Here is a 269352-nt window from a genome sequence, read left to right as displayed (position 1 = left end):
CTATTCAGAGCTGAAATGTAGTGGGAAAACAATGATTCATTTTTCTTCTGCACTTTTAAACCACTGGAGCTAATAATTGTCTTTCTTTCACTTGCTTGGTTTTCTATGTACTTACTGCTAATTCTACCGCAGGCTCTCCAACTAATTGCTTAAATCTCTCTAGACTTCCAGATAACAAGAATTCTAACAATTTCATCTGGAAGAAATCTCTCCTAGAACCAGATGATTTGCCCTTCTTTCCCTGGTGCAGGGTCATTGTCTTGGCATCTACCTTCACCGTCATCCTGAGACTTACCTTTACCTTTGTCATGTGTTGGATCTCCTGTTTTCTGTATCCCACGTCTTTTTCTCACTTGGATTATTACTTCTCCTTGATAGAATACATTCTACAGTAGCTTACTGAGAAGGGATAAATGGGAAATAATTGGAGACCTTAATTTGGTTGGGTATAGGATTGAAAATTTCCTCTCCGTGTTGAAAGCATTATTCCATTGTCAATAAGCTTTCCGTCTTCTCTCTCCCACAGGAACTTTCCATTCTAGTTTCTTTCTTTCTTTCTTTCTTTTTTTTTTTTTGGCCTTTAGACCAGTTTATTTTATATCCTTTTAAAATATCATCCAACAAAAAACAATGAAGTTTACATCTAGGGCAGATATACGTAACTCAAGGCACTTGTAGTCCATCATGCCCATTGAATAACAACTTTGCTGTTGAAATTTCTTAAAACTTACCAAGTTAAAAAGCTGAGTGATGCAGAAGGAGTAGTATTTTAGTGTAATCTGTAAATTGGCTTTTCTAAGAAAGGAAATACATCCTGTTTCCCCAGATGGGTAAATAAGCAAGAGCTACATGCAGCAGTGTCAGTAGTAAAACGTTTCTCAAGTCTTTTCAAATGAATCAAAGGTGGGTATGGGATAGGAGAGAAAATTGATAGAAAAACATTGACACTATAACAATATATTTAGATGATTTAACGTTTGAAAAGGCAAGAGGTGGAATTTCAGCAGCAAAGTGCTTAATAAAGAGTACATTGTAGAGAGCCACACAAGAAAGTATCTCATGCCAGTCAGAATGGCGATTATTAAAAAGTCAGGAAACAACAGATGCTGGCAAGGCTGTGGAGAAATAGGAACACTTTTACACTGTTGGTGGGAGTGTAAATTACTTCAACCGTTGTGGAAGACAGTGTGGTGATTCCTCAAGGATCTAGAACCAGAAATACCATTTGACCCAGCCATCCCATTACTGGGTATATACCCAAAGGACTATAAATCATGCTGCTATAACGACACATGCACATATATGTTTATTGCAGCACTATTTACAATAGCAAAGACTTGGAACCAACCCAAATGTCCATCAATGATAGACTGGATAAAGGAAATGTGGCACATATACATCATGGAATACTATGCAGCCATAAAAAGAATCAGTTCATGTCCTTTGCAGGGACATAGATGAAGCTGGAAGCCATCATTCTCAGCAAACTAACACAGGAACAGAAAACCAAACACTGCATGTTCTCACTCATAAGTGGTAGTTGAACAATGAGAACACGTGGACACAGAGAGGGGAATATCACACACTGGGGCATGTCGAGGGGTGAGGGGCACAGGGAGGGAGAGCATTAGGACAAATACCTAATGCATGTGGGGCATAAAACCTAGATGACGGGTTGATAGGTGCAGCAAACCACCATGGCACATGTATACCTACGTAACAAACCTGCACGTTCTGCACGTGTATCCCAGAACTTAACAATAATAAAAACAAACAAAAAAAGGGGCTGGGCATGGTGGCTCACGCCTGTAATCCCAGCACTGTGGGAGGCCAAGGTGGGCAGGTCACGAGGTCAGGAGATTGAGACCATCCTGGCTAACATGGTGAAACCCCGCCTCTATTAAAAGTACAAAAAATTAGCCGGGCGTGGTGGCATGCGCCTGTAGTCCCAGCTACTCGGGAGGCTGAGGCAGAAGAATTGCTTGAACCCGGGAGGTGGAGGTTGCAGTGAGCCGAGATTACACCACTGCACTGTAGCCTGGGCGACAGAGTAAGATTCCGTAAAAAAAAAAAAAAAAAAAAAAAAAAAAAAAAAAAAAAAAAAAAAAAAAGAAGCACATAAATGGTTCAGCAGAGGGATAGGTAAAGGCCTCAAAGGAAAAATGATGTCCTCGGTGTCATTGTTCTGGGAGGAGTAACACATTCTGAATCTTTAACTGTCTGGAATACATTTAGTTCTCTTGTATTTACATATTTGAAGACAATGACTGAAGCAATATTTCCACAACAGTAGCAGTAATTAGGAAATGTATAGCCTTTGTGTGACAGAGGTGTATATAGCACCTCTGTAGATGTGCTCAGCAGAAGAGTTTTAAGTTGTTGATATAACAAATTCATTGTGATCTTTACTCCAGTATGTTCTCCAGTATGTTCAACTCATCTCTCCCAGTGGTTCTTCACCCTGGCGGCACTTAGGAATCACATTGGGAGGTTAAAAACAACAACAGAACAGAAAAACAATTTCCATACCTCATCCTCCCTCACTGGCCAATGGAGGCCATCCTGCTAGATATTTCAATTCCTTTATTAGCATTTATTTTTAGGATTAAATAACAATAATTCACAGAGGAGTGGACAGTCTTCACGGTTAACCAAGGAAGGAGGCTCCTAGTTAACTGTTGGCTCTTCTAACTCTTCCTTCTTGGTAGGATCATCTTTTCTTTCACTTTGGCAGGTGTATTAGTCTGTTTTCATACTGCTATAAAGAGCTACCTGAGACTGGGTAATTTGCAAAGGAAAGAGATTTAATCGACTCACAGTTCAGCATGGCTGGGGAAGCCTCAGGAAACTTAAAATCATATCAGAAAGTGAAGGGGAAGCAAGGCACCTTCTCCACAAGGCAGCAGGAAGGAGAAGTACCGAGCAAAGGGGGAAGAGCCCCTTATAAAACCATCAGATCTTGTGATAATTCACTCACTATCACGAGAACAGCATGGGGGAAACTGCCCCCATGATTCAATTACCTCCACCTGGTCTCTCCCTTGATCTATGAGGATTATGGGGATTACAATTCAAGATGAGATTTGGGTGGGGACACAAAGCATAACCATATCAGCAAGTTAGCTAGCTATTTCCTTTAACACTAAAAAGAATGAGAGATTCTGAGAGGATGAGATATAGAATCAGAACATTTCTTGGAAGACACTCCTAAGGGTATCACAAATTAAAAATGGGCTCTAGTGGTGGTGGAGGGACACTTGGGAGTGCTAAACACTAAGTTTCCCATTTCATATTTTTGCCTTGAGGTTATAATAAATCAATCAAACAAAAACAAAGGGAAAAAGGAAAAGAGAGAATATGCTGAAATTCACCCGCGCATGTGTCTCTCCGGAATGACTTTTGCAGTAGAAATCTGAAAATAATTCTTTTGAGGTTCAGGTATTTATTTTTGCACCTGGCTATTTGCTAGCCCATGAAGTTATAAGAAGCTTCAAATTAGATATACATATACATACATATAAATTACAGACATGTCCACATATACTTTCTTCTTTATGGCCAACTGCTCTTCTTACAAATGGCTTTCTCACCTTAGCTGTATCTTCGACGTTCCTTACCACAGGGCACTCCATGCCCCACATTCAGTTTCGGATGTTGAATAGCATGTATCAACATAGGAAAGTGGCAATGTGGCTCTCCAAGAGTAGGTGAGGGACAAGGCCAGAGAGAAAAATCAAGAAGCCCTCCTGCCTAGACACTGACTGAGGGAGGAATATAGAAAGATGAGCTGAAATCGCTCAAGTGTGCTCCCCAGCCTTCCTCTAGGTGGCATCATTTCTCACCCAGATCTGCATTTTATTACCCATCAAGATTCATGGTGGTGACAGGATTAACCTTTCTCAGGGAGTCCAAGTGAAGGAAAGGATGTGGAATCTTCTGTTACATTTCAGCAGGAGTCTTTGTTTTCTCTGCAAGAGGCCCCCTGGGCTCTCTTTGCTTGTGAACTCTTCCTTTTTGCTTATGGTATAAACAATAGCTCTCTGGATCCCATCTCCTCGGGTTGTGGGCTATCTTGGTTAGCCTTTGGTTTTACTCAGAAAAAGGCAAACGCCAAAACCAACTGGCCTGGAGCTGCAGGGACTCAGCATCCTGTTTCCAGGAGTAAGGTTGTACAAATGTGTTAGCTTGAGCTGTTGACTTCATTCTCTCTCTTAAAACTTTAGGAGTTTCTCTTTTACAAGTTTTAAAGACAGACTGAGCACTGGACTTTTCTTAGGTAGCAAAGCCATTTTTGTTTTAAAACCCTGTGAAGTTCCAATACTCTTAGATTTCCTTCATCTTAAAACATGGCACTTAAATGCTTCTGGCCCTTCTTGTGTAGTATTGCTAGGTGTTATGAAGATACAAAAAAGTTCTTGTGCTATTAGCACATGATGTCAGATCATGAGGGTGAATGAGAAGCTGAACTGTGAGCTGAAGATTCTACATATGTAGGAATTTGGAAAAGACAAAGAGTCTTTCAGGATTCAGTTGCCTGAGAAGGCCTCCAGTCTGAGCCTGCTACTGAAGAGGTGAGAGTGACTTTTACCAAATTCCAGATAATAACAAGGAGCATGCATTCATTCAAAGCAGCATCCTCTCTGCCCACTGCTCCATGAAATTCCTGTTGCTTTCACCCAATGTAGTCCTTGAAGGCCCTGTCAGTCTTCATGGACTACATGGGGTGAAAGCAACAGGAATTTCATGGGTTATAGCTTGAGGTTCTACACCAGAGATCTCCAAGAGATTCCTCATGCACCTAAGATATTGATGTGCCTTCTGCCTTTCGGGTGGCCAGAGCTCCCTGGCAGGTTGCTTTTTTATCCATTTATCCCAGGGAGCCAATATATGTTATCTATGTGTGCTATGTGGTAAAAACTGTTAGAAAGCACCATTTCACATGTATCCCTCTTCTTGGAGAGCTTTGGTAACACGTGGTCTCAGTGATTTGTTTTCCTGTTTGTAGTCCAAGTTACACAGGCTCTGTCAAAGTAGAAACTGTGTCTGTCTCATATGCTGTTATAGATCTAGTGCCTGCCACTGTGCCTAGCACGTAGTACATGCTCAGAAAATATTTCATGAATGAATGAATGAGGAAGTCTAGGCCTTGAAGGATGAGTAAAATTTGGATAACCTGGAAGGGTTAAGGGTTTGCAAGGGTGATGAGCAATAGGAATAGAGTCAAATATGTTTGTGGTGTATGCCAGGCACAATTTGGAGGCAATGAGAAATTATCAGATCCCATCATGCCTATTTAACATAATGCTGGGTGAATAAACAGCCACTGAAGCATCATTGCTGACGAGCAAAGTATAAATTAGAACAAACAGATGGTAGTTGACACAACCATGTTTCTCTTAGCATCTAACTTCAAGTCAAACTCTGTGTGTCCACTATGGAAACAATGTCTCACGTGGTCTGGGGCCTAATTCCAATAATTCCTAAATGTTCCCATACCATCTTCTAGCTTAGAAGCCCTCACCGCGATCCCTGGTACCCCAGAGGCAAAGGAACACTATGCTGTCATCCCTCCAATGTGGGAGTAGAGGAGTAAACCCTGTTGTTACAGGCATTGTTTTCCACATGGAGAAAGGATCCTAGTGACTATTTCCTACTCAAAACTTATGTCAGGTGTCACACCCTTAGGGAAATGTGCCCTGAGCTCTCTGAGGTTGAGTCAAATGCTCCTCTCTTATTCCCACTGCACCATACGTTTAATGTTAATGAAGTAACCACAGCCAACATTATTGAGCATTTCATATGTTCCAGGCATTATGTTCAGTACTTTACATAAGTTATCTTACTCAATCCTTGGCACAAAATCCTATGGTAAGCATGGTTATTATCTCCATTTTAAAATTGAGGAAACTGGAGCAAAGATAAGATGGGTGCAGCAAATCAACATGGCACATATATACCTATGTAACAAACCTGCACATTGTGCACATGCACCCCAGAACTTAAAGTATATATAAAAACCTAAAAATAAATAAATAAAGACATATGAATTAAAAGAAAAACATTCTGAATGAGGAGAAATGAAAACTCCAGTCCTCCACCAGATGGTGCTGTGGGAGTCCAAAAGAAAAGTGTCCTCGGACCTCTTCCTTTCCCACTTTTTTTTTTTCTTTTCCAGAGAAGCCTGAGTGGGTGGGAGAAACATTTTCAAGATAATGTTTAGGCAGGAATTGACATGAGTTTGACAATTTTATTTATGACTTTATGTTTTGGCCCAAAAGGCAAGGTTGACCTTATTTCACTCCACCCTTTTAGATTCATGTACTTATTTCAAAGATCTCAAAGTGGTTTTTGCACCCTTGCCACCATTACAAAGCTGGAAATAAAATCTGAATTGCCCAAAGCATTGGAGGAGGCCGTGCAGTAGAGTGAAAACATTTCCTGACTGCGAGGCAGTCAGGAGACTTGGCTTCTGATGGCTCTGCCATTAACTAATAGGAGACTTCAGGCAAGTCCCTTCTCTCTGGACCTCAGTAGCTCCACCTTTACAATAAGAGGGTTAGATAAGACTTCTAACCCTGAAATGTTTTATTTTCCCTGATAGTTTCTACACAAAGGACAGTAGACAATAAAAAAGATAACTGACTCTGGTTCAAATCTCAGCTTGGCCACCTATGAGCCAATCGACTTTGGACAAGTTACTTAACCTCTCTGCAACTTAATTTCCTCATCTGTATAATAGGAATACTGTTTTACCCACCTCAGAGGGTTGTTGTTAAGGATTAGGTGAGATAATGTATGTAAAGTGTTTAACACAGTGTTTGTCACTTTCAGTAAAAGCTTTTATCACATAGCGCTTACCCTCACAATGTAGCAATTTCCTAGAGCTTGGGTGTTCATTTAGTAGTCATCAAAATTGGGGGAAGTTTTAAGTACTAAGCCACAAGCAGTCAGGCTTGGCCCTTTTATAAGTACAATGATAAATGCATTTCATGGGTGCACTGCAAGGCTAAGTATGCAATTGAAGCAGAGAGCTGCACAAGTAACCATAAACAATTGGAATCCTCTCACACTGTTGGTGGGAGACTCAAATGATACAAGCCACTTTGGGAAAATGTCTGGCAATTTCTTATAAAACTAAAGTACATCTTTCCCATGACCCAGCATTTCCACACCTAGGTATTTACCCAAGAAAAAGGAAAACATATGTCCACAAAAGGAATTGTATGAGAACATTTAGAGCAGCTTTATTTTTAATAGCCAGAAGTTGGAAACAGGCCAAGTATTCATCAGTAGGAGAATGGATAAACAAACTGTGGTATGGTCACACAGTGGAGTACCACTCAGTAATAAAAAGGAACAAACTACTGATACTTGCAACAACATGTATCATGATTTATGTACCATATATGTGAATTATGTATCATGTATTAGCATGAGCCTCAAAAACATTAAGCTGAGTAAAATAAGTCTTATTCAAAAAAGTCCAGGCCTTATGATTCCATATATATGAGTTTCTATAACAGGCAAAACTAATCAATGACGGAAAAAAAAAATAGTGGCTGCCTCTGGGGGTGAAGGGAGAGGATTGCCTATGAAAGGACGAGAGGAAATATTCTTGAGTGGTAGTCTATATGTTAGTAGGGGTTACATTTGCCAAAACTCAGAAAATATGCAGTTAATATTTATATATCTCATTGTATGTGTATTTTACTTCAAAAGGAAAAAAGAATAATTAACAAATATTGGACTATAGTTAATGATAGGTATGGAGAAAGTGCTTAGGAGTGAAGTGCATACTGATGTATGCAACTTCAAAAAAAAAAGATAATGAATAGACAAATAGATGGAGGGAGGAGTGGATAGGTGAGGGATGAATAAAGCCAGTATAGGAAAATATTAGTGGTAGAATCTAGATGGTTAGTAGATATCCTCTGTAAAATTCTGTCAATGTCGCTATATCTTTGAAATTTTACACAATATTTTTTTTTTTTTTGTAAAAATGTAACTTCAAAGTTTCACATTCCCCACAGAGTGAATCTTCTTCAAAGTTGGTAAGTTTCATTACAGGAAGGCAGACCTCAGACCTCGGTAAAAATGTCCTGAGCACGTACTATGTGCCAGGCACTGTAGCAGGCATGGTGAGGGATACAAAGAGGAAGAACACAGCACCTGCCCTCATGAGGTCTGTAGGGGCCATCTGATGAGCCCATCCATCACTATTATTCGACGCTATGAGATTGCTAAGGAGAGTGAGATTTCATCTAGTTGAGAAGGTGTGTGGCATTGAAGACGTTTTGGGTAATTAGTGCTGTAAGTAGGGTCGGACAGCATCTTCAGGCCAGAGCACAGAGAGTCTTGAAGGCCACATTAAAGTGATCATTTGGAAGTCTAGTGGACCCATTCAAGAATTTTGAGCCAAGGAGTGACATGTTTAGGAATTTACTGGGAGAAAGGGGCAGGTGCGATAGATGCCATTGCTTTAGGGGGGTTGGCAGGCAAGGGAGCTTTTCAGGTACCTGCAATGAGCAACGGGAGCAGGTGGAAGCATCCATAAAGAGAGGTTCAGAATGACCAGGACAGCCCCAAAGCCTAAGGAGATAAGATCTTGGTTTGATCCCCTGGGAAATGGGAAGCCATTTAGTCTGTGCCTCTGTCCTACTTCTTTGCCCAGTGATGTCGTGGCTCTGTAAGGCTATACTGGTTGTTCACAGTCAACATCTATTCTGATGGTTTGTTAGTCCGTTCTGATTGACCAGCATTGAAGATATACTGGTTGTTCACAGTCAACATCTATTCTGATGGTTTGTTAGTCCGTTCTGATTGACCAGCATTGAAGATATACTGCTGTTGAATCCATACCTGCCCACCTCATAAGGTTGTTATAAGGTTAATTGGTATAATGTATGTAATATGCCTGGCATATGCTAGACACTTGATAAATGAAATCAGGGACCAAATTTTATGCTCCAGTATGTGGCTTGAATATAGGGGGATATCAGCACAAACCCGTGAAGATCTCCAAGAAGTCTCTAAGTAAGGCATTTGAAGCTCCTGAGGCCCATTCCAACCTACAAATATTGTGATCTTTATCAAACCCCAGTTAGTCTGAAATGCTGTGTATATTCCCATGGAACAAACTGAGAAGCCCCAGTTGGATTAAGGAACCGTCTAATTTATTCTCATCAGTCTTTTGAGAACAGACTTACTGTGATGGCTTATGGCAAACCATACTCTCAAGATTGTGCTGCTAGGACGTGGTAGAGAAGCTTGCAGCATAGCCTGGGACAGTGAGCTCAGACCACCTGGAGTCTTCCTTTTTCCAAACAAGGCTTTGGACTCTAGTGCTTAGAGATTGGGCCCAGAGTCTCAATTCTCTCCAAACCAGAATTCTGGCTGGTCGTCCTGCCCACTACTTACCCAGCTCCACATCCTGGCACTCCCTATTTGTCCCCAGTTCACAAAGAAGTTGTCTGTGAGAGTTATAAAGGCACAAACTGTTCACTGATGTGACTTGCTCACCGATGTGTCTCTAGGACCCTGCACAGTGCTTCACACAAAGTAACATGTAATAAATATTTGTTGAAGAAATGAATGAATGAATGAATGAATGATTCCTTCTCAGTCTTTAGTTGGTGCCTCATGAAGCCTTCTTTCTTTCTCTCCTTTAGAGCCCACTGTGGCTTTGCCAGCCTTCTGGACTCCGACAGTGCTTACCATCTGTGTCTGTCCTTTGGCAACTAGCCAAACTCAACTCAGTTCAATTCAACCAACTTCCATAGAGCTGCACTGTTGGCAGGAAGCACTCACAGTCTCAAGGAATGGGGAAAGCATTTCCTATCCATGGCGCCTCAATTGTACTTTTAAAACAACCTTGGCATGGAAGAGAACCTTTCCCGAGACTCTTTGAAAGTCTAAATACATGATTGTAAATTACTTCCCTTTGTCAACACCCTTGATTACCATTTTGGAAATGAGTTCCAGGTGATGGATAAACAGATGATTATTTGACAGGTATGGGACTCGTGGAAAATGGGGGTGGAGGGGTGGTGAGGAATGAGAACCAGTGCCCATCTGGTGGATTTGCAGTTTCATTAAGTGTGATAGGGAAAGGGGTTGGCATCTCAGCCATTCCAGGCTGGCCTGGAACTGAGATTTAAAGGATGCCCATCAGCCCCTAGTGTGAAAAGAAAGCCAGAATCCCCTCCGCCCCACACCTGTTGTTTTTTTCGGAGTGTTGGGCCTTTTTAAATTTTATGACTATTCTTCGTTTCTGTTTGCACCCGCTTTTACACATCTATCCCTCCCCATGCCATTCTTCTATAAATTAGTAGGTTGATTTCTCTCTGGTAGTGATTTCTTTCAATAAAACTAGAAGTAGAGTTGTGTTTATTAAAACATTATTTTAATAGCAAAACATGAAAATAACAGAAAACAATAAATGGCAAAGTTAAATAAGTTATGGTAGATCCATAGTCTGGAGTACCGTGTAGACAATAAAATAACACATTGGATCAGTATTTAGAAAGGGAGACTTCCATGAAATTGCTATCATATTCCATTTTAATCCACTCTTTTGATCAATATTACAGGATCTGGATGCATTCATTGTGCAATACTGGAAATTATTCCTGGCTAGGGAAAAGATGTTCTTTCAAAAATAAAACCTGTAAGTGATCTACTTAAAAAAACAAAAACAAAAACAACAACAACAAAAAATAACGCTATGGAGAAATAGTAAATGACATGGAAAAATTTACAATATGTTTTTAAGGGAAAAAGGCCATGAAACATGAGAGAGAGAGAGAGAGAGAGAGAGAGATTTGAGAGAGAGAGTCATGAGTATGCACTATTGATACTTTTTTGTTCTTTTTTCTTGTCGCTTTTTTGTGTTTTCCAAGATTTCCAAAATTTTTCTTGTTGCTTTTTTGTGTTTTCCAAGATTTCTGCATTGAATGCTGCAAAGTAAAGCTCAGGAGGGTGCATTGTGAAGAATCTGAAAGCACAAACAGGGGGATAGAGTAAGGCTTCTTTCAGTCAGCGAATTTTGAGGAAGGCAAAATGCACAGAGTATTGCAGAGGAACTCCAGGAAGATGCTGTTTTTCAAATTCAAAAGGGAGAAGATGGTGTCTATTCGTGGTGAGAACTTAAGTTCTACCACAGAAGACTAACCTCTATTAAAGAATCAATGAGTAACAACTCCTGGGTTTCTGAACATAGGGCTGAATTGATGGAAGTGGTGTTGCAGAATTATTCTAACCATAACATGATAGATTCGCCTGTAAGCCAGGAGATTCTCTGTTTGCATATTTGACCTGAGGTAATGAGAACATGGATTAAGCTTGTGGCAATAAAACCAGAAAGGAAGGAGCAGAGGGATCTGAGACATGCTACCAAGAATCAGAGCTAGAGATTCAAATTTGGCTAAATGTATGCCAAGTGGTAGGTGAAACCATGTAAGAGACACTCTTCAAGGAAATGGGTGTTGAGAGAGAATAGCTGAGGACTGAGTCTTTGGGGATTCCAACAGTTAATGGGAGGAGGAAAGAAGAGGAGCCAGCAAAGGAGACAGAGAATGATGGGTCAGAGAGATAAGAAGAGAAACTTGAGAATTCAATGCCACAAGAGCCAAGGGTAGGACACTTACAGGAAGGAGTGGGTGGTTGATGGTTTCAAATTCATCCTCGAGGTCAAAGATGCAAAGGGAGCAGAGACCCCTGAATTTGACCAGGAGGTCACTGGTGAACTGACTTACAGAAAGCAGTTTTGGCAGAAAGCACTGGACTCTAGAAGGTTCAAGAGGAGGGAGAGGTAGAAAATGGAGGTAGCTCATGAATACCACCCATGTGACACAAGTAATGTGTGAGGACTGAGAAGAAGGTCAAACTTTATAATTCCAGTCCTGCTACTTAACCAGTCTGAACCTCAGTTTCCTCTTTGGAAAATGAGAATCCTATTAGCTCATAAGGCTGTTGAAATTAGAAAACAAGTTTAAATGATTATTTTTATGTTACAGTAAAGGGGTTTCTTCCTCCTTTCCTCTCAAAAAAAAAAAAAAAAAAAAAAACCCTAGCTATTTCTAGGTATGTTTTAACACAGCAGTCCTCAACCATTTTGGCACCAGAGACTGGTTTTGTGGAAGACAATTTTTTCCATGGACATTGGGGAGGGGTGGATAGTTTCGGGATGAAACTGTTTCACTTCAGATCATCAGGCATTAGATTCTCATAAAGAGCATGCAACATAGATCCATGGCATGTGCAGTTCACAATACGGTTTGAGCTCCTCTGAGACTCTAATGCCACTGCTGATCTGACAGGAGGTGGAGCTCAGGCGATAATGCTCGCTTGCCCTCTGCTCACCTCTTTCTGTGCGGCTGGTTCCTAACAGGCCAACGTCCAGCAGCCTGGGAGGTTGGGGACTCCTGTCTTAACAGATAAGAGAAGTCTTTTTAGCTCAACAGTCATATCACTAGGTTAGTAGTGCTTTGAAAATTCTCTGGCTGTGTCCTCTGGCATTCATCCTGCCAAGTTGCTTTAACAATTCTTTCCTGAGCCCCTCTGAGGTGAGAATATTGAGGCAAGGTGATTAGAAGAGAGCCAGTGTCAGGGTCATGTGGAATGTCTCTGAAGCCTGTTTAGAGGCTGTGAAGCAAGGCTCTGTTTGAGACCCTGGATTCAGTTTGGTGCCAACCTCACCTGAGCACACGGAAGGCTACAGCCCCTGGGTGGATGGTGGGCTGAAGAACGGTTGTGGAAGAGGCATCGGAAAACCTTCCTTTTTTAACCCATGGCACCTATAGATTGAATGGTCCCTGGACTGAACGGTCTTGAACAGGCAGCATTATTTTCAAGGTGTGCGTAAGGTCATACACTTTTCTTGCTTTCTGCTCTCATTTGGCAACTGTGGACAACCAGACCCAGCCAGCACTATCTCATTTTTTCTACCCCACCATCTACAAACCAACCCTTTTCCTTTGTGAAGCTCAGTCTGTTTCTAATTTATCATATCTGGCCTGATCTTTGTCTTGGTGCCTTGTTTTCCCCTAAAAAAAGACAGTCTGAGAAAAAAATGGCTGCCCTAGAGAGGCACATAGCTGTTTGCTGGCCTAACTGGGAGTAGGGTGAGCATATTCTGTAGAACTGGCAGTTTTCAGATCCTGAGATATCCACAGAGTGTAGTCAAAAGGCCTCTTAAAATGTGCATGCTACTCTTATTGGAAGAACTTGGTTTCACTTCTGGGAAGATGGCTTACTTACCCATGGGAAACAGGCTCCCATTATGAATAGTACATTCATGTGCTAAGATGTGTTGACTTTTCAAAAAGTGTCATAGGACATCAGAGCAGGGGTGCTTCCAAGAAGGTGTAATATCACTTATATCACCAGAAACCATTTTGGATAACCAGGGAGTTCTACTCTGCCTTGGCCTTCTAGCAGGTGCCTGAGCACTCAGTCACCAAATTCAGCCTGAGCATCTTCTGAATAAGATGCTCTCCTCCGACAAGGTGGGAGGGGGGTGAGAAATGGGGCGGGGGGAAAAGGAAAGGAATGAGGACTAGAAAGATAGGCCTGGGTCCTTGTAGATGGGAGTAACTTCCATAAAATGTGGACAAGGGGTCTCTGCTGCGGAAAGGCGTCTGCCCTCTCTCCCTTGAGCGCCCCAAGGCAGAACTGCCTTAGGGGGCCAAATGCTGTATCTGGGCCAAAGCCTGGCCTGCAGGGCAGGTGGCCAGAACTTGGAAGGAATTCTCTTCCGCAGCCCAGGGTCCAGGCTTGGCCCCAGCAAGCTGCCCTGCCAGCCTCTGCTGCCTGTGGCCTCGCGCATTCCGAGCCCCCGCCCCCTCCGCCCGTCTCCCAGCCTCGCCCCCACTCTTGTCCCCTTCTCCTCCCCCCACCAGCTGTCCCCTTTCCCTGGAGCAGCGAGACAGCCAGAGCCTGGGAAGAGGCGGCCGCCGGCCGGAGGGGGCGTGGTGGGGAAGGGGAGGAGGGGCGGGAGTGAGGGAATAAGGAGGCCCCGCGGTCCGCGCCCCCAGCCACTGCGCGCTCGCCGGAGAGCTGGGTGCCACCGCTGTTTCCGCCGCTGAGCCCTGCCCGCCGGCCGGCCCGCTCGCTAGCTCGCTTCCCCTCGTCCAGGGGGAAAGGTCAGCAGCGTCCTGGAGCCGCCGTGTCACTCCCCGAAAGCCATGAACTGCAGCGAGAGCCAGCGGCTGCGAACCCTTCTGAGCCGCCTGTTGCTCGAGCTGCACCACCGGGGTAACGCCAGCGGCTTGGGCGCTGGCCCTGGCCCCAGCATGGGCATGGGGGTCGTGCCTGACCCTTTCGTGGGCCGCGAGGTGACCAGCGCCAAGGGCGACGACGCCTATCTCTACATCCTGCTCATCATGATCTTCTACGCCTGCTTGGCCGGAGGCCTCATCCTGGCCTACACCCGCTCCCGTAAGCTCGTCGAGGCCAAGGGGGAGCTGTCCCAGGCTTGCGCCGAGCACGAATGGGCCCCGGGAGGCGCCCTGACCGCCGACGCCGAGACTGCCGCGGGCTCCCAGGCCGAGGGTCGCCGCCAGCTTGCCTCCGGGGGGCTGCCTGCCCTCGCCCAGGGCCCTGAGCGGGTCTAAAACCACAGCCCCAGTTGCTGGTTCGCGCCCTCCTCATCTCGCTCATCCCTGGGCGCGCCTCCCGCCTTCCACCCCCAACTCCCTTCCAGGGTTCGCCTCATCTGAGGCCTAGATAATGGTGAGAGGCCAGGAGACCTTGTCTGGAAGGCCCTGGAAGGAGAAGCACCACCTTACCCATTCCTGGCCAGTTTCTCCCTCTTCACCCCTGCGCCTCCACCCCTACCCCGCACATCCAACTGCACTAAACTGCCTCTGCTCTCTTGTCTTCAGACAGCCCTGACAGCACTCTCCAGCCCTCTGGGAACTGAATCCAACACGTCCAACACTTGGCATTGAACTGAAGCAATGCATTCTATCAGAACTCTGGGCCGTCTAACTGGCAGCTGCTCCAGGGGCTGCCAGGGACTGCTCACTCTGCAGAGCCAACGGGCTTGCCAGGCCGACTGCAGCAGCTCCAGCTTCCAGTTGCCTTAGGGACAGAGACAAAGGAAATGAAGAGACCTCAGACATCTTTTCCCTCCCTCTCTCTTTCAGTAGGGAGCTAACAGGACACTAGGACCAGTCTGTGGGATAGAATGAACTTAATGGGGGACGGAAGGGGGAGGAGTGCTCAACGGGGAGGGAAATGATCTATGACTCCAACTGTATGGTTTTCTTGCCTCCCCAGTTTTCATCCCAGTGGTAACTTGCCTGATTTTTGGTAGCTATGCCATCTTCTGCTGAGGGTTACCATTACTGGGTGTATCATCCCAGTACTTCCAAATGCCTGTCCTGTATTGATTCAGCTGTTATTGCAGTGTCTGCTTCATCCGTGGAACTTGAGGCTCAGATGTCCCCTGCTCTGTAACCCTGGGGAATGTCAGAGGCAGGTAATAAAGGTTGTTTAAACAATAACGCAAGACTCTTCTCTCAGAAGATTCCCGCCTTAAGACCCAGTACCATATGGAGAATGAATCCTTTTTCTTTTGCTTTTGGAAATGATGTTTGGATTTGGGGGTTGGGTGGTTGTGATATTTATATCTATATAACCAGTTCCAATTTGATACATGTGATTGTGGGTGAAGAAAATGTTTATATGGCTAAATGGGTTGTTTTTTCAAGTGTTTCAAAAGTTATACCTACTTTATTACTTATCCCTCCTTTTTTCTTATTTCTGAAGCTCTTTCAAAGATCACAATGCAGTTTTTCAGGATGCACTTTAAAAAACCTTTAAGGCCCATCACTTTTAGCTATTATCAAACCTCATTTTTAGAAGCCACCTTAATAACCGTTTTTATTTTACTTTTTTTGAGACAGAGTCTCACTGTGTCACCCAGCCTGGAGTACAGTGGCACAGTCAAGGCTTACTGAAGCCTCTGCCTCCTGGGTTCAAGCGATTCTCCTGCCTCAGCCCCCCAAGTAGCCTCCTGAGTAGCTGGGATTACAGATGTGCCCCATCACGCCCAGTTAATTTTTGTATTTTTAGTAGAGACGGGGGTTTCACCATGTTGGCCAGGAGGGTCTCGAACTCCTCACCTCAAGTGATCTGCCTGCCTCGGCCTCCCAAAGTGCTGGGATTACAGGCGTGAGCCACTGCACCTAGCCAATAACTTTTTTAAAGTGGCTTATTAAAAGCCAAGGAAGCCACCAAATAGTGTAAATCTGAAGTCAAAGAGAAAATTCTTGAACTGAGCAATCTTAACCAATGATGGGTAAAGTTAGAGGTGTGTGTTGTATTGATTTATTCTCCTTGTCTCAAGAAGGTTGTCAGAAACTTCCCTGCTTACAGCTGAAATGCTTATATCTGATGATGGCTGTTTGGGCTTCATCAACCACACATAAAATCATCTCTTAGAAGTAAGCCAGTTTGCTTAAATACAGCTGGGTTCTCTGATAACGATAGCAGGACAAATATATTACCAGTCACTTAAATGCATTGATAACACACAAACCTCATTCAAGGCATTGGGTCTTACCTTCCAGCCCATCTAGCATTTTATTGGAACTATTAATAAGTTAAGTGAACTTACCTTTATTTCCAGGATTCATTCCTTGAAGCTATACTGGCCTTGCCCCATTGGCTCTTCTCCAGTCCTCGTTCCAGCCATAAGGTCACCCTTGAAGGTGAGAGCCAGGGATTGGGCAGCAGTCCAAGACGATGACAGAAAGAGAAGGGAAGCTGTGTGAGCCATTTCAGCCAGGCAGGGAGGCCTGGGGAGGATGTGGAGGGAGGGCACAATATACACCAATGCTGACGACGTGTGACAGGGCAGTCTTCAGTCCTGTATTCTAAGTAAAACAATGTCACTCATTTATCTGGCATAATGGGGTTATTATTATTAATTTTTTAAATTGAGACGGAGTCTTGCTCTGTCGCCCAGGCTGGAGTGCAGTGTTGTGATCTTGGCTCATTGCAACCTCTGCCTCCCAGGTTCAAGCGATCCTCTTGCCTCAGCCTCCCGAGTAGCAGGGCTAAAGGCTGCACCACCACGCCAGCTAATTTTTTTTTTTTTTTTTTTTTTTTTTTTTTTAGTAGAGACGGGGATTCATCATGTTGGCCAGTCTGGTCTCAAACTCCTGACCTCAAGTGATCTGCCCACCTTGGCCTCCCAAAGTGTTGGGATTACAGGCGTGAGCCATCGCGCCCGGCCTCAAGGTTATTTTGATAATGAAGCATAATCACTCTTCAGATGTTGAAACTTTGTAAACACATCTGTACCATTTTCCCATAGACATTTAAAAGAATATATTGCCGAAAATAAAAGAAGCTGGGAGCAGTTAGGACAGTGCCCATAATACACATTAATGTGTGTGGAAAACAAATCCCATGGAAAATGTTCCTGGTTTTAAAAACATTTTAACTTTTTTATGATGACTTGGGGTACCCATGAAGAACATGTAGCGAGAGTAGCTATAGAACCCTCCTGGTCAGAAAAGTGAAGTGGGCTGGGAAGAATGATTTAATTTACTTTCTAGTGGCTTTCTTCAAATACTCTCAGACTTTCAACTGTCTCCCAGCTAATGAGTTTTTCAGAAGTCTGGACACTCAACTTTTACCAGACAGTGGAGGTGTTAACAGCATTGAAGTGATCATATTGTGGTCAGCAAAACACAGGGAGAAGAAAGAAAAACCAGGTGCTTGGCCAACCCCCCGTTTTGATAATATATCCCTGAATAGCAATAACTGACTATACAAGTTGGGAAAATGTTAGCTTTGTCCTTAATGTGATTTTAAAGATGTTAAACATTCTAATAGAATGATTCTTTTTTTCACTCCACCAAGCAGTCTATTTCTCCTCTCTGCATAACCAGATCCTGTTTCAACTCAGGTTCAGATCTTCACTTCAAAATAATAATGAAGCAAAAGACCTTTGCTTCCTGACTTGTAACTTGAGGCTTTCTACAAAGAGGAACTAGGGGATGTTTTGAGTTTCAATGTCTGGAATTACTCATCGACAGTGCGAAAAGAAATGAAAGCTTTTCTTCTATTACAGACACAATTCTGTGTTGTCAATTTTACTTTTCTAGAAGGATATAAGTGGGGTCTTTGTTTGTAGTTACCATCTTCTCTTTTTCAATTTGTCGTTGCTTTTATAAACCCAAGGTCTGCACATAACTTGTATCATCAACAACAAAAAAAGGGTCTGGGCTGCTTTCCAAACAATCTTGCCTGCCGGCTAACGCAAATACGCCATGATGTGGAGAGAGCATAGGACGAGAAATCAGGAGAACTTGGGCCCAGCTCAGGCTTTGCCAATTAACCAGCTTTGTTTCTCACAGTGAGCTGCTTAACCTCTCAGAGCCCTAGTCTTTACAGCTGTGGGGATTTGAGGATCAAGTGAGATAATATATGGGAAAAGGCTAGGAGAAGTACAGAAACTATAGAAGGTATGAAGTTTATACTTTCCCTTTCTTTCTTTGGAGGGAGTGCTCTTGGCACTTGGGTGGGAGTAGTGGGAGGAAGAGAAAATTTTCCACTATGTAGTTTCTACTGTTAATGCTCAAAAAAGAGGATTGCTGATACTTAGCCACTGGCTCCCAGATTTTCAAGCTTATCTACGCCATTCTCAGGATCTTGGCTGACTAGGAAACTGCATAACCGTCTCACCATTCTACTCTGCTCTCGTTTACCTGCAGGCCCATGGTGCTCTTTAAAAAAAGTATGACAGTAACACTTTATTTACAACGCTCTACCAGGACTGGAGTCTAGACTTTTGAAGACAGGAGTCTTCAGGGATTGGTAGCGAGCATAAAAGAAAAGAATGAAGGGTAAGAGTCAGGGGCGCTGGGCTTCATAAGGGAGGTAAGAGGAAGAATGAACTAGAATGTTCTGTGAAGGTGTGAGAGTATGACTGAGGATCACCAAAGGTGAATAGATTAGATTGGTCAATAGCCAGCCTAGGTGAACTTGACCTTTCCATCAAAAATGGCCTTGGGAGAAGCTGTTGAATAAGAAGTCACTTTTCAGCCCTTTTGTTCCTACTTAACATAACCTATAGGCTGTCCAGGAAGACAAATAATGTGATTAAGCCAATTCCTCTTTCAGTGCTAGACCTCACAGCATGGGACCAGGTGGCCCCAACTAGTTCCCCATTTGCTATGTTTGGAAAGAGGACAGAGTCATGGTTAAAGCTGTGGCCTGTGCCTCTTCCTCTGAAGAGAGTGCAGCCAGAGCAGACCGGAAAATGCCTCAGACACATTTTTAAAATTGTGGTAAAATACACATTATGTAATATTTACATAGCCATTTTTTATTTTTATTTTATTTTTATTTATTTATATTTTTTTATTATTATACTTTAGGTTTTAGGGTACATGTGCACAATGTGCAGGTTTGTTACATATGTATCCATGTGCCATGTTGTTTTGCTGTACCCATTAACTCGTCATTTAGCATTAGGTATATCTCCTAATGCTGTCCCTCCCCCCTCCCCCCACCCCACAACAGTCCCCGGAGTGTGATGTTCCCCTTCCTGTGTCCATGAGTTCTCATTGTTCAATTCCCACCTATGAGTGAGAACATGCGGTGTTTGGTTTTTTGTCCTTGCGATAGTTTACTGGGAATGATGTTTTCCAGTTTCATCCATGTCCCTACAAAGGACATGAACTCATCATTTTTTATGGCTGCATAGTATTCCATGCTGTATATGTGCCACATTTTCTTAATCCAGTCTATTGTTGTTGGACATTTGGGTTGGTTCCAACTCTTTGCTATTGTGAATTGTGCCACAATAAACATACGTGTGCATGTGTCTTTATAGCAGCATGATTTATAGCCCTTTGGGTATATACCCAGTAATGGGATGGCTGGGTCAAATGGTATTTCTAGTTCTAGATCCCTGAGGAATTGCCACACTGACTTCCACAATGGTTGAACTAGTTTACATTCCCACCAACAGTGTAAAAGTGTTCCTATTTCTCCACATCCTCTCCAGCACCTGTTGTTTCCTGACTTTTTAATGATGGCCATTCTAACTGGTGTGAGATGGTATCTCATTGTGGTTTTGATTTGCATTTCTCTGATGACCAGTGATGATGAGCATTTTTTCATGTGTTTTTTGGCTGCATAAATGTCTTCTTTTGAGAAGTGTCTGTTCATGTCCTTTGCCCACTTTTTGATGGGGTTGTTTGTTTTTTTCTTGTAAATTTGTTTGAGTTCATTGTAGATTCTGGATATTAGCCCTTTGTCAGGTGAGTAGGTTGCAAAAATTTTCTCCCGTTCTGTAGGTTGCCTGTTCACTCTGATGGTAGTTTCTTTTGCTGTGCAGAAGCTCTTTAGTTTAATGAGATCCCATTTGTCAATTTTGGCTTTTGTTGCCATTGCTTTTGGTGTTTTAGACATGAAGTCCTTGCCCACGCCTATGTCCTGAATGGTAATGCCTAGGTTTTCTTGTAGGATTTTAATGGTTTTAGGTCTAACATTTAAGTCTTTAGTCCATCTTGAATTAATTTTTGTATAAGGTGTACGGAAGGGATCCAGTTTCAGCTTTCTACATATGGCTAGCCAGTTTTCCCAGCACCATTTATTAAATAGGGAATCCTTTCCCCATTTCTTGTTTTTGTCAGGTTTGTCAAAGATCAGATAGTTGTAGATATGCGGCATCATTTCTGAGGGCTCTGTTCTGTTCCATTGATCTATGTCTCTGTTGTGGTACCAGTACCATGCTGTTTTGGTTACTGTAGCCTTGTAGTATAGTTTAAAGTCAGGTAGCGTGATGCCTCCAGCTTTGTTCTTTTGGCTTAGGATTGACTTGGCGATGCGGGCTCTTTTTTGGTTCCATATGAACTTTAAAGTAGTTTTTTCCAATTCTGTGAAGAAAGTCATTGGTAGCTTGATTGCGATGGCATTGAATCTATAAATTACCTTGGGCAGTATGGCCATTTTCACGATATTGATTCTTCCAACCCATGAGCATGGAATGTTCTTCCATTTGTTTGTATCCTCTTTTATTTCATTGAGCAGTGGTTTGTAGTTCTCCTTGAAGAGGTCCTTCACATCCCTTGTAAGTTGGATTCCTAGGTATTTTATTCTCTTTGAAGCAATTGTGAATGGGAGTTCACTCATGATTTGGCTCTCTGTTTGTCTGTGATTGGTGTACAAGAATGCTTGTGATTTTTGTACATTGATTTTGTATCCTGAGACTTTGCTGAAGTTGCTAATCAGCTTAAGGAAATTTTGGGCTGAGACGATGGGGTTTTCTAGATATACAATCATGTCATCTGCAAACAGGGGCAATTTGACTTCCTCTTTTCCTAATTGAATACCCTTTATTTCCTTCTCCTGCCTGATTGCTCTGGCCAGAACTTCCAACACTATGTTGAATAGGAGTGGTGAGAGAGGGCATCCCTGTCTTGTGCCAGTTTTCAAAGGGAATGCTTCCAATTTTTGCCCATTCAGTATGATATTGGTACATAGCCATTTTTAAAAGTGTACTGCTCAGTAGTGCTAAGTACATTGACATCGTTTTACCACAGTGCCATTTTCAGTCGGAGAAAAAGGAGAACAGTTAAATTCCCTTAAATGGAAGTGGCATGCTTAATCATTGCTTCAGTTGGCACCCCTTGCATGGATATTCACATTTTATAATGGATCACTTAGGACAGTGTAAAGGTAAAACCCCAAGAAGGAAACTCCAGTTGTGGGGTTCAGTGGAATCTGGAAGAAGATATACCTTGAAATGTTTACAGATGTCAGGCAGAGTACAGAGGTGGGTATGCTGGACTTCCCACAACTTCTCAAGTCACATTCTACTCTCACTGCCAGATGCTCTTGGAACCCTGGGGAGGATGGAGGTGGCCATGAATGACTGGATTGCAGTACAAACTCACTGGATTTCCACATACCCGACTTATAAGATGTCTATTCAAGAAAACATTTTAGGTCCCTAGAAGAACGGGGATCTCCCCTTGGCTCTTTTTAGGATCTAGCTGCGATCCAGTAGGGGCTACAGCTCCAGCAGGCCCAGCACAAGAAAGAATGGAGACAAAGGACTTGTTAATTTCAATCTTCCTCTTTTAGGACCACTTCCTAATAGGGGCAATGTGATTAGGAGCAGCTTCTGGAAAAACTATGGGATTGGTATTTATCTCATTTTTCCCCTTCTTGTTCCGAGCTCATTCTTGCTCTCCCTAGTCCCAGTATTCCAAAACTACCTCTTTCCTACTGCTAGAATCTAATGATCTTATTCATTTACACCTAATTTGCTATTCATCTCAGTGATGATGCAAATAATATATTTTTAATGGTGGCTTTCAGACACTGAGTGAGGGAGAGAGGCATGAAAGAGGGCTTGTCCTAGGACACTCAAATATGATATGGGTAAGCTAACTCTGGCAGTCACAACATTGTGATTAGCTTCTCAAGGAAAGGACTATGTTTGTTTTTTTCTTTATCTCCACTGCTTCTAGAGGGTTTTGGAAGACTGCAACATTCAGCCTAGGAGGGCATCTTCATTTTCATGTGAGCCTCCTATTGTGGGGGATAAGATGTGGGTGGAGATGGGATTAACTGGGGCAGGTGGAAAGGGAGAGAAGCCCTTGCCCTGCTTCCCAGTTATCCCTCTGTCCACTGGAAGGCCACCTTAGCAAATACGACACCAAGAGGAATGGCTGAGGGGAATGAGGGGAGAAATACTAGGATGGGTCCCCTGAGGACTGTAAGAATGGAGTTGCCATCATTTTCCTGCAATCTACCTATAAGTCTATACTAAATCAAGGCCAAAGAGAAATGACAAGCCCTGCTTGGAGGTAGCTGCTCTGAAATCAGCTGGGTTAGTCTCCATCCTGTGTACCGAGTATCTGGCACTATCCCATGGAAGTTTGAGCCTTTCCTCTAGAAAGTCCAGGTGGCTGGTACGTTCAAGATCCCCCAACTTTTGATTTTCTCCATCTTCCACTAAGGCAGAATACTGTAGTGCATCGGATGTAGGTACTAGTGCCAGGCTGCATGGGTCCAAATCTACGGTCTTTCACTAACTGGGTGATGTCAAGAGAGTTACTTAACCTCCAAGCCTCCTTTCCCTCTCTGTAAAGTAGATGTAGTACCTACCTCCCCAGGGTTGCTGTGAAGACTGAGAAGTTAACATAGTGCCTGGCCCAGGGGAAGGGTTCAGTAGCTACCATTCTGTACTTCCCTCTCATCTTGACTTCCAATCCCTTCACTACTATTGCTATTTTTTAGGATGTTGTTCTCCTTCTGGCTTCATTTGCTTCATTCCTTGTCGGCATACAAAATATGTCAGGCTTGCTCACCTTAAAAACAACCCTCTTGCCCTTCTCCCTCCTCCAGCTATTGCCCTAGTCCTCTTTTCCCTTTTTGAGTAAAACTCCTCAAATGAATGGTCTACACTCTGGCTCTGTTTCTCACCTTCCAATCTTGTCTCAATCCATTGCAATACGGTTTTCAGCTCCTCACACCAATGAAACTGCTTTGTCCTGGTCGCCAATGACCTACATGCTGCCAAATCTAATGCCCAGTTTTCAGTCTTCATTCTTTGTGACTATTTAGCAGCATTTGATGGAGTTGATGACTCTTGTTGAAATTCATCTTTTGACTTCCATAACACTTCAGTCTCCTGGATCGTCTCTTTCTTCACTAGCCCTTTTTCTTCTCAGTCTCTTTTACTGGTTCCTTCTCATCTCCTCAACTTCTCAATGTTGAACTGCCCATGGCTTCATCCTGGGACCTTCTCTCTTCTCCATCTTACTCTTTCTCCTTTGATGATGTCAACTAGTCTCAACATGAAAAATATTATCCTCATATATAAATACAATCTGTACAATGATGACTCCCAAATTTATATACTTTTTATCCATTGAAACCCCTACTCTTCAGACTTGCATATTTGACTGTCTACTTAACATCTCTTCTTGGGTATCTAAACCTATCTCAAAGTTAACACGTCTAAATTAGAGTTTTTGAGTTCCTTTCTCCCAAATTTGCTTTTCTATGTGTGAAAGAAAAAACAACCCCTGACATCTGGGAACTGACGTGACATTTACATCTAGGTTTCACTCTTCTTAGAAGCTGGCCTGATGTTCACAGGTAGGCCATGTTATTCTCCTATTGGACATAAGCAATCTCACAGAACACCAATACCAGATAAGTCCAATGGCAAGACAAGACATGTCTTTGTGACCATGATGAAGTAAGACAAGACAAGATCATTTCATCATGTTATATATGCACAGACAACCATAATGTTAGTGTGAAACACCAAATACCAAACATCCTCCTTTCCTAGCTAATTTGAGTGAATGCTATTGCTCTACAAATTACATCTTTAGTCTTTCTGTGTAGCCTTTCCTGCTTCTAGATGAGATTTATTAAGGTACTTAATTAGTGGATTATCCTTATTGATAGCATCCATTTTTGTAAATGGAACTACCACCAACCACCCATTTGCTTATGCCAAAACACGAGTCAGATTGATTCTGCTCTTTTCCTCATCCTCCCACAGCCAATCTAGGAGCCAAATTCTTTCCATTGTACCTCCAAAAGAAATTCTACATGTGACCACTTCTCACGATCTCCACTTCTACCACCCTAGTCTATATCCCCATCATTTCTTACCTGAACTAGCCTAACACTTCCTAGTTGGTCTTCCTGCCTTTACCATTGCCCCCACAAGAGTCAGTTCTTTATACAACAGTCAGAGCAATATTGAAGCATAAAGTAGAACATGTCTCTTCTCTATTTATGTTCTAATCATATGGGTAATCCAAGGCCCTCCATTGGATTACCCATATGATTATAACATAATCTCCCAACTCCTTACCATGATCTATAAGGCCCCTCATGATCTGACCCTTGCCAACTCCTCTAAACCTCACCTCCTGATATTCTTTTCTCCTTGCTTACTAAACTCAAGTGACACTAGTCTTCTTGCTGTTTGTTCCTTGAACACTTCAAGTTCTTTTCTGCTTCAAAGCCTTTGCATGTTCTGTTTCCTCTGCTTGGAATGTTCTTTCTTTACATCATCCTATGGCTGTTTCCTTCTCATCATTCAGGGCTTAGCTCAATGGCAATTTCTCAGCGGCCTTCCTTTACCATCCTATCTATAGTTGCTCCTTTTTGCCACTCCCACCTATTGTCTATCCCATTGTCCTGTATGTTTACTTCACAGCAGGAAACAATGTCTAAAATAATGATTTTTGTTTACTTACTAGTTTATCGTCAGTCTTTCCCATGTAGGCTATAAGATCCATGAAGGCAGAGATTTCGCGGTCAATTTTTTTATTTTTTATTTTTCTATGGTCAATTTTTAAAAAATTTATTTTGCTAACATTTTTGAGGTATAATTGACATACAAACAGTGCATACATTTAAAGTGGATGATCTGATGAGTTTTGACATATGAATATATATGTGAAACCTCACCAAAATCAAGATGATGAAGCTACCTATCACTCCCCAAAATTACCTTTGTGTCTCCCTCCTGCTGGCCCAGAAAATCAATGACCTGGTTTTTGTTGCTGTAGATTAATTTGCATTTCCTACAATTTTATACAAATGTAATAATGCAGTATGTACTTCTTTCATTCAGCATACTGATTTTTGAGATTCATCTATATTGTTGCATGTATCAATAGTTCATTTCTTCTTATTCCTGAGTAATTTTAGGTAGGTATCATAGTTTGTTTATGCATTCACCTGTTGAAGATTATCCGAGTTGTTTCTAGTTTTTCACCATAATGAATAAAACTTGCATAAACATTTGTGTGCAAGTCTTTGTGTGGGCATATGTTAAATACAGGAATTTTGTGTGTATGGTTCTTTTCAGCATCCCCTCACACCCAGGCACTTGTATAATATGTATAAAATATATGGTGGTTAAATATGTGTTGAAGGAATATAGATGAACTTCCTTTGCAGCCCAGGTCCATGGGCAGTTCCATGGCTCCTGTGCCCATCTTAGAATCTTTCACTATCCTACCTTTTGTCCCATTCTTGTCCTTCCAATATGCAGCCCTGAATGACCCCTTGAAGGTGGCTGTTTCCACTCTTGGCTTGTTGGAAAAACCCTGCATTGCGTTCTCTGCCAATGTGTGCTGTCTAAGCTGGCTTCTCTGGCTGTTCAACAATCCGTTCATTCCTCGCTTGCTGACTCCCTATCACATTCCCTACAGCAGCTGCTCCAAACTTCCTGCCCTCCCCTCAAGCCCCTAGCCGCATCCCTCCCCTTCATTCTCAGGAGATGATTTCATCTCCTTCATTTCTGAGAAGATTGAGGCCAACTGACAGGAGCTTCTTCAGCTTCTGTCTGAGCCATCTCCACACAGCCATCCCAAATGCTTCCGGCTCTCAGGAAGATGTGCTCCTTCACCTTACCAGGGTTAAGCTCTCTGCCTGAGTGCTTGATCCTAGCCCCAACTTTATGATATTAATAACAACAGCAGCAAAAAAATGTACTTATCTTTTGATATGTGCCACACACTGGGCTAAGCACTGAGGAAACAACTCTGACATTTATTGAAAAACTATGCCATCAACATGTATCATTTCTATTTTTTCTAAGCTTAAAAACTCATTAACTTTTTGTAAAAGTACTGTAAATACATAAATGCTAAGCACTTTTTGTGTGTTATCTAATTTAATCTTCACAGCAAAATTGTAGGGTATTACTATTATTTTAACAGATAAAGAGGGAGAGGATGAAGACAGATTAAGTAACTTACTTTGGGTGATATAGCTAGTGAGTGGTAGAGCTAGGATTTGAGCTAAGGTTTAAATCCAGAGCTCTCTTTTCCTCTCTCTCTCTCCTCTGTCTCTTTCTCTCCTCCTTGAATTTCAGAGAAAATTATCTTTTTTTTTTTAAATTATACTTTAAGTTTTAGGGTACACGTGCACAACGTGCAGGTTTGTTACATATGTATACATGTGCCATGTGGTGTGCTGCACCCATTAACTCGCCATTTAGCATTAGGTATATCTCCTAATGCTATCCCTCCCCCCTCCCCCCACCCCACAACATGCCCCAGTGTGTGGTGTTCCCCTTCCTGTGTCCATGTGTTCTCATTGTTCAATTCCCACCTATGAGTGAGAACATGTGGTGTTTGGTTTTTTGCCCTTGCGATAGTTTGCTGAGAATGATGGTTTCCAGCTTCATCCATGTCCCTACAAAGGACATGAACTCATCCTTTTTTATGGCTGCATAGTATTCCATGGTGTATATGTGCCACATTTTCTTAATCCAGTTCATCATTGTTGGACACTTGGGTTGGTTCCAAGTCTTTGCTATTGTGAATAGTGCTGCAATAAACATACGTGTGCATGTGTCTTCATAGCAGCATGACTTATAATCCTTTGGGTATATACCCAGTAATGGGATGGCTGGGTCAAATGGTATTTCTAGTTCTAGATCCCTGAGGAATCGCCACACTGACTTCCACAATGGTTGAACTAGTTTACAGTCCCACCAACAGTGTAAAAGTGTTCCTATTTCTCCAAATCCTCTCCGGCACCTGTTGTTTCCTGACTTTTTAATGATCGCCATTCTAACTGGTGTGAGATGGTATCTCATTGTGGTTTTGATTTGCATTTTCAGAGAAAATTGTCTTAATCCTACTTCTCAGTTCATGGTAAATGATCATCCTTAGTCAAAATATAAAGCAGTTACAAAGAAGTCAAATAAAGGGGAAGAGAGTCACACTAAGGAGAAGGTATGAAAGATCCTGCCAGACTAAGGAGTTTGGACTTCATGCTGTAGTCAGTGACACCCAAACTTTAATAAACACTCTCTGGGGCACTTGTTAATAGGGCAGATTCCCAGGCTCCCAACTCAGACCTCCTGGATCAGTACCTTTGGGGGTAGACAAAAGCAGAAGTATAAAAGACCAGTTAGGAGGCTGTGACAATATTCCAGAGGAGAGATGACAGTGGCCTGGACTATGATAGTGGCAATGGAGGTAGAGAGATATGCTCAGTTTTTGGTTGTTTTTGGTTTTTATTGAGACGGTCTCATTCTGTCACCCAGACTGGAGTGCCTTTGGAGTGGCACAATTACGGCTTACTGGAGCCTCAACCTCCTCATTTTTTAATTGTAGTAAAATACACATAACGCAAAAGTTACCATTAGAATCACTTTAAAGTGTACAATTCAGTGGCATTTAGTGTACTTACATGGTATGCAACCATCACCACTATCAACTCCAAAACATTTTCATCATCCAGACTGGAGAATTTTTAAAGGTAGAATTGGCAGAATTATGCAACCAATAAGATGGTGAGTGAGAGGGAAGAGTCAAACCCATTAGGGTTTTCTTTTTCTTTCATCCCATACAGAGCTGAGAAGTCTTGGGTTTGTTTTTTGCTTTTTTTTTTTTTTTTGAGATGGGTTCTTACTATGTTGCCCAGGCTGGTCTTGAACTCCTGAGTTCAAGTGATCCTCCTGCCTCAGCCTCCCAAGAAGATGGGTTTACAGGCATGTGCCCGTATGCCTGGTATCATTAGGTTTTGACAGCATGCTGATGAGGATAGTGGTGATATTTGACAGAGATGAGTAATAAAAGGTGGGATAGAAGAAAGGAGACATAAAGGCAATTATGGACATGGTGAGTTTCTTAGAGATCTTTGGGGAAAGATATGAAGAAACCAGTTGAAGTGGGCCTGGAGTCTAGGTGAAAGTTAGAGTCTGGGGGCCCAGCCTATATAAAAGCAAACACTTGCATGAGGCTTACTATCTGTCAGACCCTGGTTCAAGTGCTCTATATACATGATCTCAATGAATCCTCATGTTACAGATGAGCAAACAGAGGCATAGAGAAACTTGCCAAAGTTACTAGCACATGACAGAGGGCTATTGAAATTCAGGCAGCCTGACTTTAGAGTCAGTGCTCATAGCCATTATGTTGTGCTGCCTCTCCCTGAGGCATTGCATTTTGAATCTAGGAGAGTGGAGGCAAGGTGGAGGGCAGAGCCTTAGAAAAATCCACATCTATGGAGAAAGACATTAGAGAAATCTATTGAAGAAGACAGAGAAGGACAGATAAGAAAGGTAACAGGAAAGAGGAAAAATTGCAGAGGACAAAGGAGAGAAGTGTTTCAAGAAAGAGGGAGTATCTGACTCTGAAGACTTGTTGCAACTGAAGGCTGAGAAGGAGACATTTGATTTGCTGATGACTGTCACTGGTCACCTTCCAGATGGCTAGTTAGTGGGGAACAGGGAAAGCCAGAGGGAAAGGGTTAAGGATTGAGTTGATGGTAGGAACAGAAAATAGCTAGTATGGTCTATTCTTCCAAGAATGGTGGAGGTGAAGTAAAAGGGAAAGATTATCAATTGATAAATCCCTGGAAGGAATCAGCATGGCATCTTGGATCATGCAGACAGATCAGGCTTCCTGTTCTGTCACTTACTTGCTCAGTGACCTTGGGTAAGAGATTCAACTTCTTGGAGCCCCAGTTTCCCCATGATAATATTAGGGTCTACCTATCTCAGAGGGTTGGGAAGTGAGATAATGCATGTAAAATATACACAATTAGTTATTGTTATTAGTCACTCAATAAATGCCAATGAATATAGTTCAGTGATTTTGAGTGTCCGGAAAACTCCCAAATGCTGCCTCATCATTGTCTTTGAGATTAGTAATAACTGGACTAGTGTCTCCAACTGTTCTCAATAGAAGAAGTCCTCTTGAGGTCATCTCAGCCTGGAGCCAAGTTGTAGGGGTTAAATTCAAAGCACAGCAGCTTAATGAAGATAGATGGCCCTTCAACTTAATGCCTCTCTGTACAGTGAACTGGGTAAAGCTTGTGTAAATTCCATAAGTGACTGGCCAGAGAACCAGAGCTTCCCTTTAAAGGAGAAATGAATAGTGACATCCACTCCCCTGGTTTCTCTAAGCACCTAAGGAAGTAAATAAATGCCTAAAGCTTCTTGGCATTAGATGTTTAAGAAGATTGTCCACTTGTAAGATGGGAAATTCCCTCCCTTTCTCCCTCCTCCTCTACTCTCTTAAACATTACCGAGCTTTTCTTTCAGGATTGGGAATACATTTAAGGATCTTGCAAAACCCCAGAGATCCAGAAGCATCTATTGTTCAGGTAGGTATCTCTAAGAGCTGCGGAAAATTTTCCAGAATCTGAATTGAATCCACATAATTCCTTGAAAGTTCATTTTATTTTTTAAAAAGTATCTCTCCTGCCATCTGCTTCTCCACAAACTTTGGTGCATGATGACCCAAAGCCAGATTTTTGGCTATTTGAGATTTTCAAGTCAAGGTCAAGAGGAATTTATCAGAAACGTGTTTTTCCAGGTGCTGGTGGTAGGGGAATTCCATCAGTGCTCAAGGCATACAGCAGCGGTCATGAAGTCAATCTGCTGGGGCTGGCAACTAACTTCAGTGCTCACTTTACAGAGCTACAGAGAACAAGTACTGACTGAATGCTCTCTGGGCAACATGTAGGCCCCGGCTCCTAGGAATTTCTGTCCAAAATCAACTTGCATGAAAAGGGATGTTTTTGCTTCTCCTCTGCATTTTTTCTCTTTACACCACCCCATTTCTTTACCTCCCTCTTTGTTCTTCTGCTCATTCCCCTTGAGTCTTTGGGGCAATCACCCACAATTAAAACCTTTACTGCTCCCTCAGCAAGGTTAGCCTCAGAGCTGTTTGCCACTTGGAAAGACTTCTCTTCCATGGCTGAAGTTGCCTGTGTATGTCTGGTGACACTCACCAGAGTTTTCCTAAGTGGGAGTCTGTTTCAGCAGAGAACTGAAATTCAAGCAAAATGCCTGGGAGGGGAGAAGTGGAAACAAGTATTTTCTGCAGGGACTCTGAGCCCCATCTACTGATCAGTATGGAGCCTCAGGCTTCAGGGCAAAAAGCCTGCTCTCATCTATCTATAGAAAAGCAACATTTCTCCGCCAAGCTCAGGCCCCAATCCAAATACAATGTGACAGAGCCTACTTTTCATCTTATTTACTCCTATGGGGAGCAGAAAGGCCAATCCAAAGGCTGCTGGGGCCTTGTCCAATATGCACTGGCTACCCTTTGGGAAAGAAGAGTTAGTTCTGCCTTTGGATACTCTCTGAGTGATGTGCATGGTCCTGAGTGATGTGCACGGTCCTGTAAGACTCAAACGTCTGTGGCCCTTTTAGCTTGTGACTCTGGGTCACATTTATAGCTATACTCAAGTTTCTGTACTTCCCCATCCCTCAAGTGCTCTAGGTAGGTAGTTAGTTCCCTCAGAGAGTTCTCTGCTTGTATCTGAGAATCCCTCAAAATGATGCTTCCCAAGTGCCTATAAGCTGATCTGTCAGTTGTACTTACTATCTTTTTTTTCTTTTCCTCCAGAGCCCGTTGTCCACACCAGCTATTGCGGCTAGGAGATGTCATCATGAGCATACTGGTGTCCATGCCTAGGGATCTGTCTGGCACCATATGCTCCTCTGGGAGGCACTGGAGATGTGAGTTATGAACAGAGGCAGGACAAACCATCCTTTTTGTAATTCTTTTCTATACTGGGTTAGTGGAGCCCAAGGCCAGGCCTATTTATGCTTGGAGTCTCATCAAGTTGCAAGTGAATTGTTTATCAGCCTCTGAACCTCAGTGCTTACTGAGAAGCTTACAAAGCCTCCATGGGTTTCAAGAGGGACTTAAACGCAGCCCAGTGGGCCAGAGTGGGAACAGGAGCCAGGCCAGTCTTCCAAGTCAATCTCCTCTCTCCTCAGGTAGAAGTTTGTCTCCTCCCAAAGCGGCACTGTCTCCCCTACAGCAAGCAATAATTTTTTTTTGTTCCCTTCAAGATAGATTTGTAGCAAAGTGGCACCACATATACAGCATCTTAGACCTCTCAGCTCCAAAGCAAGGTCTTTGCTTTTACAGTTGCATTATTAGAAGAAGCAACTTGGAGGATGACCTAGGGTTGAAGAAGTATGTCTGTCTTTGCTGCTATTTCTTTTTTTTCCAGACCAATTAAATCAGAATCCTGGGAAAGGGGTATAGACGTCAGTATTTTTTAATGATCCCATGGTGATTCTTTTTTTTTCTTTTTAAAAGTTAAACAAAAATTTTTTATTATACTTTAAGTTCTGGGATACATATACAGAACTTGCAGGTTTGTTACATAGGTATACATGAGGCATGGTGGTTTTCTGCACCCATCAACCCGTCATCTGCATTAGGTATTTCTCCTAATGCTATCTCTCCCCTTGTCACCCACCCCCCAACAGGCCCCAGTGTGTGATATTCCCCTCCCTGTGCACATAAATTCTCATAGTTCAACTCCCACTTATGAATGAGAACATGCAGTGTTTGGTTTTCTGTCCCTGTGTTAGTTTGATGAGAATGATGGTTTCCAGCTTCATCCATGTCCCTGCAAAGGACATGAACTTAGTCTTTTTTATGGCTGCATAGTATTCCATGGCGTATATGTGCCACATTTTCTTTATCCAGTCTAACATTGATGGGCATTTGGGTTGGTTCCAATTCTTTGCTATTGTGAATAGTGGTGCAATAAACATACATGTGCATGTGTCTCTATACTAGAATGATTTATAATCCTTTGGGTATATACACAGTAATGGGATTGCTGGGTCAAATGGGATTTCTAGTTCTAGATCCTTGAGGAATCACCACACTGTCTTCCACAGTGGTTGAAGTAATTTACACTCCCATCAACAGTGTAAAAGCCTTCCTATTTCTCCACATCCTCTCCAGCATCTGTTGTTTCCTGACTTTTTAATGATCACCATTCTAACTGGCATGAGATGGTGTCTCGTTGTGGTTTTGATTTGCATTTCTCTAATGACTAGTAATAATGAGCTTTTTTTCGTATGTTTGCTGCATAAATGTCTTCTTTTGAAAAGTGTCTGTTCATATCCTCCACCCACTTTTTGATGGGGTTGTTTGTTTTTTTCTTGTAAATTTGTTTAAGTTCTTTATAGATTCTGGATATTAGCCCTTTGTCAGATGGATAGATTGCAAAAATTTTCTCCTATTCTGTAGGTTGCCTGTTCACTCTGATGATAGTTTCTTTTGCTGTGCAGAAGCTCTTTAGTTTAATTAGATCCCATTTGTCAATTTTGGTTTTTATTGCCATTGCTTTTGGTGTTTTAGTCATGAAGTCTTTGCCCATGCCTATGTCCTGAATGGTAGTGCCTGAGTTTTCTTCTAGGGTTTTTATGGTTTTAGGTCTCACGTTTAAGTGTTTAATCCATCTTGAGTTAATTTTTGTATAAGGTGTAAGGAAGGGATCCAGTTTCAGCTTTCTACCTATGGCTAGCCAGTTTTCACAACACCATATATTAAATAGGGAATCCTTTCCCCATTTCTTGTTTTTGTCGGGCTTGTCAAGGATCAGATGGTTGTAGATGTGTGGTATTATTTCTGAGGTCTCTGTTCTGTTCCACTGGTCTATGTATCTGTTTTTGTACAAGTACCATGCTGCTTTGGTTACTGTAGCCTTGTAGTATAATTTGAAGTCAGGTAGCATGATGCCTCCAGCTTTGTTCTTTTTGCTTAAGATTGTCTTGGCTATGCGAGCTCTTTTTTGGTTCCATATGAAATTTAAAGTAGTTTTTTTCTAATTCTGTGAAGGAAGTCAGTGGAAGCTTGATGGGAATAGCATTGAGTCTATAAATTACTTTGGGGAGTATGGCTATTTTCACAATATTCATTCTTCCTATCCATGAGCATGGAATATTTTTCCAATTGTTTGTGTCCTCTTTTATTTCCTTAAGCAGTGGTTTGTAGTTCTCCTTGAAGAGGTCCTTCACATCCCTTGTAAGTTGTATTCCTAGATATTTTATTCTCTTTGTAGCAATTGTGAATAGGAGTTTGCTCATGATTTGGCTCTCTGTTTGTCTGTCATTGGTGTATAGGAATGCTTGTGATTTTTGCACATTGATTTTGTATCCTGAGACTTTGCTGAAGATACTTACCAGCTTAAGGAGTTTTTGAGCTGAGATGATGGGATTTTCTAAATATACAATCATGTCATCTGCAAACAGAGACAATTTGACTTCCTTTCTTCCTATTTGAATGCCTTTATTTCTTTCTCTTGCCTGATTGCCCTGGCCAGAACTTCCAATACTATGTTGATTAGGAGTGGTGAGAGAGGGCATCCTTGTCTTATGCCGGTTTTCAAAGGGAATGCTTCCAGCTTTTGCCCATTCGGTATGATATTGGCTATGGGTTTGTCATAAATAGCTCTTACTATTTTGAGATTTGTTCCATCAATACATAGTTTATTGAGTGGTTTTTTTTAGCATGAAGGGGTGTGAATTTTATCGAAGGCCTTTTCTGCATCTATTGAGATAATCATGTGGTTTTTGTCATTGGTTCTGTTTATGTGATGGATTACGTTTATTGATTTGCATATGTTGAATCAGCCTTGCATCCCAGGAATGAAGCTGACTTGATCGTGGTGGATAAGCTTTTTGACGTGCTGCTGGATTCGGTTTGCCAGTATTTTATTGAGGATTTTTGCATCAATGTTCATCAGGGATATTGGCCTGAAATTTTCTTTTTTTGTTGTGTCTCTGCCAGGTTTTGGTATCAGGATCATGCTGGTCTCATAAAATGAGTTAGGGAGTAGTCTCTGTTTTTCTATTGTTTTGAATAGTTTCAGAAGGAATGGTACCAGCTCCTTTTTGTACCTCTGGTATAATTTGGCTGTGAATCCATCTGGTCATGGGCTTTTTTTTGTCGGTAGGCTATTAATTACTGCCTCAATTTCAGCACTTTTTATTGGTCTATTCAGGGATTCGACTTCTTTCTGGTTTAGTCTTGGGAGGGTGTATGTGTTCAGGAATTTATCCATTTCTTCTAGATTTTCTAGTTTATTTGTGTAGAGGTGTTTATAGCATTCTCTGATGGTAGTTTGTATTTCTGCGGGATTGGTGGCAATCTCCCTTTTATCATTTTTTATTGTGTCTATTTGATTCTTCTCTTTTCTTCTTTATTAGTCTTGCTAGCAGTCTATTTTGTTAATCTTTTCAAAAAACCAGCTCCTGAATTCACTGATTTTTTTGAAGGGTTTTTTTGTGTCTCTATCTCCTTCAGTTCTGCTCTAAGTTACTTCTTGTCTTCTGCTAGCTTTTGAATTTGTTTGCTCTTGCTTCTCTAGTTCTTTTAATTGTGATGTTGGGGTGTTGATTTTAGATCTTTCCTGCTTTCTCCTGTGGGCATTTAGTGCTATAAATTTCCCTCTAAACACTGCTTTAGCTGTGTCCCAGAGATTCTGGTATGTTGTATCTTTGTTCTCATTGGTTTCAAAGAACTTACTTATTTCTGCCTCAATTTCGTTATTTACCCAGCAGTCATTCAGGAGCAGGTTGTTCAGTTTCCATGTAGTTGTGCAGTTTTGAGTGAGCTTCTTAATCCTGAGTTCTAATTTGATGGCACTGTGGTCTGAGACACTGTTTGTTATGATTTCCATTCTTCTACATTTGCCGAGGAGTGTTTTACTTCCAATTATGTGGTCAATTTTAGAATAAGTGCTATGTAGTGCAGAGAAGCTCATTTGGGGTGGAGAGTTCTGTAGATGTCTATCAGGTCCACTTGGTCTGGAGCTGAGTTCAAGTCCGGAATATCTTTGTTAATTTTCTGTCTCGTTGATTTGTTTAATATTGACAGTGGGGTGTTAAAGTCTCCCACTATTATTGTAGGTCTCTAAGAACTTGCTTTATGAGTCTGGGTTCTCCTGTATTGGGTGCATATATATTTAGGATAGTTAGCTCTTCTTGTTGCATTGATCCCTTTACCATTATGTAATGCTGTTCTTTGTCTTTTTTGATCTTTGTTGGTTTAAAGTCTGTTTTATCAGAGACTAGGATTGCAGCCCATGCTTTTTGTGCTTTCCATTTCCTTGGTAAATCTTCCTCTATCCCTTTATTTGAGCCTATGTGTATCTTTGCATGTGAGGTGGGTCTCGAATACAGCAAACCGATTTGTCTTGACTCTATCCAATTTGCCAGTCTGTGCCTTTTAATTGGCACATTTAGACCATTTACATTTAAATTATGTTATGTGTGAATTTAACATTTAAGTACATTTATGTTATGTGTGAATTTGATCCTGTCATTATGATGCTAGATGGTTATTTTTCCCATTAGCTCATTCAGTTTCTTCATAGTGTCAATGATCTTTACATTTTGGTTTGTTTTTGCAGTGGCTGGAACTGGTTGTTCCTTTCCATATTTAGTGCTTCCTTCAGGAGCTCTTGTAAGGCAGACCTGGTGGTGACAAAACCCCTCAGCATTTGTTGTCTATAATGATTTTATTTGTCCTTCACTTACGAAGCTTAGTTTGGCTGGATATTAAATTCTGGGTTGAAAATTCTTTTCTTTAAGAATGTCAAATATTGGACCCCACTCTCCTCTGGCTTGTAGAGTTTCTGCAGAGAGATCCGTTGTTAGTCTGATGGGCTTCCCTTTGTGGGTAACCTGACCTTTCTCTCTGGCTGCCCTTAACATTTTTTCCTTCATTTCAACCTTGGTGAATCTGATGATTATGGGTCCTGGGGTTCCTCTTCTTGAGGAATATCTTTGTGGTGTTCTCTGTATTTCCTGAATTTGAATGTTGGCCTGTCTTGCTAGGTTGGGGAAGTTCTCCTAAACAATATCCTGAAGTGCGTTTTCCAATGTGGTTCCATTCTCTCTGTCCCTTTCAGGTACACCAATCAAACATAGGTTTGGTCTTTTCATATAGTCCCATATTTCTTGGAGGCTTTGTTTGTTCCTTTTCATTCTTTTTCTCTAATCTTGTCTTCATGCTTTATTTCAGTAAGTTGATCTTCAGTCTCTGATATCCTTTCTTCTGCTTAATTAATTTGGCTATTGATACTTGTGTATGTTTCACGAAGTTCTCGTGCTGTGTTTTTCAGCTCCATCAGGTCATTTATGTTCTTCTCTAAACTGGTTATTCTACTTAGCAATTCCTCTAACCTTTTATAAAGGTTTTTAGCTTCCTGGCATTGGGTTAGAACATGCTCCTTTCGTTCAGAGGAGTTTCTTACTACCCACCTTCTGAAGCCTACTTCTGTCAATTTGCCAAACTCATTCTCTGTCCAGTTTTGTTCCCTTGCTGGCGAGAAGTTGTGATCCTTTGGAGGAGAAGAGGTATTCTGGTTTGTGGAATTTTCAGCCTTTTTGAGCTGTTTTTTCCTCATCTTCATGGATTTATCTACCTTTGGTCTTTGCTGTTTGTGACCTTCAGATGGAGTTTTTGCATGGCCATCCTTTTTGTTGATGTTGATGCTATTGCTTTCTGTTTGTTAGTTTTCCTTCTAAAAGTCAGGTCCCTCTTCTGCAGGTCTGCTGGAGTTTGCTGGGGATCCAGTCCAGATCCTGTTTGCCTGGGTATCACCAGCGGAGGCTGCAGAATAGCAAAGATTGCTGTCTGCTCCTTCCTCTGTAAGCTTTGTCCCAGAGGGGCACTCGCCTGATGCCAACTGGAGCTCTCCTGTATGAGGTGTCTGTTGAACCCTGCTGGGAGGTGTCTCCCCATCAGGAGGCACGGGGTTCAGGGACCCACTTGAGTAGGTAGTCTGTCCCTTGGCTGAACTCAAGTGCTGTGCTGGGAGATCTGCTGCTCTCTTCAGAGTCAACAGGCAGGAACATTTAAGACTGCTGAAGCTGCACCCACAGCCGCCCCTTCCCCCAGGTGCTCTGCCCCAGGGAGATGGGAGTTTTATCTATAAGCCCCTGATTGGAGTTGCTGCCTTTCTTTCAGAGATACCCTGCCCAGAGAGGAAGAATCTAGAGAGGCAGTCTGGCTACAGAGGCTTTGTGGCCTTTTGCTTCTATTTCTTAGGAAGGGAGAGGCTTGTGCATGTTTAAATGCTGATAGGAGAGTAAATAGAGAGGGAGAAGGTGAAGGCACAGGAAACAGAGGGGGATATTAGTTGGAGCCTGACCTCCAGTGGAAGGCAAAGGGTGGAATCTCCTCTCCCACCTCTTTTTGACAGGAGGAGAGAGGGGGACTCCTTATTTAGACCATTTAAGAGTGATAACGTAGGAAGTTGAGCATTCCCACCTGAAAAGTTTTATTTTCTTTGTGAGATGGGAGAGGGAGGGAAGTGAGGGATGGCGATCAGAAGCTTGGTAAAAATGAAGAATGTTTTAAATTGGCATTGTAGAGGAGGATTGAAGAGGCTAATTAAGAAACTAATAAGATTGTGTGGCAGCAATAAGGGCCCCGTTGAGATTGGTCATAATGACTCTATAGTGTGTCATTTCGTCTATCATACAGTGTGTCATATAGTCTGCCCAGCTGTATATTTTTGCATGAGGGGTTAGCAGTCATGGAGAAAGAAACTTCCTTTCTCTTATGTGGAGATAACTCCTTCTGCTCTTTCCTGGCAATGGAAAAGGTACTAGACTGAGTGGAGAGACTTGGGTTCAAGTCTCAGTTTTATCATCATCTGTGTGTCCATAAGGCAACTAATGTGACATTTCACGTCCCTTACTTTACCTGGAAGGGCTGTTATGTGAAAGAAAGCAGGTGGAGAATGACAAAAGCCACATGCAAGGCATGAAAATGGCAAAACCAAAGAAAATAAAAAACAATTCTATTATAAGCACCTTTAAAAATAAACTGTAGGAAAATTTTATAAAGAAAACATTTGCAGCACATGATACAAAGGGCTTACTATACAAAGAGTTCTTACAAATCAAAAACAAAGCAGAAAAAATGGGCAAAAGGAATGAATAAGAAATTAACAGGAGAAGAAATACAAAGAGCCAATAAACAGAAAAAATGTTCAACTTCACTAATATAGAAGTTAAAATTAAAACAAGCAACAATTACTAATCATATTTCACCTGTCAGATTTACAAAAATGAATCAGTATTAAGACATTATTATCACCGTAGACCACACTTTTCCAGATTTCATTGGTTTTCCCCTAATGTCCCTTTTCTGTTCCAGTATGCCATCCATTTAGTTGTCATTTCTCCTTAGGCTCCTGTGGACTGTGATAGTTCCTCAGATTTTCCTTGATTTGATGACCTTGACACTTCTGAGGAGTGCTGGTCTAGGTATTTTATTAGAATGTCCCACAATTTAGGCTCATTTAATATTTTTCTTATGGTTAGACTGCAGTTTTGTAACTTGTCAATATTTACAATAATCATGCTTAACATTTGTAATCAGACTCAATAAAAATACATATTTTAAAAAGACATGATGGTGGCTGGTGAAGGAGCTGACAGTAAGTAGCTAAAAAGAAGAATGTCTACTTGGATCAACTTGCAGAAAATACATGAGGATGTGGAAAGCCATGGTTGCCCAGAGTGGTCCAAGCTGATCTTATGCTGTGACATCCAGCAATGGCTATAATCTGCCTGAGAAGGCGCCAGCAAGAGGGGGAACATGGTGAGGGGGGAGGGAACAGAGATTCCCCAAGGGGGACTGAGATCTTTCCATAACAAATGTCTCCTAAATCAAGAAGCTTTTCTAATCTTGAAGGACTGACTATTCAGCAGCACATCAAGTGAGAATTCCTTGCCACCTTCTGCGCAGATAGTGACTGGAAGATGAACAGTGAAACCATTTCTGGGAATGCCCAGGCATGAGCACAGCCTCAGCACTAGGTCTATTTTTGGGAACATTTGGACATATTGGACATATTCTGCGGCATCATATTTATTCTTTGGCAAAACAAGTAAAAGTTTAAGGAAATAATCCTTGACTTCCCCTTTGTGCCTTCCATGTTTGTCTACAGAATGGCATATTCTGAGCAGAGATGGGGAGCCAGGGATGGTTGGTTAACCATTATGAAACTCGGCCATCTGCAGGGATCCACCTGGGTTTGAAAGAGCAAGTACCCCATTATACAGGGTTAATGGGGGCAGAGAGGGGTCAAGTCAGCGAAATGTAAGAGAATCAATATGCGGAATGCTTGACGATAGCACATTCACACATTTCACAGAGGAAGGAAGATAGGGTTACACCCAGCAACTGCAGATGCTTGATTTAAAAAACCAACCTTAAGTATTTGCTATTTGCTGGCTGCCTTGGGCATCTCGAACTGCCCCACAAGGCTCCTCAGTAGTTTTTCTCTGTTCTCTCTGGAAATCTGTATCCTAAGACTGCTCTCCCCCAAACCTCTCCAGCTCCCCACCTCAGTTCCATGTGAACTTAGAGAAGGCTTGGGCAGGGAGATTTCACTCTCTGAGCGAAAAGTGTTCCCCAAGAGAATGTGTGCCTATGTGTTGGGGGCGGGGAACAGCGGGCTGGTGGAAAATGAGCAAACAGCTGGAGACGCTCCAAAGCAAGATAGGATTTTAGATTCGGCACTGGTGGGGGCAGGAAGAAGAAATGGGGAGGGCTTGGAGATGGTGAAAAGGGATGGAATCTAGGAGGCTCTGTGGCTATTAAAGCTCAGCACCTGGTCTAGGGCTGTGCACACAAATGACACACTAATTAATGTTCTAATAATAACTAGGATTTATTTGGCACTTACGTTTTCCCGGGTGCTATATTTCATATGCATTATCATCTTTAATCTCTCAATACCCCATGGGAGGGGTAATACTATTATTGTTCCCTCATTTTACAAATAAGATACCCAAAGAGGTCAGGTTGGTTGTCCAAGGTCACAGTTAGCAAGTGGTAGAGTTGGGATTTCAATCCAGAGTCCGCCGTGCTCAAATTCTTCCATTGTGTGAAAGGCCTCAACATGGTCTGTCAGGATTGGCAGGACGAGGGGGCTTGATATTTCCAGCTCCACGCTCTTCCTTCTCAGAGTCAGGTCTCCCTCTCTTGCCAATAATGTTCCTCCCCATTCCTAGCCCTCGGGCCTGCCCATCCCTAAGTCTAGCAGAGAGAGGAGCTTTCCACTGACTCCCATTTAAAGGGCAGGGCGCAGTGACAGGCGGAATGAGAATAACTGTCTTGTTTTTCTGTCCAGCTCCTGTCCTCCGTGGTCATCTGCGCTTCCTTACCACTCCTCCTCCAGATTTGCAACCTCTTGGAACAAGAGGTACTTGCTGCATTTGAGCTTAAGGGCTCAAGAGGTGGGTGTCGCAGCCAGAGCCTTCCACTGGAGCGTCACAAGCGAGCTGACCCTGTGGGTGGGCGGACTTCCCACAGCCTGGCTTTGCAGGCTTCCTCTGCCTTTTTTTTCTGGTCTGCTTTCTGCAACAGTCGCTCCCATCGATATATATTCAGGGCCCCACTCTGTTTCCCTTAGGTACGGTTTCAATGACTGTGAAGTTCTGCTTCTTCCCACATAAGTGGGGCGCCCGCCAGTCCAGGCTGCTGTAGGCAGCTGGCCACAGACGCACGGGGATTAGCAGCTCCAAGGCTTGTGGCTGCGGCTGACCTCCCGCGCCTGCCTCTCCGCGCTGCTTAGATCCCATCCTCCTCAACCACAGACTGCAATTTTTTTCTTTCTTGTCTTGTCTTTTGTCTTGCTTGTCTTCTCTTCTCTTTTCTCTTCTCTTCTCACTCTCTCTCACTTGTCTGTCTTGCTGCTTGCAGTCTTTCTTGCGTTCTCTCTCTGCCCTGAATTTCTTTTTGCTAAGTGAGTTTTTCAACGACTTGCTCGTTTTAAATTATATACAAAGACGTATTTGGAAAAAAAAGTTTTCCCTTCCTATACAACATCTGGGGTATAATCAGTGTCAACAGTTTGATGTGGGTCCTTTCAAATTTTTCTGAAGAACCCTGTTAAAATTTATAGGAGGCCATTGGTTTAGAGTGAGCCCTTGTGCTGGGCCCAATAGACCAAACCAAAATGGAGTTACTTATGCAGAAGTTTCATGCCACCAAGTCGAAACTAAGTTATTTGTCTGACTTTCTGACAAACCAAGAGAGGCAGAGATAATAGCCAAATTCCCAAACAGGCCAGTTTTAGCCAGCGTGATAAGGAAGTCCTCTCTCTTTTAACCTTTACAAGGAAAGTAATTTTGAAATGACCCATCGCTTTTTGTTCACTGTTTCTTTCTTCAGCCCTTTTCTGCCTATAAAGTCAACCTTCTCTGCTCAGTTCATGGAAACCTTCATTTTGTTTTCTAGAATCACAAAAAAAGCCAATTACATTTTTAAATAAAATTTGTTGTAATTTTGTTTTTCGACAGTATACACACACACACACACACACAAACACACATTAGTTTAAATTTTGATATAGGCTTTCTTCAAACTTGAATACTTTACCAAAATTGTTTTCTGTCATTTGAACACTTACCAGTGTGGTTTATTACATGTTCCTTTAATAAATATACGAGGATAGCCATAATATCACACCCTTTTAACAGAAGTGAAGTATTTTGATTTGATAGACAAATACACATATACCAAATAATTGTTCCCTTGTAGTTTGTTATACAGAAACATTTCATGAACTACATTCAGTAGAAATTCAGGGGGATCTGAAGTTATATGTGAATGTGGGCAGATTCTTTTCTGAATTCTACTAAATGCAGTTATATATGGACACAGATATATGTGGTTCCTTTCTCCAACTATTTTAAAATAAAGATACCATCATATTATGAAAAATACTCTGCATCTTTTTTGAAAACAACAACAATACATCATGGAGAACTCTCCTGGCCAACAGTTAGAGAGCTATCAACTTGTGCTCCATTTTAGTATTTGAGTGTATGGCTGCCTGCTAACTTAACCATTACCTTTCTGATAGACCTTCAGATTGTTTTCCTTTGTGTGTGTGTGTGTGTGCTAATACCTATGGCAGTGAACATCTCCAGGCATAAATCAATACTGACTTGTGAGAATAATATACTAAGAAGAATTTCTAGAAAAGGTATTGCCTGATCAAAGGTCTACACATTTAAATTTTTTCATAGTTACTACCAGATTACCTTCCAAAATGGTTGTGGCAGCTTACTCTTCTACTAGAGGTAGATGTAAGGTAGTTGGTGTTCCCCATATTCTGGCCAGCACAGAACATTATCAATATTTTAAACTGATGCCAATCTGAAGGGTAATAAAAATGCTATCCCATCATTTACAATATTTTATATCCTTGACCGCCTATAAAGTTGAAACTTACCACATGCTTGTTGGTATCTGTATGTCCACTTCTGTGATTTTCCTGTTCATGACTTTTGCCATAATTTTTAGGTTGTTGGTTTTTTCATAAACAATTTTATTATATGGCTAGTAATCTGTTTTCTTTCACTTGATTTGCAGATATTTTCTCAGTGAAGTTTTTACAGAGTCTTTTGAGTTGCAGAAAGTTTTAAAATTTTATGTTCTCAAGTTGGTCAATTTTCTTTATGGCTTCTAAGTTTCCTATCTTGTTTCACCCATTTATGGGCCATACCCATTCTGAGATTATAAAAATATTCTCTTTATTTTCTTCTAAAATTTTCATGTGGAAACTTAAATTTCTAATCCCGCTGGAATTTATTTTATGTGTGGCACAAAGTAATGATCTAAAATTTTGATCCCCGTTACCTAGATGAAGTACATTATTTCTCAATGAAACACAGTATCTATTTGACCATATTCATTCTAGCTAGCAAGGCTGCAGCCTACGAGGCTGCTTACAGATAGCCCAACCCAGAGGGAGTTGCATTCAACCACCAAGACAGACACAAGTTTTCCATTTATCTTTTATTTAACTGTATTTAATTTTATTTAATTGTATGCTTAAATTTATTTTTTAAATTATAATTGACAAATAATAATTGTATTTATATTATGGGGTGTATTAGTCAGGGTTCCCTAGAAGGACAGAACTAATAGGATCGATCTCTCTCTCTCTGAGATAGGTTTATTAAGTATTAACTTACACGATCACAAGGTCCCACAATAGGCTATTCACAAGCTTGAGGAGCAAGGAGACCCAGTCCGAGTCTCAAAACCGAAGAGCTTAGAGTCCAGTGTTTGAAGGCAAGAAGTATCCAGCACGGGAGAAAGACGTGGGCTGGGAGGCTAGGCGAGTCTCGCCTTTTCACGTTTTTCCTGCCTGCTTTATATTCGCTGGCAGCTAATTAGATTGTACCCACCAGATTAAGGGTGAGTCTGCCTTCCCCAGCCCACTGACTCAAATGTTAATCTCCTTTGGCAACACCCCCACAGACACACCCAGGATCAATACTTTTCGTCCTTCAATCCAATCAAGTTGACACTCAGTATTAACCATCACATGGGGTACAATGTGATTTTATTTTTTTGAGATGGAGTCTTGCTCATTCGCCCAGGCTGGAGTGCAGTAGTGAGATCTCAGCTCACCTCAACCTCGGACTCCCGGGTTCAAGCAATTCTCATGCCTCAGCCTCCTGAGTAGCGGGGATTACAGACGTGCACCACCACGCCTGGCTAATTTTTGTATTTTTAATAGAGACGGGGTTTCACCATGATAGTCAGGCTGGTCTCGAACTCCTGACCCCGTGATCCACCTGCCTCAGCCTCCCAAAGTGCTAGGATTACAGGCGTGAGCCACAGCACCCGGCGAATCTGATTTTTTTTTTTTTTTTGAGACAGAGTCTCGCTCTGTCGCCCAGCCTGGAGTGCACTGCAACCTCTATCTCCCAGGTTCAAGTGATTCTCCTGCCTCATCCTCTCAAGTAGCTGGAATTACAGGTGTGCACCACCACGCCCAGCTAATTTTTGTATTTTAGTAGAGACAGGGTTTCACCATGTTGGCCAGGCTGGTCTCGAACTCCTGAGTTCAAGTGATCCACCTGCCTTGGCCTCCCAAAGTGCTGGGATTACATGTGTGAGCCACCACACCTGGCCACAATGTGGTATTTTGATATATGTATACATTGTAGGAAGATTAAATTAAGCTAACTAACATATCCATCACCTTATCTACTTTCTTGGTGGTGATAATGTTTAAAATCTACTCTTTTAGCAATTTTGAAATATGTGTTATTATTAAATATGGTTATCATGCTGTGCAATAGACTACTAAAATGGATTCCTCTTGTATAATAGAAATTTTATAACCTTTGACTAGCATGTCTCCTTTCCCATCCTGCACATATATTTATGTGTGTGTGTGTGTGTGTGTGTGTGTGTATGAGAGAGAGAGAGAGAGAGAGAGAGAGAGAAAGAGAGAGAGATCATGCAGTGTTTGTCTTTCTGTACCTGGTTTATTCTATTTAGCATAACGTCATTCAGGTTCATTTATCTTAATTCTTCTGGAGACTGAGGTCATTCTCAGACAGGCCTGCTGCAGCCCAGGATTGATGTTACCTTTTTTTACGCACAGTATCTCATAGTATTCATTGGATTTTGGCAAACAGTCTATCAGATTGAGGTGTTTTCCTTCCATGTTTGTTTTCTTTAAAGACTTTATTAGCCATGCCTGATGAGTTATGTCAAATACTTCTTCATTACCTCTTGATACAATTGTATAGCATTTATTGCCTTTAATATGTGGATGTAATGAATCATATAGATAGGTTGCCTAACTTAGCCATATTTGCATTCTTCAAATATAAACCCTGCTTAATCAGAATGAATTACTTTTCTTACTTCTATGCTGGAATCTATTTGCTAATATTATATTAAAACACTTTGCTTTTTAATAATCACCATTTGGTGCAAGGCTGTGGAGAAATAGGACCGTTTTTACATTGTTGGTGGGAGTGTAAATTAGTTCAACCATTGTGGGAGACAGTGTGGCAATTCCTCAAGGATCTAGGTCCAGAAATACCATTTGACTCAGCAATCCCATTACTGGGTATATACCCGAAGGATTATAAATCATTCTACTATAAAGACACATGCCAATGTATGTTTATTGCAGCACTGTTCACAATAGCAAAGACTTGGAACTGATGCAAATGCCCATCCATGATAGACTGGATAAAGAAAATGTGGCACATATGCACCATGGAATACTATGCAGCCATAAAAAGAATGAGTTTGTGTCCTTTACAGGGACATGGTTGAAGCTCAAAGCCACCATTCTCAGAAAACTAACACAGGAACAGAAAACCAAATACCACATATTCTCAGTCATAAGTGGGAGTTGAACAGTGAGAACACATGGACACGGGGAGGGGAACATCACAAACTGGGGCCTGTTGGAGGGTGGGGGACAAGGCGGGGAGAGCATTAGGGCAAATACCTAATGTATGTGGGGCTTAAAATCTAGAAGACGGGTTGATAGGTGCAGCAAACCACCATGGCACATGTATACCTATGTAACAAACCTGCACGTTCTGCACATGTATCCCAGAACTTAAAGTAAAATTAAAAAAAAAAATAAAAACACTTTGCATCTATATTTATGAGTAAAAGTGGTCTACAGCTTTTTCTTTGTTGCATTCTTCCATCACATTTTAAAAAGGTATGTGTAGAACAAATTTGGAAATTTTAACCAAATCTGAGACAGTTTGAGAAATGTAAAAAATACTTTTTTGAAGGTTAAATAAAACTCAAGAAATATCCTATTTTTTCCCTGTATTTATTGGTCTGTTTAGATTTTCTATCACTTCTTGAGTTAATTGTGGTATTCTATGTCTTGCTAGAAATTCATTCATTTCCTTTAGATTTTCAGACTTGTTGACCAAGTTGCATATAATTTTTGTCTTATCATTATTTCAATCTGTTAAGTGGTTAAACCTCATTTCTTATTCCTAATAGTGTATATTTTCATCTTTGCTCTTTTTAAAAATTAGGCCTCTGAAGGAGGGTGGTCTCTTTTATAGATCTGTTGATTTTGGTTTCAATTATCCATTCTCCTTTGTGTGTCTGTGGTAGGAGGCAGGATGTGGGGCTATGTGGTGGTGGTAGTTTCTATTCCTTTAATTTTAGCTTTTATCTTTACTAATTCTCTCTATTTTCTTTAAGTTAATGTTTTTCTCTCCAATTCATCCTCTAAAAAGCTAACTTTTTTTTTTTTTTTTTTTGAGATGGAGTTTCGCTCTTGTTGCTCAGGCTGGAGTGCATTGGTGCGATCTCAGCTCACTGCAACCTCCGCCTCCTGGGTTCAAGTGATTTTCCTGCCTCAGCCTCCTGAGTAGCTGGGATTACAGGCATGTGCCACCACACCTGGCTAATTTTGTATTTTTAGTAGAGATGGAGTTTCTCCATGTTAGTCAGGCTGGTCTCGAACTCCCGGCCTCAGGTGATCCACCTGCCTCGGCCTCCCAAAGTGCTGGGATTACAGGAGTGAGCCACCACACCTGGCCAGAAAAACTAATTTTGTTTTCAGCGGTGACTATGTGACTATGTCTCTACTGAAGTTTTAAATTGGCAATCATATTTTATTTTAATTTCCAGAAACTCTTTTTAATGTCTTCTAATGAAATCTACTATATATCACTGTGTTTGTCACTAAATTTTTAATAAAATCCAACCGGGTTATTAAAAATCTGAAGACAAAATTGGAGTGATATTTAGAGGAAGGGACATAATAAAAAAGGATTTTGATTATTTAATGCAGACTAAAGGTACAAAAGAGCTTACAGAGGGAGAAAATGTAGGCAGAAAAAAAAAAGAAGTTCTATGCCATAACCTGAAAGGCAGGAAGGAGGAGGAATTGGTATCTGTATCAACATTGAAACTTTAAGCCATCATGTCACACTCATCCTCCTACCATCCTATAAAATGAGCCACGAATATTCGACACTGTTCCTGGCAAATATTCCACCACTCCCCTGGCTCCAAGATATTCCTTCATGTTTTCTGACATGCTATTACTTCCAATATATAATAATCCAATTTAAAAATCAACATCTTGTTTGTGACCCTGCTCTAGTCCTTGGAACTGGATGTTTGCACCCTGTCTCACTAGTTCTTGACTCTGTTCTTTCTCTCAAAGACCTGGACTTGAACTGGACTACTTCCTCTTCCGTTTCCTGCTCCTCCTTCTTCTCTTCCTTCTCCTTCCTCTCTCTTTTTGTCCCACCCTTTCTGTTTCTCTTCCTGATATGGGAAACCTGGAGAATAATACTTGCATTTGGGCCTCCTTGTAACCCAACCTCAGACTTTGGTCTGCCAGCTAGTACACAAGCCAGTCTACTCTATGAGTGTGGGAAAATTCCAACAGGTTTAATGTGATGGGTATTTAACAATGGACACGATATGAGAGGAACAGAAAGAGCAAAGAGCTCACCATGGGGATAAGAGTGATGTGTGTATGTGTGGGGGAATGCTCTCAGTAAGGAGTTAGCTTTATTGGAATGGAAGGTTTAATATAGAGGCAATGTCCAAGAAGTTTCTCTAATGGGGAAGGAGTGGGAGATAGAGGATGAGATGTATAGCTGGAAAGGTTCTTCAGGATCAGTGCTGGTGGAACAAATGTTTTTCCCTAAACTGTAGGGCAATGTTGAAGTCAGAGCAGTATTCAGAATCAAGGGTTAAGTAAAGAGTTGAGTCCAATCAAGCAGAAAGGAGATTTGGACCAATTCATCAAAACTAAGAGGTTAAAAGAAGATATCAAGAGCAAGAATCAGGGATTGGAGGTCCAGGAAGATGAGCAAGCAGCAGCAGATTAAGAGAATCCAGGAATAGGCCAGGGAGATTGCTTGCCACAGTCATTGCTAACTTTTAGGTACCTACTACAATGTGGTATGTGGACATGCTCACTAAGTGAGGAATGGGGGGGTGGGAAGAAAAAGGCCAGATTGTTCTGGGTCTTGAATGTCAGGCTGAGTAATTTAGATTTGAAACAGTGAATGATAGGAAGTTATCAATGGATTTTTTAGCAGGAAGGTGATATGATGTATACAATGTTTTTGTGAACAGATATTTAGCAGTTTGGAAGGCATCAAAGAAAGGGAGACTGGAAATGACCTTGAAGATCATTTAGGAGGTTCAGGTGTGAGATGTGGAGAATTTACATTTGGTTATTGGAAAGGAACAGAGAGTGACACATCCAGGAGACATTGTGAAGAAACATTCAATAGGATGGTTGGGTGGGCTAGGTGAAAAGAGAGAAGGAATCATCAAAGTTAAACATGAGTTTTTTTGTTTTCTTAGTTTGGAGCATCTGCAATGCAGAGCTGGGAAGGTTGGGCAAGTTGAATTTGAAGCAATGACTAGACATTCATTTGGTGGAAAACACTATTTGATTTTAGCCTATGTGTATACGGTCATAGAAGGCTGCTGTTTTGGCTTTAGATGTCAAGCTGCATCAACATACGAATGGCCATTGAAACCATGAGAGTAGATGAAAGGAGAAGAATGGAGAAGGAGGGTTGTAGGAGCAGCTTATTGAGCACTGGGCAAACATTCACATTTTGCAAAAAGGAAGAGGCAAAGGTGACAATGAAAGAGAAATAAAAGACGAGAAATTAGAGAAACTCAGGGATGAGACATTTAAACAAAAGGAGGTTGTTAAAGAGTTCAACTATAATGGGGTGGGGTTGGTGGTCTGCCAAGGAGGGTGATAATTTTAAAAGGCTTTGGATTTGGCTAGATGAGTGGTTTTCAAACTTGAGTGTGTGTCAGAATCCTCTGGATAATTTGTTAAAACAGATTGTCAGGCTGCACCCTCAGAGTTTAGAATTCAATAAGATCTGGGGTGGTACCCAGTAATTTGCATTTCTACCAAATTTCCAGATGATGCCAAAGCTGCTTCTCTAGGAATCACTCTCTTGAGAACTACTGGCCTAAAAGAGTTGTTCTCACTTTTTTGTTGTTGTTCATTTCTATCCCAACATATCTGAGTGCTATGATACACTTCTATTCATAGCAATTGTTCACCAAAGCAGGGATACTCACCTAGGGCTAGGGAACAGCATATCTGGCTTTCCAAAGTACTTCCCCCACCTTCAGATGATTTCAAACACCCTTCACTTGGGGATAATTACTGAGCTGATACATGACATTAATAACTTTTTAAAACTAAGTTAAAACAACAATGGAACCATAGCAAAACATAATTCTGTCCTTGGTGATACAGAAGGCACTTAGGGATCTGGCCTGTTTCAGATCCTGCATGTACAGCTACATGTAGGTATTGTCCCTTCTATTTTTTGACTCGAGGTGAATCTCTAGCTACCACTGATAGGGGGAGCAGGGGAAATGGACCTTACTGTCTCTCCAGCTGGATTGACATCCATGAGTAGATAATCGTTGTAACCCTGATGCCCACAGTTGTTTGCAGGTAGGCACTTCTTGCTACCCCATAGTCTATAATGAGGGTGCTGTCGATGTCCATGGAGAGAGCAAGGCAGCTATTTCCTTCTTTTGCTCCCTGTTCTGCTGCCACATTTGCCTTCTCTAAAGTATACCATATACCTTGGGCCCTAACAAACCCTTAAGCATTTTTCAGAGATTAGGTGATTGGTCCAAAGCCACACCAAGTTGAGAATGAGGGCAGGCATTGTAGCCTTAGCCAAGCTACCTCATTCCCTTACAAAGGCACAAGGTCTCAGTGCCTTGGTTCTTGGGGGCATCGCATATAAAAGCTCCCCAAGCCTCCAGAGATTGGCCATCCTTCCCTGATTTGGTCCTTTCTTTATCTTCCTTAAGTCCTCTCCCTTTTACCCTTTCCTTCTCCCATGTGCCTGCCTCCTCTTTTCTGGGAATGTGTGCCTCACCCCTCCCAACAGAAATAAAGCCTTCTGAAGTCTGCTGAACTCCAGAAAAAAAAAGAGGTGATCATGTCCCATGTCTCTGCTGCCTCCGGTGTCTGCTGAATGTCAAAGATTTCCCTCTCCTGCCCAATTCTGCTGAATATGCAGAGGGGAGGGGTGAGCTCAATCTTTCTATCAGATTTAACTTTTTAGGAATGTTCACATGGTAGTTGAACAACTCAAGTGATACAGAGGTATACAAAGAAAACTATAGAAAACTATAGACCTCTTTACCCTCATATCTAATTCCACCTCTTAAGTAACCAATGTTAACAGTTTAGTGTGTATCCTTTCACACCTTTCTCTATACCCTTACCAATGTGTATGTGTGATTGTGCTTGTTTCCCTTACGGTAGATAAAATACTTAAATTAGATTATATCCTATGCATTACTCAGCAACTTGCCCCTCCAAACAATATATAAACCCGTTGTCTTTTGATTCTGTAAGTGGTGAGATTGAATTAACTACAATGGGTGGGGAAGAAGCCTTCCACTCTAGACTGTGAATTCTACAGGATTAATTTCCTTCTGGACACCCTCCAATCTGGTTTGCAAGAGAGATTCATATTTCTCCTTTTTTACATAACTTAGAACTTGTTTCTTGTTCTAAGCAGCACTCACCTGACCTCTCTCCTCCAGCTGCCTGATGGGCAGATGATTGCTACAATATATCACCTTGACAGCTGCTTCCACCCTATTCCTGGCTGCCCTGAGGCTGGACTTTATATGTTGAAAGTGATCCTTGTTGTTTTCTACCACATACAGCATGCCCTTCCAAGGCTCAGCTATCTTAGACAGATGTAGGATGCCCAGTTTCCGCAACTGGACCCAATCTCCGGTCCTTGACTCCTGGCACCGTACCTGCGTATCAAGTGCTTTTTTTGTCTTCCTAGGTTATTCTGGGCTACTTTTTCCTTTGGCTCAGTTGCATATCTGTTAAGCCTGTTTCCTTCTTCGCCCTGCTCCCAACTCCTAAGCCGAGGTCAGTGGACAGCTGCCGATCCTGCGCAAATATCCATAAAGGGGGAATCAAGCTTGTGGAGTCCTTCCTGGTGACATTTGTGGGCATTGCCAGAAAAGGCACATGCAAACGTCACTGCCCCTTTTGCTCAGGGTGCAACATTCCCACATGTTTAATAAAGTTATGTGACTGCGAGGTCAATTTCCCACTGACCGAGATTGGAGTACTGTTATATTCGGGGTCCAATTCTCCACCACTACAAGCACAGGTACAGATTCTTCCCCTCCACCCCATTAGGTGTCCCAAGGTCCCCTTGGATCTTACAGTGGTCCTGATAAGTAGGCCTCTCATGGAGTAGTTGTACAACATTGGACTGAGATTCACAGGACGTTCTCTTGAATAATTTTCCCAGTTTAGGGGGCCTGGCATTTAGACTTCTTTCTTCTCTCTACATTCTTCTGCCTCTGGCCCCTGCCCACTTTATCTTTCCAAACCAAAACTCTTTCTTTCTCCCCGTCTCTTTTCACATAATCTTCAGTGGTCAGATCTGGAAGCCTCTCTTATGAGCTCATTCAAATAAGCGCCCAAGTCACAGAAAAGCTGGGAGTTTTCCACCTGCACCCTGCAGGGTATGAAACCTGATTATAATTATCTGAGTCCAGAACCTAACTCTGTGTTAAATACAAACATGAAGTAGCTTTTAAAAGGTTTTAATATATATATACTGAATTTTCCAATAATATAACTACCATGTAAAATGAGAGAAAATCTTGTTGTGTTTTGTTTGCAATTTTACCAAGAATTATTTACCATTTTGGAAAAACACAACACTGATTAGTCATCTTATTTGAGTTGACAAAACCACAAATCTTATCAGTCTGCATCTGTGGCTGCTACATTCATGTTTTCTTTGACATAAAGGCATAAATAACTCAATACTTCAATATTTCTTTAGTGTAATCATAACCACCTATATACATATTGAAATATGAATTATTTTATTCTTCACACTTTTAATTTTTATCTCTTTAAATATATTATTTGATATGTAAAACTATGTAACATATATATATTAAAATGCATAATAATATGAGTATCAGTGAATTCACAATGCCATTCATGAAATAGAACACTGTATTAGTCCGTTTTCACGCTGTTGATAAGGACATACCTGAGACTGGGAATAGAAAGAGGTATAATTGGACTTACAGTTCCACATGTCTGGGGAGGCCTCAGAATCATGGCGGGAGGCAAAAGGCAATTTTCTTTTTTTTTTTTTTTTTATTATACTTTAGGTTTTAGGGTACATGTGCACAATGTGCAGGTTTGTTACATATGTATCCATGTGCCATGTTGATTTCCTGCACCCATTAACTCGTCATTTAGCATTAGGTATATCTCCTAATGCTGTCCCTCCCCCCTCCCCCGACCCCACAACAGTCCCTGGAATGTGATGTTCCCCTTCCTGTGTCCATGAGTTCTCATTGTTCAATTCCCACCTATGAGTGAGAACATGCGGTGTTTGGTTTTTTGTCCTTGCGATAGTTTGCTGAGAATGATGCTTTCCAGTTTCATCCATGTCCCTACAAAGGACACGAACTCATCATTTTTTTATGGCTGCATAGTATTCCACGGTGTATATGTGCCACATTTTCTTAATCCAGTCTATCGTTGTTGGACATTTGGGTTGGTTCCAACTCTTTGCTATTGTGAATAGTGCCGCAATAAACATACGTGTGCATGTGTCTTTATAGCAGCATGATTTATAGCCCTTTGGGTATATACCCAGTAATGGGATGGCTGGGTCAAATGGTATTTCTAGTTCTAGATCCCTGAGGAATCACCACACTGACTTCCACAATGGTTGAACTAGTTTACAGTCCCACCAACAGTGTAAAAGTGTTCCTATTTCTCCACATCCTCTCCGGCACCTGTTGTTTCCTGTTTTTTTAATGATGGCCATTCTAACTGGTGTGAGATGGTATCTCACTGTGGTTTTGATTTGCATTTCTCTGATGGCCAGTGATGATGAGCATTTCTTCATGTGTTTTTTGGCTGCATAAATGTCTTCTTTTGAGAAGTGTCTGTTCATGTCCTTTGCCCACCTTTTGATGGGGTTGTTTGTTTTTTTCTTGTAAATTTGTTTGAGTTCATTGTAGATTCTGGATATTAGCCCTTTGTCAGATGAGTAGGTTGCAAAAATTTTCTCCCATTCTGTAGGTTGCCTGTTCACTCTGATGGTAGTTTCTTTTGCTGTGCAGAAGCTCTTTAGTTTAATGAGATCCCATTTGTCAATTTTGGCTTTTGTTGCCATTGCTTTTGGTGTTTTAGACATGAAGTCCTTGCCCACGCCTATGTCCTGAATTTTCAATGGCTGTGGCAAGAGAAATTGAGGAAGATGCAAAAGCAGAAACCCCTGATAAAACCATCAAATCTCATGAGACTTATTCACTACTATGAGAACAGTATGGGAGAAACTGCCCCCATGGTCTAAATTATCTCCCACTGGGTCCCTCTCACAACATGTGGGAAGTACAGGAGTACAATTCAAGATAAGATCTGGGTGGGAACACAGCCAAACCATTTCAAACACTTAATAATTCGTACTTGCTTATCCCATCCTACTCTTTCCCTAAACCCAGAGGTAACTAGTATCCTGAATTTTGTGTTTATTGTACCCGTGCCTTAAGGAATAGCTTTATTACATAAGTGTGAATGTCTAAATAATATTTATGAGGTTTATAAAAATGATATTCTACTGCATATGGTTTTCTTGGATTTCTTTTGTCTGGAACATAATGTTTCTAGGATTTATCCACACCATCCATGTTGCTTAATGTAACTGTATTATATTTTTACTACCACATGATATTTCATAATATATTAATCCATTTTCTTGTTTATGAACATCTGTTTGCCACCAAATATTTGCTATTATGAACAGTACTTCTTTGAATATTCTTGTTTTTGACTCCTGGTGCACATGTGCAAGAGAACAGTCCAAGGAGTAAAATTACTGGATTGCAGGGTATGCAAATATAAAGGCAAATTGTTTCCCAAAGTGGTTGTACCCATTGACAATCACACCTGCAATGTATGAGTTCCTATTGATCCGCATCCTCATCAACATTTGGTATTATCAGACATGTTAATTTTTTCCATAGGCATAAAGTATTGTCTCCTTGTGTTCTTAATTTGCATTTTCCTGATTATTCATGAAGTTTGGCATCTTTTCATATGCTTATTGACCATTTGTGTTTCTTCTGTAAAATGAATGTTCATGGCCTATGCCCATTTTTACATTTAAAAAAATCTGTAGGAATTATTTATATTTATATTTTTGGATAGGAATCGTTTTTTGGTTGTATATGTTGTAAATACCTCCTCCATGTTTGTAGCTTGTCTCTCCATTTTCTTTATGATGCCTTTTGTCAAACAGAAATTCAAAATGTTAATGTAGTCTAATTAGTCAGTCTTTATTTTTATGGTTAGTGCTTTTTCAGCCTTGTTCAAAAAATCTTTTACTACATTAAAGTCAGCAAGATATTCTCTTATGTTTTCTTCTAAAAGTTTAAAAATTTTGCTTTTCACATTTAAGTCTTCAGTCCATCTGGACTTTATTTTATGTATGGTGTATAATAGGGATCTAATTATTTTTGGCATATGGATAATCATCTGTCCCAGAATCAGTTATTGAATAGTCACTCCTTCCTCAATGATCTGCAATGTCACCTCTCTGATATGTCACAGTTGCATATATTTATGTATCTATTTCTGAGCCCCCATTTTGTTCCATTAGTCCATTGATCAACCCTGGCCTCAATAGCATATTGTCTTATTTACTGTAGCTTTTTTTTTTCCATGACGGAGGTCCTGAGAACATATGCCCCTATGGCTTTATATTAAGTCTCATTATTTGTTCAGGCAAATCTCCCTACTTGATTCTTTTTCTTTCAGTAATAGTCTTCACTATTCTTGGCACTCTGTTCTCCTATATAAATTTTAAAATTTTGTTGCCAAATTCAATGAAAAGCCCTGTTGAAATTTGAATTGAAATTTCACTGACTCTAGAGATTAATTTGAGAAGAATTGGTATTGAGTGTGCCTAATTATGAACATGATACATTGTCACATTTATTTAGAGCTTATTAATATCTTTTTATAAAGTTATTTACTCTTCTTGATTGAATCTTACACTGTTTTGTTAAATTTAGTCCTAGGTGATGGCAGCAGCAGCCCATGTGCAGTGGCTGCTGCGAAGATGCTGGCTGCAGCAGGGGAGGCACGGGTTGGGTTGCGTGTTCTGTGGGGCTGGTGAGATCCAGGAACAGGCAGGAGTACTGCCTCCTACCAAGTTGTCTGAGTGGGAGCCCCGCATTCCCAGGCACAGCTGCAGCCTCCCAGCTGTGGCTTTGGACCCAGGCATCCCTGTACTCTTTAGGGCCCAGGAAGCCCCTGCCCCTGCAGGCTCGGAAGTGCCTGCTCCTGCTGTCTGGCCTCTGCCCACTCCCAGTGCCTGCTCTGGTGCAGAGCAAAGTTGTGGCCGAGCCCCAGCACTATTGCGACCTGGCTGGGTGTGTGTGCACTTGGGGCAGTGCTGACATGCCAGCCCCCTGCCACCTCAGCCCTCTTTGGACTTTGGGTGCCAATGAGAACAAGAGGGAGGTGGGTGGGGGGCTGTTGAGGGCAGCTCAGCACCAGCCTGCAGGTGCCCCTTGCCATAAACAGCCTGGGCACTGTGGATGGCATGTGGATGGTGTCAGGAGGCAGACAGTCTCCTGGGCGGAACAGCGTGGGTCCTCAGTGAAGCCCCACCTTCAAGCCAGGGAGGGCATGAAGCATGGGGACTGGGCTGTCAGTTCCTGGTGGAATCTGAAGACCAGAGTGAGAACTTATGGTACTTTTTCCTGGCCACCCATGGCTGCCCATGGACCAATCAGGCTGCACTTCCTCCCTTCCAAGCCCATAAAAACCCCCAGACTCAGCCAGACTTGAACAGACATCAGGATGACTTGCTTTCATAAAGGAGCTACCCACTGTGGGTTGCCTGAGAGCTGTTCTGTTGCTCAGTGAAACGCCTCTCTGCCTTGCTCACCCTCCAGTTTTCCATGTACCTCAATTCTTCCTGGATGTGGAACAAGAACTCGGGACCCACCTAATGGCAGGACTGAAAGAGCTGTAACACCAACAGGGCTGAAACACAGCACCCGCCACTCACCATGTTGCAGGCAATGAGAAGGAGAGAAGAGCTGCAGCATCTTTGAGGAGCCTAGACCTAGGGACTCCCCAAACCAGTGCTGTGACACCTCTGTTGGGGCTCTGCAGTTCCTGACATCTCTAAGCTTCATGGTGTCACTGCATTCCCCTCATCCAGATGCAGATGCTCACAGCGGAAGCCGCATGCAGTACATCTGGTCCATGTGCAGCCTCATATGGAGCCAGCACCTGTGCAGGCACCTTGAGCTACCCATCGCGCTGTAGCAGCGAGAATGCCTGGCTGTGTACAGTGGCCAGACCCAGTGCTTGCTTGCCCACACACCCGTCACTGCTCCGTGCCTGGCTTGCCCTTGGCAGGTGTGGGATCCAGGCTGGTAGCACAAGTCCACTCCAGTCTGCTGGGCAAAGTGGGGGGAACAAACCCAGTGGGCATGAGTAATACTCAGGCAGAAGGCGCCACCGGCCACAGAGGTTTCCTGCTGGCAAAGTGACACCCTAAGGATCCTGTGACATAGGTACCTTGTAGTTTTCATTGCTATTGTAAATAGTGTTTCTTTAAAATATCAATTTTCTAATTATTTGGTGCTGACATAGAGATGCAAACGATTTTTGAATATTACTTTTATAGCAGGTCATCTTGCTCAATCTCTTATAATTTATACTCACTTGCAAATTGTTTAGGGTTGTTTTAATGAAGACGGTTGTATTATCTACAAATAATTATGTCTTAGTTTATTCCTGTCTAATGCATACAGTTAATTTCTTCTTTCTTTCTCTTTCTCTCCTTCTTTCTTTCTTCTTTCTTTTTTTAAGAGTCTTGCTTTGTCACCCAGGCTGGAGTGCAGTGGCGTGATCTCTGCTCACTGCAACCTCTGCCTCCCAGGTTCAAGCTATTCTTCTACCTCAACCTCCTGAGTAGCTGGGATTACAGGTGCATGCTACAACACCTGGCTAATTTGTTTTATTTTTAGTAGAGACAGGGTTTCACCATGTTGGCCAGGCTGGTCTTGAACTCCTGACCTCAAAGTGCTGGGATTACAGGCGTGAGCCACCAACCCGGGCCATCGAGTTAATTTCTTTTTCTTATTTTACTTTACTGACTTGATCCTCCAGTATAATGTTGAATAGAAACAGTGACTGAAGGCATCCGTGTCATGTTTCTTATTTGAACAAAATGCTTCCACCACTTCCCTATGAAGAATAAACTTTGCTGTTGGTCTTGTTTTGTTTTTGTCTTTAGTAGATAATCTTTACCACATTAAGAAAGTTATTTTTTCCAGTTTGCCAAGACTTTTTATCATGAGTATGTACTGAACTTTATGAAACATTTCTTCCTGCTCTTATTGAATTAATCATGATTTATTTTTCTTTCAGTCAGTTTTTAGCATGAATAACATTTTATCGATTTCCTATCATTAAACTACCCTTGAATTGCTGGGATAACTCAATTTGCTGATGGTATATTATCTTTTTTATCAACTGCTACACTCAGTTTGCTAATATCTATGTTTACAATGTTTGCCTTTATACTCATGAGGAAGGATGACTTATAATTGTCCTTCTCATTCAGCTTAATTTGGTTTTGACATCAAAGTTATACCTACCTCATAGAATGAGTTGGAGTAGATTCTCCCCTTTTTCTATTCTCTGGAAGACTTTGTATAAAATTAGATAGTCTGTTTCTTCAAAGTTTGATAGAATGAACATTTAAAATCATCTAGGCTTTTTGCTTAGTTTGGGAAAAGGATATAATATGCACACACATAAATACATATACCTATATATATTTCCAAATCTATGTGTGTTGGTATATATATACATGTGTATATATATATATGTATATGCATGTATATATATGTGTATGTATATATATATATACACACACATACAATTTTTGTTAAAGTAGAAGATAGATACAAAAGTACACAGACCATAAGGATATGGCTCCATGAATTTTTACAAACTGAAGACACCTGTATACTCAGCATTCAAAGTTATGGGGTCTAATACCTTAAGTAGGTAGGTCTATCACCTACTACATTCACTCAACATTTTGATGTAGTTAAGTTAAACCAATTAGAGATAGTCTTTCAAATTATAATTATTATACAATTATTCAATGTAACACAGTGTTGTCCAACATAAAATTACCTAGTCTATCTAAAGTAAAACTTTATATGAATTCACATACCACACAAACACATTCTTTAGGATAAGAGTAGAAAGTCTCATTACCTCAGTCTGTTTGTGGGCATAATGTGCTCTCTCTCTTTCCTCAGTGATGGCATAGGCCATCACTATGGACTGGATCTGCTATGAGGGCTATCTTTACAATGAAGTCAAGAGTTTCTGTCCAGATCATCGATCTTGCAGTGTTAAGGAAGGTGGAAGGACTCAAATATCCCTGCAGCAGGAGCAAGCATCATTGATCTGTGAAAGCTCAGGGTTTGAATAGTTACTGAATCTGAATGTGTTGATCCTAAATATTAATATGATTTAGTAAGCATACTGGCTCTACCCCTCTCTCCTCCAATTAGCTGTGAGATATATGTGTGTGTGTTTATACATACACACACACACACACACGGGCTGAGCTTGATAAGATATATCAAGGGTCCTTCACTTGTTATAGGCAGCACTTACATGTTGGTACTGGTAAGATGCTGTGGTCCAAAATAAGATTTAGAGCCAAGATTTAATTTCTTTTTATGGCTAAATAATATCCCAGTGTGTGGATACACAGTACTTAATTTATTTATTCATTAGTTGATAGACATTTGGGTTATTTCGAACCTTACGCTGTTAAATGAATAATGCTGCTATGAACATTTGTGTATTTTTGTGGACATGTTTTCAATTCTCCTATGTGTACACCTAAGATTGGTATTACTGAGTCATATGGTAACTGTATGATGACACTTGAAGAAATTGCCAAACCCTTTTCCAAAGTTCCTGCACAAATAGCAATGTATGAGGCTTCTAATTTCTCCACATTTTCACTATCACTTATTATTGTGTCTTTTCTTTATTATAGTCATACTAATGGGTATGAAGTGGCATCTCATTGTGGCTTTGATGTATATTTCTCTAAAATCTAAAGATGTTTGTTCTTTGATCTATGAATTATCTAGAATAAAACATTTTCCAAATTAATGGGAGATGTTTTTCTATTGTTATTGATTTCTAAATGAATAGTTTGATGGTCAAAGAATGTGATCTGTATGATACTTATTTTGGGGGTTGTTGAAAATGTCTTGTACATAATTTTTTTTAAATTCATGTGTTTAATATACGTTTATGATATTAACCTTGTTAATTGTGTTCTTCAAATCTTTTTTTTTTTTTTTTTTTTTTTTTTTTGAGACGGAGTCTTGCCCTGTCATCCAGGCTGGAGTACAGTGGCGCGATCTTGGCTCACTGCAAGCTCCACCGGCTGGGTTCACGCCATTCTCCCGCCTCAGCCTCCCGAGTAGCTGGGAATACAGGCACCCGCCACTACGCCCGGCTAATTTTTTGTATATTTAGTAGAGACGGGGTTTCACCGTGTTAGCCAGGATGGTCTCGATCTCCTGACCTCGTGATCCACCCACCTTGGCCTCCCAAAGTGCTGGGATTACAGGCGTGAGCCACCACGCCCGGCGTGTTCTTCAAATCTTATATCTTTACTGATTCTTTGTCTTTTTGAATTAATAATTGAGAGAGGTAGCATGAAATTTTCCACTTTGATGGTGGATTTGTCCATTTCTTCCTGTAATTTTATCAATTTTGTTTCATATATTTCAAAACTACTTAATTTGATATATGCATAGGTTTAGGATTGCTATATCTTCCTAGTGGATTTAATCTTTTATAATTATGTAGTGGTCCCCTGTATCCCTAATACTGCTTCTTGTCCTAATGTTTAGTTTTTTGAATATTAACATAGCAATTCCAGTTTTCTTTTTGTTAGTATTTGTTTGGTATATGTTTTCCCAGCTGTTTAATCTTCAACTTTTCCGTGTTATTTTAGTTCAGATGGGTCTTTTGCAAATAGCACATAGCTGCATTTAAAATTCAAAATTTAAAATTAAAATTTAAAATTCAGTTTGACAATCTCTTTTACCATTGTGGTTATCCAAGTATTTGAGCTTTAATTTTTTATGTTCATCCCTCCTTTTCTCCTCTCACCTTGTTTGGAGGGATTGATTTTATTGCTATTACTGTTCATTTAAAAATTATTTTTTCCTCGATTGGTTTGGAATTTATATTAAATTTCTGTTCTTTTAGTGGTTAGTTCTGAAATTTTACCAGGCATATTTACCTCAAAAAAGGCTAAAATTAGGTAATGTTTTCACCCCATCCCAATCAACAGAAAGACCTTAGAACACTTTAATTGATCACAGTCTCCTGACTTGCAATTTGCTTCTTTTTATAACACCAAAATGAGACATTTGTTTTATTATTTTATACAGGCCACAGTGACCCATGATCATGCGATTGCACTCCAGCCTCAACAACAGAGTAAGACCCTGTCTCGAAAAAAGAAGAAAAATGAAAAAAGAAATAATGGGTACAATTCCTCAGGTGCAGTCCAACTTCTTTCCCACAACTGCAGTCTTTCTCCCTGAGGCCAGTGGGACCGCAGGTGAGGATATTTAGCCTAGACCAATTAATTCAGAGTCTTTGAAAGGAGTCCACCATTGATATGTTTAAACAGCTTTCCAGATGATTCTAATGTACAGCCAGGGTTGAGAACCACTGATGTGGTGGAATGGTGGAAGGTTTGTGCCAAGATGAACCATAGAGTGAGTCTCCAATAACTATTATGTTTTGGTTATCGTGTGAGCCAACAGTCCCTTAGAAGAGCAGACAAGTTTGAACATTGTAGTGAGTCTGTAGAGTCTTCCATATCTGGCAGAAGGTGATTCAGCCTGAAGTTCTTGAAAGTGACAGCGGGCGTTATTGAGGTAGTGGGCACAGATGTGTTCAGATCCAGCAGGTCTGATTTAAGTGGGTGAGTCAGTTGGAACTACTAGAAAAGCAATCTATTTGGAGTCATCAAAAGCTGTCAAAATAGTCAGGTTTTGAGAATCCAAGAAGTTAGAGAAAAGGGGACCACAGAAACCTGACCCACTGCTTTAACTCTTAAGGCATTTGCTAACTCTTGCTGTACAGCAAAAGGGTGAGAATCTGGATCACACCTAGGTACATCATATTCAAATTTCTGAAAACTAAAAAAAAATTTTAAAGCATCTGGAGGAAAAAAGACACATTACATTCAAAGGAGCAATAGTAAGATATTGGCTGACTTCTCAAAAGAAATAATGGAAGCCAGAAGACAAAGTGCTACCTTTAGTACTGAAAAATAACTGCCAACCTTGAATTCTATAATATATATAGTCAAATACTCTTTAAAAAGGAAGGTAAAATAAAGACTTCTCCAAACAAACAAAACCCGAGAGAATTTGTCACTGGCAGATCCATGCTAAAAGAAATACTAGGGCCGGGTGCATTGGCTCATGCCTGTAATCCCAGCACTTTGGGAGGCCAAGGCAGGTGGATCACCTGAGGTCAGGAGTTAGAGACCAGCCTGGCCAACATGGTGAAACCCTGTCTCTACTAAAAATACAAAAGTTAGCCAGGCATGGTGGCACATGCCTGTAGTCTCAGCTACTAGGGAGGCTGAGGCGGGAGGATCACTTGAACCTGGGAGGTGGAGGTTGCAGTGAGCCAAGATCACTACACTCCAGCTTGGGCGACAGAGCGAGACTCTATCTCAACAACAGCAACAACAAAAATAGTAAAGGCTATTCTTTGATAGAAGGAAAATTTTCCTAAATGGAAACATAGAAATGCAGGAAGGATAAATAGTAATGAAAATGATAAATCCAAATTAATTTCAACTTATAAAACCATAAAAATAATATCTTGTGAGATTCCAAATATATGCCAAATTAAAAGTGCATGATGACAGAAACAAAAGTCAAAATGAGGGGAAATGGAGATAAAGCGTTCACACAGCTTCCCTCCTGTGATCTAAGATGGCTTCTCCAGCTCTTACCGTCATATCCATATATCTCTTCCTCTTAAAGCTGCCTTTCAGAAGTTTGAATACATCACCTCTGCCTTCATTCCAGTAACATGACCTCAACCTAGGTGCAAGGGAGGTCGGGAAATGTAGTCTTCATCTGAGGAGCCAAGTAAAACTTAGGGTTTCTATATTTAAAGAAAGAAGTGAAGAGTGGATATATTCAGAAGGTGGGGTGGGAGTGAGGGTGGTAACTATTAGTTTCTGCCACATTGCCCCAGTGCCTGTGTACAATTGATTTGTACAGGTGTAAAAATTCTAGGTGTGGGCAGACTACATGATGCCAACGACCAACTAGTCAATGGACATTTTAGCCTTTCGAGGATTCAAATATGGCCTCTATACTACACACAGATACTGTCTTGAAAGGCTTTGCTAAAAGTTTCAGCCATGAAACCTTTAATCCTAAACCGACCACTATTTCACCAAATGAGGATAGAGAATTAGTGCAAAGCTCAGTGGATAATATTCGAGTTGTATTCAGTAGTGGGAAGGAAAGAAGTAGCCTTGTTGGTGGTAAGAAAGATGTGAACTTACTCTACTGGCATAAGAAAGTTCTTCTCATGGGAATGGCAAAAACTATCACTAATGAACAGTCCATTTGTAGGATACTATGGTGTCCCTTAGATATAGTATAGCAGCAGATATTATAGCCTAAGAAATAAAGTTCCAGAGTGCTAAGTGCAGTGTTTTGGGGAATGGAGCAAATGCTAGAACTAGTTAACTGGTTGCCGTTTGGCTCCAAATAATCAAGGATACTTAAGAAAAAATTTTCAAATGGACTGGATGCATTCACTGGAAAATATTTCCCACAAAGAAGACTTTTTGGAAGAGATCCCAAGGATCCTATGTAATACACCGGTGGAATTCTGTCACCTCACACTGGCAAGAGGAATGCCACTAGCTTTACTCATTATTTCTTGACGTTCAGAGGGAAGCCTAAACTGCCTTGTGTTGGAAGGAGCTCAATGTGGGATGACAGCCTCAGCTGCAGTCGGCTGAATTGAAAGGCGAATTCTAAGTTGAAGATTTCCCTGGCAGTCTGACATAATAATGGGAGTCAGGAAAAGCATTCTGACCCGTTTTTTCCCTGAAACATAGGGGCATAAGGTTGACTACTTGCTTAAATAAACAGAGAAGGGAAATAGGGGAAATGAGGAAAAAATAAAACTATAACTTCCTATCTTAAAACTGTTATCTTTTCACAGAAGTTGAAGACGGAGTAAAAATGGGACTATTTCAAGCACAGGATATAATTGCATGTTGAAATGAGGGGAAAGGGGTTGAAAAGGAAGACAAGAGGGAGGTAAAAAGGGGGACTTCTAGGAGTGCATGTGCTATGGATATGGTGCTGGCTAAAAGACTCCTTAATGGAAACAGCCAAGCAAAATTTCCCATCATCCTCTAAATATGAGAGTACTCAGGGCTCTGAGTAAGAGCAAAATTTTCAAAGTCGTGAATTGAGCCTGCATAATCTGGAAGGAGTCTGACGTGAATGCAACTGTTGGGTTACACTAATAAACAAATATGTAATTATGAATTGTGATACTTCTTCTGAAGAAAGAAACAGGGTGCTGTAACCATGAATACTTGATAGGTTACTTTAGCCAGAGTGGTCAGAGAAGGTTTCTCTGAGGATATAGAAATTTTAGCTAAGCTCTCAAAGTTGAGAAGTCAGCCATTCAAGGAGATGGTCAAAAGGTTTAGGCAGAGGTTGGAGCAAATGCAAAGACCCTGATGAGCAACTGGGCTCAGTACATTCAAAAAAGAGCAATAAGCCCAGTGTGGCTAAAGCAGAGTAAGAGAGAAATTTTATGATGCAGAGACAAGCAGGGGCCACATTATGCAGGGCCTTATAGGCCATGGTAAGTGTGATGGTTAATTATATGTGTCAACTTGACTGGGTTAAGAAATATCCAGATAGCTGATAAAACATTGGTTCTGGGAGTGTCTTTGAGGGTGTTTCTGGAAGAGATTAGCATTTGAATCAGTAAACTGACTAAAGTGGATCAACCCTCACCAATGTAGGCGGACATCATCTATTCCATTAAGGGTCCAGAGAGAACAAATAGGTGGAAAAAGGGCAAATTCACTTTCTTCTTGGGCTGGAACATCCGTATCCTCCTGCCCTTGGACATAGAAGCTCCTTGTTCTCGGGTATTTGGACTCCAGAACTTATACCAGTGACTCTCTCCCCACCCCAGGTTCTCAGGCCTTGAAACTTAACCAAATTACACCACTGGATTCCCTGGTTCCCCACTTGCAGAAAGCAGGTTGTGGGACTTCTTGGCTTCCATAATCATGTAGACCAATTCCCATAATAAATCCCTTTGTACATATCTATCCTACTGGTTTTGTTTCTCTGGAGAACCCTAATACAGTAAGGAATTTGTATTTCACTCTAAGCACAACTGGATACTTTCCCCCAGTGGTTTAGTGAGGGAAGTATTATAACATAAAATGATTTAATATTTCAGAAGGCCACCCTGACTAATGTGTGGAGAATGGGCACTAGTAGTACAAGAGTAGAATCAAAGATTTCATTCTAGAAGACACTGCAGCAATTTAGACAAGAGATGATGATTTCATGTGGCTTGATCTAGGGTAGAGGCTGTAGAAATTGAGTGAAGCATAGTTGATTATCATTATTTGTGGTAGTTATGTTCTACAAAGTGGCTGTGAATATGGCATTAATGAATACCAAACCATTTGGGAAACAGGTTTCTACCAGCGTCTGATCTCAAATTTTTTTTCAACTGATAAATATATAACTTTGTTTTGTGTGTGTTTCTGTTTTAAAACATCTGCTTTAACATATACTGTTGATTAATCCACATTGGACTCACAGCCAAGATAACTGTAACTCATGCCTGAATGAAGCTTGTCTAATACATGTGTTTTCTATCATCATGGCCTTCTTTTGCTTAGTTAGCAATATTTAGAAGGCATTTCAGTACTATGCTTCAGGATCATTTAAAACAGTGAAGTCATTAACCAAAGCACAAAAATGTGAAAAAAAGTGGCATTAAATAGACTCCAGAAAAGATCCTTCTTTACAATATGAAAGCTGAAACAAGAAGGCAGAGCATTGCCCTTTTTCATCTCAGCTGGGAATGTGAATGTCAGTTGACTCACGTTTTTCACCTCCCTGCACTAGTCTGGGAATGATCTTGAAAATGCTGGAAAAGTTAATTTTGGGCTTACAAATAAATTTTAGCAAGTAGGTGAATTCATAGATATAGAATCTGTGAATAGGGAAGATCAACTGTAGAAATTTTTGAGATGTGTTATAGAGATATAAACTGACAGGAGTTCATAATGGATTGGATGTGGAAAATGAGGGAAGGGAAGGTGTTAAGGTGGATTCCCAGGTTTCTGAATGAGCAACAGTGATGCCACACACTGGGGAGGGGCAGGTTTGAAGGGGAGATGGTAGGTTTAATTCTGAGCATCTTAAGTTAGATACGGCGATTATCCATCCAAGAAGAGATGGCAATCAAACAGTTGGATATATGAGATTTGAGCTCAGAGAAGAGATCTAAGGGAAAGACAGACATTTGGGAGTGGGTGTCACGTGTGTCCGTGTGAAGAGAGTCCACCAACAGATTTTGTGTGAGCAACAAGGCTGTTTATTTCACCTGGGTGTAGGTGGGCTGAGTCTGAAAAAGGAGTCAGCAAAGGGTGGTGGGATTATCATTAGTTCTTATAGGTTTGGGATAGGCGGTGGAGTTAGGAGCAATTTTTTGCAGGCAGGGGGTGGATCTTACAAAGTACATTCTCAAGGGTGGGGAGAATATTACCAAGTACCTTCTTAAGGGTGGGGGAGAATATTAAAAAGTACCTTCTCAAGGGTGGGGAGGGTGTATCATACAAAGTACATTCACAAGGGTGGTGGAATGTCACAAAGTACATTATTGCAAGGGCGGGGAGGGTGTATTGTCACAAAGTCAATTGATCAGTTAGGGTGGGGCAGGAACAAATCACAATGGTGGAATGTCATCAGTTAAGGCAGGAACTGGCTATTTTCACTTCTTTTGTGGATCTTCAGTTGCTTCAGGCCATCTGGATGTATACGTGCAGGTCACAGGGGATATGATGGCTTAGCTTGGGCTCAGAGGCCTGACAGTGGGCAGTATTGTTAGTCCATTTAGTGTTGCTATAACAGAATCTCAGAGGCTGGGTAATTTACAAAGAAAAGGGATTTATTTGGTTCTTGATTCTGGTGGCTGGACAGTTCAAGATTGAACAACTGGATCTGGTGAGGGCCTCAGATTGCTTCCACTCATGGCAAAAAATGGAAGGAGAGTGGGCATGTGCCAAGAGATCACATGGTGAGAGAGGAAGCAAGAAAGAGAGACCAAGGAAGTCAGACATTTTAACAAGCCGATATCATGGGAACTGATCTATTTCTGTAAGAGGGAGAACTCACTAACCCCTGTGGGAGGGAATGAATGTATTCATGAGGGATTCAACCCCATGACCCAAACACCTCTTACTAGGCCCCACTTCCAGTACCACCACATTGGGGATCAAATTTCAACAGAAGTTCTGATGGAGCTGCCCCATCCAAATCACAGCATTCCACCTGTGGCCCTACCAAAATGCATGTCTTTCTCACATGCAAAATACAATCATTCTATCTCAATTGTCCCAAAAGTATTAACTTGTTCCAGCACCAACTCAAAGGTCCAAAGTCCAGCTATGAGTTTGTAAAATCAAAAACAAGTAGGCTGGGCATGGTGGTTCACATCTGTAATCCTAGCACTTTGGGAGGTCAAGGTAGGTGGATTGCTTGAGCCCAGGAGTTTGAGACCAGCCTGGGCAACACGGCAAGAACCCATCCCTAAAAAATAAACAGATAAACAAATGAAAGTAAAAAGAAGCTATTTACATCTAAGATACAACAGTAGGACAAACGCTTGGTAAACAGTCCCATTTCACAAACGAGAAATAGGCCAAAAGAGAGAAATGATAAGCCTCATACAAGTACAACCCAGTGGAACAGATATTAAAACTTAACACTCCAGAATAATCTCCTTTGACCCCGTGTCCTACATCTTGGGCAGACTGGTGTGAGGGGGGGACTCCTAAGACATCAGGCAGCCTTGCCTTCATGGTTTTGCTGGACATGGCCCACGTAGCTATTCTCACAGGTTGGAGTCAAATGACCGTGGCTTTTCTATGCCGAGGTTGCACGCTGCCGGTGGCTCTAAAATTCTGGGGTCCAGGTTGTAGCCCTACCCTGCAGCTCCATTGTTCATTACCCTCATGGGGACCTACTGTGGTATCTCCTACTCCACATTTCTGGTTAGCATTGCCTTAGTACAGGCTCTGTCTACTGTTGTAGTGGCTCTGCACTACAACAACTTTCTGCCTTGGCTCCCAGGCTTTCTGATGCATACTCTGAAATTTAGGTGGAAGCCACCATGCTTCCATTACTCTCATATTCTGCATGCATACAAAATGAGTACCACATAGACATGAATGCTGCCAAGGCTTCCCAGTTGTGCTTTCTGGAGCAGGGGCATGAGCTGCATGTGGCGCCACTTGTGCTATGGCTGCTCCAGCCAGAGTTGTCAGGATGCACAGACCAGTGTCCCGAGGTCACCAGAGCAGCAGCCCTCCAAGTCTCTCCTCCAATACAATTCTATCATCCTAGGTCTCTGGGCCTGTGATGGGAAGGGCAGCCTTAAAGTTCTAAAATGTCTTCCGGTTATTCACCCATTGTCTTGACCATTAACACCTGGCACCCTTTTAGACATGCTAATCTCTTTAGCAAGTCTGCCATTCCCTTGGATTCCTCTTTTGAAAGTGCTGTTTTGAAAGTGCTCTTTCTGAAAGTGCTCTTTTGAAAGTTCTCTATTACACAGCCAGGTTGTGAGTTTTCCAAATCCTTCTGTTCTGTTTCCAGTTTCTCTAGCAAATCACCATAAACACTTAGAAGTAACCATGGCAGCAGCCTGAACAATTTGCTGCTTAGAAATTTCTTCCACAAGATATGCTATTATATCAATCTTAAATTCAGCCTTCCACAAAACCCTAGGGCATAAACACAATGCAGTCAAGTTCTTTGCAACTATATAAAATGATGACCTTTGTTCCAGTTTCCAAATAAATATTCCTCATGTCCATCCGAGACCTCATCATATTGGCCTTGACTGTTCATATTTCCATAAGCATTTTGGTTACAACCACCTAACCAATCCCTAATAAGTTCTAGCTCATTTTCTAAGCCCCCACCAGGACTGTCTTTAATGCTCTGTTCACTGTAATATTTTCTTTTTCTAGTCTGTACCTTCAAACTCAACTTCTGCCCATTGCCCAGTTCCAAAGCCACTTACCCATTTTCAGGTGTGTTTATAAGAACGCCCTACTCCTTGGCACCAACTTTCTCTCTTAGTCCATTTAGTTTTGCTATAACAGAATACCAGAGGCTGAGTAAATTATAAAGAAAAGAGGCTTATTTGGCTCATAATTCTGGTGGCTGGATGCTTCCAGATTGAGCAGCTGTATCTGGTTAGGGCCTCAGGCTGCTTCTACTCATGGCAGAAAATGGAAGGGAAGTGGGCATGTGCTAAGAGATCACATGATGAGAAAGGAAGCAAGAAAGAAGAACAGAGGAAGCTAGACTCTTTTGAATGTCAACTGTTAATCTAAAAAAAATAACACTAGAGAAAATTACCTCTATGTTGGGTTTACTCAGAAATAGAAATAGGAAAAAAAAAAAGAAATAGGGGTTATAATTGAAAATGCATGGAATCACAAGTCACCAGTACTTTCAGGGAGGGAAGGGGAAGGGGAGCTTTTATGAGCAAAAAAAGACTTACATAAGCTGCATAGAAAAAGAGTCCATTGGTTCCCCAGGTTCAATACCAGAGTTGTCAGTTTGTTGGTGGAGATGCAATTACTGGAGAACTGTTCTTCTGAGAACATCTTATTGGAATTATTGCAGTCCTAAAGAATGTCTAGTGATAAGCCTCATCAAAGTAGGAGATATGTAAAGGGTTTTTAGAAAGTCCTTGAAAATGGTTCTTATCTCAGACATGTAAGCATATGCCTCCTCTCCTTTGGTCCTTCCTGGTATTATTTTGTCTGGATTGAACAAAAGTGATTTCATCCTGGTATCTGCAACTTTGGCACAACCAAGAAGAGATGAAAGACTAGACTGCAAAGCAGTAAGATAAGGCATTTATTGGGGTCATAGGAATTGCAATTCAGGAGACACAGATTCAGTTAGAAGCCAAAATGTCTTCCAAAGGGAGGAAGGGAAGTAAGGGTTTTCAAAAGGATGATGAGGATGATTACCCAAGTTGTTTCAAAAGAATTATCATTTGTGGAGGTGGCTGCCTGAGTAGTTCATTGGTTGTTTCTGATCAAGAGTTGCAGCACTGGGATAATTCAGCTGTTTTCCAAGATATTGTGGTTGTGGTGGTTTAGCCCAGTTCAAAGTTCAGGCGGCCGGGCACAGTGGCTCACGCCTGTCATCCCAGCACTTTGGGAGGCTGAGGCAGGAGGATCACTGGAGGTCAGGAGTTCCAGACCAACCTGGCTAACATGGTGAAACCCTGTCTCTACTAAAAAATACAAAAATCAGTCGGGTGTGGTGGTGAGTGCCTGTCATCCCAGCTACTTGGGAGGCTGAGGCAGGAGAATAGCTTGAACCTGGAAGGTGGAGGTTGCAGTGAGGCGAGATCGCACCATTGCACTCCAGCCTGGGTGACAAGCGCTAGACTCCATCTCAAAAAAAAAAAAAAAAACAGTTCAAGCAAGTTCCTGTTTCACAAGGTTGCAGGTTGTGCAGGTAGTACTTTTTCGAGTGACTTCCCAACTGCATTATACATCTCTGAACCAGAATGACATCATTTTGTAGATCACATTTCACATTCCCCTGTTTTGATTAAGATCTGATGTGAGGCAGCATCACAAATCAATTATTGATTGGTAAGCTACAGATTTGTTATTAGTTTCCCTCAGATCTGGAAGCACTTGTTTCTAGAGTGTTATGTTCCATGGAGTGAGGTTGTTGAAAGTCAGTGCGTATCCAAGGCTTTAGAGACTGATCAATTTGAGTAACAAGGGAGCTATTTAAGTGAGGAGGCCCACATTAGTCTATAGTAATTAGCTGTATATCAGGAGAGGCATTCATTTAATAAACCATGTCTAAATGTTATTCCTCATTCTTCTTTTCCGAAATAGATGAGATTTCAGGGTGGGCATAGAAGACAATTGTGTTTCTTTTGGAAAGGAACTTTCTTGGTCAGATAAGGAAATTCAGAGAGTCCTTCCTGGCCCTTCGATGGGAAGAATAAGACAAGGTTAAAACGACTTTGATTCTGAGGCTAATTTCTTGGGCTTTTCAATTTTCAAAAACACTCAGCATGCCAACCTGCCATATTATGGGGGATCATTTTCTGCACCCCAGCATTCCCCTGTCTGATACTTCCCTAGGACTTTCACGCACTAAAATCTGAGTTGGTGTCTGTGGAGAAAAAAATTGAGTCAATAGCTGAATGACAAAGGATCCCATTAAGCTAGTCCCCTATTTCTTGGAAGAGGTCAGTCCAATTAAACAGTTGTGTCTTATTTCAGGAGATGGCATTGCAAGCCGGCTCTCAACAGAAGAAAAACAACAGCTATTGTTTGGAATAGTCTATAAACCAGTTTCCTTGGAGTCTGGAGAGCAGTCAGTTGAGGTGTCTAGATGTTAGACTTGAAAAACCCTCAATTAAAGTGGAAATAGGCAGTGGCAATATGAAAGGATTTTCTGGTCTGTAGTTTGTATGTCAAGGTGATTTATACATGAACTTCAGTTTGCAGGTCCTAAAAACAAACCTAGTAGCAATTTCAGTTGGAAAAATGGAAGAAATATGTGGAACTGTTAGTTTGGAGACTTGTAGCCAGGAAAGAATTCAAGATTCAGTCTAAATTGTAGGCAAATAATAAAAACTCAAAAAAATAATGGTCAGGGTTAGAATCTAATAACAGATGTTCTATAGTTTTCTTCTGAAACACACTTTTTCTGTCTTCAGTTTCCCACTTTTACCAAAGATAAATCATAGTAGGGCCAATTTATTTGCAAAATAACTTTGGTCTTACCATACTTGGCCTGATTATTTGCATAAAGTGTAGCAAAAATAATGATTGGTTATATATGCTCCTTTTAAGTTGGCTTTGCTGAAACTTTTTTTGTTTTTTTGTGTGTGGTTCCAGCAATGCAGTTTATTAAATAAAATTAAAAAGTGACTATTCCCAGGAAAGAAAGCATCAAAAACTAGTTTTGAGAAAGAAGATGAAAGGCTCAATCTCTAACTCCTGGATGCCAGGAAGCAGAGATTTTCAGAATCAAAAACAAATTAAGAGCTCACAGCCCCACCCATCAAGGGTCACATAAGTTGGTGTTATTGCTTGTAACTAATTCCAGATTTTAGTTTTTTCTTTACCCAAAATTAAAACTAAGGACACAACACTCTTCAAAAATACAGATACCCTGAGATACATCATTACCAGAATCTACATAGGGCTTTGCTATTTAGGTGCAGTTAGTAAAATTCATATTTAAAGTCATTTCAGAAAAATAACAATTGTCCCGCTCTTACAAGTTTCATTTCCTTCTATCATGGTCACCAAAGCAATCTCTATCGTTAGGATTCTTCATCGCGTGAAGGTAGAAACTGCTTAGTAAAATTCTCCAGCTCATTTTCAAGTTGAACAGCTTTATTTCTTAAGAGCTTTAAATTGTTTTGTATTTTCTCCCACTGATCTATTTCTTTGGGTAATCTAGCAATTTCTTCCTCCAGTTGTATTTGAGTAATATCAACTTGTTGGCACAGGCGAGCAAAAGTGGTAGCCATTTGTTGTTTTACTTGGTGGCTGCAGTTTGCACTTGTGGAGCTAGCAATCATCTTCAGTGTTTCGGTTGCATAGTTTACAAACTGCTGTTTAAAGGCTCTCTCCTTGGCATGGGTTGTCCAGGACAGTCTTTCATAAAGATACAAAGCTCCATATGTAGTTAATGAAACAGATATGAGTTTCCAGCCTGTAGTTTTCCAAATCATTCCTTCAACAATATCGATGCCCATAGAAGTTCTAGATGTAAGAGAAGCCAATCCTGTTACTAATGTAATCATGAGTTCTTCCTGTGATGCATTATCCGGCATTGCTGCACTGGTAGGAGCAGTGGGAGTAGAAGCTAAAGATCTAGGGAGCTGAAAGATAGGCTCTGATAATCCTAGGAGCACCATTTGAGCATTTCTAGGGCCCAAAAATTGAGGTACGATGGAAGACCAGCCCAGGGAAAAATGAAACACAATATCCTCTTGAAAATCTGAACATAACTTGTGGTAATTTAGATTATAACTGAGATCAAATTTCTTGCGAGGGATCAGCGTATGTACTTTATCCTGTATACCAGCTGGAAGTAATGGCTTCAAATTTTCAACAATTTCTTGCTGGAACTGAAGCACTAAGGTACTTACTTCATTGGTGCATCGATCAGCCAAATTTCTTCCCATACCATCCTCTGTATGCTTATTTAATTCACTTTTATATATTTTTAATATATCTGGAGTAGGATGAAACTCTGAACAAAATTCATCAACCAAAACAGCCAGTTGACAAATTTCATCTGTCATTGCACATGACACTTTGTTTGCCACCTCCCCAGTAACCTCCTTGGTTTTTTTCTTAACATCCAGTGTTAAAAGTTCATCTGGTTTCAGATAAAGTCCAGTCTATCAGTTTGCTCTTCCTTCTCTTTCACTGCATAATGCCTTTTCTGTTTAGCTGCCATGTTTATTGAATCCGTTTTTTTTTTCACAGTAGCTAGTATCTGTTTAGCTCTGATAGTGTGCTGTTCAAACTTTGTTTTCACTGCTGACTGTGAGATACACTCCTCAAAGATTTGTTCAAAATTCTGAAATTCCTGTAATCTTGCCTGAAATCCTTCAGCAGGTGCCCCACATCTTCCATATATTCTGGCTCTGATGCAGAGGCATCCCAACGATTACTGCGAATGAAAATATTAGGCTTGGAAAGCCACTCATTCACGTTGTGAAAACATGTTTTTCCGTATTCGTTAGTGTTGATTCGGAGTTTGCAACCAAAACAAAGACATCAGCATCTAGGCAAAACTTATCAATCCAGCTATCCAGCTCTGTAGTAACATCTGTGCCTGGACTGTCTACTAACACCAGGTAATCTCTCAAGAGGGCACATTTTGCTTTTGGCCAAAACACATGTACAAGACAGCCAGCTTTCAAGTTTTTGTCCATGTGAAGGGCATGGGCCAGCTGATTAACTGTCCTTACACTCTTTTTTCATCTGTTCCTTCTGTCATAAGACAGGATTTATCTCCATCGGTTCCTTCAACACTTAGGAAGCAATTGGTTATGCGGCCAATCCCACTAGTGAGAACTTTATCCCACAACATTGCATTGATAACAGAGCTCTTCCCACTGCTTGGCCATGATATATTAATATAAGGTCCTTTACAATCTGGCTTTTGCTTACAAAGTCTCTACCCTCTTCTTTTGCTACTGTTTCGTAGCACCTTAAATTTAACTACTTGAGTTCTCCAAACACACTGTGGTCTCTCTCCCCCTTTCTATTTATGGCTTTCTGCAAGAAATGGGCTTTGGGACCTTTTTCACATCCAAAGCTATACCTATTTCTCATTCTCAGCAGGACAGTTGAGTCATCACTTTCCCAGGAGGCTCTTCCTTCCTACTCCTGAAACTTTTTAAAATAAGAAATACCAGATTTGATTTTTAAAAGCTTCTTAAGTGTAGGAAGCCAAGCTAAGGCTTCACCGTCAGACTTGTGCTTGTAATTCTTGTATGAATTGGGTGAATTCTCTTTTTTAAATATTTTTTTGAGACAGGGTCTCACTCTGTCACCCAGGCTGGAGTGCAGTGGCCAGATCACAGCTCACTGCAGCCTTGACCTCCCTGGCTCAGGTGATTCTCCCACCTCAGCCTCCAGAGTAGCTGGGTTCACAGGTGCATGCCACCACACCTAATTAATTTTTATTTTTTGTAGAAACAGGGTTTCACCATGTTGCCTAGGCTGGTCTCAAACTCCTGGGCTCAAGCAATCCACCGACCTTAGCCTCCCAAAGTGCTGGGATTACAGGCATGAGCCACCACACCCAGCTGAATTCTTCTCTTGTTAGAGTTGTCAAAATACCTTGAGGTTTCTGGACCTATCAGAAAGTGACATTCTTTAAATACTGAAAGGTCAGGAACCCTGTAGGCAAGGTACCAGGCCAGTCTTTTTCCACATCTATTGGCTTTAAAGTCAATCTCGATTTCTCAAAGCAGTCTGGTCACATTAAAAAATATGATATTCCAGTCAAAGCCTTAGTAAAATAACCAGTGTCTCAATTGTATCCTGTCACAGAAGAAAACAGATTCTTATTGAACTTAGGCAGACAACTATATCGCCATAAAATAAGAATACTCATGAATAATTTGTGGATTCCAGATAAATCGGGTAAAGAGAAAGGTAAATGTCTCAATTTTGTTAACAAAAGTATACATTACCCATTGATATAAGGTAAAAATAGCTTAAGAGGGAAAAAAAATTCTTAACTCTGGAAAACAAAACCATAAAAAGAATTAGCAATGGTTCTAGCAAAAAGTCATAAAAATAATTTCAGTCCTTCATCAAGTTAGTCTCATGTAATTAATTCTTGTTCTGCTTAATGTTGGGTTACCAATTTTATGAATATGGCTTTTTAAATTAGTTTTTAAAAAAATTTTACCCAGTACAGTTGAATAATTTGAATGTGATAAGCAGAGTTCTGTATTTCAGAGTATCTGTCAGACCCTCTTCCATGAACCTCCTTGAAGACACAACACTTTAAGATTTGCAAAGACCTTTTAGAAAAAGAGCATCAGAATACAGCAATTTACCAGGACATATCAGATTTTTTGAATCTCACACGATTTTGGAACACATATTAATAACATCCCCATGAACATAATTCAAAGTTAAACACCATTTCTTATTGGACAATGATTTCCATTTGATTTTAACATACAAAACAAGCCTAATATGTTTTCTTGAACTCTGAGGATCTTTTTTTTTTTTTTTGAGATGGAGTCTTGCTCTGCTGCTCAGGCTGGAGTGAGGTGGCATGATCTCACTCACTGCAACCTCCACCTCCCGGGTTCCAGAGATCCTCCTGCCTCAGCCTCCTGAGTAGCTGGGACTACAGGCACATGCCACCATGCCCAGCTAACTTTTGTATTTTTTAGTAGAGACAGGGTTTAACAATATTGGCCAGGCTTGTATCAAACTCCTTCTCAGAGGATCTTTTAAAAATGTCTAAAAGTTTGTTTAAAGTCAAAAAGACTTAATTTAGAATTTTAAATTTCATTTTGGGAAGTTTGTCAAATATTAAAGATTTAAAACACTTGATATCAGAATAGGATCACAGGTCACTATAAAATAATAGTCATTCATTTAGCCAAAGTGATAATTAAAAGGCTTCACAAAGCTAAAAACTTTTACTCTTTGACAGAAAACAGTTTTCTAAATAATCAAATGACCTAATAAAGACAGCATGAGGCAAACTCCTCTCTTTTTTGCAATTTACTTAAAAGTTGAACTAGTCTTTTACTGTTTCTTATTATTACTAAATAAAAATATTGTTCAAAAGAGAGAATCAAATTCTACCTTTGCATTGGTGTATTATTAATACTAAAGCTAATTTTACTAAAATTCTATAAACAAATTTATCCAATCTTAGACTGACCACGTAAGATAAGATTTCCACAACTCTTTTATAAACTCTTACAAGTTTTTTTCATTTTCTCTCTTTCCTCAACTTTCTATATCCATTCAGTTATATCTATCATTCTTTTTTATTCCTTCAACAAAAACAACCTTTAAATCACCTTTAAACTAGACAAAGATTACTTTTCTTTGAAGAAAAAACACATTCACTTGTCTTTCTTATAAACAAAACACATCCTACTTTTCTTATGCAGTCTGTGTACAGAATTGTTTCTCTTATATCCAGTAGTTTTAATTACATATATTAACTATAATTTTAACTTTCAGTAACCCAAATTTCTAGAGTAAAACATAGGAGTTAAGTAATTTTAATGTTATATATATCAGGTGCAGAGCCCAGGACAGAGGACAGAGCTGTGAAGACAATGCCTGAGGGATCCGACCCTTCCCAGCATGGCCAGGGGGCACAGCTGGGCCAGAGAGGATGAGGCCATATTGGGCTTGGCTCTGCTCTGCAGCTTGTGGCCTACGCACTGTGGACATACCTATGTCTTGCAGCATCACCATGGCCACCTGTCTAGACCCCAGTATTTAAAGGCTGAAAATGAAAGATGTAAGTTCACAGCTTTAGCTCACAGACACATCAAGCAAGCCTCAAAATGATCACAGAAGCAAGACTTTTATGACCTTAAAACATCTAGTAGAGATGGCATACATTTGTTTGAGTGGTAGACTCAGGTGAATATATCTAAAATTCTGAAGACATTTCTATTTTATTTTACCAACAATTTTTAAACTAGCTTTATTTACTAAAAATTACTAAAGTCACGTGAATTTAAAAAGCATATGGCCTAGTTATTTAATTTATAAGTACTCATTTATTTATAAGTAAATTTAGTATCATTTATTCATGTACAAACACAGACATGTACACATGTATACATAAAATACAAAGAATGTATAGCTTTGATTGTAAAATATTAGTCATGCGACAGGTGAAATTCACTAGTTTAAAAAGAAAGTTGGATTAAATTGTGCCTCTGTAAATGGAACAAGTTGAAGTTTACCTGTCCCACATGGCCAAAGCTTTTACTGAGTTTTAGAGAAAAGAGGGTAGAAAATTTACATCTCAAAGCACAGGAAGACAATTTAAGCATTTTCAAGAAAGAGTTTGGGTGTGTTAGAGAAAGATTAAAAATGGAAACCAATGTAACACAAAATAAATAGGAATTAACCATAGGATTATACAGATGAGCCCAGGAAAATTCAGAAACCTTTTCAAAATAACCAAATGCCAGAAAGCCATATTTTGAGCACTAATATTTTTAGATAGGTGGCTTCTAATTTAGTCTCTGTTTTTCAACTGGACCACTGAGCTCAGGGCAGAGCCCATTAAAGAATAGGGCCAACAAATCATTTGCACTTTCCACGGCCTAACACTTATGTATGTGAAAAGCAGGAGCAGCTGGAAGGCAGAGCATCCAGATCCCCCCAAATCAAGGATCCCATTTTTACACTGAATCCCTTGTCCTCCAAAAGAGAGAAACCCTACAGGACTGGGCTGCACAAGGCTTCCACAGCGTACTTTGCTGCAAAGACATTTCCAGAAGTTGGTGGGAGACCCAATACTCGTTAGCCCACTCTGTGATCAGCCCATTCACCACAGGAGTCATCCCTCAGTGGCAAATGTTCTCATGGCCTGCAAATGTGCAAATCACATTTTTTAAAAATTTAAACATGCAAAAAAAAAATGAGTAGCCTGTGCAGTAATAACCATTCACTCTAAATAACCACTGTCAGCCACCTTCAAAACTGCAGCCCTTGCTAGTGACCCACCAGTCGTCAAACACACATAGGTCAAGTTTTCTCTCACAGCATAAACTAATCCTTGGTACCCCCAAAAGCCAGAGAGACCAGGGAACTCAACGCAAAAGAGACCAGAGCTTGAGATCTGAAAGGAACCTGTCCATGACTCTTGGGGCGCCACAAGGAAAACAGATCTTAAAAAGGAGTTGTGTGGCACCTTTCTCTGTGCACCTTTTAATGGGGTTTTAGGGCTGCTAGAAGTCTCCTCTAGATTTTGTTGTATGGAATTGAAGATGACAAAAAGGAAGGAGGAGGAGAAGTGGAAGGAAACGGAACAACTCTTAGTGGAGCCAATTTGAGGAGCCAATTTTATGTTTCCCAGAAAGACCAATGAAGCTTTACATTTTTTCTCAGCAAAAATCATGCCAACAAGAAAGGGAGCAAACAGAAGGACCAAACATATCATTGAAAAGGGGATTTCAGTTGACTGAAAAAATTCCCAAAACCAGAATCTAAACTAGAAAAAGCAGAAAGGCCTTTAAAAATATTAGAGCCTGAAAATCCACTTTTAATTAAGCCGATTTCTGACTATAGTGTTCCTATAAAAAGGGTGTCTTTTCAAATATCAGATTTCATTCAGGAAAAACAGTCAATATTACTGGCTTTTGAACTTTTTTCCCCCAAAGGTGACTTTCAAATGACTCACCAAAACCAAAAAGCTTTAACGAAGGATATGACCTAACCAAGGACACATGAGGCATTTCCAAACGCAAAGAATTCCTCACAAGACCCAGAACCATCCCAAAGACAGCTCAAAGAAAGGACAGTTTTGCTAGCCACAAATGGGATACAACCCACATTTGTGTCCAGCAATATTATCTAACATCTCAGCTTCTCAGCTGACTGTCTACACACAAAAGCTGACCATCCCATGTACCCACAGATGAAGGATTAAAAGAGAAAGTTGGTAAGACAGGAACTCAAAAGATGTTCATGGGAGGGAAGAGGATCAATAACAAATGAAAACCCCAAAAAGTTAAGAGTCACATAAATACCAAACCAATTTTTCAATAAATGTTTCTTTTCCTGCATTTAAGGGCTTACATCAGCAGAGACTGATTCCTTGACTGGGAATCGAACCTGGGCCCTGGCAGTGAGAGCATCAAATCCCAGTCCTAGACCATAGGGTAAAGTGTTTTTTTTTTTGGGGGGGCGGTTGGGGGAGGTAAATCCTGCATGGGCTCCAAAGCAGACAGTTTGAGCATACAAAATATTTTAACTTTGATTTAGGATTGCCCTTTAATTTAGTCAAGAAAATTTCTAAGGCTAGGCATGACACTACTATATGTCCTTTAAAAGAAATTTGATCCTCCCACGTATACAAATAAGGTAATTGTTTAGAATGAGAGCTCTCTAAAAGGATCCATCTTTTGGCCACCAATGATTAGAATTTCCAATGGTATAATTATTCCAATAGTGACTCAATCCAATAACCCTCTTTATGGAAAGCCCAGGAGGAATTGCTCAGGTTTAGAATAAGTTTTTACCATATAAGCAAAGAGGGTGCCAAGAATGGCAGTGAAATGGAAAAGCTAGGGCTAGGAGGGGGATGAGACACAAGACAAAGACAAACAGAGGAGTGCTTGTTTCCAGATTTGTTTCATTTTTAGAAGCGTCTGGGTTTTTTCTAATTTAGTCTTTGAATTAATTTGGCATTGTTATCTTTTAGAGACACTAGTTTAGATTCCTAGAGTCTTTTAGATGCCTCAAGATACCAAATTAAAGCAGACATCCTACTTAGGCTATTTGGTCTTTTCTTTTAGTCCTTCTAACTGTGGAAGAAAATGCATTGTGGAAATTCAAAAGATCACCAGGTTGGCCATTGTAATTCTAAATCACTTTCAGTTATAGTCGTCCATCAAGAAAGAAATTCACGAGATGAAGCACTGTAATTTTTGCACCAAGAAACCAAAATTCCCAGAAAGGGGTGACTCAGCACCTATACTCTTAGAAGCAAAAGCCCTCATGAATACTCACCACAAGGGGAAAATTTCATTTGTGGACAGCTGGCAACAAAGAACACCCAATAAAGATATGAACCTCAAGCCAAGTTAGGAGGGTCAGGGAAAAGAGGGGACTCACTAGCAGAGTATGGAGCTATCAGGGAGGTGATGGAACACAAGGAGTTCCTGCAGGTACAGTGCTCAAATCCGTGGCAGCACCAGAATGCATAGTAAGAGAGTAACATCATATCCCACTTCTGACACCATTTAACGTCAACCAAGAAGAGGCAAAAGAACTGACTGCAACGCAGCAAGCATTTATTAGGGCCTTAGGAATTGCAATTTGGGAGACACAGATTCAGCAAGAAGCCAAATTATCTGCCAAAGGGAGGAAGCAGAGTAGCAATTTTTAAAAGGATGCTGAGGGTGATTACAGAAGTTGTTTTGAAATAAGTATCATTGGTGGAGGTGGCTGGCTTTGTAAATGAGCCTATAGTTCATTAGTTGTCACTGTTCAGGATTTGCAGCACTGGCAAAATCCAGCTGTTTTCCAGGATGCTGTTGTTGTGGTGGTTTAGCCCAGTTCAAAGTTCAAGGCAAGTTCCTGTTTTGCAAGTTCACAGGTTGTATAGGTAGTCCTTCTGAGAATGGCTTCCCAACTCCATTTTAGAGCTCTGAAGCAGAGTGATACAATTTGTATATCACATTTCACATTAGCTCCCCACTTTCACAGGAACTAATTCATTCCTGTGAGAGGAAGAACTCACCTACACAGGAGGGCCTTAATCTCTTCATAAGGGATTCACCTTCATGACCCTGACACCTCCCACCAGGCCCCACCTCCTAACACACTGGAGATCAAATTTCAATATGAGTTTTGGCAGGGACACACCACATCCAAACTATTGCAAGTATATGTTATGCTAGGAATGCATTTGCCCCTCCTCTGTCCAGAAAAGCTTTTCAACATTGACTGAGAATGAAGGAACTAATGGTACCTTTGCTCCCTAATCCCTTGGTTTCTCATCTGGCTCCAGAAGGGGGTGGTGGTGGGCAAAGGCATTTTACTTTTTCCCACCACATCGATTGATAGGAAGGGCCATTATAGGGGTGATGAACTCAGTGCTTGCTGCCCAGTTATGTCTGTGGGTCCCAGATACATTTTCCTAAGGGTCACAGGCATACAGATGTAGAAGACAGAAGTACAAAATAAAGTTAGATCTCTGCTTGACAGCATATATCTAATGAAAAAAAATGTAAGATGAATCTAAACCTATAAAAGCTTAAGGAAAACAAATATCTCCAAACCTATGTAAGTACTTGAAAATATGAGAGCATATATTTGTAATTTTGGGGTAGGGAATACTGTGTTAAGCTTTCCATGAACACCAGAAGTTATAAACAAAAAAAAAGTGCCAAGCTGGAACAGATAAAAATCATAAAATAGCTGCACAGCTGTATTAGGGTTCTCCAGAGAAACAGGACCAATAGGATATAAATAGCTAGATAGACAGATAGATAGATTGAGATAGATAGACAGATAGATAGATATAGATAAATAGATAAGAGGGAATTTATTATGGGAATTGGCTCACATGATTATGGAAGCCGAGAAGTTCCATGATCTGCCATCTGCAAGCTGGAGAAACAGGAGAGACGGTGGTGTGATTCAGGCTGAATCCAAAGTCCTGAGAACCAGAAGCTCCGATGTGCAAGGGCAGGAGAAGATGGGTGCTCCAGCAAAAGAAGATAGAGTGAATTTTCCCTTACTCCACTTGTTTGTTCTCTCTGGACCCTCGATGGATTGGATGATGAGGGTGAGGGTGCATCTTCTTTACTGAATCTACTGACTCAAATGCTACTATCTTCTACAAACACCCTCAAAGACACACCCAGGGTCAATGTTTTACCAGCTCTCTGGGTATCCCTTAACCTAGTCACATTGACATAGAAAATTAATTATTACAATAGACAAAAGTATAAACAAAATAAAAAGGCAAGTGACAAAAAGGAGAAAATATTTACAACAGGTAACAAAGCATTAATATGCACTTTCTCTAAAGGTCTCCTACAAAAATCAATAAGAAATAAAAAAGAACTTCAGTGGAAAACCGGCAAAGGACATGAAATGTCAGTTCACAGATGAAGCACTACAAATGGTCATCCTCACTAATGCTTAATCTTGGTCATTTATTTATTCAACAAGTATTTAATGAGCAGCTACTACATGCCAAGCACTGTAATAGGTGCTCGGGATTCTGTCATGAACGATATATACAAAATCCTCACCTTCTTGAAATTTACGTTCTGGTGGGTTTAAACAAATAGCAAAAATTAAGATACATATTAGTGGTGAAAAGTGCTTTATAACAAAATAAATACGCAAAGTAGGGGGGTAGAGAGTGCTGAAGGATGTGCTGTCTTAGAAAGGATAGGTAGAAAGGATCTCTGATTATATGACATTTGAGCAGAAAAGGACTGAAGTGTGAGGATGAGGCATGAAGGAAGATATCTGGTGGAACAACCTTGTGAGTAGGGGCAAATACCATAAGTAGGTGTCTTTCCTAGAGTGGTCCACATTCAGCAAAAAGGCCAAGCAGCTGGAATTGAGTGAGCATGAGAAAGATGAGGTCCAGAGAGTCAGCAGGGGCCAGACAGTGGGGACCTTGCAAGCCACTGAAAATACTTTACCTTTTATTTAAAATGAGATGGAAAGGCATTGGGGGTTTTTGAGCAGAGGACTGACGTGATCTGAATCGTGTTTTTTAAAGAAACACTCTTGCTGTTATACTTGGAATAGACTGGGGTTGGGAACAGTTAGAATGGGATCAGGAATATCATGTAGGAAGCTTGAACAATAATGCAGTCAAAAGATGATAGTGGTTTAAACCAGGGTGGTATAGGTGGAGGTAGTGAGAAGTGTCTGAATCTGTGGGTGTGACAGAAAGGGTGGAATCCAGGATGGTTCCAGGTTTTTGGCCTGAGCAATTGGAAGAACGGAGTTGCCATTTTCAGAGATTGGATAGTGCATAGGTTGAGCAGATTTGAGGATAAGATCAGTTCAGTTTAGACATATTAACGCTCTCCTATCTTAAATATTATTGTTGTCCATATTTTAGTTCTACCTTTAAAAAATTCCTCCAATTTAGGATTTTGATTAAATTAAATTAGAGTTGTCAGGCATTTGAGTAGGCAGTTGATTTACAGTATAAGTTTGGAGTTCATAACTGAAGCATACATTTAGGAGTTATATTTTCTAAAAATTAAAGAAATATAAACTAAAACACAATACTGTTTTTTCATTCATGAGTTTGGCAACTTCCTAAAAATTAATTAGTACACTGTGGGTAAATGAGCACTCATATACATTTTGTGGGAGTATGAAATGGTAGAGCCTTTTTGGAGGGAAATTTCATGGTTTTAATCAAGATTTAAAATGTGCTTATCCTTTAATCCAGCAATTGCACTTCCAGAACTTTATCCTCTAGGTATGTTCTCACATGTGTGCAAAAATATGTGTATAAAGATGTTCAATGTCTCAGTGTGTAAGAAAAAAATGGAGAAAAATTGGCATATCCAATGCCAGGAAATGGTTAAGTACCTTATTGTTTAGTCAGCCTGGAGTATTAGATTTTTGTTGAAAAGACTGACCATGTGTCAGGTACCATGAGTCAGGTACCATGAGTCAGGTACTGTGTTAAGTGTTTTATGTCTTATCTCACTTAAATTAATTTTTTCTACCTTGATTTTCTTCTTTCTAGTCATGCATTCATTTATGTAACAATTTTTTGGGCACCTACTATGTGCCAGTACTGCCTACTTAATCCATAAAAATGGACTAACTTTTCCTGAACCAAAGTTCCTAATCTCTAATGAAAGCTATGACCCTTGTTCTCAGATAAGTATTTGTAAAATTTCCTTGGGGGAATCACAGACCACCCTCTGGAAGTTCCAGCAGTTCTATAGACCCAAGTCCAGATTCAGAATCTCTGTTCTGGAGCAATGATTCAAGGACACACGAAGGCAAGAGTGGGAGGTAGGGTGGGCCAGAAGGCCAGGGTATACAGAAATCTTTAGCAGGTCAGCTTCTGTTTGGAAAGTATTGGTTAAGTGCGGATTTTGCTGCCAGGATGTGAAGACGCTAGGAAGCTGGGGTCCCTTAGTGAATACTAATAGTGCAATGTGGGCCATACACTCCTATTACCCAGCATTCCCCTCTATCTTCTATTCCCTGCCGCCGTATCTCAGGCCTGGGCAGCTGAAGTGTCTCTCCATTCCCTCTTCAACTCCAGCCCTTACAAGGCCAAATGCAATTGGCTGTGAATCCAAGCCTTCTGCCCAAGTGGCTGGGAAGCCTCTCCCACAGCCTGGCTGTGGGGTTTTGCCATGAGTCCCTGTCTCCTGTTTTTTGTTTTCTGTTTTCCTTCCCTGTGTATGTTTCCATGGTAACGGTCAAGCAGGCTAGTAGGATAGCTGCCTGAGAAGCCACCAGGCTTTCACTCTCCGCTCACTCTCAATATTGATCAGTGCCTCAATTCAGCAAAGGACAGGCAACAAAAACCCACGGGTCAGTTCTTGTTCTCTAATAGTAAGCAGATATTGAGATAGAGTTAGGAGTCAAAGAGCTTTATTGGGGGATAGTTAATATCTGTGAAAGATAAAAAAGGAGGCAGTGTTGGGCAGGAAAACATTCAGACCTTGATGTATATCTGACACTTGTGAAAGGACAAAAGCAGAATTAGGCAGGCTGTGATGTGGCTCTGACAAAGTCTCACCATATCCAAGAGAGAGCTGTGAGAAAAGCCCCACACCGGACTGAAATGGCCAGACTTGAGTACATTTAGTGTGCTCAGTCATTGACTACAGGCTGCCCTGGAAGACCATGGCATTGGTTCAAATATAGTGCAAATCTTGCAGGTGCTACAGCTAGAAGTTCTCAGCTAACTTCCCTGCTCACAGATGAAAGGTATGTTCCTGCTTGAAGGGAGAATTGAGCAGTGTCCATAGCTGCCACAACATCTAACTCTTTCTAACCACCAGCAAAAGGCCAGCATGGGTGTATATAAGCAGATCAGCATTAATGCAAGGTGTCACCTTGTGACACCTCTACGACAGGGAGTGCAACTTGGGCTAGTTCATTCTGCCCCACAAGGAGTAGGGGTGAGAGAAGCTCTCACCTGTGCTGTTGTATTTTTTCCTCCAGATATTAGCCCAAGCTTCACCTTCAGTTACTATATATAGATACATACATGCACATATATTTGAATATGCTTCTTCTCCATGTTTACCCAGTCAGGGGGATAAGGAAATAAGATGCTGTCAAGACGTATGATGAGTGAATATATATATATATATATACACACACTGGGTGTATGGGCAGCTAAGTCTCCTTCGATTTTGGCTCTAAGCATGTACAACACAACAATTTTAGTAATCACTACCATTTCTGAACTGCCTGTACTTCTAATATCAAGTGGCTAAGAATCAAAAAGGCCTAGTTTTGAATCCTGATTTTGCCACTTAGTGACCTTGGACAAGTGACTATTTCTCTGAGTCTCGATTTCCTCGTTTGAAAAATGGTAATCATAAGAGTACCTATTTCTTAAGGTTATTGTCAGGTCATCTCCCTTTTATAGATGAGGAAACAGAGGCCCTGGTAGATTAATAACTTGTTAAAGGATCATACAGCCTGCAACTGGCAGGTCTGAATTTCACCTCCAGGTCTGACTCCAGAGCCCAGACCCATTATCCCACACCACAAAACTTCTTAGTTTTCCTAGGCTGCTGCTGAAGGGGCTCTGCAGGCTAATAGGAAGCAAGAGGCAGAAATAGGGTTTAGAGGTGTTCTTAGATCACTAACGATTAGGTGAGAGAGCAGCAGTGGGATGCAAGCCATTTATTCCAGCGAACAAAAGCCAAAATAATGCATAACTGGTGAGACATTTGGGTGGCTATATGTTGGGCTAATGTATATTTTCATGACAAATGATATATAGAATTTTGCTTTCTGCAAGGTATAGTTTGAAAGGCACCAAAGGTCCCTCTGATCCTCAAATCAAACTCCTTCTGCTCCTAAAACACAAAGTATATGCCTGAAGTGCCAATGTTACCAGAAAGGGGGTCCAGATCCAGACCCCAAAAGAGGGTTATTGGATCTCATGCAATAAAGAATTCAAGGCAAGCCCATAGAGTGAAAGCAAGTTTATTAGGAAAGTAAAGGAATAGAAGAATGGCTATTCCATAGGCAGAGCAGCCCTGAGGGCTGCTGATGGCCCATTTTTATGGTTATTTTAAAATTATATGCTAAACAAGGGGTAGATTATTCATGCCTCCCCTTTTTAGACCATATAAGGTAACTTCCTGACATTGACATGGAATTTGTAAACTATCAATGGCGCGAGTGTAGCAGTGAGGAGGACCAGAGATCATTCTTGTTGCCATCTTGATTTTGGTGGGTTTTGGCTGGCTTCTTTACTGCAAACAGTTTTATCAGTAAGGTCTTTATGACCTGTATCTTGTGCCGACCTCCTATCTCATCTTGTGACTTAGAATGCCTTAACCTCCTGGGAATGCAGCCCAGCAGGTTTCAGCCTCATTTTACCCAGCCCCTACTCATGATGGAGTTGCTCTGATTCAAATGCCTCTGACATATGCCCCCCTCCCTTTTACAAGTGAACCCTTAATCCTAAGGGTTGTAGAGGGACAAAGATCCATCTTCTGTAACTTCTTCATGCTGAACAGAGGCAATGTTATTCCTACCTAACTACTGGGTCTCTTGTATTCCGGGTAGAAAGGAGCTCGGTCAGAAAGCCTCGGTATGGTGAGGGTCATTCATAATTCTTGAGTTCCAACAAAAGTGATATCTGGAAGATTAATAAGTGTTTAAGAAAATATTGAGTAAGCTTATCTTGCATTCCTACACAAAGAGTATAACAGCAATGTATTTCACAACAGTAAAGCAAAATAAATAAAATTATCCAAGTAAACTAAATTAGAAGGCTTTCCATGAGCTGAGCAACTGTTGGAACCAAGCTGATATGAGATCACTAGCTTATTCCAATGTGCCCAGAATTAGAATATTGATCCATATTTTTACATTATCCATCCCTCTTGTTTCTTCTGAGCAGCAGCCAGAGATCACTGGTTGGTTCACAGGAATAAGCAGGGTTAGCCTAAATTGCAGGAAAAAAAAACCTTAAAAACAACTGATGAGACTAGAATCTAAAAACAGGTGTACCACAGTTGTTGAAACATAATTTTCCTCTCTCCAGTTTCCCATTTTCCACTAAAGACAAATCATGGTATGACTGATTTGCTTTATTATACTTGGCCTGATTATTTGTATAAAGTGCAGCAAGAATAATTATTTTTCACATAGGCTTTTAAAATTGGCTTTGATGGAACTCTGTTCCATAGAAGGAATCTCAGATCAGACTTTTTTTTTTTTTTTTTTTTTTTTAGCTGAGCCCAGCCATGGAGTTGTACTGTCAAATACCTATGACTTGGGTAAATTTCTCTCCTCTTGAGGTCCCAAGATAACTTGGGGCTCCTGGGCCTGTCAGAAAATGACATTCTTACCACAGGTCAGGAACTTACCACAGGTCAGGAACCCTGCACAGGGACTGTGTAGACAAGGTATGAGGCCAGTTTTCCCAAGGGGCTCTGATTGGCTCTATAAGTCAAGTGTGATTCCTTAATGGAAAGCACATCATTCCAGTCAAAGCCTTCCTAAAATAACCAGTATCTCCAATTGTGTCTTGTAAATGAAAACAGATTCTTATTGCACTTACGCAAATAAGTATATTGCCATAAATTAAGAATACCCACAACTTAGTTTCCAAATTCTGGAGAAATTAGATAGAGCGAAACAAATATCCTCCAAATTTTATTCACAGGAGTATACTTTACTCAATTGTTGAAAACTGTTAATAGCTCAAAAGAAAAGTTTCCTTGACTCTGAAAAACAAAACAAAGGATCAGAAACGTTTTAAGCAAAAAGTTAAAAAGATTACTTCAGTCTTCTATTAGTTCAGTTCATGCAGTTAAGTCCTGTTTTGCTTGATATCCATGAACATTTCAGCTCTCCATAAGAGTCCTGAAAGTTTTTTCCGCTATTCTAATGTCACAATCTCCAAAGTTACTAGAAACCTTCATTTAAGACCACCTATTAGTTAGGACAGCCATGATTAAAACCACAATTGACAAGGAAATTTTGGTTACTTCTGTGGCATACAACAATTTTACATAACAATGATGATTATTAATAACATACACTAAGTCATATTAGAATTATAGGAGTTTCTCATAATTTTGGAACACATACCAATAACATATTTATACAAATACAGCCCAAAGAAAGCCAAACATCATTTTATATTTGACAATGCTTCCTGCAGGATTTTTATACCAAATAAGACAAATTTCACTGTTGCACTAGTGTACTATTAATGTCAACCCAAATTCTTAATGAAACCTTATAGACAAATTTATTCCATCTTAATCAGTTTAAACATAAGATTCTTACAAACTTTTTTTTCCTCACCTCCTCAGCAAAGTGGATCATAAACCTTTTATAACCCTTTACAATTTTTGTGAAAGAGCAGTTCAGTGCTCTAAGAAAAACCTGTTGTGCTCTTATTCCAATGTTCGATTTACGGAAAAACTGAATACCTTTTTAAATTTTAGGCAATATGTTCACACACAGAATTTTTGTTTGTTTGTTTGTTTTAACTTTTATTTTAGATTCAGGGGGTATATAGGCAAGTTTATTACCTGAGTATATTGTATGATGCTGAGGTTTGGAGTACAAATGATCCTGTCATCCAGGTACTGAGAATAGTACTCAACAGTTAGCTTTTCAACCCTTGCTTCCCTCCCTCCCTCACTCCTCTAGTAGTCCCCAGTATCGATTGTTGCCATCTTTATGTCTATGAGTACCCAACATTTAGCACCCACTTATAAGTAAGAACATTTGGTTTTCTGTTCCTGCATTAATGCACTTAGGATAATGGCCTCCAGTTGCATCCATGTTGCCACAAAGGACATGCTTTTGTTCTTTTTTTATGACTGTATAGTATTCCATGGTATATATGTACCACATTTTCTATGTCCAATCCACCATTTATAGGCACCTAGGTTGATTCCATGTCTTTGCTATTGTGAATAGTGCTGCATGAACATATACATGCATGTGTCTTTTTGATAAAATTATTTGTTTTCTTTTGGATATATCCTCAGTAATCTGATTGCTGGATTGAATAGTAGTCTTGTTTTAAGTTCTTTGAGAAATCTCCAAACTGCTTTCCACAGTGGCTGACCTAATTTACATTCTCAACAGTGTATAAGCATCCTTTTTCCCCACAGCCTCACCAACATGTGTTGTTTTTAGACTTTTTAATAATAGCTATTCTGACAGTGTGAGATGGTATCTCACTGTGGTTTTGATTTGCATTTCTCTGATGATTAGTGATGATGAGCATTTTCTCATATGTTTGTTGGCCACTTGTATGTCTTCTTTTCAGAAGTGTCTGTTCATGTCTTTTGCCCATCTTTTAATTGAGTTACTTGTTTTTTGCCTGTTCAAAAAATTTTGAGTAATGTCTATAAATTGCCTAGAAAATTGACTGACAGGCTGGGCACAGTGGCTCATACCTGTAATCCCAGCACTTTGGGAGGCTGAGGCAGACAGATCACCCAAGGTCAGCAGTTCAAGACCAGCCTGGCCAACATGGTGAATCTCTGTCTCTATTAAAAACACAAAAATTAGCCAGGTGTGGTGGCACATGCCTGTAATACCAGCTACTTGGGAGACTGAGGCAGGAGAATCTTTTGAACCTAGGAGGCAGAGGTTGCAGTGAGCTGAGATCGAGTCATTGCACTTCAGCCTGGGTGACAAGAGTGAGACTCTGAAAAAAAAAAGAGAAAGAAAGAAAGAAGAAAGAAAGAAGGAAAGAAAGAGAAAATTGGTTGACAAAGAATGGATACTAATGAAATAATAGCTGCTATTGAATTTATCATTCATGTCAGTAGCAGCAGCAGCAGCACCATCATCACCATTACCATCACCTTGTTCAGATTCTTAAGGCCTGGAACCCAGGGTTGGAAGAAACTGTTGTCCTTTTGCCTCATACATCAGCAAAGCATGCATAGGGCTCTTAGGAATTGGGCAGGAGGAATCCAAATTTGTGCACCATTACTGTCTTCTAGCTGATGCCACCGTTTTTTGTCAGTCATTTATACTAAAATATACTAACTTAGATGGGTACAGAATTTAAGAGGTTACACAAGCACTTAGCACACATGCTATCTGATCTTCACAAACAACCTGAGAGTAGTTATTTAATTCAGAGAAGTTAGCGGACTCGCCCAAAGTCACATTGCCAGTCCTCACATTCATCTGAAGAGCCAGACTTGAATCCAGGTATTTTGATTCCAAACCTAGTGCTTTTTTCTCTACTCCTCCTTGTCTATACTTCTGTTTTCATTATACCACCTTGCCAAGGAAACAAACACTCACCAGACACACTGTAGAGTAAAATAGACCTGACATTCTTTAGAGTTCTTCTTGGATCCTGGAATGTGGTTCTTCTTTTTTTTTCCTTTTTTAAAATTTTATTATTATTATACTTTAAGTTTTAGGGTACATGTGCACAATGTGCAGGTTTGTTACATATGTATCCATGTGCCATGTTGGTGTGCTGCACCCATTAACTCGTCATTTAGCATTAGGTATATCTCCTAATGCTATCCCTCCTCCCTCCCCCCACCCCACAACAGTCCCCGGTGTGTGATGTTCCCCTTCCTGTGTCCATGTGTTCTCATTGTTCAATTCCCACCTATGAGTGAGAACATGCGGTGTTTGGTTTTCTGTCCTTGCAATAGTTTGCTGAGAATGATGGTTTTCAATTTCATCCATGTCCCTACAAAGGACATGAACTCATCATTTTTTATGGCTGCATAGTATTCCATGGTGTATATGTGCCACATTTTCTTAATCCAGTCTATCATTGTTGGACATTTAGGTTGGTTCCAACTCTTTGCTATTGTGAATAGTGCCGCAATAAACATACTTGTGCATGTGTCTTTATAGCAGCATGATTTATAATCCTTTGGGTATACACCCAGCAATGGGATGGCTGGGTCAAATGGTATTTCTAGTTCTAGATCCCTGAGGAATCGCCACACTGACTTCCACAATGGTTGAACTAGTTTACAGTCCCACCAACAGTGTAAAAGTGTTCATATTTCTCCACATCCTCTCCAGCTCCTGTTGTTTCTTGACTTTTTAATGATTGCCATTCTAACTGGTGTGAGATGGTATCTCATTGTGGTTTTGATTTGCATTTCTCTGATGGCCAGTGATGATGAGCATTTTTTCATGTGTTTTTTGGCTGCATAAATGTCTTCTTTTGAGAAGTGTCTGTTCATATCCTTCACCCACTTTTTGATGGGGTTGTTTTTTTCTTGTAAATTTGTTTGAGTTCATTGTAGATTCTGGATATTAGCCCTTTGTCAGATGAGTAGGTTGCAAAAATTTTCTCCCATTCTGTAGGTTGCCTGTTCACTCTGATGGTAGTTTCTTTTGCTGTGCAGAAGCTCTTTAGTTTAATTAGATCCCAACAGAATTTTTTTACAATTAATTTTTTGCAAATCTTTCACAACTTGCTCAAACTTGCAGCTTTATCCCAACTTAAAACAATCCTTTAACCCTCTAAACTTAGGCAAGAAATCCACATTCCCATGACTTCTTATAGTCTTTTACCAAAAACACATTTCACTTTCCTTACACACCTTGCATGTAAAACTGCTTTTATTGCCCAAAGATTACTTAGGTCACATGAACTAAAAGGCATTACAGTTTTTACTTTTCTGATAAAATAAGAACTTACTATTTTTAAGCCAATTAATTAAAGCTCTTTCATATATAAATATCACAGACATAACACATATAAATACACAGACAGAAGAAGATCCAGTACTTGTAAGATTTTTCTTTTGCCAGTTTCTTAAATGGATTACTGGCTTAGGATGGAGCCCTTGGAGGAACAGGGCCAGGAAAGCATGCAGTTTTTAGGGCATAATAAGCAGACACAGCTGGAAGGCAAAACAGATCCCCCCAAATTAAGGGTCCCATTTTTATACCAGATCCTGGATCCCCAAAAACGGGGAATCAGCCCATCTCCCAAAACTATATTTCCTACCTAGTTATTACACACTAAAAGTCTCTCATAATGCAAAGTAATTTCTGATACCCCCAAAAGTTAAAAACGTCAGATAATGCAATGCAAAACTGAACAAAGCCTTAGATTTTGAGAGGGATCCATCCACTTTTAATTCCTGGGGTTTCATGAGGAAAACAGAGGTTTTTCCCCAAACAGGGTCTGTGGCGCCTCCTCTGCTTTTCCCGAGTCCCCGCCTGTTAGAGCTGGAATATCCGCTTTTAATTAAGCTGACTTTTAACCACAGCACTCTAAAAAAAAAAGAGTCCTTTTAAAATTTAAAATTTTAAAATTAAAAAGTATTACCCAACTTTTAGCCAGGCCAATCGGCCGATATTTTTGGCTTTTGAACTTTACCAAAAGCAACCTAATAGTTGCACTGAGAAAGTAAAATTCAAGACAGTTAGTGGAGGGAAAGAGAATCAACAAATGGCAAAGGTCACACAGATATTAAACCAGAAAGTACTCATTCCTTAAGCTGGGAATTGAACCCAGGCTGCTACTGTCATGGCAGAGACCAAGAGAAAGTACTGCCATGTGGTTACAAGGTTAATCTGCCAAGGACGTTTTTCAACATGTGGTCTCTGGGCAAGATGGTTGCCATGAGTAATAGAAAAGACAGGAAAGAGAAAGAGAGAGAGAAAAGCATTGCTTGTGGCAGGGTGGGGAAGGCGAGCATCTCACAGAGGCCCAAGAAAGACCCACCCGTCCCAGCGTGATTGAAAAGTTCAGGCAGCTGCTTGTCGGTTATGAAGGGATCTTTTCCAGCAGTCCCATTAGCTCTCAAGTTTCCCCTTTTAGGGAGAATAAAGCTCCCCATGTCCCATGGTCCCGTACATGCCTCATCCTGTCACCGACAGCCATCAGCAGAGTGCAAGGTAGATTAATTCAAAGAGGATAGCTGTTAACATCCCATAGTGCCAAACCTGTTCTTAGCTGAGAGTACCTTTACTGAGAGGGTGCTCTAACCTCCTAAATCTTAGGAAGGACTCTAACCTTCCTAAATTGGGCCTCCGACCCAAGTTTGGTCAAGCGTCCTTGCCTTTTATTGAGAGGGCCCTTTAACCCTCTCTGTCTTAGAGACTTTAACTCCCCTAAGTTGGGCCTCTAACCCAATCCCATCCTTTACCCAGGTATATGCACCCCACTTACCCGAAGTCGGCCAATTGGTGTGTGCAGATGATTTTCCTTTTGGTCACGAGTTTCTTCAGTATCATCCCTTGGGGTTCACCAGAAAAATGTTACCAGAAAGCGGTCCCGATCCAGACACCAAGATAGGGTTCTTGCATCTTGAGCAAGAAAGATTTTGAGGGGAGTCCACAGAGTAAAGTGAAATCATGTTTATTAAGAAAGTAAAGAAATAAAAGAATGGCTACTGCATAGGCAGAGCAGCCCCAAGGGCTGCTGGTTGCCTATTTTTATGTTTTAAAAAAATTATATGCTAAACAAGGAGTGGATTATTCATGCTTCCCCTTTTTAGACTATATAGGGTAACTTCCTGACGTTGCTATGGCATTTGTAAACTGTCATGGTGCTAGTGGGAGTGTAGCAATGAGGACGACCAGAGGTTACTCTTGTCACCATATTGGTTTTGGTGGTTTTGGCCGCCTTTGTTAGTACTATCTGTTTTATCAGCAAGGTCTTTACGACCTGCATCTTGTGCTGACATCCTATCTCATCCTGTGACTTAGAATGCTTTAATCTCCTGGGAATGCAGCCCAACAGGTTTCAGCCTCATTTTACCCAGCCACTGCTCAAGATGGAGTTGCTATGTTTCAAACGCTTCTGACACCAAGAGTAATGAAATATTCCTTTCAGTGATGGTATTGTTCCAGATACTGCCAGCCAAAATGCAACAACCCCAAGATAAAAGCCTATTGCCTCCAAAGTAGTGAGTTAACAGATTTAGCTCAAAAGGAGAGGGTGAGGCCTGAGGGATTTGAAAAGAGGGCAGGCTAGGTCTAGAGTCTACCACAGTGTGGGCCTTGGGAAGCATAGCAATACAGGGCCTGAGAAGGATGGGAGAAAGGGGCAGGGAGGTAGGAAGTCTCCTAGTTCCTAGTTTTGCCACTGGCCTTCTAGGGATTTGTGAGTGTATACATATTTTTAGCTGCAGTTCTCATTTTCCTCCCAGTTATTATAAATTACCTGTCTGGGGAGGCTGTTTTTCCTAGTTTCTCTCTCCCGTCTTCCTCTCCTTTTATTTTCAGTTGTTTGGAAAGCAGTGTCTTCCCAACTGTCCCTACCTACCCTTCTCCCTCACCTCCCCCAGCTAATTACTCCTTCCATCCCTTCTCCCAGGCTTGTCTTTTCTCTTCAGCAACATCCAAAGCCAGTGAATTATTAGGTCTGAGATTGAGACCAGACCATTGGGAATTCTGGATGCCACAGATGGACAGATTAGTACCTTAGAAAAATCATTTCCAGAGGCTCTTTCAGAAATAACAAAAAAGACTCAGGAAAATGGCCGGGCATGGTGGCTCACGCCTGTAATCCCAGCACTTTGGGAGGCCGAGGTGGGTGGATCACGAGGTCAGTAGATCGAGACCATCCTGGCTAACACGGTGAAACCCCGTCTCTACTAAAAATACAAAAAATTAGCCGGGCGTGGTGGCAGGCACCTGGAGACCCAGCTACTCGGGAGGCTGCGGCAGGAGAATGGTGCGAACCTGGGAGGCGGACCTTGCAGTGAGCCGAGATCAGGCCACTGCACTCCAGCCTGGGCGACAGAGCGAGACTCCGTCTCAAAAAACAAACAAACAAACAAAAAGAGTCAGGAAAACAAAGTGCTTGTTGGCCACCTCAGGTAGCTCAGGTCTCCAAGTCAGACCGTGGTACCTGGGCTTGGTTAAGTGTTGCAGGCATCTATTGCCAATTTCTTGCCGTTGAGCAAGAGAATTGGAATGAATAATGTTACAGTCAATTTTACAGAAAGACTACTTGAAAATACATTTGCAAAATTACTATCATTGTTTCCTTTAGGGCCCTGAATCCTTTTTTTTTTTTTTTTTAACAGTAAAATAACCATCTCTATAAATCTAATCTTAGACTTTTTTTTGCGGAGATGGATTAACAACTGCCTTGTAAAGTCAGGGGCAAGGTTTAGAATGAGTGTCTGGCTGCGGGAAACAGTCACTCTCAATTGATTTTACCCTTAAAGAAAACCAGAATTTTGGGAAGGGAGGAAACCAATCATCAAGCCAAAAACTATAACCATTGTATTTGTGTAGCACGTGGCACTTAAATATTTTCGTTTGTTGCCTTATTTGATTCTCACAACCGCTTGGTGGGCCAAATAGGACAAATAGTATCTCCATTCAATAGCTGAAGAGAGAGGCCCACAGTAAGTGAATTGTGCAAAGTCATAAAACACATTAGGGGAAGAACGGCCTTAGAACACAGGTCTTCTTTGGGTCTGGGACCAGGATTACACCTTAGAGACCACCACAGCCTTTGTCAAACAAGGGGAGTTGATATGTAGATGTTTGGGGTGTTCAAGGAGGGAGGAAAAGGAAAAAAACGATGAAATTTATTTAAAATTTATCAAAATACAGCTTACATAATATCAGATCATGTTCAAAAGTGGTTCTGCTAGAAAGCCTTCTCACTTCTTTCCTTGGACACCTGAAATAGCAGTTTCTTCCGTTTCAACTCCTTTTCATTGCCGCTCATTCTATTCCCAGACTCTGCCTAAAGACTAATGTAAACATTTGCTTTCTTAGCTCTGAACTTCTCATGAAAACCAAAGAATGGGAGGCAAACACTGCTGCCCTTCATGGCCCTCAACAAATATGACAAATCTGAGAAGAGAAAGAAGTTTTGGGTCACTTCTAAGTCAGGGCGACATCATTGATATATGGCCCTACCTATTGGAAGCCAGCCCTATACCCCTACTCAAAAGTGATAGTGAAAATATGCTTGATCTATTTTTGTGTTTTTCAAACTGATGGTACAACCCCTTAGGAAGTTGTGAAAAAATCAGTCGAGCAATTTATGACCAGCATTAAAAAAAAAATAGAATGAAATAAAAAATGCAAGGACCACACTGCAAGTGGTAAACATGAGTTTTATTTTGGACATTATACACACACACATACACCCCCCCCCACATATATATATAGGTTTATTTGTGCATCTGTATACTGGGTTGTGATATAAAATATACTTCTTACTGTGGGTCACAGTGAAAATTTTGAAAGCTATCTCTCTAAAGAATGCATATACCACAATCCCAGATTTATGTTGTGTCCTAAGACCCCTCCATCTGACACATTATTCCAACAATACATTTTTCTACCTTTTACTGCTTCCCTAGAAAGCTAGACTGACCTACATAGCTGACTGAGAGTCACCGAGAACTCTTTTGTAAAGAAAGCTGCATTTGGCAAAAGGTAAGCATTTATTAACAGAATACAGCAGTTTGGAAAAAAAGTGTTGTGATGAAATACTTTTATTACATAGAGCCAACTATAAAATCAAAAAGCCAAAAATGCCTTACGATTTTCCCCTAAATATGTGTGGTTATGTTAAAGCACACATAGGGCAGGAAGGACAACACATGCTTACAACAAAAATCAGTAAATGGAATCCCCTTCTACCAAATTTCCTGCCCAATTTCAGGCAAATAGTGAATTCATCAAAATTTCAGAAAAGAATTCACAGTACCTTCTTGGCTTTTGACTTCCTGCTCCTTTTCCAAACACTGTGCTTATCCTTGAACCTTATTGGGACTATCTTTATAGATACACTATACATTACTAGGTGATTTCCAAAAAGTATGAAAATGTTACCATGACTCAAATTCACTGAGGAGTCTGTGGCTCTTACAGCCATACGGGCTACTCATGAAATACAAATGGCACGGTGACAGAATTTGTTTGAGTCATGAATTATTAGTCTTGTAAGCTTACAGCCTTTTACTTCCACTAACGCCTACAAATTTAGACCTAAGTCGATTCCTAGCCATTTTTATCTAGGCAAAACTCCTAAGATGCCATTGTTTATAAGACTCACCATTACTTTACCACTGAGAAAGGGGAAATGCAACACAACTATAATAATGGCATCAATTTAAGATCTGTACCAATTCCAGGGATGTTAAAATGTGAAAAATACATGCATCTTTGAAGAGATAAAATATGATATTTAATTTTAAGAGCTATTACTTTGTTTTAAAATTAGAGATGAGGTCTTGCTGTTGCACATGCTGGAGTGCAGTTGTGCAACCATGGCTCACTGCAGCCTTGAGCTCCTGGGCTCAAGCGATCCTCCCAACTTAGCTTCCTGAGTAGCTGGGCCTATAGGCATATGCCATTGTGCCCTGCTAACTTACTTTTGTAGAGACAGTGGTCTTGCTATTTTGCCCAGGCTGGTCTCAAATTCATGAGCTCAAGTGATCCACCCACTTCGGCCTCACAAAGTGTTAAGATTACCGGCGTGAGCCACCATGCCTGGCTGGCTATTGCTTCTTCTCATTCCCCTCCAAAAAAATCTGCTGACATATATATTTTTTAAATTTTCTTTTTTTATTATACTTTAAGTTCTAGGGTACATATGCAGAACGTGCAGGTTTGTTACATATGTATACATGTGCCATGTTGGGGTGCTGCACCCATCAACTCATCCTTTACATTAGGTATTTCTCCTAATGCCATCCCTCCCCCCTCCCCCCACCCCACAACAGGCCCCAGTGTGTGATGTTCCCCACCCTGTGTCCATGCGTTCTCATTGTTCAATTCCCACCTATGAGTGAAAACATGCAGTGTTTGGTTTTCTGTCCTTGCAATAGTTTGCTCAGAATGATGGTTTCCAGCTTCATCCATGTCCCTACAAAGGACATGAACTCATCCTTTTTATGGCTGCATATTAGTCCATGCTGTATATGTGCCACATTTTCTTAATCCAGTCTATCATTGATGGACATTTGGGTTGGTTCCAAGTCTTTGCTATTGTGAATAGTGCCGCAATAAACATGTGTGCATGTGTCTTTACAGCAGCATGATTTATAATCCTTTGGGTATATACCCAGTAATGGGATGGCTGGGTCAAATGGTATTTCTAGTTCTAGATCCTTGAGGAATCGCCACACTGTCTTCCACAATGGTTGAACTAGTTTACAGTCCCACCAACAGTGTAAAAGTGTTCCTATTTCTCCACGTCCTCTCCGGCACCTGTTGTTTCGACTTTTTAATGATCGCCATTCTAACTGGTGTGAGATGGTATCTTATTGTGGTTTTGATTTGCATTTCTCTGATAGCCAGTGATGATGAGCATTTTTTCATGTGTCTGTTGGCTGCATAAATGTCTTCTTTTGAGAAGTGTCTGTTCATATCCTTCGCCCACTTTTTGATGGGGTTGATTTTTTTCTTGTAATTTTAAGTTCTTTGTAGATTCTGGATGTTAGCCCTTTGTCAGATGGGTAGATTGCAAAAATTTTCTCCCATTCTGTAGGTTGCCTGTTCACTCTGATGGTAGTTTCTTTTGCGGTGCAGAAGCTCTTCAGTTTAATTAGATCCCACTTGTCTGTTTTGACTTTTGTTGCCACTGCTTTTGGTGTTTTAGTCATGAAGTCCTTGCCCATGCCTATGTCCTGAATGATATTGCCTAGGTTTTCTTCTAGGGTTTTTATGGTTTTAGGTCTAACATTTAAGCCTTTAATCCATCTTGAATTAATTTTTGTATAAGGTGTAAGGAAGAGATCCAGTTTCAGCTTTCTACATATGGCTAGCCAGTTTTCCCAGCACCAATAGGGAATCCTTTCCCCATTTCTTGTTTTTGTCAGGTTTGTCAAAGATCAGATGGTTGTAGATGTGTGGCATTATTTCTCAGGGCTCTATTCTGTTCCATTGGTCTATGTCTCTGTTTTGGTACCAGTACCATGCTGTTTTGGTTACTGTAGCCTTGTAGTGTAGTTTGAAGTCAGGTAGCATGATGCCTTCAGCTTTGTTCTTTTTGCTTAGGATTGTCTTGGCAATGCAGGCTGTTTTTTAGCTCCATATGAACTTTAAAGTAGTGTTTTCCAATTCTGTGCAGAAAGTTCTTGGTAGCTTGATGGGGATGGCATTGAATCTATAAATTACCTTGGGCAGTATGGCCATTTTCACGATATTGATTCTTCCTATCCATGAGCATGGAATGTTCTTCCATTTGTTTGTGTCCTCTTTTATTTCGTTGAGCAGTGGTTTGTAGTTCTCTTTGAATTAATTGCCTCCCACAGGGGTTTCTTCTTTATTAGTCTTGCTAGTGGTCTATTTTGTTGATCTGTTCAAAAAACCAGCTCCTGGATTCATTGATTTTTTGAAGGGTTTTTTTTTTGTGTGTGTCTCTATCTCCTTCAGTTCTGCTCTGATGTTGGTTATTTCTTGCCTTCTGCTAGCTTTTGAATGTGTTTGCTCTTGCTTCTCTAGTTTTTTTAATTGTGATGTTAGGGTGTCGATTTTCGATCTTTTCTGCTTTCTCTTATGGGCATTTAGTGCTATAAATTTCCCTCTACACACTGCTTTAAATTTGTCCCAGAGATTCTGGTATGTCGTGTCTTTGTTCTCATTGGTTTCAAAGAACATCTTTATTTCTGCCTTCATTTCGTTATTTACCCAGTAGTGTTGACATATTTTTAATGTAGAATTAAATTTAATGAACCATTCTTTCCGGAAATCAACTGTATTTTGGTTTCACTGCCTATCGAATATAGCATTTTAGCTGGTTTCTCAAGGTTAAGATTTCCAACTTCTCACCAAAAACCTACAGGTAACTCAAACAAGTGATGATCTCAGGAATGTGAATAATTGGCAGGAAAAGGGGACAGATGTGGCAGCTTACAGAAAGAACAAAAAGAAGATCCAAGTTGTTAACCATTGTTGTCAACGCACTACTGTAATTTTTTTCTAAATTTGAAAAACCTTATATTGTAAAGAAACAAGTAACCATTCTGAAACCTAAGAACAAAAATCAAAAGACTGTAAAACAAGCTTGAGAAAATCTGTCACAAGGCAAAATTTTATTTTTTCAAGTTACAAAAATAGGAGCATGTCAAAAATACAGTCTAGTCCTTATAAGAGTAGTTCCAGCCATTTAAAAGTTATATAGAGTTTGGAAAAAGCAATTAATATACAAGTCTTAAAACATACAACAATCATGAACAATGCACACCATTCAATGTAGTTATTGCTAGTTATATGCAGCTTTTAGTTACCATTGTTCTTCTCCGTAAGGGAAAGGACAGCATTTGGACATTCTGATTGTTGCTGCTAAAGCTGTGGTTTTGGAAAATCAATCCAAAATAAGAATAAGCTCACTATGAGTAGAATAAAATGTGTAAGTTTCAATCAGTACCACAAGAAAGCATGGTTTAAATTTGAGTTCCATACAATTTTACATAACTCTATTTTGTTACTATAACAGAAATACAGTGTATAGTTTTGGGCAAGAGTAAATGAATTACTGGTTTTATAATTAAGTGAAAAGAAACAGTTTTTGGTTGCAATGTAGAAACAAAGCTGGCATATCTAGCTTACAAACATTAAAAAATGGAAAAAGATATTTAATGTTTAAGCAAAAGCCGAACCTAGGTTTTTTACCTTTAGAAATTAAGAGATAAAGTTAAGCATTTTGTTCTTTTGAGGATTATCATGAAGATTTGCTATTCTCTATTTTCTTGTTAAAAAGACAACGAGTTAGCCACATAGCGGGAACATATTTTGAAACAGATCTATTTGCTCAATGTCATACGGAAGAATAAATCACAAAATTAAATAATTCTACCTTTAAATAACTAAAGATAATGCAGTTGACAGTACAAAGCACTGGGAAAAAATCACTTATTTGGGGGATGTGTGATACATAAGAAACTTTGGGCCTAAAGTTCACATGGAAGACTTAAAATTTAAGGGTGTCACCAAAAGATAACAATGGCTTTGACTCCAACTCTCATGTTAGACCCTGTTAAAAGGTTAGGTTTATTGCTGTTATTTTACCCCAGTAAGTTCTTGAATAAATGGAGATATACATTGGTGATAAGTATGAGGTGAAGTAAAAAGATCTAAAAATATTAGTCTTAGAACAAAAATGACACTCACGATCATTTGGCAAGGATACTTATTAACTTAGTGATTTAAATCCTAAAAATAAGCTACATTTTTAGGAGGTAGAAAACAAGTACCAATAGTTTACCATTTGGCCACCCTCCTTACTTTTGGCTTCAGCCTTGGATTTCTATTTCTCATTCCCTATTCTCCTGTTAAAGCTATTAGTTCTACTACCATTCATTACCTAAATGTATAGACCTGGAGCTGCCAAGAAAAATCTTTTTAGGAAGCTTTGCTTTTAAGCCACCAAATGCACCCAATACTCAGATATCAACTGAGAACGTTTTGCACCTCTCTAGTTGATTAATTTACTTCACAAAAAAATGCCAAAATAAAAATTACTTAAAATGAAAAACGACTACTGAACATCTCTATATGCAATTCCAATATGTCAGAGTAGTTATGTAAACCTAAATCTGTACTATTTTCACTGAACTGATTTGAAAAAGCCATCTATTAAAATGGCATTACCAGTGTTAACTGAAAACAGGCAATGTGTTTTACTAGAAAATTAACCTAATAACCAAAAAACTCTACTTCTTCCCAGAGTTTTATATTGTGCTGACATCCCATAGATAATATTATAAAAGGGTTTTATTTTTGCAATAGGCTGGGTTCACAGTGAGTATGTTAGTACCAAGATCATGTGTTTAATATTACTGTAAGAATGTCATTAGTGTAATGTATATAAGGCATGTAAAAAAATAGCTTTAAAGCTCTTAGAGGGCAATGCTCCAAACTGGCAGCTGCTAGAAAAGGTGCTGATAGGAATAGAAAATATTAAGGAAATTTAGTTTTAGCACATATTATAGTGCTTCTACAATCAAAATAATTCACATAAATTTCAGTTGCTGGAACTAATGGACCAAATGAGAATGGACTTTTGCCCCTTTAACTACTAGACCAATCTTGAAAACGGAAGCAATCACTTGCAATCTTCCACACAGTATTGTTGGGAGTGGACTGAGCAGTCAGCAGGAAGTTCTGGTTGAAGAAATGTTGTTTGTTTCCATCAAACTTCACAATTCCACTGGTCACAACAAGAACTGTAGTTTGGGACTGAGTTGCTTGCTCTTCATCCACATTAAAAAAAAGAGAACACGTCATTTTCTATCTCTAAATAAGCAGATTTTCAGGCTTAAAATACACTGTTTATGGACTAATGCTTAAAATTTTTTTCATAAACTTTCTGTCCCTTGAGCATAATCTTAAGCACACATACTCAAATCCAGAAAACTAAATACTCATTAAAAAATATTAAAATTATTTTCAGTCCAGAAAACTTTGGGATACTCTAGTTTCAAAATCAGGAGATTATATCTAGCATAGGACCATTTGCTTCATATATATATAAATATTTCAGAATTAATATTTCAGGTTTCTAACAGAGCTTATTCATGTTTTGCTTCTTAAACTATTGTTTTTTTCAGGAATTATAAAGGAAAAAAAATTACCCTAAACTACAATTTAAGACACTTAGGACCGTACCTAGAGGTTTTATTAAACTGTATCAATCTACCTGGAATCAAATTGTCTTGTAAAAAGTCATCCTTTCACATAACAGAGTAAATTTCTGTGAAATATTAATAGATTGTAAGATACTGAACACATTAATCAGAGATATGGTATAATTTTACTCTGGAGACATTTCAGGGACCAGCAGGCAACTATTTAGAGAAATCAGATAATCTTTCCCCTCCATTTACAAAAATCACATTAATCTCAACTTTTCATACAACTTTTAATAAGCCAAAATCACATAATCCATCAAAACCTACTAGTGGAAAGAATCTGAAGGAAGACCAAAGTTTGACTGGACAGTTAAATTTTTCATAATATTTAACTTGCTCAAATAAGTAAATAGTTCTACCACTAAAAGTTTATCGCGCTTTTGGTGTAAAAGCTCAGTGCTTACTAAAGGAAAACAAAGGAAGCATCTTGAAAGATCATGATCTTACCATGAACTGGTTGGCAATCTAACATATTGACCTGGAACTCACTAGAAGGCAATGTGTCAAAAAAATTATTTAGGGCATCCAGCCCTGAAACAACATTTCCATTCCATATTAAGGTGGCCTTGTCCAGATACAGCCTGGTTAGTGCCTAAAAAGAAAGACCAATTTTAAAGAGGGAAATAGTTCTGTTTCTAAATAAACATTTTATAGAAATGGATTAAAATATTACAGATGGTATATAAACATTTTTTGTAGTTCTACCTTCATCTCCAGTCCCCTTGCTCCATCTCCACTGGAAACCAATGTGAGCAAAACGTCTGTCTTATAATCTTGGCCTTAAATAAATATCACCTTACTCTTTATAAACTAGGCAGTAAATATATTTTTTCATATTTCACTTTAGACACAATAAAACCTTCCACCCAATTAAGTTCTGCTTTCTGTATTAAAATGAATTAAATGATCACAAATTCCAAGCAAATGCAGCCCCAAGCCAGTTTTAGTGTGTCTTCCTTTTGTAATTATGAGAATTAACAAAGTTTTTGATCAAGCCCTACCTGTACCCTTTAATGCTAGTGGCTATATATATGAAACATTTAATATTTGCATGTATTAGAAAGAATTAGTTCACTACTCCCACTTTTTAGAGAAGAGGTTTATGTTTTCTTAAAAATTATTCTGTTTTTTAAAAAAATTGAGACAGGGTCCCACTCTGTTGCCTCAGGCTGGTCTCAAACTCTTGGGGTCAAGAAATCCTCTTGCCTCAGCCTCCCAAGTAGCTGGGGTTACAAGCATGTCATACCATGCTCGGCTATAGTACTACTCTATTAGTGTACTTAGTTCAAAAGAATCATGAGTACTTGCTAAAGCAGAGACTTTGATAAGTCAAATAAGTTAAGGCCCAAATGAGGCAGAAATTCAACATTTAAAACTCTGGGGTCACAAGACACACTATTAGCTTAATTCTATAATGCAACTTGGGTTAAAAGGCCAGGGCACTGTGGCTCACGCCTACAATCCCAGCACTTTGGGAGGCTGAGGTGGGTGGATCATGAGGTAAGGAGTTCAAGACCAGCCTGGTCAAGATGGTGAAACCCCCATCTCTACTAAAACTACAAAAATTAGCCGGGCGTGGTGGCAGTTGCCTGTAATCCCAGCTACTTGGGAGGCTGAGGCAGGAGAATCCCTTGAACCCGGGAGGCAGAGGTTGCAGTTAGCCAAGATCACGCCACTGCACTCCAGCCTGGGTGACAGACTGAGACACAATCTCAAAAATAAATAAATAAATAAAAATTAAAAAAAAAAGGTCAACACATATCTTGACACTGGTAATAAACTATGTTGTCTTTTTTTTTTCTACTTTATTTTTTGAAAGCAGTAAGGTACAATACACATTCAAGGCAAGGCACAATAAACATCCATTGTCATATCCCTTTTCCCTGACATCAAATATCAGTACAAGAAACTTCTTCTATCTTTTGCCTTAAAAAATGGGTTTTTACCTGACAAAAACAAGCAATGGGGAAAGGATTCCCTATTTAATAAATGGTGTTGGGAAAACTGGCTAGCCATATGCAGAAAACTGAAACTGGACCCCTTCCTTACACTTTATACAAAAATTAACTCAAGATGGATTAAACACTTAAACGTAACACCCAAAACCATAAACCTAGGCAATATCATCCAGGACATAGGCATGGGCAAACAGTTCATGACTAAAACACCAAAAGTAATGACAACAAAAGCAAAAATAGACAAATGGGATCTAATTAAACTAAAGAGCTTCTGCACAGCAAAAGAAACTACCATCAGAGTGAACAGGCAACCTACAAAATGGGAGAAAATTTTTGTAATCTATTAATTTCAGAATCTACAGGAACTTAAACAAATTTACAAGAAAAAATAACCCCATCAAATAGTGGGTGAAGGATGTGAACAGACACTTTTCAAAAAACATTTATGCAGCCAACAAGCATGAAAAAAGCGCATCATCACTGGTCATTAGAGAAATGCAAATCAAAACCACAATGAGATACCATCTCAGGCCAGTTAGAATGGTGATTATTAAAAAGTCAGGAAACACAGATGCTGGAGAGGATGTGGAGAAATAGGAATGCTTTTACACTGTTGGTGGGAGTGTAAATTAGTTCAACCATTGTGGAAGACAGTGTGGCGATTCCTCAAGGATCTAGAACCAGAAATACCATTTGACCCTGCAATCCCATTACTGGGTATATACCGAAAGGATTATAAATCATTCCACTATAAAGACACATGCACACATACGTTTATTTCAGCACTATTCATAATAGCAAAGACCTGGAACCAACCCAAATGCCCATCAATGTTAGACTGGATAAAGAAAATGTGGCACATATACACCATGGAATACTATGCAGCCATAAAAAAGGATGAGTTCCTGTTCTTTGCAGGGACATGGATGAAGTTGGAAACCACCATTCTCAGCAAACTAACACAGGGACAGAAAACCAAAGACAGTATGTTTTCACTCACAAGTGGGAGTTGAATAATGAGAACACATGGACACAGGGAGGGGACCATCACACACCTGGGCCTGTCAGGGGGTGGAGGGCTAGGGGAGGGATAGCATTAGGAGAAATACCTAATGTGGATGACGGGTTGATGGGGGCAGCAAACCACCATGGCACATGTATACCTATGTAATAAACCTGCACGTTCTGCACATGTATCCCAGAAATTAAAGTATATATATATGTGTATATATATATATAAAATCCTATGTTTAATAAACGGGTTTTATATAAAAAATAGGTTTTTAGAGATAGGGTATTAACTTTTGCAGCTGCAGGATAGAAGTAGTTCTCCAAAGCACAGTTCTATGCTGGTAAGAGACCTAGGCAAGACTCACTTGACCACATACTGACATAATTACTTAAAAGATATGGTACAGGGATAAGTTGCAATGAAAAAGCTGATGAAATCTCGGTCTGTTGAGGACTTAATATTATCCATGCTACATGCATACTTTTTGTGGGTATAAGCTATACTTTTCAGCCATAATCAGAAATTATCTATAAATATATGAAATAAAAGGGATGAATCAGGAAATATTCCCCATAATGACCCACCCCTTCATTAGCACTAATAATACCTTAACCATATTGGTTAATTGATGGAACTAAGAAAAGGAAACATTTTAAAGAAAATATGCTGGACCCAATGTTAAGTGCGATATTTTAATTAATTCATACTTACCAACCTGACAATAAAATGAGGTTAAGGGAAAATGGCAACTTGCTCCAGGTGAAAGAACTAGGTAAAGGTAAACCTGGGATATGATTCCAGAGCCCATGTTCCCACTAATGCCATACCAATCCTTCCCTGAGCAATTTGCTTTTAAAGAGTAAGTCCACAGTTACCACTTAGGCAAGTGAGATGAAACACTGGCTCCAGACACAACCTGGTATTTGATAAAGAGTAGTAGTCTATAAAGAGTAGTAGAGTCTATAACACTCACCCGTCTTCTTTTATCCATTGTCTCATAGTAAATATTGACAAACTCCTCAGCAGCTCTACATGCCTGATCTACATAAGTTTTAAAATCCTACAAGAAAAATTCCAAAAGTATAGATTACCAACCTTTTCAATCCCTCACAAACACAAAACCACTGACAGAAGCTGATGATTTATTTCAACCACTATGTAGCTCTATATACAGTCCACATTCTTTCATATAAATCCAGACATTTTAAAGGCTGGACTCTAAAGTTTGCAATTTTAAAATTTTTCACCAATTTTAAGTGCATGTCTTTAGGATATAATCTTCTCAATGAATCTGAGTCTTTTTCAGTCTCCACATATAAATTTATAATCTTTTCTTGGCAACTAAGTACTTTAGACTTTCAATATTTTACAAACATTCACGGCAATGAAAATGACACCACCTGAACCTTAGAAAAGGAGAGCGTGCGGCGAAAACTGCCACTGAATAAGCTAGGAAAGTGTTTTCTCTTTTCAAGTGAGGTGTTAGAGCCAAACTCCAAAGTTGTTGAATGGGAAACACACACACACACACACACACACACACACACACACACACACACGAAAGTAGTTCAACTACTTGAAAAACCAGCAGCTCCACTTAGGAAACTTTCCCACATTGCGTAAATATTCACTGCTGTTTGCATAAGAACTGTGAAACCGAAGAAAGCAACGCTGTTGGCGTTCGTGCCGGAGAATTAAGGAATACCTTCCTTCTCATTCATTTACGGGGCCCAGTCTATTACTAAATTAAGAACAATGAATCGCCAGTTTCTTTGTCAGGTGACTGAAAGTGATTTTTAGAGAGGAAGATAATCGAGAGAAAGAGACTGCAAGCCATAAACATCAAACCCCAACATCCCCGCCTCTCGCTATTTCCCAGCTCAGGGTCCCTTCCGGGACCAGAAAGCGACTGCTAACCAGGCGGGGGTGGGGCCGGCAGGGCGGGCAGCAAAGCGTAGGCCCCGCCCCGCAGTGCAGAAAGCCGGGCCGTGATTCGCCAACTATCCACGTGAGCAGCAGCCAGACCGCCCCCGGGGTCCCTCCCCTCAGCCACTGGAGCCGGGCGCCCAGCTGTCCTGCCACGGCCCAGGCACTCACCAGAGATGTGGCCATCTGGGAGTTTGAAGCAGCGTGTTCCGGCAGTGGCGGCGTCACTACCTCCTCACGTGTCCGGCCCCCACGGCTGCGGAATGATCAATACTTATGAAGACAGCGAAACCCGCCAAAGGCACATAATTTTCCACCCTTCCATTCTCTCCCGGAAGTAGCTCGGTACGTCGTTAAAAGCACACCGATGTTCCAACCTTAAGTTCCACCTCCCTTCAGTTCCTGAAGATCCCTCCCATCCACCTTATCTACTTGTTTGATACTTAGTTTAAAATTTAAAAGCCACTTTGCTTTTGTAAACATGATACTCAAAAGGAAAGTCCCCTAGTTTTCTAACGGCAAGCCTGGGGACAAGCAAAAATGAAAGTGTTCAATTACAGGGACTTTTTTGCCCCAGGAGGCGGAGCCAAAGCCCTCTGAAGACCAATTAGAAATGCGAGGAGACCTACTATTCGGTAGCCTATAGGATAAGTGGGCGGAGCTTGGGGAAAGGCGTGCACGACTAGTGAACAATTTAGCATTCTGGAACGTTCTGGAAGGATCACCCTCACTGAATTACTACCTTTTGGCAGTATGCCTAAAATTACTATTTCATTTTAACCCAGCCATATTCAACAGGAAAAGTTTATCTAGTTTCTCCATTCTGGCATTTTAAAATGTCTTGCGGACACCAACAAAAATTAAGTTTACAGTGCTATTCACCATCTTTTAAGGGCTATTTATTCTGCAAAGTATTCTAACAATAACTAAAATGTCGAGTGCTGACTATACATAAGGTGCTTTTCTAATAAGCTTTACATATATTCACTTATAACAATGCTGAGGTAATTGCTATTATTTTATGATTTTCATTTTACAGCTAAGACTGTAAAAATCTGCCTACGGTCACAAACTAGTTGAGATTCAAACTCAAGCAATATAACTATCATGGCAATGTGGCTTTGCTCCCCAACACCCCTTAAAAACCTCTCATCCCAAAGCCGCGAACGACTTCTGATTTAAATGGCAAATTAATTAGATGTCGTAGTTTTACCTCGAGTAGCTGGTGTGTGGCCCCTCATAATAGTTACTTCTTCTTTGGTATCCTTCTCTGTCTCCCTGAGACCAGTAGCTTCTGTGTTTTCTCATACCCTTAATCTTTCTCTTTATCTGGCTCTTCTCTCTTCAAGGTAGCGCTAACGGAAGCTTCTTCTCAGCCAGCTCGCTTCCGTTTTCCGTTAACCTCTGACCGGCGTCACTTCCGGTACATCCCCCTTTTAAAGCCTGCCTTCTTCAGGGTGTTCTAAATTGCTACCCGTATGCTAATGAATCTCAACAACCTATCCCAAGCCCCCACCCCTTATCTGAGCTCCAATTACACATATGAATTTTGCTAAACATGAACGTGAGTGCACTATAGGCTTCTCAAACTTGTACGTCCAAAATTTAAACTCATTATTTCCTCCGCACTTCCAAACTTTTATATTCTCTCCCAGTCACCTATCTTGAATTCTCGGAATCTTTATTTTTTTGGTTCCCCTCTCCTCCTCATCATAATTCATTCAATAAATATTTATCAAGTATTCACTATGTGCCAAAGATTGTGCAAGGCTCTGTATATAGAGTGGTGAATAAAATAGGCATGTTTCGAATCCTTTTAGGCTCAAAGTGTAATGAGAGTGCTAGACAATAAACATGACATTGAGTTACAAAGTATTACTAAGTAACTTGCTTAGTTCTGACCATTCCCTATAGCAACCCTTCTCCCTCTACCCCTCCCCTCCCCTCCTCCTCCTCCTCCTCTTCTTCTTCTTTTTTTTAGAGACAGAGTCTCACTCTGTGACCCAGGCTGGAGTGCAGTGGCATGATGTTGGCTCACTGCCAACCTCCGCCACACGGGTTCAAGCAATTCTCTTGCCTCAGACTCCCGAGTATAGTAGCTGGGACTGCAGGCGCCAGCCACCACGTCCGGCTAACCCTGTTCCTTTTTCTCCCCCGCTCTTCTTGGCTCTCTCCCTCCCTTTCTCCCCCACACTTCTCTCACTTTCCCCATCTCATTCTCTCCTCCCTCTCTCCCCCCACTTCTCTCCCTTTCCCCCTCTCATTCTCTCCTCCCACACAAACTTTGATAACTCTATTATCTATTTTCTTCCAGATTCTCATAATCTTTAAATACCTACCTTGGTCTGATCTGAATTTATTTTCCCAGGCTATTCTCCCAAATTCACCAACACTGGCAAAGTTAACTACTACTGTTTGCCAAGAATGACTGATGTTTACTACTTCATTGGTGACTGTTTTTCTTGATTGAGAGATGTGTTTTATATGATTTAATTCAATCCTCACGACCCCCAGAAAGGCAGACGTTATTATCTAGATTTTTAAAAATTTAAACTTAAGTTTAAAGAAGTTAAGTAAATTGGTTAAGATGATACAGCTAGTGGACCTGGGATTTCAATCCCAAACTTTCAAATCTCAAAGTCTGCTTTTAGACACTTAGCTATTCATGCATTTACTTATATATTCTTATTTTGGAATGTTCCCTCCATTTCTACCTGCCCTTCAGGGACCAGAATAGGTGCGATCTTCCCTACGAAGTCTTCCCTCATTTCATGTCCCCTGAACCCCAACTGTTGTGAGCTCTTTAATGGCTATGAGGATGGCTATTGGTGTGGGAAATAGTGTTGAAAAATACGGGAAGGTTGAAGTACTGGAAAGGGACAGCTGAGTTCGAGGTGGAGGGGGGCTCAGTTTTGCACTGAATTTTTGCACAGAATTTTGTGCTACAAAGTGGAAATTGCTACATTGTGCTACAAAGGTAGGAGGCTGGGTAAACTGATAATATAGAAACCAATGATGGGCTCTGGTTGTCAGAGCAGTGAATTTAAAGATACGAAAACTATGTTGGGTGGAGGGGGAGGGACGCAAATGGCAACAAAGTGAATAAGACACGGAGTTGCTCTTCACTAGACAACTGCAAATGTATAAAACTTGGGAAGAATGACTAGAAAGGGTGTGAAAGGGCTTTTCTTGGAACACAGCATAGCATTTTGATTAAGCACATTGTTGTTGGCACCAGTCTGGGCTCAAATCCTAATCATGCTACTGACTAGTTTTGTGACCTTGGCAAAATTACCATTCCATGACTCATACTCCCAATCTGTAAAATGGAAATGATATTAGTACATATTTCACAGCATTGCTTTAGGAATTAAATGAGTCAGTGTCTGTCCTATAGTTCCTGCTTGAAGAGCATAATTTTCCTACCCATGGCAGAGGAAATTAGGCAGCCACTTATTTGAGAGTATGAGGCAGGGACAGATTAGATAACGTTTGAGGTATTGAGAGGCATCTATCTGCACAGTTTAGGAGATGGCTGGTGATCCTGGGATAACAGACTGTAAGAAGCAATGAATTGTGTCAGGTAGGATTAAATGAGGCTGTGCTGTGCAGCCAGATCTTCTGATAAGTGTAAACCTAATGGAATTAATGTTGTTGGGAATTACCAACATCCTCATCTGAATCTTTGCCTTGCTCAAGACTTGAGCAGAACCAATCTAGAACAACCAGGGAAGTGATCTGAGCAGTCAACCCCTTCCTCTGAGCTCCTTAATTGGCAACCATAGTGTTCACATCAAATAGTGCTTTTAAAAAAAATTTAATTGAGATAATTCACATATACAGTTCACTTATTTAAAAACCAATTCAGTGGTTTTTAGTATATTTACAGTTATTCAAGCATCACTGCACAACTTTAGAACATTTTTAACACCTCAGAGAGAAACCTCTTTCCCATTAGCAGTCAGTTCCCACTTCCCTTTTTACCCCAGCTCCTAGCAACCACCAATCTACTTCCTGTCTCTATGTATTTGCCTATTCTGGACATTTCATATGAATGTAATCCTACATTATGTGGTCCTCTGTGTCTGGCTTCTTTCACTTAGCAGAATATTTTCAAGATTCATTTATGTTGTAGCATGTATGAACATTTCATTCTTTTTAATTGCAGAATAATATTCCATGGTATGAGTATAACACATTTTATTTATTCATCCATCCATTGATGGACATTTGGATGGTTTCTACTTTTTGGCTGTTATAAACAACGTTTCTAGGAACATTCGTGTACAAGTTTTTGTATTGACATATCCTAAATACCTAGGGGTGGAATTGCTAATTCATATTGTAATTTATGTTTAATGTTTTAAGGAACTGTCAACCTGCTTTCCATAGTGGTTACAACATTTTACATTTCCAGCAGCAATGCATGAGAGTTCCAATTTCTTGACATCTTTACCAACACTTGTTATTGTCTATATTTTTTATTACAGCCATCTTAGTGGGCATTGTGGTTTTGATTTGCATTTCCCTGATACCTAATGATATTGAGCATCTTTTCATGAACTTATTGTTCATTTGTATATCTTCTTTGAAGAAATGTCTATTTAGATTTTTTTGTTTACTTTTAAAATTGGGTTATTTGGCTTTTTATTATTGAGTTTTGTGTTTTATATATATAGTTACAAGTCCCTGATCAGTATATGATGTACAAATATTTTATCTCATTTTGTGGGTTAATTTTTGCTATTGTGGAGTTGTCGAGAGAGGTCTAGGAGTAGTTGAGCGTGTCAAGTTATAATTCTACAAATCCTGGTGTCCTTAGAAATATTTAGCAGTTTCTGAGTAAATACTCCTCAGATTCTCACAGGTATTTACTTAACTTCTAGAGTTCTGCAAAAGATGATTTTGACCATTTTTGTCACTGTTTCCATTGTTTTTATGGAGTGGTGGGTTTATAGAGATGTGCACTCTGCCATTCCAGTAGTCCTGCCTAGATGGTACTTTTGCACATCCTTCGAAATAAATTGTTATAAATAATGCTGCAATGAACATGAGAGTGAAGATATCTTTATGAGGTGATTTCATTTCCTTTGGGTACATAGCAGTATTATTCACAATATTCAAGATATGGAAACAACCCAAGTGTCCATCAGTGGATGAATGGATAAAGAATCTGTGATTGTGTGTGTGTGTGTACATATATATACCCACACACAATTGAATATCATTGAGCCCTATAAAAGGAAGAAATCATGTCATTTGCCACAACATGGATGAATCAGAGGACATTACACTAAATAAAGTAAGCTAGCCACACACAAAAATTTGCATGACCTCACATATGTGAAATCTGACAAAAAAGTCAAATATATGGAGATAGAGAATAAAATAGTGGTCACGGGGTGTTGGGGCAGGTAGGGAGAGGAAATGAGTAGATGTAGGTCAAAGGATACAAAGTAGCAGATATGTAGGATGAACAAATCTAAACATCTAATATATAACATGAGGACTGTAATTAATAATAGAGTATTATGTTCAGGAATTTTTCTAAACAAGTAGTTTATAGCTGCTCTTGCCACATGGGAAAAATGGGTAACTATGTGAAATGATAGATATGGTCATTTGATTCACTATGATAACCATTTTATTATATATGTGTCTGATAACATAATGTTGCATACCTTAAATACATACCATAAAATGCATTCTAAAAAGACATTATAGTCTGTCTTTTATTATTTGTATATTTAAATTCCTACTATATTTTAAGTTCCTGGGGATAACTATATATTTTTCATATATTAAACACTTACCCAAACCACTGGCACTGAGAAAAAATCTTACACAAAGCAGGTGGCTAAAATTGAGTGACCAAATAAAATTTCCTCCTCCTTTTAGCTTGTCTCTATCCCCATTCTGAATCCATTCTTAAGGAAGTGAAGGTGTGAATTAATTTCCTATAAAGGAAACGTTTTCCTCCTGTGGCATAGAAGTGAGAGTATAATCCATTTTCGCCTCATTACTTTCCAATTGCCTCCTCTATGGGATATTCACAAGTCTTATCTTCAAAGGAGAACAATTCTTTCAACTCCCTGATGGAAACTTATTTTTCTTCAAGTAATTATTTGTAGAAGCAAAACGAATAATAAGGCTTTTGTATTGGTTGAGCTCTCAGGTTTTGGGATGTCCCTCTAAGACTCTGGCTTACCCAGTCTGCAAGTTTCTTAGAAAAATGTAATTTATAATTGTCAGGATATCATAATGAAAGGTTCAGGCAGAGACATACATTTAATTAACAAGATGAAGTAAAATCTGTTTCCTTATCTTATTTGGCTCTACCTGAGAAGTGTTCTTCATACTAAACACCTGTTTCTTTCTTACTTTCTCCCTACCATTTAGCCCCAAACTTCTTCCCCCTCCCATGAACTCAGTAAAAACGAAACAACAAATAGAGAAAACAAAAAATGACTCTTCCCTGCAAAAAAAAGACATAAAATTTTAGAGGCTTAATGTAGTGACTCAGTTTTTCTCTATTACCTTTAAGTATATTTTCTTCTGATATTAAAATAGATCTACTAAATTATTTTAGTATTTGCCTGATATAACATTTTCTCATCATTTTACTTTCAACCTTTTTGAATCCTTATGTTGATGTGTCTTTTGTACATTGCATATAGCTGGATTTTATTTTTTTGGCCTGACGATCCGTTTTTTTTAAGAACATGATGTATAATTTGCATGAAGTAATGTTCATAAAGTTTAAGTGTACTGCTGGATTGATTTTACAGAAGTATACCCTCACGTAACTACTAACTCCATTAAAACAGAATATTTCCATTGTCCCAGAAAGCTCCTTCCTGTCCACTACCAGTCAACACTCCCCAAAGGTAACCACTACAGTGACTATTATGATTATCAATAGCTTTTGTCAGTTATTGAACTTCATATAAATGGTATCATATAATATGTATTCTTTAACATCTGGCTTCTTTTTTAATTTAAATTTTAATTTTTACTAGACAAATAATAATTGTATATGTTTATGAGATATAATGTGATGTTTTGAAATATGTATACATTGTGGCATGATTATATCAAGCTAATTAACATATGCATTACCTCACATACTTACTTTTTTGTAGAGAATATTTAAAAATCTATTCTTGGGGCTGGGTGTGGTGGTTCATGCCTGTAATCCCAGCACTTTGGGAGGCTGAGGCAGGCGGATCATTTGAGATAAGGAGTTTGAGACCAGCCTGGCCAACATGGTGAAACCCTGTCTCTACTAAAAATACAAAAAACACACAAAAAAATTAGCTAGGTGTGGTGGCGCACGCCTGTAATTCCAGCTACTAGGGAGGCTGAGGCAGGAGAATTGCTTGAACGCAGGAGATGAAGGTTGCAGTGAGCTGAGATCACGCTGCTACACTCCAGCCTGGGTGACAGAGTGAGACTCCATCTCAAAAAAGAAATCTATTCTTTTAGCAATTTTGAAATATACATTATTAACTGGTCACCTTGTCGTGCAATAGACTTTGAAAAACATCTGGCTTCTTAAACTCAACATTAATGTGAGATTTATCCATGTTTTTGCCTTGTAGTTCATTCTTTTTCATTGCTGTGAAGTATTTGTATGAATATATCACAGTTTGTCTATTCTCCCATTGACTGACCTTTGTGTTGTTTTTGGTTTGGGGCTTTTTTTTTTTTTTTTTTGAGATGGAGTCTCGCTGTCGCCCAGGCTGGAGTGCAGTGGCGCCATCTTGGCTCACTGCAGGCTCCGCCCCCCGGGGTTCACGCCATTCTCCTGCCTCAGCCTCCCGAGTAGCTGGGACTACAGGCGCCCGCCACCTCGCCTGGCTAATTTTTTGTATTTTTAGTAGAGACGGGGTTTCACCGTGTTAGCCAGAATGGTCTTGATCTCCTGACCTCGTGATCCACCCGCCTCGGCCTCCCAAAGTGCTGGGATTACAGGCGTGAGCCACTGCGCCCGGCCTTTTTTTTTCTTTTTGAGACGGGTTCTCACTCCAGTGCAGCAGGGCAATCGTGGTTCACTACAACCTCAGACTCCTGGGCTCAAGCAATTCTTCACCGTCATCCTCCCAGGTCACTAGGGAATACAGGTGCATGCCACAATTCTTGGCTAAATATTTTTTTTTAACAGACAGAATCTTCATATATTGCCCAGGATGGTCTCAAACTCCTGGACTCGAGCCATCCTCTTGCCTCTTGGGTATAGCTTAAATATCCCTAAGGCTGTGAATGTTCTTGTATGTGCCTTAAAGTTGGACAAGAGCACTCATTTCTTTTGGGTATATACATAGGAGTGGCACTGCTACATTATACGGTACACATATGATCTGCTTTAGTAGATTCTGGTACATGGATTTCCAATTGACACCTTCACCAGCAACCTATGAAAATCCAAGTTACTTCACATTTTCGCCAACACTTGGTATTGTCAGACCTTTTATTTTTAACTATTTTGATGGATGTGTACTGGTATCTCAGCATGATTTTGATTTGCATGTCCTGATAGGTAATAAGTTGAACTCCTTGTAACAGGCCTATTGGCCATTTGTTTGTCCTCTATAGTGAAAGGTCTGAGTGTTTTACCCATTTTTTGAAAAGATAGGTAGTCTGTTTTTACCCGTTTTTTTAAAAGATAAGTAGCCTGTCTTTTAAAAAAATTAATTTGTAGGGTTTTTCTTCGTTCTAGATACAAGTCTTTTGTCATATATATAGACTATATATATAGTGAATGTCTTCTCTAAATCTGTGGCTTGCCTTTTTACTGTCTGGATGCCTTTTGATGAACAGAAGCTTTTAATTTTTATGAAATACAATCTGTCAATTTCTCCTTTTAAGTTTACGTTTTCTGTGTCCTAATGAAGGATTTTTGCTTGCCTGAAGGTCCTTAAGATACTATCCTATGCTTTATTAATTTATGTTTCACATAATATCTAATCCATCTTAAATAAATTTTTGTGTGTAGTATGAAGCATAGATCTGGTGATCCAGAACAATGTACTGAAAAGGCCATTCTTTCCCTCACTAAATTGCAATGGATGCTTTGCTGTAATTCAGGTAATTGTTTATAAATTACTTGACTTCCTAATCCGTTCCATGGATTTCTTTGTCTGTGTTTGCATCACTATCACATTTAAATATTGGAGTTTTAAAATAGGCCTTGAAAACTTGAGGATGTATAGTCTGCCAACTTTGTTCCTCTTTTACCCCAAATTTGTCTGTACCTATTTTAGATCTTTTGCATTTCCATATAACTTTTATATGTAACTTTTCAATTTCTACACAAAGATATGCTTCTGGGCTTTTGATTTGGATTGCACTGAATCTTAGACCAATTTGCAGAGAATTGAGATCTTAACAATATTCACTTTCCAAATCCATGCACATGATATATCTCTCCATTTATCTAGGTCTTCTTTGATTTCTTTCAGCAATGCTTCATAGGAGAGGTCTTAAACATCGTTCACTAGATTAATTCCAGCATAGCTCATTTTTTATACTATTGCAAATGATATTGTCTTTTAAAACATTTTCCCATTGTTTGCCATTATTTGTTTATTTTAGCTGGGGTCTCGTTTTGTCACCCAGGCAGGAGTTCAGTGGTGCGATCATGGCTCACTGCAGCCTCAACCTTCTGGGCTCAAGTAATCCTCCCACTTCAGCCTCCTGAGTAGCTGGGACCACAGGCATGCACCACCAAGCCCGGCTGAATTTAAAACAATTATCTGTAGAGACAGGGGTCTCTCTATGTTGCCCCAGCTGATCTGGAACTCCTGGGCTTAAGCAATCCTCCCCCTTGGATTCCTATAGTGTTGGGATTTCAGGCATTAGCAATGGCATCTCACCTGCTAGACATATGACTCATTCTTATGTGTTAAGCTTTATCCAGAAACGTTGTCAAATTTACTTAAATGTTTTTTTTTTCTTGAGACAGGGTCTTGTTCTGTCACCCAGGCTGAAGTGCAGTGGCATGATCATAGCTCACTGCAGCCTTGAATCCCTGGGCTCAAGTGATCCTCCCACCTCAGCCTCTTGAGTAACTAGCACTACAAATGTGCACCACAACGCCTGGCTAATTTTTTATTTTTAAATTTTGTTGTAGAGATGAATGTCTCAATATATTTCCCAGACTGATCTCAAGTTCCTGACCTGAAGTGCTCCTCCTGCCTTGGCCTTTCAAAGTATTGGGATTACAGGTATTAGCCAAAGTGCCCAACCTATTTAAACATTTATAACAATTTGTGTATTCTTTTGGATATTTTATATACAAAATCGTGTTATCCAAAATAGAGTTTACTTCTTTCTTTACAATCTTTATATCTTAAAATTAACTTTCTTGACTTATCAAACTGATTAGAGTTTCCAGTACAATTTCGAGAAATGGAAATAGTGGTCACTTTTGTTTTGATTCTCTTCTCAAGGGAGGAGTTCAAAATTTCACCATAAAGTATGATGTCTGATTTTTAAAAACAACCCTTATTAGATTAGATCGTTTCCTTTCTATTCCTAATTTGGTATACTTTTTTTTAAAAAATCAAAAACAAATGTTGAATTTTATCATGTGCCATTTCTGCATCTATTGGTGGCTTTCCCCTTTATTCATCCAATATAATAAAATACATTGGTTGATTTACAAATGTTAAACCAAGGTTCCATTACTGGTCTAAATCTCAGTTAGTCATCATTTGTTTTATATATTACTGGATTAATGTAGCTAATATTTTGTTCAAGATTTTTGCATCTATGTTCATAATAGATATTGGCCTGACATTTTCCTTTCTTGCTATATTCTCATTAGGTTTTGGTTTCAGGGTTCCGTTGGTCTCATCAAATATATCTGGGTCAGCTTTCTTTTCTAGTGTTTGCATGATATATATTCCCAGCCTTTTCACTTTTGACTTTTCTGTATCCTTTTATTTACTTGGAGTCTCTTTTAAGCAGCATGTAGTTGTATTTTTTTTTTTATAAAAGAAGCAGTCTGACAATTGTAGTATTTTAATTGGAGTGTTTAGTCCATTTGCATGTAATTTGTAAATATACTTGGTTTTATAGATATCATTTTGCTATATGTTCTCTATTTGTCCTGTCTGTTCTTTATTTTTCCTTTCTTGACTTCTGCTTTATTATTCAAGTATTTCTATTCCACTATTTTCTTCTCTATTGCTTTTTAATAATACGTAATTTTATAACTCTTTTTCTTGGTTATCTTAGGAATTATGAAAGGCATCCATGACTTATTCCAGTCTATCTTAAATTAGTATTTTTACTATTTCCTGAACATGTAGCATATAACAGTTTCACCCCACTTACTGACCTCTCAACTTTTGTACAATTGTTGTTATGTCTTTTATTTTATTTATGTTTAAAACCCTATAGGAGGTAAATTTTATGTTATGTATATTTTACTACAATAAAAACATAGGAAATTATTATTATCATTGTTTTAAACAGTTAGTGCTCTTTGTTCCTTCCTGCAGTTTCAGGCTTCTATGTGTAAAAATCTTCCCTCAGCACAAAGTCTCTTCTTTCATATTTCTTGTAGTGTGCATCTGCTAGTAAAAAAAACTAACTTTTGTTTTTCTGAAAATATATTTTGTTTTATTGAAGTGAAGTAATATAACATAAAATCAAAAACTTGAAAGTGAAAAATTCGGTCTTATTTTGTATATTCACAATGTTGATCAACCACCACCTCAATACAGTTCCAAAATATTTTCAGAACTTCAAAAGGAAACACTGTATTCATTAAGCAGTTACTCCTAATTTCCTCCTCCTTTCAGCTCCAGGTAACCACCAATCTGTTTTCTGTCTTTATGGGTTTAGCTATTCTGGATAGTTTATACAGTGGATCATATATAACCTTTTATGTCTGGTCTCTTTTACTTAGTGTAAGGTTTTCAAGGTTCATTCATGTTATATCAGTACATTACTTTTTATGACTGAATAATATTTCATTTTATAGCTATATGATGTTTTACTTATCCATTCATCTGTTGATGGACATTTGGATTGTTTCCACCTTTAGCTATTGTGAATAGTGCTGCTGTGACCGTTCATGTACATGTCTTTGTTTAGTACTTTTTTTCAATTATTTGGGATATAGCATGTAGTTTTATTTTATTGTGATATCTTTGATCTTGGTATCAGGGTAATAATGGACTCTTAGAATAAGTTAGTAAGTGTCCCTGGCTGTACAATTTTTTTGGAGAGTATGTGAAGGATTGATATTAATTATTCTTTAAAGATTTGGCAGACTTCACCAGTGAAGCCATCTGGTCCAGGTCTTTCTTTGAATTGAGAGGTTTTAATTGCTGATGATATCTCTGCTATTTTTTAATAGCAAATTGCATCAGATTTTCGATTTCTTCTTTTTTTTTCCCCTTTCAGCTCAACTTTTATTTATTTTTAATTTTTATGGGTTCATAGTAGGCATATCTATTAATGGTGTACATCAGATGTTTTGATACAGGCATGCAATGAGAAATAAGCACATCTTAGAGAATGTGGTATCAATTCCCTCAAGCATTTATTCATTGAATTTATTGCAAATAATCAAAGCATTTATTGCAAATAATCAAATTATACTCTTTATTTTAAAATGTACAAATTAAGTTATTATTGAGTACAGTCACCTGTTGCGCTATCAAATAGTAGGTCTTATTCATTCTTTCTATTTTTTTTTCTAACACCCATTAACAATCCCCACCTCCCCCTTAACTCCCTACTACCCTTCCCAGCCTCCGGAAATCATCCTTCTACTCTCTATGTCCATGAGTCTGGTTGTTTTCATTTTTAAATCCCACAAATAAGTGAGAACATGTGATGTTCGCCTTTCTGTGCCTGGCTTATTTCACATAACACAATGATCTCCAGTTCCATCCATTTTGTTGCAAATGACTGGATTGCATTCTTTTTTAATGGCTGAACAGTAATCCAAATCCATTGTGTATATGAACCACATTTTCTTCATCCATTCATCTGTTGAAGGACACTTAGGTTACTTCCAAATCTTAGTTATTGTAAACAGTGCTGCAAAAAGCATAGGAGTGCAGATATCTCTTTGATATACTGATTTCCTTTCTTTTCAGTATATACCCAGAAGTGAGGTTGCTGGATCATATGGTAGCTCAACTTTTAGTTTTTTGAGGCACCTTCAAATTGTTCTCCATAGTGGTTGTACTAATTTACCTGCCCACCAACAGTGTACCAGGTTTCCCCTTTCTCTACATCCCTGCTAGCATTTGTTATTGCTTGTCTTTTGGATAAAACCCATTTTAACTGGGGTGAGATGACATCTAATTGTAGTTCCGATTTGTGTTTCTGTGACGATCAATGATGCTGAGCACCTTTTCATATGCCTGTTTGCCATTTATATGTCTTAAGAAATTTCTATTTAAATCTTTTGTCCATTTTTTTACAGATTGTTAGATTTTTTCCTATAGAGTTGTTTGAGCTCCTTGTATATTCTGGTTACTAATCCCTTGTCAGATGGGTAGTCTGCAAATATCTTCTCCCATTCTGTGGGCTGACTCTTCATTTTGTTGATTGTTTCACTGTGCAGGGGTTTTATAACTTGATGTAATCCTAATTATCCATTTTTGCTTTGGTTATCTGTGTTTGTGGGGTATTGCTCAATAAATTTTTGCCCAGACCAATGTCCTGATTGGTCTGAGATTTTTACCCAATGTTTTCTTCTAGTAAATTCATAGTTTGAGGTCTTAGAGTTAAGTCTTTAATCCATTTTGATTTGATTTTTTAAATGGCAATAGATGGGAGCCTAGTTTCATTCTTCTGCATATTAATATCCAGTTTCCCCAGCATCATTTAGTGAAGATTCTTTCTTTTCCCCAATGTATGTTCTTGGAAGTGTCGAAAATGAGTTCACTGTAGATATATGGATTTGTTTCTGGGTCCTCTAATCTGTTCCATTGGTCTATGTAGTGTAATTTGAAGTCAGGTAATGTGATTCCTCCAGTTTTGTTCTTTTTCCTTATGATAGCTTTGGCTATTCTGGGTCTTTTGTGGTTCTATATAAATTTTAGGATTTTTTTTCTATTTCTATTCGTTCCATTCATTTTTCTGTTTCATATTTTTTATGAAGAATGGTCATTGGTATTTTAATAGGGATTGCATTGAATCTGTAGATTGCTTTGGGTAGCATGGACATTTTAACAATATTGATTCTGGCCAGGTCCGGTGGCTCATGCCTGTAATCCTAGCACTTTGGAAGGCCAAGACAGGTGGATTGCTTGACCTCAGGAGTTTGAGACCAGCCTGGGCAACACGGTGAAATCCTGTCTCTACAAAAAATAAAAAAACTAGCTTGGCGTGGTGGCTCATGCCTGCACTCCCAGCCACTTGCAGGGGCTGAGGCAGGAGGATCACTTGAGTCCAGGAGGCGGAGGTTTCAGTGAGCTGAAATCATGCCACTGCACTCCAGCCTGGGCAACAGAGTGAGACTCTGCCTCAAAAAACAAACAAATAAACACACAAAAATATTGATTCTTTTAATACATGAACATGGGATATTTTTTCATTTTTTGTGTCCTCTTCAATTTCTTCTATCAGTGTTTTATGGTTTTCATTATGGAGATCTTTCTCATCTTTGGTTAGCTTAATTCCTATGTATTTAATTTTATGTGTGGCTATTGCAAATGGGATTACTTTTTTATTTCTTTTTCACATTGTTTAGTGTTGGCATATAGAAATGCTACTGATTTTTGTATATTGATTTTGTATTCTGCAACTTTACTGAATTTGTTTATCAGTTCTAATCGTTTTCTTGTGGAGTCTTTAGGGTTTTCCAGATATAAGATCATATCATCTACAAACAAGGATAATTTGACTTCTTCCTTTCCAATTTAGATGCCCTTTATATCTTCTCTTATCTGATTGCTGTAGCTAGGACTTCCATTCTATGTTGAATAACAGTGGTGACATTGGACATCTTTTTTTTTTTTTTTTTTTTTTTTTTTTTTTGGAGATAGAGTCTCGCTTTGTCTCCCAGGCTGGAGTGCAGTGGCGCGATCTTGGCTCACGGCAACCTCCACCTCCCAGGATCAAGTGATTCTCTGCCTCAGCCTCCTGAGTAGCTGGGATTACAGGTGTCCACCACCATGCCTGGCTAATTTTTGTATTTTTAGTAGAGATGGAGTTTCACCATCTTGGCCAGGCTGGTCTTGAATTCCTGACCTCGTGATCCACCCGCCTCAGCCTCCCAAAGTGCTGGGATTACAGGCATGAGCCACCGCGCCCGGCCAACACTGGACATCTTTGTCACGTTCCAGATCTTAGAGGAAAGGCTTTCAGTTTTTCCCATTCAGTATAATACCAGATGTGGGTCTGTCATATATGGCTTTAATTATGTTGAGTTATGTTCCTTCCATCGCCAGTGTTTTGATCATTTTATCATGAAGGGATGCTGAATTTTATTAAATGATTTTTCAGCATCAATTGAAATGACTATATGGTTTCTGTCTTTCATTCTCTTGATATGATGTATCACATTCATTGATATGTATATGTTGAACCATTCTTGCATCCAAGAGATAAATTCTACTTGGTCATGATGGATGATCTTTCCAGTGTATTGAATAATTCAGTTTGTTAGTATTTTGTTGAGGATTTTTGCATCAATATTTATCAGAGGTATTGGCCTGTAGTTTTATTTTTTTGATGTGACTTTGTCTGGTTTTGGTATCAGGGTGATATTGGTCTCATAAAATGAGTTTGGAAGTATTCTCTCCTCTATTTTTCAGAATAGTTTGAATAGGATTGGTATTAGTTCTTTAAATGTTTGCTAGAATTCAGCAGTGAAACCACTGGGTCCCAGGCTTCTCTTGGAGAATTTTCATTACTGCTTCAATCTTGTTACTTGTTATTGGTCTGCTCAGGTTTTGGACTTCTTCCTGGTTCAATCTTGGTAGGTTGTATGTGTCTAGGAATGTGCCCATTACTTTTAGGTTTTCCAATTCACTGGCATATAGTTGCTCATAGTAGCCACCAATGATCCTTTGAATTTCAGCAGTATCAGTTGTAATGTATCCTTTTTCATTCCTGATTTGATTTATTTGGATCTTCTTTTTTCTTAGTCTGGGTAAGGTTTGTCAATTTTATTTAACTTTTCAAAAAAGATCTTTTTGTTTCATGTATCTTTTGTATTGTTTTTTTAATTTCAATTTCATTGATTTCTGCTTTGATCTTTATTATTTCTTTTCTTCTACCAATTTTGTGTTTGCTTTGCTCTTGCTTCTCTACTTATTTAAGATGCATTGTTAGATTGTTTATTTAAAGTTTTCTCTCTTTTTTATGTAGGCACTTAATGCTATAAACTTCGCTCTGAGTACTACTTTTGTTGTATCCTATGGGTTTTGGTGTGTTGTTTCCATTATCATTTGTTTCAGGAAGTTTTTAAATTTCCTTCTTAATTTCTTCATTGACTCCTGGTCATTCAGGAGCATATTGTTTAATTTACATGTATTTATATAGTTTCTAAAATTCCTCTTGTTATCAATTTCCAGTTTTATTTTATTGTGGTCTGAGAAGATGCTTGATATTATTTCAATTTTTTGGAATGTTCTAAGGCTTGTTTTGGGACCTAATATATCATCTATCCTTGAGAATGATCCATGTAGTGAGGAAAGAATGTGTATTCTGCAGCTGGTGGCTGAAATGTTCTGCAAATATCTACTAGGTTCATTTGGTCTGTAGTACAGATTAAGTCCCATGTTTCTTTGTTGATTTTCAGTCTGGAGGATCTGTCCGATGCCACCATGCCTGGGCTGATTTTTGTATTTTTAGTAGAGATGGGGGTTTCACCATGTTGGCCAGGCTGATATTGAACTCCTGGCCTCTAGTGATCCACCCGACTCAGCCTCCCAAAGTGCTGGGATTACAGGCATGAGACACTGTGCCTGGCCAAGAATTTTTTTTTGGCCCACTAAAGAATTTTAGGTTTGTAAATATATTTTTTTCTTCTAGCAGTTTGATGGTGCCATACTGTTGTCTTCTGTCTACTGTCATTTCTGTAGAAAAGGTAAAAAAAAAAATCTATCATTGCTCCTTGGTAGGTAATGTTGGGTTTTTTTCCCCAGTCTAGCTACTTGGGGATTGCATAAAACATAGTTATGGCAATCTATTTGAAACTGATGACAACTTAATTTCAGTTCTATACAAAAAATCTATTCCTTTACATCCCCTCACACTTTATATTATCAAATTACATCTTTTTATGTTTTGTATCAATTAATATCACTTTGTAGTTATTTTTATAATTTTATCTTTAAAAAAGATACTTTTCAATTATTCTTTTCAATTTCAAAAGTTTGATTCTGGTGTATCTTGGTATAGTTTTATTTGGGTTTATCTTATTTGGGTTTTATGATGTTTCTTGTCTGTGGCTTCATGTCTTTCTTCAATTTTGGAGAGTTTTTGGCCAGTATTTCCTCATATATTGCTTCTACCCACTGTCATTCTTCTCTCCTCTGACCAAAAGCCGCTCAGGCTGTCACTGGGGAAGGTGCAAGCAGTGAACTTCACCAGTGTCCACGTGGTGCTAATTCTGCAGGCACACAAAATGCAACAACTTGGAGACATGGCCTCTTCCACCCAGATTTCAAAGAATGTCTCAAACAGCCTTGGGACCACTGTAAAGACCACAGTGGCTGGCAGAACCACCACAGAGAATACCCACTAGGGCACTACTTAGTGGAGTTGTGGGGTCAAAGCTGCCTCTGAGACTCTACAACTGTGAGACAGAGCAGGCACCCCTCTTAGGGGCCTGCTGGGTGCCCCCCAACCCCACCGCCGACTGTCTTAAAGGCATGGAAATAAAGAAAGATTTGAGTCCCTTCAAGGGAAATACCAGGCACCTAGCTAGCACCTTAACCAGCAATTAGGGAAGTAAATGAATAACCTGCTAAGTAAGAAGGTAATAATAGCATAAACAATAGTCACCCAAGTAAGTCAGAGTCACAAGATGTTTCATTCCCTATAGAAACTAGAGAGAATGTATTGACATATGTCCTTGAGTTGTTTTTCAGAAGCCACGGCCTCCAGCAGATGGAAATGCCAACCACTGTCACATAGACGTCAGACAGACTGAAATGAGAAAATGTATAAGGAAGTTCTAGAGATTCCTCACCCCTTAACTCACTTTGGAAATCCCTCTATCCCTGCCTTAAAAACTCTTGACTGTAAGCCGTCAGGGAGTTCAGGTCTTAAGCATTACTTGCCTGTTTTCCTTGCTTGGCCCCCTGCAATAAATGCCTTACTTTCTCTTGCTGCAAATCCCAGTATCAGTGTTTGGCTTTGTTGTGCACTGAGCAAGCAGACCCAGGTTCAGTAAGATAACAACTGTAGAGCTACCAGTGTATAACACCAGCCTGGGAAAACTGCAGGCACCTGGCTTTAACCAATGAGAGTAATGCAGGCTGCACCTAGCAAAGCTGTGGGGATGGGGACACTAAGGAGCATTGAGGGTCTATTGCCCACATTAGTGTGTCTGGATGGCAGGACATGGAATCAAATAAACAAACCTTAAGATCTAATGTTGTTTGCCCTATGGGGTTTTGAACTTACCTGGGACCTTTTGCTCCTTGTTTCTTTCCTTCTGCTCCCTTTTGCAATGTGAGTGTCTATCCTATGCCTATCCTAGCATTGTATTTTGGAAGCACATAACTTGTTTGATTTAACAAGCTCACAGCTGGAGGGAAATTTGCCTCAGAGTGAATTGTGCTTTGAGTCTCACTCATATCTGATTTAGTTGAGACTCTGAATTGTAGACTTTTGGGTTGATGTTAGAACAAGTTAAGACCTTTGGGGCTATTGAGATGGAATTAATTTCTTTGTATATAAGAAGGATATGAATTTTAAAGGGACAGGGGTAGAATACTATGGTTTGATTTTTTTTTTTAGAGATGGAGTGTTTCACCATGTTGCCCAAGCTAGACTTAAACTCCTGAGCTCAAGTGATCTTCCCATCTCAGCATCCTAACTAGCTAGGATTACAGGCAAGTGCCACTGCATCTGGCCTGAATGTTTTTGTCCTCTCTAAAACTCATGTGTTAGAAACTTAATCGCCAATGCAGCAGTGTGTGGAAGTGTGGCCCAATAGGATATGTTTAGGTTGTGTTTAGGCCCAATAGGCTGTGTTTAGGCTCCACCCACGTGAATGAATTACCGCTCCTGTAAAAAGGGTTGGTGAGGCCAGTGCGGTGGCTCACGCCTGTAATTCCACACTGTGAGAGGCCAACGGAGGTGGACTGCTTGAGCCCAGGAGTTTGAGACCAGCTTGGACAACATGGCAAAACTCTGTCTCTACAAAAATACACAAAAATTAACTGGGTATGGTAGCATGTCCTGGTAGTCCCAGCTACTTTAGAGGCAGAGGTCAGAGGATTGCTTCAGTACGGAAGGTAGACGCTACAGTGAGCCAAGATAGTGCCATTGCACTCCAGCTTGGGAGACAGAGTGAGACCTCATCTCAAAAAAAAAAAAAAGGGCTTATGATAGCAGGTGCTGTCCCCTGCTTTTCTGCCAGGTGAAGACATGGTGTTTCTCCCCTCTAGAGGATGCAGCATTCAAGTTGCCCTCTTGGAAGCAGAGAGAACAGGCTCTAACCTGCTGGTGTCTTGATACTGAACTTCTCAGCCTCCAGAACTGTGAGAGAATATATTTCTGTTCTTTATAAATTACCCAGTCTGTGTTATTGCAGCACAAAATGGACTAAGGCAGCAGTTAAGGGAGAAAGGAGACATGTATGGCTGATTTAGGCATGCATCTGCACAGTAGGCCATCACTAGTTAGAAGTGGATGGCCTTTGCACAACAAGCCCCTCTGGATGGCTCTGAAAGAGAGTGGAGAAAGAATTTCCTTCCAGTGAAGTGGACTTCAGGAGCATCCAGTTGTCCATTTCACGTGGAAGAAGAGATGGCCTGAGGTATGTATTTGCTGGTCAGGGACTTGGAAAGAACATAATTCGACAATTGATGGCAGGAGATCTAGGGGGAAATATATGTAGATGGACTTCTTGGAATGGGCAGAGTGTGAAGATAGTTATGCCTTACATAAATGCTCACCAGAGGCCAGTTAGTCCAGAGGAGGTTCTCAATGATCAGGTGAGAAAGATGACCCAGCCTGTGGAAGTCAGCTAGACTCTCTCTTCTGCCACTCCAGTGCTTGTATAATAGACCCATGAACAGAACAGACATGCATGCATGGATAGAGGTTAAGTCTGTGCCCAGCAGCATAAAACTCATTAAGGTTGATTCTGGTTACTACTGGGTGTCCATTCTCCCAACAGCATAAGCCAGTGTTGAGCTCCTGATATGGCATTATTCGCTGGGAGGACCAGCTAGCTACCCGGTGGCAGGTTGATAACATCAGACTTTTTTCATTATGAAAGGGACAGTACTTGGTCCTCACACGGATAGACATATTCTGATAGAGATTTGTCCTTAATGTTCACAGGGATTCTTCCCAGTCACCATCATTCATAGATTTAGAGAATGATTAGTCTATGCCAGAGTAACCAATTGTGATGGTAAACTTTATGTGTCAAGAATGGGGCAAGATGGCCAAATAGAAGCCTCCATCAATCGTCCTCCTCCACAGGAACAGTAAATTTTAACAACTATCTGCACACAGAAAAGCACCTTTATAAGAACTAAAAATAAGGTGAGCAATCACAGTATCTGGTTTTAACTTCATATTGCTGAAAGAGGCACTGAAGAGGGTAGGAAAGACAGTTTTGAATCACTGATGCCACACCTCTTCCAACCCCCAGCAGCAGCTGTGTGCTGTGGAGAGATAATCTGTGCACTTGGGGAAGGGAGAGTGCAGTGATTGTGGGGCTCTGTATTGACATCAGTGCTGCTGTGTCTCAGTGGAAAGTAAAACCATGCTGAACTTAGCTAGTGCCCACCCACAGAGGGAGCATTTGGACCACATCTAGCTTGAGGGCAAGTGCCCATCCCAGTGGTTAGAACATGAGTTTCTTGGCAAGCCTTGCCACCATGGAATAAAGTGCTTTGGGGTTTGTATTAGTCAGGGATCTTTAGAGGAACAGCACTAATGGAATATATATATATATATGACTTTATTAAGTATTAACTTGCACAATCACAAGGTCCCACAATAGTCTGTCTGCAGGCTGAGAAGCAAGGAGAGCCAGTCAGAGTTCCAAAACTGAAGAACTTGGAGTTTGATGTTTGAGGGCAGAAAGCATCCAGTACAGGAGAAAGATGTAGGCTGGGAGGCCAGGCCAGTCTCTCATTTCACATTTTTCTGTCTGCTTATATTCTAGCTGTGCTGGCAGCTGATTAGATTGTGCCAACTCAGGTTTAGGGTGGGTCTGCCTTTCCCAGCCCACTGACTCAAATGTTAATCTCCTTTGGCAACACCCTCACAGACATACCCAGGATCAGTACTTTGTATTCTTCAATCCAATCAAGTTGACACTCAGTATTAACCATCACAGGGTCCTAAGTGAACTTGAAAGACAGTCTAGGACACAAGGACTGCAATTCTTAAGCAAGCATTGATGCTATGCTGGGCTTAGAGTCAGTGGACTGGGTCTGCATGTGACCTAGGGAGACACCAGATGGTGTGGCTGGGCGAGTGCTTATATTACCCCTCTCCCGGTGCCAGGCAACACAACTCAGATCAACAAAAGTGAGTCCTTCCTTCTGCCTGTGGAGAGGAAAGAGAAGCATAAAGAGGACTTTGTCTTGCATCTTGGATACTCGCTCAGCCACAGTAGAAGATGGCACTGGACAGAGTCGTGAGACCCCCATCCCAGGCTCCAGCTCCTCGGTGACATTTTTAGACACACCCTGGTTCAGAAGGGAACCTGCTGCCTTGAAGGGAAGGACCCAGTCTGGGCAGGATTCATCATCTGCTGACTAAAGAGTCCTTGGGCCCTGAATAACCAACAGTGATACCCAGGGAGTAATGTTATGGGCCTTGTGTGAAACTTGGATATGTGCTGGCTTCAAATAGTAGGTCTTAAATAGTAGGTCTTATTCCTAAATTTTATATGGAATCCTAAAATTTATATGGAACTACAGAAGACCCAAAACAGCCAAAGCTGTCCTGAGCAAAGAGAACGAAACTGGAGAAATTACATTATCTGACTTCAAATTTTACTACAGTTATAGTAACCAAATAGCATGGTACTAACCTAAAAACAGACACATAGACCAATGGAACAAAATAGAGGACCCAAAACGAAACTCACACATCTACAGTGAACTCATTTTTGGCAAAGTTTCCAAGAACATACTTTGGGGAAAAGACAGTCTCTTCAATAAGTGGTGCTGGGAAAACTGGATATCCATATGCAGAAGACTAAAACTAGATTCCTATCTCTCACCATATACAAAAATCAAATCCAAATGGATTAAAGACTTACATCTAAGATCTCGAACTATGAATCTATTAATTTGAGGAAACCCTCCAGGACATTGGGTAAAGATTTCTTGAGCAATACCTCACAAGCAGAGGCAACCAAATCAAAAATGGAGAAATGGGATCTCATCAAGTTAAAAAGCCCCTGCACAGTGAAACAGACAATCAACGAAGTGAAGAGACAACTCACAGAAAGGGAGAAAATATTTTCAAACTTCCCATCTGACAAGGGATTAATAATCGAAATGTATAAAGAGCCGAAAAAACTCTATAGGAAAAAATCTAATAATCCAATTAAAAATGGGCAAAAGATCTGAATAGACATTTCTTAAAAGATGGCATACAGATGGCAAACAAGCATATGACAAGGTGCTCAGCATCACCGATCATCAGAGAAATGCAAATCAAAACTACAATTAGAGATCATCTCACTCCAGTTTAAATGGCTTTTATCCAAGAGAGAGGCAATAACAAATGCTGGAGAAGTTGTGGAGAAAAGAGAACTTTTGTACACTCTTGGTGGGAATGTAAATTAGTACAACCAATACGAAGAACAGTTTGGAAGTTCTTCATAAAACTGTAGATAGAGCTACCATATGATCCAGGAATCCTACTGCTAGGTATATACCCAAAAGAAAGGAAATCAGGATATCAAAGAGATATCTGCACTCTCGTGTTTATTACAGCACTATTCATAATAGCCAAGATTTGGAAGCAACCTGAGTGTCCATCAACAGATGAATGGATAAAGAAAATGTGGTACATTTATATGCACAATGGAGTACTATTCAGCCATAAAAAGGAATGAGATTCTGTCATCTGCAAGAATGTGGATGCGACTGGAGGTCATTATGTTAAGTGAAATAAGTCAGGCACAGAAAGACAAACCTTGCATGTACTCATTTATTTGTGGAAGCTAAAAATTAAAACAATTGAACTCATAGAGATAGAGACTAAAATAATGGTTATCAGAGGCTGGGAAGAGTAGTGGGGGAAAATTAGTGGGAAAGAGGAAATGGGGATGGTTAATGGGTATAAAAATGGTTAGAAAGAATGAATAAGACCTACTATTTGATAGCACAACAGGGTGACTATATTCAATAATAAATTAATTGTACATTTTAAAATAATTAAAATAATATAAATGGATTGTTTGTAACACAAAGGATAAATTCTCAAGGGGATGGATACATCATATTCCATGATTTGATTATCATATATTGCATATTTGTATTAAAATATCTCATGTACCACATAAATATAAACAGCTACAAAAATTAAAAATTAAAAAAATTAGGTACCCACAAAAATTAAAGCAATTTTGTATCAAATTGGCTGGGCCATGCTGCTCACAGAGTTTGTCAAACAGTATTTTGGATGTTTCTGGTGAATGTGCTTTCGGATAAGATTAACATTTAAATTGGTGGACTCTGAGTACAGCAGATTACACTCCATAGTACGAGTGAATCAAATTTAATTAGCCTTAATCCAACAATACTATCCTACCCCAAGCAATAATTTCTTGACTGCAGATTGCCATTAAACTTGGACCGTAACTATTCCCTGGGTGTTCAGTTTGCTGGCCTACCCTGTAGATTTTGGACTTGTATCTTCACAATCACATGAACCCATTCCTTAAAATAAACCTTTCCCTCTCTAGGTATACGTATCCTGTTGGTTCAGTTTCTCTAGAAAACCCTGACTAATACACCCACCCAACATTTCTTTGACCAGAAATTCACTTTATGGCAAAAAAAAAAAAAAAACACAGTTGGCTTATACCCATGGAATTCACTGTCTTACTATGTACTCCTTCATCCAGAAATAGCTGTCTTCATAAAATGTGTAATGGCCTGCTGAAGGCTCATTTATGGCAGCATCTGAGAGACAATACTTTGTGAGCTTTGGGTGTTATCCTGCAGGACAGTTTATGCTTAAAAGCAACCCATGGCCAGAATGTATAGGTATGATAACCAAGGAGTGGAATTACGAGTGGCCCTTCTCAGTATAATATCCAATAATTCACTTAAAGAATGTTATCTTCCTGTATCTGCAAGCTTGGACTTGGTGTGTTTGGAGTCACCAAGGGAGCTAAAGCGCTAAGAGAGGGTTGCTTACACCAGGATACATGGTCAGGATGTTTCCAACTAATTGGGAGCTGCGATATCACCTGGTCATTTTGGAGACACCGTGCTATTGAACCAACAGGTCAGTGTGTTGTCTGGAGTGACTAATCCCATTTACTAGGGGAAAATTGGGTTCCTGCTACACATGGGAAAAATAAGAGTATGTTTGGAACCCAGCGTATTCACTGGGGTGTCTCCATACTTCTCTGCCCCATAGTACTGGTCAAATTGGAAATGGGACAACCCAATAATATAGATATGACCACACTCATATGCTACTGATCTAAAGAGTTTGTTTATCCCACCAGTTTAAGAGCCCCATCGAGCCTGGATGCTGGCAGAAGATAAGGGAATTATGAGATGGGTAGTGGAAGAAGGTAGCTTTGATTACTTAAGCAGGTTACAAAAACAGATACTATAGCAGTCACTTTTTATGTTACTTTTAAAAGTCCTATTTTTATACCCTCTGCCTTATGTGAAGAGCACTAGTGATTGTTTTAGGTTTCAGTTGGGAATGCAACTCAGTTGATATCATCCTTTCATCATGCAGTAGCTGTGGGTCTTTGTGTTGTCCTGTGCAAGAGAAACAAACTCTTCACCTAGGTGAACGAAAACAGTGGACACTGAGGGGCAAAAGGGTTGCACTATGTTAGATATGTATCCCTTACTCCTCCAGATCCACTCTCTGCCTTTTTTTTATTCTGCTCTCATCCCTGAGAGGCTGATCTTTATGGATTATATCTACAGGCTTCCTTTCCTTTAGTTAGTTTCTATTTTTGTTTGCCCATGGGGACCATGGCAGGATATCATAAAGAAAATAATGAGCTTAGGCTATTTATTACATTCAGCTCTTTTCTTGTTGGGTCACCTCGAGCTGGTTGTGTCCATTTGTTGATGGACCTTTTGTTAAAGGTCACAGTTCTTTTCCGAGTGGTCCTTTCTACGTTACTTTTTTGAGTTCTGGTAATTACTCCCTTCCCTCAGTCCTTCCAGCCTAAGGGTTTTAATATCTCCAATTAAGAGTGTTATCCCTTGTGGTTCTGCTGCACCCTGCCCACACCTTTGTAAACAATTTCTTTATTAAGCCATTCTTGAATCTTCCTATTTTGAATATGTCATCTGTTTCCTGCTGGGACCCTAACGTGTCCCTTCTGGTTGTTTCCTCTCTATGTTGCCCCTTTCCTCCTCTAATTCCCTTAACTGTAGGTGCTTACTTAGAGTCCATTACTAGGATTTCAACTATTACCTCTAAGCTGATTAACCCCTAATCTGTAGCTCTAGCCTGGATTTCTCTTCTCAGCTTCAACTCTGCCTTTGCATCTCCCTACTATACCGCTTAAAAGTTAACATTTCCAAAAATGAAATTTGTCTCCGTCTCCCCAAGACTGTGTGCTTCTTGCTGTGTTCCTAACTCAGTTCTAAGATATTTCAGGGATAAGGGTCCTCTTCTCATGAGTAAAAGTCAGTTGCACTCAGAGAATAGGCATTTTAAAACACTACTGTCACTGTCATCCTGGTCTAAATCTCAAGATCATATTTGACTCGCAGTCCTCCTCCACTCCCACCTCCACTGCCATGAAATCAGTTACTGTTCCTTCAATTCTACCTCTTAAATGATTCTTGAATCCACCCTCTCCTGTTTTTATGGTTACTGTACTATATAGCATGGTGATGAAGGGCATAGGTATTGGCCTCAGTCAGACCTGGGTTTCAATTGTGTATCTGCCACTTACTTGGCTAAGTTCATTTTCTCATTCAATGAATACTTATTGGGCATTAACAGCACCAGGTACCGTTCTAGGCCCTAAGGATTCAGCAATAAACAACAATAAGTGTCTGCCTTCATGAAGTTACATTCAAGTGGGGGAGATAGATTACAAATATGTTAACAAAGTAGTAAATAAGATATTTTTAGATTGTGCCCCAGTGAAAACAAAACAGGATAGTGGGAAAGTAAGTGTCATGGGAGATGGAAACCTTAGACAAAGTCATGAAGGAAGTGTGGCTAGAGAAGAAAAGAGGGTCCTGGACCAATTCCTGGAATATGCCAAGATTCAGAGGTTGGGAAAAATAATAGCAAATGTGTTATAGGCCTTACTAAGTGCCAGGCACTGTCCTAGGTGTATGACATAGAGTAATTCATTGAATCCTTTGCCAAAACCCTAGGAAGTATCATTTTGATCTTTACCACCATTATACTAATAAGGAAACTGAGGCACAAAGAGGTTAAGTAACTTCCCAAGCTCACATAGAGGCTTGGACATAGGCAGTCTTGTTTTGGAATCCATGTTCTTAACTACCATGCAGAATGCTGCCCTCCCAAGAGGAGGGAGAGGAAGAAGAGCCAGTAAAAGAGACTAAGAAGTAATGTAATCTGTATGATTTTCAGTTTTCTCATCTGTAAAATGGAAATAAAAAGTATGTGGTTCATGGGATTCTTGTGAAGATAAAATTTTATAATGCTTGCAAAATACATATCACAGTGCTTGTCAAGTAGTAGCCACCCAATTAACGGTAACTACTATTGTTACTTCTTAGACTGTTGTAGTAGTTCCCTGAGTGATTTACGTGACCCCTCTCTCTGATCCCTTACCCCAAACCAAACATCTGTTTCACACATTCCAGTTTACCTCTATGCAGTGGTGCCATTGTAATATTACATATCACTCATCTAATCAATTTCCTTCAGTGGTTCCCAATTGCCTGCAGTAGAGGTTGGCAAACTTTTTATGTAAAAGTACAGATACTAAGTATTCTTAGGCTTTGTGGGCCATATATTTTCTGTTGCAACTACTCAGTCCTGCCATTGCATAAGAAAATAATCTATAGACAATAAATAAGTAAATGAATGTGAATGTCTTCCCACAAAACGTTACTTGCAAAAACAGGGATCAGGCTAGGTTTGCCCTACAGACCGTAGTTTGTCAACTCCTGGCCTACAGAATTCAGTTTGGCATTCAAGACCTTATCTACCTCTTACACTGGCCTCCCGATGCTCCCAATCATGCATTCAACATTCCAGCCAAACCACATGATGCTCTATTCTCTTTGTTTACACAAGTTCCTCTCTCTGAGTTGTTCTCCTCTTTAAGCTCTGTTAAAATTCTATCTATCTGTATTGATTATGGTCCTTTGTTAGCAAGTAACAGGACTGACCTTGGCTGTGGTATGTAGACTACAGGTGCTCATACATAATAATGTTCTCCTCTTTTGTTTGGACATCCATCTAGATTACATTTCCCTGTCTACCTTGCACCAAGGTATGGTCATGTATCTAAGTTCTGGGCAATGGAATGTGAGCAGAAGTGATATGTGCCATTTTCCATAAAAATCTCCCACATTTTATCCTGCCAGTTGAATGCAGAGGACTTCTAAGACCTAGAAGAGGGCAGAGCCAAAGAATGGAAAGAGCCTGGGTCCCTTAGTAGACCCACTCTGGGTAGGACATGAATGGGAAATAGGCTTATATTTTAAAGCCACTGAAATTTGGCAGTTGATGTATTACTTACCCAAGTTAATACACTGGCTAGTCAAGGAGTTTATTTGGAAGACAATGAGTTAGCTTGCAGAAGGAATAATTAAACCAGCAGGTCTCAAAAAAGATGGAAATCATGACATCATCCAGGATCTATATGGAGGGAACTAATGAGCTACTTTTCCAGGTGCATTAGACCCTTCTCACATTGCTAATGAACACATGCCCAATACTGGGTAATTTATTAAGAAAAGAGGTTAAATTAACTCACAGTTCCACACAGCTGGGGAGGCCTCAGGTAACTTACAATCATGGCCGAAGCCACCTCTTTACAGGGCGGCAGGAGAGAGAATGAGTGCCAGCAGGGGAAATACCAGATGCTTATAAAACCATCAGCTCTCATGAGACTCACTCATTATCATGAGAACAGCATGGGGAAAACAACCCCCATGATCCAGTTACTTCCACCTGGTCCCACCCTTGACATGAAGGAATTATTACAATTCAAGGTTGGAATTTGGGTGGGGATGCAGAGGCAAACCATATCACCAGGGCACCATTGGCACTATGAATCAGCTCTGTTTTTCATCTTTTCATTGCTTAGCTCAAGATTCAGATTCTTAGGCAAATCCAGTTGACTTGGTTTGGACCTAGTACCCACCACTTTCTTGATCAGAGGGGGGCAGGGCATATTGATTGGCAGTCCCTGAATGCTACACACAATGGGGGAAGGGAGTCTTCCAGAGGGAATAACATAACTGGTACTCAGAATATCATACAAAGTAGTGGTGAACCTTAGACTTTATGTGGCCCACTATTGAATTATTAATTTCATTTATTGTATTTTTCATTTTCAGAATTTCCATTTTTTTTATAGATTCTAGTTTTCTGGTGAAATTCTCCACATTGTTCTTCATTTTCTTGAATATTTATAGCCCATGTCATATAACTGCAATAACTTGGTCATTAAGTCTGTTCCTGTTGCCTGCTTTTTTTTTTCTTCTTGGTGCTGTTTCTTGGTACATTAGTTAATTTTTACTGAGTGCCAGACTTTGTGCCTCAAAAAGTATATAGACTCTAGATGATCTTATGTGCTCCAGAGAGGATTCACCCTCTATTTTGCCAGGCAGTGGAAGGGCAAATTGTCTTAATCCTTTCCGCCACTGAGCTGACCTGAGGCTGGTTTGCAGTGTTTGCTAGACTCTAGTTTGCTCTATTCCTAGGATGTAGCTCTCCAGGGATCCCAAATGAGAGCCAGGGGTAGATGTTTCCCAGGGACACTCCTCCTTGAGAAGTTCTGAACTCCAATTTTTGTATCTTCAGCTCTGCGAATCTTCCTGAAACTCCGCTCTACTTTTTAGCCACTCTGCAGGGCTTATAATCTTTATAATCTTTTGCCCTGCGCAACTTAATTGGCAATTTCCTGGAATGGAAAAGTTGTGCTAAATGTCAGGTTCACTTTCCTGTGCTCCTTCTCTCTGCAGTTTCATGGCTGTTCAAATCCTGGCTGGCCTTGGCAGACCTTAAACTTCAATTTTTGTACTCCGAGTTCTGTGATATTACCTAAAGCTCTGTTGACTTCTCTGCCTCATAGGAGTCACCCTCTACCCAGTTTCTGGACCAAGAATTGAGAAATACCCTAAGGGAAAAACAACATGCAGAAAGTTGGGCTTATTTTCATGAGCTTCCCTTCTTTCTGGGTTCTTACCTCTCAAGGCCTGGCTCTCTGATGCCTTCAAAAAGGAACTTTTTGGGGAGTATTTCACCTGATTTTTCTAGTTGTTCACAGCAACAGCATTAGTTTGCTACAAGTTGCTCTATCTTCAAACAGAAGTCCCTTGTGTGGTACAATATTTTAATAAGTATTGGGCCTCCAAGAATTTTCTTGTAGATTTATTTTATTTATGAGATTCATAACAGGATGAGAAACCAGCTGTTTGCACTACCTCAGATATATAATGTTTAATGATGATAATGATGACAGTGTGTGTACCAGTCAGGGTTCAGGGCAGAAAACAGAAACCACTGTAAGTTTCTTTTTTTTTTTTTTTTTTTTTGAGACGAAGTCTCGCTCTGTCACCCAGGCTGGAGTGCAGTGGCGCGATCTCGGCTCACTGCTAGCTCCGTCTCCCGGGTTCACGCCATTCTCCTGCCTCAGCCTCTCCGAGTAGCTGGAACTACAGGCGCCCGCCACCACGCCCGGCTAATTTTTTGTATTTTTAGTAGAGACGGGGTTTCACCGTGGTCTCGATCTCCTGACCTCGTGATCCGCCCGCCTCGGCCTCCCAAAGTGCTGGGATTACAAGCGTGAGCCACCGCGCCTGGCCACCACTGTAAGTTTCTTAAGCAGAAAGGAATGCCCTTGCCTCTTTAATTACAAAAATGGAATTATACAGACCATTTCCTTAAATGTATCATGGCATACTTTCAGATCAATAAATGGACAACCTTTTCTTTTTTAAAAAAAATTTTAAATTTTTAGTTTGATTTATAGTATTCCACAGCATGGATGTTCTGTAATGAATGTAACCACCCCCCCATTGGTGAGCATTCAGGTTTTCTCCAGGTTGTTTTCTGCCACTAAAATAACACTGCAATAAATATCTTTGTGAAAATGTATGCTAATGCTTTTATTTCCGTGTAAGAGAATTTTCCAAGTACAACTGCTAGGTCAAAGTGTATACATATTTTTATATTGTAATATATACAGTTAGATTATGTTCCAAAAAGTTCCTAACAATTTATAGGAAGGAATTTAAAACAGGGTACTGAGTACTTATAAGATTGCTGGAAGGTCTAACGGTCTATTTCACAAGCGTAGTTCCAGAAAAATACAGAACTGAAACTTTAAGGGAATTACTACCTTTGATGTCACCCGTAGAGCTCTGCCAGAATCAAGAACCTGCTCTTTTCTCCTCTGCAGCTGCTGCAGCTGTTTCTGAATACCTACGGATCTAGATGAAGAGCATCCAATAGCTGTGACCCAGTGATTAGAAACTAGATCGGGATGCTGCTGTTGTTGACTTTGGTGGGGGTAGCACATCACTTCCTCTTGAGACCTAGGAAGGTGGAAAATGAACACTGCAGAAAACCTCATATATACACATAGTTTTTCAGCCCACTTTTAACTGCCAAACTTCATATGAGTGCATCTACTCGGTGACATCTAATCCACATGCCAAATCTTAGGTACAAAAGATTCCGGGGTGGAATGGAAGTGAAGCAAGCCAATCCATAGTATTAGCACAGTTTATAAGCACTATATAGTATTATTAACTACCTGATTCTGCATAAGACTGTGCAAAAACACTAATTTTGGGGAATCCTCTGTCTACCACTGGACCTTAGAAGCAGGGAAAGAGACAAAGAGAAGATTCACAAAGCAGAAAATGCATATGGCTTATAAAATTATGAGAAAATAATTTTTAAATAACTCAATAGTAATAGAAAAATACACGTTAATACCAAATATCTTTTTCTGGCCTATACAATTGACAAATGTAAATTTGAGACAACCTGCAGCTGGTGACAGGGCAATAAAATGGACACTTTTATTGACCATTGGTGAGAGCATAAATTGGTCCAAATATTTTGGAAAGTAATCGGACAATACATGTTAAGAACCATTACTGATATTCATACACTCTGACTCAGTAATTTTACTTCTGGGAATCTATCCTAAATTAATAATCCTATTATATTGAAAAGAGGTTTATATTTAACGATACGCATTGTAGCATCATTTGTAATAGGGAAAATTTGGAAACAACCTAAATACTAGAGGAATGATTGAGTACATTTTGGAACATATACAAAATTAAATATTCTGTAGCCATAAAATAATGCATAAGTGAAGAGGTAATAATGTTAACCAAATTCTTTTATTTTAATCCATTGAGCACTACAAGGACAATGCCTAAGGTCTATGAACTTCCCAAGGATCTGCCAAAGGGGTTTGAAGCCTGACAAAAGTTATTGGCTTCAAAATATGAAGATAACTGAAAAATTAAAGTCTACAAATGTCTAAGTAAATGTCAAAAAATGTAATTCATCATTTTTATGGATTATTACATTTTGTGTTCAGAACAATTTTGACACATTAGAAAAATGGTTGGTTAGATTGTATCATTTGGTAAGAATTCTTTAGTATATATAATCTCTACTAAGAAGCATAACTGATAATAAATTTCAAAGGCAAAATTTTTAAATCATCTCAAATTTGTAGCAAAAAATATACTTATTTGACATAGGATATGGGGTGTGTACATGTCAAAATATATGTGATAAAATGTAGAGTGGAGCTTCTAAATACAAGAGTGCCATGGGATTAGCATGGTCTAAAGAAATGCCATGTTTTGAGCACCCACTGTGTGCGACACTTAATATGCATCATTCTTTTTAATCCCCACAACAGTGCTGGGAAATAGTTCTGTTTATCATAATTTCTTTCATTTGAGGAAGCCTAGGGCTTTAGGGAAATTAAGTAATTAACCTCAGGTCACACAGCTAGGGAATATGGTGATGGGGTTTGAAGGCAGGTCAGCTTGACTCCAAATCCTGTGCCCTTAGTGAGAACATAGGTATGTTTTAATGTCAAATTAAAAAAATAAGTTTACAAAATTGTATAGCTGGTTTGAGTATAACTTTGGAAAAATACAGGATTCAACAAAAGCAAAAATTTTTTCTGTTTTTTACTGTTCTGAATTTTCTAACATATTTTTACAACAATCAGGCAACCCGTATTAATTTCTAAAAAAAAAAATTGGTCTTAGAGGAGTTTGATAATAATGTTAAAATATTGACATCTTGTGGCTACGTGGTGTCATTACAACCTTGGCTTTACTTTCAGTGTGGGAGCTGACTACTAGAGGGCAGCACTGAGGTTTATTCGGGTCACGTTTTCTGGGCTGAATGTGGCAGAAAGCTGGGTCACTTCTCCACTCAAAACTGAAGAAAAGCAAACTCATTTATAATGCCATAAATACACACACATATATGTAAACAAAATAACGTATACTGTAAATATACAAGCGTAATACACTTCAATAACTTCTTTGCATCCTGAAGCAGTATAGCAAAGTTATTCAGTGTCAGGCCCTAGAACTATGCTACCTGAATTTGCATCATGGCTCCACCATTTATCAGCTGTGTGACTTTGGCCAAAGCACATAAACTTCCTGTACTTTATTTTTTTTCTCTATCTCTAAAGTGAGAATAAGAATTTTCCCTACCTCTTAGGGATGCTGTGAGAAATAAATGAAGTAATGCTAACAGTGCCAGTTGAAAGGAGATGCTCAAAAATTGGAAATTATCATTTTGCCTGTTGCTCAAAGCTATTCTACTTTTATGAAACAATATATGTCTTGTTGAGTACTATAAGTATTTGTTTAGTACTATAAGCAGACAGAGAATTTTGTTATTACTAGTGAATCAGAAAAATAACTTTCTGTCAGGTAGGGTTAGGTGAAAAATCTAAAGGAAGGTCGAGAATCACAGTTCAGAGCCCTCACTGGAATGAAGCAAAATGTGTAAGTTTGCCTAACATCCTTTCTTGTAGTTTTCCTCTCTCATTCTAATTTATCCTTGTCCATCACCTCCCTTGTTCCCCAGGTTCTCACTTTCCCCAGGACAAGGAGCTACTTGTCCAAGCCTTATTCTGGATGATTAACTAGAAGCACACCATTCTGAAACATTTTTATACCTCATGCCCCAGCCCTGCATCTTAGTCTCCAAAGGAATGCAAGGATCGTAGGCTAATATTATGTAAGACCATTTCCCATGATGTATGTAATTAGGAGTTCCCTGTAGTGTTTAGTAGATATATATATATATATATATATATATATATATACACACACACACATATATATACACATTATATATATATACACATTTTATATATATATATTAAACGTAAAAGGGCTACATTTTTTTCTTTGCAACTAATGTTAAGAGGAAAGCTAAATTGATGTGACTGGCTTCACAGTTTTGTGGAGGGAGAGGGTGCTATTTTGGATTCTTTCATTCCATGGCACCTTAGGGAGTAAAGATCATCCAGAGAAGACGAAATTTGGTAAATTGTTAGGCTTTGATATTGGAAACATGGACAGGAACTGATACGAGTTCCAACAACATCTAGTAGAATCCATGAACATTCTGGTGTTGTAAGTCCGTGAGAACACTAAGGTCAATACTTAATCATACAGTGTGCTGATGTTTCTGACATGGCACTTGTAAAAGGTGTGTAGGAATAATTCTTAAGTTTGTACTCGTGAATGGATTTGAAGTAACTGTATAATTTTAGATTCATGAGGACCCCAAATGGTTTTAGATTTCTGTTCTAAAATCATCTTTAATTATACTGTAACTAAACCTTAGAGATCTAATGGGAATTTTTGAGTGTATGGATAAATCCAATGACCCCCATACTGTGATTAAGAGGCAGTGGTTAAGAGCCCTGACTCTAAAGCTAGACTACTTATTTTCACAGATGGCTCCACCACAAACTAGCTGTATGCACTTGGGCAAGTTACTTAATCTCTTTGTGCCTCAGTTTTTCATCTATAAAATGTGGATGATAATAATACCTACCCCATAGGACAGTTGTGATGATCCATTGAGTTAGTATATGTAAAGCCCGTAGAGCAACAAGTGTTTGTGGAACTCTTAATCAAAAGAAGCAAATTCACTTGAGAAATTTTATTTTTGTGCTAATTCCCAGCTACTTCTACCTATAAATTTAGAATCTTATGTCTGTTCAGGATTTTGGAACATTCCTTGAATGATGGTCCCTTGAACATCCTAGTCCTCATCAGAACCTTCTCATAAAATCCATGCTGGGGTTGCTCATGGCACCATGCAGCACTACATAGAGAATGCTAACTGGGGCCCTCACTTGCACAAGTATTTCCATCAGGTCACCTGAAATTCTATAATTAGGGATTGTTTCCTTTGGGTAGTCACGGTGTGTTTCTGGAGACCCTATTAGAGTGCAAGCAGTCTTTGGAGGGATAGCACAAGCGTGCATTAGTGGAATATATCAAGGATAAACGTGAGCTTTCTTGGAGCCAAATAGTCTTGCGTTTAAATTTTCTGGCTCTATTACTTACTGGAATTAGAGTGTCTGAGTTCAAATTCTGTCTCTACTGACCAGTGGCAGTGTGATTTTTGGTAAGTTACTGTAACCTCTCTGGACGTCTGAGAATTCAAATAGTATCTATCTCGTGGGTTCACTGTGAAGATCTAAGGAGATAGGGCTTCCAAAAATGCCTGTCACATCATTGGCACTCAGTAAGTATGATTATTGCCTAATTTATCTCAGTCTTGGTATCCTCATTTACAAAATGGAAAGAATGGGTAATATCTACCTTCATGGTTGTTGTGAATATAAAGTAAGATAATATACATGTAAAATGCCTGTCATACTTAAATAAAAAACTGATGGATAATAACAAGTGTTGGTAAGAATGTAGGTAAAAAAGAACCCTCATATGTTGCTGATGGGAATGCCAAATGGTGCATATACTTTGGAAAACAGTTTGCCAATTCAAAAAATGTTAAACATAGAGTTATTATATGACCCAGCAATTCCCTGGGTATATGCCAAAGAGAAATAAAAACAGTATGTCCATATAAAAACTTTTACACAAAGGTAATAAAAGCAGTATTCACAATAGCCCAAGATGGAAACAACCCAAATTTCCATCAACTGATAATGTGGTATATCCAAAAAAGCGGAATATTATTTGGCCACAAAAGAAATGAAGTACTGATACAGGCTAGAACGTGCACGAACCTTGAAAACGGTGTGCTAAATGAAGCCACTCACAAAAGATCACATGTTGTATGATTCCATTTATATGAAATGTTCAGAAGGAGGAAAATCCATAGAGAAAGTAAATTAGTGGTGGCCTGGGGCTAGGAGGAGGAGAGAAATGGGGAGTGACTTTTAAACAAGAATAGAATTTCTTTGTGGGGATAATGAAAATGTTGCACAAGCTTGTGAATATACTTTAAAAAACCCCTAAATTATATACATTTGTGGTGGATAAATTATATCTCAATGAAACTATTATTAAAAACATTTCTCATTTAATATAAGTCATTTTTAGCCCTTAACACCTCAGTTCTCACGTTGGGAATCCAGAACAGGGCTCTGAGTGAATGATGCCCAGGACAGAGAGGGACTTCTTAAGGAAAAGGAATACATCTAAAGTATGGGGAAACAATGTCTCTGTACAAAGGTATAGGGGGAAGTAGGGAGTCTCTCTTGGAAGGAAAGGCAGTGAAGGTACTTAAGGGGAATAGGAGAAGGAGACAAAATTCACCTGCTTCGAATTTTGCAGGGAGCCAGCCTGGATCACCTTTTATAGGCTGGGCTGGAATCACAGCTGATGAATGTCTTGGCATTTGGAACTGTCCTGGAGAAAGGGCGATTGGTGGTTATTAGACAGAATGGAACAAGCAAGAACACAGAGGCAAAATCTGAGAGTTTGTGTCTGACTTTGAAAGGTAAAAGAAGGCAGTAGTCTGTGGAGGACGTATTTATCCAGAGGACTCTAATTGTTTGTTAATCTCTGGGTCATTGCATTTAGGTCAGCACTAACTCTGCTACAGGTGGGATCAATTTAAAGGATTAGAAGTGTCACTCTAAATCCTAATCCAAGTCTTGGTCTGTGGATGCTGAAGAGTGATTTTCAAGACGTTTACTAACGCTTTCAATTATTTACCCCATTAATGGAATTTATCAACAGACTGGAGTCCTTGACAGGATTGTGAATGCATAGAGGATGCAAAGAAATGGACACACTGAGGTAGCTATGCCAGTGGTCTGCATGCGCAGGCAGTAAACTGAAGACATTTGAGTGGTGAATTACTTGGTGAGTAGTTGACAGCTCTTGTTTATAAGAAAGATTGTAATGGGGGAAAAAAAGACACAGCCCACCTGGGAGCTGAGACTCTGATTGAGATACATTAGGTTTACTGCAATATGTAGTAAAAAAAAAATTAAAGAATGAAGGAAAGAAGGAAAGAAGGGTTAAAGGGAGCCTTCGAGATACTTTAAGTCAAGATTTGAGCTCAAAGGCTCTCATCCAAGCTTTCGTTTAGTTTCTGTCATGATTCTTTTTTTATTTATTCCTGATGTTGTCTTATAAAAGCTGTTAACTTGATTCAGGCTGTAACTAGAAAGACAAATCAATCTTTCATAGAAGTCCTTGGCTTGACAAGCTGCTATGAGGAGCCATTTCCCTCAGAGCTATTTGTCATAGTCTTTCTTTGTACATGTTTAACGAACAGTGGTTTTCTGTGTGAAGCCAGGCTTCCCACCAGATTGTGAAAACTACCTGAAATGAAATTATGCATCCCTATGCTCTAGCCGCTTTCCATGGAAGCCTGATCCCATGCAGGTGTTCATACCTGAATAACCTAGGCAATGGCCCCAGAACAACCGTGGGTCAGTAGTATTCTATTTCCAAAGTTTCATACCTTCAAACTTTGTTTTAGTTGTATCCACATTTCCCATTAACCCCAGGAAAGACTTTAGTGAGCTAATTTTTTTCCTTAAACCAAAATCAGCAGGTGGAGGTTTAGGGCATCTTCCCCCTATCCTGCCCCTTTCTTTCCCTCCCTCCCTCCCTCCCTCCCTCCCTTCCTTCCTTCCTTCCTTTCTTCCTTCCTTCTTCTCTCCGTCCATTCCTCCCTCCCCTTCTTTCCTTCCTTCTTTCTCTTCTTCCCTCCTTCCCTCTCCCTTCCTCCCCCTTCCTCTTTTCCTTCCTTCTCTCTTCCTCCCTCCCTTCCTTCCTTCCTTCCTTCCTTCCTTCCTTCCTTCCTTCCTTCCTTCCTTCGTTCCTTCCCTTCTTTTTTTCTTTTTTCTTTTTTAAAGAATAAGTTTCCTTCTGTAAAATCTTGAGTTGGGGGATCAAGACTAAATCCTACAGCAACATAAAACTTTCTGGTTGTCCAGGGAGTCCTAACAGAGTTAGAAATATCACCAAATGCATCACATCGGTACCAGAAAAAATGTAAGGGCAGAACTTCAGCTTGGGGAATGTTTATCTTGCAGTTAACAGAGGGAAAAGAGCAACAAAAACTGAGAGTGAATGCCAAGGGGCACTTTGTGGCATGTGGCCTGAGGAGGGACCCGTGTTGTACGAATTTTAGAAATGGTATAAAAAAATCCAACTTTTTAGAATTTGGGGTGGGCATTGTGCTTAGGAGTGACCTGGATTATAACACAAAAATGCCAGCCTTACACCTAGAATGGACAGTTAATCACTTTGATCTGAGGGGCACCGAAAGTTTCTTCATTTTTTTACTCAAAAAGTAGTCCATCCTCCTTTGCCTACCTGCAACTGATGCTTGAAATAGACATTATATTATTAGAGATTAATTATTTTGGCATAAACTTCTCCCCAGCCCTTATGAGAGAACAAACACCACTGGTTGGGGAGGAATAGAGGAAAGTGTCAAATATTATCATTCATTTACATATTAGTGCAAATCATTTAAAGAGTTTCTTTCTTTAGAGTTGTTTTTCTCTCCATTAACTAGAGGGCAGAGAGAGCTGTGCTAGAAGTTTGAAGACAAACTTTACCCCTTGATAATTTTGCCAAAGGTGGGTCTTGATTAAGGCCTAAAACAGAGCATTTTAAATAACATGGTAATACAAAACATTTTATTTGTGCTCCATATCTCCTCTTCAGTATTAATTCAACATATATTTTTTGCACACCTACTATGTGTCAGGAACTGCAAAGGGCACTGGAGATTTAATGTTAAGCAAAAGCAAGCAGGGAATTTACTAACTTGGTTTTCTCCCTCCTGAGGTACATGCTTGCTTTTCTTGTTTAGATTTCTTGGCCAGGCCCTTATACTCTCCCATTTTTTTTTTGTAGTTAGTCTTAGCACAGACCAACTTCTCAACGTGTTTGTTATTAAAGATAATAAGATAACCAGTGATTTTAGGAGCCCAGGTTTTCAGTGTAGCATAACTCCAGCATTGTGGGGGAGTGGGGTCTTCACATCACAGATGCTTGACAGAGGATTCTAGGCCAAAATTAAAAATGATCAGGAACTGGATCTACCAGATAGAAGCAAGTACTTTGGGGGAATCCAACTCCAGTGAGAAGCTAATTAGAGCAGCAAAGGCTAGAAAATGTTGAATGAACTCAGCAGTTTCAAAGTGCAGAGGTTTAGAAAAGTAACTGCCTAGACAAAGTACAGAATCCCAGGATGGATGGAGGTCAGAGAAGAAAGGGACTTGCTGATCTGCTAGTCCAGCTAAAGGGGAAAAAGGAGAGACCCAGAGTAGGCAACAATCTGTTCGGGTCACATGGTGAGTCAGTGCAGAATTGGGTCCAGGACCCTGGCCTTCTGATTCCCAGTGCAGTCCTCTTTCCAAATAGTAAGGAAGAACCAGTGTTTATTGAAAGACAACTGTGCACTTAGTATTCTAACTTATTTAATTCTTTATCTCAAAATGATTAAATTAAATTTACCCCACTTTGCAGATGAGGAAGTTGAAAATTGGGGCTAATATGCTGAAGGGTGTACCCTCAAGATTTCCATTCTCAAAGATTAGGATTAGCTTTATATAGAATACAGTGGAACTGGTGCTCCCCACCCCCAGCTGTGCAGCACTGTGCCCTGAGTGAGGAGTAAGTGGGCAGTCCCAGGGCTAGGCTTGAACACTAGTAGCAAATTACTTCTGGTTGGATAATGAATTTCTGGTGGCTCCTCCCAATTTACTCTGCCCCTCCCCAACTCTACCTAATTTATTCTTTCATGGGTGACTGGGAAACTTCTTTAAACTGCAAATGAATGATTCAAACTCAGTTTGAGTAATATAGCAGGTATAATAATGGTAGTCTCATTGACTTCATAGATGAAGGGCTATCTGTGCAACTTCTATCTAGTACGGTGCTCAATCAACTAGGGTGCGAATCTCCATTCTACCATGGTTTGCCCTTAGGCAAGTTACTTACCCTTTCTGAGCCTCAGTTTCATCATCTGTAAATAGTGATGATAATAACACCTACTTCAAAGGACTGTGATGAGTTTTTTAAATTCAGTTTTTAAAATGAGACAATACATGGAAAGAGTGTAGCCCAGCATTTGACACATAGCAAGAACTCAGTATATCTTAGACTTTGTTATTCTAAGTGCTGATTTCTGGATTAAATGCACAGATACTGGGAAGGAACCCAGGAAACTAGTGTGTTTGGGGAAGAAGAGGCAGTATGTCGGCTTTCTTGCCCTGTTGCTGTGAATAGGGCTCTGTTTCCCATATAGAGCTGTCCTCACTGTTGCCCATTCCTAGTGGTCAAAAGAGTGAGGCCTATAAGGACAGAGATATAATGTAGTTCAATATCCTTGTCACAATACAGACGAGAAATAGAGACCCTTCCCATATTACTCCAGATAATGAGTGGCTCCTACAGTGTCCTGGCTCCCAAATTTTGCCATGGCAGAGAAAAGAGGGAGGCTGGAAGAAGCTGGGAAGAGAAGCTTGTGGCTCTTGACTAGAGCTCAGCTCTGGGTTGGGAGCTCTTTGAAGCCTGAGTCAACACCTCATACTTCATCCATCCTGTATCTCACTCTCATGCATTCAACCTGGTGCACAGAATAGATCTAATTTTTTGGAGGCAGGTTAGACTGGATTATCTTTGAGGGCCGAGGAATAAATTTGAGGCTCTTATGCATATAATCAGCTCACAATCATCTTTCCACTGTCCCCAAAGCAAAGTTAGAAGTTCTCCCCCATCCCACACACCCCTCAGCCACTGGCTTATGTTGTTTTGTGAACTGTTTGCTCCCCCAAGACTTTCTTGACTCTCATTCAAATCAGCTTTCACCAATATATGAATGTTGGGGCATACTATTTGTGGTAGGTCTTTAATATTCACTAGATACGCCTCAGATTGGTCTCTTCAGGAGTCAAGGTTTCTCATAAAATTAGGAGTGAGAGTCAAGATAATAACCAACAGGGCTGGCACAGCCGGAGTTGTTGCTGCCCCAAACAACCAGTTTGGCCTGACTGGTGCACACCAGCGCTGATTATCAGCCCTGAGGAAAGCTATGCCATTATTTTGATCTTTGATTAGAATTAAGGATTTACTAAGGATTCTCCTTATTAACATCTCTGTGACCTATCTTTAAGTGTTGTGGGGTCTCAGGGTTTTGTACTTTGTCTTCTTTCTTTACTCCACAAAAGGCATGTTTTAAATTACCGTCTATCAATTGATTACACTCAAGTTTATAACTCTTATTCAGCTTTCTATTAAGAATTTATAACTCTTGTTCTGCTTTCTATTTTTTTTCCTAGGCCCTCCAGTATGTGCTATTATCTATTGGCTATTGACACTTGTTGACCAATTCAAGATGTCTATCAGAATGCATCATCTCTCCCACCTCCTTCCTCCAATGTTTCCTATCTCAGAGACTTGTGCCATTTTCAATCAGTTTCCTAGGTCTGAAAAGCTCAAAATCATCCTAGAGTTCTCCTTTATTTTCACTTACCTTCTATATCTTGTCAGTCACCAAGTTCTTGTTATTTCTATTTTCTTAATCCTGATATTTTTAATCTTGGAGGAAATGATCCCATTCCTCTAGGTCTTCACTACCACTCCCTTGGTCTGTCATCATTTCTCATATGGATTATTATGACAGACTCCAAACTGGTCTCTTTGCCTCCAGTCTTGCTTTCTTCCAACTCATTCTCCACATTGTTGCTAGAGAGATCCTTTAAAATGGAAATCTGATAATACTATTTCCCTGCTTAAAACCATTGGGTACACTATTCAATCACGGCATATCTTGGTGATCTGGCCCTTGCCTTGTCTGACATCACAGACTCAAGCAGAACAAATGCTTTAGAATTCTAAGAATTTCTACATCACAGACTCAAGCAAAACAAATGCTTTAGAATTCTAAGAATCCATATATATATATATATATATATATATGTACACACACATATATATATACACACATATATACACATATATATACACATATATACGTATATATACATACACACACATATATATACACACATATATATATTATCTATCTATCTATCTATCTATCATCTATCTATCTATCTATCTATCTATCTATCATCTATCTATCTTTACCTCTGGGTCTTTCTGCATGTTGTTCCTTCTGTTTGGAAGGCTCTTAGCATCTTAGCACCAAACTACTCCTGCAACCTCATTCACCTGGCTACCTTTTTTCAGTACTCAATCCTGAGAGACTGTTCTTCCTCCCTTCTCTCCTCCCCTGAAATCTGAGTTTAGGTGATCCTCTCTGTCTCTCTGTTTGGGCTACCTCAATCATAGCACTTTTTACTCTGCATTGTTATTTTCTGTTTACATCTGTTTCTATCCAAGAGAGCTGCATGGGAGAGAAAAATGGACATATTGAAAACTATAATAATGATACTATGTCTAATATAATGCCAATGACTTGCCAGGCTCTGTTATAAGCACTTGCTGTGTGTTAACTCACGTAATTTTCATAACACTGTAAGGTGGGCAGCTATTACTGAAGTTGAATAAATAGGAATTGGTGATAGATTGAATGTGGGGGAAGAGAAGGAGTCTCAGTGATTTCCAGTTTTCTGAAAGAAGCAAGTGGGCAAATAGTGGATGGATGTGCCATGTACTGAGATAAGGGGTACAGGAAGAGGAGGAGTTTTGTCAGGATGGGGGAAAGAAACTTTTAGTTTGGGCACTACCATTTTTTTTTTTTTTTTTTTTTTTTGCCATTCTTTCACAACCGATTCTTTCCAGAAGCTTCAGAAATAATGTGAGTAACAAACCTTTTCCTCTGATTGACAGGCATTTGGAAACACCACTGTCTGTGTCGGGAAAGCAGAATAACTCTCCAGTATCTCGTCATTAGCTTGCTGGAAGCAGGAGGGCTATGTTCCTGGGACTCGGGCGTTTTTCTCGCCTTGTGCTCTGGTTTGCGGCTTTCAGGAAACTGCTGGGACACCATGGCCTTGTTCCTGTGGTGCTCGTGCCTTCTCTCTGTCATGTCCCTTCCGCAGCAGGTGTGGACACTCCCCTACAAGATAGGGGTGGTGGGCCCTTGGGCTTGTGATTCGCTGTTTTCAAAGGCCCTGCCTGAGGTTGCTGCGCGATTAGCCATTGAGCGAATCAACCGGGACCCATCTTTTGACCTGAGTTATTCTTTTGAATATGTGATTCTCAATGAAGACTGCCAGACTTCGAGGGCCCTCTCCAGTTTCATTTCCCACCACCAGATGGCCTCAGGATTTATTGGACCTACCAACCCTGGCTACTGCGAGGCAGCCTCGCTCCTGGGAAACAGCTGGGACAAAGGGATTTTCTCTTGGGCTTGTGTGAATTATGAATTAGACAATAAAAATAGCTACCCGACCTTTTCTCGGACACTCCCTTCTCCCATCCGGGTGCTTGTAACTGTCATGAAATATTTCCAGTGGGCTCATGCTGGAGTCATTTCCTCAGATGAAGACATTTGGGTGCATACAGCCAATCGAGTTGCAAGTGCTCTTCGGAGCCACGGCTTACCTGTAGGGGTCGTCCTGACCACAGGACAAGACAGCCAAAGCATGCGGAAAGCTCTCCAGAGGATTCACCAGGCAGACAGAATTCGCAGTGAGTGCTTTCTCCTGCTGACATTTAAACGTGACTTCAGGGAAAGAGATTACAATCTCCAAAAGGTTTCCTACCCTCACACCCTAGGGTAGCACTTCCCTTCCCATTTCTTTACACATTTGCCCTTTTTCACTCACACACAGGTCCCAAGACTGCCCTGCTTCAACAGAGCCTGTTTTATGAACTGAATAACAGTACAAAGAACTCTGTGCTTCATATGCCTGTGGATGCTACTGCCTGCTCTTAGCACCTGAGTGAAGAATGGTGTCAAGAGCACTGTAGCCATACATCCTTTCTTTCTGCCCTTAGGACCCTGGTATGGGGAGGCGAGGGTCTTCTTATGGCTTCATTTTTGTTTGTTCTAGTCACTGAGGATGGATTTACTTTTGACTCCTTTCTGGATACTTTCCTTCAAAGGTACCCAGTGTCGTTGTGGGACACTTAACTTAGAATCTGTCTTCTCTGGACTCCAAAATGTCCATACCTTCTGCCTCTTCTCAAAGCAGGGCTTTTCTTTTTGCAGCACACAGTTAGTTGATATGGAGGGCACCTAGCTGATGAATGAAAGCATATTAAAATGAGAAGACTGTCTAAATTTTAACAGTTTCCCCTTCCAATGGAAGCTTAATGTTCAAAGATGATTCTTGCAGAGACAACAGACAAAATGTGAAGCAAAGAACTTGACCCACTAAAGTTATCATTCTCAAAGTTAGTTGGGTGCATTTTGGCAAAAGGGGGCCCTTCCTGGTCCTCTTGAATCAGATCTCTTTTACTCACACTTATGGCAAGGCCTTGTGACACCTGGTTTTGATTCTTTTCTATTCCAATTTTTTAACCTCCATTTTACCTTTCTCTGGAGATGGCTATGATTCATGGAAACGCTGCTCATTCCCCCACTGCAGCCACTCCACCACTTTAGGATGGATATCTCAGAAACTATTTGACAAACTGATTCCTTCAAGGATTAGTCCTGGTCCCAGTCATTTCCTTAGCAATGAGTTTGTTAGAGAATGGTCCAGCTTAGGCCTGGACTGTAACCAGAAGCCTGTTTTAAGTTTCAAGTGGCTTCAGTATTGGGCCTTAATTATGATGATTACAAGAGGATGAGGGCAAGAGGAGTTTTTAGTTCCAGAACTACAGTAATCTGCCTCCAGCTCCAGTTGACAAGATTCCGTGATGTTTAGCAATCAGTGTGGCTCTCATTACTTCATAATAGAGCTTGATACTTTCAAAGCAGAGCATAGGATTATTTTGAAAGATATAAAATCATTTGCAGGAGGAGCCATGACAGAAACAGGCTAATATATCTAGTATCATAACTTTATAATAGGTTACAAATCTTCTTGAAGCCCAATGTCTCCTGCAAGTTTATATTCCATGAATGTTTCACATCCCACCCATTTGTATACTTTGAAATGACATTTTGGCCTCTACCATAAAATGTTAAATAAATCCAGGCCCTGAAGCTCTTTGGGCTGCCAGACTGAGAAGAATTAGGATTGAGTGCTAACCACCCACAACCCCTTTGAGGCAGGGAGGAAGCAAATGCACATATTATTGCCCTACCATTAGAGAGTCCTTTAGGTCAAGGGTTCTCAGTTTGGCTGCATGCTAGAATTACCTGGACATCTTTTCAAGACTACTGATGCCACAGCGCCACCTCCAGAAATTCTACTAGAATTGGTCTGTGGTGGTTCCCAGCAAAGGTATTTTAAACAGCTTCCCCGGCGCTTGTAACGTGCAGCCAGAGTTGAGAAATGCTGCTTTAACTTAATAATAATGCAAATAAATATTTCTCGCTTTAAGTTCCCATTGTTTTAATATGACTTCACTTAGTCAGATTGTTTTCTTTATTACAGTACAGATCTGCTCACTAAGGGAATGGAAATTTTGAGGATGCAGAGAAAAAAACCTAGAGAGGATGGTTATGGAGCAAACGAAGACCTTGAATAGCAAGGACAGCAACAGGAAGTGGAGGAGGGATTCAGAAGGAGAGATTAAAGGGAGTGAAGACAAAAGCTCTGCACTGCAGGATTTTCCTTTGTTTTTTGACAAAACATAGGCAGATTCAGATGAGGCATGCTGGGACCTCAGTGACATGAGTCAGAATGTGGGTGGGGTGGGGGCAGGGGAACTGAGCCATTGGTTGGGCTGTGGCCTGAGTACAACCTCAGGCAGCTCACTGTGCTTTGTTCAAAGCAGTGTGTAATACCCATACTTGGTACAGGCACATGTCTGTATCTGAGGGCATGCCAACTGGTGGGTGAGGTGTGACAGGGGGAATGGTGGAAGCGGAGTGAGTGTTAAAGTAAGATGGACCTTGCCCTTGTTGTCCACTTGATCATTTGTTGAAAACAATGCCCCAGCCCATGGGAACATGTAAAGCAGGATCCAGAGAATGAACAAAAATAGATATCAGAGCTTTAGCTAAGTGGCCTAAGGGTCAGGGCACATCTTTTGTCCCATTAGAAAATTGGAGATTTGGTGAGAAACCGAGCCAGAAGCCAGTGAGTACAGATTGGGTCAACATAGCAGTGAGGAAGACTGCAACACACCATGCATAGCGCATACCGGATCAAATCTTTAGCTAATTTTCCAGCTCCTCTCAACTGCTGGGACTGAGGCTGCTAAGTATTCGTGGATGTTATCTATCTGGACTGAGAAGAACTAAAAAGACAACAAACTTTTTGTGTGATCTCAGCTGAGAAGTTCTGAGGAAGGCAGAGCCTGACTTCTTCCCTATTTTGCTAGCTATGAGGCTGCTTTTTAACACTGTGGACCCCCAAGCAAACCTTCAGAGAGGACCCTTTGTGACATACAAAATACAGTGGAAAGGGACCCCTTCCTTTGGAGGGGCCTAGAAATACTTGGAAGTAGTAGAAATAATTCGAAGGTTGTTTTTTTTTTCTGATCTGTTCGCAAAAGCAGTGATGGCATTGCCATGTGGCAGTGGCAGTGGTGGTTGTAGTGATGGTGGTAGTGGTGTGGGAGGGGAGAGAAGAGCAGCCTATTACTGGCTGGTATGACACTTCTGATTCTTATAAGTTAATATTTCCAATTAGGAACTCTCCTTGGCAACTTACCGGAGTTAGAGGAAGCGTCTTTCTCAGAAACAGGTCTAAGTTGCACTTACATAATATCAATGCAATGATAGATTTAATAGTAGATAATAATGGCAATGATAATAGCCATGTGCTCTTGGGTGGGAAAACAGTGGGGTGTTACTATATGCTGCCATAGAGACAATAAAAGCAACCATACTATTACTTTACGTGTAAACAGCTGTCTACATTTTACAAGGCATTTGCACGTAGATCTCATTTAATTCTCAGGATTATCCAGGAGATAGGCATTTTCTTTCAAGTTTTACAATATCTGCGAGTCTCACAGTAATAAGTACATACGTGTAAGCACTATCAACACTAAAGAAGGAATAAATAAAGTCTCAGAGTGAGGGGATTCAGCCTCTCCCAGATTCTCAACTCAATTCTCTTAAGCCTTGGGAGCAACTACCAATTTTCTTTGCTTCTGACAAAGTCAAATAGGAGAAATATTAATCAAAGACAAAGGCCTTAATTTATAGTCAGGGCTGCTGTGTGTGGTTATGTAGGTTGTGCCCTGCACAAGGAAACCTAGCTGATTGGACTTGAGGGCCAAAATCCAGTCCAGTCTCTGCTCCTCAAACCATGAGCCCTGTTGGAAGTTTTTGTCCAATGGCACAAAAGGGCATTTACTTACCAAGCAGGCACCTGTAGGGTTGCATTCATTCAGAAGGGGTTCCTCTTCCAATTCCTGCGAAGGTTAGCAGGAGGCCCTACCTGCAGCTCTTTAGAGAACTTTTCAAATGGCTATTCTAAGCCCTCTCTTTTCCTCATCTTCTTGCTGATCAGCCCTGTGCTTGGCTGATTGTATAATCCTTTCAATTTGGGCTTACCAGGATGTTGGACCATTTGGGATTTCCTTTCAATCGTTCCGAATTGGGAATGCTTCATTACAACATGATGTTAAGTAAATATGACACCATTGGAATAGCCTTCTCTTGTTCTTCCAAAATTAGATACCTGATTGCTATCTTATTGCCTAGGACAGAATGGCTTCTTCTCGTTTATTGAAGATTCCTGTATATAAGAAAAAGATAGCAATAAAAATAATGGTAATAGTTAATATTTATTGGGAGTTTACTATGTGCTAGTAATTTTTCAAGGGCTTTGTATGGACTATGTCATCCAATTATTGAATCACCCCTGTTAAGTAAGGGCAATTATTGTTTACCTACTTTATGAATAAGACTTCTAAAGCTAAAAGGGGTTAAATAACCTACCCAATGTCACACAACTGGTGAATGAGAAAGCCAGGATATATATTCGGAGTAGTCTAAAGCAGTAGTTCTCAAATCTCAGTGGGCATCAGAATCCCCTGGAAGATTTATTAAAACACAGATTGTTGGGTTCCTCCTCCAGAGTTTCTGGTTCAGGAATGCTGGCGTGGGGCCCCAGAATTTGTATTCTAATACTGCACATTCTCAGGTGACATTGATGCTGCTGGTCCACGGACCACACTGAGAACCACTGGTCTATCGATAGACCAATACTATACTACCTCCTGAAGCATACTCACTTGAGATCCTGTGTTCTATATGTGGCATATAATTCAGCCCTTCCACCTTTCTTTCTTAACTTTTGGACCCATAGATAAAATTCTTTATGTGCCTCAGTGTACCAGGTGTCAGCCCTGTTTTCCTATATTAATAACAACAGTGATACTGGTAATACTATGACTAGGAGCCTTAGCATCAATAGGGAATTTGGTATAGGATTTGGTATAATGTAACACCAAATGTAAGTAACTATAAATGGCAAGAGGACAACTGGCTTTCATGAATGGCTAATGATCAAATTATTGAAGGCTTGACACAAGAGGAAATCTCTAAACATCTAGACTTCTTGCATTTAAGAGGTCTTACGTACATAGCAGTTTAGGAAAAACAGGAGAAAACATATGTTTCAAGGTATGGAGAAATATAAAACCTTATCTCCAGCTGGGCAGCAATGTTAAGGCAACAAATGCAATTGCAATACAAGTTTGAGTATGAAAAAAATATGGTCTGATGCAGATGGAATAGTCTTTGAATGTTATATTTATGTGCCATCATGCTGAGCTACTTGGACCACTTCAACACCAGTGGTAGTTAAGTAAGTGGTAGCTTCAGGACTTATGCCAAAAACGTGTGGGGTGTCCTTAGCTGATAGAGATAGCCACACATCACCTAGTATAGTGTTCCAAAAGTCTACTTTGAGAGCCTCCTGCACTGAGTCACAGTTGGGGATGGGGCCTGGGAAACATGCACATTCCAGAGCCTCCCACCTTCCTCTTACACAGCCATTTATTAGGCTGGGTGGGAGAGAAAACTGAGAGGGAGAGGGTAGTAATGTACTTCTTTCACAATATGGCCAGATAGGAAAGAATCCTGAGAAGATGAGACTTGGGATAAATCTGCATGCTGCCCTCCTCCTCTGGTCTGTCTCCCCTCCCCGCCCTCTTAGCAACTGTTCAAATGAATGACAGTAGCAGGAAATATCACAAAGGGGTTACAATAAAGAACAAAGGCAGTAGAATGGGGGGGTGTCTCTGTGGACTGTGGGCAATATTGATGGCTCACAAATATGAATATGGCTCCTAAGGACTTCTTTAGCAGCAGCAAGTGGAATCATTTCCATCTCGCAAGGTGTGAACCTGGGCCCAGTTTCCTCCATGGAGGACACCATAGCCAGTAATCTGAGAGAAATAAGTGACTTTTGCCTTTTCAGAAACACAGTTACTCTCTCTCAAGAAAATATTGGATATACTATTTTAATTTAGGAAGAGAAATAGGAATTGAGTGACATGGAAATTGGCTTCTCCTGGAGTTTCATGGCATTTCCTGCTGCTAGTGAAAGAAAGGGTCCTAGACAGCCTGCTATGGTTGGTGCCACAATATGAAGACATAGACACTAGACAGCTCAAGTAGCTCAGAGAAAATGCTGGTGTCATATCCTGGTGAGATGCGATCTCAGAAGGGGTGTATTTCCTGGTCCTTGTTTTGACTATAAAGTAGCTTGACAGGATGGAAACTTACAAATTAGTATTATTCAGTGACCACCTGTTGACCCAGGCCTTGTTTAGGATTTAAGGTTTCTGTACACTAATCCTTTCCTGACAACAACTTACAGGTCAAATCCCATTTTAATGAATGTAATTTTAACATAATAAAACTATTTAGTAAAATTATCTTGTAGAACAGATGTATCTACAAATCCCTGTTCACGAAGCACTCAATCTATTAAATTAAGATGCTGTTGTTTGAATTCAGTATTTATGCTTTCTACTTTAATCATGTTCAATGGCAAGATCTTGCCAGGCAAAAAATAGAGGAGCCTGTGATTATTCCCTCTTGAATTTCCTATTTCTTCTTCTATAAAATGATGGGGATGGGTTGGCCTACTTGGTCTTAAAGGGTCTTTTCAGTTATAAAAATTCAGACCCTTTGAAATATGGTCAGTGTGGGTCAATGAAAGAAAAATAAAGAGGAGAGATTCAGGGTTGAGGGTAAGGTACTGGGCGTAGTTAATGATAGTAGGCATGAACAACAGGCGTGGCAGTATCTACCTGCCCAACAAATATCACTTCCAATTGTTCCTCCATCCTAACAATCAATATATGCCCATATCTCATATCTCAAGGAACCCACAAAAAATACCCAAGTGTACAAGCTCTCCTCCTGAAGAGGCTGTTAGTTTACAAACAGTCATCTAAACAACATTTATTGTGTGCATAATATGTACAAGGATATGGAAATAAATAAGACACAGTTCCTGACCTCAAGGAGCTCACAGTTTGGTAGTAGAAGCTGATATAAGTAAATAAGAGCAATAAATCTTATAAGTGCCAGGATAGAAATCATCTCAGGGTAAGGTGGGGGCTCTAATCCAGTGTCACAAGTCAGTTTCCCTGGAAAGCAGTCTGTCAGATGGCGCTTTGAGTGCAGGAAGCTTATTGAATGAGTATTTTCAAGGAGAACACCTGTGAGGAAGAGAAGACAGTAGGATTGGGCAGAGAGAACTGAACTGCAGTGCAGCCACAACAAAGGCCTCAGCCAGTCTTAGGGGGAGCTCTAGAGCTGGTATGACACTTCAGAGTTGTCCAGAATTGAGATGAGGAGTCTGGGCTGTTCTACCTCCATGTGGAATAGTCATTAGGTTCAGTCTCACCCACAGAAAGGGGCACAGTGTGTGATAATAATTGTTTAACAGCCAGATCTTCAGATGGAAAAAAGTTCTGATTTGTAGTATTTGCTGATTTCCATAGTGTAATCACTCCCACAATGGTCAATTTCAAGCCAATAACATGATGTTAACTGACTCACAAAATCTCCAAAAGTTGAACCAGCAAAAGCGAGCCTCAGCCCACTACTGAGAGGATGTAACCTTGAGAGAGGTGGCTTTCCTTAGCTGAGGCCAAGTCTCAGAGAAAAATCACCTATCAGCTACTAACACACCCAGCAGCTGGTGGAATGAGTGCCTCAGTGCTGAAGTGTGTATCTTGATGGCACATCATCATAGCACCTACTACATGTAATGTATGTTAAAGTATTTGCTGTATTGCAATCAGCACCAAACACTAGTTCTATTTAACATTTTCCATGCAGTAAAGTCATTTTAATATCCCTTTAAGTAAATTAAATCAAATTGTATCACTATCACTATTGAGTAACCTTGAACAAATCACTCAATCTCTGATTTGCAGAAGAAAGATGCTAATACTGATCTACTTGCTGAGGATACTGTTGGACAAACTGGCCAACTGAAGCCTCTGACTAAACCCATTTTCCCTGCCCCAATGGACCTATGACTATACTAATTTGACCAAACTAATTTACTTTTAATGGTTCAGCCAAATGTAGAGAGTGAGAGGTCTTCATTTCTATTTTCTTTTTCTAAATCCAACTCTTGCATTGTCAAACATCTCTGGCACTCCATTTTCCCATTATACAATGTGTGATTATAAACAAGTGAGACTGAATCCCTTGTGTGGTTCATGAACTAGCTCCAAAGATATCCTTCGAGAATTCTAAGGAAGGTCTGAACATCAGAATACATGTGGAGCCTCTTAGCATAATTATTTTGAAGGAGTTAATAGTCATTTGAAAACTCATGTCATGCTGTGGTGTGTGCATATGTGTGTGGTATGTTTAAATAAACTTCATAACTTATTAGTTACACTTTAAAAACTAAAAAGTACCAGCTGTAGCTCAAAGGGAAACTTTCTAGGGGTGCTTAGCAAGTGTAAAAAGGTGTTTGAAAATAGATGAAACAATATGCAAATGCCAAAGACAAGTCATTGAATGTAGTTAAGCACCCTTAGTTCTTGAGATTAAAGGTTCCATGTAAACATGTATAATTAATATTTACCAGTAGCAATAGAGTCTTTGCCTTTCTTCAAGGAGCTCAGAATACTTGCCAGGCATTATCTAATTAAACTACTCAGTGTACCTGTAAAATGCATTGGAATATACATTTTAAAGATGTGGGCACTGAAGCACAAGTGGGCTTAAACTAAACTTATTTAGCATGCCAAGGGCAAAATTGGATATAAGACTTTCAGTCTCATGATCTAGGTGCCATTTTTCAACCGTGGCCCCCTTGAATCCACTCTATTCTAGCATAACCTTGCCAAACAACATAGTTTCATAAGTCTAGGAAGAATTAAATTGAGTGCATAGTAGTTCCAATTACAGGGAAGTTAGATTTTAAAAAGTTGAACATCTCACCCATAATATTACAGAGAGTACATCCTTAATCTGAGAATCTGAAATCCAAAATGCTCCAAAATTGAAAACTTTTGAGCACCAACATGACTGTCAAAGGAGATACTCATTAAAGTATTTCAGATTTCAGATTTTTGGATTAGGAATGCTCAACAGGTAAGTATAATGCAAATATTATACTTAATATCCCAAATCTAAAAAAAGTCTGAAGTCTGAAGCACTTCTGGTCTTCAATAGTTTGTATAAGGAGTAATCAACCTGTAGTAACATTTATAGGTGAGTGAGTTAGTGCTTTTCATTGTCTACAATGACCTTGGTAAGGATGAGAACAGTTGGTCAAAATGTATTAGAGTGCATGTTTGTAGGAGATGGACAATAAAAAGCAATAGTGGCTGTGGTAACATCTCCCATCCTCTCTTACTATTCTCTCTTCTAATTCTTCAGTATATAGTAGCTACTATTTATTGTGTGCTATGTACTAAGTAAATGACTTGTCTCCTTTCTTCAACCATCACTACCACCCCATAAGTACATATTGTTATCTCCATTTTATGGACGAGACAGAGAGTGGTTAAGTAATTTAAAAAAGGGTACACAGTTAAAACTGGTGGTGTTACGATGTAAAGCTGATTTTTCCAACCCTAAAGCCTCTTTTTTTATGCTACTCCCCATTTATTATACTAGTTCTTGTTCCTGTCTAGGTATTAGGCTCTGCAGCCTGTAGGCATGTCTCTGTTGCCACTATCCCCAATCTAGAGTCCATGAGCATACCTCAGCCTCAGCTCAGGACAACATCTTGCTTATCTTGGAGGCATAAGAAACCACTTACAAACTGGTTAGAACACATTTATTTTTCCTCTCTGTAGTTTTTGGTACTGTGCTTTACTAACAGATTGCTTCCATAACCTCCTTGCTTTGTCGGTTTCAGTAATCATCATGTGTATGCATTCAGCTTTGATTGGGGGAGAGACTCAGATGCATCTCTTGGAATGGGCTCATGATCTGAAAATGACTGATGGAACCTACGTCTTTGTTCCTTATGATGCCCTGCTCTACAGTTTACCTTATAAGCACACCCCCTACCAGGTCCTAAGGAACAACCCAAAGCTCCGGGAAGCCTATGATGCAGTGTTGACCATTACAGTGGAGTCCCAAGAAAAGACCTTCTATCAAGCCTTTACAGAGGCAGCAGCAAGAGGTGAAATTCCTGAGAAGCTGAAGTTCGATCAAGTAAGTACACATTCACAAGTTATCATGAGCTGAGAACCTAAAACATCAGCATGGTCAATTATTTTCATACCAACAATCTCAATTTCATAGGAGACCCAATCAATGGCAGACAACCACAGACAAATTAAAAACATCTTTAGTTTGCTGAAAACATTTGTGAAACAAAGGCATGTTATTTGAGATTTTTTATCTTTAAGCAGCCCACGATGACATTATATAGTCAGGAAGAATAAATGTATTTAAGAACAGATAAACAAAACTTTAATATATACTGGTGCTGTTCAAGGGAGCCTAATAAAAATAAGTCCTATTTGTGGTGTAAGTTCTGAATTAATTTAACAATAAGGCGAAAGAGCTAGTATATAAGAAACTATTACCTTTATTTTTGATAACACTGGTATTGGAGGATGTGGCTTCTACCTGTAGGCATTTGTGCTTCCCAATACTGAAACCAAGGATTAAACAAACTTCTCCATCAGGTCAATGGCATTGCTGGACCACTGCAGTCCTGCCCCACGAGGGCAGGTCTTTTGTAAAATGTGTAGTCTGGAGAGGAACAGCAGAGCATTTGCTTCTTGTAGGTAGTCTGCTCCCAAGAGAAAGAAGACAGGAGGGGCTGAACTACACATACTTAGTTCTCCTTCCAAACTAACCAGTCAGATTAATTCATTTTTCCTTTGTGGGGAGGAATGAGTAAGTGGGTGAAGACAGGCCACTTGGAATGGGGAAGAAGTCCTCCCTTCTGATATACAAGAAATAGTATTTATATATGTGTAGATAAATGTATGTATAGGCATATTTCAGATTCCAATCACAGCCACTGAAGGCTTAGAGAAAGAAAAAGGAGTGAGGAGGGGAAGAAAGTAGAGAAAACAATGGAGAGCAAAGACAAAAACAAAGAGGATGAATACAAAGAAGATGAGGAATATGAGAGGAAGATGGGGAGACAAAAGAAGCCATTTAGATTGGAAAAAATGCAGAGGGACGTTTCTGTACACTGGAGGTCAGATGTAGAAAGCAGACATTTTCAAAAGTACTTAGAACAACATACACATAAGTTTAAAATCTCTGGCATTTGCTAGAATACTGCATTAGTCATATTGCTTCTGGCTGTAAGTAATAGCTCAATACAAAATGGTTCAAGTAATAATTCTTTTTCAAAATTTGAAGATAGGGCCCCAGAGTTGATTAATTCAGCAGTCAATGATGTCATCAATGAAACATGTTCATCTTTCCACTTTACAAGCCATAGCATGCTAAGCTTGCCCTCATGAGCTGGTTCCTCTTATGGTCCCAAGGTGGCTGCCACAGTTCCAGACATCACATATGGGTGGAAATGTCCAGAGGTGAAAGTAGACACTGTCTTTCCCTTGCGTCTCTTTTTAAGAGTGAGGAAATTGGCTGGGCGTGGTGGCCCACACCTGTAATCCCACCACTTTGGGAGGCTGAGGCGGGCAGATCACGAGGTCAGGAGATCGAGACCATCCTGGCTAACACAGTGAAACCCCATCTCTACTAAAAATACAAAAAATTAGCCAGGTGTGGTGGCGGGCAACTGTAGTCCCAGCTACTTGGGAGGCTGAGGCAGGAGAATGGCCTGAACCCGGGAGGTGGAGCTTGCAGTGAGCCGAGATCACGCCACTGCACTCCAGCCTGGGCGACAGAGCAAGACTCCATCTCCAAAAAAAAAAAGAGTGAGGAAATCTTTCCCAGAATCTCCCCAAGCAGACTTATACCTTCTTTGTCACGATTGTGTCCCATGCCCGTGCCTAAACCAATAATCTGGAAGGAGGAATGTGACAACTGTGATTGAAAAGTGTGAACAAAATATATAGCTGCTGGAAAAATGTGAACAAAATTGAGATTCTGTTAGCAAGAAAGAGGGCTGTTAGGTAGGCAGTTGATTGTGTCTGATATTCATATTCTTTTTTATCTGTCCTTTATTTCATCATTCTGTGGGCTGCTTCTCTGTCTGAATAGTGATTCAAATGAAATTTAGGTTTATGTATCTCTTTCTGCTTAGAGGATTTATATCAAATATTTTGCTGATTCTTGTTCTAATAAAAAAATTAATAACAGAGATATTAACAATGCTGGATTTGGACTTTATTGTTACTGATAAGTTTATAGTAAGTATTACTGTCTTTTAGGAGACACACACATGCACACACACACACATAACTGAAAACAACTGGTCAGTTTAGTCAAGAATTGCAAAACTCCTCAAATTGCTAAAAATGGTTGGTCAAACCAGTTGTTTGATGTGTTTATAGGCAAGCAACCAGATGATAAATTTTTGTACTTTTTAGCCAATGATATGGCATCACATAGATACAATTAAAGTCAAATTTCTGGTTTAATTAAAGGATCAAAGGAAGGAAGGAGAGGGTGTATGTGTGTGTGTGTGTGCACATGTATGTATGTGTATGTGTATTGTTCATATATATGAACAGGTATTTTGATATAAAAACTCAGACCTTCTTCTCTTGATATTTGCGTCAATCCTTTTGAGCTTGTGGAAAACATAAGGTAATTAAGGCAAAAAAATATGCCATTAGCTTGGTTGCTAGGCAGCCTGCACTCTGCTTTACACAAGGAAATAGAATAGCTACAACAAAGAATCCAGAGCTTATGAAAAAGCCTGTTTGGATACATTTGTACCCCTCAGTTTGCAGGTGCCCAGTCTGGACCTTCATAACCAAAGAATGATATAAGGGTGAGATAATTATCTTCATGTCTCTGATAAACAAAACCCCCACTTTCCCTAAATTATCTTGCTCAAAGGTACTTTAGAAGGCAGCCAGTATAGCAGAAACTGCATATGTTAAGGTGTTAGACAAACTTGGGTTTACATCCCAGCTCTCACTTTTACTAGCTGTGTGCCCCTGGGCAAGTTACTTAGACATTTGAGTCTCAGTTTCTCCATGTGTAAAATGGGTTAGTGAGCTATATCTTCTAGGACTACTGTGAAACTTAAACAAAGTAACATGTAAAAAGTGACTATCAGAGTGCCTGGCTCACAGCTACCTTTTTCTTTCCACTTTTTCTCCTTTGAGGCTAGGATGACCTTATTGATTGGTGGTGACCTAGACTCTAAGTTACAATCTTTAGCTTCCTACTCTGTTGAAGTTTTCTGATTACTGGCAGAGAGTCTCTCAATATTTCCAGCTTTCAAAATTATAAATGGCATATTCTCAGATCAAATTATGTAGTTTGATATTTGCCTATCCCTGGGCTACTGTTGTTTGTTCCCTATTTGGTCAACAGGTCAACAACTATTTATTGAGCACCTGTGATGTGCTAGGCAATATGTTGAACTCTAGATAGAACCTATACAAGACAGACAGGGTTTCTAGCAATGGTATGTTAGAGCCAGTCCAGAAAAGCTGATTCTGTGCATCTTTTCCGAGCTCTCCATTCAGTGACATCAATTGGTAGCTTGAAATCAGGCATGGTAGTAGTAGTTACACTGCAGAAACGGGCAAATGCTACAAATACGAGTTTTTTTTTCCCCCTCTCTATATAGCTGTTGTCACTTACTAGCACATCACTCATTGCCACCCTTATAGACCTTAGATTTTAGTGAGAGAGACAGATAATAAATGGTTAAGCAAATGCATTAACAAGATGGCTGTATTTCTCCCTTGCTCAATAACTTTCAATGAAATAGAGATTTCTATATACAAGGAGCATTGCCTACAGCAGTGGTCTGCAACATCTCTTAATTTATACTCTTGCTTCTTTAACAAGTAAAAAATGAAATGAACAAAAAGCTATCAAAGTGAAACATATACACATAGTTTTAAAACTCAAGAAATGCTAAAAGGTTTATATCAATAACAAAGCAGTCTATAAGGCCTCCTTTCTTCCCTTCATCAGAAGCAACCACTTTCATATTTTTTTAGCTCTTTATTCTGGTATTTACTTCTATGTTTCTAAATGCTATGCTGCTGCTGGTGACTCTTGATTAATCAATTTTGAGCGTTATTTGTTGTATTACTATTATAGTTGAGGAGCACTCTTAGTCTTTTTGTACTTCCTTACTCTCCTTTAAACCTTAAATATGGTTATGTCCCAATTTATAGTTAATCCATATTTAGTATTTTTAACATAGTACCTATGTAAATATCATTTATTGCTAATCCACATGATATAATATGGTTATAATTCTTGTCACATGTAACTTCATTTTTACCGGGGTTAATAATTACTTCAATTTTTAATTTGCTTACCTTAATTTGAATGTCTAAGTCTTTCCATACTTTCTGATAAGGCTGTAAAATCCTTTCAAAACAACTTTTTACATAGTAAAGCCTATTAAATCCCTCATCAGTTTCATTTGTTTTTGCTGGGGCTCTCTGTCTTCCTATTCCAATCTAAACATGTTGCTCCCTAAGGCTGCTGCACAACTATTAATATTATGCTAGTTTTCTATTTCCATAATTCTTTTTTTTTTTTTTTTTTTTGAGACGGAGTCTCGCTCTTTCACCCAGGCTGGAGTGCAGTGGCGTGACCTCGGCTCACTGCAAGCTCCGCCTCCTGGGTTCACGCCATTCTCCTGCCTCAGCCTCCTGAGTAGCTGGGACTACAGGCGCCTGCCACCGCGCCCGGCTAACTTTTTGTATTTTTAGTAGAGACGGGGTTTCACCATGTTAGCCAGGATGGTCTCGATCTCCTGACCTCGTGATCTGCCCGTCTCGGCCTCCCAAAGTGCTGGGATTACAGCATGAGCCACCGCGCCCGGCTATTTCCATAATTCTTAAATGTCTCTTTCTCTTCTTGGCAGGATCTACGTTTTATGAATCTCATGACCTATTTTCTTGGTTTAATCTGTCATTTTTGTGGAGCACATCCTGTAGTAGCTTTTTACAGGAGGTAAATTTTTGAGATTTTGCTTGTCCGAAAAGTCATTATTTCATCTTCACTATTGATTGATAGTTTGAATGAGTATGCAAATCTAGGGTAGAAATCATTTTCCCTCAGTACTTTGAAGACACGTCACATTGTCTTCCAATTTCCACTATTGGTGTTGAGAACACTGATGTCATTCTTATTTCTAATCTTTTGATACAACCTATCTCCATTCCTCTTTATCCTTTCAGAAACTTTTAAAATGTTCTCTTTATTTCTGATGCTATGAAATTTCATGATGATGTATGCATCTTTGACACATAATATGCTGTATTGGTGGAGCCTTTCAATCTAGAAGCTGATTCCTTCTGAGAAATTTTCTTCTATTGTTTATTTGATAATTTCTTCAACAACATTGTCTGTCTTCTCTCTGGAAATACTATAAGATATATAAGATATAAGATGTCCTTGGTTGATCTTTTAATTGTCTTATTATTTATCTTATATGGTCCATATTTTTGTTTTTAGTTTTCCTTTGTGGGAGAGTTTCTCATCTTTGTGTTCTAACACTTTTACTAATTCTTAAGAATGATTTAGTTATATTTTTAATTTCCAAGAGTTCATTCTTGTTGTTTGATTATTTTAATAGCATTCTGCTTTTGGTTTATCAATATAGTATTTTTCCTATTTCCCTGAGGTACTCATTATAGTTTTTTTGAAGTTTTCTTCTGCTATTTTATCTGTTTTTTCCTCAGTTCCTAATTTTTCATGTTTTTATTTCATGTTGAAAGTTTTCCTTAGATGTCTGCAGATTTGAAGGTTTATGTGCATGATGGGTATGTTGACAAGTGGGCTTCAGTACAGGGCAATTGGCTAAACAGTTGCTTTTTGTTTGCTTCTTTTGGTCAATATCTGTAGGCCTTGGCTCTTGAGCTAGTCTTTTTCTTCAGAGAAGAGTCTTCTAATCTTCTTGGGAGTCATAATCATAGCTGTCAGTATTCCGGAAGCAATGTTGGGAGGAGACTGGGATTCTCACCATTAAGCATGAAAACTTTAACTTCATCACTGTTTTTTTGTGCTCCACCTCATTTCCAACTTCCTTTTTGTCTAGTGTCTGTTTCCTATAGACGTCTGCACCTCCTGGTAGAGGTGGGTATGGGGGACGTCTACATGTTTATTACACAGACATTCAGAGAGCTCTTGCTCTTTTAGTGTTTGGCCTCACCTTCACTTCTACAGTACTTGGTGGTTGTAATTACTCTTTCCAGGATTCTTACGGGGCAGATCTGCTTGTTGCTTATCAGTAATTCCCTCTGCAAGCACTTAGGTTTGACTGTTCTCCACTTTGCTAAATCAGTTGCCATGTTTGTAGCAACTTTTTATTTTCAGATTCTGTGGTACAGGGTTACAGATGTTTCCTAATACCATTAGATATGGGAGATTTAGTGTTTCTGTTCCTTGTTCTCTTTGTTTGAGAGTGACATTTGAGAGGAGAAAGAGAGTGAAGTAAAAAAAATCTTGATTTCATTATTTTTAATCAGGAAGTCTATGGAAAGTCATGAGGGAAAAAATAAGTCACAAAAGGGTGCATGTGATATTATTTTACTGGTGAGTTTGCCAAAGCCTATTAATTAAGTTAGTAAGTATTTATTAAGCTCAGATTTAATATGAAGGTTAAGATAATGGGTTTTGAAGGCAGACTGCCTTAAGTTTACTTAAGCTCTCCACGTCTTCTTTTCCTCATTTTTAAAATTGAAAATAACAATAGTACCTAACTAACAGGGTTCTTGTGAGGATTAAATGAATTAACACACTAAATAGTTTGCCTGGCACCTGATAACCCCTCAATTAATGTTAGCCATTATTATTAGTAAAGTTGTGGTTATTATTATTATTGTGGGTCAGGCACTCTGCAGGGGATATAATAGAGATCAAAATAGAAATGAGATCTTTCCCACAATGAAGGAGAACAGTTTTTCCATTTCAGGTGCTAAGGAAGTTGGATCTAAAATTGGGACTCTAGTACTTCTTGGTCACCAGCTCAAAACTAGGACAAGGGACTTGAACACTATACTTCCAGGATGATGTTACCAGAGCCCTGTGCTCCTCTTCTGAAATGCAAATAATAGCAGCTGTTGTATATTCAGTGTTTACTCTGTACTGTATAGACCTGAACCTGAAAGAATTAATTATGAATGATAACTAATCATTCATGTGTTTATAGGCAAGCGTAAATTTTCCAATGGGATCGTTTACATAAATGATCCAATGGGATCCTCAGACTACACCTACAAATTAGATATTAATGTCTACATTTTGTGGTTGAGGAAACTAAGGCTCAAGGTAACTTGCTCAAGGTCATACAGCTGGGAAGTGGCAGAGCTGGGATTCCAACCCAAGTCTGCTACCAGATCCTGATCATTTAACCACACATTAGGCTTGTTGTGTTTTATTCCCCTGTGCTAATAATATCTAATGCCAATGCTTTACTCAGGCAAAGTAACATTGCTAAGTGACTAATACTTTGATTTGAATAGATTTATTGAATTGTTTTCCTGTAATGTAGGAGTTACTAGGGCCTTATGAGGACCTGTGAAAAGAGAACAATAAATCAGAATAGAGAGATCTGAAGGGTGGGGACACCAGTGATGAACTTCTTAATTTAGTCTCAGGATGATTGGGCAAGGATTATAACTTTGTACCTTTATATTTTGGCCAAATTAGAATTCTGAATTAGGGTTTGATGCCTGCATTCTTCCGTTTCATTGTTTTCCCAATGCTTGTTTTCAGTTAAATTCTATTGGCCACAAATGTATATGGCTGGAACACACATTTTGGATATTTTTCCAAATGTACAGTTATTTGATTAAGCAAAGGAAATCCTCAGGATTTCTTAGAAAGCCTGGGGACCTTATGCTCCTTATTGCTATTGTTTTCCATTACCCTAAATATGGGTGCCTGGCAGGGGAATTCTAGGCTACAGCAGATGTGGTTAGGACTGGAACATTCCAGAATGGGGCCCACCAAACAAGGTTGTCAGAAAAGGTTGCCTGCAGCTCACAGTGGCTAAGATTGTCTTTCTACCCCATTCTATACAAAATAAGGGTTTTGTGTTGATGTGCATCACATCAAACACATTGGTCTTTTATCCATCTCTTGACTATGCCCAAGGGTTGAGATCATGCATTATTGGAGGTACTGCCTTTAATAACAAGAATTCAATTATCCTTTGGTTTCTTGATCTGTGCATGTGCCTGACTTTTTGTTCAAAACTGATGTGCCATTTTGTCCTTCAAGTGATGGCTTTTCAAGCTAGGCACGTTTTAATGTACACTTCTGAGGATAAAATTCCTTGGGAGCTGGTTTTGTGTCTTCTCAGACACAGTAAATCTGAACTGATGGTAGTCAACTTAACAGCACGAACCATTATACTGAACAAATTCATATATTACTGTTCCTGATCCAGACCTTATTCTCTTGGATAAAAACTTTAAAAGCCTTGGGTAGAGCTATCTAAAGTAACAGAATAAAAACCAATGATATGTTTTGATTATCATTCATAATTAATTCTTTCAGGTTCAGGTCTATACAGTAGGCAAAAACAATGGGCTTAATCATCAGTGGTCTCACCATTTTGGACTGTGATGTCAACAAGGTCATCTCTCTGACAGAAGTTCCCACCAATTCTGTCTTACTTTTTTTGAAGCTGTAGTGAGAAGCTGGATAGAGGCCTGTAGAGAATGCCTCTTCTTCCCGTGTTCCACCCTTTACCTTTTCTCTTTCTCGTCATTTGTGGCAAGTGCAACTAGAGACCGTTTGTGAGTGATGCTAACAGTGTGTGCCCTTGATGTATGGGAAGAGGCAATTCCCTTTGCTGAAGGGCACAATGAGTGAAGCAGGAGCTCAAACCAACTACAGCACAACTCCAAGGCCTTGAAGTGACAGTGGACCATTGAGACAGCCCCTCTTTTGCAAGTGAATGCTGTTGCTATAGCTATGCTATGAGTCTCTCTACCATACTTTTGTGGCTGTGAGTACATGTGTTGTCTAGGCTAGAGAATCCTGAAGAACAGGCTTCAGGTTTCAGTCCTCTTGGGGAGTTTCTGTCAGTCAGCTGCAATGGGTCAATCAGAGCACAAAGATCAGCACAGCCTGGCCAGCTGAAAACCCAGTGTGTTGGATCAACTCAGAGGTGGGAATGTTGTTTTTGAGTTTTAATCTTCACTTTTGGCTGTAGGTAGATGCAGTTTCTTTCCCAGAAGGCTCTGTGCCTTTCAAAACAGAACACTAGCATTCTGTTTGCTTTCAGGAGCTTGCTGCCCTGTGTGTGTGTGTGTGTGTGTGTGTGTGTGTTTTCACTTATTTATTTTACTAGTATTGATTTTATACTCCACTTTCCATCCTTCACTTATTGTCATAACCTACCAAAGCCCCCAGAAAACAGTCAGGGTTTTGCAGAAATTACAAAGACAATCAAATAGAGCATCCAAGAATGTCAGGAGGGGGAATTAGTGAAAACCTCTTAAGGGAGCTCAGCATGTGCTAGGCAACTAAGTGTGGATACCTTGGTGGCGGCACCTGCCATCCATTCATGATCTATTTCTACAGAGTACGTCTTGAGACAGGGTGATGAAGGAAGATCATTGGAATAAAACCCTCTGGAGACTGAGGTATTGATTTCTGCTCTGCTGGTAGTTAGCTCTGTTATGTGGGGCAAGTTTTTTGGCCTGAACAACTAGAAGAATGGAGTAGCTATTAACATAGACTGACAAGACTCGTTGTAGATGGATCAGGAGGATTTGGGGTGAATATCATGGGTTCAACATTGGGTATGTTGATTTTTAACATCTAAGTGGAGATATAAAAGTAGGCCATTGACTATACCAATCTGGAATTTAGGATATAGGTCTGAATTGGAAGTATGAATCTGAGAGTTATGGCATAGATTTAGTACTTAAGGCCATGTGAACAAAAGAGATCACCAAGGAAGTTAGTGTGGACAGAGAAGAAGACCAAGGACTGAGCTGTGGGGCACTCCAACATGAAGAGAGAGGTCAGCGAGATGAAGAACTCTCAAACAGGCTATAAAAATGTCTACAAGCTAAATTTTGTCCCTGAACTCTACCAAGTATTAGGAATTTTCACAGGAGTTCAGAGCCAGAAGGGACCACAGGGGACATCTATTCCAATCAAGAATGCTAAACTAAGAAACAGGAGACCTGGATTTTACTGCTTATTTTATGCTCAGGTAGGTGAACTTGACAGGTCATGTAACTTCTCTGTGTCTCCCTTTCTTGCCTATAAAGTAAGATAGTTAGACAAGATGACTTCTAAAGTTTAGACATTCATGATTCTGTATTCTCATTTCACAGAGGAAGAAATGGAAGCACAGAGAAAGCTGATAAATGACTTTCTCAGACATTCTGGCATTAGGCACTGATCACAGGACAGGGTATCATCTTCTATACTGATGTCTTAAAATCCTGCATGCATATTAGAATCTTTGAGGAGCTTTTAATAATGCTGATTACTGGGGTATCAAACTAAAAGCATCTCTTTTTGTTGATCTGGGTTGGGTTTGGCATTGCTATTTTTGACACTCTTCAGGTAATTCTAATGTGCAGCTGGTGTTGAAAACTCCCACTCTACATTAACAAGACATGGCAGTGTCTTGCTATCTGCTACACCTCTCTGCATCTTGACTTTTATTTCTAATAAAAAATGATTCACTCGATTTTAAGCCCTTTTTTTTTTCACATGAAGGTTGTTACAGGAGCTTAGCTTTCTAGACCTTGTGAAACCAAAGTAGCAAGTATCAGCTTTCCCTGATGCTCAGTAAAATGGCATGACCATAGCTTTCTTGAACTCCATCCTAGAAGTGAAGTGACATGGAAAACCATGAAGCCATGGCCGCGTGTGTGAGGGGCCATGTCGGGGGAGGTACAGAGAAGGGAGGAATTGTTTGCTCATCCTCTCTACCTTTTTGGAAAAAAAGATACAAGATTTTATCCAAAAATAAACTTACAAGGTTAATGGGCAGTGCATCTGGGCATAGTATACAAAAACATTGTTGCTTTTACCCTATTTATTTAGCAGGCATAGTTATGCTATCCACCCTAGCAGTCTTACTGTTTTAAAGTGGCTTCTTGTTGAAGCTTTGCCACTTTGCACACCAATAGGTTTTCTGACTAACATTCACATTCTCTATACTCTACAAACTTTGGCTCTAGATAGCTGGGTGCGTATGTGTCAGGGTGGATGTCTGCGTGTGCATACATGTGAGTGTGTATGTGTAGGTATGTGTTTAAAACTGAATTCTAATGTTCACTTTCTCTGGGGAGCATGTGTCTAGAAAAATAGCCATTTTGAACTAAGACAGGATACAGACATGGACTGTGGAGACACATTATTTACAGTCTTTCCACACACACCTACCACTCTAGTAGTGCCAGCAAAATGATTTTGCCATGCACAGTGCACCAGTAATTAACTTGGCATATTTCCTTTGAACTCCCAGTGTCTATTCTATACTTGTTTTCTTAAGTGCTCTTTATAATTCTAAATCATTTTCTTAGTTTAGGAGCATAAAAATATATTGTGTATGACTTGATTTGCTCATAAAATTGTCATATTTGATATATTTAAAGATGTGACGGCCTGGGGGAAAAAAACAGAAAAATTCAGGAAAGAAACCAAGCAAGACCTTAGAAACAATTTTTTTCCTCTGGGTCTTCATAGCTCTACTTCACTCAGACGTGCAGACCATAATAATGAACACAGGCTTGGAATATACTCTGAGATCGCTCTAGGGCGACCAGGGCTCAAGATAATTGTAATTTTTAAAAATAGGTTTCACCGTTGTTTGGAACCATCTACAATTCAATTTACTTTATCGCACAAGCCATGAATAATGCTATGAAAGAAAATGGACAGGCTAGTGCTGCCAGCCTGGTTCAGCATTCCAGAAACATGCAGTTCTATGGATTCAACCAGTTGATAAGGACAGATTCAAATGGAAATGGAATTTCAGAATATGTAATCCTGGACACCAACTGGAAAGAATGGGAACTCCATAGCACCTACACTGTGGACATGGAAATGGAGCTGCTACGTTTCAGAGGGACCCCTATTCACTTCCCTGGTGGCAGGCCCCCTAGAGCAGATGCAAAATGCTGGTTTGCAGAAGGGAAGATCTGCCATGGAGGTAAGTAAGGAATGGAAAATCGCTAGTAGTCAATTTGGCTCAGCTTGGGTTACAAGGGAACCTCTTTAGGAGAAGGCATATTTTAATATTGAAACACTCATAAAATCAGTCATTTGCATTCGAGTGACATACAGTTCTTGGCACTCTATCTTGTTAATTTAAAATAATAAGAACAATGAGAGGTACTTTGCAGCCTTAAATAACCATCCACAATTTAAAAGCCTCCCCACCAGTCTTTTTAAAAAGAATCCCACTCTTTCCCAAAGAGCTTACTCTAAAAAGAGGAAGACATTAGCCTTCTTCTTGCTCTTTTGTAGGCTATAACCTATGATTATTTCTCCTGCTTTCAAGGTCCCCTATCCATCCGTTGATGTTTCCAAATCCTGCCAATCAGGTCCCACCCCAGAAATACCGTATCTATACTCTCTCCTCTCTGAACTCCCATTGAAGTAAAAGTCTGTACCTCACAGCTTAGCACAAAATTGCTTTTCAATTGTTTCTTGTGTACTGATTGTGTCTCCACTTCCACTCCCAAATATATTGCTCATTGAGGGTAGAGACCATAGCTAATAATTTTTATGCTGCCCAACTGCCCAACACAGTAGGTATCCAGTAAATACTTGCAGTTTGATTGACTGGTGGAACTCCTTTAGCTTGTGGAAGAGGGGAAACTTTGTCAAATCTCTGAGAGCCAGAGGGGATCGTTGGAAGGACCCATATTATTATTATGCAACTGTATACCATACACTTTTAAAACCAAATGCATCTATTTGAAAGGGGCTTTGATTTCTATTTTGCTTTAGCATGATATACTCAACTACCTCTTCACTCACATCATATTTCCCTCAAAAATCTTACTAATCTATCCAAATATTTAGATTTTATGGAGGCTAATTTACATTCTGATGAAAACACTAATTATCAAAACCAGACTTACCCTCACCCTTGAAGAAGAAGTACCATGTTTTTCATCTATAACTCATATGGGCTCAGGTGAATTAAAAAGGCCTTTTATTTTATGAAGGCAAGATAATACTTACCTTTCACAGGTGAGATAACATATTTATTCTCAAGAACTCTATTGCTGTCCAACTTAAATTAAAGTACTCAAAGTTTTCCATTTGTGGACTTTTTCCTCCAAAGAAACACTCTGGTCAGCCTTAATTCATGTGATTTGTTATTGTCAGAGTGGTTAGTGGTTTTGCTTCAGAACAGTGAAATTGCTTTCTGTGTCCATAAAGTCAACAAGACAGACTGTGCTGAGAAAAAATGGAATTAGGTTAGGTAGATGTGGCTTGATATTAGAGTCACCAGAAAGCATGAGGAGTCACTCTGTGGTGCCCTTTATTTACTGCCTCTCTCTGATAATGCCATTCTTCCTCTTCCTCTCATTCTCTGCAGGCATCGACCCTGCCTTTGCCATGATGGTCTGCCTTACTTTGCTTATAGCCCTGCTGTCTATTAATGGATTTGCTTACTTTATAAGGTACATTTTTTGTTCTTTTTGTATATAAAAAATACAAGCCCATATTAGCCTTGTTAATATTGATTTCCAGGAAGTCCTGTTTCAGTACAATTGCCTCATTACATGACCCACTGATTTTCTTTTTTCCACTGTGGTTTACCATTCCTACAGGCCCCATTTAGAGTGAAGTGTTTTCATGATGCCAAGAATAACTTCCTCAGCTGTGTTGTCAGTGTTGTTGCCTGTGAATAGATCTGGCTCTCAACACAATGGTGAAATAAGAGAACTAGTACTTTAGGGCCTGTCTACTCCCTATCGTTGTTCTCCTTTCTCCCAGCAGAGTCTCCTATAACCATCTCCTTGCCCAAATGATATGTGATGATAGGGAATGGAATTGACTTATTTTAATGAATTCCAAGAATTAGGCAGATTTTGCTAGAATCCAAGCTCTAGGAATAATGGTATGAACTCATAGGATTATAATGGGGATTAAGTAAATTAAATAAGTAAAGCACCTAGAACAGTATGTGACTCATAGTAGGTGCTCAATACATGGTAAAATCTCAACCCCTTCCCAGACACCAGGAACTCTCTTGCTGACTGTTGGAAGCTCAGGATCTTCACTTTGATACTCATGCCTTTTGTCCAGGGTATCACGTTCTAGATTTCTACCATCTTGCTTCCTTGGGCAAAAGTTATCCTGTCTAATCATAAACATCTTTATTATCGTCAAGTTTTGTCTTCCTCTCTCAGATCCCTTAGTACATGACCAAATAATCTAATGAGCTGCTTCAGAATCAGGGATAAGTGGCTGAAGATGGCCTAAAATGACGCCTCTTTCCTATAAACTTTGCATTTTAACACTTGGACCCTCTCCATACTAGAACAATTGGGGGAAAGTGAAAAATAAAATAAATTATAACCATCCCGTTTTCCCATTGCCACCCTGCAAACCACATCATTGTCACCTCTTAGTAAGGGTGGTCCTGACAACAATATGGCATGGATTGGTAGTGAGGCTGTTTTGGTGAGTTGTAAGAAAAAATTTCTATAGTGTATTAAATAGCTGTGTGACCTTGGGTAAGCCCCCTAAACTTTCTTGGCCGGAATTTTCTCATTTGTGCAATGAAGAAATTGGATTAGATGATGTTTAAGAGCCCTCCCAGCTCTGATATTTTAATAAGTCTGTGAAATCCTGGATTGAAACCATAACAGGTGTTACTCTTAGTGTTTAAAATGTTGGCATAGCTGTGAAAACTTCTATTATCCAATTTCCCCAGTATTAGAAATTCGATAAAGTCACGCAGAGTCGTAGGTAGCTTATGAATTGTTAAAACACTTGATAAAGACACTAGTTCAAAGTAAGTATTTCTTTTAATTTCTGTAACTGGGACATATTCCTGCTAAGAATGGAAATTTAATATCTTTAACTTAGCTGCTGCCAAAGAATAAAGTATTTAATTAACATCATTAGATTCTTAGCAAAAATAAACTCTATCCAATCAAAAAGCTTCCCTCTCTAGAGAGATTTGAGGAGTAACAGACTCTGTCTACCTAATGCCAAAACATCCCATGGCAATGTGGGAAATGGAGTCACTCAGCTGTTTATGTTACTTGTTAACCCTCCAACTGACAGTTTTCACTGGTCTTTCCCAGTGTGTGGACTGGTTCTTTGGGCTTTGAGTGAGCCTAGTCCGCAATTCTTGGAAAAGGAAGGAAAAAGGAAAAAAAAAAAACAGTGGGGAGGGGTTTGTTTGAAGCTTGTGGGCTGAAGGGCAAAGATTGGAGAGGAAAATTATTGGAAAGGGACATGATTAGAGAGGAAAATGATTGGACAGGAAAATGAGTTTGAGACAATTCGTACTTCAAGTGGTCACAGAAAACTCAGAGATGGGAAAGAGGTACATCATTTCCCAGACTCACTTGGTCCTTGGTTCTTCAGCTAACAAAGCACAAAAGATGCCCCCTCTTTGCTGCCTTCCTCCCTCTCTCTGCCCACCACGGCTGCAATCAGAAGAGCTGAGCGGCTGATGAGATTCTGTAATAGACGGTGATTACTTGCAGGAGAGTAACTCTTTGTTCCTTCCTTTTCTGTATGTTTTGATTGTTTAAGTTTTTTTTTTTTTTTTTCAGAAAAAAAGACATGCAAAGAACCCAACCACCCAAAAACAAAGGATTCTTTGAACTCCTCCTTTCTCCCTACTCCTCTGGAACCAGATTGCATCGCCTTTCTATAAAGCTCTCCCGTGCTTTGTTATACTAATGATGATAATGATAATAATGAGCCCTCATACTTTCATAATGCTTTATGCTTTTCAGAGCACTTTCACATACATTATCTGATTTGATTTTCAAAACAACTCTATAAAGCAGGTAATGCAAGGACTATTATCCTGCTAGATAGATGAGGACACGGAGCCATGAAGAGGATAAATTATTTATCCAAGGTCACCTGGACCTGGCTAATTAATGACAGAATCTGCACCACACCCCAGGTCTCTGGATTGGGAGTCCAGTTTGCTTTCTACTAGAGTGTACTCTGTAGCATGATTATTTTTACAGGTGTGCCTGTTTTAAGACAATTCGCCATACATATGAAACAGATCAGTTAGGGAGTGATGCTTTACTTTGCCAAAAGATTCATGTGCTCTACCCAAGAATCCGCTACAGGGCTCTTTTAATTTTCTCTGCAGGGCAGCAGCTCCCACAGTGATAAGGGACACATTTGTTGGCAGACAATTAGAAACACGTTAATTGTTTGTTTACAAACCAGTGGAATCACTGAGAAAAACTGAGTTGCTGATACTTAAAGCTACAGTGACATTGTAAACTTCTCCTTAAAGCAACTTGACGAAGCTTTTTGATTCAGTGGTTGTTTTCTCCACCATGGCTCTTGGCTTTAACACATTCCACAGAGTAACGATTATGGGGTTATGGAAAAAGCAAAGCCAAATTGTAGCTGTCAGGGCCCCCAAGACAAAACAACAAAACGAGCATACCGACTAATCAAGATTCCCTCCAGGTCTTCAAGTTACCCAGTCAGACCTACCTGACTGTGTGAATACACATCATAAACTCCTATATGTCTAGTTATTGACTTGTAGAAAATAATTACATTCACTACAAATTAATGGGCATGTTTAGAGAGAATCAGGTTTAAACTGTGTCTGTAATGCTCAGACAGGAGACCAATTCAGTAAAAGAAAAAAAGTCAGCCTACTTGTTTGGAATCATGTAGACAAAGCAACCAACTGATTGAATTTTTCCACTTTTCAACCTGTTGCTTTGGCAACACATAGATGCAACTTTACAAGACAAGTGTCTCATGGGCAGAAATCTGGGCCCACAGCCAGGGAGCAAGGATTCAAGTTCCAGCTCTGCCTCAGGCTAGGAGATCTCATGCCAATTTGCTCAATTTTGTTTTGTTTCTCTAATGTGTTTTTGTCTATAAAATGGAGATTAATGATTCTTGGCCCTGGTATTATTAAAATAAATTCTATGGCATATGAGAAACGGTGTTGAGTTCCTTAAATGTATTCAGAGGTGTTGTTTTGAATATGTCCTTGATGTGGGATCACCATTTTATTAGCCTGAGATACCATTCCAATGCAGAGCCTTCGCACCTCTCTTTTGATGCCTTTTCAAGAGCATTTTAATTTTTCTCTTTTGGTCTTTGTAACTGCAAGTTGTGCAGGCCACGGTTGCTTCCTTCTTTTCCTGTGGGTGCTATGGTAAAAATCCATGTGTGATTATCCTCCCAATTACCTTGTATACCTTGTATATTCTTTAAGTGCTATCTTAGGGCAAATTAACCCCGGCTTTGCCAAAACACCCATTCCCTTGTGACCTTCTGATTTCATGTTTGTTTTAGGCGTCGTATAAATAAAATCCAGTTGATCAAAGGACCCAATAGAATTCTACTGACTTTGGAGGATGTAACGTTTATCAATCCCCACTTTGGCAGTAAGGTAAGGAGTATCCTCCTCTTTTGCTGCCCTGTCCAATATGGTAGCCACAAGCCACAGATAATTACTGAGCACTTGACGTGTGGCTAGTCTGAATTGTGATGTGCTATAAGAGTAAAGTACTCAGTGGGTTTAGAAAACTGTATAAATACAGGTAAAATATCTTATTAAATTTTAAAAAAATATTTAAAAAATTAAAAATGTTAATTAAATGTCAAAATTAAATATTTTAGATATATTGGGTTACAGTATATTATTAAAGTTAATTTTACCTGTTTATTCATTTATTTATTTTTTATTATACTTTAAGTTCTAGGGTAGATGTGCATAACATGCAGTTTTGTTACATGTGTGTACATGTGCCATGTTGGTGTGCTGCACCCATTAACTCGTCATTTACATTAGGTATATCTCTTAATGCTATCCCTCCCCCCTCCCCCCACCCCATGACAGGCCCTGGTGTGTGGTGTTCCCCACCCTGTGTCCAAGTGTTCTCATTGTTCAATTCCTACCTATGAGTGAGAACATGCGGTGTTTGGTTTTCTGTCCTCACGATAGTTTGCTGAGAATGATGGTTTCCAGCTTCATCCATGTCCCTACAAAGGACATGAATTCATCCTTTTTATGGCTGCATAGTATTCCATGGTGTATATGTGCCACATTTTCTTAATCCAGTCTATCATTGATGGACATTTGGGTTGGTTCCAAGTCTTTGCTATTGTGAATAGTGCCTCAATAAACATACATGTGCATGTGTCTTTATAGCAGCATGATTTATAATCCTTTGGGTATATACCCAGTAATGGGATGGCTGGGTCAAATGGTATTTCTAGTTCTAGATCCTTGAGGAATCGCCACACTGTCTTCCATAATGGCAGAACTAGTTTACATCCCACCAACAGTGTAAAAGTGTTCCTATTTCTCCACATCCTCTCCAGCACCTGTTGTTTCCTGACTTTTTAATGATCGCCATTCTAACTGGTGTGAGATGGTATCTCATTGTGGTTTTGATTTGCATTTCTCTGATGGCTAGTGATGATGAGCATTTTTTCATGTGCCTGTTGGCTGCATAAATGTCTTCTTTTGAGAAGTGTCTGTTCATATACTTTGCCCACTTTTTGATGGGACTGTTTGATTTTTTCTTGTAAATTTGTTGAAGTTCTTTGTAGATTCTGGATATTACCCCTTTGTCAGATGGGTAGATTGCAAAAATTTTCTCCCATTCTGTAGGTTGCCTGTTCACTCTGACGGTAGTTTCTTTTGCTGTGTAGAAGCTCTTTAGTTTAATTAGTTCCCATTTGTGTATTTTGGCTTTTGTTGTCATTGCTTTTGGTGTTTTAGACATGAAGTCCTTTCCCATGCCTATGTCCTGAATGGTATTGCCTAGGTTTTCTTCTAGGGTTTTTATGGTTTTAGGTCTAACATGTAAGTCTTTAATCCATCTTGAATTAATTTTTGTATAAGGTGTAAGGAAGGGATCCAGTTTCAGCTTTCTACATATGGCTAGCCGGTTTTCCCAGCACCATTTATTAAATAGGGAATCCTTTCCCCATTTCTTGATTTTGTCAGGTTTGTCAAAGATCAGATGGTTGTAGATGTGTAGTATTATTTTTGAGGGCTCTCTTCTGTTCCATTGGTCTATGTCTCTGTTTTGGTACCAGTACCATGCTGTTTTGGTTACTGTAGCCTTGTAGTGTAGTTTGAAGTCAGGTGGCATGATGCCTCCAGCTTTGTTCTTTTGGCTTAGGATTGACTTGGTGATGCGGGCTCTTTTTTGGTTCCATATGAACTTTAAAGTAGTTTTTTCCAATTCTGTGAAGAAAGTCATTGGTAGCTTGATGGGGATGGCATTGAATCTATAAATTACCTTGGGCAGTATGGCCATTTTCACGATATTGATTCTTCTTATCCATGAGCATGGAATGTTCTTCCGTTTGTTTGTGTCTTCTTTTATTTCGTTGAGCAGTGGTTTGTAATTCTCCTTGAAGAGGTCCTTCACATCCCTTGTAAGTTGGATTCCTAGGTATTTTATTCTCTTTGAAGCAATTGTGAATGGGAGTTCACTCATGATTTGGCTTTCTGTTTGTCTGTTATTGGTGTATAGGAATGCTTGTGATTTTTGCACATTGATTTTGTATGCTGAGACTTTGCTGAAGTTGCTTATCAGCTTAAGGAGATTTTGGGCTGAGACGATGGGGTTTTCTAAATATACAGTCATGTCATCTGCAAACAGGGACAATTTGACTTCCTCTTTTCCTAACTGAATACCCTTTATTTCTTTCTCCAGCCTGATTTCCCTGGACAGAACTTCAAACACTATGCTGAATAGGAGTGGTGAGAGAGGGCATCCCTGTCTTGTGCCAGTTTTGAAAGGGAATGCTTCCAGTTTTTGCCCATTCAGTATGATATTGGCTGTGGGTTTGTCATAAATAGCTCTTATTATTTTGAGATATGTCCCAAACCGAATCCAGCAGCACATCAAAAAGCTTATCCACTATCATCAAGTGGGCTTCATCCCTGGGATACCTGTTTCCTTTTGTTTATTAATTGTGACTACTAGAAAACTTAAAATTACATATATGGCTCATGTTACACTTTTGTTAAACAGTGCAGCCTTAGAACAGTGTTGTGGAAGTGAATGCAGTGCACTTTGAGCAATAGTTTAGCTTTGACTTTATGTAGTTCTTTTTTTATTTGGACTCAACATTTGATGGCTATTTCTTCAAGGGCAACAATATATTTTTTAAAATGTTAGCCTGACATAATTCTTATAATATAGTAGGAGATTGTAAAGGTTTGGTGAATTAATCAACTAGTGAAAGAGTTGGATTTCACCAAAAGATCTTCTCTGGTTGTGACTGTAATGTAATTGGTGATCTTCATTAAAGGTGTGCTACTATGTCCTACCCCCGGGGCTAGGCCTTGTGAAAGATGACATGTAGTCCCAGATTTCAAGAGGATTACAGTTAAGTTAGAGAGCCAAATCATACCACACAAGAGAGACGATGAGCACCATGTTGTACGAAGAAACTAGAATGTGGTAGGACTTCAGAGGAGCCACATCAGTGGAGGGAGGCTTTTCAGAAACTCAGCACAAAAACTGAGTCTTAATGAAGGAATGATAGGGTTTGTTTAGGTCACAAACTGGTAACCACCTTTGTTTCACCCTCACAGTTATTTAAAAAAAAGCCAGAATTTTGAAATTGTGAAATTACATATAAAAATCTGGATTTCTGAGTTTTCTTTAAAAGTTGGAAGATCTGTCAGCCTTGGATCTCATCATGACAATCAGCTATAACTCAGTAGTAGTTGCGTTTTGTGGAAAAGGCATGTTCTTTGCAGTTTGATACAATTCCCACCACTCTATATTGTCTTATACTCAGCATATTTCACGTCTTTATATTACCTGTCTGGCCCCATAGGCGAGGCATCCTAGGCAGAGGAAACAGTATAAACAGAAGCTTGGAGAAGAGAATATGTAGGGAAGAGTACTGTCAAAGCTAGCTAGAGTGTCTTCTTGTGCTAGTATATGTGGCCACAGTAGAGACACTAGTCTGTAATTTATAGTATGGTAGTGGATGTAGGAAGAGTATACAAATACATTATATTGTCTTCATGTGCCGTTTACTCTTGCTACACAACTGTGCCAGATTTGAGAATTAATTGTGTCAGTGACCAAACTGGTCTTCTGCCTGAATGTGAAATTGAAAGGTATATTTAATTAGTTGGCTGGGTGAGAATGGATTTACATGGTACTACCCTGAGCAGTTGTAGTCAAATTAATTGTTCAGCTGTTTGATTTAATTTTCAATTATAACCCTAATTCTTACTTGTTTAAATCATCAGATCTTTTTGTAAGGTTGATATTGTGTTCCTGGAAAGGTATGGCTGAAAGCCAAAACTGTCACTGTGGCTGAAGCCTACACTCCACCCTTGTGACATAAAAATTTGTTGATATTAGTCCCTATTTTTGGAGCCACCAAAGGACCCTAGGACTCATGGTAGTGGAATTTGTCTGGATTTGCCATACTCAATATGCCTTGTATAAAATTTCCTGCCTTAAGTTGAAAGTATAGATGTTGAAATACAAGCTATGAAGCAATCCTAATATATAACCCAATACTAAGAAAAAAGTATTCACTTTTGTGACAAGATGTTGTATCGAGAAATGGATGTTTAGTAGTAAAAGTAGATGACTAGAAGTTATTGTCTAAATGTAGCAAAATATAGTAAAATTTCAGTCAAAAGCAATAAACCTATTTGTAAAATTCCCACTTCTTTGGTGGTATCCATGTCAAAATGACAGTTTATATCAATTGCCTAGATGTTTTAGCTCTAACATATCAAAATGATACATATAGCTCAATTTTGGACTGAATGAGGCTTTTATTTGTATAGGTTTGCAATAGTCCAGTGTAGTCTATAAGACCTCTACCTATGCCTCCTCTTATTTGTACTGGGACATAAACCATATTTGGGTGACTAAAGCATACCAGATCTCACAAAATTACCATAGATAGCTGAGCAGTGCTACCTTCAGGTAAACAAAGTAACTAGGGCTTTAAAATCTTGCTCACCATGATAGTTTTTTTTCACTTGTGCATAAATTTTGACATGAGAATAAAAAGTCATCACTTTTTACCATATGAGTGAGAAAAATGAATAGTAACAGGACTATTACTGTTACTAAGGGATTGATATACTGTTATAAGGGATGGGTAGCCTTATAGTAGGGAATGTTCTTTTGTAAGTAAAAAAAAATAAATTGTTTTATTTTATTTTATTTTTTTTTACTATTTCGGCCCAGGTGGAAAAGGATGGCATTACCCAAGAAGAACATAGCTCTTGGCCTCCAGATCCCTTTTGGCATTTGGCTTGTATCGGAGGTTCTGATGGGAAAAGATAGGGGAAGCATACATTTTCCTTAATTGCTGTGTAGTCACAAACTTGCAGCTGGCTGTGCCTAATCAGTCAAGAAGCCAAGCCAAGAATTCCATCCAAACGGAATGTCTGAAAGTGTAAACTCTTAGTGAATATAAAATTAATTCCGTCTAGAAAAATTGGCAGGTCAGGAGAAGTCAGGTTAGGAAAGGAAGTTTTTAGAAGAAAATGAAGCTGAAGTCAAAATGTGTGTGGATTTTGGCAATTCTCTCGCTTTCTCCTTTGCCCTTCATGGAGAGGTCTATATCTCAATGTACAGATCTAGGTAATCCTGCTGAGATATGAAAATAAAGAATGAAAGGGAAGTAGATTCCTCCCTGACCTTGCTCTGTTGGGGAGGGTTCAGGTTGATACAGGGGTTATGTGAAGAGTCAAGTTTTACATCTTGTCTGAATTTTGAGCTGTTGAGATTTCAGCACATTGGGGGCTGGGTAGAGTTTACCATTGTCTTGGAACTTTGTGATAGTCTTCATAGAAGGAGCTTAACTCTGGGCTAACTCAGCTGTAATATTTAGTTGATCAAAGACTATTAAGGTGTAATCTTTAGTTGATCAATGACTATTAAGGGGTAGAATGTTGGGAAGTAGTTAAGATTAATTTTTATTGGCAAGCAAAGTAAAATAAAGCATAATGTAGTTGTAGAGAGAGCACAGGACCAGAAAATATAATACCAAGATTCTTGTCCCTGTCCCTATGTACCTCTCTACATCTTTGTTTCCTAATTATAAAATAAGGATGTTGGAGTTGAGGGTGGGGGCACTCCTAGACAATACCAAAATGTAACGGCTAGCTCTGGATTGCTTTAATTCTAAGAAAGGCACATTTGGAGGTATGGAGAATATGAGGAACCTGTTGATTTATATGTCTTCATGTGAAATAAGTCTACTGGTTCAATTGAAGATACAGAGGTTCAATTTTAAAGGTTAACATAGATTGCAGGTAACTCTTCCTCTTGTCATTCAACTGTGCAGTTCCCAGCCCTTTCCTACCAGACTTATGTGTGCAAGTTCAAAAATCAAGGAATAGAGAATTTGACCTATTTAAGCATCAGACTCATAAATTATATATAGGCATGTGATCTGCTCACTCTCTACTATTATTGCTTTCTGGGATACCCTCTGCCATTAATCTTATCTGCACAAAGAAGGATGCCATTCAGCATAGTATCACAAAAAGAGCCACTCCTGAGAGTCAGCAAGGTGGGATGCTGTCCTAGGTCTGCTATTGATTTTTTTTAAATGTTAGATTTTTATAAACAATAATCTTGTAACTAAATAATTGACTAGCTGTATGATACTAGGAAACTTATTTCATCTTTTTTTTGGTCTTACTTCTTTGTCTATAAAGTGAGGGTCCCAGATTAAATTATGACTGGCATTCTTTCTTGCCCCCATCTGTAATTTTAATCCTCTCTAGGAGGTGGAAGCACCTTTATAATTTTTTGGTGCTACATGGTGGTTAAACAAGGTACCAACCCTGAACTAAAAAAAAAAAAAGTTCAGAAGGGTAGGGAAAATGAATCAATCTCATGTTTACAGGGTTCAACTCATATAGCTATTTTCTTAGGAATAAAAAAGAAAATTCAGATAAACTCTGTGCCAAATCATGAGTATTTTGGTCATAACTTTTCTTTCCTAATCCTTTCACAGAGAGGAAGTTGTGCCAGTGTAAGCTTCCAGATTACCTCAGAGGTCCAAAGTGGGAGGTCCTCAAGACTCTCCTTTTCTTCAGGGAGTCTAACTCCAGCTACCTATGAAAACTCAAACATAGCGATTTATGAGGTAAGATATTCAACAGCTGTCTAATCTACTGCTTTCTTGGATTTTAAAATGAGGCAATGATTTAGTAATTAGTCTTTGGGTAAAAGTACTGGGGCTTTTGGCAAGTCTTTCCAGTTTGGTGTCTGTGTTTGCTTATGGACTTGTTTGGTTGACATTCTTGGCAATTATTTTCTTCAGCAACAAATCTACTTATTTATAACTTCACTGATCTTTCAACTCCATGTATTTACTATGCATGTAGAAAAAAGTTCTTGAGACCCAAACATTTAAATGTGTCTGTCACTCCAGAAGATATATAGATAACAATAGAAGAAATGACTCCCTGAGTCTATTGTTTGTAATGAGATGTCTAGAGATATGCTATGCTTGTGCACGGCAGGGTTTGGGGTACGCTTCTCTTCAAATTCTAGTTGTTTTTCCTGTACTTGTTATCCTCTGATATTGAGACTTTAACATTTATTCAGTTATTTATTTTTCTTCACCTGTTCTGCCTCTTGGAGTAACAGGTTACTTTCTGCTGCTGAAAATAGAAATCCTTTTTATTCCACTGAGGTTTCTGTCTTTCAAGCTTTAAGAGGCCACCCTTTACCACCTGATCTAAGATACGAGAATTTGGCAACCAGAACAAATCTTGCATCAGAGAGATGAACTGTTTCTTCTCAGCAGGAATGAGTTAAGCAGGGGGTAAAAGGGAAACTAGACTGCCTTTCTGTTCCTTCTAAGTGAGGCCTTCTCAGTGTGGTTTCCTTGTTTTGTTTGAAGATACTCCCAAGAGCAGCAAACACTCTCAACTTCAACAGTAACTACAAAGAAAGTCCAAAACAGGACAGAACGAGTTTTTAGATTGTCAACCACATTGGATTTTTCAAGTGAATACTCTTCTCCATTAGATAAATAATTGACAGGGACCTTGCTGTGGTTTGAATGTGTCCCTCTCAAAATTCAGGTGTTGAAACTTAATGGCCAATGTGATGGTGTAAAGAGATGGAGCCTTTAGAAGGTGATTAGGCCATGAAGGCTCCTCTCTCATCAATGGAATTAAAGCCCTTATAGAAGAGGCTTCATGCAGTGTTTGGCTAATTTGCCCTTCTACCTTCTGCTCTGGGAGGACACAGCATTCCTCCCTTCTGGAGGGTGCAGCAACAAGGTACCACCTTGGTAGCAGAGAGCAGCCCTCACTAGACAACCAAACCTATTGGCACCTTGATCTTGGACATCCCATCCTTCAGAACTGTAAAAAATAATTTTCTGATCTTTATAAATTACCCAATACTAACAGACTAAGACAGAAATTGGTACTAGAGCAGTGGATTGTTACAAAAAAATACCTAAAACTGTGGAAGTGGCTTTGGAACTGGGTAATGGGAAGAGGCTGGAACACTTTTGAAGGGAATGCTGGAAACAGTCTTGACTGCTGTGAGTGGAGTGCTAAGGGAAATTCTGGTGAGGATTTGGAAGAAGAGATGAACTGTATGGAAAGCCTGGTTCTTCTTAGAGATTGCTTAAGTGGTCATGAACAGAATGACCACATTGGTAAAAATATGTACGTTAAAGACCATTTTGAGGAAGTCTTAGATGGAAATGAGGAACGAAGTTGGAAAAGAAGCCATTCTTTTTATAAATTGGCAAAGAACTTGGCTGAATTATGTCCATGTTCTAGGACCCTGTGGAAGGTAGAATTCGTGAGCAATGAATGAGGATTTTTGGTGGAAGAAATCTCTAGGCAGCAAAGCATTCAGGGTGCTGAATGGCTTTTCTTAACTGCTTATAGTAAGATGCAAAAAGTGAGAAATGACTTAAGACAGAATGTATTTTAAAGAAAACAAGGGAAACAGAACATATAGAGTTGTAAAATTCTCAGCCTTGCCATGTGAAGAATGAAAAAGTATGTTTAGGAGAGAAAACCAAGAGTGTGACCAAAAAAAAAAAAAGTTTGATAAGGAGATTGGTATGGATAGAAGGAAGCCAGATGCTATTCATCAAAATGACAGGAGAATGGGAGAATGACCCCAAAGACATTTTAGGGATCTTCAAAGCTGTCATGCCCATTACAGGCCCAGAGTGCCGAGGCCTTGAGGGTCGAACTGGTTTCAAAGTAGAGACCCAGGACACTGATGCGGTCCAGGGCACCTGCGAGATCCCAGGGCTTGCCGCCTGGGGCTGACTCAAATCTCTGCTTCCCATATTTCAGTGCAGGGCTCTTTGGCCTTCCCAGTTGTGACTCAGGTGGTCCAAGGTGTGGCTTGGCCTACTGCTCTGGAAGATGCAAGCCATAAATCTTGGTAGTATCCACGTGTTGCCAACTTTGCAGGCTCTCAGAGTGCAAGAGGTATGGAGGCATGGATACATCCATCTAGATTTCAAAGGGTGTCTTGTACAGCTTCAGGACGCAGGCACATTCTTGCCACAGGGGCAGGGCCACTGCAGAGAGTCCCCACTAGAACAATACCCAGTGGAATTGTGGGGTCTGGGCTACCACAAAGAGTCCTCACTAGGGCAATACTCAGCAAAACTGTGGAGTCAGGGCCACCACAAAGATCCTCCACTAGCATAATGCTTAGTGGGGCTTTGGAACATGGCCACCCTTGACACTCAGACCTGTAAAGCCACCAGAATGCAGCACCAGTCTGGGAGAGCTGCAGTCATACTGACTCCAACCTGTGAGAGCTGTGGCATGGGTTGCACCCAGCTAAGCCATGAAGGTGGAATCCACTGGGGCCTTGGGGGCCCAACACCCTCCCCAGTGTGTCTGGGAATTGGAACATGGAGTGAAAGATTATTCTCAAGACTTAAGACTTAATGTTGTTTGTTTTGTTGGATTTTGGACTTACTTTGGACCTGTTACCTCTTTCTTCTTGCCTACTTCTCACTTTTGGAACAGAAATGTTTATCTTGTGCATATCCCACCATTGTATTTCGGAAGCACATGATTTGTTTGATTTCACAGATTGATGTGATGATATTAAGATGTGAGGACATTAAGAGGTAATTAGGCCACACGGGCTTCTCCTTTGTGAATGATATTAAGGCTCATATAAAAGAGGCTTAATGCAGCCTTCAGCTAGCTTGCTATTCTGTATTCTGCCATGTGAAGACATAGTGTTCCTCCTCTTGGGAGAGGATGCAGCAACAAGGCATCATCCTGAAAGCAGACAACAGACCTCACCAGACCACCATACCTGCTGGTACCTTGATCTTGGACATCCCAGCATCCAGAACTGTGAGAAATATATTCCTCTCTTTATAAATTACACAGTCATAGGAATTCTGTTATAGCAGCACAAATGGACTATAGGCCTTCAACACCAACACTGGCATGGTGTATGTTTGTTCAGTCTATGTGAGGGCTTTGACTTAAATTAGTGGCAGGAAACCTCTGGATCTTGCCTTGGACTTAATTCAATCAAAGAGGAGAACTGCTTCAAATGTAAACTTGAGGTGTTGGGGAGTTGTCAGCTCTGCTCTCTCAAAGACCTAAGATAGGGCAATCAGATGACTTTTGAATGTCAAATGGAATGAGCCGATGGCTTTAGAAATGTATTGACACCTCTGGGATTCTGAAGTAAATCTCCATAACCTTGGTTTTTATCTGTAAAATGAAGGGTTGAACTAAGTTCTCAATCTTGGTTGCCTACTGGAATCTCCTTGGGGAAATTTAAGAAATACCTGCTCCCAGGCCCCACCCTCAGCAATTCTGATTCAGTTGGCATGAGGTGGGGCCAGGTATTGGTATTTTTTTAAAGTTCTCTGATATGTGCAGCCTGGGTTGAGAATTGCTTGTCTAACAGAACTCTAAGGCCTTTTCTGGCTGAATATGCTATCATTCTCTGATTCTGTGGAATAATTTATGTGTTAAATTGTGGTATGTTTTACTTGGTGGGGCTGGAAGGTTATAGTGTAGAATTGAGAAGGGGAAAAAATAAACATCTGTATGTAACTGGCCTTTAAGAGTCTGTCAGATCTTTTCTCATTTTGGAAGGAGGCAGAGAGCTAAGTTAGTTCCCAGAATGACTATTGGTCAGTCAGATCATGAGTATTTCTAAATGATGTAGGCCAAATGGGGACTTTATTTTTACAAAAGGAGAGTGTTATGAGAATAATACCTACACGGTGAAGTCAATATTAGGCCGATGGCAGGGTATGAAGGAAGGCAGCAGAGGCTAGAAAACTGGCCTGACTAAAGAGGACTGACTAAAGAGGTTAAAGAGGACTCAAAGAGGGAACATAAGCCAATCGAATTAACAGATGAAACAAAGAAGTAATGTGTCTTCTGAAACAGTACTCTATTAGGAATGTTTTAAAGAAGACTCATTGTCTAGTTTCTGTTTAAAATAAATCAAATTTTCATAAGAATTGTCATTGGAAGACCTGGAATTTCCAGATAAGGTGCCCGGAGTAGCAGATATAGCAAAAGACAGGTTTCCCTAGGACATGTCATCACATTGTACTACACTCACACAAATTCACATTTTATTGTACACACAGATGCATAACCTTTGGAATTGTTTGGGAAAATCAGCCCTTATGTCACAGATAGCCTTTGAAATGTGAAAGGAAAGCCAGATGAGCTGACTGCCAGGCAGAAAGAGCTGTGAATGGCAGATGCAGTGGGGACTGTCATGATCTGCTCTAATAGTTACAGTCTGGGTGAGATGGGGTGTGGCGGGCAGCAGTGTAACCCTGACACATTCAGAGAGAACCCACTGAATTCATCTTCCCTCTTCATTTTCTGACTTCTTTTTTCTCTTCGCTTCTCCCTGTATTTTCCTCTTTGTCTCATCTTTCTCTCTCTCCATTCATCTCTCTTTCTCAGAGCATTTTTTCTGTCTTCTCACATTCTATATCCCTTGTAGCTCTCTCCCTGCCCCCTCCCTTCCGTCAACCATCTTTTCTTTCTTATCACAGAATCGCAGATCATCAGAGCTAAAAAATCATCTAGTAAGTCCAGAAATCATCTAGTAAGTCCTAAGGAATCATCTAGTAAGTCCAGCTTTATCAGTGAGGAAACTGAGGCTCAGGCAGATTGAGTGGCTGTTCTAAGGCCACCCTTGAGTTTGAAGCAGAGCCAGGTCTAGGATCTAGTGCTCTTTCCCCTTATTAACACACCATGGCTTTAGTTCAAAACTGATGGACTTTAAATTGCTTCTAAAAAGTTTAGTGAATAGAGTTTGATGTTTCTTGCTCTTAATTAAAAAGTGAGTGATGAGTGAAGTATTTTATCATTCTCTCTTAAAAGAAAAAAACAAAACAAATAGTGCATGTGTGGTGAAGATAAAACTTGCCCATTTCCTCCCTTTTCCTCATTATTCATGAAGTAGAACGCACACAGACTCAATAAAAATTTGCTTACAAAGTTTGTGAGAATTATTTAAATCTTAAAACAAACACACACAAATCTCCCAAACCAAAGAAAGCCCAACGAGTGGAAAGAGCAACAAAGTAGGAGATGGAAGACCTTGGGTCAATTTGTGGCTCTGTTACTACCTAGTTTTCTGACCTTGGGACAGTCACTTAATCTCTTAAGTTTTCAGTTTCTTTATCAAAATATGAAGGGATTGTGTTATGGATACCTATGACTCTTTCCAGCTCTCACAGTTGTTGATTTGGCATGAAAAAGCTCTGCTTAGCTGCTCATGGCACTTAATAAGCCAGACATAAGGCTAGCCCATGTTTGCAATAGGGCTAGCTCTAGGAAGAAGGTATCAGGTATCAGGTGTGAGGCAGAGTCAGGACTGCGAGTACTGATGTTCAGGTTGTGTACTGCAAAAGGGAACTACATCTAAGAGGGTAATATTCACATTGTAACATATGCCAACTTATGTGTGAGTGGTACCAAAGTGGGCACAGAGATTCTGGCTTCCCAGCCTAGTTCTGGAATGAGGTGGTAGAAGAGCCTTCTTACATCTCCATCTATACTGGCACTCCCAGCTATGCACATACAACGTCACTGGTAAACTCATGTGTAGCTGGGTATGTACTATCTTGACTATGTTCCAGAAGTTTCTTGAGGTTGCTTTTCTCTCCTGTCTAATATTCTCAGAGGACTAATTTCGACTTCTCACCCCCACTGCTAAAGCCTGACTCCAAAGCTGACAAAGAGGCCTCACTGGGCAGATAGAATTTGGTGATGTGCAGAGCATCCATGCTGCTAGTGGAATGTGCTCCCTGGTGTCTGGGGGATGTGTCCATAAATGAGAGTATGGTACATGTATGTATACAGCCAGGGTGTGCTGCATAACATCACAGGGCTGCCACAGGCTGTATGATAATATACTCACAAAGTTAAGATTTTTTAAATTTGAGAGAAAATATCCTTTCTAACTAGCACAAAGGTGCCATAGTGGCTAGCAGTGACCATGGGCTCAGTAACATAGCTGCGAAGGTGCCGGGAAGGCTTTTTTGTTCACCAGTCTTTCCCATATATTGGCTGATTCCATGAATTTTCAATTAGAGTTTTATTCTTTCAGCTTAATATTTAGCCTTTGGTCCCGCTAAAGGCCAAAGTTCTCTGAAGGGTAGAACTTCAAGCTTGTGTCAGGCCCTCCTGACTTCTGTGAATGAGTTTTAGATCCCTGACTGAGAGCAGATTTTGACGAAAGAAACTTAGTAAGAGGTAAATGAAGACAGTATGAGTGAGGAGAGTTCCATAAATACGAGGAAAAGGCAAAGGCTGGGATGGTGGGTCACAAACTTTCACCTGTGTTAGAGTCACGTGGAGGGCTTGTTAAAACACAGATTGCTGGACCTCACCCTGCTACGATTTCTGATTTCGTTAAGTGTTGGGTGGGGCTTGAGAATTGGCCTTTCTAACCAGTTTCCAGGTGATGCTGATGCAGCTGGTCCAGGGACAACACTTGGAGATTTACTGGATCAAATGCTTTGACCATTCTGCTGCAGGCAGGCACTGATCCGGGACTACCCTTCTGAACTCTCTGGGCACTGAGCCTGGACAGTGCAGTGTTTTTTTTTTTTTTTTTTTTTTTTTTTTCCAGCTGCTGAAGGTCTCTGAGGGCCATTTCTTTGTTAAAAGACTTTGAGCTCCTTGGCTAGTAAATGCTAATACAAAGTGCTGGCAAGTAACTCAGAAGCCTGCAGCTTCCATTAGCCTTTACCTCTGGCAGGTTTCCAGATGCAGTGCCATAGCCGGATATATTCCTTAATAAGAGAGTGGTTACACTCTTTTTTTTTTTTTTTTTTTTTAGACAAAGTCTAGCTCTTCGCTCAGGCTGGAGTGCCGTGGCGCCATCTCCGCTCACTGCAAGCTCTGCCTCCCAGGTTCACGCCATTCTCTCTCTCTCTTTTTTTTCTTTTTTGAGACGGAGTCCAGCTCTGTCGCCCAGGCTGGAGTGCAGTGGCGCCATCTCCACTCACTGCAAGCTCCGCCTCCCAGGTTCACGCCATTCTCCTGCCTCAGCCTCCCGAGTAGCTGGGACTACAGGCGCCTGCCACCACGCCCGGCTGATTTTTTGTATTTTTAGTAGAGACGAGGTTTCACCATGTTAGCCAGGATGGTCTCGATCTCCTGACCTCGCAATCCACCTGCCTCGGCCTCCTAAAGTGCTAGGATTACAGGCGTGAGCCACCGCGCCCGGCCCAGTTACACTCTTATTTTTGGACTTTGACTGCACAGTGCCCTCTGCTTTATTATCTCTACTTGATGACAAGTTGGTGCAGCCCGAAATGGAATCTCCAGGCTATAGGTAATGGATGTGAAAGCACTTTGAAGAGTAGAGAGCATTGTGCAAATGTAAGGCATTATTACTATTATGGAGAAAAAGAATCTATATTGATATTTTTTTAAAAAACAATTTGGGTTGGACGGAAACTAAATAGGGCTTTATAACTGATGAATCCTTGAGGCTATGAACATAGAAAAAAGTTATCTATCAGGCACTGCTGTTGAAGTGAAAACAATCAAATAGTTGTTGTTTTTAACTTGACAGAAGCCTTAAAATAGCAATTTTTTACTTAATAAGTCAGAAATAGACTTTTGGAAGACTCTAGATTACTCACATTACTATGGCAGTACATTGAGCATTCAAATAAAAAATATTTAATCTAGATTTAAGCCAAATGGATTATGACTAAAGCATAAGACAACCCCCCCCTCCATACACACACACAAATGGCCTGTCCCACGAGAGAAAAATGGATCAAGGTAAATGCAGGAAACATTTGCTGAACTACATCTCCCACCCTACATTTCCCACCACAGACGCCTCAAGGCAGTGGGAATTGCAACCACTAACTATCACCATTAATCGCGGGGAACCTGGTGCTACATCACTTAACTATGAAAAAGTGAAATGACCTAGCACTTCCTGCAGTTAGTTAAGAAAGGCTTTGCAAAGAGTGGTATCATTCCGTTTCTGGAGTCTACATACTTGCAATTGTTTCCCTGTCTTGAGTAACTGTAATTTTTAAGTTTAACTTCTGTGCATGACCTCATTTCAGCTCAGAATACAGAATGTCTGTGAGGTGGAGGGTGGCTGAGAAGAAAAATGTCTATTTGGATTGCTGGTATAGGTATAAACCGTTTATGTGGAAGGGACATTTTTCTAAAACTGCTGGCAACTAAGTTTCATCACTATTCATTCTCCTCCTATTCTTTCTAGGGTGATTGGGTGTGGCTGAAAAAGTTCTCCCCTGGAGATTTTGGAGACGTTAAGTCCATCAAATCAAGAGCAAGTGATGTGTTCGAAATGGTATGAGAAACCTTCGTTTATGTAAATTCCCACTAAAATAAATCTATTCTCCAAAGTAACTAACATCAGAGCTGTTTAGGAAGACCCCTTAACAAATCAGTGCAGGGAAACTGCAGGGTTGCTAATGGGTTGGCATGATCATATCATGCAATGGCAAAGGTATGTGCTCTGGAGTCAAAGAGACATGAAGCACTCAAATCTCAGCTCTACCATGTAAGAGCTGTATTAGCTTGGGCAAGTCATCTCAACTTCCTAGGCCTTAGTTTCCTTATTTATAAAAGGGTTATATTAATGTCTACCCTTTAGGTTGGATGAGGATTTTAAGAGACAATACACGTACAGCATCTTGCGCATTTCCTGGCGCATAGCTTCTTTATCAAGTGGTAGCTATTATGATTATTATCAAGTAAATATCCCATCATCATTCCAAATCTTCATTTTCCAGTCACCTGGTAATTTGTATTTGAAAAGTGGTTATTTCCCTAATCCCACTAATTATGTTCAAGGAGTCCTTGGATGGCTTGCTTAAGAAAGCAGCCTGTAGATAAGGCAGGGATACTGATGATCCTTCCTAAGCCATTTTAAAATCTTGGCTCCTCCTTGGACTGAGTCCATACAAGACTTGTGAATACCATTTTGGGTCCCTTCAGGTTCTTGAAAGTGGGATTTTAAAAGGCAATCATAGATTGCTCTACATTTATGAAGTGAGCAATTTCAAATCATTCCAACAAATCTGAATGAGGCAACTACTACTTCCAGAGCACTGAAGAAGTGGGAAAACAAAGGCAATGGAAGATATGTGGCCTGTGGAAGATAGGACATGCCCTATAGGTTAGGAAGAGATGTTACGATTTGGTATTTTTCTTTCTTTTTTTCTGAGATGGAATTTCACTCTTGTTGCCCAGGATGGAGTACAATGGTGCGATCTCAGCTCACTGCAAGCTCCGCCTCCCGGGTTCAAGGCGATTCTCCTGCCTCAGACTCCTGAGTGGATGGGATTATAGGCGCCCACCACCACGCCTGGCTAATATTTTGTATTTTTAGTAGAGACAGGGTTTCGCCGTGTTGGTCAGGCTGGTCTCGAACTCCTGACCTCAGGTGATCTGCCCGCCTCAGCCTACCAAAGTGCTGGGATTACAGGCGTGAGCCACCGCGCCCAGCCAATTTGGTATTTTTCTTACATGTGATTGTAATGCCTGGAGATGAAGGCAAGATAATGAGACATGAGTCCAGAAGGGGGATCAAGGTCAGAACTAAAATAGACAATTCTACACTGGTTTGGTAATCCAGGATGCTACGCAGAAATCTAGATCCAAATTATGGCGCCAAAAAAGGCCAAACCTGAGACAGCTGATACACTAGAAGTATTGACCCAAGGTAGAGTGTGTCCATGACATCTTTTTTGGGGTAGCTTTTAATTTTGACATAATTTCAAACCTACAAAAAGCTTCAATAATAATTCAAAGATTCAGCAATTGTTTACATTTTGCCTAGTTGCTTTTTATTATCTATTTATATATTTATGCGCATTATTTTTCTGAGCCATTTGAGAGTAGATTGTAGACCCTATGCCCTTTTACCTCTAAACACTTCAGTGTGTACTTCCTAAAAACACTACAGTATAATGATCAAAATCAGAAAATTTAACATTGCTACAATATTATTATCTAAACTACTTCCCATATTCTAATTTTACTAATGGTCTCATACAATACAGCTAATATTCCCAGAAGTCAGTTTCCAATCCAATCTCACACATTTAGTTTGCTGTCATATCTTTTTAGTTGCTTTTAATCTGTAACAGTTGCTCAGATTTTCTTTGTTTTTCTTCACCTTGATATTTTTGATGAAGTCAGATCAATTATTTCATGGACTGTCCCTCAAGTTTAGTTTGCCTGTGTTCCTCAAGATCGATTTAGACCATGCATCTTCAGCCGGAATACTACAGAAGTTATGTGTCTTTTTCAGTGCACTTTATCGGGAGGCACTTTATCAGGATGATGTTGATCATCCCATTATTGGTGATGTTAACCTGATTACTTAATTTAGGTGGTGTCTGCCAAGTTCCTCCACTGGAGAGTAACTGTTTTTATCTGATTGTAATTAATATATAACATTGGGGGAGATACTTTAATCTATGTAAATATCCTGTTCTTCATCAAAGTTTTACCCAATAATTTTGACATCCATTGATAAATGTCGTATTCCATCATTGTTTCTGCATTTACTGGTTGACATTTTATTATAAGAAAGAATCTTCTCTTCTTCCTCATTTATTTATTCATTCATTTGTTTATATCAGTGTGCACATATGGGTTTTTATTTTATTCAATTAGTATCTATAATATTCATATCAATCCATCTATCTATCTAAAACCATAAATTCATACTAAACTCTCTAATTCTAATCCGGTGCCACAGGGTTAATTCTGTTTTTTTTTTTTTAACTTTTCCATATTTGTAATTTCCTTCTCTGACAGTGAAAAAACTGCTTTCCCATTATCCTCATGACATCTCTTTATGTGTTTCCTTCACTGACTTGTGTGGCCATGTCAGGTATAGAGTGTAACTCAAACTTAGAGATAAAGCCAGGATTTTCTAGAATTTGCCATGTAGATGTGCTTTAATGCTTTTTAGTTGAATGCTTTTTGGAAACTGGAGGTGGATCTGATCATACTGTCACTGTGAGTCCAGCACTGCCTTGACTACTTATGTGTATTCATGACCTTAAAACGGTAGGGCTGGGTACCAGGATCCAGATGGAAAGCAGATCTTCGTGAGCCAGATATAGAAAGGAGCAGTGCACAATGGGATGGATGTCCTTGAAAAACAAACAGCTGGAGTCAGAAGGCCACAGAGCTGATAATTTTCAACATCTTTTAAGATCACAACTTCTGCAAAATTGTGTGCAGGAAAATTAGGCTGTATCTCTTAGTCTCATGTTCTTCCCCATAATGTGGAACTGATTGGCATATTCCCTGTACTCCTCTAAACGCAAATGTAAAGTATCCTGGAGTTCTTTAAAGGAAATTCTCAGTTGTTAGAGAGTATCTCTTTCTTTAAGAAATGTGAAGTTGCTGTGAAACAAAGTGTTTACTTTGTGAAAAAATATTTGGGGCCATTTTAGAGCCTCTATTGAGAATATTATCTTCCCTGTAGCCATTTCTTCTCCAGTGGTGGCTGTTATTATGCCTCAGTACCTCAAGATCATGACCATGTGGTGAATTTGTATCCCTTGCTTACTGATGATGCTTCCCAAACAATGATTCTCTTGCCTTTGTTAAACACACAAGCTTTTGAGGCTAATGCCACTCCCTGTTTTAGCATCTTCTACACCTGCTGTTACTTCCGTCTACTCTCCATATTCACTACCCCTAATTTATTGAATATTTTGGGATATGGATCACGTTCCTCCTCTCTACTCCAAGACCTGCTGTTATGCTGGTGACATCAATTGGACATGGACTGTGGACAACTATATATCTTGACTATTTCATTCTTTGCCATATCATCCTAATAATCTTCTCTTCCATTCTACTTTGGCCAAACACTGCTACCATTATGTTAATACCTTCTGCTTTTCCATCTTCTATAACTGCTACTGAAAATGCTTCACCTGGCCGGGCGTGGTGGCTCACGCCTGTAATCCCAGCACTTTGGGAGGCTGAGGCAGGCGGATCACAAGGTCAGGAGATCGAGACCATCCTGGCTAACATGGTGAAACCCCGTCTCTACTAAAAATACAAAAAAATCAGCCAGGTGTGGTGGCCGGTGCCTGTAGTCCCAGTTACTCAGGAGGCTGAGACAGGAGGATGGCATGAACCTAGGAGGCGGAGCTTGCAGTGAGCCGAGATCATGCCACTGCACTCCAGCCTGGCGACAGAGCGAGACTCTGTCTCAAAAAAAGAAAAAAAGAAAATGCTTCACCTCCCAAATTATGAATTCATCACACTCTCTGATTACAACCTCCTTTTATCTCAACTGTGCCTATATTTGACTATATCACGTCTTCCAGTCTACTGACCTCTGCTTTCTCCAAACTCACAAGCCCTTGTTTTATTTACATTATTGTCCAATTCGGATTCTATAATCTATCATTTGAACATGTTCTTATTAATATTTCTGTCTTTTTGGTCAGACACACTTGCAAAACTCTAGTTCTGTATGATCCCAACTCTTAACTTTCTTTGTGCTTGCACTCGAACAGCCAAATATTGTAGCAGAAAGTTACACAACAAAGTATATTGTTTCCACTATAAATTCATGGTTTCTTATACTGAAATGCCCCTTACTACTACCTCATAATTCCATTATACTTCATTGGTTAATTCACTTCCTACCACCCACACATCAAAGCTTCTCCATTTTCCTTGAAGCTCCAATGTCCTTCTTTTTCTCGATTTTTACTATTACTATCCTGGTCCAAGCTACCATCACCTCCCACTAGAGCTACTAAGATTGTCTTTTTCTCTTTTCATAGACTTAATTTCTTAAAAAAATTTATTTCCATAGTTTTTTTGGGGGAACAGGTGGTATTTGGTTACGTGAATAAGTTCTTTAGTGGCAATTTGTGAGATTTTGGTGCATCCATCACCTAAGCAGTATACACTGAATCCAATTTGTAGTCGTTTATCTCTCGCCCCCCTCCCACCCTTTCCCCCGAGTCCCCAAAGTCCTTTGTATCATTCTTATGCCTTTGCATCCTCATAACTTAGCTCCCACTTATGAGTGAGAACACACGATGTTTAGTTTTCCATTCCTAAGCTACTTCACTTAGAATAATAGTCTCTAGTTCCATCCAGGTTGCTGCAAATGCCATTAATGCATTCCTTTTCATGGCTGAGTAGTATTCCATCATATATATAAATATATGTATATATGATGTGATATATATACACACACATATATATCAATAGATATATATACATATATAATATATATACACATATATATTATATATATATATATATATATATACACACACACACACACCAATTTCTTTATCCACTTGTTGATTGATGGGCATTTGGGCTGGTTTCATATTTTTTTTTTTTTGAGACAGAGCCTTGCTCTGTCGCCCAGGCTGGAGTGCAATGGCATGATCTTGGCTCACTGCAAGCTCCACCTCCTGGGTTCACGCCATTCTCCTGCCTCAGCCTCCCGAGTAGCTGGGACTACAGGCGCACGCCGCCATGCCCAGCTAATTGTTTGTATTTTTAGTAGAGACGGGGTTTCACCGTGTTAGACAGGATGGTCTCGATCTCCTGACCTTATGATCCGCCCGCCTTGGCCTCCCAAAGTGCTGGGATTACAGGCGTGAGCCACCGCACCTGGCCTGGTTCCATATTTTTGCAATTGCCAATTGTGCTGCTATAAACATGCATGTACAAGTATCTTTTTCCCATAATGACTTCTTTTCCTCTGGGTAGGTACCCAGTAGTGGGATTGAAAATTGAATCAAATGGTAGTTCTACTCTTAGTTCTTTAAGAAATCTCCACACTGTTTTCCGTAGTAGTTGTACTAGTTTACATTCCCACTAGCAGTGTAGAAGTGTTCCCTGTTCAGCTGGGCATGGTGGCTCATGCCTGTAATCCCAGCATTTTGGGAGCCCGAGGCAGGTGGATCACCTGAGGTCAGGAGTTAGAGACCAGCCTGGCCAACATGGTGAAACCCTGTCTCTGTTAAAAATACAAAAAGTAGCCGAGTGTGGTGGTGGGCATCTGTAATCCCAGCTACTCTGGAGGCTGAGGCAGGAGAATTGCTTGAACCCGGGTGGTAGAGGTTGCAGTGAGCCAAAATCATGCCATTGAACTCCAGCCTGGGTGACAAGAGTGAAACTCCATCTCAAAAAAAAAAAAGCGTTCCCTGTTCACTACATCCACGCCAACATCTAGAGTTAATTTTTCGGAACTGTTTTGGGTTCACAGGAAATTGAGCAGAAAGCACAGAGAATTCCCATGTATCTCCTGTCCCCACCCATGCACAGCCTCTCCCACTATTAACAGGGTGGCTCACTGATTATAATCATGAACTTACACTGACACCTTATTATCACCCAAAGTCCATAGTTTACATTGGGGTAAACTCTTGGTGTTATATATCTTGCGAGTTTTGACAAATGTATAATGGCATGTATTCACCATTATAGCAACATACAGAATAGTTTCAGTCCCCTAAAAATCCTCTGTGCTCCACCTGTTCACACCTCTCTCCCCCTAACCTCTGGCACCTTACAATTGTCTTTTAAGTATTTTAATCACATCCACTCTCAAATCCATTCTTCACATTGCAAACTACTCTTTTCAAAATTGAGTCTGATTTTATCACTTCTCTGCTTAAATCTCTTTAATAGATTCCTATTGTTCTTTCCTTTGTGTGGCGATTTCAAATAATAGATTCAATTTCTTTAATAGATACTGGACTATTCAAACTTTCTGTTTCTTCTTGTGCCAGTTTTGCTAAGTTATGGCTTTAAAGGAAGTTGTTCATTTCATATATGTTATCAAACTTATTGGCACAAAGTTGTATATAATATGCTCAAGGTATCTTTTAGATATCCTTAGGATTTGTAATGACGTTCTCTGTTTCATTCCTGATACTGATTATTTATGTTTTTTTCTTAATCAGCATTGCTAGAGGATTATTAATTCTATTCATCTTTTCCAAATATCAACTTTGAACTTTATTGATTGTTCTCTATTTGTATGCCTGCTTTCTGTCCCATTGATTTATATTCTTATTTTTTCCTTAATTCTACTTACTTTGTATTTAATTTGTTGCTCTTTTACTGGTTTTCTGAGTGGGAAGCTTTGATGGTTGATTTTAACCTTTCTTATTTTCTAATTTAGTCACCTACAGCTAGAAAATCTCCTCTAAGCACTGCTTCAGCTACCACCCAGAAATTTTTCTTTTTTAAATAAAAACCACTTTTTGTAATCCCAGCACTTTGGGAGACTGAGGCAGGATGATAGCTTGAGCCCAGAAGTTGGAGACCAGCCTGGGCAACATAAAGACACCCCATCACTACCAAAACAAAAAAAAGGAAAAGAAGAAACTTACGCAAAATAAAAAAAAATAGTATAACATTTATGTGTCCAAAACTCACCTTCAACAATCATCATTATCCTATATTTTTTCATCTATACCTTCACCCATTTCTCACATCCCTAATTTGGTGGTGGTGATTATTAATTTTCAATTCTGTATTTTTAGGTACAGTTACACACATTGAAATGCCCATATCATTTCTCTATAATTTTGATAAAAGGACATACCCATACAATCTAGACTTCTATCATGATATAAAATAGGGATTAGCAAACTATGTCCCATAGCCTGTTTTTACAGACTGGAAGCAAAGAATATTTTCTACATTTTAAAAAGGGTTATGAAAAAATAAAACAACAACAGAAACCATGTATTATCTGCAAAGTCCAAGTTATTTATTATCTGTAGTTTTATGGAAAAAGATTGCTGACCCTGATATAAAACATTCCCTTCTCTCCAAAATTTCACTTTTGTCCCTTAGTAAATTTGTGTTCACCGAAAACCAGAGGCAACCACAGTTCTGTTTTTCTGTTTGTTTAACTTGCATTAATTTTGCTTGTTCTAAAACATCATATAAGTGGAAACAAACAACAGAAAGACTGTGATATTCATCCATGTATAAGTAGCTTGTTCCTTTTTATTGCTAAGTGGTATTCCATTGCATAAATATAGCACAATTTAATTATCCATTTTCCTGCTGATGGACATTTGGGTTGATTGCAGTTTTGGCTATTGTCAGTATAAGTGCAATGGATATTCTTGAACCAGTCTTTTTATGGACACATATTTGAATTTCCCTCGAGAATTTCTCCTAGAAATGCCAGGAAAGGAATTTCTAGGTTAAAGAATAGTATACACTTAACTCTATAACACGCTGTGAAATATTTTCTCATTTTACTTTCCTGCACACAAGTTATGAGAATTCCTTTGGTCTACATCATTGCCAATATTTGATGTTGTCAGTTAATTTAATTTTAGTCATTCTAGTGACTTGATGAGGTTATCTCATAGTGTTTTTAATTTTTAATTGTGCTAAAAAGACATAAAATTTACCACCTTAAAGTGTACAGTTAAGTAGTGTTAAGTATATTCACATTGTTGTACAACATATCTCTGGAACTTTTTCACCTTGAAAAACTGAATCTCTGTACCCATTAAACAACTCTCCATTTCCTTCTTCTTGAAGCTCCTGGTAAACACCATTCTATTTTCCTTTTCTATGAATTTTCACTACTTCGTATATCCTATATAAGTAGAATCATACAGTATTTGTCATTTTGTGACTCACTCATTAACTTAGCATGTTTCATTGTGTTTATAAAACATGTTTTCTATTCAGGTATAATTAACATAAAATAAAACGTACACATGCTAGATGTTCTGTTCACTGAATTTTGACAATTGCATGTATCTATGTAACCATTCTCCAAAAAAGTTACTAATATGTTCATTACACCAGAAAGTTCATTTGTCCTCCTTTTCAGTAATTTCTCCTATCCCATAGGCAATCATTATTCTGATATCTATTAAAATAAATTAGTATTTTTTTCTGTTCTTTGATTTTATGTAAATGGAATGATACAGTATCTTGTACCTGTCTTCTTTCTGTCAGCACAATGCTTTTTAAGATTAACGTATGATTTTGCATATACTTGTAGGTCACTTTTTAAATTGCCCAGTTGTATTTCGTTTTATGACTATATCACAATTTGTTTATCATTCTCCTGTTGAACATTTGGCTTGATTCTAATTTTTTAGAAGAGTTTTTTTGACAATTTTATGAATAAGGCAACTATAAACATTTTTCATTATGGTAAAAAAAATCACATAACAAAATTTACCATCTTAACCATTTTTAAGTATACAGTTCAGTAGTGTTAAGCATATTCACATTGTTGTGAAACATATCTCCAGAACTTTTTCATCTTGCAAATCTTAAGCTTTTTCATCTTGCAAATCTGATCTTGAAAATCTCCCCTTTTCTATTTCCAACAGCCCCTGGTAACTACCACTCTTTCTGTTCCTATGAATTTGCCTACTTTAGATATCTCATGTAAGTGTAATCATATAGTATTTGTGTTTTTGTGACTGTCTTATTTCACTTGGCATAATGTCCTCAAGGTTCATTCATGTTGTAGCATGTGACAGGATTTCCTTCCTTTTTAAGGCTGAGTAATAGTCCATTGTATGTTATCCATTTGTTCATTGTTAAATATTTGGGTTACATCCACCTCTTGGCTAACGTGAATAGTGCTGCTAGGAACATGGATGTAGAAGTACTGCTTTGAGACTGTGCTATCAATTCTTTTGTACATATATCTGGAAGTAAGATTGCTGGCTAATATGATGGCTCTATTTTTAATATTTTTATAAACTTTCATTCTGTTTTCCATAGCAGTTGCACCATTTTACAATCCCACCAACAGTGCACAAGTGTTCCAATTTCTCCACATCTTTGCCAACACTTATTTTCTGTAGCCATCATAATGGGGTTAAGGTGATATCTCCTAGAGGTTTTGATTTTCATTTCTCTATTAATTGGTGGTGTTGGCCATCTTTTCATAGAAAACTATAAAGATTTTTATATATGTCTTTTGTGAACATATATTTTCACTTCTCTTGAGTAGATACATAAGAATAGAACTGGGTCATAGAGTAGTTGTATGTGTAACTTTATGTGAAACATCCAAACTGTTCTCCAAATCGGTTTTGACATTTTACATTCCCATCGGAAATGTTCCAGTTGCTCTAAATTCTTAACATTTGTCTTTTTGATATTTGCCTTTCTAGTGTGTGTGAAATGGTATCTTATACTTTAATTTGCATTTTCTTGATGACTAAAATTTTTGAGCACCCTTTTAACGTGTTTACAATTCACTTGTATATCTTCTTGTGTGAAGAGCCTGTTCAAGTTTTTGCCCATTCTTAAACATTGGGACTTTTTTGTATTTTTGTTTTTAAATTACAGACATTCTTTATATATCCTGAATCGGCTTTGCTGAACCATTTATTTTGTAATTATTTTTCTCAATTTGTGGCTTGTCTATGATGTCTTCTGTTGAGCAACATTTTTAGTTTCAAGGAAGTCCAATTGTCCAATTTATCATTTTATTTTCCCCTCCAACTCCCCTCTCTTTCCCTCTCCTTCTCCCTTTGTCCTCCCTCTTTGTCCCTCCTACTTTCTTTCTTTCTCTCTTTCTCTCTCTCTCTCTCTCTTTCTTTCTTTCTTTCTTTCTTTCTTTCTTTCTTTCTTTCTTCTTTCTTTCTTTCTTTCTTCTTTCTTTCTTTCTCTCTTTCTTTCTCTCTTTCTTCTTTCTTTTTCTTTCTTTTCTTTCCTTTTCTTTCTTCTTTCTCTTCCTCTCTCTGTCTCTCTCTCTCTCTCTCTCTTCCCCTGCCTCCCTCCCTCCCCCTCTCTCTTTCTTTTTCTTCTTCTTTTTTTTTTTTTTTTTTTGGTGGCCTAAGAAATCCTTGTCTAGTCCAAGATTCTGGGTTTAGGCCTATGATCTATTTTGAATTACTTTTTGTGTAGAGACTGAGACAATGATCAAGGTTCATTTTTTGCATATAGATACCCAGGGTTCCAGTAACAATTGTTTTTAAAAAGCTTTCCATTGAATTAATGTTGTAACTTGGTGAAAAATTAACTGACCATATATGTGTGCATATATTTTTGGAGTCTCTGTTCTGTTTCCTTCACTCATTAGTGTAACCATAATGCCAATATCACACTCCCTTTGTTATCATAACTATAGAGTACCTCCTAAAGTCAAGTGGTGTAAGCCTCTAACTTTTTTTTCAAGATTGTTTTGGACATTGTAAATTCTTTAAATTTAAAATCAATTTTGAAATCAGCCTATTACTTCCACAAGGCTTTCTGTAATTTTTGATGGGGATTGCAATGAATTCATAGAGACATTTAGGTAAAATGGACATCTTAATAATACTGAATATTTCAGTCCATTAATGCGGTATATGTCACCATTTATTTAAGTTTTCTTTATTTCTTCTTATCAAAGTTTTGATGCTATTATACATGTTGAGTAGAAATGGTAAGAGCGACATCTTTGCCTTGTTCCTGGCCTTAGAGGAAAAGGAATCAATGTTTTTTATTTTTAGGTTTGATGTTACCTGAAAGTTTTTCACATTTCTGAGTTTCTATGATTCTTTTAATCATAAAGAGGTTTTATATTTATATTGCTACCTAGTGCAATTATTCAATGGTTTTGCTCTTTTATTCTGTTAACATGGTGAATTACGTAGTTTTTAAAAGAAATATTAAGCACATCCTAATATCCCCGGGATGAATTGCACTTGGTCGTGATATATTATCATTTTAATATATTGCTAGACGATATTTGCTAATCTTTTAAAAGAATCTTTGCATCTATGTTTTTAAGAAGAATTAGTCTATACTTTTAATGTTTGTCAGGATTATGTTTGGCTTCATAAAACAAGTTTGGAAGTCTTTGCCTTTTTCTGAGAGTTTGTGTAAGACTGGTATTATTTACTAAAATTTTTAATAAATTTTCATCAATAAAATCATTTGGTCCTTGGATTTTCTTTGTGGGGATGTTTTTGAAAACAAATTCAATTTCTTTGCTAAATATAGGGCTGTTAGGATTATTATTTCATATTGTGCCAAGTTTAATAAGTTGTGTTTTTCAAGAAATGTCAAATATGTTATTGACTTTATTAGCATAAAGTTGTTTAAAAATTCCTTTATCATCTAACTGATATCTGTATGATCTGTAGTGATACCATATCTTTCATTTCTAGATATTAATAATTTTTTCTTTTTCTTTTTGTCTTGATCAGTCTTCTTAGAGATTTATTAAATTTATTACTTTGTTTTAAAGAACAATGTTTCAATTTTGTTAATTTTCTCTACATTTTGGCTATTTTCTATTTTTACGATTTCTGCTCTTATTGTTATTATTTCCTTCTTTCTGCTTATTTTTGGTTTATTTATTCTTATTTTTTGAACATTCTTTCTTTTTAATTTAAATGGCATATTTACATTTAAGCTCTGCTATAGCTGCATCCCGCAAAATTTTATGTTATATTTTCATTGACCTTTCAGCTTGAAGTAATTATGATTTCATTACTTTTTTGACCCATGTATTATTTTGAAATATATGCTTAATTACCAGATATTTGTGGCCCTTCTAGATATCATAATTAATAGATTTATCATTTAATTCTGTTGTGGTCAAAGAATATTATCTGCAAATTTAATCTTGAAATTTATCAAAAAACATTGGCCATAGCCAAGCATGTGGTCTGTGTTAGTGAACATTCCACATACATTTGAAATTAGTGCATATTGTACAGTTGTTTGGTATAGAGTCCTATCAATATCCATTAGGTCAAGATGGTTGATAGTGTGATTCAGATCTTCTATATCCTTACTGCATTTTTGTCAATATGTTTTATCAATTACCATAAAATTTTCCTAGTTTCTAATTCTGTGTTTTCTTCAGGTGCATTGAAGTTCTATTATTAAGTACATACATATTGGTGTGCTAGTAAATGTTTAACAACAGGCTTTCTGAAAAAGATCCCTAATTTGGAGCATTTTCTGATTTCTGTGCTTTAAGTACCTCCATTGTAACTAATCTGGGGCTACCCATGTGATGTCACTGAACACAGAGATGGTAAGAAATATGCAAAATATTATTCTTCTGATTCAGCACATCTTTGCACATATACATTTTATTATTATGTCTTGATTATTTTATCATTATGAAATGCCCTTCTTTATGTCTGATAATACTTATTTTCTTGATTTCTATTTTGTCCAATAATAACATAGCCAATTTAGCTTTCTGATTAGGTTTTGCATGATTTACTTTTCCTGTACTTTTTCTTTCAATGCATTTGTGTCTTTGGATTAATGTTCACCTTATTTAGGGAGCAGGCATTTGGTTCTTGCTTTTTATCTCCCCATTCTGCAATCTGTCTTCTAACTGAAATGTTTAGGCTACTTACATTTAAGGCACTTATTAATATAGTTGGATTTCTCGTCATCTATTTTGCTATATGTTCTCTATTTGACTCATCTATGTCTCCGTTTGTTCCTTTGTTTCCCTTTTCTTGCTTTCCTTTGGGATAAAAGTGTTTTTCATATATTCCATTTTGTTTCCTATATTGGCATTTTAGCGATACATTTTTGCACTTTTTAGTGACTGTCCTAGGAATTGCTTAAATGCATCTTGAATTTATCACAATCTACTTAGAATTAATATTCCACTTCTTTACCTAAAACACAGGAAATCTGTAACAGCAGTGTCCCATTTACTAGCCCACTATTCTTTGCCCTATTGTTATCATATATATACCTACATTTATTGTGAACCATATAATATAGTGTTAAAATTTGTTTTAAACATTCATATGCATTTCATACAAATTAAGAGAATGAAATAAAAATATATTCTGTTGCATTTATCAGCATATTTACTATTTCTGATAACTTTAATTATCTCCTAATAGAGCCAAGTTACCATTTAGCATCTTTTCTCTTCAACCTGAAGATCCTCCCCTTAGGCATTACTTGTATTGCAGGCCTGCTGATGATGAATTTTCTGTTTTCGTCTATTTGATAATGTCTTCAATTTTGAATACTTTTGCTTGGTACAGAATTATGAGTTGACAGCTGTGTTTATTTTCTTTTGGCATACTAAAGATTTCGTTTCATTGGTTTTTTTTTTTTTTTTTTTTTGCATTTCTTTGTTTCTGATGAGAAGTCAGCCATTATTCATTTCTTTGTATGTAGTGTGTACTGTTTTTCTCTGACTACCTTCAAAAGTTTATTTTCATATTTCAGGGTTTTGACTGTTAAATGTCTAGGTATTGCTTTCTTTGTATTTAATCTCTTTGGTGGGTCACTGAACTTCTGAGATCTTTAAGTTCTTTGGATTGTAGGAGTTTGCATATGATATATGTAGGGAATTTTCTTTGTGTTTATTCTGGGTTTGGAGTTCAATGAGCTCCTTAGAATTTTAAGTTGATGTCTTTTACTAAATTCACAAAGGTTTTGACCACTATTTCTAAAAAAATTGTTTTGCCCCATTTTCTTTATATCCTTCTAGAACTCAAGTTACCTATGTGTTAGTCTGTTTGATATTGTCCCACTTATCCTTTTTCCCTCTGTTTTTCAGATTGGGTATTTTTTATTGATCTCTTCTCAAGTTCATTACTCTTATGTCGTTTCCTAAGCTCACCTAGCAAATTTTTTTACTTCAGTTATTATATTTTCCAGCTATATAATTTCCAAGTGGTTCATATTTATAGTTTGTTTTTCTCTGCCATGTTCTATACCCATATATTCATTTTGCATATATTTTCCTTTAAATCTTCAAATATATTTATAAAATCTGTGTTAAAGACCTTTTCTGCTAATCACAAGATTTGTGTCATTTTGGGATTAATTTCTATTGACATTTTTTTTCCTTGAGTATGGGTCACATTTTTTTCTATTTCTTTGTACATCTAAGACTTTTTGGTTCATTACTGAATATTATGAATAATACATTTTAGAAACTCTGGATTCTGTGGTTTGCTCTAAATAACTATTTTTTTGTTCTTGGAGGTAAACCCAAATTTTACTTATTTTAGTTGTCTTTCAAATATAGTTCTACCTCCATTTCTGCTTTCAGTCACTCTCCACTGTCTCCAAATGGTTTTTAGAATATTTGATTCATATTTTATAGGTTTCTTTGTCTACTGAGTATTTAAAGACATTGTTCAATTGTCTTCTGACTTCGTTATGCATTCCCAAATATCTAATGTTTTTTATGCTAGATATTTTATGTAAATAAACGGTAGAAGCCCCAGGTCATAATTTCTACCAGCAAGGATTTTTCTCTTTTCATTTGTTAGGTGGATTGGGTAAGGAACTAATCACATTAATCGAATCAAAGATTGAGCTGGATTGAAGCTGTGTTGCAGTTTTAGTTAGATTCAGTCCACCACTAATTCTACTGTTTCTCAGGCATATCCTTCCAAGAGTCTACAAGTCTCTCTCCTCCACTTTGAAAGGTTGGGATATTCAGACTGTACTTCATAACCTTTTTCCTCTACTCTCAATCCATGCTGCTTCCAAATTTGGCAAATTTCTTGAGGAAGACACCAATTGAATGTTTGTTGCAGGCCCTATTTCTTCAGTGAGACTTTGTCTCCTAAATATTTGGAAACTACAGAAGATGTCAAACAATTTTATAGAAGCTTTCTAGTCTCCTCTATAGCCCCCAGACTCAGAAAATATGCTGTGGCGAGAAAACTAGCTCACATTTAGGTCTCCTGAAATTTATTAATTGTGATACCAGTCTTCTACAATTGCCAAAAGCATTACCAGTTTTTGCATTTTCCCAGCAAATTCTGTTAGGCTAAGCCCAATCTTTGGCTTGTGCTGGAAATCAGCAAATGTCCTCAGGGAAGAAAATGGCTGACAACAGCCTGGTTATCTTAGAAGGGCTCTTGCATCTTTGAATTTTAGATTCTTTTTTTTTCACCTACATGTCCCCAGTGGGTTTTTTAAATATATTTTTTCAATTTTTCTAGTTGTTAAAAGCTATAGTATCAGGAATGGTGGTCTGCCATAACCTACTGCCCCCTACTTGGTATTCAATGTCCCTATAATCATTTTTAATAAAAATAAATAGCTACTTAAAATGACCTATTAGATTCTGTATAATCTGGCTCTTCCCTGTCTCTTCAGTCTTATATCACCATCATATTTCCCTCAACCGCTCTGTTTAAGGCACATTGGCTTTTACTTAGTCTTTGGATTGTGATACGCTCCCAGCGCAAAGCCTTTACCTGTTCTGTTACAACCCCTGAAATACTTTTCCTTCCCTTCTTTGCCTGGTTTAGTCCACTCATCTTTTAACTCCCAGATCAATTCTCACTTCCCATGAACCCTGTCCCAACTTCTCTGATTGGTCAAAGCCCCAATTATACATACTCACATTAGCTAACTCTCCTCCATAGGACTTGTCAGAGTCGCAAATTTTGTATCATTGTGTAATCATCTGGTTAAAACAAGAGGTCAGAAACCATGTAACATTTTATTCATCATTTGTCCCCAGTCTATCTCTCAGGGACTGGCGAATAATAGGTACTAAAAAAGTTTGTTAAATGAATAAAATATTGCTAGTGGGAAATATAGGATCAGAAGTCTTTCACTAGTACCTGGTTAGTGTGTTCTGTATGACCATTGACTTCTGGGTGATAGATAGTGGGTAGGTTGATACGGGGATAGGAGGTATTGAACAATAGCTCTTTACAACAAAATAAAAATAAAAAGAAATGCAGGAAACAGACATGAATCACCAATTAACTCATGGAGGTAGAACATTTTCTTGTCGAGGCCAGGCACAGTGTCTCGTGCCTGTAATCCCAGCACTTTGGGAGGCCGAGGTGGGTGGCTTACCTGAGGTCAGGAGTTCAAGACCAGCCTGGCCAACATGGTGAAACCCTGTCTCTACTAAAAATACAAAAATTAGTTGGGCATGGTGGCACGCACCAGTAATCCCAGCTATTTGGGAGGCTGACGCACGAGAATCACTTGAACTGGGAGGTGGTTGTGGCAGTGAGCTGAGATTGCGTCACTGCACTCTAGCCTAGGCAACAGAGTGAGAGCGAGACTCTGCCTCAAAAAAAAAAAAAAGAAAATTTTCTTGTCAAAATAGACAGCAATTGCTGATATAGCTGCGAGTGAGCACTTATGTGGAGAATGACATTTTCATAAAGGTATACATACCCATCTCTAGGATGAGATTTCATCTGCTGTGGAAGAAGGACATGTAGAGATTAATTCTGGTGTTATGACATCCTAGGAACTTTTTTCAAGTGGGTGAAGGAGTCTTTCAGATAACTTAGGTCAGTATTTGACTTAGGAGCAGATGTCTCTGGTGGCTGTATGCTTAAAGGTGTCATGTCACACTTTGGGAGTCCAAGGCAAGTGGATCATTTGAGGTTAGGAGTTCGAGACCAGCCTGGCCAAGATGGTGAAACCCCGTCTCTACCAAAAATATGAAAAATTAGCTGGGTGTGGTGGCGTGCACCTGTAATCCCAGCTACTCAGGAGGCTGAGGCAGGAGAATCGCTTGAACCCGGGAGGGGGAGGTTGCAGTGATCGAGATTGCGCCACTGCACTCCAACCTAGGTGACAGAACGAGACTCTGTCTCAAAAAAAGAAAAGGTGTCATGTCAAATATGAAGCTAACAAAATCCTTGGGAGACAGGACACATTCAACTCTTAAACATTTGATGGTAGCCAGCCAGATAGGTATTATGGAAGAGGTAATGTACATGTCTACCCAGTAAATGCTCATCTTGCTAAAGCTGATGTTGCAAACTTTCTCTGCATCCTGGGGTTGTCCAGAATCTTGGTAGGACACAACTGCATGTAGGCATCTACCTGCTCCTTATATGGGATCTTCTCTATTTGTTACAGCTGAGGATGGATGCCTATAAAGATCTATCAAAGATCTAGACAGAATTATTCTGATGCTAGTACCATTAGTGTAATGCTAGATGTTTTAACAAATAGACCTTCAAATATGTAATGTCTCAAACACAGCAGAAGTTTAATTTTCACCCAAATAACAGCACAAGGTGGGTATTCTTGTACTGTTGGCAGGTGACTCTCTTCCAATATCATGACTCAGGGACACAGGCTATAACCATCTCACGGCTCTGCTATGTCTTAGGGCCATGTCATCATCTGCATTCATCCATAGAAGTGGGAAAATAATATGGAAGAGGGTATAAAAGCCTTAGCCTAGAAATGGCACGTATCACTTCCTCTCCCATTTTATTGCCTAGAGGAAGGGGCATATATCGGTTCCTCTTCTATTCCATTGCTTGGAATTCAGTCATATGGCCACACTTAGGTCCAAGAAAGACTGGAAAATATGGATTAGCTCTCTGCCCAAGAAGAAGAGAAAATACATTTGTGTTGAACAGCTAGTAGCATTGAATATGACAACTTTTTACTTTTTCTTCCAACAGAGTTCCGGAGCCCGGTAGTTTTGGCTGCTTGCTTCATAAGAAAATAGAACTTTAGGAGCAATGCCTATTTTGCTGTTTGTGGGCTGAGTTTCTGTCCACCTTAACTGGTTTAGGTTGCAGTGGATGAAGAGAATTGTCATGGATGCCAGGCTCTTATGCTTAGAAGGCAACCTTGGTGGTCAATAGCTGACATTCCCACCAGGGATAATTTAACCTTTGCTTGAATCATATTCTAAGAAGCAAGCTCATATTCTAAGTGCTATAGTGTAATTCATCTCAATAAATGGCCCACCATCAGTTCAGTGTTCAAAATAGAATAATTCTTTATTTCATTCTTTCCTCCCCTCCCCACACAAGAAGTCACGTGATTCATAGCTCCAAAATACATCTCAGATCTGCCTTTTGCTGTTCATGTACACTGTTACCATTCTAAGCCTATCTCTCTATCTATTTAGATAGATATAGATATACATATCTGTGTAAACAAGTTGTAAGTTTCTATAATTAATCAATTTTAATGGTGAAATTCACCAGACACTTATCTTCATCTTACCTGACCTCTCTGGTATTTATCACACTTTCCTGAAATTCTTTCTGGCAGGCATTTTTCTCACTTTCCTGAAACTAATCCTGTGGTTTTAACAATATGGTTTTAAATAGGCTTTTCTCTACTTCCTGGCCTTTCTTCTAAGTCTTATTGCAGGCTGTTCTTCCTTTTCCCACCCTTCAAATGTTGATGTTTCCTTCTTCTCTTTTTCTTTATACTTTCCTTGAGTGATCTCATTTGTTCCCACTGATTTTACCTAAAATTTAATTGCTTACAATTCCCACATGTATTTATACTGGTCAAAACTCATTCCTGAGCTTCAAACCCTGAATATACAACTGTCTTTAAAATAGTTCCCCCTTGATGTTCTGTAGGTACCTCATTCTCAATATGTCTCCAACTGAATTTATCAGCCTTTCCACCACCAAATGTGCTTTTCCATATGTCTTAGGTCAGATTCCCCAAAATCTGAGCCTGAAATGGAAATTCTTGTTCAAATTATTTATGGAGAAAATGCTTTCAGGTAAAGAGTGAGGGAAGTAGGATAGGACAGGGTAAAAGTTAAGCAAGTATTTGATTTCAGCTGGAAACTAGCAACAGTATGATCTTATGGGGAAATGCTGGAGCACAAGTTATACCATGAATCTTACCTTGAGGCTAGGAAGATGGACTTTTGTACTGTCCTCAGTGAGTAAATTATTGCCTGAGGCCTGTGGGTGGGACCTAACCTCTTAGGTAGGGTGGCTCACCATTAATTTGGGCTCTAGGACAGTTTTTTTTTTTTTTAAATGGAGTAACTGTGAGTTATCAGTCAACATTCACAGCAGTTGGGGGATGCATGGTTAAAGGCATATGGGTGGGGCACCAACATACCCACTATTACCTCATCCCTGAATTCCCTATATTAATATGTAGCACCACTGTCTACCCAGGTATCCAGGTAGAAATCTGGGAGTGATCATGGAGTGTTTTATCCCCTCTCTCATCCCTCATTTAAATAGTAATAATAATAAATGATAATTATTGAGTGCCCACAATATAAATTTCAAATTCCATAGCATGGTTCGTAAAGTCTCATGGGATATGGCTCCTGTCCATTTCTCCAGTCTGGTATTTAATATTCTCTTCCTTACACTCCATTCTGGCCACCCTAAACCTGTTGTGGTTTTCTCAACATAATGTGCTATCACTCTCAATCCCTCTCATCATGTCATCGTCACCTGATCAACTCTTAATTGTCCTTTGAGAGAGTCCACATATATTACCTCCTTAGGGAAGCCTTCTCTGACTACCCTAGGGTGAATTAGATAATTAACATTTGAGCTCTTACAGCATCCCATGCCCTCATTTTTCAGAACACATTTCACAACGAAATACAATTGTTAGATTACTTGCCTTTCACCCTTCGTTGAATGTGAACTTTTTCAGGACAGTGATTTTATCTTGTTTGTTTCTTTTTCTCTAGCATGCGTTCCAGTGTCTTGGATGTTGTGAACATGCACTAAATGCTTCTCACATTAGTGAAATAAAATGAGTGAATGCAAAGAGAAAGTGTGGCCAAAATTCTAAATGTTTCTTCTGAAAAAAATTGTATAAGTTCTGGCCTGATGTTTATATAGGGAAACTATTTTAATAGATGCTAGGTAGATGAGTATTCACAGAAAGACAACCTATTCTACATTTTACTGTATCATCTCTCTTTAGTCCTCTTGAGCCACTGAGCTCCATTCCAGAAAGTCCCAAAGAAATCAGGGAGAAATCTACAGCTTCAGTTTCACTTATAATTATGCTAAAAGAGATCCCTCTCTGAAATTTTCCCCTTTGGCCATTGAATTTGTTTTCTACTGCTGCTGTAACAAATTAGCACAAACTTAGTCACGTAAAACATCACTAATTTATTATCCCACAGTTCTGTAGATCAGCAGTCAATGCCGACTCAGCTGGGGGTTTTGCTTGGCATCTCAAAACTCTGAAGTCAAGGTGTCAGTTGCACTGTGCTCTTATCTGGAGATCTGTGGCAGGGGGCAGGGCTGGGGTGAGGGGGAACCATTTCTAGGTTCCTTCAGGTTGCCTGCAGAATTCAGTTCAGTGGGGTCCTAGGATTGATGTATTAGTCCGTTATCATGCTGCTAATAAAGACATACCTGAGACTGGGTAATTTATAAAGGAAAGAAGTTTAATGAACTCACAGTTCCACATGGCTGGAGAGGGCTCACAATCATAGCAGAGGGTGAAGGGGAAGCAAGACACGTTTTACGTGGTGGCAGGCAAGAGGACGTGTGCAGGGGAACTCCCCTTTATAAAACCATCAGATCTTGTGAAACTTATTCACTGTCATGAGAACAGCATGGGAAAGACCTGCCCCCATGATTCAATTACCTCTTAGTGGGTCCCTCTCACAATTTGTGGGAATCATGGGAACTACAATTCAAGATGAGATTTGGGTGGGGACACAGCAAAACCATATTAATTGAGGTTCGTGCTTTCTTGCTGGGTGTCAGCTGAGGGTGGTTACCAGCTTCTAGAGGCTGCCCACATTCTTTGGCTTATAGCCTCCTTCCCCCATCTTCAAAGCCAGCAATGGTCTGTTGAGTCCTCATATTTTGAATCTCTCTGATTTATCTTCTGCACTCTTCTTTTGCTTTTATGGGATCATGTGATTAGTTAGATTAGGCTCACCCTGATAATCTCCTTTTTGTTGTATAACAAAACACAATCACAGGAGTAACACTAGGGGTTGGAGATCATGGGAGTCAAAATTCTGTCAACCACACAACCAATCATAAGAAGGGTCAAGAGAAGGTTATGTGCCCTCAACTCTGGTCCCCATTTGAGACAGGACAGCTGTGACTCTCATTTCTCTCTCTCATTTCCAGATGAAAGACTTACGTCATGAGAATATTAACCCTTTATTGGGTTTCTTCTATGATTCGGGGATGTTTGCCATTGTGACAGAATTCTGTTCCCGAGGGAGCCTAGAAGACATACTGACAAATCAAGATGTGAAACTCGACTGGATGTTTAAATCATCACTCCTGCTGGATCTCATAAAGGTTAATGGGAAGAATGAGGAAATCTTGGATTTTCTCTGTAGATTAGAACTTTAATGTTTTGGGATATTTTATTTTCTTCAGATTGTTGTGATCATTTCACTCCTTACTTTCTGTATTAGTCCATTTTCATGCTGCTGATAAAGACATACCTGAGACTGGGAAGAAAAAGATGTTTAATTGGACTTACAGTTCCACATGGCTGGGAAGGCCTCAGAATCATGGCAGGAGGTGAAAGGCACTTCTTAAATGGTGGTGGCAAGAGAAAATGAGGAAGAAGCAAAAGTGGAAACCCCTGCCAAACCCATCAGATCTCATGAGACTTACTCACTATCACGAGAATAGCACAGAAAAGACCAGCCCTCACGATTCAATTACCTCCCCCTGGGTCCCTCCCACAACACGTGGGAATTCTGGGAGATACAATTCGAGTTGAGATTTGGGTGGAGACACAGCCAAACCACATCATTCCACCCCTGGCCCCTCCAAATCTCATGTCCTCACATTTCAAAACCAATCATGCCTTCCCAATAGTCCCACAAAGTCTTAACTCATTTCAGCATTAACCCAAAAGTCCACAGTCCAAAGTCTCATCTGAGACAAGGCAAATCCCTTCTGCCTATGAGCCTGCAAAATCAAAAGCAAGCTAGTTACTTCCTAGATACAATGGGGGTACAGGTATTGGGTAAATACAGCTGTTCTAAATGGGAAAAATTGGCCAATACCAAGGTGTTACAGGGCCCATGCAAGTCCGAAATCCAGTGGGGCAGTCAAATTTTAAAGCTCCAAAATGATCTCTTTTGACTCCAAGTCTCACATCCAGGTCATGCTGATGCAAGAAGTGGGTTCACATGGTCTTGGGCAGCTCTGCCCCTGTGGCTTTGCAGGGTACAGCCTCCCTTCTGGCTGCTTTCATGGGCTGGCATTGAGTGTCTGTGGCTTTTCCAGGTGCACAGTGCAAGCTGTCGGTGGATCTGGAGGATGGTGGCCCTCTTCTCACAGCTCCACTAGGCAGTGCCCCAGTAGGGACTCTGTGTGGGGGCTCTGACCCCACATTTCCCTTCCTCAGTGCCCTAGCAGAGGTTCTCCATGAGGGTCCTGCTCCTGCAGCAAACTTTTGCCTGGGCATCCAGGCATTCCCATACATCTTCTGAAATCTAGGCGGAGGTTCCCAAACCTCAGTTCCTGACTTCTGCGCACCTGCAGGCTCAACACCACATGGAAGCTGCCAAGGCTTGGGGCTTCCGCCCTCTGAAGCCACAGCCTAAGCTTTATGTTGGCCCCTTTCAGCCATGGTTGGAGCAGCTGGGACACAGGGAACCAAGTCCCTAGGCTGCACACAGCATGGGGACCCTGGGCCCAGCCCATGAAACCACTTTTTCCTCCTGGGCCTCCAGGCCTGTGATGGGAGGGGCTGCCATGAAGGTCTCTGATGTGGCCTAGAGACATGTTCTCCATGGTCTTGTGGATTAACATTAGGCTCCTGGCTACTCATGCAGATTTCTGCAGCCAGCTTGAATTTCTCCTCAAAAAATAGGTTTTGCTTTTCTACTGCATTGTCAGGCTGCAAATTTTCTAAACTTTTATGCTCTTTTTCCCTTTTAAAACAGAATGCTTTTAACAGCACCCAAGTCACCTTTTGAATGCTTTGCTGCTTAGAAATTTCTTCTGCCAGATACCCTAAATCGTCTCTCTCAAGTTCAAAGTTCCACAAATCTCTAGGGCAGGGGCAAAATGCCACCAGTGTCTTTGCTAAAACATAACAAGAGTCACCTTTGCTCCAGTTCCCAACAAGTTACTCATCTCCATCTGAGACCACCTCAGCCTGGACCTTATTGTTCATCTCACTATCAGCATTTTTGTCAAAGCCATTCAACAAGTCTCTAGGAGAGTCCAAACTTTCCCACATTTTCCTGCCTTCTTCTGAGCCCTCCAAACTGTTCCAACCTCTGGCTGTTACCTAGTTCCAAAGTGGCTTCCACATTTTCGAGTATCTTTTCAGCAATGCCCCACTCCCAGTACCAACTTACTATATTAGTCCATTTTCATGCTGCTGATAAAGACATACCCAAGACTGGGAATAAAAAAGAGGTTTAACTGGACTTATAGTTGCACATGGCTGTGGAGGCCTCAGATTCATGATGGGAGGCAAAAGGCACGTCTTACATGGCAGTGGGAAGAGAAGATGAGGAAGAAGCAAAAGCAGAAACCTTTGATAAACTCATCAGATCTCATGAGACTTATTCACTATCATGAGAATAGCATGGAAAAGACCAGCCCCCATGATTCAATTACATCCTCCTGGGTCCCTCCCACAACACATGGGAATTCTGGAAGATACCATTCAAGTTGAGATGTGGGTGGGATCCCAGCCAAACCATATCACTTTCCTTCCCAAGTTTTGCCCCCACCACCCTTCTCACAGTCCTTTTGTCCATATCTGTTATATGATACAGATACAGAAAAGGTTTGCCTGTCCTCTCTCCAGTTTGAGGTCCAGATTTTTCTTTACCTCCTGTTGCCATTAAGCACTCTTCTGCCTTAAGCCATCCTTTCTTTCATCCAATTTCTCTGCTTTTTGGATGTGGGAAAGTGCTCATTCCCAGATTATTTGGTGCTACTTAGCCCTACCTCCTAGTTTTAACCCTTCTAAATGGTGGCTCAGTCTAGAACTAGGTGACAAGTCTTTACATACCATGGCTGTGTATGTGGAACTCAGTGCCACTGGAAAACCAAAAGACCAGTGGATCTATCAGGCATCACCTTTATTCTCTGAGCCAAAGATTCCTGACAGCCAAGGTAGGGTTCATAGATGAGTCCCATAGAGGAGCTTCTGGGGATTCCATGAACGCCATGGAATGATATGCAAATTGTGTATATGTGCATTGAGTATGATCTGCATACTCAATGACTTTTTGGGCTTCCTGCATATTGATCATAGTCTTGACCTTTTTCTGCTAGTCTAATCCTTTTTCAGGGGCCTTGAAAGGGAAAGACATTCTCTCATGCCAGTTCCCTTTAAGATAGATGTGATTAGCCTCCTTTTACAGAGGCTCAGGGAGGCTAAATGAGGTACACGTTTTTATAGAGTGTCTGGCACATATAGTAGGCACTCAATAAATATTTCTCAGCCATACTATTAGGTGGCAGAGCTGATAATAAAATCCAAATCTCCTGATTCTTATTCTAGTACTTTTTCTGCTCACACTGTAAGCTAAGCCCAGTGAGTTAAGGGAGGAGCCTCTATATGACAATCCTCTCAAGGCCATGATGAATGAAAAGCAACTGTTAGACAACATGGGGGGAATCTTGCCCACTGTAGACTCTACTCAGAAGTACGGAAGAGGGCAGACTATCCAAGAGCACAGGGTGAAAAGAATTCCAAGTACAAAGGAGTGTCACACTGCAAAAGAGCCAGACACTTAAAAGGACTCTTAGCAAACAAAGTTCTGAAATGACTGTACTAGAATATAAATGTATGTATATGCAGAATGAAGAAATCCATCTGAACGAGAGTCCTGGTCACATTTGAATACCATATGAAGGCTGCCAAGCAAGTGCAGAGATCAGCACTAGACAGCTTTCTTCTTTCTGGTTGCCTATTTTTAATTACAAAAATAATATATTAAGTGTAAAACTCAAATGACATATATTGGAAAAATACTCACATTTACTCAACCCTCTTTCTTCATACTCCCCCTCAAAGTTAACTACTGCTAACAATTTGGCAACCCACCTTGTAATTAATTTCATGTGTATTTATATGCATTATAGATGACTTTTTTGTTTGTTAAATATACATGCTGTCACATAGTTCTGTAATTACTATATTTCACTTACTTTATGGATTAGAGTTGTTTCTATGTCAGCTACATACAGATCTATCTTATTCTTTTTAAGTGCTGCAGAATATTCCCTAGTGAGAAATGTACCACACTCTAGCCAGTCCCTTATTGATATTTAGTGCGTTTCCAATTATATACTATTATAAAAGCAAAGCTACAACAAGCATTCTTATCTTTGTCTCTTTGTATATACATGCAAGCATTTCTCTGGAGGAGAGGTAGAACCCCTGGATCATAGGGAACACATAGTTTAAATTTTGACAGCTATTGCCAAATTGCCCATGCACAAGTTTATCCCAGTTTCCATTCTTGCCAATAATAGGTGAGAGTAGGTTAGAACTTTTGGGGAAAATCAAAATCTCCAATTTCCTGGCAATTATATGTATATGGATCCATTCTGTATCTGAAATGTTAATAAATCTCCTGGTAACACATAATTCTCTGCACACACAAGATAACATTCTTCATCAAAGCATAAAATTTTAGAGCTACAAGGGATCTGAAAACTGACTCATGTTGTCAGAGGTTTACTTTGCCTGCATAGAAGAGAAAAAAGCTGAGTTCTGGATCATAATAGCTCATGCCATTAACAATCTCAGAAATTGGTGTTAAAAGCACAAAATAGTTAAATGAGTTGCTAAATAAATCCTGTTGTGTCATCTACAGGGCATGAAGTACTTACACCACAGAGAGTTTGTTCATGGTAGGCTAAAGTCTCGAAACTGTGTGGTAGATGGGCGTTTTGTACTAAAAGTGACAGATTATGGCTTTAACGACATCTTAGAAATGCTGAGACTCTCTGAAGAGGAATCTTCTGTGGAAGGTAAGCAATGAATTGTACCCTTCTGATGCACACGAGGTAACTCCAAAGTTCAAATGAAAATATGCACTGAATTAAAGCCTCAGGCTGATTTCAACTCTCCACTTTTGTTGAAAATCCAGCCTCATTTCCAAACCAAGGGACTTGAATGAAGTAGGCCTGCTGTAACCTCGGCCCAGCCTAGCTTTCTGAACAAAGCCAGTGTAATAATGTTCAGTTCCTGCTGTGGCAGGATTAGGCTGTATTGTTTGGAGACCCCAGCAGTCCCTGGAAAAACTTGCTGAGCACTAGGCACACAGTAGGTGCTCAATAAATACTTGTCAAGTTGAATGGAGAGTAATTTGGAAGCTGGACCCCCACAACGTACATTTTAGAATGGGATGTCACTAGAGCATACCAGCACAGTCTCTGTCAGAGAGGAAGAAGCGAGGAGTGATCTCTCAGCAAATAAATGCTCTATGGGTTATGTGGGAAGGCTCCCGGCAGAACTGTGGCCTTCTAGCAAATAAGTAGCCATGCCTGTGTCAAAGTCAAATAAAAATATAGAGACAAATCTTTAAATGAAACATTTTATTTGGGAAAACAGTATTTCAATTTGTGGCATGCGCATAGACCAGGGTGGTCCTTGGTGTGTCCAAAGAACACAGAAAAGTTGGGGGTTTTATTGGAAAGAGAAATGTTATATATGGTTTTTAAAGAAAACTCATTGGCACTACCAAAGTTTTGGGGAGCAGGAAAGCTCCGATTGGTAAGTGATGGTTGTAGGTAAAACTCGTCTTAGAGTCATGACAGTTTGTTTCATTAGCTACTAGGTAAAACTGATATTAAGGTTATAGAAGGTCATTTCGGTATGTGGCTTGCAAGATTGTCCCTGGGCAGGCACTTGTGCCCCAAGTGCTTTTCTTTTTCTCCCGTGGTCTCTGGACTCCAATTTAATTGGATATAATAAGATAACTCCAGTTCATATCATCAATTTTCACACCAACAACATCCATTTTGTGTTTTTGTCTTCTGTCTAGTGCACCAATGGTAGCACTAAACAATGCCAGTAGGAGTCATAACAGATCAAAGAAATAGGAGAAATCTGAGATGGGGGTGGATGGGTGAGAACCAGGGAGGAAGGAGCAGATAGATGAGGGAGAGAAAGAGGAAAAAGAAAGAGAAGAAACATGATGAAATACATATAGGAAATGTGGGCATTAAATGTTTTAACCAATATTGCAAGCATAAAGAAGAGAGATAGTGACACAAAAGACAGAAAAGCAAACAGCCCAAAAAAGACAGACAGAGACAGAGAGATGCAAAACTACATCATATATCCATATTCTTAAAATTAGCTTTGGCATAAGTTTTAAAACTGCTGACTTTACTACATAAAAGAAAAGAATGAAAGACACACACACAGAGAGAGACACATGCGTAGACAGAGAGTCCAGTCATTGGTGGTATCATCTTTGCTCTTTATAAGACTTGTGGGTTATTAAATTTAGGGAGTCATCTAGTCCAATTCCCTCCTTTTACAGATGAGACAATTGAAGCTCATGATTTGCTCCAAACCTGCAGTGACTTAATAGCAGTTCTAGGACTTCAAATTCAGATTTTCTGAAGTCTAGCCCCTATCCTGTAGAGATGGCAAGTACTTAGCATTTTGTCAAAATCAATTCTCTATAAAACACAATACCTTGGGAGGCCGAGGCGGGCAGATCACGGGGTCAGGAGTTCGAGACCAGCCTGGCCAGCATGGTGAAACCCCATCTCTACTAAAAATACAAAAATTAGCTGGGCGTGGTGGCGTGCGTCTATAATCCCAGCTACTCGGGATGCTAAGGCAGGAGAATCGCTTGAATCCGGGAGGCGGAGGTTGCAGTGAGCCGAGACTGCACCACTGCACTCCAGCCTGGGTGACAGAACGAGACTCTGTCTCAAAAAAAAAAACAAAACAAAACCAAAAAACAAAAAAAACTGCCTAGCTGCTCAGAGTTCCATTTAATTTCCAGATTGGCGGCTTTGAAACTTAAGAAAATCTAGTCTTAGGGTGGGTAAAGGATAGCTGCAGGGCTCTCTTTTCTGGTTTTGTGCTTTTGGGTGGACTATGTCTGTCCGTCTCTGTCTCTGTCTCTGTCTCTCCCTCTTATCATTTTACTCCATTCTCCAAATTGCAGTGGCAGTATGGATGGTCAGTCCGTTCTTCACACACTACAGCCAGAAGGAGCTTTCTAAACTGTAAATCTGATCATGTTACAGCTGTGCCTAAATCTATTGAATGGCTTCCCATTGCTCTAAGGATAAAGTTCAAATTCCTTTACATGGCTTAGGAGCTGAGCCCTGCACGGCCTGGAACTTGCTGACCTCTCATGCTAACCACTCGCCCCCTGCTTTATGCTCTGGCCATGCTGAACTCCTTCTAGTTGTTTATTTACACCAGGCTGTCTCTGACTACCAAATCTCCACACAAGCTGTGTCCTTTGCCTGGGACACTCTTCTCTTCCCACTCTTTCATATACTCATCTGGGTCTGGCTAAATTCTACTCCTTCTTCAGGGTTCAACTTAAGTACCACTGCCTCAAGAGGCTTTCCATGACCCCTATGCTGGGCTAGGTTGCCCTCTTTATGATCCTTCAGGGCCCTGAACTTTGTTGTGATACCATAGTTCATTAGCATTACTCATTCAATTAGCCTTGTCTCCCCCAACCCAAACTACAAGCTCTGTGGGGGCAGGAAACAGGTTTGCCTCTCTCAGTGCCTTTCACAGTTCCTGACAGAATATTTGTTGAATCAACAAAATAACAAAATAAAATGAAATAAAGGAACTTGTCTCCCTACCTTAGATGATGAGGCTAAATAAATCTTATAATTGAAAGGCCATTGGATGTCATCTGACTCAACTTCCATTTTATAGATAGGGAAGCCAAGGTTCAGAAAGGTGAGCTACTTAGTGGCCAAGCTAAGGTTTTGAACCCAGGTCTCTAGACTTCCAGTTCTGTGTTCTTTTATACTATACCACAGTAGCTCTCCAAAGTCAATTCTATCACCCTAGCAAAGCTCAGAGTTAATACTGGCTCCAGCAGATAAAAAACAAACCAAAGTAATTTCTCTAGTTTTCCCAAGAGTTCAACTCTAATGGTAGTTAGTGGCTCTTACTGGGTTCTGGAGTGGAGATGAGGAAATGGGGGCGGGTTGTAAGTGTATTCATTACTGTCCACTCTCAATTATATAAGTATAGTGCAGAAAAGCCTCATTATAGCCATTAACAACATACATGTAAGTGCTCTTTGGAAATACTATTTCGTAATGATTGTATTTAATCACCCAGCTTTTACCAGAGAGTTTTGCCCTCTTTTTCCATCTTGTGCTTTTAAATGTGCAGGGAGAAAGGATGCCAAAAAGAAGCAGCCACATGCCATTTTTCCTGCTCTCCCAAATATTCGTCCTTGCACTCCTCTCCAAAACCGTGGTGCCTAAAATCCCGCAACTATAAATGTATTCCTTTGACATTCAATCATTCAAGTATCATTCATTGTCTTCCGTTTGATTTGTAAATATAAATCTTCCTAGGCAGGGAGACATAGGGGCAAAATCACTATAGTGAGTGTGTTGGAGACTTTCATGGGTGTGAATGAGTGGTGGATGGTGGGTGGAAGCTCAGAGGGGCCTGGTTGGGGGACAAAGCCTGGGGACACTTAAAGAGCGAAGAGAGAAGATGGGTACATGATTGGTGGTGAAACTGGAATTTCTTATTTCACCATTTTGATCAGGATTGGCTGAAAGTAAGAATTTCCATGGTGGATTTCTCTTTCCTGGGTTTTGCTAACAAACCAAAGTAATCTCTCACCTTTCACCCTTCTTCCTATTTCATAGGACTTTGTTTCTTGGACTCTCTTCCCAATACCAAAATTTAACAAGATGAAAAGTTAGCCATTACTTTCTCCCTGATACCCTCACTCTTAGCAGACATTTGTCTCCAGCCTCACTATCTGGATGTCACCGTGTTGTTTACTCCAACTCCCTCTCATTCTCAAGGCACAGGGAGCCTATCCTTAGCCCTGTCACTTCCTTCTCCATTGTAGCCTTCCAGTGTATCTGGTTCCCTGTGTTGCTGCTACTACCCCTACCCCCATTTAGGCCCCTCTCACCTCACTACCTGCTCTTACTGCAATAACTTCCTAGCTGGTCTCCCTGATTCCAGCCTCTCTCCTTCAATCCAGCTTGTGCAGGTTGCCAGATTAATCTTCCCGAACAGGGCTTTCATCAAATCCCTCTCCAGCTCCAGCACCCCTACTGCCTTTTGTATTCACTCCAAATGCCTTCATTTGGCTCTCAGGGCCTCTCACCTTCTGCCCCCATTCTTTCAGACACCCGCCCTCCCCCACTTCATCAACCCCACTTCTCATTTCTCATTATTCCTTAACAGAGCCCTTCTCTTCAGCCGAGCTAATCTGCTTACCACCACCCGGCACACCCCCACCCGCAATTTGCTCCTTTCTGCCTCTTGTTCTTTTGCACATGCTGTTCTTTCTCCCTGCAAAGCCCTTACCTTCTCAGCTCCAGAAAGTTGCATCCTTGACCTTCCTAACAAGCACATTTAAAATTTAACTTTTCCAGGAAGTCTTCCTGGATTAATTTGATCAGCTCAGTTTTTTTATTAGTTTGAACCTGATGAAACTGCCGATATCTAACTGTTTTTGATTCACAAAAATGGTAACTTTATATAATTCAATCTAAAAGACTCTTCTTCCAGCTTTTGAGTACTGTATTTCTATTGTTAAGTTATATTTCTTTATACATTGCTTACAGTGCCCCCCTCCCAAGAAAAATTTCTGACATTCTCACTGCCATAAACTCTGAATGCAGAAATAATGTTTTGTCCCTGAAGGGGCCTGAAATGCAGCAGAGCACACAATGGGTGTTTAACTTTGACCTTTAATGGATTCATTTCCCTTTACTATATAGTGGCCCTCATCATTCCCTCTCTTTTATTGCAGTTAGGGGTTCATATGTCTGTGTTTCCTACTGCTCTGTGAACTTCTGAAGTTTGATTCGTCTCTGGCACCACCTCTGCACCTAGCACAGGGCATGGTACATAGTAGACCATCAATAAATATTTGCAGAACTGAGTTGAAGGAATTGTTGCACCTTTTTGTACTGCAAGGAACAGGAAGGCTGGGGTAACTCTAATCCTTTTAGAGGAGACCTAGAGAAAGCAACTTGTGAATCTCTTAGCCCCAGCGCAATCAAATTACCAGACACATATAGATCTCAGCAAACAGCAAATCCATGGCAACCAGTGTGGTAGCACACTTGCCTTTCCCTGGAAACCTGCCAACTGCTACTTGCAGGCTCAAGAAAGCAAGCATCAGAGAATTTCTATACTTTGAGCTTCTGTGCCCTTTCCCACATCGCTGCTGTGTCTGCCTGCATGGTCCTGGGGTGGAGAGAGTAGTTTGTTTTCTCTGTTCATAATTCCTTAGAAGAATAGATTCAGACCCCGGGGGATGGGGGGCACTAGCATGGCAGTCTGTCTAATAAAAATATAAGGCAGTCAATAAAACAGTACCCTCTGAGCCCTTGAGGGCATTGCAGATGTTGTCAGTTAATCCTCCCTGCATTCATTACACAATGCTTTCCTTTTAGAGCTGCTGTGGACTGCCCCGGAACTGTTGAGAGCTCCAAGAGGCAGCAGGTTAGGTTCTTTTGCAGGAGACGTCTATAGCTTTGCCATCATCATGCAAGAAGTGATGGTCCGGGGTACCCCATTCTGCATGATGGATCTGCCAGCTCAAGGTAAGCGGGAGGTGAGAAAAGGGCCCCAGGGGTCCACCATGACCGAGATCATCAGACCAACTCAGGCTGTCGTGATTTTCCAGAAGAGTGTTAGTGCTAACTGCCTGATAGTCTGCAAGCAGCTCAAGTTATGTACAGGTGGGACTTATAGCCAGACAGCTTTAGGCATCTGGAAGAAATTTCCCCACCCAAGAAGCTGGTCTTTTTTCAGACTGTGATGTAAAACAAGGGCCTACAGGACTGATGCCAATCCCTTTTGTTTTTCTTTTTAATTTCGCAGTTCCCTCTACTCCTTTGAGACACTCCCTGCCAAGTATTTTAGTATCCCTCATGATGCTTCTGGATGTCAAGGCCTTACCACTGTTTCCCTGTGACATGCTGCAGGCTTCCATCCTAATCTCCCACCAAGACACTTGGCTATTAGGCAGTATCCATCAATAATGACAAAATCAGTAGACAAAACTTTGAGGGGAAACAGGATCTCTGTATATTCTCAAAGTATGAACCCACAAGATACTTACAAATTGCAAATGGAAAAAATAGAGTTTACAAGTAAAGGATCCTGTAGACACCACCTTAAACAAGTGATCAAGATTACCAATAATAAACTATTACCAGTAATACAGCACACCCATGTCATGTACCCATTGACATGATACACTAAGAAGGACACAATGTCACCTCGGTGTTATTCTTGTCACAAAAAAAAAATACATAACCTCAATCTAATAATGAGAAAACTTTAGACAAACCCCAGCTGACATTCTACAAAATAACTGGCTAGGACTAATCCAAAGTATCTAAGTCATGAAAGACAGGAAAAGAATGATGAACTATCACAGACTGAAAGAGACAAAGACACAACAATTACATGCAATATGGGATCTTGAATTGGATTGTGGAACAGAAAAGGGACGTTAAGGGAAAACTGATGAAATTCAAATAAGAACCCTAGTAATATTATTGTACAAATGTTAATTTCCTTTGTACTATTTTTCTGTAAGTTATTAACAATAGGGGAAGCTGAGTGAAGGTGTACAGGCAATTGCACTATTTTTACAACTTTTCTGGAAGTTTAATTTTTTTTTTTTCAAAATAAAAACTTTTAAAAATGAAAAAGAAAGAAAAACTAAAACCACTTAGCTAGGCTTTGCCCCACTCAGGGTTCCACATTATTCCTCTACTTAAAGCCTTCCAACTGTTCCTCATCACTTTTTAAGTGAAGGTGAGACTCCTCCCATGACATACAAGGCCCTTTACAATCTGGCCCCTAGCTACCTCTCCAGGCTTATCTTCTGTCACTCTCTATATCCCAGCTAAACCACATGACTGGCAGGGCCCTGAAAGTATCATGGTCTCTCCCATCTCTGTGCCTTTTCACATACTAGGAGGTGGAATTTTTCCACCTCCTCCCAACCTTGCCTCATCCAACTCGTGTCACCTTCTCTGGGAAACCTTCTCTGACTTCTTTAGTGTGGGTCAGCTGCCTTTTCTATACTCACAAGTGCCATCTCAGCTAGAGCACTTATATTGTTTGCCACTGTTTATTGCAATTGGACTGTGAGATCCTTAAGAGTATGAATCATGCTGTGCCTAAGCAGAGAGGTGGCCCATTCAACTTGATGGTGTTCTGAGAAAGGGACAAAGACTTCATCTGCCAGAAAATGGATGAGGCAGTCAAGTTTCAGGGAGTACATGCTCATGGAATCTGTTGTACTGAGAGCACGATGCTGTAATGGAGAAATCATTACTGGTACAGCCTGACCCGGGTTAAAGGAACAGAATGTGTGATGTCACAAGGAGCTGAGAAGTCAGAGGCAACAACTGGAATTCTTTTATGGAGGCAAGGGGCTCATATTAGGGATAAAGCAGCACTGTTGGAGTGTTATAGCCAATTCAGGGATGGGAAGGTCACACTGGTGGGGCAAGCAAAGCTTGGTTCCTGATGTGGCAGTTAGAATTGGAGGTGGTGTGGAGGGGTCTAAAGATGAGAAATGAGCCTGAAGAGATAGGGACAAGAGCCTGGATTTTACTCTGTGGGTGATGGGGAGTCACAAGAGGCTTTTGAGCAAGAAAGTGACACGGCCAGATCTGTGTTTTAGGAAAGGTTTGGAGAAGGGTAGACTGGAGGCAGAGAGATCAGTTTGAGGCCCAGTGTGGGTTGCTGGGGATAATGAGAGATAATGATTTTTTCTTTCCTGCTGCCAGGGAGTTTTCTTTTTGTAAAAAGGTCAGTCTGACTGCTCTAGATCTTTTGTCACTAATGGCTGTTGGGTCTGAATAGGGAGTCTAAGAATTCCCAGTTGAAGTCTGAGACATTTGGAAGCAGGACAGTGTAACAGATTGAGATTGTCTGGGTTCAAATTTGAACTCTGTCACTTGCTAGCCATGTGACCTTGGGTAAGTTACTTACTCTCTTCATGTCTCAGTTTCCCTAGCTATAAAATTAAAATAAGAGTGCCTACCTCACCTGTTTGTATGTGAAAATCCAGTGAAATAATGCATGCAAAGCACATTACTGGTATATAGTAAATATTCCACTGGAAGTGGAGTTCATGGACCGTCAACCAGGAGGATCTTGATGAGGCCTTGAACTGTTTACTGCAGTTCTTAATTCCCTTTGCCTAGACACCAGGTAGAGACCTGGACCTAGGCTGGGCCTGGGCTTGGAAGAAGAGTTAAGTGGGTCTATTGTGGGGATTGGAAGGCTTAGATGATTGGGGATGGGTGAGGGGAGCCAGGTCACTGAAGTTAGAGCATTAGAATTGACATCAGATAGGCAGTATCTAAAACCTAGCAGAAGCAGAATAAAGTGCCTAAATGATACCAAGAGTCCAACTGATTAATTTCTCGCTTCTCCCCCATTGCCTAATGCAGCTTTTGCTCAAATATAATCTATATTCAGGCCACCTAAGGAGAGAGCAAAGGAGATGGCTCTTCTGTGTTATCTCCTAACCTACCCCTTTCTTGGCTAAAAGTCAGTTATCTTTGCCAAATCTTGGTCCTTTTTTCCATAATTTGTAAACTTTTCTCTTCTCGCATCTGGACAGAAATCATAAACAGACTTAAGAAGCCTCCTCCTGTGTACAGACCAGTAGTTCCTCCTGAGCATGCCCCTCCAGAATGTCTCCAGCTGATGAAGCAGTGCTGGGCTGAGGCTGCAGAACAACGACCAAGTTTTGATGAAATATTTAACCAGGTAAAGACTCTGAATCTTATCATTGCCCAGGAGCCTTTCTGAAGTCAGCCTACACAAGGCTAACTCCTTGGGTCCTTGTCATATTGTGGAAGGAACCTCTTGCAAGGGGTAAGGGCACTCCTCTCGGAGGAACAGCCTGGGAGTGGCTACTTTGAGGCTCTTGGTGCTGGAGTGTCATCAGCACATCCTTCAAGAGCCCAAAGATTGGTTCAAGTGTTCTTCTGTGTCTGAACCTCTGTTCCAGATCATCCACAATCTGACCTGATCAACCTTTCAGAGATGGAATTGAACCATCAGGCATTTGTAAGGCAATGGCATTGAAACTATTAGATGATGGGTATCATGGAATAGACGGGGCTCCTCACAGACCATGTTTATTTTGGGGATACCAGAGAACTCTCATGAGTGTACCAATTAGGCAATTTCAGATTGTTTTTGGAAGGTCAGGAAAAATATGGAGTGTTTGAAAGGGTGTTCAAGATGGAAGAAAGAGAATGTGCAAATGTGGTGTGCAAAAGCAGGAGATTCCTTAAGTTTCCAGGCAATGGGGTACATGAAAAGTGATAACCTTCCTCCTTAAGGTACTGAATTTCTAAAGGGGGTGTTTCTTTCCCTAGAGGGGGAGATTGAAAGGGGAGTGAAGGAAAGGACAGAGTGAGCCCTGCTATGGAAGCTAGGGTGCAATTCCAATGTTGGAGCATGCAGTTTAGGCTTTGTTGCAATTACAGGACACCAAAACTGAGGGTGCTCACCGTGAGTGCTGTGTCAGCTCTGGCAGAGAGGCTTTTGTGCCTGGCTGGAGTACAGCAATGAGATGCTTTATGAGTGGCAGGTATCTGAGGCGGAAAGAGAGAAAGAGTTGGGTTGAAAGCCTGAGGGGCCCTGCTTATGAAGTCATCCGTGTCCCCAGCTAACAATGCCTCCATTAGCCCGGCTGAGTTTCTTGAGGACACTCAAACAGGTGTTCAATAGTATGGAAAAGGCGAAGGACCATGAAGGTCAAATTTCTAAAACCTTACCATGAGGCAGGAGAAAGAGCATTTGCCCCTGTGTTGATGCTAGAGATGTTATTTCAGAAGGCAGCAGAGAAGCCAGTGATAGATAGGGGGAGTGTACATCATGAGACTTTCAAACAAGACATTGCTATAGCTGCCCTCACTAAAATGCTTCAGTGGAAGTTTAGGCTGTCTGATGACAAGGCTAGCCACCTAACTTCCTGCAGTTAATAAAACTTAAGTGAGATGAGGAGGAGAGGGAGGTTCCCTGGGTTAGGCAATAGGGGGAGCCCAAAGGATCTAAAGTGGCTACCAGGTTATCCCCAGGACTTCGATGGACCTGCAGATGTGAACCAGGCTCAGAAGGGAAACTCCTAGTGTTGGCCTTGGGGCATTGGGTGCTAGGTGGAGCATGTGTGGCCCAGCTATACATAAAAGGTTCACCGGGACAGAGCCCTAGATGTCTGTTTAGCAAAACCACCTCCGATTTTTTGTTCTTGTGAACACAGTTATGTGCATGTTGACTATAGCAGTGCAGAGGGGCTACCCCTCATGATTCTAATACTATGCCTAACTCCCTGTTACTGTAGATAGACAAGGTCCCAAAAAGACATATTGAAAATCTGTGACATGCAGACATCTCTAAGGCATCAGGGCATAGAATGGGGGCAAAATCAGTTGAATTTTACATCACTCTGACCGAAGGACAGGTGCTAGAGGACACCACTATTCTTGGACTCCATGGTAAGAAATAGGGGTTGATTTTATCATGTGGATCTTGAGCCCTCTGTAAGAGGTCAAGGAACCTCTCACTGTTCGAAAACTGGCAACATAGTGGCATTTGAAGATAAGAATGATTTAGTAGACTGATGATCCAGAAGAGTAAAACGGCACTTTTTTTACTACCTCTCTCCCCTTACCTCACACACAATTGGCCTGGGCTCAAGACCAAATCCTTTTGTCTTACAAGTGGCTACTATTCACGTGATAGCACCTCAGAACTGAAGGAGCCGGCTCAGAGCACCTTTGCTCAGGCTTGAAAGAACCAGAAGTGTAGGGAAAGAACTGGTGGGGGGGGGGGAGGGCGGGGGCAGCGGTGCAGTGGAAGTGCCCTGTAAATGGGTCAGGGTGACAGTGAGGATGGGTGGTGACTTTTCCTATTTATATCTGGGTTCACCTTTTCTGCCCTAGCACTTTAGTGGAATGGATTTGTGATAAGGGGACCTGCTCCATCATCTCTGAGTTTGAGGAGTAAGCATTTTCTGGTTCCCTTTTCTATTTTACTTCCAGTTTAAAACTTTTAATAAAGGGAAGAAGACCAATATTATTGATTCTATGCTTCGGATGTTGGAGCAATATTCTAGCAACTTGGAAGATTTGATTCGGGAGCGGACTGAAGAGCTGGAAATTGAAAAACAGAAAACAGAAAAGCTTCTAACACAGATGCTACCACCGTATGTGAGAACACCTGAGGAGTGTGAATCCTTATAACAGTGTGTTCTGTTAAAAAAAAAAAAAGAAAGAAAAATTTACCCATCAACTAACTGCTGCCTCCCCTTGTCCTGCACCCTCTCTCCTCCTAGTGGGCTTGAGTCACACCTTCAAATCAAAGTAAAATTGGAAACCAAGGGAGCAGAGCACACATCCTAATTTTCCACTACCTGTAGATCATGCTGGTCATTTAAGTTTTTGTGCCTTGTTTTTTCTGTATGTCACTTCGTGACTTTGCTAGGAGGTTGACCGATTAAAAGAAAGCAGTTCTTTGAGCTCCTAGAGGAAAGTAGCAAGGTCGTTTTTCCAGGTCTTTCCTCTCTTAGCTGAAAACCTTATCTGTTGCTACAGTTTCCAAGTTTTCCAGGGCACCTTACTTATTATGTTGTAACATGATCTTCTAGGAGATAATTAAGGAAACTAGCCTCATGAGAGGGCAATCACCTGGGAGCATTCCCCAGGGGTCTGAGTTAGCGGTATAGAGAGATGAAAAACCTCCACACGAAGGCACAGACCAGGTCTGTCCAGTGCTGTATTCCAGCACCTGGCACAATTTCTGACCAATTGTAAGCACTTAAAATTTATTTGTAGAATAAATGAACGAATTAATGTTTTCATCCATGTAACACTTTCTTCTTCATCATTTATTAGCAGTGATTTTTAGAGGTTTATTTGGTGTATTTTTAGCAGGTGTATGTGGCATGAAGGGGGACCAGTGTCATCTTAGGAATAGCTGTGTCTGCTTTTCAGATCAGTTGCTGAATCTCTCAAAAAGGGCTGCACAGTTGAACCTGAGGGCTTTGACTTGGTCACCTTGTACTTCAGCGACATTGTGGGCTTCACAACCATTTCAGCCATGAGTGAGCCCATTGAGGTGGTGGATCTTCTGAATGACCTGTACACACTCTTTGATGCAATAATTGGCAGTCATGATGTCTACAAGGTAAGTTAATTAGCAGGAAAATATATTCCATAGTGAAATTTTTATATGAGGCCCATCCATGTGTATTCCAAAATGGAAGAATAAAATTTATGGAATATTGTTATTTAGGAATAACAAATTAAATAGTACACCCCTTCCACTGGTATATCACTGGAAATGAAAGCCAGGTAGAATGCATGTAATTTCCCAGTTTACAAAATAACAACTTTCAACCCAGCAAAAGATTGCCAGTCAGATTTCTTTTGAACTTTTTTTCTAGAATTGGGACTAAGAAGATGTTGGGACCAAGAGAGTTACTGCACATCAGTGGCTGAGTACTCACAGTGTAGGCAGTACTGTACTAGGCACTGAAGGGGATAAAGAGGAAGTATTGGTGTTTTGCCCATAGTTGGTGACTGCTACAGAGTTCATCTTGGTAAGGTTTGTGTAGATCTAATACATGCTATAAAAATTTGGTCTCCTCCTTCAGGTGCTGTTTTATACGGAGAGAACTTGGCATTACAGCAAGGAAATATTAGACTCCAGGCTCTTTGGGATTGTTACAGGGTAACCGAAAGGCTGCCTATTGGTCTGAGGTCTGGGGAAGTGATTAATTGTGGGGTGGCAAGCCACTGTTCCCACCTTCTCTCACTCCTCCAGCCTTTGAATTTTCACTCTTTCTATTAGAGTTTGCAAAATGACTACATTGACTAATTTTGATGCCATGCTTCCTTACCTTTGTTTATATACGTTGTCTTGTCTCTAGGCAAAAATGGCTAAAAATCTCATAGCTGTGCAGGGACATTTCTACATTGTCTGCATCATGGATACTTGTCTTATTGATGGAGAAAGATGCCCCAGGCATCCTAAACTTTAGACAGCTTCTCTGTCCCAGGACCAAAGTAGAGCTGGAGAATGAGTAGCTCCATTCATTGGATTCTTCACAGTAGTCTGAAATGTTCTAGCTCTCAAATCACACACAAGAAAGTGTGTTTATCTCAGATTAGACAGGGCCTTTTCAGGTCAGACAGAGAGCCTCAGGGCTAGGCCAAGCCACCTAAATAGGGCTCAGAAATAAACATCATACCTGTCAATCAGCAGGAGCTGCAAGCTAATCAAGAAGCACACATGGAAACCACGATGCAGGAAAAATCCATGGAATCAGAGTACCTGTCTTAACTTGTTGAACTCAAGCAGCCTGAAGAGAAAAACAAATCACTGAAAGCTAATTCAGTTGAAACTAAAATCAAGGATGATTCAGCGTGGGCTGTAACACAGCTACCGGTTTAATCAATCCAGCTGATTTTGTTCAGACAATTGTTGGGGGTCTTAGCAATAGGCCATTAGATATTTTGGTACTTAATGGTTGCAGTAGGGAGTTAATGGGCTGTTCTCAGAACAGAGCAGGGCTATATAAATCCAAAAATGAAATTTATGTTTTTTCAGCCCTGTTTATTAAAAACGGCACAGTGCAAAGGAAATAAAAATTGAACCGGCAGCAAATGACCAAACTCATTTGTATTTTCATTTTCTTTACCTGTAAAATTTGAATCACCTCCCCTCGTACTTGATAATCTGAAATGGAAGTGAGAAGGCTACTGTAGAATTATGAAGTTAGTGATTCAGTTTCAGTTCTCCTGCCACTATCTGCATCTCAGTTGCACCCTTTTCTAAACCTCCTTTTCCCTCTCAGCATCCTTGTGTTGACTGATACAACCCACAATTTTCCACAGCAGTCTGTACACCAAGACCATGCATCCCCATACTCCCTGCTCTTCTAATCTCCTCATCCATATCCTTGGGGCCTCCTGGGTGACTGACTCATCAAAGCTAAAGGGTCAACAACTAATCTCTGATAATGGCCAGCCACTGACTTTCCCCTTGCATGTAGCATTTACATTGTAATCCTTCCTTCCTGTGTGCAGGCTGGCATGCCTATCTGAGGGCAGGTATCCTTTCCTCAAATTGCACAAGGTAAGGGAGACCTTGGATGGAAACATGTTGAGGCAGAAAGTCCTATAGATTGAAAGGATGATTGTTATTGGCTATAGTAATTCATGATGAGGAGCCTATTGCTGATTGCTAAACTTCTTTCTCTGGAGCTGAATCATACCCACAGTTCCAAGGCTGTTTTCAAGACGTACCTATTTGATAATGATGATGATGATGATAATGGTGTTGATGATGATGATGGTGATAGCTTGAACTAATTATATATTATCATCCAATAGGCAGGTTTTACATGCTTTGACATATATTAAATTATTTATTCCTTAGAAAACCCTATGAAGTTTTTACTATCATTATCACTATCTTACAGATAAGGATACTGAAGTACAGAGAGATTAAGTGATTTGCCCATGGCCACACAGTTTGTAAGTGTTGAATCTTAAATGCTAATCAAGATGGTATAACTTCAGTTTCATGTTCTTAACTGTTGTATTCTGTCAGTGCAGTTCTCTAGGAACACATGGGTTTTAACTGGATTCAAACTTGTAGTAACACAGTCTGACTGGCACATTTCATAAAAAGTCCCTGCAGCTTAGTTATGTTTTGGATTTACCCAAAAAGTTTCAACTTACTGGTTATCTAACAGAGTGAGCACACTTCTGTGGGGAAGGTGAGGAACATAGATTTGGCTTTATTTCCAAGTGTCCAGCCCTAACCGTCCCCCGCAAAGCAGTTGAGGGCCAGTACTGCTGCTCCTCAGGGAGGTAGCAGTAGGAGAGGAGGAGGTAACTGGTGGAAAGAGACTCAGTTCTCATACCCAATAGGCCTGCAAAACTAACTTCATCATATTAGCAAGGCAAAGCAGAGGGAACAGGCTTGTTCTTCCTTTCCCCTTCCCTATATTTTCCTTAAGGCTATCCTAGCTTATTTACCCCAAATAATCTATAGAAACATTTGCTGGGAAGCATCATAGGCACCTTCTCCTAAGATGCTCCCCAATAGACACCCTAGGGACAGTCCCAGAAATCTCCCTTTTCTCTTCTCCCCAAATGTCTCAGAGCCTGGTATTTTTCTAAGGTCAATCAGGAGCCTGTGAGGTAGCTACACTTATTTCAGAATCTTTTGGTGTGGGGCCTAGACTTCAGTATTTTTAATAAAGCTCCTTAAGCAATTCTAACATGCAGCCAGACTTGTGGATCATTGACAGTCCCTCTCTGCCTTTCTCACTTTAGAACAAGACCACCTGGCCTCCATTACACCCTTACAGCTCTGTGCTAAAAAGAAGCACAAATAAGTTGTTTGCTAATTCTATTTTTCCTAATTCCCAGGTGGAGACCATTGGAGATGCCTACATGGTGGCTTCAGGCCTCCCAAAGAGGAATGGCAGTAGGCATGCAGCTGAGATTGCAAACATGTCCTTAGATATCCTGAGCTCTGTGGGCACTTTCAAGATGCGGCACATGCCAGAGGTGCCAGTCCGAATTCGAATTGGCCTGCACTCAGGTAATAACCAGTTAAAGTAAGAGGAAACATTCTCATGCGCCTCTAGGAAGACTAAAAAAGAAAGGGAAAAAGGTAGCTCTCCCCTGATTCCTGGCCACTGGATTATCCAGGTGTCCAGGGCTGCATAATTCCTTTATGCCTACCCAAGTTTACTCTCCTCCCAGTACCTGCACTAACACAGTGGGCAGCAGCTCCTTGTTCCAGGTACTAAACCCTTATAGTCTACCATTTTGGTTAGAGGCAATATTTCCATGTTTGACTATGCTGCAAGATCAACAGGTATATGTGGTAGTTAGGATAATTCATTTGATTAATTAAAATCCCAACTTCTGACCTATTTTCCTCCCACATTCATTACCTACTAGCTCCTCTTGCTTCTGTATCCACTCCCCACCTTTTTCTCTTTGCTCTGCTCTTCTAGGCTCCTTTCCTTCCCCCATCCTTTTCACCCCTTTCCTACCAAACTTCTTTAAAAAAATGAATGACATCCACTGTGCCATTTCTTCACTGTCCACTCCCTCCTTAGCTCCTTTGCAATCTGACTTCAGTTCTCACCACTTTCCCCAGTCCTTGTCTGCCTTTACCTCTGCAGCATCTGGAATTCATGACAAGCCTCCCTAAAATGCTCCTCAATTGGCTTTTATGACATGCTCCTCACTCTGTGAATGCTGCTTTTCACTTTATTTACTGGTTCTCTTGACTCTTCCTGTTCTCTAACATTTTCTGCAAAGCTCTCAGTCTTGTGATCTCTTTGCTGTCTGCATGTCTCACCTCTAATTTATTACTCAACCCACAGCAACCTGACTTTCATTTCCTACCACTGTCTGATAATTCCTTTTGTCTCTAATTGTCCCTTATATTGGTATTCTCCAGTGTTCTGTCATGATCCACTGTTTTTCTCCTCCTACACACTCTCATGGGTGATCTCATTCATATCTGTGGTTTAACTACCACTTGTATGCTGATGACTTCCAACTCTACAGCTTTAGTGCAGTCTTCTCCCTTAAGCTTCAGCCTTCTATACCAAAATTCCTGTTGATACGCCCACCTGAATGTTCCACATGGACCTTAGACTCGACACATCTAAAACAGAATTATTTTTTTACCCATACAAACTTCCTGCTCTTCTTATATTTATTCTCTATTTCAGTTGGTGGTACCACCATTGACCTAGTTACTCCAGTTAGTCTTGAGAGTCATTCTCTTTGACTCCTCCCTTACTCTGACCTTTAACATTCAACTAACTACTAAGTCTTGAACACTTTATCTTTTAAATATTTATTGATCTCTCTTGTCTCTTATTCACTCTCACAACCCAAGCCTAGGACACCAACATCTCTCGCCTGGATCACTGCAATAGCATCTTCTTGCTTCCACTCTTGCCTCTTACCATCCATCCTTCTCATAGTCATCAGCATAATCTGTGTTTCCTTGTCTGTCCTTCCATTAGGCTTTAAGCTCCTTGGTGGCAGGAAGCATATCTTACTCATGTTTGTATCCAGAGTTCTTAGCACATAGCAGGTGTTTGATTTTTTCTTTTAGAGAAAAGCCCTCATCTGTCATTTGTGCTTCAGTTTCACAATTCCAACCCCCCTCAGCATACCTCTTCTTGTAGGGTTCACCATTGTTTCAAATTTAACATATTTAAAACTTCAAGTCATCTTTTCCCACAGATCAGCATGAACTCACAAGCTCATGGCAATTTTCTCATGGTTGTCAATCAGACAGCCAATAAGTCTGTTGATTCTTTTATGTCTCTCTTATTACTTCTTCATGGCCATCCACTTCTTCTTTTTTTTTTTTTTTTTTTGAGACGGAGTCTCGCTCTGTCGCCCAGGCTGGAGTGCAGTGGCGCAATCTCGGCTCACTGCACGCTCCGCCTCCCGGGTTCACGTCATTCTCCTGCCTCAGCCTCTCCGAGTAGCTGGGACTACAGGCGCCCGCCACCACGCCCGGCTAATTTTTTGTATTTTTTTTTTTTTTTTTTTTTTTTAGTAGAGACGGGGTTTCACCGTGGTCTCGGTCTCCTGACCTCGTGATCCACCCGCCTCGGCCTCCCAAAGTGCTGGGATTACAAGCGTGAGCCACCGCGCCTGGCCCATCCAGTTCTTATCATTGCCTCCTTTTAAGTACTTTGTGCTTGGATTACTGCAGCAGCCATCTAGAGGGTTTTCCTGGTTTTACTTTTTCCCCTTTCAATGCATTTTATACACTGATCTGAGAAAAAAGATCATGCAATTCCTTGCTCAAAATTCTCTGGTGTTTCAAGATCCTCCATCTTGTTCAACCCACTTAATCCAACCTTGTCTCCAGTTTCTCGTGAGCCATGTGAACTAGGCAGACTGTTCTCTCTAAGAGCTTCCCCAATTCCCTGTACAATCCCAACCACAAGCCTTTGATTTATGTCCCTTTTCCACTGTTCAAATCCTACTCACCCATCAAGACCTAGATCAAATCCTACCTTCTCCACTGGACCCTTCTTGATTGAGTCAGGTCCTAATAAGCACCTCCTCCCATTTTCTGAATTATTATAGCACCTCTGTCTGTGCTTCTTGCCTCAGCCATATGTTGTCTTGGGTTACTGCTTAATTGCTTCCTCTTTGATAGTATCTTCTCTTCAATTAGACTATAAATTCCTGGAGAACTGAGACTATGTGTTACATTTCTTTCTTATTCCCCTTGGTGCCTAGCCATAAAAACAGAGCAGAAGGCCAGGCATGGTGGCTCATGCCTGTAATCCCAGTACTTTGGGAGGTCGAGGTGGGGGGATCACTTGAGCTCAGGAGTTCGATACCAGCATGGGAAATATAGTGAGATCCCCATCTCTTTTTAGGAAAAAAAAATCAGAGCAGAAACCAGAAAGGTGAAGGTGAAGAACTTTCTGGATAGTCCCAGACTGACTTTTCAGTACGGCTGCTGAAGTTTTCTCAATTACCTTGAACACTTAATACAGCCATATTAAAATGTAAGAACAAAAAATTATAAATGCAAAATATCCTTTTATTATTTATACATACTGCTTTTCCATGCCCCAACACAGATAATTGAAAGTCAGCTCTATTTGTTTTCAGATTTTTGAAATGTTTTAGAATAATTCTCTTGATAGACACAGTTTGGGAGCCAGATAAACCCATGAAAGCCTTTCTTCCAACCCTAAGGCACAAGAAAAAGTCACATTTTTTTCCTTACAACAAACATGTTTGGACCCTGAGTCCCTGCCCAGGCCTTTCTGGTTTGGGTTTGATACTTATTTGTCCCTGTTGACAGATATAAGCATCTCAGGTGTAACTGTTACGTGGAACAAAGGTATAAATCAGAAGGGCAGTCATGTCTGCATTGTTATAAATTTGCTTTCTTGTAGGGCAAAGAGTTCATTACTCATTATGTCTTTCTTCAGATTCCCAGAGCTATATGATGGCAACTTTTATTCTTTTACAAAGATACATTCCTTCCTGTTTGCACTATTCCTCTATTAGCATTGGGTGCATACCTGTTGACTGTAATTCCAACCCCCTGCTACTCTATAGGGCCGGTTGTTGCTGGAGTGGTGGGCCTCACCATGCCCAGATACTGCTTGTTTGGAGACACTGTGAACACAGCTTCTCGGATGGAATCAACAGGCTTACGTGAGTACCTAATAGAGGGATGGATAGGATGGCACCATCCTGCAATTGAGAAGGTGATTCTTCTTCAGAGAGGTGAAAGAGAGCAGGGTACTTGATGTTTCAATGTTTTAAAGAAAAATAAAAGATAATTTGAGAAGATTAAGATGTATCATGCATTTTCCTGGTCTCTAATGGCAAACCAGTAGGGGGTGATGTTGGACTGAACATGTACCTTTCTTGTTCTAGAAATGAAGCTGTAGCTAAGTGACACCAAAACAGCCACTCAATTTGATAAAAACAACTGAAATAGTATTTTGGGTAAAGAAAAAAATTGGCCGGGCTTCTGGGTTTGTGGGAGTCATGTTGAGAAAAGAACTACATAAGGGACTGACATTTTCCATTTTTCAACTAGTTTGTGGAGACGCACTGAAGCCAGCTGCCTCCCAGTTGGCTGCTGTTTGCTGTTGCAGTCTCCTTTTTGAACCAGTTAGGACCCCAGGAGTTCTGGCTTCATCAAATAGCCTCTAGAATTCAGCTAGCAATAGTCCCTCAATCCAAGTAGCTTGGAATTCCGAAATAATTTATTGCAACTTCCCTGTATATAAAACCCTTAGCTTCTATCAAAACAGACATAGTATCAAAGATACCATTTCTTCTCTGCTTCTTTGAAAAGAAAACTGTACAAACCATATGCCATTTGTCTGTTGTTTGTAAGATGCTGGCTCAACTCTTACTCGGTTATTTACTGCCACTACAGAATCACAATGTGCCTTTTGCTTATATCATGGTTGAGCAAAGCATTTTTTATGCTACTATAGGAAAAGCATAGAGAATAACATTCAATTCTATATGCAGTTTTCATGGATTTTATACCAAAAAAGGGAAGAAACCACTTAAGCCCTTAGAAGGGCTTAACTCTGGCAAGACAATTTCTTCTCAAACTTCAGCAATATACTCAAACTAGTCCCTGATGTTATGGTGGACTGTATCACAGTGGGTGGTGCCCTGTCTGACCCCACTTCCCATCACTCATGTGTAGAAACAGGCTTACACAATGGGTCCAGTCTTAGTCAATCTAGCCTGTGCAGCCATGATTAAGGAGGCAGTATGGAACTTAGAAGCTGTTGTCAGAATAAATTTTCTGACATCTGGGAAAGTCTTCAAACTCCTTAGATATGGCAGAGGCCATGGAAGTAGTCATCCAGGAACTGCTGCATTAATATGACTTTGCATATGACTTTACTCTTGAAGTGCAACCCAAGATGAAGTGAAATTTATCATGGAACTGCAATGCAGATCTGGCACAGTATTCTGGACTGATGTAAGCTTGCAGAAGGCTGAAGTCATATTCTGGTCTGAACCAGGGAAAACTCCACACATTTCACATTGGAAATACAAAGTTGAGACCAGAAATTGAATTTTGAGATTTAGACAGCACCTTGCCCAGTGATCAGCTAGAACGAAGAAAATGGAGTGAATCACCCACAGCAGGTGTTTATTAAGCACTGACTGTGCAAGGAAGTTATTGTGAAGCATACAAAGAAGTATATGCATGTGCTCTCTGTGCTAAAGGAGCTGGTTAATGTGCTTTTCTAAAAGCTAATGACTATGACCCAAATATGACATTAAGCTCCACAACTGAATGGAGATCTGTAGAGAGGTAGCCTCTCTTCACATTGGATATGAAATCAGGACATGTCACACATCTATTAATAAAAAATTATTTCATCAATATCTCCTTTGTGCTCAGTTGAAACCACTGAGATTCTGGAATGGAAGTGACTCGTGACCCAGCCCTGGAGTGATTCTCCCTACCATACAAGTGGATGGTGGTTGGTATGAGCTATCTCTCTTTTAAGCTGTGTGTTCCCTACCATCAAGATTACTCTACTGAAAGGCTCCCTGAAGACCAGATGCTTGTGGGATGCACACATAGGACTGGCTAGGAATATACTGGCTGGGCATGTATATTTTAGGAATAGGACAACCTTTTTTGAGTAAGGGCTTTGGGTGATCATGAGTTAATGAGGAAGACACAAACAAACAACAGTACTGAGCTATCAAGAGAAAGAAAGTCATTGTGAGTATACACAGCAGAAACTCCTTGCAGTTCTCTCCAGCCATGCCTTCCTACTCAGGTTGTAATCAGCTTTTTTTAAAAAAATGATTTTCTCAAGCATGTGTGAAAACTAGCCTTGGACTTTTATTTAAGACTCAACCTCAATAAGGTCTCACTTCATAGGGTGACAGTTTTTAGAAATGTCAAGGATCTTACCTGAGTGAACAAGTGATTATTCTTCATCAAATAATTACCCTTAGGTTCTAAATAAAATTCTAACGTGGCAGTTCCCTCCGTAAATCTCTTATCCCAGATTGAGATCATTGGTTAGAAAATAGTACATTCATGTGTAAACACAGCTAGGTGCCCCCACCCAAAGGTCAGCTATAAATGTACAGTCTTCATAAAATATTTGTTGGAAGAGTTCTTGGGATATTTCTCAGTGATGTTTTATTTTTAAGTATAGCAATGTTGAGAGATAGTTGTAAGAATGCATATGGAAAAGACATCCTTTTGCCTCTTAAGATATGTAAAGCATGAGAGTTCAGCCATAGTAGCAGCCTGTGAAAGAAGCTGCTGAAGTCAAACTTTCTTCAAATGACGTCACGTTTCAGCTGAGAGCACAGTAGATGCTGGTTTCTCCATCTCAACCTTTGAGTTAAATTGACACCTTCCTATTGCATGGTCTTTCATTTAAGATAGTGTCTAGGAGGCTGATAGGTGCTACAACTAATGCCTTATTTGGGCCTGGTGAAGAAGGCCATCACTCCCTCTCCTCCTCTTGTGAAACCCTAAGTAAACCTCTCTCGGGACGTTGCTAATGGTCTAGTTCATTTACAAGTGAAGACATTTATTACATTGACATTTTCTCATTAATTTTACCAGTGAGAAAGGAGCCCAAATCATGTCTCTCCTTCTTTTGCAGCTTATCGCATTCATGTCAGTCTCAGCACTGTTACAATTCTTCAAAATCTGAGTGAGGGCTATGAAGTGGAGCTTCGAGGAAGAACAGAGCTCAAGGTATAATGCCTTTTTGTTTTTTGAGCCAGGCTACTTGGATACACCTGCTTCTGGAGAGGTCATGGTCTGCTGAAAGAGTTTACCTGGGAGTCTGAGACTCAGAGCTATAGCTTGGGGAGAATCTTCAGCCCCATTTGGGGTTCCCAAAAGATTGCTCCATTTTGCCTCAATTTTCTTCTCTTTAAAATATGGCTACAGTGGGGAGGAGTATTGAGATTTTTTTCTGCATTTTTCAGACTGTAAGTTGTATCTTTCTCTCTTAAAGAACTGCACAGAATTTGGCTTTCCAATGAGCTGCACTATTATTTACATTTTCTAACCTACATTTTTTCACTCTTTGGCAGTGCCAGACATTGTTCAATAAGCCATAGTAATTGTGAGTTTGGATTTTCTATTCACTTTCTCAGTGGCCACCCTTCCTGGGTGAAAGGCACCCATTGGCACACTATTTGCAGAGAGACTTTTTTCTTTCCCTAAGAAACCAGGAGGAACAAAGTCAGTTTCTATGAAAGGCAAACATTTTGTAGCCCCTTTTTCCCTGTTAGAGTTATCACTTGACCTGAGATATAGGATTAGAATAATTTTAGTTTTCTTTTTTTGCCATTTCCACTACGTTCTATTTATCTCTTTCTGAATGACCCAAAGACCACCGGTTGACCCAGTTGTAAGAGAGCTCAGTGATATAATAATCTAACTCCCTCATTTTCAGATGAAGACCAAGGTCCAGAGAGGTGAAGTAGTTTGAGCAGGGTCACACAGTCAACTGATAGCAGAATCAGGTCAAGACTCAGGAAGCCTGACTTCCTTTATAGTGACCTTTCCATGACATCATGCTGCATGAAGATGATTTTCTCAGTGATTATTTTTGGGCAAAGCAAGAGCAGGGCACTAAGTGATGCACAATTAGCTTCTGACTTTGGCGTTCCTTTTCTAAACAGTGGCAAGTTACATGTAGCTAGATTTCAGACATTAAAGTTTGGAAGGTCTAATTCTAGTTGATAACTTCCTCCGATGGCTAGTCCTAGTTTTTTCCTTCCAGTAGGTCATTAGTATCTTCCAGGAGGTTGGATGAGTCACTTACAAGGGGATAGAGGCTCCTTTCCCACCTCTTGCAGAGAACTCAGACAGTAAAATGATGGGGACAGGGATATTACTTGGGCAGTGAATCTAACTGTCCAAAGCTTTTGTGATCCTTCTATACATTCTGTCGTATTTCAACAGAGGAGTAGAAATGCAGCTTGGTTTCCTGAAGACCTTTTCCTCTGCATTGCTGGGCAGAGACCACTCATTTAAAAGCTGAAGAGTTGCCACGTTTGAAACTGAAAAACAAAAATGCGTCCCTGTCCCAGTGGTTATTACTGACCCACAAATTCAGTTCAGGAGCACTCACATCTTTGGGTGTTTCAAGTACAAAACCAGGACTTAACTCCAAAAGGGCCCTTTGCAGCTTCATGGTTTCCCCAACCCCGGGGAATTTGGGAACATTTTGCAGCAAGTTGGAAGAAGAGCCTTTCCCTGATGCCACATTGGGCCTGGATTATTGTGATGGCAGGGTACTTATGAGGAAGAGAGATTAAGAGGGAAGAGAAGAGGCAGCCTCAGAGGAAAGGAAGGGGCAATGAGAACAAGGAAGAGGAGAGGAAGTAAGGCCCAAGAATAGGTCAGGAGAGGAGGAGAGATCCTTTCTGTGTCTGTACCCTCTACCTCCCCACCAGAAACAGGTGTTGTACATTGCATCATAGGGGCTGGGGGACATGGGGTTTCTGGTCCACCAGGGACATGCAATATACCCCCAATAAGACCATGTCGCCAGCACACTTCAGAAATTCTGATTCAACATTTTCACTCCTCATCCACTCTGTGCTACTGGAAGCAAGAGTTGCTCCAGTACATGGGGCAGAAATATCACATCTGATGGTGAGCCCGGTGTGATTTCAAAGTTGATGGCTAGAAATGTCTTTTCCTTCCAGCTGACTGATGTTTGAAATTCCTCCATTAAAGCCTTTTCTCTTGGGCTCAAGGTTTATATCCAGTAAGAACCTTCTTCCCTCCATGCCATCTCCTCCACTAGGTTGATGACACTTTACGTTATTTCGCTTAGTGGAATCAAAAACGTGGATTAATTGGGTGAGAGAGGAGAACATAGGGCAGTTCAGTAATTGGCTGGGTTGAGGTTACAAAGAAAGAGACCAAAGTGAGGAAGCTGAAGTAGCTTGGGGGAGGACTCATTTAGAGATGAGAAGCTCAGCCTCTTGGGCCCACTGCCCATTGCCCACTTCAAGCCCCTCTTGTACTGTACTGGCAACAAATTATCAATGCCTAACTGGCCAGTTCTACTTTTTCAATATTTGTCTCCTGGTGGGCTAGTGATAAGTCACTGTATTACCTCTTCTCATACATGAGTCCTGTTTCAGTCGCTGTTTTTCTGACAATTGTGGAGCTCCTTGCTGAGATTTTTGTATATATCTAGGCTTATCAGCTGTATTTACCAGAAACTTTTAGGTAGATTTACATTCTGGGGAGACTTTCTCAAATGATTGCTCTTCAGCCAGTTTATGTTGTTGTTGCCAGAGGTGGACACTTTAAAAATATTTTGTAATTTTTATTGTAAACTGACAATTAATAATCATGTATTTTATGGGGTACAAAGTGATGTTATGATTTATTAATGCAATGTGGAATAATTCAATCAAACTAGTTAACATAGCCATCACCTCAAATACTTAACATTTTTTTTTTGTGGTGAGAACATTTGAAATGCATTTGCTTAGTGATTTTGAAATGTACAACATTATTAACTATATTCACCATGATATGCAATAGAGCTGAAAAAATCACACATATTCTTCCTGTCTAACTGAACAGATTTTGTGTTCTTACACCATCATGTCTTCATTTCACCCACCTTTGGCTTCTGTAACCACCATTTTACTCTCTGCTTCTATTAGTTCAATTGTTTTAGACTCCAAATATAAGTGAAAACACGCAGTATTTGCCTTTCTGTGCCTGGCTTATTTCACTTAGCAAATATTCTTCAATTCCATTCATGTTGTCACTAGTGACAGAATTTCTTTATTTTTAAAGGATGAATAGTATTCCATTGTATGTATACACTAAATTTTTTTTATCCATTCATCTGTTGATAAACAGGTTAATTCCATAACTTGGCTAATGTGCCTTGTGCTGCAATGAACATGGGAGTGCAGATATCTTTTTGACAAACTGATTCCAATATTTTGAGTAAATACCCAGAAGTGGAATTTCTAGATCATATGGTAATTCTACTTTAACTTTTTGGAGGAATCTTCATGCTGTTTTCCATAATGGCTGTATTAATTTACATTCTAGAAGTGGGCACTTTCTGAACTTGTCTTTGAATTCTGGGGTTAAACAGTATTTGGTTCTCAGGTTCCTAAGTATTAGTATTTGTTTTATTTTCCCCAGTCTTTCCCACTCATACCCCAACCCCAGCATACAAACACAAGCAGTTGTGTGTGCATATGAGCACACACATGCACACACACCAGCAAGTGAGTTAAGAAATAGTGAGATTGAATTGACAGATCCATGAAGGTCAGAAAGTTTTGCCTCAAATTCTTGCCCCATCACTGACTTAATGTCTGACATCAGACCAGTAATTTCACCCTCTCTCTGTGCTTTCGTTTGTCCACATAGAGGCCTCATCTGACTTGTGGTTATCAGGAAGCTCATTAATCTCACAAGCTTCAAATTTCCCAATAGTTGCTTTTTGGCCTCTAGATCTGCCTTTTGACTCCAGTGTGTTGGAGAAGCTTTGTGGTATGGAAGGAAGAGCATTTAAAATTTGGTGTCTAGTAGAGCTGGTTTCAAGTCCCAGCTGTGCCTATTTATTGACAAGTCATTTAATCTCCAGGAATCTCGGTGTCCCCATTTGCAGAATGAGATTAATAATTAACCTACATTCTAGATTTTTGTGAAGATTAAATAAGATAGGAGATACCAAAATGTCTCATAAGCATCATGCCAAAGTAAGATGCTATTATTTGGGGGATCTCTAGGACTGCTTGGGGATTGATATTGGGTCAAAGAGTTTGCTTCAGGCTTTAGTTGTTGCCATACTTGTTTTCTCTCTTTTTCTCCCTTTAGCAAAATTGTGGAAGTCAGGTAGGTAAACAGAGAACTGGGATTCTAAGAATTCTTTTGGATGGGCTCCAAAACCTCAGAGAGCCCCTGGAGCTCCCCCTGCATACTCTTTGATTTGGAAGCTTGCCTGAGTCCATAACACTTCTATCCTCTTTTGCAACCATTAGTTTTGGCATCCCAGTGTGTCCTAAGACCCACCCAAATCTTTGGACAATCCTGGCATCTACAAAGCTCCCTTGGGGATTGGCATGCTGTTCTGATAGCCTCTAGATCTCAAGACAAACAGTCAAATATGGCTGAGGGTGGGGGTCCTTGAATTTGAACGTTAATAGTATGTTTTTCCAAAATAAGATCCAGTGGTGCCTTGAGTATTCCAAGTGCACAAGGGCTGAGAGTTTCAATTGATGAAACAGTCTGATTATTTACTGGGCAACTGTCTGTATAAGACACTACACTAGGTACTGTGTAAAAAGAAAAAGCTTTGGAATCAGAGGAGTTGGGCTTAATGTGTTTAGAACCTATAACGTGGCATAATGTTTGTGTTTAACTGTACTGTGAGCTCCTTAAGGATGGAGCCATCTCTGTATTCCCAGCCCTAGTACAGGAGGAGTGGAATAAATGAAAGAATGAGTGATGGAATGTATTTTCAAGTTGCTTACCTCTTCTGAAAACAGAGTGGGCTCAAATAGTCCAATTATTTGAACTATTTGAGGCTTAGGGAGAGTCTGACGCCAGTTAATGGAGGTTGGACTACAGTGGTATGCTCTTTCTACTTGCCTCATAGAAGGCTTGTTCAAGCCTTGAATCAAATATTTGCAAAATGCTTTGAGATTCTCCAATTAAATGTGCTAATTATTATGGCTGTTGTCATTATTGTTAAGAGATAAATATATGCGATGTAAAATAGGGAACAGTGGACTTGATATTTAAAGGGGGCAAATCTAATTGGAATTTCTAAGTTAAACAATTCAGAACTGCTCCAAATGAGAGCTGCTGAGAGTGAGACCATATTTCAGGTTAATGAGTTGGAAACACATCCCATTACTTTTCTCAGTCTTGGTAAACACATTTTTTTCTTATGGATTAGAGGAAATGAGAGAACAGATGAAAGAGAATTGAAAGGAGGAGAGAGAAGCACATTGAGAGGAAAGTTTACTGGAAAGAGAGAAAGGCAGAACAGAGGCAGAAAATTTGGCTCCTCTGAGGTCATCACTCAGGCCCTGGGGTGACTAGCTTGAGTTTACACTCCTTTTCTCTTCTGAGACCTATGGTTCTTGACAACCAAGTAACTGAGCTATAGATGGAGGCCAACTTGGGGTCTTGCCCTACCTGTAAGAGTCCCTTGGCTGGAAGAAAAGAACACTTCACAAATGTAGACCTCTCAAAATAGCCAGGATAATTTAGGCTTAAAATTTAACAGCCTGTTTTCCATTTTTACTTTCTTTTTGGGTTTGGTGAGAGCCATTGAATGAGAGGGTAAGCGGGTAGGTAGAATCTGAATATATGTACTCTAGATACAGAAGGCAATGGCTTACCTAATGCCAAAAGATCAGGGCACAAATGATAAACAAAATCTTCAACTGAGCATCCAGACATCTGGTTGCTGTGAAACCAAACATCCACACATTCCCAATGATGAAGCTGTATGGTGGCGGTAGACAAAACATCTGGATGACAGCTTGATATAATGTTCACTTTTCATCTGGCTGCTCTGGCTCAGCCCCGTAGGGAGGAAGACTCCAGGGAGTGGTGAGGCAATTTCTGAGCCAAGCTGAATGCTTATATTCTTTTGGGAAAATTGATTATAGCATGTTTAAGATTTTTCATGTTTTCTATAATAAGGGAAAAGGCACAGAGGAGACCTTCTGGCTGATTGGGAAAAAAGGCTTCACGAAGCCCCTTCCTGTGCCCCCACCAGTGGACAAAGATGGGTAAGTGGAGTTCACATTTAATTGGAGTCTTCCTATGCCATACTCTGCCACACTTTCTTCACTGCCTATTTGATGTCTTCCCTGCCCTGCAGGCAAGTGGGCCATGGCCTGCAACCAGTGGAGGTTGCAGCCTTCCAAAGAAGAAAAGCAGAAAGGCAGTTGGTGAGAAACAAGCCACAAGGTAATGGCCAGGAGGAAAACAGAGCACAGCAGCTTGCCAAATTTTCAAATCTGGGGCTTCCTTTGGCATGCATGCCAGTGTTAGCCTACACTCTGTTGGCATAGTGTGATGGAGCTGGAGAATTTCCAAGCTCTAATAAAATGGGTGAAAACCTTGTTGTGGGGAGGCCTGCTGCAGGGTGAGCTGCACCTGAGGGAAATTGTCTGCCCTGGCCTGAGAGAGACCCTTGCCTCTTGCCCTGACAACATATTTGAATGCTAACAAAGCTAGCCTTGCTATCCAGTTATCAGGCAGGTACACCTGTCTCTTTTATTGTTGAGCACCTGGGCCACATGGTGAGCCACATCAGATCTTTAGAGACTTACATCTGTCTAGGCAATAGCAATAGGACGACTACCTGCTATTCCTGGGATCTGTTGGCAAGACCACCTTGGAGGGGATGTTTATGTCATTTCCTCCGGAGGCACTGCCTGATCCCTTTCAAGGTTGGCCTTGCCAACCAAAATAAGACTGGCTACTCTTTGACTGCCTGGCTTGTATTCAGGACAATTTCTCCCATCCTTCCTCCCCTACTAGGATGGTACAATTCTGAAGCAGCAACAACCATCTAATTATCAAGAATTCTCTCCACATATTTTTTATCCGTATTTATCTCTGAGGAATCCATTGTGTTCTTGGGCTCTTCTCAGTATCTCTTATCTTCTTTATCGTGTTTGCGTTTTTTTTTTTTTAAATCTTGCTTTCTTATTCTTTCTTCCATGGAAACTTTGGCCCTGAAACACTTTGCTCCCTCCACATATCCTTGGAAATCACAAGATTCTAAGGTAAACATTAAGGCATCTCCACATACTCCTGCTCCCTTGTTCTCTAACATGTCCCAGAATAATCACAACTCTAGCAGCCACTACTAAAGGCATCCACATACTTTCATATTCTCCCACTGGCCTCTGATGACTTTGTTGATTCTTTGTGACTGTTTCTGTCCTAAGGAAACCCCAATGCATCTTCATTTCTGCAACAATAACAGGTACCCTGAACTAGTCATAAACATTTATACATCACAAAGTCTTCTGTATTGAGTGTGTGGCTCTTCTGCAGCCTCCTGCATCACCCTCTGACTCACTGACACCTGGGGCCAGGATTTGTTCTATAGTCTTCCAATTTCCAGAAACATTCTTTCCTGTGAGTGAGTGGGGAAACACAGGAACAACCTCTGACACAGACAGACACACACACAGATCCAGACACACACTCTCTAGCCTCTCTCTCTCTCTCTCTGCAGGAAAGTGTTTGGAAGCTCTTGAAGGATTTATCCCTTTGGAAGGGTAGTGTGGCATTGGAGGCACTGTATAAGAACCCATCCATTCCTAAGAATGTGTTGGAGTTTGCAGCAGAAAATACTGCAACTCACTTACCATCATTGGCTGTGTGATTGGTAGTGCTTTCCTGACATGCAGATGAATGTTGCTTAGGTCATTTGTAAATTCACTCATCTGGAACCCCTTGACAGAAGGCCAGCTTCTGTGTATTGTAGATATATGGAACAGATTGAAGCCATTGGGTCAGGAGAGGATTCCACCTCTGGTCCTGGCCTTGTTAACACATGTACTTCAATCAGCATGTTAACTGACCACATGGCCTTGGTGACCTATACATATCACAAAAATCCCCAAGAAGTGCATCCCTGACAAATTTCAGAAGGCTTGCCCTAAATCCAAGCACTCCTCTGTTGCTGTTACTTGCTAACACCACCTATTCCAGAATGTTTCCAACTTTCTGTGAATTTACAGGCTGACACTTACTGGGATGGACCCAACTTACAAAAGACCTATGATACCTATGAATGCCATTGACTTGCTGCCACCATCATAAGAGATGTTGAGGAAAAACTTGAAACCTTTAAGAGAGCCCTGTGAGGTTGGCCGGGGAGGAAGAAAAATTGCTATGAAAGGGGGCACAGCTTTGGTGAAGTGATTACAGGGGCTGCCTCTCAAGCAGGGCCCTACGCTTCACCTGATAACTCTTATCTTGTGTCCCCAAATATCCACTAGTTCTCAAACCTGGTTTTTGTATCATCTGGTTACTTTCCATAAAATTTCACCAACTGGGGTTAATTTTGGGCTGAGAAGCCCCCTCTTTTAATCATAGATGTGCTTTTTTGAGGGTGAGAAGCAATTAATCACCCATATCATAATGAAGGTGAACTGAGCTAACTGTTCAGGAGGACTTGGCAGTTTCATTTTGATTAGGACAAGGAGAAATGGCGAAATTGGCAGTTTTGAAGAATAGAGGGTCACACTGGCAGGCTTGGGATAACACAAAAGCAGTGGATCCCTGGGAAATAGAAGGGTGAAAATAAGTATGAAGGTGGAAAAGTTAGCTTAGATTCCACCTCTTTTAAACCTTTTGAGTCTTTATTGGACTCAACGAATGGAGAGAAAGCACATTTTCCTTCTGCTATCAGGACCCAGGACTCCCACCAGAGCTTTAATATAACTCTGCTCCATGTGGGTTAAATCAGCCTTTGTGGACTGGCTAGAAACCTGACCACCACACGTATAGCACTGTTACTAGGGAGGAAGCCATTCCAAGTTCCAAATCATCGACTTATAAATGTGTAGAACACACCTCATTAGTAAGTTGAAGACCACCTGTATATTAACATGCCCTCTTTTTTGTTAAATTTGTAAAACCCTTGTAAATAGCAATGTCTAATTATGCAAACCTGACACACGTAATAATGTTTATTTGTTTAACAATCCAGGAAAGTTGAGCAATTTGCAAGCTGTTTATGGAATATAGTAGTGGTGTGGGGCTTGGAATCATTCATATTGAAATTCTGTGAAAGGCCTAGGATATATAAGGTATGGTTACTGTTTTCTCTTTCTCTCGCCCAGGGGCAAAGGGCTCCAAGATTTGAATCTTCTCTTGGTGAGGCAATGGGAAAGCTCACTTCAGTTCAACAAATTGTTCTGCCTGGGCAAGAAATTAGTGAATGACTACACCTCTGAGGATGACCTAATTCCGGTGTGAGCAGGACCCTGGGAAGTAATTTTTAAAAGTTTTGCTCAATACCCAGCTATCACTAGCAAGGCCGTATGAATGTGAACTGCAATAGATGTGAACCTTATGGAAGAGTAGAGAGCCACCTCCAAGTTTAGTCATTCCAAAGTAGCAGGCCCAACTTGGATTAAGATGAGAAGCTCTCTATTTTCACAGAAAAAAAGTAGGAGGCACTATGTTTTCCTTTTCATTTTGTTTTAATCTCTAAAAAGTATTTAATGAACATAATTTATAACTCAGATACTATAAGATTAGTGCCAGGAAAAAAAAAAAACCTTCCAGCAAACATACATCTGAATCCCAGTCTATTGTGACCTCAGTTGGCTGGAATGCATAAGGAAGAAAGAGGGAGAAGAATCTGGTTAATTGTGTTGTTTGGATAACTGAAGGCTAAGAAGTTTCTTTGTTTTCTTATTGCTCATTTTTCAAAATCTTTCCAAAACTGTCACTGTCTCTTTTCCTAAGTTAGGCAACATAATTGGATTGTCCTTGCTAGATGAGTATTTAACTGGGACTCAGGGTAGTATTCTAAACATGACAGAATAAATGTAAGATATATTGTCAGGGTAAAAGATATAAAAATCATAGACTGAACTGAGAGATTCCCTTAAAGTTTTGTACTTTCCCTCCCTTTTCCTGCCCACCCTGCCTTTCAACCCTCTACCCCTTCTCCTAAAATAAATCCCTTTGAACATTTGTTTTTACTTTATGCTTTTAGTTTTCCAGATTCCACTTTCAATGGGTTATTGGCAGTGGCTTGCCACAGTCACGTGGACCAAAGCAATAAGGCTTAAGTCTCAGGCATGTTTAAAATAGTTAAGCAAGCTTTTCCTCTCGTTTATTATATTAAAAAATCTCTTTATTAAAACAGCTGAACCCAAACATATCAGCTAGTAAAGCAGTTAATTCTTTTTAGTACAACCCCTTTTAAAGAAATAAATGCCTAAGGTATAATTTGATACCTTTCTCACTATTATTTAATTTTTCCACTATCAACTCACCCTGAATCTGAGCTTAGAGTCAAAAGTTCTTCCCAGCAGTTTTCGTTCAACCTTCAGTCAAAGCCCTTGGACTACTTATCTCTTAACAGAATCCAACTTCTGCCAGCCTCAGGTGGTCTACTTACTATGCCAAAGCTGTTCAAGAGGATGCAGAAAAGGATTAAGTTGCCTTTCAACTTCCTTGAGCAGAGTTTCTAACTCCTTTTTCCAGACATGCCAGAGAAGGATGCATAAAATATCATTCTCTATTTTTAACAAGGTCTCAGTCAAAAGCTGAGCTTTTAAGACCTAACTAGAAGTTTGGGTGACAAATGTAATAATGTTTATTTGTTTAAAAATCCAGGAAAGTTGAGGAATTTGCAAGCTGTTTATGGAATATGGTAGTGGTGCGGGGGCTTGGAATTATTAGTATTGAAATCCTGTGAAAGGCCTAGGATATGTAAGGTATGCTTACTGTTTTCTCTTTCTCTCGCCCTAGGGCAAAGGGCTCCAAGATTTGAATCTTTTCTTGGTGAGGCAATAAAAAAGCTTCACTTCTTCCAGAGATGCTAGCACTGTCCTGCAGAATACATATGGAAGGATAATTGAGGGCAAGGGAGTGGGAGTGGGGCTGCAGCTCCAGAGCCTCCATAGATTTGTATTCTCCCAAACACAGTTCACTTATTTAGCCCTAGGACCTATAGCTCCAGGGTGGGCCCGCAAAATGAACACTGCTCAGCCAAAATCTTTTATTAAGCAACAAAACCCACTGAGAGTGATTCCTAACTCTGTATCTGATCCTATCCCCTATTCCCCTCCTTAGTATTTCTCTAGTCCAGCATGTCAACCAAGTTTATCTTGTCAAGCCTACTAATTCTGTCTTGTTCATGATCACATCTTCCTTTGCTTGATTTTATCATGAGGCCCTTTGTGAAACTATTCCATCCATTTTTAGATTCTTTTTCATGAAGGCCTTCTGCATTGACCAAAACTAAGTTTTCTTCCATTTTTCTTAGTGCTTTAATTATTTGATCAGAAGAAAAACCATTCACTACTGTCATGTACTATTTGATTTATTTAGTGAGGTATAGCATGATTCTCACATACAACTGATTATTTCTCTATTTGTCTGTTGCTACTAGCACACTGGCTTGAGTTGGTCATTAAGAGGGAGTAAAAATTTCTCCCCAGTTGTTTTCCTAAGTACCCTTATATTCCTTGTATAAAATAAAATATTTAGAAAACAATTTAAATAAAGTTTTCAAACAAATTTAAATTTGTTTTATCACATCCCTCATATCTGCTTGTTTTCTTGTGATTTATCTTTTAAAAATAAATTATTGGGAAAACAAAGCCAAATGTGAATGAACTGCAAGTTAGGTTTTGCTTATTTAAGGTTTTACTTTACTTTACAACATAACTTAATAAAATGATCATCCCATGGGGAATTATGTAAGTCCTTTTCTTTAGTTTTTTTTCCCTTACGGACCTCAATAGCAATATATGTTCATTGTAGAAAATTTAGAAAGACACAGAAAGGCACACAGGAAGTTAGGATTGTTCAAAATTCCTTTAGATCCTTTATTCTGTCTTCCCTGTTTGGCTTCACTTCATAGATTATTGCATGTTATTATAGCGTCTACCTAGCCAAAGAATACCTGCACTCAGCTGATTCTGAAATTAACCCAGTTTGCTTTTATTTCATTTTATTGTTGGCAATATTATTCATATTTTTGATGGTAGAAGTTGAATCTGTTTAGATTTTAGATTTTGGGCAGCTTTCAGTGATTCTTTTTTTTTTTTTTTTTTTTTGAGACAGAGTCTCGCTTTATCGCCCAGGCCATCCAGTCATTCTTTATTGCACTTGGGATAGCGAAGCAGGAAGAGATAGCAGATGGCTATCTACTTCATCAGAGGGCCATAACTTGGTTTACTACATAAAGCAACTCTAACAAGAAGTATTGTTGCAAGAACTCTCATTTTTCCTACCTTGTCTTAGACATAGTATAAACAACTTTATTACCAAACTACTCATTTAATTACATTCTTGTCCTCAATCCAGCTGGAATCAACTTGCAAGGAGTAGGAGGTGGCAAACAGCCAAACAGTAATACTTCATGCACTGGGTGGTCACATCTATGTGACATCAAATAATTGAATGTAACTTAAACACTCAATTGAATCAAGTAAGCATTAATTAGCCAAAAGGCCACAGGGGATTGACCATTTTACTTTAACCTCTTCTCCAGCCAAAGCTGGTGGACCTAATCAATGCATTTCCCATCTGACTGATTGATTATAGCCCATTAAAATAGTGGAGTCTGTGCAATATAATTCTCTCTCACCCCTTCTGTGGTCCACGCCTTCTTCTCGGGTCAAGATAATTGATGAGTAGACCATAGATATGGACACAACTTACCTTTTATAAGACATTATATGTCTGTTATTTGTGTGTTGTTTGTGTTTCTCCTGGAGTGGTTTGTAAAATCCCTGCAATCTTACTTATTTTCTAGTTTGGATTTGCTGTAGGCCAAGCAATAATGAATTGCTTTCAAAGAGAGAAGCAGAAGTGACCATTAATCTATATATTCACTTTGGCTCACTACAAATTAGAGTGGCTCCAGATGCCACTAAAGAGCTTTCAAAGGTGACTAATTCCAAGCAAATGAATATGCGCCTAAAATCATAGAACTGGCAGGGCCTTTGGAAACTATCAACCCGGTTATAGTATGAAGGAGAATATGAAGATTCTGAGAGGTGAAGCTCTCCTTTTAAAATTACTGTCTAGTTAGTAAATAAGAACTTGCTTTACCGAGTCAAAAATAGATCTGAATTATCAAGGAAAACCTCTGACCCTTAGGAATACTTCTTAGAAATTCTGGGGGTAAGATCCCTAACTGTGTATGTACAAGCATGGGCTTGGCAGGAATACTCTGGTTTGGGGTGTTTTGAGCTAGGTGACTGCTGACATCACAATCCAGAAAGAAATAGAGTACAGAATGAAGATAGCAGATTCCTTGATTACTAAATCAGTTTTACCATGCAGACAGGATCTAATCCATATATGCCCCTATCTAAGATGATCTGGCCCAAGTGGATGGAGAATAAACCTCTAATTCTGCCTGGCCCTATGGATTCATTTGTAACCTTTAGCACAGGACCCAGGTCCTATAGAACTAAAGTCTCAGAAATACATGAGGAGATGCCTGACTTTGGAGAACACCAAGAATATTTTCAATGTGCCCAATATCCAAATGGTAGCTCTTATATATAGTGAGAGAAGTCAGGGGAGAACCAAACCTGCAAACTTTAAAGCAAGATAAGAACTGAATCTGATTACTACTTGTCGACACCAACTTTCTCCTCCAGAGACAGGAAATTTCCTGAGTTGTGAGTACAATTTTGTATCCACTGGGTATAGACTAGCCAAAGAAGGGCTTTACTTCAGGGGTGGTTGAGCTCATCATGGGGAATAGACACAGGTGAACTTCTCATGACATGGCTTCCTGGAATGATAGATCATAGGAAAAACAATTGTTCGAGCAGCATTGGTAATAAGAATGAGCACTCTCAGGGACTAGCTGATGGAGCTAGTTTGGGTTTGCTGTAGGCCAAGCAATAATGAATCTCTTTCAAAGAGAGACTGGGGGTAGAGGTGACCATTAACCTATATACTCACTTTGGCTCACTATTAGTGGCAGTATTTTAACTTCACTGGGACATCTTTGATGTGGTTTAGAAATAAGTCCACATGTTTCGTGGGGCATCCCTTGGTCCAGGAGCAATCTAGGGTCAGATTAAATTTTCTGGATGGTTGTGAAACTGTAGAACCTGCCTCATTGGTCACATTTGGGTTGATTTAGTCACTGACCCCACAGGACAAACATTAACACAAAATATCCCCACTTATGCTTATAATTAGAAAGTATAACACTATTTGAATGGTTTTTAGTAACAGTATTCCAAACCATATCATAAGATGATTATGTTACTCCAGAGAAGTAAGTTTTTTCCTTCTGTATGTATATCTTTTCTGTATTTAAGTGTATTTTTCTGGGATCACAGTTCACCTCTTGTAATTTTCCTGCTCCAGAAACTTCAATGTTCCTCTAGTTTTATAAATTCCTTAGTTGGTTTCCAACCTAGCTTTCTCTACCCTTCTTCTTGCAGTTTATTCTCTAGTCAAAATCTATTATTAGCTCTTTCCTTTGACATTTTCTGATTTCATGCCATTAATCATGCTGTTTCTTCTACCTAAAATTCCTTCTCTGTCTCCTACCATCACATGTCCAAATTCTACCCATTCTTCAAAGTCTAGTCAAATATCTCTTTTCACCGAAAGCCTTCCTTGTTCACTATAATCATATGCCTCCATTTCTAAATTCCTACATGTACTTCTTTAATGGTTATGTAACATTAACTTATTTTATGGTTGTTTACTTGTCTTCCTGTCGCAACTATATTTGACCTAGATTTAAAAAAAAGTTTACAAGCTTCTTGAAGGCAGGAACTATGTTTACTTCATCTTTGTACTCTGCACAGTGCCTGATGCATATGACAGGCACTCAATAAATATATGTTAAATAAATAAATGAATATTTCTATGTCTTTCTGTGTATGTATCTTTTTTCTGTGCACTTTTACCCCTTCTTTTGTTATTTAATGTTTTTCTTGTGTTCCCATCCGTCTGTCTACTATCACCCTCTCTCACACCACCTGTGGAGATATATATACTCATATATATATACTTATATATATGTAACTTCATAGCTATTATTTAAAAACAAAGTATATTTTGTATTTCTTGTGTTTATTAGAGGTTAGATACCTCGCTCTTTATCTGAAAAGTGTTCAAGTGTTTTTATATTTCCTTCATAAAATACTAAAGAGCTAAATTAAGTCACATTTTTAGTATGTCATAGTTGGTTAACTTTTTTTCTTGAGGACCACTAACCTTTGATAGCGAAAACATTCCTCATTTGTGCATTGAAAAGAATCTAGTTATTGTTTACTATGGTTTTAACTTGTGGCATTGAGGGTAGTCAATTTTATGAATTGTAATACTTAGCCAAGAGAAATGGACACTAAGGGACAAAGGAAGGGCAAGATAGCCCTCTTAACAGATATGAAGGGATACCATGGAGAACAGGTTTTATGTTGCTTCAGAAGATAGAATCTGAATCAAATGATGGAAGCTGGAGACATAAAATCAACATAAGGCAGAACTTTCTAGTAGTCAGAGATATCTGAAAATGAATGTTAGAGTCTGAGAGATGGTGAGTTCTCTGAAATTAGGGATATTCACACAGAAGTTAAATGATCGTGTAATGGGAACAGAGTAGATGATATTTTGTGCATTGTATGGGAGTTAGGATAAATGATATTTCAAGTTCTATTCCCACTCTGAGTTTTTGGTTCTACGATTCCTTGACGCACCTTCTTAAAACAGACCTAAGTGGTTTTCAAGTGTTAAGAACACGTGAAAACAGGTCAGTTCAAACCCCAAACCAGAAAAAGTTATAAGAAACATAACTAGAAGCTTCAGACAGTCCCATGAAAAATCACTGTATTTGCCCACTAAATCTTACTCTGAGTTTCTTGGTAATTACAGCAAAAAGGGAAGAAAACAACAAAATTGAGTTGCATGGTTCTCTGTCAAGTAAAAAAAACCCCAAAACAACAACAACAACAACAACAGCAACACGCCTGTGAGTTCATCTGCCTAGAGAGATTTCTTTTTCCTGCCACTGAATTCCAGGAGGAATTTATCATGTGAATCCTGTATAATAGATATTGTTTATTATAATGGACAATGTGGTTTTATAAAAGATATAGACACAATCTTCAAATGGAAATATCTTTTCTTCCTCTTCAAAAAGGAATAAAAGGCTGTAAAATGTCAAATCTTAAGCCATTAAGGGTCTCCCCAACCCAGAAAGCTAAGGTATTATGGCTCCAGTAAGTTGTTTTCTGTTGATCTGGCTTACTATAGAGACCTGGCACAGAGAACCTACAAGAATAGACAGTTAACATGACCCTTATCAGCTCTCAAGTGTCTTCTGTATCAAGTTATCCTCTTGGGTCACAGAAAATTTATTGTCGAATTCCCTGAAGGTTGCCTCAAGGAGTATGTGTGGTCTCTGCCAATTACTTGCTGGCTTTGGTGATTAGCTATTGGGAAAAGCCAATTTGCCAGATCTTCTATGAAGTGTCATTGCATATCTACAGGGGCAAGGCACTCAACTTCACAGAGAGATGAATTTATGAAATTAATAAAACTTTTATGGAGTAAGGACCCTTCTCAATGAATATCAGAGAAGTGCCTTGATCAAAGACGTAGTCTAGCAACCAAAAGTAATTTTAAAACAATTTAAATTCTCACATTAAGCAAAAATCTTAGAGAACTCATTAAAATCTCCTTTCCTCTCTCTCTCTCTCTCTCTTTTGCATCATATTCCAGGGGTTTCTAGTGCCTCTCTCTTCAATTCATTGCCACCCTCCAACTTTTCCTGTACTTTCAGAGTGAACAATTACTTTTCTCAATACTCCCCTCTCTCTGAGCACTTTATTATGCATATTGACTTAGATTGTAGCTTAAATCTTTTCCCCCTGCCTCTCATGTGTTCTTGTTTTCTCTTCTTGATTCTGCACCCAAGAGGTAAAGAATCAAATTTGCCAATAATAGGAGAGAGTGGTTGGAGTTGTGAGAATCTGAAAAAACAAAAACCAAACTCTCCTTGATGCACTCGGGCAGGGAAAAGGCTGTGAACATAAACACATTCGTAACTTTCACCCCATCACACTGTGTCATAGAAGTTTAGTCTATTCTTTGGACAGATGAATTATCAGAATCACTCAATTTCAAGCCTGTTTTGTTATTAACACAATTTCTTTCTTTTTTAACTCCAATTTATAAACTAGGCTTTCCCACAAGAATTAGAAATATAAAGATATTTGGAAACAAATAATTATGGCAAAACCTTATGTTAAATGTGGTTAGAAAAGATAGCAAGCCTTTTAGACTGTTGGTATAAATCATTCTAGTGCCATCTTCGGCATGCAGAGAGGGAGCAAGGAGGGGCTGGCTAGACTTCCCAATGCTTCCTAAATCTCCCCTCTACAGTGCAGCTTCAATACAGTCATGTGCCGCAGAAGAACGACTTGGTTAACGACTGTCCACATATATGATTGTGGTCCCGTAAGATTATAGTACCACATTTTTACTGTACCTTTTCTATGTTTAGATACACAAATGCATTGGAACCTGGAACAACATGGGTTTGAACTGCATGGGTCTATTTATATGTGGATTTTTTCAATAAAAGTTACACTGAGTGTTCCTGCCTCTCCTGCCTCTCCTGCCTCCCCTTCCACCTCCTCCACCTCTTCTGCCTCTGCCACCTCTGAGACAGCAAGACCAATCCTTTCCTCTTCCTCCTCCTCCTGTTCAATGTGAAGACAAGGAGGATGAAGACCTCTATGATGATCCAAGGGCATTTAATAAATAGTAAATATATTTTCTCCTATGATTTTATTAATAACATTTTCTTTTCTCTAGCTTACTTCATAGTAATAGTAAAGTATATAACACATATAACATACAAAATAAGTGTTAATTGGCTGTTTTGATCTTTTTTAAATGTTTGTGGATACATAGTAGGTGTATATATGACCATTTATGTTTCAGTAAGGCTTCTGGTCAACAGTAGATTATTAGTAGTTAATTTTCTGGCAAGTCAAAATTATTTGTGGATTTTCGACTGCATTGGAGTTCAGTGCCTCTAGCCCCCACATTTTTCAAGAGTCAACTGCATTTACCATTGTTACATTTGTCTACATTATTCAGTACAGTGACATGCTGTACAGTTTTGTAGCCTAGGTGCAATAGGCTATACATTATAGCCTACCTGTGTAATAGGCTATACCATCAAAAGTTGTGTAAGTACACTCCATGATGTTTACATAATGATGAAATTGCCTAATGATGCTTTTCTTATAATGTATTTCCATTGTTAAGTGATATATGGCTATCTCTGGTTTATGGTGTGAAGACTTGAAGCATTAGGAGCACCTTTTCAAATAAAAATGCAACCCCAAATTATAAGGCCAAATGTAAACATTTCAATAACTAATCACACCATTCTTCTCAATTGACAAGAATTCTGGCTAACAGACAGAAATTCTTGGTGGTTGATGACAACAATATAGATCCTTAGTCATTTACCAAAATGTCCTGCTTATAGGCCTTCAAATATTCAGTTTTTGTAGCTTGTCATTCCTTTTTATGGTTCCAATAAATAGAGTCATAGAATTTCAAAGCTGGAAGGGATTTCAAAGATCATTTGTTTCAACCTTCTTATTTCACAGACTGGGAAACTAATCCCCGAAAAGAAAGTACCCTTTCAAAGTTTGCACAGCTTGCTAGTGGCAGAGCTGGCACTAGAACTTCCTTTTTCCCTGTTTCAGGTGCATAGTTACTGTTAAATTCCAACTCTGGCTGTCAACAGAGTATCCACTATTGAAAATGCACCAAGTGTCCTTAATAACTTCTGTATTTCAGTTAAATATATTCCAAACCCTTTCCATTATGAAACTGATGAATCATTAGTGACTAATTAGGTCTTCATGTGGCAGTATCATTTGTAGTCTGCTCCTTGATCTTGCATTTTATCCCTTCCTCTTTGGCATCGATTGAAAAGCCACACAGACTATTTTTTGGACGAGCTCAGTTGGTTAGTTATATCACATCAGCAGAAAGGAAAGACCTCAACTTTTGATTATTTGGTCTACGCTCTTAAGAATGTCCTGACTTATATTTTTTAAATGGACTTAGTCTTTAGACTTTACAAGGAAGTAAGCATATTATTCACTTATTTACGTGAATAATATATTTATTCAGCTTTCTCCTCCCCCATGGGAGAAAGGTGTGAAATTGCCAATCTATGGATCAGCTTAGGATCACATACCGATCAACTAGTTTCCTTTTCTTCTGACCCAAATCTTTTGACTGTGAAAAGTTACAATTAGTACAAGTATCTACTAAGAACTGCCAGATCTGCTCGATAACATCTTTTCAGATTAACTTTTTAAAATAATGCTTTCATTGTATTAGGTTAACTGATTTTAAAATTCCATGTTGTATTTATATCAGTGAGTGCTAATTCACTTAATTGTGACATTCACCAGAGTGGCGTCATCTATCTTGGGAAAGAGAAAACTGAATGTAGTCAAAGTCAGCTGTAGGCAATGAAAACATTAACTTCAGTAGAACTTTAGTTCTGACCTGTTCTACCTATTTCTCTCCCCAGTCAGTTACATAGAGATAAGCTTAGGTTTCAGAAGGATGATTTAATACATTGAATGCTAACCAGAGAGACAGACTACTAACCAGAGGCCTAATAGACCATCCACCTAACTGACTGCAATGAGATAATTTGGAATAGGCTATCTTCTAGATTCTGTCCAAGGTGTTATTCATTGGAGTAACTCATTGGCTAATCTGCATCCTTCCATGGTATATGAAGACCAGCTGGGTATTGATATAGCCTGGCAGTCCTTGGCATGTGCTTGGAAGTTTCTCCAGTCTTATTTTAAAACACAATGTCAAAGAGGTAGTGCCAGATGGGCAAGACTTGAAGTTTCTTTTCTGCTTCTCTTCCAATCCCATCTCAGAGCCAAGGAATCAAGACAAGGTTGACACATATGGCAAGGAGATCTGACAAATAACTTCTTAATCAGATCCAGAGAAACAGCCAAACCAGATAAATTGTCTCCAAAGTGGGTTTTTATTTGCAGTTTGGGTGCTGAAATGATCTGGATTATCTATGAGAAATCAAATAACTGTGGAATTTCCAAATCTTTACTTCCTCGTGGAATTTCCAAATCTTTACTTCCTTGTGGAATTTCCACATCTTTACTTCCTTTTAAGCTCATCATCCTTGTTGTATAGCTATTAACTCCAGGCACCATTAATTTAAGAGCCAGTTAACAACATGTCAGTTTCAAATCAGGAAATTGCTAATCTGTTCTCTTTAGCAGAAAATATCATCATCATGATTACAGCTGTCACTATATTCCTACTATGTGGCAAAAACTACATGTGTGGTCTTTCCTAATCTTCACAACAATCCAGGGAGTCATGTATTATTATCAACCCCAATCTACAAAGGAAAAAACTAAGGCTCAGAGGAGTTAAGCAAATTGCTCAAGGCCACAGAGGTGATAAGTGACCAGCAAACTCAAACCCAGACCCATCTTTATTCCAAGGCCCATTCTCATTTTACTATACTCAAATGATGTGAAATTATCCAAGGAGACCAAAATAACATTTTTCACTGCAGACTTTGCAAGGCATTGAACTATTTAGAATGCTGAATTTATTTCGCACTTGAGGGAACAGTTTCCTAGCTTTGAGGCCTGGTTCAACAGATACTTGATGGATGAGGCAGCTGCTAGAGAACGTCAAAGGGTGGGGGCGCGGCAAGCATATTCAGCAACCAGAGTCAGAGCGTGTACTGTCTTGGTTTTGTCTGACCTGGTAGGTGGAAACAAGTTCTCTCAAATTTTAAAATGAAATAAACAAAACCAAACATTTTTGTTAACTAGAGTTTCAGCCTTTTAAAGAAGTTTTGTTTCAAAACATTTGACAGAAGGAAAACTATCTATTGAATCATTTTTTAATAAAAGTTTCACATCACTGATACCATCAGTGCTTCAAGAATGTCTACCTTTGTCTACTACAGAGGGGTCTCTGGTGGATATTGAATATTGACTCGAATTTGAATGGAACCCAACCAGGTACCAAACTATGAGAAGTAGCCACATTCTATTGCTAAACCCCAGATCAACTGAAGCCGAATATTCTTACTGAACTGTGACCTGAACCAATGTTTGCTATTGTTGAGTTTTTTTTCTTAACATACAGTGAATTGATTCAAACAGGAACCAATGTTGTGTATTTTCTAAAGTGATTGAACCCAAACTAACAAAATATTCAAAATAATCATAATATTAAATGTGAATGGAATTGATACACCGTCCAGTAAATTTCAGTCCTTGATTAATGATACCACTGAGACTCCAGGGTCAAAGATCTGCTCTGTGTTTGGAGACCCCAGCTCTGCCTTGACTGAACAACTCAGCCACACTGTCTTGAAGACCATGGGTCACATTACCCATAAACCCACCCATGTTCTGAGAGAGCATGAGCAGCAAACTAAGGTGGAAGAGAGTTGTCTGCTTCCAAATACAATAGGATGCACGTGGATGACACCGAAAAATGCTCACTAGCTTCCTTTGCTATTCCTCAAACATACCACACATACTCCTGCCTCAGTCTTTGCATATGCCATTCCTTCTGTCTGAAATACTTTGCCTTCACTTAATTTGCTCACCCCTTCTTTAAGGTCTCTGCTCAAATGTCACCTTAATAGAGAATGATTTCTGTGATAACCTTATTAAAACAGAAACCATTTTCACTGGTTTAACCCCATGTAACATCATGTTATCTTTTCATATTCTCATACTAAGATAAACCCCTGGGGACAAAAAGCAAATAAATTACCTGCCAGTGGACCTAGCCAATCTCACTCCCTGGCAGAGTGTGCCTAAAGGTCAAAAAGCCAGTCTAAATGAAGCCAGAATCTTAACTGATTCTCTTTGCCAAAACTTGTGCTGGTCCTGGAAATGAGCTACATATTTGAGGCAGGGACTCAGGCTAATGATCCATTGAGTTCAGCTACCTCATGAACCAAGCTAGAGGCCCCTTAGTCCTTCAAAATTTGGTCGATCATCAGTCTCTCAAATGGCCTGGGACCACGAGGCTCATGGAAGTAGTTGGCCTCTTTCCTAGAATCCTGTTCTACCCTACTCTGGCTTGCCGTGGATATACACTGAACAAGTAATCAGAAGTCACCAGATATCTCGGTGTCCTTGTGGGTATCCACCTGCCTCAAGCCCAAATCCAATACAGCTAAACATCCATCACCTGTGCATGCTTTTAGGGATCACAGGCTGGAATAGTCAGTTTTGAAACAGGAAATTTTCCTTGACTCCTTTGTGGTCCTCACGTCAGGGGTGCCTCACTTATTTGTCTGCAGCAGCTCTCAACCTCTCATGGGACGGGGAGCACACAGGTGAGTGGGTGCAGGAACTAGAGTGAATGCTTTTGGGCACTGGCAGGAGCAAAACTCTGTGTGGTCCTGTGGCAGCATCTGGGGTGGTACCCGTGATCCCTGAAGACCCAGAGGGCATGTGTTACAGTGTGCCTTTTTAGCTTTGCCATCTGTGGATGGCTGAAGTGCTAACAGCTCAGCGAATGGTCAGTGTGACAGCCTTTTGCACCTGCACCCGAGTCCTTGTCCAGTGTCCAGGAGAAATGAGGTTGTATGAACAAATTGAAGGGTGGTGCAGAGGATTTTATTGCCAAAGAAATTGGCTGTCAGTGGGAAGGGGAGCTGGAAGAGGGATGGAGTGGGAAGGTGATCTTCCCCTGGAAGTCCTGTTGTCATTCCATCCCTCCGAAGTCAAGCTGCTTCTCTCTGACATGGCTGCTGTTTCTCTTCTCTCCTTCTCTGCCCTCTGCCAGTTGGGTCAGGGGTTTTTATGGGTACAGGATGTGGGGCAGGGTGGGCTAAGGATGGTTTTGGAAAAGGCAACATTAGAGCAGGAAAATGGGGATGTTCTCACTTTGGGCTGTGGTTTCAGGCTTGATGGTGGGGCTTTGCCAAGGACCCCTCCCTTTTCTCTCTAGAATTTCTCTACCTCCTGTCCCTATCACTTTGATGAAATATAAAAACAAATCTGCTTTTCCCCAAAGTTTCCAATGAATTGACTTCACAGCCATTGGCTAATGCCCCCAGTGAGACTGAGTACTCCATGCTGCAAGAAGGATCTTGAGCTTTAAAGGTGATGGGGTAGTGGTGGGTAGAGGCTGAGGCTGCTTTGTGAATAAAGAAGAGAGAAAAAGGCACACCTAAAGAGTCCTCTGTTCCCTAAGACCTGTGAGTCATCTCCTCACAAGTGTCATAAGCTATGACATACGTTGTCCTCCTTGGGTTGCCAATGAAGAAGTACCACAAGAGTGGAGGTTAGATATTTGGCTTGTGATAAAGACAATGGAAACCCCAGCAATAAGAAAAAGAACTGAAAGGCTAGTGGAAGCCAGGAGTTTCACTCCCTGTTTTCTGCTTCTCAGAACCGGGGTCAATAGAGTCAGATTTTTAGCATGCTTGCATGCATTTACTCATTCACTCCTTGTTTTATTTTACCAAGGACCCAAGGAAGTTAAGAATCTTAGCTTTTCCATTCTACTTTAAAATTGATACACAGTGGGATATGTTTCTTTCTGGAATGCCACACTCTTTTTCCAAACTGGATAATCACCAACCAACCCAGTAGTGTTATATTTAGGGTTTTTAGACCTCAGGAAGCTGTAAAACTCACTGGTTTAAGAAACACGCTGCTTTGTTCAGGGAGGACTTAGTCTAATCAGAAGGTTTAAAGATCAAAGATCACTGTAATAGGCAGCCTATAATGCATAAACCCACAGAATGGCAGAGCTGGAAGGGACCAAAAATCATATAGTCAAACACATACCAGTATCTCATCAGACCATGGGCATATTATTCATTCTTTTCTGTGGCTGCCACTGGCTTTTCAGAGATCAAGTGGCTTTGGGTCATGGGAATGGTCTTTTTGCCTTGCAGCTTTCATGTTCCAGTTCTAAGGGTTTTGCATTTGTCTTGCTTTCCAGCTCTAACATGAAAAGAAATGATTTTTATACAAACTAGAATGTTAAGGTGGGAGCATGACAATGGTCATAAAATCCCTAATCAACTTTCTTTCAAAAATTTATTGAAATTGTATATATTTAAGGTATATAGCATGATGTTTTGATATACTTGAGCACCTTTCTAACCTCCCCCACCCCCTGGCTTACCATTGAAAAATTCCCTTGGGGTGTCCCCAGTGGAACAAATTATTTCTTTTAATAGTGCCAATGACTAGGTGGATGAGCCTGAGGGGTGTGTGCATGTCACATAACGAGGCAATTAGTTTATTAATAATACTGTGGCTGCCCCTCATTCCGTTAACAAACATGCATGATGTGTGTGCCTTCCCCTAGGCACTTCATTAAGCATTTGATAGAGCAGTGATTAGCATTATCATCACTAACACCTCACTGGCTGTGTACTTTGCATTTACCTTTCAGGACAGGAAGCAAAGTTGAGAAAATAAGCAGCAAGTAGAGATAATAAGGCCCAGAGAGGGGGCAGATATATTGTCCTCAGAGTTTAGAGTTTTGTAGAAGAGTAAAAATCATGTAATTTGGAACTCATATAGGGTGACTGGCATTTATTTTGTGAAACAAACAGACAAAAAAACCTGTACAAGTGAAAATCTCTATCATTTCAATTAAAAATGACATTTGAACTCCAAAGATGTAGAAAGGACAGAATAGATTTAGAGTAAATTTAATTCATAAAAAACTCACTGCATTGTCCTAATTCCTGTGGAAACATGGTCACAAACTGGAACTGGTACACACATTGGCTTTTGGAAAGTTCTGGTCTACATGAGAGCTAACAATCTCAGCTTTATGGAGGCGCCTACTGGCTGGTCTGGGGTGACATTGGTTAGTTTCCCAGAAGAATAATCAGATGTAAAGGCGTAAGGTAGGAAGCTTCTGGAACAAGAAGGCAAGAAGATGGAAGGATCATTCTTTCCACTATCATTCTGAGACAGGGGGATATGCTAAAAGCACAAATGTCTTGTGGACAGATAAATTGATGGTTTTCCAGCAATAATCTGGTATAGCTCCTGGATAGAGCAAGGTAGCACCAGAAGACTTTCCACAGTATGGCCCCTTCCCCACCTCTCCAAAGACACACACACACACACACACTTAGGACACCCTTTCTTTTTCTAATACTAGTTGCCTGCAATATGTATTGACAAGATTAAAAGAGCCTTCCACTTAGAGTCCAAATACCCAAGTTCCAGTCCTGGTTCTGACACTAGCATGATTTCTGGCAAGTTTTCTCCTTTCTCTGAACCTTGGTTTCCACACTTGTATAATGACAGAATTGGACTAGGCTTATCTGAAGGCCCATGTAGCTCTGACATCCTCTCCACTCCACCCCACCCCTGTCGCAAGCTGGTCTTAGTTAATTTCTTTAGTTCATTTGGGGCTGACGGAGGCTTCACTGACAATCCATTCCTTGTTTACCAGCATGATTCTTATCTGGTCTCTGCTGGATTGGTGGCGGAGTCCTCCTCACCTTGTTCTTCCTCTTCTCATCCCCCATTACAAGCTCAGCAAGGTCAGCTCAAGCCTGTTTCCCTTTCAGCTGTGCATGATATCACTGAAAGAGTGCTTCATGCTGGGGTTTGTGGGCTGAGAACTCAAGGGCACTTCACTAATTGTCATGGTCTCCAGCTATATTCTATTTTTCTAATAGACCAATGTGTCCATTTAGGACAGACAAGATTGCTTTGGGCCCAGAAACCCTCTCTGAGTGGATGTTTCTATGGTGTGGAGGTGGCTTC

General features: G+C 39.9%; 3 protein-coding genes and 1 pseudogene across 4 annotated transcripts; 2 read left to right on the top strand and 2 right to left on the bottom strand.

The window, feature by feature from the left end:
- The first annotated feature begins 14041 nt into the window (after positions 1-14041).
- Positions 14042-15506, top strand: KCNE5 (potassium voltage-gated channel subfamily E regulatory subunit 5). Its single transcript, XM_030806722.1, has 2 exons — positions 14042-14632; positions 14883-15506. The coding sequence occupies exon 1, from the start codon at positions 14184-14186 to the stop codon at positions 14610-14612; it is 429 nt and encodes a 142-aa protein (XP_030662582.1). The 5' UTR covers positions 14042-14183; the 3' UTR covers positions 14613-14632; positions 14883-15506.
- A 56929-nt stretch (positions 15507-72435) lies between these two features.
- LOC100587258 lies at positions 72436-81443 on the bottom strand (annotated as a pseudogene).
- A 19083-nt stretch (positions 81444-100526) lies between these two features.
- Positions 100527-109447, bottom strand: NXT2 (nuclear transport factor 2 like export factor 2). 2 transcript variants are annotated; one of them, XM_003262188.3, is made up of 5 exons: positions 109262-109447; positions 108220-108304; positions 107096-107182; positions 103600-103744; positions 100527-102714 (listed from the first exon to the last, which is right to left on the bottom strand). In XM_003262188.3, the coding sequence occupies exons 1-5, from the start codon at positions 109354-109356 to the stop codon at positions 102533-102535; spliced, it is 594 nt and encodes a 197-aa protein (XP_003262236.1). In that variant the 5' UTR covers positions 109357-109447; the 3' UTR covers positions 100527-102532. The 2 variants fall into 2 exon arrangements, with proteins under 2 accessions (XP_003262236.1, XP_012354125.1); XM_012498671.2 differs by lacking the exons at positions 108220-108304; positions 109262-109447 and adding an exon at positions 107971-108115.
- A 35297-nt stretch (positions 109448-144744) lies between these two features.
- On the top strand, positions 144745-252751 carry GUCY2F (guanylate cyclase 2F, retinal). The gene is made up of 20 exons (XM_003262187.4): positions 144745-144965; positions 150927-151730; positions 161462-161763; positions 173464-173818; positions 175220-175304; positions 179155-179251; positions 185839-185970; positions 194586-194675; positions 216163-216339; positions 220848-221004; positions 226633-226782; positions 229833-229981; positions 232267-232430; positions 233218-233410; positions 236668-236842; positions 240370-240468; positions 243432-243526; positions 249491-249579; positions 249672-249760; positions 252658-252751. The coding sequence occupies exons 2-20, from the start codon at positions 151085-151087 to the stop codon at positions 252678-252680; spliced, it is 3267 nt and encodes a 1088-aa protein (XP_003262235.3). The 5' UTR covers positions 144745-144965; positions 150927-151084; the 3' UTR covers positions 252681-252751.
- Positions 252752-269352: the final 16601 nt, after the last annotated feature.

This window comes from Nomascus leucogenys, chromosome X (genome assembly GCF_006542625.1).
Source record: "Nomascus leucogenys isolate Asia chromosome X, Asia_NLE_v1, whole genome shotgun sequence".
In the NCBI taxonomy this organism is placed as follows: domain Eukaryota; kingdom Metazoa; phylum Chordata; class Mammalia; order Primates; family Hylobatidae; genus Nomascus; species Nomascus leucogenys.
Note: the sequence above shows the minus strand (reverse complement) of the source record. Positions and strands in the feature narration are given on the sequence as shown.

Excerpts from the sequence above, each read along its gene's own strand:
- KCNE5 (XM_030806722.1), top strand. The coding sequence starts at position 14,184 with ATGAACTGCAGCGAGAGCCAGCGGCTGCGAACCCTTCTGAGCCGCCTG.
- NXT2 (XM_003262188.3), bottom strand. The coding sequence starts at position 109,356 with ATGAGAAAACACAGAAGCTACTGGTCTCAGGGAGACAGAGAAGGATAC. Across the intron at positions 103,745-107,095 it reads CAATGGATAAAAGAAGACGG|GCACTAACCAGGCTGTATCT; the intron begins GTGAGTGTTATA and ends CTTTCTTTTTAG. Across the intron at positions 102,715-103,599 it reads AGATTGCCAACCAGTTCATG|AGCAAGCAACTCAGTCCCAA; the intron begins GTAAGATCATGA and ends ATGTGGATGAAG.
- GUCY2F (XM_003262187.4), top strand. The coding sequence starts at position 151,085 with ATGGCCTTGTTCCTGTGGTGCTCGTGCCTTCTCTCTGTCATGTCCCTT. Across the intron at positions 151,731-161,461 it reads CCAGGCAGACAGAATTCGCA|TAATCATCATGTGTATGCAT; the intron begins GTGAGTGCTTTC and ends TGTCGGTTTCAG. Across the intron at positions 216,340-220,847 it reads TCCTGCTGGATCTCATAAAG|GGCATGAAGTACTTACACCA; the intron begins GTTAATGGGAAG and ends TGTCATCTACAG.